Source organism: Heteronotia binoei, chromosome 2 (assembly GCF_032191835.1).
Source record: "Heteronotia binoei isolate CCM8104 ecotype False Entrance Well chromosome 2, APGP_CSIRO_Hbin_v1, whole genome shotgun sequence".
Lineage (NCBI taxonomy): Eukaryota > Metazoa > Chordata > Lepidosauria > Squamata > Gekkonidae > Heteronotia > Heteronotia binoei.
In genome coordinates, this window is record NC_083224.1 from 110,486,212 (window position 1) to 110,698,209 (window position 211,998).

The 211,998-nt window shown below is 43.1% G+C and overlaps 1 protein-coding gene across 1 annotated transcript; it reads right to left on the reverse strand.

Moving 5' to 3' along the window:
- Nucleotides 1-37,976: 37,976 nt before the first annotated feature.
- On the reverse strand, nt 37,977-188,793 carry EPS15 (epidermal growth factor receptor pathway substrate 15). The gene is made up of 25 exons (XM_060231803.1): nt 188,565-188,793; nt 154,395-154,436; nt 149,242-149,331; nt 147,551-147,598; nt 145,620-145,715; nt 139,536-139,598; nt 138,380-138,505; nt 137,171-137,230; nt 133,471-133,671; nt 133,232-133,377; nt 128,663-128,819; nt 121,463-121,548; nt 82,205-82,277; nt 75,208-75,369; nt 70,448-70,645; nt 67,662-67,856; nt 66,248-66,322; nt 65,979-66,066; nt 57,804-57,839; nt 55,823-55,953; nt 54,577-54,646; nt 43,904-43,980; nt 42,530-42,692; nt 41,820-41,998; nt 37,977-40,168 (listed from the first exon to the last, which is right to left on the reverse strand). The coding sequence occupies exons 1-25, from the start codon at nt 188,589-188,591 to the stop codon at nt 40,022-40,024; spliced, it is 2,736 nt and encodes a 911-aa protein (XP_060087786.1). The 5' UTR covers nt 188,592-188,793; the 3' UTR covers nt 37,977-40,021.
- Between the last annotated feature and the right edge of the window lie 23,205 nt (nt 188,794-211,998).

The window sequence follows — 211,998 nt, forward strand, 5'->3', positions numbered from 1 at the left end:
TGTCATTAGGAGATACTGCACCAAGAAAGGGGGAAAATACCCAACCAAAAAAGGGTCAACCAAAGAGGTTGAGAACACCCCTCCCCACAAAAAAGGAGTAGACAGAAACAATGTATGATGGAATGTACAAATGAACCAATTCAGTTATGAACCAATTCCTAAAGGACCCCCCAGCTTGAACAGTAATAGTGCCACTGTCCTGTATGCATTATAGCATGTGTGAAATCCCTGGATGTACTGCCATCCAGTTCCTTGGAAAGTGAAGCCTTTTAGAAAGGAAGCTCAGTGTGTGAGATAGAGCATTCCTGCCTGTGACAGTATGATAGAAAGAAATCATACTATCTAGCTTCAGGTAAAGATGTTATTCATAAGAGAAAGCCCACCTATACTTATAGATCACACTAACTCTGGTCTCTGTGTGAAGAAGTACCTGCTGGGGTGCAAGAGGCAAGACAGCCTCCTAATCCTGCAAGCTTCAGGCTTAATCAAAACTAATTCTTCAGTGCAGTGCTTTTGTAGAAAAAGCCCAGCAGGAACTCATTTGCATATAAGGCCACACCCTCTGACACCAAGCCAGCCAGAACTGCGTTCCTGTGCGTTCCTGCTCAAAAAAAAGCCCTGCTTCAGTGAACAGCAAACATTTCTCGAAGTTCTGACCAGTGAATGACTCAATTGCACTTCAGTTCAGGTCTTCCCTGCACCAATTAACATTTTTGTTTAATTTCCTAGACTTCTGTAGGCAAAAATTATTTATCTTCTGTTTTGGGTTGACAGCTCAGTCCATGTTTGATTTAATCAAGGTTTAGTATGTTTAAAAATTAGATAAAATCTGATTTTCTAGATTGAGGCTCAATCATATTTAGATTTGAATCGTGGAGGAGGGAGGGGGGCAGCAGCGGTGGAAGCAGTGGTGATGAGGAGAGGTTGTGGGTTAACTGGCAGCAGCCAGTGATTGCCAGGAGAGCCGCTGGGAGAGGGGTGGGAAGGGAAGGCCTGAGGCAGCTGTGGGAAGGGGGAGGTCATGGGGCGGCTAGCTGGCAAAGATCTTTCCTCCTCAAGTGATGGCAGCACCGAGAGGGAAGGCCAGAGGGGTGGCCCCCCAGTTTTCCAAATCCTGGCTACAGGACTGCCCCCAGAGGAATTGGTTTAAAGAGCAAGCATAGACTGTAAGCTTTTTAGGCCATTAAAGGGGGAATCCATATTTATGCATTCCCTAGATAATGAGACTGTTAATGAGTTAGAGGTCTGTATATCCCAAAATATAAAGAGCCCTGTGGCACAGAATGGTAAAGCTGCAGTACTGCAGTCCTAAGCTCTCCTCACAAACTGAGTTCAAGCCTGGTGGAAGCTGGGTTCAGGTAGCTGGCTTGAGGTTGACTCAGCCTTCCATCCTTCCGAGGTCGGTAAAATGAGTACCCAGCTTGCTGGGGGGAAAGTGTAGATGACTGGGAAGGCAATGACAAACCACCCCGTAAAAAAGTCTAACGTGAAAACATTGTGAAAGCAACATCACCCCAGAGTCGGAAACAACTGGTGCTTGCACAGGGGACTACCTTTACCTTTTTTTTTAAATATCCCAAAATGGGTTGTTCTGTATTCTGGCAGTTGTTTGCAGTTTTGGCTTTGCTCTACTGGCACATGAGCTAAAGTCAATAGCTTATTACTAGCCCTGGCAGAGGCTGCAAACTTAAGGTCAGAAGGAACAGGTGTTCTGCTTCTTTTATCAGAAATTAGTGAGCAGACACATTCATCAGTGAAAGCTCCATTAGCAGAGATTTTAAATGTGGCAAGAAATCTCTGCTTTTTAAGCCAGAATTATAGGGAGGCTAAAAGCATAATGCACAGTCCATATGGTGTTTTAGTATTTTTTAAAAACTTTCTCAAGATCAACACCTCTGTTGGTAGTAGCTGACTCAAAAAGTACAAAATAGCTTGTCTGTTTACCAAACAACCTCTGTTTAAATGATTTTCTGCTATATACAGGGCAGCTTGTTTTCTTTGGAGCTGCTGTATGGACCCAGACATTTTCCCTTCCTCCCTCCCCTCCCCCTCCCAGGTACTTGCTCTGAGTTTTCTTCAAGTTTGGATTTAGGGACATTGACCAGCTGATAGAATTGACCTTACCAGGAACTCATTGTGTCCTCAGGGAGCGTGGGGTGGAATTCAAGATCTTCTAATTGTAGGTATTGAAGGTATTTTGCAGCAAGTCCAGTTTATTGATTATTAAATTTAACTGCTGGTAAATGGCTATAACAATACCACCAGTGAGCAGAGAGTGGTCTATAAAAGTTAGCAAATAATTTTTTAATAAGTCCTGGTTAGCTTCCCTTCCCTTATGACAAGTGTCGTCTGTAGAATGTTGGGCCTTTTGGGTGTTTATATAGCTGTCTCTTGGGCAGGGTTCATCAGCAATGGTGAAAGGGCAATCTAGTGATATCTGAGGTTTCAGCTCCAATTTCAGAGCCTTGTTTGTTTGGGGAGGCAAAGTCACTATTTTTTTCCATTAAATCATCAGTTTGTAGTTGTTTAGCTGACTTTATCAGATAATATGGGTCTGAATTTGTTCATTTTTTCCTTCTCCATCAAGAGTATCCTCCAACAACTACAGGCAGCTTCTTTTAAGTGGAGCTTCCTTACTCTTCCTTAGTCTTTCTTGTTAAGACTAAAAACATGCAATAAGCAGAATGGACGTAAGTAAAATATCAAAAATATTTATTCTGCTTTAAATACCCTTGTAATAGTGTAAGTCCACTGAAACAAGCAGAGTATCAGGTAAATCCATTTAAAATCAATAGAGTTACACAAACAAACTTTGGATGTAAAACACTGGGTGCACAATTTAATATATCCTATCTGCTGAAAAACATCCCTTGAAGACAGTTCTAGGACTGCAGCAATTCCATGGACCATTACTTTATTTATGGGGGGCAACTGAAAGAGATGAAATTCACAGGATCTTTGCAGAACTGCTCTCCAAAGACCTTTTTCTAAATTGCATTGCTGAAGTCATTAACTTTGTTTTTCAGATTACATATAGTTTAAGGAACAGTAGCGCTCTACCTGTGTGCTTGTCATAATACATATTTATGAAAGTTAATCAAGCATTACTCCATACAACCACATCAGTGTCAGCAGAAGATACCATCCTTTGAAAAAAGGAGACCATTAGTAGAACAATGCAGCTCTCTGTTAGTTTATTATAGTCCTAATATCTGCCACTCACCAGGGAAAATGCATCTGAAGACCTACATCCTATCACCCACCCCAAACAAAAGATTGAGCTCATGCTACCTATTAAAAGTATCTTATTATCAACAAGCTCTGACCTTAAAGTCTAGACCTCATTTTAAGCAATTCTATATTTATTGAAGCAACCTTCTGAATGCTTCTCTTAGCTAGTGCTTATTAAGGAAAAAAATTCTAAATATTCTCTGTAAATTGAACACAGAGTACCTGAACACAGAAATAATAAGTTTAAGTACCACCATAATAGATAGAGGAATAAATGTCACAAATATATAAAACTGCCTTACACCTACTCAATCCATTGTTTCAAGTAGCTGATTATTATCTGCTGTAACTGGATGCAGCTCTCAAGGCTCTCAAGCAGAGTTTTTTTCTAGCCTTCCTATCAAGGTCTTTTTTTCAGCTGGAGATGACAAGGACTGAACCTTAAATATTCCATATACAAAGCATGCGGACTACCTCTGAGTGACATACAAGACAGATACCCCATTTCATCCTAACAAGTAAGTAGTCTAACAAGTTATTATAGTTTCATGTCTACTTTTGGGTAAGAATGCAGGTCTCTCTGATCCAAGTCCAATGCTCTGTCCACTTCTTGGCACCAAGGACCAATTTTGTGGAAGAGAGTTTTACCATGGACTGGTGGAGGTGGGAGTACTGGGGGTTTGGCTGCCCCAGGCTGCCCCCACGCTCCATCCCTGCCCCCCATGGGGGTCCTTAAATTAGTAGGCAAAGGTCTCTGCCTCACTCCATGGCCCGGTTGCTAACAGGCCACGGATCGGTACTGGTCCGTGGACCGGGGGTTGGGGACCCCTGCACTATACCATTGCAACTCTCTATACTGGGTTATATTTTTGGTTGCGCCCACCATGCCCTGTCAGAATGCCAAAGGTGCCTGAAGGCTCAGAAAGGTTTAGACCCCAGCCATAGAGCCTGCCACCCAATGCTGCCATTTCCTCCATAATTCTGAGAGAGCATCACATCTGCCTTGGGAGCTTGTAACTCTACTCAGGACATAATGCAACATCAATGTCACCCTGCCCATGCTAGTCAATGACAGAGAACTTCTTAACATGTTAATGCTGTGTGAAAGGAAGGGGCTCGTTTCAACATTGTGGTCTGCTTTATTACTTAAACCTCAATTATTCTTTATTACTTGAACTTCAGTTTATTGGGAAACATTTCTTAGGCAAGAACCACAACAGTGGTGTAGTGGTTAAGTGTGTGGATTCTTATTTGGGAGAACCAGGTTTGATTCCCCACTCCTCCACATACGCCTGCTGATGTGACCTTGGGTCAGCCACTAGCTCTCTCAGCTGTTCTGCTCAGGAGCAGTTCTGGGAGAGTTCTCTCAGCCCCACCAACCCCACAGGGTTTCTGTTGTGGGGAGGGGAAGGGAAAGGAGATCTGTAAGCTGCTCTAAGACTCCTTTGGCTAGTGAAGGGCGGGGTATAAATCCAATCTCCTCCTCCTCCTCCTCTTCTTTGAATGACAAAAGCAAGGTTCTTTCATAGGCACTGTTCATTTCAGTATAAGTGCTATAAAAACAAAGATGACCTCTTAAACATATCATCCCATTCACAAACAACGTTGCATACACACACTGTTGTTCAGTAAATCCATGCTGCATGTTCTCTGGCTTCCAATGAGCTCTTTAGGCCATTCAAGGTGGAACCCATATTTATGCATTCCCTAGACAATGAGACTGTTAATGAGTTTTGTTGTTGTTCAGTTGCACAGTCAAGTCCGACTCTTTGCAACCCCATGGACAAAGTCACGCCAGGCCCTCCTGTCTTCCACTATCCTCCAAAGTCTGCTCAAATTCGTGTTTGTTACATCAGTAATGCTGTCCAGCCATCTCATCTTTTGCCGTCCCCTTCTTCTTTTGCCTTCCGTCTTTTCCAGCATCAGGGTCTTCTCCACTGAGTGCTCCCTTCTCATTTGGTGGCCAAAGTATTTGAGCTTCAGTTTCAGCATCTGACCTTCCAGGGAACAATCAGGGTCGGTTTCTCTGATTTGATCTTCTTGCAGTCCAGGGGACTCTCAATATTTGTCTCCAGCATCACATCTCAAAAGCATCTATTCTTCTGCGTTCGGCCTTCCTTATGGTCCAGCTTTCACAGCCATACATTACTACTGGAAATACCACCGCTTTGACTATACGGACTTTTGTTGGCAGGGTGATGTCTCTTTTTATTATACTGCCCAAGTTCGCAAGTTAATGTGTTAGAGGTCTGTATATCCCAAAATATAAAGAGCCCTGTGGCACAGAGTGGTAAAGCTGCAGTACTAAGTTCTGCTCATGAACTGAGTTCAATCCCGGCAGAAGCTGGGTTCAGGTAGCTGGCTTGAGGTTGACTCAGCCTTCCATGGTCGGTAAAATGAGTACCCAGCTTGCTGAGGGGGAAAGTGTAGATGACTGGGGAAGGCAATGACAAACTGTCCCATAAAAAGTCTGCCATGAAAATGTTGTGAAAGCAACGTCACTCCAGAGTCGGAAACAACTGGTGCTTACACAGGGGAAAGTATGGATTTACTGAAAGCACATTCATTCACAGGATTAGACACTTGATTACAAGACAAAGGCTGCCAGCTAGCAAAGCCACGAAAAAAGTCCCAGTGGCAAATTCAGTGAAACACAGTTATTTAACCTGAGATTCCTAGAATTATATTTCCTGCTATGCATTAAACTAAATTATCTGAAGAAAGCAGAACTATTATTTTTCTAGGCAGGTGGGCCTTCTCCATTGCTGCAACCTACATGTATGGCAAGTGCACAAACATTCCCATACAATACTTGAACATTAAGATTTTATATATTGTACAGATTGGACAAGAAGGATAATTACACAGAATGTGTTCTCATTCCAAAATTAGTGTGTGGGGGGGCATCATTATATTGATTGGAAGAAAAATAAATGAGGCCACTATGTTTCATTTCACAGTCGCTATGAAATGATGCATCTGGATCACCTCTGTAATTTTTAAAACATGGAAAGAGGAGGTGGATGCATGCTTATGGCTGGTTTATTGGCTTGTCTCCTACTTTAAAGTCTTGCTGCTACTATTTGTGAATTTAGGTCACACAGAAGCAAGCATCATTAAAGAGTCAGTGTGCTCACATTTCCCCAATTGTAGTTTATATGCTTGAGTCTGCAATTCTCAGTTTTCACCATCTGCTCTCCCTCTAGTGGCTAAAAAGATACTAGTTTTGTTCTAATTCAGAAACTAATTCAGAACACAAGCTTAGGATAGATACCAAGTTTTACCATTTTTCTTTACTGTGGAGAAAACCCTTGGATTCCACTATTTGTATAAATAGGGAGTTGCCCCAAAAGACCAGCACAACCATGTTTAACTTTAAAAGGGGTAAATTCTCTGAGATGCGGAGGCATGTGAAGAGGAAACTGAAAGGAAAGGTAAATACAGTCAAAACCCTTGGGGAAGCTTGGAGGCTATTTAAAAATACAGTCCTAGAAGCTCAGATAAAATATATACCACGTTAGGAAAGGTACAAACAGGTATAAGAGAAGGCCTGCATGGTTAACAAACAAAGTAATGGAAGCTGTAAAAGGTAAGAAGAACTCCTTTAAATGGTAGAAAGCTAGTCCAAGTGAAATTAATAAAAGGGAACACAGGCAATGGCAAATCAAATGCAAGACTGTGATCAGGCAGGCAAAAAGGGACTATGAGGAGCATATTGCAAAAAACATAAAGACCAACAATAAAAATTTCTTCAAATATATTAGAAGCAGGAAACCAGCCAGGGAGGCAGTGGGCCCTTGGATGACCAAGGGGTCAAAGGATTACTGAAGGAGGATAGGGAAATGGTTGAGAAGCTAAATTAATTTTTTGCCTCCGTCTTCACTGTGGAAGATGAGAAGTGTTTGCCTGCTCCGGAACCACTTCTATTGGAAGGGGTGTTGAAAGACCTGAGCCAGATTGAGGTGATGAGAGAGGAGGTCCTACAACTGATGGACAAATTAAAAACTAATAAGTCACCAGGTCCGGATGGCATACATCCAAGAGTTCTGAAAGAACTCAAAGTTGAACTTGTGGATCTCCTGACAAAAATATGTAATCTTTGATTGAAATCTGCCTCCGTTCCTGACGACTGGAAGGTAGCAAATGTCACCCCCATCTTTAAAAAGGGTTCCAGAGGAGATCCAGGTAACTACAGGCCAGTCAGTCTGACTTCAATACCGGGAAAGTTGGTAGAAACCATTATCAAGGAGAGAAGGAGTAGGAGCATTGATGAACACGAGTTATTGAGGAAGACTCAGCATGGGTTCTGTAAGGGAAGATCTTGCCTCACTAACCTGTTCCTCATCAAAGGCTCCTTAATAATCTCGAGTGTCATGGAATAAAAGGACATGTCCTCTTGTGGATCAAAAACTGGCTAATTAATAGGAAGCAGAGAGTGAGTATAAATGGGCAGTCTTCACAGTGGAGGACGGTAAGCAGTGGCGTGCTGCAGGACTCAGTATTGGGTCCCATGCTCTTTAACTTATTCATAAATGATTTGGAGTTGAGAGTAAGCAGTGAAGTGACCAAGTTTGCGGATGACACTAAATTGTTCAGGGTGGTAAGAATCAGAGAGGATTGTGAGGAACTCCAAAGGGATCTGTTGAGGCTGGGTGAGTGGGCGTCAACATGGCAGATGAGGTTCAATGTGGCCAAGTGCAAAGTATTCACATTGGGGCCAAGAATCCCAGCTGCAAATACAAGTTGATGGGGTGTGAACTGGCAGAGATTGACCAAGAGAGAGATCTTGGGGTCGTGGTAGATAACTCACTGAAAATGTCAAGACAGTGTGCGATTGCAATAAAGGCCAACGCCATGCTGGGTATTATTAGGAAGGGAATTGAAAACAAATCAGCTAGTATCATAATGTCCCTGTATAAATGGATGGTGCGGTCTCATTTGGAATACTGTGTGCAATTCTGGTCACCGCACCTCAAAAAGGATACTATAGCACAGGAAAAAGTGCAGAAAAGGGCAACTAGAATGAGTACAGGTTTGGAACACTTTCCCTATGAAGAAAGGTTAAAACGCTTGGGGCTCTTTAGCTTGGAGAAACGTCGACTGCGGGGTGACACAATAGAAGTTTACAAGATTATGCATGGGATGGAGAAGGTAGAGAAAGAAGTACTTTTCTCCCTTTCTCACAATACAAGAAGTCGTGGGCATTCAATGAAATTGCTGAGCAGTCAGGTTAGAACGGATAAAAGGAGGTACTTCACCCAAAGGGTGATTAACATGTGGAATTCACTGCCACAGGAGGTGGTGGTGGCTACAAGCATAGCCAGCTTCAAGAGGGGGTTAGATAAAAATATGGAGCAGAGGTCCATCAGCGGCTATTAGCCACAGTGTGTGTATATATATATGTGTGTGTGTGTGTGTGTGTGTGTGTGTGTGTGTATATATATATATATATATATATATATATATATATATATATATATATATATATATATATATATATATATATATATATATATATATATATATAAATTTTGGGCCACTGTGTGACATTGGTCTGATCCAACATGGCTTCTCTTATGTTCTTATGGAGGAAAAGAATGTACACCAAAACAGAGAAGAGGGGAGTATTACAGCAGCATCCACAGTACATGCTGTACTATATCCTGGAAGCTGTCATTAACTTGCACAGCATCTCTGAAAACTCTCCAGTGGAACTCTTTGTTATACATCAATGGATCAGTAATGACTATGTTCTCTAAAAGTGGACTCCAAATGTCCATATATTCACCAAGTAGGCAGTGACACTCTTTTCTACTATAAAGTATAGTTTTCCATTTTCTAAGAGAAAGAGAAATTTTCATCTACTGATACCAATTAACTGCGCTGACATTAACCCCTAATTAACTTAATTAATTAGAAAACTGTCCCAATTAATTAGAAAACTGTCCCAAAACATAGCCTCTTGTAATCTAAAGGAAGATATTTGGTAAATAACTTTGTCCCAGTTTAAAAGTGATACAATTTCAAGGTGCAATGTTGTTCATGCTAGCCACTGCAACCAAGATATTCTACAGTGTAACCAATGTTGTTTTTGAGCAGGAACACACAGGAACGCAATTCCAGCTGACTTGGTGCCAGGGGGTGGGACCTAATTTGCAAATGAGTTCCTGATGGGCGATGCTAAGGTTTTTTCCTACAAAAAGCCCTGTGCAAAACAATGGTGATGTCAAGGGGTGTGGCCTGATATGCAAATGAGTTCCTGCTGGACTTTTTCTACATAAAAAGCCGAGTGTAACACAACAAAATCTTCCCAGTTAAACCAGATGTAACAGAGTAGCAAGAAACAGACAGTAAGAGCAGTTACACCAGCTGTGCAATCCACATATATTCTATAAAATGTAGATGAACTAATTACTTTTATAATTTAAACAAGATAGATGACATTCTGTACAAAATAGCAATATCCATGTAACATCCAGAGTTGAGTACTCAGTCACATGTATTGTCCAGGATGTTACCTTGTAGGTATACTCCCTAGATTAGAGGTGCCAAATTCATTTGTTACAAGAGCTGGATCTGACATAAATGTCACTTTGTTGGGCCAGGCCATATGTGCCATAACATGTAACACAAAGTACCAGAGGTTTTCAGATGTCAAATGGCAATAGGTGGTGAATGACAACAGATGTCAAATGGCAATAGGTGGTGAATGACAACAGCTGGCTTGATTGGATTAGGTGAGATACACAGAGGGGTAGTAGGCACAGAGATACCAGTGTTGGTAATAAGACAGGAAACCTAGGTCTCATTCATATGAAGCTACCTTATACTGAATCAGACCCTTGGTCCATCAAAGTCAGTATTGTCTTCTCAGACTGGCAGCGGCTCTCCAGGGTCTCAAGCTGAGGTTTTTCACACCTATTTGCCTGGACCCTTTTTTGGAGATGCCGGGGATTGAACCTGGGACCTTCTGCTTCCCAAGCAGATGCTCTACCACTGAGCCACCGTCCCTCCCTCTCCCTTCCATCCAGGAGATGCAAAGAATCAATAGAACATACATCTGACATTAGAAACCACAACATTCAGTTGCTGACCTAAGAGTAGCAGTTCTCTTACAAAGGAATTTCAAAGGGAAATTAGAAAATAAGACTGCTGAATTCCAATTGTTTTTTTAAAAGCAATTTATTATAATGTAATATATTGTAATGGTATGTTATCATTTGTCATTAAATGTTAATACACATATATAACATTTTCTCCACCCCATCCCCCCTTTTGGTGACCCCCAGCAGTGCCTACCCCCTTAACAAACATCTCCATATTGCTATTTAATTCAGTTTGTTATAAGGTAATAAATTCTATTAAATAATCTTTCTCCAAAAAACCCCAAGGTTATAATTTTAATCCATCTTCATGGTAGTTTTTCTTAGTCATTAGCAAGTAAACGAAAAAGTTATAATCCACTAATCCTACTTTAAAAACAAACCCTGAAATCCATATATAGTTTCTTTAAAGATTAACCATTGTCAAAGATCACCAAATGTCCTTTAACGTTCTATTGTTTTTCCATATATTTTTTAAACTTTCCCCACTTGTTTTTAAACTTCTCTAGATCTTGTTCTTTTAAGATTCTTGTAAATTTGTCCATTTCACTCCAATGCATGACTTTCAGAGTCCATTCTCACATTTCTGATATTTTGTCTTGTTTCCACATTTGCATATATAATGTCCATGCAGCTGAAAGCATATACCAAATTATTGTTCTATCTTGCTTTTGAAATTTTTCCATTTGTAATCCCAACAAAAAGATATCTGGTGCCTTCTTGATATTATATCCCAAAACTTTCGAAATCTCTTGCTGAATCCTTTGCCAAAATTGTTTCGCCTTTTCGCAAGTCCAAGATCCTTCATGGCATTTACATTTCCAACATCTATCCGACACCTGATTGTTCATTTTTGCCAATTTCTTAGGTGTCATGTACTACCTATATAACATTTTGAAGCAATTTTCTTTTATGTTATAACATGTAGATATTTTCGTAAAGTTCTTCCATAAGTATTCCCATGACTCCATCTGTATTTCCTTATTTATATTTATCGCCCATTTTATCATTTGTGATTTAACTACTTCATCTTCCATAGACCATTTCAATAATAGTTTATATGTCTTTGAAATCAGCTTTTCATTTTCTCCAAACAGCATTCTCTCCAGTTCTGTTTGTTCTTGTCTTATTCCATAGTTCTTGATGTCCTGTTCAAGCAAACTCTTTATTTGTTGCAACTGAAACCAATTATATTTATATTGTATTTCTTCAGCCGATTTTAATTTCACCTTTCTTCCTTGAATTTTTAGAAGTTCTTTATATGTTAACCACTTCTCTTCTTTAATATCTGAATACAATTTTATTACTTCTGTTGGTACAATCCAAAGCGGTTTCCTCACATCACCATATCTTTTATATTTTGACCAAGTATTTAACAGATTACTTCTAATATAGTGATGTGAGAAGAAACGGTCCATCTTACTTTTCCCATAGTACATGTAAGCATGCCATCCAAAGACATTTCCATGTCCTTCTAATGCTAATAACTTTCTGTTTGATAATGTCATCCATTCCTTAAACCACACCAGGCACACTACATCATGATACAGCTTTAGATTAGGCTGTATCTGCCTCTTTCTTTCACATCCATCAGAATTTTCATTTTGATTCTTGGTCGTCTGCAAATGCTCTGTATTTGTAAGAAAAACCTTTCATTTTTAGTCCCTCTATCTCTTTATCTTCTTGAATTTGAATTAACAAAATCTCTAAAGTCATTATAAATATCAGTGGAGATAGAGGGAAACCTTGTCTTGTTCCTTAATTTATTATCATTTTTTCCATTAAGTCTGCATTGATACAGAGCCTCACTGATTGTTTAAAAATATATCGCCTTTACCATTCTAATAAAGTCTTCTCTCAATCTCAATTTCTCCATCACTGCAAACATAAAGTCCCAATGCACATTGTCAAATGCTTTCTCTGCATCCGCAAAAAATAATGCTACTTCTTTTTCAGGATGCTTCTCATAATATTCGATAATGTCTATAACTGTTCTAATGTTGTCTCTAATTTGTCTCTTGGGAAGAAATCCTGCTTGTTCTTCTTTAATAAAACTGTTCAAATGCTGTTTAAGATGTTCTGCTAAAATTCTTGCATATATTTTATAGTCATTGTTTAGAAATGAAATTAGTCTATAGTTTTTCACATTTGTGGTGTGTCTGTCTTCTTTTGGTATCAAAGAAATTACTACTACTAATAATAATAACAACGTTTTATTTATATCCCGCCCTCCTCGCTGAAACAGGCTCAGGGCGGCTAACAACATAATCAGTCTATACAATGAGTTATACAACAAATTTTAAAATCAACATTCAACTTAAAACATTCCAATTTAAAATTAACATTTCTGGTGCTATCCTATTAGATGCAAGTATGTATGATGGCGGAATCTCTTAAGACGAGTCCATCAGTCATTCAGTCAGGTAAAGGCCATCCTAAAGAGGAAGGTCTTGCAGGCCCTGCGGAACTGTTCAAGGCTCCACAGGGCCTGCACTTCTTCCGGGAGTTGGTTCCATAGGTGTGGAGCTGCAATGGAGAAGGCCCGTGTACGAGTATTCTTTAATTTTGCCTCCTTCGGCCCGGGGATAGTCAGTTGGTTCTTCCCCACTGACCTCAGTGCTCTCTGGGGTTCATATGAGAACATAAGAACATAAGAGAAGCCATGTTGGATCAGGCCAACGGCCCATCAAGTCCAACACTCTGTGTCACACAGTGGCAAAAAATGTTATATACACACATACACTGTGGCTAATAGCCACTGATGGACCTGTGCTCCATATTTTTATCTAAACCCCTCTTGAAGGTGGCTATACTTGTGGCCGCCACTACCTCCTGTGGCAGTGAATTCCACATGTTAATCACCCTTTGGGTGAAGAAGTACTTCCTTTTATCCGTCTTAACCTGTCTGCTCAGCAATTTCATCGAATGCCCACGAGTTCTTGTATTGTGAGAAAGGGAGAAAAGTACTTCTTTCTCTACTTTCTCCATTCCATGCATTATCTTGTAAACCTCTATCATGTCACCCCGCAGTCGACGTTTCTCCAAGCTAAAGAGTCCCAAGCGTTTCAACCTTTCTTCATAGGGAAAGTGCTCCAGCCCTTTAATCATTCTAGTTGCCCTTCTCTGCACCTTCTCTAAAGCTATAATATCCTTTTTGAGGTGCGGCGACCAGAACTGCACACAGTACTCCAAATGAGACCGCACCATCGATTTATACAGGGGCATTATGATACTGGCTGATTTGTTTTCAATTCCCTTCCTAATAATTCCCAGCATGGCATTGGCCTTTTTTATTGCAAACGCACACTGTCTTGACACTTTCAGTGAGTTATCTATCATGACCCCAAGATCTCTCTCTTGATCAGTCTCTGCCAGTTCACACCCCATCAACTTGTATTTGTAGCTGGGATTCTTAGCCCCAATGTGCATTACTTTGCACTTGGCCACATTGAACCGCATCTGCCACGTTGACGCCCACTCACCCAGCCTCAACAGATCCCTTTGGAGTTCCTCACAATCCTCTCTGGTTCTCACCACCCTGAACAATTTAGTGTCATCCGCAAACTTGGCCACTTCACTGCTCACTCCCAACTCTAAATCATTTATGAACAAGTTAAAGAGCATGGGACCCAGTACCGAGCCTTGCGGCACCCCACTGCTTACCATCCTCCACTGCGAAGACTGCCCATTTATACTCACTCTCTGCTTCCTATTACTCAGCCAGTTTTTGATCCACAAGAGGACCTGTCCTTTTACTCCATGATTCCCAAGCTTTCTAAGGAGCCTTTGATGAGGAACTTTATCAAAAGCTTTCTGGAAGTCAAGATAAACAACATCTATCGGGTCTCCTTTGTCCACATGTTTGTTCACCCCCTCAAAGAAATGCAACAGGTTAGTGAGGCAAGATCTTCCCTTGCAGAACCCATGCTGAGTCTTCCTCAATAACCCGTGTTCATCAATGTGCCTACACATTCTGTCCTTGATAATGGTTTCTACCAACTTTCCCGGTATTGAAGTCAGACTGACTGGCCTGTAATTTCCCGGATCTCCTCTGGAACCTTTTTTAAAGATGGGGGTGACATTTGCTACCTTCCAGTCCTCAGGAATGGAGGCAGATTTCAATGAAAGATTACAGATTTTTGTTAGAAGATCCACAAGTTCAACTTTGAGTTCCTTCAGAACTCTCGGATGTATGCCATCCGGACCCGGTGACTTATTAGTTTTTAATTTGTCTATCAGTTGTAGGACCTCCTCATTTGTCACCTCAATCTGACTCAGGTCTTTCAACACCCCTTCCAAAATTAGTGGTTCTGGGGCGGGCAAAAAGTTCTCGTCTTCTACAGTGAAGACGGAGGCAAAAAATTCATTTAGCTTTTCAGCCATTTCCCTATCCTCCTTCAGAAATCCTTTTACCCCATGGTCATCCAAGGGCCCCACTGCCTCCCTGGCTGGTTTCCTACTTCTAATATATTTGAAGAAAGTTTTATTGTTGGTCTTTATGTTTTTTGCAATATGCTCCTCATAGTCCCTTTTTGCCTGCCTGATCACAGTCTTGCATTTGATTTGCCACAGCCTGTGTTCCCTTTTACTAATCTCACTTGGACTGGTTTTCCACCGCTTGAAGGAGTCCTTCTTACCTTTTACAGCTTCCATTACTTTGTTTGTTAACCACGCAGGCCTTTTCTTATGCCTGTTTGTGCCTTTCCTAACTTGTGGTATGTATTTTATCTGAGCTTCTAGGATTATAGTTTTAAATAGCGTCCAAGCTTCCCCAAGGGTTTTGACTGTATGTACCTTTCCTTTCAGTTTCTTCCTCACATGCCTCCTCATCTCAGTGTATTTACCCCTTTTAAAGTTAAACGTGGTTGTGGTGGTCTTTTTGGACAACTCCCTATTTATACAAACGGTGAAATCAATAACATTATGGTCACTGCTCCCAAGTGGCGCAATCACTTTTACATCTCTCACCAAGTCTTGGGCATTACTTAGGACCAAATCCAGGATCGCCCCACCCCTGGTAGGTTCTGAGACCATCTGCTCCATAGCACAGTCATTGAGAGCATCAAGAAACTCAATCTCTTTCTCTCGACCAGAACACATATTGACCCAATCAATCTGCGGGTAGTTAAAATCACCTATTACAACACAGTTTTTACGTTTAGCCGCTATCTTTAAGCCTTCCATCATATTATAATCGTCCTCTCTCTTTTGATTTGGTGGGCGATAACAAACTCCCATAGTTAAATTTCCTTTTGGGCCCTCTATTTCAACCCAAAGCATTTCTAAAAGTGAATCTAATTCTCTGATCTCAGCCTTACTGGACCGTATATCCTCTCTGACATACAGAGCCACCCCACCTCCAACCCTTCCCTCCCTATCCTTCCGATATAGCTTATATCCAGGAATCACCGTGTCCCACTGATTCTCCTCATTCCACCAAGTTTCTGAAATTCCCACAATGTCTATGTTTTCTCCCAACACTAAACATTCCAATTCACCAATTTTACTTTGAACACTTCTAGCATTTGCATACAAACATCTATAATTTCCCAGGCGAGCTAGGCCCGCCACCTTCCTCCTGCCGCCTCGAGACACTGGCAGACAGTCCATATTGTTTGTCACCTTCACAGTGGACAACTCCGGTCCGTTACCCGGTAGAAAAATAGCAGCTAACCCTTCATCTCTTTGAGACGAGTCCTCCCGAACCAGAGACATTTCATCCCCTGTCGGCTTTCCCCCAAGATTTAGTTTAAAAACTGCTCTGCCACCTTTTTGATTTTAAGCGCCAGCAGCCTGGTTCCATCCGGGGACAAGTGGAGACCGTCTCTTTTGTACAGCTCCCGCTTGTTCCAGAAAGCATCCCAGTGCCTAACAAACTTAAACCCTTCCTCCTTACACCATCGTCTCATCCACACATTGAGACTTCTAATTTGTGCCTGTCTCTCCTGCCCTGCACGTGGAACAGGTAGCACTTCCGAGAAGGCTACCTTGGAGGTCCTGGCCTTAAGTCTCCTGCCTAGCAGCCTAAATTTTTCCTCCAGGACCTCACGACTGCATTTCCCCACATCGTTGGTGCCAACATGCACCACGACCACAGGCTCCTCCCCAGCACTGTCTATCAGTCTATCTACTACACGCATAATGTCCGCTACCTTCGCACCAGGCAGGCAAGTCACCATACGGTCAGTACGCGGTTTCGCCACCCGGCTGTCTACTTGCCTAATGATCGAATCACCAACTACCAATACCCCCCCTCTCCCCCTGCTCAGGGATGGTTCCTTGGCGCGAAAGGATTCCCGCTCACCAACCGAAGAAGAGGTCCCTTCTGAGGGCGCATTCCCCTTATCCTCAGCACGGTGCCCTGTTCCCTCTCGACCCTCACGCTCTCTGGCAGCAACGGGGCTGCTACGTTCAGAGCGGGCCTCATCTAATACGCCCCCGAGAGTCTTCCCCAAGTGCCTAACTGGCCGTCTCTGCTTCTCCAGGGCAGTCACCTCGGCCTCAAGGGTACGAACTCGTTCCCTGAGGACCAGGAGCTCCTTGCATCGAGCACACACCCAAGACTTCTGTCCTTTGGGCAGATAGTCATACATGTGACACTCAGTGCAAAACACTGGAAAGCCCCCAACCCCCTGCTGGCATTCTATCTTCATTGTATATATATATATTAAAATATACAGTCCTCTTTAAATGCTGTTTAAGTGGCTCCCCTTCTGGCGGGTCAACTTACCTAAACTTACCTTATTGGGAACTTACCTTATTTGGAGAACAAGGAAGCCAGGGATCTGGGTTCCTGCTCCTTAGGGAGCCCCTAGGCGAAGAGCCACAGGCCAAGAGCCCTTTAGCTCTCGCCCTTCGGCTCGCGCCAAAGGCGCGCCAAAGGAGATACGGTCCTTCAGGTAGGCAGGTCCTCGACCATATAGGACTTTAAAGGTAATAACCAGCACTTTGTAGCTTAGTACAGCACTTTGTAGCTTAGAACCGGTATACAATTGGCAGCCAGTGCAGTCTGCATAGCCCCGACTATATGTGCTCCCATTTCGGGAGCCCTAATAACAGCCTAGCTGCCACGTTCTGCACCAGCTGCAGCTTCCGGGTTCGGCACAGAGGCAGCCCCATGTACAGGGCATTACAGTAATCCAACCTTGAGGTGACCATTGCATGGATCACTGTTGCTAGGTCCCGATGCTCTAGGAAGGGGGCCAACTGCCTTGCCCGCTTCAGATGGAAAAACGCCGACTTGGCAGTGGCTGTTATCTGGGCTTCCATTGGTAATGAAGGCTCCAGTAGAACTTCCAAGCTCCTGATTCGGTGCGCCACTTTCAGAGGCGCACCATCAAAAACCAGGAGAGGAATTTCTCCTCCCAGAGCGCTGCGACCCATGCAAAGAACCTCTGTCTTCGTCGGGTTCAACTTCAACCCACTCAGCCTAAGCCAACCTGCCACAGCCTGCAATGCCAGGTCCAGAATCCCTCGGACGCAGTCAGGCCGGCCGTCCATTAGCAGATAGAGCTGGGTGTCATCTGCATATTGATGGCACCCAAGTCCATACCTCCAGGCAATCTGGGCAAGGGGGCACATGTAGAGGTTAAGTAACATCGGGGAGAGAACTGCTCCCTGCGGCACCCCACAATCTAGTGTGCGCCGCTGGGACAAATCATCCCCAATGGCCACCTTTGTCCCCGTCCCTTGAGGAAGGAGGAAAGCCACTGTAGGGCCGACCACCTAACCCCTATGTCGGCGAGGCGGCGGGTCAGTAACTGATGGTCAACCGTATCGAACGCAGCCGACAGATCTAACAACATCAGCACTGCCACGCCACCTCGATCCAGATGCTGATGGAGGTCATCTACCAAGGTGACCAGCACTGTCTCCATCCCATGGCCCGGGTGAAAGACGGATTGGCAGGGGTCTAGGATGGAAGCATCATCCAGGAAGCCCTGCAACTGCAACGCCATTGCCCTCTCTATAATTTTACCTAAAAATGGTAAATTAGAGACCGGCCAGTAATTTGCCAATTCGGCCAGATCTGCTGTACTCTTTTTCAAGAGGGGATGGACCATAGCCTCTTTCAAGGGTGTTGGAAAACGCCCCTCCAAGAGGGATCTATTTATGATGTCCCGTAAAGAACATCTAAGCTCCCTCTGGCAAGATTTAATCAGCCAGGAGGGGCAAGGGTCCAAATCACAAGTTGTTGGGCGTGCAGTCGAGAGAATTCCGTCAACTTCCTCCAGGCTGAGTGTGTCAAAGTGATCCAGAACTAAATCAGAAGACAGGCACGGGGCCTCAAGTTCATGTACTGTATCCAATGTGGTAGGCAAGTCCTGGCAGAGTGACGTGATCTTATCTGCAAAAAATTTCGCAAAAACCTCACAGCCTATCTCTAATTCTCTCACGTTTGGTCTGCCTTGAGGCAGTGTAGTAAGATTTCCAATTATTCTAAATAATTGTGCTGGACGCGAATTTGCAGACGCAATCCTAGCCGCAAAGTAATCTTTCTTTGCGGCCTTGAACATATGAACATATGAACCTGCCTTATACTGAATCAAACCCTCGGTCGATCAAAGTCAGCATTGTCTTCTCAGACTGGCAGAGGCTCTCCAGGGTCTCAAGCTGAGGTTTTTCACACCTATTTGCCTGGACCCTTTTTTGGAGCTACCAAGGATTGAACCTGGGACCTTCTGCTTCCCAAGCAGATGCTCTACCACTGAGCCACCATCCCTCCTCTTGACTGCCATCTCATAAGACTTCATAAACGTTCTATAGGATGTTCTCGTCGCTTCGTCACGAGTATGCCACCACTGCCTCTCTAGCCATCTGAGCCCTTGTTTCAGCTGTCGCAGTTCCGAGATGTACCATGGAGCCAGCCTCACACGAGGGCGCAGAGGGTGTTGAGGTGCGATCTCGTTGATAGCCCTGGATAGCTGGTTTTGCCAGGTCTCAACCAGGTCATCAAGGCAATCGCCAGGGGGCCAGGGATCCCGCAGAGCCATTTGGAACTGTTCCAGGTCCATCAGACTCCGCGGGCGAGCCAAAATAGGCTCTCCACCCATAGAGGGTTGAGGCGGCATCTCCATACGGGCCTTGAGGGCTAGGTGATCCTACCATGGCACCGCTTCTGCCGCGATATCATTCACCAAAATACTGCTTCTTTCCATGTACTAGGAATTTTTCCGTGTACTCTTACGATGTTCATTAGTTTCTGAAGTTTTGGTAATAGTGTCTCCATGAGAACTTTGTAAAATTTTGCTGTAAAGCCATATGGACTGGATACTTTTCCTAATTTCATTGAGTTAATCACCTCCTCTATTTCTTCTCTCTCAATTGGTTTATTCAGCATATTCTCCATATTTTTTTGTTGGTGAGTTAACCTTCATTTTCTGTAGATACGCATTAATTCTTTTTCTATCTACACTTTGGCTTTTAAATAACTTGGCATAGTATTTGTAAAATTCCCTTTTAATGCCTTCATGGTCAACAATGTCTTTTCCTCTGGACACAATTTTGCTAATTACTTTATTCTCCCTTCTTTTTTTCATTTGCCATGCAAGTTATTTTCCAGGTTTATTCGCACCTTCAAAAGATTTCTGCTGCATTCTTTTTAAATTCCATTCCAATTCTTTATTCAGCAAATGACTCAATTGGCTTTGTAATATTGTAATTTCTCTTATGATCTTCTTTTTCCCAGGTCGTTTTTTAAGCTCTTAATCTTTTTTGCCAATTTCTTTCTGAATGTCCATCATTTACTTATTTTTGGCTCTTTTATCTTTGTTGTTCAATGTAATCAAAATGCCCCTCATTACTGTTTTATAAGCATCCCACACAATTCGAAATTGAATATCCTCATTTTCATTTATTTGGAATAAGCATTTAGTCTCCTTTTCCAGAGACACCACTATTTCTGGTTTCTGTAGCAAGTTCTCATTTATCCCCCCACCTTAGAGTCTTTTCCCCTGATTTTGCAGACTACAATATTGGATTGTGGTCTGCTCTTATTTTAGGAAGTATCTCTATTTTCTTCATTAAAAGTCCAAGATCTTTTGTGATCCAAATCATATCAATTCTCGAAAAGAGTTGTGCCTTGCAGAAAAATAAGTATAGTCACGTTCTTTGAGGTTTAATTCCCTCCATATGTCCTCTAAACTCTGTTTTACCAATTCAAAGAATGATTTTGGTAGTTTCCCTTCATTATTTTTTTCCCCAGTTCTGTCCAGAGTATTTTTCACCGTTCTATTAAAGTCTCCCATTATCATAGTTTGTTCATGCACCACTTGGTGTAATTGTTGCATTATATCTTTTAAAAAAGAGTCTTTTACTCCATTTGGAGCATATATTCCCAGCATCAAAGTTCTTTTGTAATTCAATGTCACTTCTACCGCAATATATCTGCCATCATCATCTTTAAAAATTAATTTCGGGTCTAATTCTTGTTTGATATAAAAAACTATCCTCCTTTTTTTCTCCTTAGCCAATGAAAAAAATTCCATACCAAGTTGTTTGTTCCATAAAAATTTGTAATCCATTTGTTTGATATGTACTTCTTGCAGACAAATTATGTTACATTTTTGTTTCCCTGCTTTCTCATCCCTGTCAGTTTAGCCATTTTTTCTTCTTCAAGTGACCCAGCCCTTGTTCGCATCTGCTTTGCTGCTAATCTTTGCTCCGACATCACTGTTTACCTATTGCTTTAAATAGGTTCAAAAGTTGACCTCTCAGATTCAAATTTTACATACAGTCCTGTAGATTAAATCATGCCCTTTTACATAGGCCTAAAATCACCGTTCTCTGATGTCCCTAAATCAAGTTATTAAGTTGAAAAAAAATTACTCAAAATGGCCGCTGCGGTTTTTCTGTCCTTTTTTTTTAAAAAATTCCTTTTTTCTCCAAAGCACTACCAAAGTTGATTCTGAGTATATAGTCCAATAGATTTAACCTTTTAATGACAATATCTGTCGGCTCTGCTATTTTTCAATGTCCAGTTTTCTTTTAATTAATTTTTAAAATTTTTACCTTCTTATAGTGGCCGCTGATACTTCTCTATGATTTTAAGTCCTAGAGAAGGTTGGGAAGCTTTTTTATTTTTCCCTTCTCCTAATGGCTTCTTCCTTTACCTTCCTTCCTTTCTTGACACGAAGTCTCATTTTCAGTGATTATGAAGTCTCTCGTTGTTTCAATGACATCATTTCCTGTAGTATAATCACCGGCTCAGCAAATCTTCTCGGAGGGGTTGTCTATTTCAGACCACAGGTATTCCAAACAATATTTGTTTTTCCTCTTTTAGTCTTAATTCTCCAAGTTTACAAATCCCAATTTTAACCCCTCCTTTCTCTTCCTTAATATGATATTTCTGGATCCAGACCTTTGTTTTTATTTAGTCTTTTATTAGTCCCGGAGTGATAGCTAAAAATCTTTTACCTTCTGTTCCGATATCGTTCTGTGCACGGCTCTCTTGGTTATTAGATGTTGACCAGTCTCAAAGAAGCTTTGTATCTTGGTGGATTTAAGCCAACTTAATGACCTCAGAGATCCTCTGCAGACGATTGAATGCAGTCCTTCTCGGGGGACTCTTCAAAGCCAAAAAGGAAAGCTACTGGAGTCCCTCGTCAGCCAAAGTAAATCCCCTCAGAACTTAATAAGCATATCTCGGCCCTCTCCCTGCCTGGAAGAGGTAGGCAGCAGGTGTTAAGATCACCTTCTCTGCCCAGAACAGAGATTCTGATCTGCTCGTCGGCTGAAGAGCAGCTCAATCCTCCATGACCAAAACCTGGAAGTCTGCTGAATTCCAATTGTTAATGAAGCTCAAAACAATGCATTCACCTGGACTGAAATGAGAGCTTGTCTCATTACCAATGTGTGCTATCACTCCAGTCTCCAAGATATAAGGACCAATCCAAGTGTTCTAATTCCTAATCAGGGTATTTTTGAAAAAAAAGCAAAACCAGATAGGAATAGACATATCCAATCTTTTTTAAAAACAAAAACTTTTCAAAATAAACCAAAATAATTTCCTCAATGTACATTGCACTTCTCCACCCACCCACCCTCCAAAGAAATGTGCTTGCACACAAAAGCTTATACCTGGAATAAAACATTGTTGGTCTTGAAGCTGCCATCATGGGAGTCCAACTTAGTTTTCTCTCTCTTTCTTTCCTCCCCCTGCTTTCCTCCTCAAAACGGAGGAGCAGCCCCAGAAAAGGAAACAGAAGCTCCATGTGTGTGAGAGAGAGACAGACAGACTTGTCTTTGTATCTCTTCTGCAGGAAGCAACCATGGTATGTCTGTGTGTGAGAAAGAGAGCAGGACCGGATCTACATGTTTTTTGAGGGGCGGGGCAAAGTTAAAAAATGATGCCCCATTATGGGTCCATAGAATAGAATGGACTTCATACCAAACTTGGCACCCAGGGCAAGTGCCCCCTCTGCTCCCCCCCTAGATCTGGCCCTGAGAGAGGTGGGAAGGTAAGAGGCACAAAGCAAGAAGCAAAGAGCCATTAGGGAGTTGGGGTAAAGCAGCAGCCCTGGAAAAGAAAGCAAGAGAAGGAAGTTGCTTGGTGGGAACAGATTTGAGCCCTGCACTGGACAGATCTGGCTCATGGGCTGCATGTTTGACACCCCTACCCTAGATCTTCTTTGTCTCTTCCAGACTCAGTTAAATGACTGTCCTACGCTCACAAGGACATTTTTTCACCTCTATATTATAGAACCCACAAGCAAGGCAAGGGCAGCAGTAACCTTTAGGAAGTCCATTATGTTTTTCTGCCCTAATGCACTGTTCCTATACTTTACATAAGAACATAAGAGAAGCCATGTTGGATCAGGCCAATGGCTCAACCAGTTCAACACTCTGTGTCAAATAATGGCCAAAAAACCCCAAGGTGCCATCAGGAGGTCCATCAGTGGGGCCAGGACACTATAAGCCCTCACATATTGCCCCTCAAAGCATCTTGTCCCAGAGAGTTCCAACAATACACTGTGGCTAATAGCCACTGATGGCCCTCTGCTCCATATGTTTATCCAATCCCTTCTTAAAGCTAGCTATGCTTGTAGCTGCCACCACCTCCTGTAGCAATGAATTCCATGTGTTAATCACCCTTTGGGTGAAGAAGTACTTCCTTTTTTCCGTTCTAACCTGACTGCTCAGCAATTTCATTGAGTGCCCACAAGTTCTTGTATTGTGAGAAGGGGAGAAAAGTACAGTGCAATGACCAGAATTGTACACAGTACTCCAAATGAGGCCACGCTATCGATTTATACAAGGGCATTATGATACTGGCTGATTTGTTTTCAATTCCCTTCCTAATAATTCCCAGCGTAGTGTTGGCCTTTTTTTATTGCACTTGCACACTGTCTCGACATTTTCAGTGAATTATCTACCACAACCCCAAGATCTCTCTCTTGGTCAGTCTCTGCCAGTTCACACCCCATCAACTTGTATTTATAGTTAGGATTTTGGCCCCAATGTGCATTACCTTGCACTTGGCTACGTTGAACCTCATTTGCCACATTGACGCCCGTTCACCCAGGCTCAACAGATCGCTTTGGAGTGCCTCACAAGCCTCTCTGGATCTCACCATCCTGAACAATTTAGTGTCATCTGCAAACTTAGCCACTTCACTGCTTACTCCGAACTTCAAATCATTAATGAACAAGTTAAAAAGCATCAGACTCCGTACTGAGCCGTGGTACCCCCTTGCTTACCACCCTCCACTGTGAAATTTGCTCATTTATACTCACTGTTTCCTATTAATTAGCCAGTTTTTGATCCACAAGAGGACTTGTCCTTTTACCCCATGACTCTTGAGCTTACATAAGAACATAAGAGAAGCCATGTTGGATCAGGCCAATGGCCCATCCAGTCCAACACTCTGTGTCACACAGTGGCAAAAAATGTTATATATACACACACGCTGTGGCTAATAGCCACTGATGGACGTGTGCTCCATATTTTTATCTAAACCCCTCTTGAAGGTGGCTATACTTGTGGCCGCCGCCACCTCCTGTGGCAGTGAATTCCACATGTTAATCACCCTTTGGGTGAAGAAGTACTTCCTTTTATCCGTTTTAACTTGTCTGCTCAGCAATTTCATCGAATGCCCACGAGTTCTTGTATTGTGAGAAAGGGAGAAAAGTACTTCTTTCTCTACTTTCTCCATCCCATGCATTTACTTAGGAGCCTTTGATGAGGAACTTTATCAAAAGCTTTCTGGAAGTTAAGGTAAAGAAGGTTTTTGAGGCTGCGCCACTTACAATGGCGCCTAGGGTCAGAAGCTTGGGGGTGTTAATGGAGCTTTCTTTAACAATGGAGGCTCAGATAGCAGCCACTGCCAAATCCGCCTTTTCCATCTTAGGTAAGACAGTTGGTTCTCTTCTTTGAACCCGGCAACCTGGCAACTTTGATCCATGCTATAGTCACCTCGAGACTGGACTACTGTAATGGCCTCTACATGGGGCTGCCCTTGTCTCGAATCTGGAAACTATAGCTGGTTTAGAATGTAGCAGCCAGGCTGTTATTGGGGCTCTCCATGCAGGAGCACACACAGCTGGGGCTGTGGGAGCTGCACTGGCTGCCGGTAGTGTACTGGATTTGCTACAAGGTGCTGGTCATTACCTTCAAAGCCCTATATGGCTAAGGACCTATCTACCTTAGGGACTGTCTCTCCCCACATGTTCCTCAGAGGATACTTAGATATGGAACGCAGAACCTACTGTTGATCCCCGGGCCAAGGGAGGCAAGACTGAAAACCACCAGGAAAAAAGCCCTCTCAATTGCTGCCCCCTATGGGTGGAACTAACTGCTGGAGGAAGTTAGAGCCTTGCGGGACCTTGCCCAGTTCCACAAGGCCTGCAAGACAACATTATTTCAGCTTGCCTTCAACTGAATGGCTGATAAAGTAGCATAAAAGGATACCTAAGAGCACTGAATGCCATAGGAAATTAAATGATACTAGCACCAAAATTGTTTTGTTTAAATTGTTTTAACTGTTTAAATTGTTGAACTGAATTGTTTTAAATGTTTAATTAATGCTTGATTGATTTCTTGTTTTTACTGTTTGTGAGCCACCCTAAGCCTGCTTCGGTGGGGAGGGTGGGATATAAATCTAATAAATCAAATCAACCAGATCACATTGGGACTTGAAATTCTGCCCTTGCCCTATGATCAACCCCATGCAACCTGATATGTTTTTAAAATTTTTCTGTTTAAAAAAATAGCTTGGTACATAGTATGGTAAATTACAAAGAAATGAGCCCCATATTGGGGCATGTGGTACTGCATGCACAATTCACTTAATCCTGGCCACAGTCAATAGAAACTTCCTCAACCATGGGGAAACATAGCTAGGAAGGGGTCCTGCCAGCTCTGAGAGATGAACATGACAAAACAGTCATCTAAGAAAGTTGAAAATTCTAAATGCAACCATATTTTACTGTACATGCTAAGTACTGCTTCTCACTTCTGTCAAGGGGCATTGCCATGAGTACTGTTGGTTCCTGTGCTTGCTGTAACTGTATTGGGAATGTTACGGAGTCATGATCTGCTCTACTACGCCTTGCTTGCTTTGCTTTTGTCTGTAACGTACACAGTAATTATTCTACCCTGGTGGGGATGCTTGCATCTGGAATTCAAGGACATACTATCTCCTCCTCAGAGACTGTCTTAGCACCTGTTAACACACAGGTACTAACACATGGGTGTTAGCACACAGGGGGGATGGATGAGAAACTGTTATCTTTGCTTTGCGTGGGCTTTTTGCTCTGAATTCTGGCAAGCTTGTAATGGCCCGGGAGAGGGTATATAGATCTGGTCCCAAGGGTCAAAGCCAGATTTGTCACAGAGAGTCATACTGCTGTAATAAGTCTATCAATAAAAATGAACCTTTTCTGAACACCTGAGAGATGCCTGCTTATTGATGACTATTGAGGAGCTGAGGACTTATTGGTCAGGGATCTTGGAGGTTCTGCCATCTTCTGGGCATGGAGCATCAGTCACTGTATGTGTGTGTGTGGGAAGGTATTTGTGAATTTCCTGCATTGTGCAGGGGAGCTGGACTAGATGACCCTGGAGGTCCCTTCCAACTCTATGATTCTATGACTTGATGGTTATATCTTGAGGTGAAATAATGACTTTCCACAAGTGGGTTAAGTATTCAGTGATCCTGTATTTTGTAAGCTAGTTTATGAGGCACATAAGAATTGCCAGCTGAAATTTAAAAAAAAACCACAGTTTTTTTCCAGTCCAATAGCAGATACAAAGTTCTTGGAAGTTTACAGCAGAGCATGAAGATAATAGGCCTGTCTCTCAACCTCTGTTAGAGATGTGCCTATGAACATGACTGTTCAATATAGTCTCCATGGATAACTACTGTCAAAAGACTTTCTTATGAATTTATATCATCTTCTAAATAAGTTAGTGGCCATCCCCATTATCTCATAAGCAGTTATGCTTTGTGTGTAGTATTTACTTTTTTGTTCATTATGAATATGACCATCAGGATATTTCCTTCTTTTTTTTTTTGTCCAAAAACTTTTTTATTGAATTTAATAAACATACAAATAAAGCAATCAGTGACTGTATCTGCAATCATTCTTTGTGTATAAGCATAGCATACCAGCAGAAAACAAAAAATATATATATACACAAAATACAAACAAAACAACAAAACACAATATATACACACACACACACACACACATATATATATATATACACACACATACATATACACAAACACACACACACACACACACACACATATATATATATATACACACACACACACATACACATACATACACGTATATATACACACGGGGGGGCGGGGGTGGGGGGCTCCCTCTGGGTATCCTACCCCCCCCCCAGGGAAAGTGTATGCGGAATACATAGCCTCTCCTCTCCCGGTGTAGTGAACGCCGCGTGGTCACTGTCTGGCTATGCCTGGCAGATGGTCACTGCAATGGCCTCTCCTGCATTACTGCATCCGTAGCAACACCTTCTCGCTGGTCCCCCCCGTTTTTCACAGAGTTTGCTACGTCATGGTGCGACCGAATTGTCCGGCGGTATAACCGGATGGGCAGGCTGGGCCCACCAACCTCGCCAGCCTAAGAGAAGGAAAACTCTAACATCAAACCCGGGCAGATAGAGCTCATTAATGTAACACCTACCACCTGGAGGACTCGCTGCTGGCGTCCCGGCTTACTGGGCCATGGCAGATGACCCCCAGGTGAAAGGGTGGAGCCAGTACCGCGCACACTGCGCTTCACCTAAAAAATTCCTCTGCGCAGGCCTGAAGGGCATATCCACATACACAACCCACAACGCATCAAGTCCTGCAGCGATGGGCAAGGGGCGAAACGGCAGGTGGAAGGTGCCACTGGAAGCCGCAGTCCCGATCCTGCATGTAGGCGGTTCAGGGTATTGGTCGCCTGATGCTAACCCGGAGACGAAAGCATCTTTCGGCAGCACCCTGAACGACCAAGCAGCCTTATCTAGGGACAGCACTGCTTGCTCCACATGGAGAGGGGCCTAGAAAAGGTGGCCTAAACAAAGCTCATCTCCTCCACCCCAGTTGGCTAGCCGCGGTCAACGGGCATCCTTACTTGCGGTCGAAAAATAACAACAAAGAAAAGGCATGCACCTGCCTCACAAAGTGTGCAAAAACTAAAGCTTGCGTGTTGGAACATCAGAACCATGCTTGACACAGTAGACAGTGGTCGCCCTGAACGACGCTCTGCTCTAGTTGCCCACGAACTTCTCAGGTTGAATATCGACATAGCAGCTCTCAGTGAGGTCCGTTTCCCTGAGGAAGGTAGTCTTCAAGAACACGGTGCTGGCTATACCCTCTACTGGTCAGGTAAGTCAAAGGCTGAGAGCCGCCTTTCTGGCGTTGGCTTCATGGTCAGGAACTCCATTGCCTCCAAACTCAAAAACCTGCCAACAGGTCACTCAGATCGCATCATGTCCATGCGCCTCCCACTTCAAAACAAGCAGCATGCAACACTCTTCAGTGTGTATGCCCCAACCATTCAAGCAGATCCTGCAGAAAAGAACAAGTTCTATGCTGATCTACACAACCTCGTACGGAAGACCCCTACAGAGGACAAGGTGATCATCCTTGGCGACTTCAATGCCAGAGTAGGTAAAGACTCGGAAGCCTGGAAAGGAGTACTTGGCAAACACGGCATTGGCAACTGCAATGACAACGGGCGCCTCCTGCTAGAATTCTGCATGGAGCACCAGCTCACCATCACCAACACTATCTTCCAGCAGAAGAACAGTCTGAAGACAACCTGGATGCACCCACGGTCCAAGCACTGGCACCTTATCGACTACATTCTGGTGCGCCAGAGAGACCTTCGAGATGTCTTACACACCCGAGTAATGCCCAGTGCAGAATGTCATACGGATCATCGTCTTGTACGCTGCAATCTCCGTCTTCACTTTAAACCCACACCCAGGAGAGGAGGTATCCCTCGGAGGAAGTTTCAGGTTGGCAGTCTCCAGTCAGCCGAAGCTAAAGCTGCCTTCCAGGCAAAACTCCAGTCAAGAATTGAGGACCCCAGTTGCCCCACAGACCCTTCTCCAGAAGCACTCTGGGAACACCTAAAAACTACCGTCCTGCAGATGTCTGAAGAAGTCCTCGGGTTCTCCACAAGGAAGAACAAGGACTGGTTTGATGAGAACAATCAAGAGATCCAAGATTTACTGGCGAAAAAGAGATCTGCCTACCAAGCACATCTTGCTCAGCCCTCCTGTCCTGGGAAAAAAGCAACCTTTCGCGCTGCATGTAGCAACCTCCCGCGCAAGCTTCGAGACATTCAGAACGATTGGTGGACCAAGCTTGCAGAGAGAACCCAGCTGTGTGCAGACACTGGTGATTTAAGAGGGTTCTACGAAGCCCTGAAGGCAGTATATGGTCCATCATATCAGGCTCAGAGTCCCTTGCGTAGTGCAGACGGCCAAGTGCTCCTCACAGACAAGGTATCCATACTGAACCGGTGGTCAGAGTATTTTCAGGTTCTCTTCAGTGCCAACCGCGTAGTTCAAGATTCAGCAATCCACCTCACCCCACTTCAACCAGTGAAAACAGAGTTGGATGAGATCCCCACCCTAGAAGAGACTGTTAAAGCCATCAAGCAACTGAAAAGTGGCAAGGCAGCAGGAGTTGATGGAATTCCACCAGAGATCTGGAAGCATGGGGGCACAGTACTACATAGCTCACTTCACAAAGTACTTGTCACCTGCTGGGAACAAGGCAAATTACCACAGGACTTTCGCGATGCAATCATCATCACCCTATACAAGAACAAAGGGGAAAAGTCAGACTGCTCCAACTACCGGGGGATAACCCTGCTCTCCATCGCAGGCAAAATCCTTGCCAGAATACTCCTGAACAGACTGGTGCTCGCCATTGCAGAAGAACTCCTCCCAGAGAGCCAGTGCGGCTTCAGAGCTAACAGGAGCACCACCGACATGGTATTTGTTCTCAGGCAGCTCCAAGAGAAATGCAGGGAACAGAACAAGGCTCTGTATGTGACTTTTGTCGACCTTACCAAAGCCTTCGATACCGTTAGCAGGAAAGGCCTGTGGCAAATCTTGGAACGTTTAGGATGTCCCCCAAGGTTCCTCAGCATGATCATCCAGCTACACGAAGACCAGCGAGGCCAAGTCAGACACTGCAACGACCTCTCAGAGCCCTTCCCAATAGGCACAGGTGTAAAGCAAGGCTGCGTTCTCTCGCCAACTCTCTTTATGATCTTTTTTAGCATGATGCTTCAAAGAGCCGCAGTAGATCTAGATGATGACGATGGTGTCTACATCCGCTATCGCACCGATGGCAGCCTGTTCAACCTGAGGCGACTAAAGGCCCACTCCAAGACAATGGAAAAACTCATCCAAGAGCTACTGTTTGCTGATGATGCTGCACTCGTCTCCCACTCGGTATCAGCTCTGCAGCATATGACGTCCTGCTTTGCAGAGGCTGCCAAGCTATTCGGCCTAGAAGTTAGTCTGAAGAAGACAGAAGTTCTCCACCAGCCTGCACCCCAGGAAGATTATCACCCTCCCTGCATCACTGTGGGTGAATCAGTTCTGAAGACAGTCCAGCAGTTCAGCTACCTGGGGTGCATCATCTCCTCAGATGCCAAGATCGACAAGGAGATTGACAACAGGCTGGCAAAGGCAAACCGTGCATTTGGCCGACTGCACAAAAGAGTGTGGAGCAACAAGCATCTGAAAAAAGGCACAAAGATCAATGTTTACAAAGCGGTTGTGATGACAACCCTCATCTACGGCTCCGAATCGTGGGTTTTATACCGTCATCACCTGCGACTCCTCGAGCGCTTTCATCAGCGCTGCCTTCGCACCATCCTCAACATCCACTGGAGTGACTTTGTGACCAACACTGAAGTCCTCAAGCGGGCGGAGGTTACCAGTATCGAGGCACTGCTGCTGAAGACGCAGCTGCGCTGGGCAGGGCATATCTCTAGGATGGAAAACCACCGCCTTCCCAAGATTGCCCTGTATGGCGAACTCTCCACCGGCCATCGAAATAGAGGGGCACCAAAGAAGAGGTACAAGGACTCCTTGAAGAAATCCCTTGGCACCTGTCGCATCAACCATCACCAGTGGTCTGACCTAGCCTCAGATCGCAAAGCATGGAGACACACCATCCACCAGGCTGTCTCTTCCTTTAAGAACGCATGCATAGCTGGTCTTGAGGACAAAAGGAGACTGAGGAAGAATCGCACTGCTACAGCACCAACCCTAAATCAGACTTTTCCCTGCAGCCACTGTGGCCGGACCTGCCTGTCCCGCATTGGTCTTGTCAGCCACCAGCGAGCCTGCAGCAGACGTGGACTATTGCACCCTTCTTAAATCTTCGTTCGCGAAGCCAAGCCGAGAGATATACACACATATATACATACACACATACATAATTGGCAGCTGAATTAAAAAATGAGTACTCTGTCCATATATTAATTACATCAAATTAATAATGTCATAATATCTACCAGGTATACATGTACGTATCTGATCTACAGGACCAAAAGAAAATTTAAGAAATGGAAGCCACTTGTACATCAGAGAATCGTTACCTTCTGAATTATTTATATTGCATAAACCATCTGCTATCTTGTCCATAGCATAGACCTCCCAGATTTTAGCATACCAGGCTTTAACTAGAGGAATATTGGGAGATTTCCAAAATTGGGCGAATACCATTTTAGCAGCAGCTAGTAAAAGGGATATCAGGGATTTATTGAGAGAAGAAATAGAAATACCTTTCCAACAGTCAAGCAAAATGAGTTCCAATCTTAAGGGTAAACTATAACCCGTGATATCCTTGATTTTTGCCACAATTACTGCCCAAAACGACTGCACCCTCGGGCAAGACCACCAGCAGTGTATAAATGTGCCCACCTCTCCACAATTTTTCCAACACTTGGAGGATTGATTTATCGCCATATGGCTTAATCTCTGAGGTGTTCAATACCACCGAAACAAAATTTTTTGAGTTTGTAATTGTATATTCAATGATTTTGAAACAAACGAAGGAGATGACCAGATTTGTTGCCAAACATCCTCCTGAAAATTAATTGAACTATTCTTTCGCCAAATTTCTTGATAGGATAACAAATCAACAGCATCAATGTCTAGCAAACCCTTATAGATAAATGAAATCAGTCCCTTCCGCTTTAGAAAAGGAGAAAATAGCAAGTATTCAAAGAAAGTAAGGGATCGATTGAAATTGTTTTTCTTTGAGAGTGATGTCACCAAGTTGTTAGTTTGCAAGTATTCAAACCATGGGATTTTTGTCCCACCAGTTTTCTCTTCTAAATATTTTTTGTCGAGCATTTTTCCATTGAACAAAATATCCACAAACCTATAAAGATTATATTTTTTCCAAATTGGAAAAGACTTGTAAAAAACCCCCGGTTGAAACCAAGAAACATCCATAAAATGAGATAGTGGAGACATTGGAGGGGCTAAAGAGAAGCGACGTTTGTCCCAAATCTGAAAAATAGCTTTAAGGAAAAGGTTGGAGGAGATATTAGGAGGTCTATTCTTCGGAAATTCCCACAATGTAGATTGAAACGATTTGTTATTTAGATAGGTATCTTCTAGGACCTTCCAGCCAGAATTTAAATCAGCATCATGGTATCTGATAAGGCCACCTAAAATGGCAGCTTCATAAAATTTATGCAGATCCGGAAGAGCCAGACCACCTGAGGATTTAGAACGAATAAGAGTTGCATACCCTATTCTAGATAAGCCCTTGTTCCATATATATCTTAAGAACGGACGCCAACCCACAAATAAATCCTCAGGAATAAGAATAGGAATGGCTCAAAATAAAAACAGAAATTTGGGAAAAATAAAAGATTTAATAATCTGAATTTTTTCATTCCAGGGAATGAGTGAAGAATTTTTATTCTTTTGCATAGTAAGAATGTCCTTAATCAATAAATGATGATTAACTTTAAAAATATCTCCCAATTTTAAAGGTATATTGATCCCCAAATATGTCCAATATCTATCCATTTTTTTGAAGTGATAATTAGAGTAGATGGAATCTTGGAGAGCATCTGAAATTGTGATGGGATAAAGAATGGTTTTGGATGGGTTTACTCGAAGACCCGATACAGAAGAAAATACAGATAATAAATCAAAGACAGCCGGTAAAGAAGACTTAGGTTTTGTAACAAAAAGCAGTAGGTCATCTGCAAACAAAGACACCTTAATTTGTTTCTTTCTAATAGGGATACCAGCAATAATATTGGTATTACGGATAGCATTAGCAAGAGGTTCAATTGCGATCGCAAAAAGCAGAGTAGACAAGGGGCAACCTTGCCTCATCCCTCTGCAAAGATTAAATTCTTCAGAATCCAAATTATTAATAGAAAGAATAGCAGAAGGCGACTTATATAAAGATTGGATTATCTTCAGAAAATTCGGGCCAAAATTCATTTTCTGCAGTAAGGTTGTAAGATAAGGAACTTCAACAGAATCAAAGGCTTTTTCAAAATCAATAGACAAGATAAAAGAAGACTCAATATTAAATTTCCGGCAGTATTGAATAACATCAAGGACCATTCTAGTATTGTCCGTTAACTCACGGTGTGGGATAAAGCCCGATTGGTCAGGATGGATGTAGTTCCCTATGAAAGTATTAAGCCTAGCCACCAGAGCTGCTGTAAAAATCTTGTAATCACAATTAAGGAGCGATATCGGCCTGTATGAACTAGGGTCTAGCAAGTCTTTGTCTTTCTTTGGAAGAAGAATGATTTTTGCCTGTGGCCAAGTATCTGGAAAAGAACCAGACTGTACAAACTGATTACAAGAGTCCGCCAAGATGGGAGCCAACAAAATATTAAAAAAATTATAAAATTCTGGTATAAAGCCATCTCGGCCTGGAGATTTATTGGATTTCATAGACTTGATAGTCTCCTGTATTTCAAGTGCAGTAAAAGGTTTGTCCAAAAGGGATTTAACCTCAGGAGAGACAGGTTTAATAACTGAGTGAGTGTCTAAAAAAGATGAAATAAGGTCTGATGAAGGATGCTGGGAGGAATATAGAGATGAATAGTACTTTTTGAAAACTCCTACAATATCCTTAGTGGAATGTTTCAAGGTACCAGATTTAGAACGAATGGAAGAAATAGCCATTGAGGATATTCTCTTTTTAACCTTCCATGATAGAAGTTTAAGGGATTGAGGAGTTCGAAACCAATATTTTTGTTTTATAAAAGCCATTTGTTTTTGAATCTTGGAGACGTCAAAAGATTCTATTTTTTTTCTTTCTATAGGAAGTTTTGAATAAGTTTTTTTGCTACCAAATTTTTTAAATTTCTCTTCCAATTTGGTAATGTTAGCAACCAAATCAGATCTAATTTTGTCTTTTTCTTTTTTATACGAAGAGGCAATAGCCAAAAATCTGCCACGAATTACAGCTTTAAAAGAGTCCCAAACTATATGCTGAGGTACTCTACACTCAGTATTGAATTGAAAAAATTCTTTAATGTCTTTTTCAATGGTATCTGTAACCGATTTCATAGACAGAAGTTTACTATCCAATCTCCAATTAAAAGAAAAAGATCTGTCAGTAATTCCTGACATATAACCTTCCAACCATGCATGATCAGACCAAATCATTGGGCCAATGTCTACTTTAAAAAAAAGGTTAGAAATAGAATCCGAAACTAAAAGAAAATCTATTCTGGAATAAGTTTGATGACGAGAAGAAAAGAAGGTATAGTCTCTTTCTTTTGGATGCCTGCTTCTCCAAATGTCTGACAGATTATAGGATTGAAAAATTTGAGCTAAATCGTTTTGGCCATTCAAATCTTTTGATTGAGACCATTTATTGGCAGATAGAGGTAGCAGGCTTTTTTGAGATCTATCTAAAGAAGGATTGACAACATAGTTGAGATCTCCTCCCAAAATAATGGGCCCTGTATGAAAAGTTTGAAGTTGTGACAACGTATCTTTAATAAATGCAATTTGCCCATCATTTGGAGCATACACCGATGCCAGAGTATAAGGGCTACCATTAAAGACCCCATTGATAAAAATATACCGACCCCTAGGGTCAATTGAGGAATTTTCAAAAGTGAATTGGACTGATTTACCTATTAAGATGGCCACACCTCTTGCTTTGGAAGACCCATAAGCTTGAAATTGATGAGCAAAAAATTTTGACTGGAAGACCCTGGGCTGGTTACCCTTAAGGTGAGTTTCTTGCAACTATTTACTTAAAAGGATAAATTTGAAGCGGAAGTCTTCGTTACTGAAGACACCACACAACTAGCAACAACTACCAAATGGAGCTATTTAAAAAAACCCGAAGTTCTCCATTCTCCCTCTCTGCCAAAAATGCTTATATTTAACAATATCAACCCAGCAAAATTAAAATTTATAAACAAAATAACAGAGCCGAATGTATAGAAAGTTTTATAATGAAAGGCCAAACAAAGCTGATCAAGTCAAGGCTAAAATGCCTAGAAAGCCACATATAATAAAACCTGTGCCTTTTACCAACTCAGATTAGTGAATTAAAGATAATTACAGGCAAACTAATGTACCATGTGTAACAGCATCAGATCTCAATCACAAAGTTATTGTAAGACTTAAGACACTATGATAAAAATACAATGAGACTTTAAACAGAACTATGAACACTATTAAATACTGATCTCCCCAAACACTCCCCAGCAACTATCCTTCAGCCACTTATAAGCCTATGTAGGGAGATATGATAGTGAGAGAAACAAGTTTCCAAACCTTCATAATAGCATAAGGCACAAACTGACACACACATACATTCCCTACCCACCCTCTGTCTCACACACTTATTTCCATTCAACAATTCACAAAGGAAGGGAAAAGGTCCTGACAATTCATTAACTCACAGTAGAAGGAAATATATTGATATAAAACCCTAATTATACTACTCAAGTTTCTCACTCTGATCTACCCCCCCTCACTCTCTCTCTCTCACTCATTCTCTCCCACTCCCTCTCTCGTCACCCAGCCTCCCCATTCCAGCTCCTACTCCCACCTACTTTTTAAACCATATATTCCAAGTCACCCCATTCTTCCAATCATACATACCCAATCAACCAAGAAGATTTCCTTTAATGAGTTGATTTGAATTAATAACTCCCTCACATTCATAACATTGCGTTCAAAAGATATAAATAACCAAAAAAAAAGGGGGGGAACCCCCCAATTTCGTATATAAACACTGCTTCATAGGCATGAAACAACCATCAGCATATTTCTAAGCCGTGACAGAGTTACACGTAGGCAAAGTTTATAAGTCAGCAGTTCAGTAGGCAAAGTTTATATGACAGGAAAAAAAGGACGTCAAGAATCCACAAAAAAAAAAGATTTCTGCATAGCAACAGTTCCAGCGTTTAGCTTCTAGGAGAAACAAGCCGATCAGGACGGTTCATAGGCACACGACGCCATCTAGTGTCCGAAGTTATTGAGTGAGCATGGGAGGCTGCTTCCATAAGGCCGTTGGGAACAGGAAGATTCAAATGGCTCAGCATGCTTAGGCCTGAGTCAAGGTCTCCAGCCACAAATGACCGATCCTGTACTGTAACTTGCAGCTTGTACGAAGCAACCCACCGATACCTGATGTTTTCCCTGTTCAGGATTTCTATAATTGGCTTCAGAATTTTCTGCCTTTGCAAGGTTTCAGAAGACAAATCCTGTAGAATTTGGACGTTGTAATCTCCTAGCAGAAGTGGATTTATAGCCCGGGCTTTTTGCAGCAGCTTGGATTTAACTGAGGCAGAAGAGAAACGGACTAAAATGTCCCTAGGCAACGAAGTTTTCTGTCTGTGCAATGGGCCAATTCTATATACTGCCTTCAGGGCATAAAGATCAGATTCAGAAAAACCCAATGTCTTTGATAGCCAGGAGGCTATAAGAGGTTTTAGGTCAGAGGGGGAGGCAGAATTCTCGGGGAGCCTGCGAATTTTAACATTCCCCATTTTCAGTTGGTTCTCAAGTGCAATAATTTTATCAGTGGCCCATTCATCTCTTTTATAAAAATATTGAGTGTCCTCCTGCACCGCACTAGCCATGTTAAAAGCAGAATCTGCCGTCTCTGCCACCTTCTCTAAGGACGTTTTGAAATGCTCCATTTGGGCAGAAAGGGGCTGGATCATGGCAGATATTTTGTCAGTCATATTTTGTTCCAGTTTTTGAAAAGCCTCCATTACCTCAGAACGAAATGAAGCTAGGTCTGCTGCTGTGTTTTCCCCTCCTCCCGACGCCATCTTGCTTGCAGGGCTGCTTGCTTTTCCTGAGGCCTTAGCCTTGGGCTTTTTTGGAAAATAGTCTTTAACAGAGTTCCTTGAATTTCTTTTTGATCTGGGCTTTTGACCATCTACTGTTCCCATACTAATTAAAGAAAAAAAAGGAAACAAACAACAACGCTGGGCGCTTGCTTAAGTGGATTTGGCAGGGGTAAGTACGGAGCTCTGTTTTCAGGCGTCCATTCCCTATGCGTGCGACGCCACGCCCCCAGGATATTTCCTTCTTAAGAATATATTGGAAGAGCCCTGCTGAGTCAGAATGATCCATTTAGTTGCGCATCCTATTTCCAGGAGTGATTTAATCAGCCAGTTCTGGGAAGGAATTCCATAAACATGGCCCAATGGCCCTAGTCCTCTCCCTGCTATTTGTCTACCAGCAATCTGTAATCAGAGAAATACTGCCTCTGAAACCAGGAATAAGAGCATGCAAGCCAGAAATGGTACTTCCTGGGCCCTGGGGAACCTACTAGTTTTCATCAGCTTGATGGGCAGAGGCCTCTTCTACACTCAGCTGATGTCTCTGGCTGCTAACGAAATCTGACTGGGTAAGCAATGCAGTCCCAAAAATTGGGGAGGGGGGATGAAGCTGGTACAGTTCACTACCTCCTTGGTCAATGACAGACCTCAGGCTTAGCTGCAGGCTGGGTAGCAATGCAGGAAATAAAAGGATGGCGCTGAGCAGGTGCCAGCAGCTCAGCCCAGGATGACAGAGTAATACCTTCACAATTTTAGTTCAAGTTGGAAAAATATTTGGCATATCTCTTAAGTTTTCACAAAACATGTTATTGTATGTTACAAATTTAAAAGATGACCCATCTTATGTTCTTGAAGGGTTTTATTCATAATTACACACTTTTAGAATTTTAAACAAAGGTCTATAAATAGAGACTAACCCTACCTGAACAAGTTCCTGAAAGCCTTTTAAAACTTCAAAAGTGATGCCATTTAAGTTGACATAACAGTGGTTTATTTAAACACCTCTGAGTAAAGGTTCTGTATCAGTCAGTAACATGAAATGTAACATCAAGTGACTCAGAACGTTAAACCCTATAGAGGAAAGCTTGAATATAATATATATTTATATATTTATATATACACAAACATTGTATTGGTCCACTGAGTATATTTTTAACAAAAAAGGTAAGAAATCTATGTAGTCCAGTTAAACATATAATATGCACGATTAATATCATTACAAAGTTTGTGTAGATAAATTATGGATATTTAATACTTGCAAGAGGTTTTGTTCAATTACTTTTTTGAATAGGCATTTTCAAATGTTCATTTCTCAGTGCAAAGAAGTTTCTCAGAACAAAATTTTCAGGAAAACTGAATGAAAACTACCTTCAATAGACTCCTGCAGCTGCATCCACAGGAAACTGGAAAAGTTTAAGCCTGAAATAGTGACTATGCTTCCTCTTGCAGCAGAAAAAATGTGTAATAAATTTTTTCTTTCATGTACAAATACCACAGTTTTTTGGGGGAAAATCAACATTTTAATGCTAAAGCCCATCTGTGCATATACAGAAGGCAGAGAGAAATGGGTTATCTGGAATGCATTTTACATTCTGCAAAACAGAACACATGACACAGAATAGGCAATAAGTTACTTTCTTTAACATTCACTCTTCATCTTATTTTGACTCAGTGACCATAAAAGATACTTTAGTTTAAGGTGCAACTATCAGTTGGCATTCAATAAATTATACATAGTGATCAACTGTTGTAAACGATGCCTTCACACAGCGTACTTTCTACTCTATTTCAAATTCAGCTGTCAATGTGCCAGTTTAGTTGCATATTTCACAGAAGAAGCTGGCTCAATTAGCAGGGGTGGGGGCGGGCTTCAAAGTTCCTGACAGTGATCTTAGTCAGTATCATTTTAGCAATCTCCTTGGGAAAATCCTAAAACTGCATTTTAAAAAAACTGATGACAAAATGCCACTTCAGCGTATCAGACAAAATGTAGTGTCTAGGACCCTGTTTTTCTATTAAATGGTTAGTCTGGCAATGGAACCTTCATTAAAGGAAAAACAATATGTATAAAAATATTTTGTATGTCCAACCACCATTACCATCAATTCTGTAAAGGTATTATCTGTGACAACCAGACATGAACATTTCAGCAAAACCAGAATCAGCTACTTTCTGTTCAATGAGTCTCTGCAAGCTACATTTTTCTAACTATAGTAGCATTATCAGCATGACTAGTTTTACTTACAGGTGAAAATGTGTTTTGCTGTTCAGCAAAAGGCCACTTGGGAAAAGATAAAACTGTTCCATTTAATATTATGGGAATTGGCACAAGTGACCTTCAGAGGAGAACAGCTAATCAAGACTTAAACCTAAACATAATTAAAAATAAAATTAAAAATTAGTAACTCCTGACCTTGTCATCTTTATAAAGAGAAAAGAGTATGTGTAAATGCTTTTATTGTATGCAGACACTTCTGCACTTGTAAGATTAACATCCTTAGACATACACTGATGCACACAGAATGAACTTGCTTTTGGGACATAATTGCTTTTTCTTTAAGCATTTATATCCTCAAAGAAATGGGATTCTTGTGCCTCACTGATATTTTATTTTAAAAGAGAATACCTTTTTTGCATTATAGAAAGTTGCTTTGGTGTAATGGTTTCTAGTACAGAAGGATTCTAAGATACAGATGTGAGTGTGCTGTATTAAGAGTTGTCAGATGAATTAGTGAATATGAAAAAAAATTACAAATAAAAATAGCAAAATCACATTTGCAGGAATTTAAAGCCTTTTGTACTTCCCTGTTTATACATAATGCCTAATTACACATAGCTTAGCTATTCAGGGAAAGGGGACAAAGTGATAGAGGCAAGACAAACTCTTCATGCTTCTGATATTTCAGATTTACTGAGTGCAATAGCTAGTTCCAAATCTTCTTGTTCTTGCTGTTTTAATCTTGCAAGTCGTTCTTTCTCCTCTCTCTCACTTTCTCTCTTTACCCATTCAATCATGTCTTCTTCAGTAGGATACTACAAAAGCAAAGTAGATTTATTAAATGGAGTAGCTGATATGAGACAATGTTCAAGCAAGATATGGTCTTCACTTTATTATTATAATTGAATTGGTTGCTTATTGTTAGTTTCACATTTGCACAGGGTGTTTGGTTCGGAGAATTATTTGATTCTTTTTTCTGATTAAGAAGGCACAGAAAGCAATTTTCTGTACCAATCAAGGGGGGGGGGGAAGGTTTCTATCTCATTTAGGCTGCTAAAAGCAGGTTCATTGCTAGAGCTTAGCCAGAAGATATTTGGACTTGCTATACCAATTTACTTAAGTTACTTAGAAAAATTATCTTTTTTTAAAACACACACACACACACACAAAAACCTAGTCACTCTGAACCACCCAAAGACCACAAAATTTTAACTTAAGGAAACTTTAAAAATAACTGTATCATGGGAGTGGGATTACTGTTTTTCTCTCTATTTTTTTTTCACATCAGTTCTTCTAAGAAAACATTTAAGTTATTATCAGGCAACTGAAGGATCTGAAGTCCAACTTACTGACTCACAGGATAGCATTATTTAACTATTATTCAATTTACTAAAAAGCCAGATATAGGAAGGACACATTTCATAACTCTTTTGTATATTTAATTCATTTTATCCCACCCTTCCTTCAAGGAGCTCAAGGCAGGGTAGATCTTTTATACTCACAAGAATCCTGTGAGGAAGGTTAAACTGAGAAACAGAATGACTACCAAAGATCAATCAGTGAACTTCATGGCTGAATTGGAATTTGAACCTCGGTTTTCCAGATCCTAGACTGACACACTGACCACTCTTCCACACCAGTCTCTCTTTAAGCATAAAAGGTAATGCAGGCAACCATGCTCAGATCTCTGAATTTGCTGTCAAATATTATGGAAGATTTTTTGGCTTCATATTTGGAATTTTGTGAAACTTGACACAACATTCTTAATCCTTTCAAAAAAATTCATTATGCCTGTTCATGGGGAGGGGATACATGCTATGAGGCATTTAGACCTTCACTACCCTCTTTCCTTTTCCAAAGATCTATAGTAGGACTTATTCCTTGCCTTGAGTCAGTCATCCAAGCTTTTCTCCAATAGCCTGCATTCCCCACCATGTTCAGTAGGCCCTGACATCTGAAACAGTCCCAGACTCAGCTGGCAAGGCATCCCTGAAGGGCAAAGGCAGTGTGTTTCCCCAGACTAATCTTGGAATTAAATAAGGACCCAGGGAATTGATGAGGGGCCGGTTGCCAATGGCAATGCTCAGTGACAACACTTCCTTGCTATATTAATCCATTTATATTTATGTGTACAGCATGACATTACATTGTTCAACAGTGGCTACAAAATAAGGACTCTGCTGTCAATTGTTAAATTGCCTAAATGAGACCTTAACACAATGGAATAAAGCCCATGTTGCAATATAACAGTCATTAAACCCTTAGACACAACGTGAGAACATATCAACATGCAATTTACATTCTCTGACTGTATTTGCTTCAAAGGCATAATATGAGGATTTGCATCATCATTGTATGAAATCAATATTATATCATTTAAGCTTTAGAAGTATATAGTAATTATCACAGTAGCCTACAAAATCTTTGTTAAAGACAACTCAATTCCTCCCCCGCTCATGTACTTACAGCACTGAAACTAGCAAAATTGCTGTTGTCCTTCTCTTTACAAACCCCAGTGAGAGCAAATGCGTCATTGGAGAGACCAGCTTCCTGTTCTTTGGAACCATCGCAGCCTGGGAAGGGCTGGAAGGGGTCATTTAGGTTTAAGGAATCTGAAGACTCTATTTTGTTGATAGCTCTTTTTCCTACATCAAAATAATCACTTTAGAATAAGTCAGAAAGAGTAATACTATTTAGAGAACACCATCCTATTACTGAACCAAAAACATTTAGTATAGGTAGTTTTAAATTAATTTGGGTTTAAATGTTTCAATGTGGATGTATGTTTGCTAATATTTCTATATAGGAGGGAATCCACATGGTTAAGAACTACCCCATTCATTTAGATCACCATGTTTCCTTTAAATCACCTTAAAAACTGGTTTAAGCCAATCTGCTATGTGAAATTTAGTTTGGTTCCTGTGAATCACCTTTTAAAACTGCACTGTTATGGTAATTTAAAACCATTACTTCTTTCCCTATCTGTGGCTTCAGATGTATTTAAAAATTTCTAACCTAAATTAGGAGGAAGAATTAAAAATTTCTAGCAGAAGAAGCCTGTATGGTAATTAGTCTGCTTCTAAACTACAGGTTATTTTAACATAAAACGTGAAAGAAATGGAATATTTTGTTATACAATCATAATTACATCTTTTAAAGACAGTACTAGCTCTTACCAGGTGGAGGAGGACAAGGTCTGGTAGGTGTTCCAGTTTTGGGAGGTAATGCAGGAGGAATGTCTTCATTTTTAGCTGGAGGTTCCTCAAATACATTTTTAGTTATGATCACACTGTTCATAGAGCCTGCTGCAGATGAACTAAAAGGATCCTCATTGTTTGCCTTAATAAAAAAAACAAGCAAAAGTTATTACTGTTTGTATCACTCCTTTTCACACAGTACTGTCCCAGCTATAAGTCACTACTTTTCTACTACAAAGCAATAAATCAATTGGGATACCACATATATAACTACACACAAGGACTGCTAGAGAAAATCCCTCCTGATTCTTCACCTTCTTGCTTTGCCCCTTCCCCTACCCATCCTGTTGCATGCTTCCCTTTCCTATCCCTGGGGAGCCTCATTATGTGGATTTTTTGATCTGTGTGGTGAAGCCACCTTGGAAATTACATATATGATTTCATGAAACTAGGAGGAGGGTGGCTCAGTGGAAAAGTTTGTTTTGCATGCAAAAGGACCCAGGCATCTCCAGTTAAAAATCCCCAGCATCTCCAGTTAAAAAGACGTGGCAGTAGGTGATGTGAAAGACCTCTCCCTGAGACCCTGGAAAGCCACTGCCAGTCACAGTAGACAATACTGAACTAATAGTCTGAATCAGTATGACAGCTTTATTTGTGTGTTTATTTGTGATAATATTATGCTGTAACAGTATGCTTATAAAACTGTACTAACTAAAAACTGTCACAAGCATCTGGATGTCACTTCATTCATTTGGTACTGCAGCAGCAAGTAGGATAGTGTTGTAAATGTAATTTGCAGTAGCACAACTGCCACTGGAAAACACAGTCTTCTAGGAACCTATTTGTGTGCCTGATGTGGAAACTGCACCTCAGCAATGAAACAATCATGTAGGTTGTACCTCCCTGATTTCAATTGCAACCACCAGTCTCACTTACTACAATATCTATTAATCTAGTCCAAGTCTGGGACACAAACTAAGCTCCTTGCCACTGCAAAAGTACATAAATGTTAATAGCTTCAGATACAAATCCACTATAAAGACGATTGATCAATTTCTGAATAGAAACAGAAGGCAAAGAGGGTGTCAATAAGACTGGGCAGATTTTTGAAATCACAATACATGTAGCTTGCTATTAATTGCATTGCTTTCACAGCAGTTCACAAAATAAGTCCTCACAGCTAATGACACACATAGCTGCTCAAAATGGAGAATCAATCCAAAAAGCATTGGCCTGCTGCTTTATACTGAACATTTATTGATATTTTGTGTGCCAGTAGTCTGGAGTCTCCCATGTCTCAGTTATTGCAGTAATTGTATGCCATTTCAATGAGCATTAATCATTTCAGAATACCTTTGACAATGTGCTGAAATCCGCAAAGCCACTTGCAAATGATTCATTTCCAAAAAGAGAGGCAAACGGATCTGTAGCTAAATTAAGCAAAGAACAAAAGAGAGAGAAAATAGCTGTTAAATTCACTAAATAACGGAGTCTCATGAAAAGCAGAAGTCAAACTTAGAAAGCCTATTTTTGAACAATGAAATAAGCTATCATTTTTTTTTTAAAAAACCACTATCATATTGTATGCAAGGCATGGCCAACATTTGTTTAAGGCTTCTTTGATAACATGGTTTTAACTAAGAGTGCACCAGTCCATTAGAAAAAAATAAATAAAGAACATCACTAGGATAGCACCCTAACCAAATTGTTACAAAGCAGTTAGCAAGATTTTGTAGGACTCTGGATAACATATTAAACAAAACTAGCGAAAACAAAGAGTGGCGTGAGAGAACGATAGAAAATCCCCTATGTGCTATAATTTGGGAGATGTCAAGTGTAATTTCAAAATTAAATATAAGTTGTTTTCCAAGTCTCATGAAACAATGTATAGGAGGGACCCCGCATTACAAGTCTGTACTTGGGTCAAAAAGGCTTCTTGAGTTTTGCCTTAAGGACTGCTTCCATATCAACTTGCCTGGGTTTTGAGAGCCATACATGGTGCCTCTTCTGAAAACCAAACTTATCTAAGGTTAGGTTGGCTGGGACCTCTGGGAGGCCTTTTATGGCTATCTCCCTGGTCAACTTGTGGAATTCTACCCCCCAGATGTGAGAATGGCATTGAGGGTTTAGGAGGGGGGGGTTGGAAGTAATTTCAGCTTAGGGAGTTCTGTTTTTAAAAAAAGCTTTGGATTTTATTTGGGGCTGTCAAGACATAGCAGACTTAATTTGACCCCATAGAGTTTTGAAGAGATGTTCAGAGGTGGATAGTTAGGCTTCCAAAACATAAACCAGGCAGGTTTTTTCTTTCTTTCTTTTTTTTTTAAAAGAAAATAATTACCGTATTTTTCGGGCCATAAGACACACTCCCCCCCCCAAAAAAAAGTGGGGGGAAAGTGTGTGCGACTTATGGAGCGAAGGGACGATAGGACGTACCTTCCTCCGGGGGGGGGGGGTGATCCACTGCCTCCGCCTCCGATCCCGGCGCTTCCCCCGCGCCTGCTTGCCTGGCTCCAGCTCTGCTTCCAGCAAGCGCTGGGATCGCTCCACGCTGCCCCCATCGCAAACCCAGAGCTTCGCAAGCGCTGGCTGCGGAGGGGGCAGCGTGCTTCCTCCGTGCCTGTCTGCCTGGCTCCAGCTCTGACGCTTACAGCAAGCGCCAGGATCGCTCCCTCCGCCCTCTGATCCCGGTGCTTGCTTTAAGCAGCAGAGCTGGAGCCAGGCAGACAGGCACGGGGGAAGCACCCGCCCCCTCCGCAAACCCAGCGCTTCACGAGCGCCGGCTGCGGAGAGCACAAGTAGACAGGAAAAGTCAAGGGCAGCAGATTAGTGAATCAGGTTCAAGTGCAGGTTAGTAAGAGTTCAGACTCAGAGAGCGGTTAACTTTGGTGAAGTCCTGGAGGAACGAATGAATAATAGGTGTGGAGTGCAGTGAGGTCCTGGGAGGAAAGAAGAGGCAGAAGAGTAGATGGGCAGAGGACTGCAGCTTTGCCTCCACTTGTGGAATGACCTGCTTCACATCCTTTTCTGGCTGGGGCAGTACAATGAAGAGGCCTTTCAAGTGAGGCTGATATTGCAGTTACCAGCAGAACTGGTGTGAGGTAGGTGCTGGTGCTGGGCAGTTGCTGAATGGCTGGTCAGGCTGTTCCTCATCTAGCTGTTTGACTCAGCAGCAGCAGCCTGAGCTATCTTTGGGGCCAAATTGGAGGCTGTGTTCTCAAATTCACCCCAGGAACCCAGACGCTGCTGGAGGAACTGGTTCTTCGAGGGTCCAGTAGACCTTCAGAGGACAGGCTGGAGGTGGTGGAATAGCAAGAGATGGAGATGTATCTGAGGTGCCATCCCTCCTCAAGCACCATACAGGAGGTGCATGCAGCTGCATGGCAGCACGAGTGCCCCCAATTCTTCCATGGTCAAGAAATACTTCCAAAAGACATGATCAAGAAGTAGTTCCTGTTTTGCACAGTACCAGCTATCTAGGGCAAGACCTGGATCATTGCCTGATGACCAGACCCAGCTGGTGCAGTGACTGCATCTCCCAGGCAGCCAAGTGCGGAGTCAGTCTGTGACCCATGTGATGCTCTGCCCTCCAGGTCTCCTGTAGGAAAAGAGATGCCGAGAATCTGACAGAGATGTTTGGTGTGACTGGCACTATGGTGCCAAAAGATGAGCAGCAGCAGGCAGGGAAGACAGCAGGAAGGCTGTGGCTGAGTGGCTCAGACTGAGTGGACTGACACTGAATCCGGCGAAGACAGAGGTCCTCTGTTTTGGTCGCCGGGGACTGGGGGGGGGGGGAAATCCCCCTGCCAGCTTTTGACGGTGCTCCGCTGATACCGGCGGGCAGGGTCAAGAGCCCGGGGGTGCTATTAGAGCCGTCCCTAAAGATGGAGGCTCAGATAGCAACCACTGCCAAGTCCGCGTTTTTTCATCTCAGACGGGCAAGGCAGCTGGCTCCCTTCCTGGACGGCGACGACCTAGCAACAGTGATCCATGCTACGGTCACCTCGAGGTTGGATTACTGCAATGCCCTCTACATGGGGCTGCCCTTGTGCCGGACCCGGAAATTGCAGCTAGTGCAGAATGCCGCGGCCCGGTTGCTACTGGGCCTCCCAAGGTGGGGGCACATCCGGCCGGGTCTTCGGGCTCTGCACTGGCTCCCAATAACATACCGAGTCCGGTACAAGGTGCTGGTTATCACCTTTAAAGCCCTATATGGCCTGGGACCTGCCTACCTGAGGGACCGTCTCTCCCCACACGTTTCCCAGAGAGTACTGAGGTCTGGAACTCAAAATCTTCTCACCATCCCTGGGCCTAAGGAAGTCCGTCTCAAGGCGACCAGAGACAGGGCTTTCTCTACAATGGCTCCAACATGGTGGAACCAGCTACCGGAAGAGGTGAGGGCCCTGCGGGATTTTACTCAGTTCCGCAGGGCCTGTAAGACAACCCTCTTCCGGTTAGCCTACGCCTGACTGGATAAATGTAGCCTGCTAGACTGCTGTGTTTTATACTGTGTCGTTTAATGTTATAATGTTATAGTTTTTAGGTTTTTAAATGCTTAACTTTTAAATGTAATAACTTTGCTTTGTTTTATTGTTTTATCGTTTGTTGTGAGCCGCCCTGAGCCACTCTGTGGGAAGGGCGGGATATAAATTACGGAATAAATAAAATAAATAAATAAAAATAAATTTGCCTCACTGGCAAGGTGAGCACTCTAGAGAGCCAGTATGGTATAGTGGTTAAGTGCGCAGACTCTTATCTGGGAGAACTGGGTTTGATTCCCCACTCCTTCACTTGCAGCTGCTGGAATGGCCTTGTGTCAGCCACAGCTCTCGCAGGAGTTGTCCTTGAAAGGACAGCTTCTGTGAGAGCTCTCTCAGCCCCACCTACCTCACAGGGCGTCTGTTGGGGGGGTGGGGAGAAGGTAAAAGGAGATTGTAGGCCACTCTGAGACTGAGAGTATATAAATCCAATATCCTCCTCCTCCTTATTCATGGTCAGCCCTTTTCTATTGCTGAGGATGCCAGATTCCACAGGCTACTCCAAGATGCCTATCCCTGGTACATGATGCCTGTTTGCATTATGCTGAGCAGGACCGTAGTGCCCTCCCTGTTTAGGGCTTTCAGGGACCATGTGAAGGCACAGTTATCTTGCACTCATAGAAGAACTGTGCATTTCATACCCAACCTTTGGATCTACCCTCAGGCACAGCACACATCCTTCTTGCTGACTATTTACTAGAATTCTAAAAAAAAACTGTGTCAAAATTTCAAGATACAATTTACAAATTTTACAAAAATTTATGTAATATATTGTGCAATAGCATCCAAAAATCATTCCAAAAACATGAATCACATAGAGAGCATAAAGTCCCAAACACAAATACAATAATCAAGGATAACTCCGGAAAGTTCCAAAAAAGTTCTTTCTCATCCTGCTTGCTCAAGATATTGTATAATATTGTAATTAGATGTGGTTCTTACACTCTGTTTTGATTTAGCAGTTGCTTTAATGTGGTCATGCTCCTTTTCCTTGTTTGTTCTATTTCTAGACAATGACAGATCTGGAGGTAAGTATACCAATGTATTGAAAAGTTTAATTTTTGCTCTAACTTTGCTTTTTTTTAGTATTGTTCCTTTTCCCCATAAATATGTTACTCTCGAGATACCAGCTGCTTTCCATTTATCGAACTCACTTGGGCTTTGTGCTGGGGGAAACCAATTTTGATTTATAAATGAGACCTGATTTGAGATTTCCGGGGCTGTTTTGCATGCTGTAATTCCATGTTTTAATGGAGCGTTCCAGCAAGTTGCAGTTTCTATTTAGTACTTTTAAAATCAGAGTTTTTATTCCACAGTAAATCATATATTGCATTTTCTGACAAAGGGTTCATGTCAATACTGACCCAATCTGGTGTATATTGTGCTGTGGCCACTCTCATGAGATTTCCAAGTACCGTTGCCTTATAATATACCTTTACATTAGGCATGTCCATGCCACCTTTTTGTGAGGATCTTGTGAGAGTTCTAAAATTTACCCTCACTTATTTAAATTGCCCAAAAAATTGGGTTATTTTACTTTGCCATTTGTGTAAAATTTCATGTTTAATACAGATTGGTAAGGCACGGAATAAAAACAAATATCTAGGTAAAATAAAAGCTTTGATAATATGGATCCATTCTAACCATGGATTTACCTTGGCATCTCATTTGTTTAATTGCCAGTCAGTCAGTCAGTTTAATACGGCTCTAGGCCAATCAACAACAACAACACAACACATCGATAACAATACAACACAACACAACACCAATCTAAAATATCACATAACAATATAATAACTATGTACAACCATCAAAGTAGTAATAAAATTAGCTGATATAGGCAATACTTAACAAGGGCAACTTTCTTTCAAATACAAGCAGTGTTAAATTTCTTCCTGTCAAGGTCGGAAACATATAGAAACTTTGCAAGATCCAGGGAAAGTTGATCACACCCGTCCCCAAGGAGGAAGTGCATGACTTGAGCCTGATTTAAAGATTCAGCTAACATTAGGTGGTTCCGCAGAAGTTTGTACCTTACCTCTGTATGGAAAAGACAGTTCAGAATAAGATGGGGAACAGTGTCAACCTCCTCCAGGCCGCACGGACAGATCCTGTCTTCTAGCGGAATCTTATGGAAACGGCCCCTCAGTACTGCTGTGTCCAGGATGTTCAAGCGTACCAAGGACAGCATCCGCCTGATCTTAATTGGCTGTATCTTTTCTAGATACCTGGCACTTTTGAAATCACTTATAAAGAAGGATGGGATATACGTCCCCCCAACTTTGGCCAGAGATTGTTTCAACTCCAATTTCAGTAATCGGTCTCGGATAATTGCTTTTGCCCCGTTCTTAAACATGAGGGCTAGGGAATCAATATTCAGATCACTTTCCTCTAATTTAGAATTTAATTTCATCAACCAATTGCTAACGAATGAGTCATAGAAAATTTGATGTGCAATATCAATTGCTTTTCAATTGATTTTTGTATTGGAGTATAATTCATAGCAAATAAAGTCTATTGATTTGAGTGGGATGTTAATCCCTAAATATCTCCAATATTTAGTGACTACCTTGCAAGGATATAGCGATAATAAATTTGTAATTTCCTTAAAATCTAAGTTCAGTCAGTGCAGTATTGATTTTTGATCATTAAATGATAATCCCGAAACTTTTGTGAATTGCTGAAAACATTCTTGCAATACCAGAAGTGAATGCTGTGGATTGGTGATAAAGATAACTACATAGTCTGCGTACAGCGCAACCTTATGATTTTTATGACCTACTTGTATACCTTGTATATTTCCCTGTAACCTTATTAGTTCTGCCAAAAGTTCCAACGCTGTAATAAATAATGAGGGGGACAGGGGGCAACCTTGGCATGTACCTTGTTGTAAGGACAGCCAGCTGGAATAAGTGTTGTTGATTTTAAGTTTTGTTCTGGGTTTGCATATAGTGCATTGATGGACCTTGTGAAATTATTCCCAAAACCCATCAATTTTAACACCATTTGTAGGTATGTGATACTGACACTGTCAAATGCTTTATTTACATCCAGCGATAAGACTGCTACTTTTTTCTTAGTTGCTTCACAGTGTGTTATTAAACTGATCACCCTTCTGGTATTATCTATCAGATTTCTACGGGGTAAGAAACCTGTCTGATCAGGTTTGATATATTCGGGCAAAACTTTTTTTAGTCGGTTGGCCAAAATTTTTGAAAATAATTTACTGTCTGCATTTAGTAAAGTAATTGGTCTATAAGAAGCTGCTGAGCTCAGGTCTTTATCAGGTTTCGGAATGAGGATGGTCTCTGATTGAGTCCATGATTTTGGGATTTGACCAGATTCAAAGATATGTTTACATAGGATTTTAAAAGGTGGAAAGCCATCCGGGCCTGGGGCAGTATTGTTTTTAAATTGAGAAATGGCTTCCAGAATTTCCTTTGAGTTAATTAATTTCCCTAAAATTTCTCTATGTGATGCTGATATGGTTTGTAATACTTTTGTGTTTCTGAAAAAAAGTTCAATTTCTTTTTGTGTTGTATTTTGCGAGGTGTACAATTTGGAATAAAAGTGATGTAATTCTTGGACTATTTGATTGGTATTTGTAAGGATTTTACCTGATTATGATTTTATCATGTGGATTAACCTTGCATTTGCCTTTTCTTTTATTTTCCAAGCTAGTAATTTAATTTGTCTTGGAGATTTTAACCAATATGATTGTTTAGCATAAAGTAAATCTTTTTGAATTTTGGTTGTTAATAATGATTCTAGAATCTTTCTTTCTGCTTGCAGTTTTTTATATAACTTTTTACTGCCAGATTTCTAATGTTGGGTTTTCAATTTTTTTAATACTATCTTGCAATGCTTTAATGTTTTAATGTTTTTCTTTTTTCAGGGAAGCTGCAATTGCTATTGCCTGATCTCTGATTACTGCCTTCAAGGCATCCCAAGTATTTTGGACTGTGGTGTCTTCAATTTTATTTTCTTTGAAATAATTTGTTATGTTGGTCGCTATCTGTTCTTTTATATTTTTTAAATAAAATTGATTTATCTAAAGACCATTTCTTTGTAGATTTAAATTTATTTACAGTGGTCAAAGTACAGGATATTGGGGCATGGTCAGATCATGATTTTCGTTCTATGTTGGCCTTGGTAATTTGTTTGGTAATAGCTGATGATGGTAAAAAGTAATTAATTCTGGTGAAAGAATTATGTTTGGCTGAATAATATGAGTAGTCTCTTTCCCCTTGATGCTTGTTTCTCCATATGCCATGTAGACCTGCTTTTTAAATAACATAATATATCTCCGTCTGGGTGTCATCCCGATTTTTATTCTTTCTGAAATTTGACCTGTCCCCAAAATTATTTAATATATAGCTAAAGTCTCCCCCCAGCAATAGTTCACCTTCCTGGAAAGTACTCAGCTTAATCAAGCCGGATTGTTTTGGCTAACAGTATCGCTGTACCTCTAGATTTTGGCATACCTGGAGAGGAAAACTGGGCTGAGTACCAGTTGATAGAAAGTAATTGTCTGGACTTGTCTTTGTGATTTGTCTCTTGCAATAGTAATATCTGAGATTTATTTTTTAGGATATGCCCAGTGATTCTTCACCTTTTTACTACATTGTTTAGACCTCTCACATTCCATGACCACACGGTTACCATTTCTATACAGTATACAGTTAATACAACACTGTTCCCTAATAAGGAAACGCTATGTTAAGAATATTTAAGAAAATTGTTTTTTACTAAAGTCTAAGTGTTAACTGATTGTTTTTCTAGCCTATCTTTAAAAATCCTGTTGTTCTAACTTGTTACTCCTTATTATAAAGTATTAGGTTCTATCTCAACTCTCACTAAGGTTTTCTGCTATATAAAATACCTGTTGGTTCTACCTAACACTACGGTTAATCTGTTACCCTTAATACAACTGGCTCTACAATAAAAAACTCAATAAAAAACTATTCTACCCTAAACTCACTCTCACCCACCCAAATCGATCTTGTTTGTGGCCTAACCAGAATTTAGAACAAAACTGTCCCTTGGTCAATACCAGCTAGTATTGAGGTATTCAGTACATTCCAGCACCCCCTACCTCCCCCCGCCCGCTTTTGCATGCAATATACCAGAGGCGGCTAACAGTAGTTCTCCAGATGTTCTTTGCCTACAATTCCCATCAGCCCCAGCCATTGGCCATGCTGGCTGGGTCTGATGGGAGTTGTAGGCAAAAAACATCTGGAGAGCTACCGTTGGCCACCCCTGCAATATACGGTTAACATACTGAATCTCTACCAAACTAGATAATACCACTTATTTTCAAAATCTTCTGTCCAGTTTCCAGGATCATCTGTAGTTGTCAACAGGAAAGTTAGGATTGTTCTTTTTCAGGTGAGTCTGTCAATGCCAGCTCCCTCTTAGCAGATTTTCTGTTCTGAGATGTAGGAGGATCTATCGTTAGTGCTTGTAAGAGTCCTATTCCTGATTCTTCATCTGATGCGAAATATTGGTGCCCGTTCTTATACACCATCAGTTTTGCAGGAGTGATCCATCTATAAGCAATATGTGCTTCTCTCAGTTTTGTTGTGATTTGTTTGAGTTTCTTCCTTGTTTCCAATGCTTTTGGAGGCAGGTCTGGATAGATTTGTATTCTCGTATCCAGAAATAAGAGATAACCCATCTCACGTCCTTTTTCCAGTATCATTCTTCTTTGCCTTACATCTGCAAATGCAACTAAGATGTCTCTAGGGAGTTTCCTCTGTGGTTTATTGGGAGCACCTATATGATGCACTTTCAGTAGAATAGGAAAAGTTTCCTGTTCCAGGCAAAGTATTTGAGCAAGCCAGATACTCATGTCACGTAAAAGAGTGGATGCTTCTGGAGTCTCAATGAAGCCTCTAAATTTCAAATGATGGGAATGAGCTTGTGTTTCTAGCATCAATACTCTGTCTCTTAAATCCTGAGTTTCTTTTTGAAGATGTTGATTTTTCATTTGTAAAGTCATCCCAGAGTCATTACTGAGTCTGTTTTTGCATCCGTTTTCTTGACTTGGAGGGATAAGTCTTTAATCTGTTCTGTAAGTGGTGAGATTTTCTCATTGAGAGTGGAGTCAAGCTTTTTCATTTATATATATAAATTTTGGCCACTGTGTGACACAGAGTGTTGGACTGGATGGGCCATTGGCCTGATCCAGGATGGATTCTCTTATGTTCTTATGTTAATATATATATTTTTACAGGGGTCGTGCAAAGTTTCATATTTTGGTGGATTTGGTTTCAGACTCACTTCCAAGTAACTGGAGAGTAGACAGCTGCTTTAATTATAGTGCGATGATAGTAATATGAACAATTCATGAATGAGATGTGATATGGACTAGTATTGTGTCCTTTTTCATGGAGACTCAGTGCAGCTCAGAAAAGACGACAAACAATTCCATCAGATAGCGAAGACCTCCAATAAACAATGCTGCAGGGCTTGTATTAAAGAACTTTCAAATAAACTAACAGAGCATGGCAAGATTCCATCTTTTTGCACACAATTGTTAGTCTCAAATGAATCAGCACAGTGTCAAGGAACCTGAATACTGATATTTATACTCTTCCTCCAAATCACAAAAAGGTTTTGTTCTTTCAGGTGCACATCTCTACTCACAATTAGTTATACTGGCACTTACAGTTTATCAGTTTAAATATTATGTCAAGCTATTCTAGTTTGCATTCCACTTATAACCACTTATTAGTCTTGCACTCTATTCACTTCAGTGAATATGCCAGCGCGATAAAGAATAAAAGTGGGAGGGGGGGTGGTCAGGAAAAATGCAGAAAAACCTGCAGGTTAGTTCAGATATTAATGGGAAACTAATGGTTAAGGAACCATAACTGTAATTTGTCTTGATGTCTGTAGCAGAGACAAAACAGTCCATCCTATCTAATTACCCATAAACACAACACTTGCGTGTGTCAGTGCAGATATAATACTGCCTATCCTTTAACCAACGCTAAAGGAACTCAGACAGATGCAGCATCACATGCTTACTCCCAGACTTCCTTTTGTTGCATGCATTCTTCCACTCTTTACTCCCTATGTTTGTAGTGACATTAGCTATTGTTAGCTTATAACTGATATCTGAAATCAGAGGCTGATGCTGGCTTCAAATCATGAGTTAGAAGCAAGTCTGATTATATGAGTCACAGTTAACATTCACACAAACACAAGGACTATTCAGTCTGGCAGGAAAATTAATGCATGAGGGAGAGCAGAGTGTGAGTTCCTGTGAACCACTTCCAATCCATTAACAACAACAGGCAATGAAGTGACAGGTAGCATTACAACCATGCCAGTTTCAACAAAATATTTAGAGTACACTTGGAAGGAAATTGAATACTGATTGTAACATATTAGTCATCATGCGATGAGAAACATTAATGTGACTGAGCTTATTAAAATTTCACAAATGTGAACAGATGTGCACTTATATGAAAGTAATTTCTTTACCTGGATCACATGGGACAGTCACAGCAGTTCCACCGGGAGCAAATGGGTCATTGTGTATCAGTGTTTCCATCTAATTTTTTTTTTAAAAAAAATCTAAGGTAAGGTTCTGTAAATTGTAACAATTCTTAATGTTATTAAATAACTTAATATTTAATTCAGAAATAACACCTCAATTTCTGTAAAGTCTTTAATCAGTTAGTATATGCCAAAGAATATAGGAGTGGTTGGCTCCCAGTTACACAAATCTTACAGCTACATTTAATGCATAGAAAGGCATTTCAAAAGAAATCAAATGCCTTTTAATGTGAAACCTGAATAGTCAGCTGTTGCCTTAGTTCCTTGCAGCCATTTAGTACTTAACTTTTTTCAAGAAGTCATATAAAAATCTGTGGAACCAAAACAATTTCAGCTTGTTAAATGTACCCAACACACAATGTTTAGTTTTCAGGGTTCTAAGATATTAAAACCTCAGAGAATTTCTGCCTAAGCAAAGCAATAGTGACACACAATTTACTGGTACCCATGCAGGTGCTATTAAAACACCAATAGTCTATGAAAAATCTTTGGATTTCTGAAAAAACAGGTGCTGAATACATTAAGTTATAACTATTAAGTAACATACTTTTTAAAAAAATGGGTGCAATTTGGAACAGCAGCGCTGATCTACTCCTCTGTCTACTATTTAATGATGTGCTACATGGTCTAGCATGGGATCGCCAATGTGGTGCCTATAGGTGCCATGGTGCCTATTGTTACCTTTTCTGGCTCCTGCCAAGTGTTTTTAAAATTTGGTGGGGCTTTCATCTAGCAAGACTTCTAATTGAGAACTGGAGATTTGATTGGTTGTGCAGATTATTTTTAAAAAATGCTTTGCATTTTTTGTCTGGCTCAGCCTCCGGTGGCAGCCATATTGTGGCAGCACCCACCATGATGTGTCAAATTCCAAAGGTGTCCACAGGCTCACAAAGATTGGGGCTGCTAGTCTAGCATTTCTAATTATACCCGAGAAATCAAGGAAGCCAGATTTTCTATGTATTGCATCCCACTTGACCTTGACGACTTATACAAGAATGACAATGCACCTAGCAACAGAGACCAGCGGCCACATGCTTATTGTCTTTAACAGACTTGTTGGAAAATGCAGGAAGACTAAGCTGAGTTCACTCGAGTAATTTTAAGGAGCATTTCACATTAAAGCTTCACATATACAAACTGAAAATGACATATTCCCTTCTCTCAGACTTACTGTGGATTTACTGTTGTTGCTGGTTGCACTGAAAGGGTCAATACTTTCAAAAGGATCTGTGGACGACTGCTTGAAAAAGCAGTCTGCAGCAAAAGGATCTGAACCTTTGAAAGGATCACCACCAAAAGGATCTTTAGAAAAAACAAAGCCAAGGCAGAATTATTGAAGACGTATCTTGAATATATTACCAGCAAAAGCTATAAAATAGTTTCTGTTGAGGATAAATGAACAATGTATTTATCCTCATCAGTTACAAGTTCAGTGTCGGAGAAACTTCCAGTGCACAGCTATTTCCTGAAAAGCTTTCCCATCATTTAAGGCATTCACACCATAATCTCCGGTAGCTAGTTTATACCCGAAGTCTTCCATGTGGCTAGACCTGGGACCCACTTTATATCCCAACCTGTAACATGGCTCCCATTTAACACATTTTTACTTTTTACACAAATACAACAAGCTATCACAATCTTCAAGGCTATGACACAGAAATTCACAAGGCAATATACATAACATCACTACTCTATCCACGTATCTCACCCTGAGTTGCCTGGAGGAAGGGAAAGATAAAAATGTTAAACAATTAAAATACCGCTTATCTTGCCTTCTTAATGTAGTCCTTCAAATGCTTACACTATGTGATGCCTCACAGCACCCATGCAAGGGAACATTATTAATAGAGACTGAGGCAACCAAGACACAACAACTAGTCTATGTCGGACCACTGACCTGAAATCTGAACTCAAACCAAAACCCAGAACCCAGATCCCCATCCACTCAAACACACTTCCTGTTCCTATGAAACACACTTATTTTATTTCTCATAAGCCACAATGAAAGAAAGGTGAGTCAAGCAGGAAAAACAACAAAAAGAGTGAACTCAGCTTTTCTGGCCTTGATTCAGAAATATTTCCCTAGAATTCAGAAAACAGCTGTGTCCTGTCCTAGCCTGCCCCTCTTACAAAACCCTTCCAAAACTGGAATAATTCAGAGCCCATTGCACTTTCTATGATAGCATCAAAACTACAAGAAAGACAAAATCCTTCCCCCTTCAACCTACACTGTAATCCTCCAAACCCTTATAAACTAGCTGTTGTGGTGACAGGAAGGGAAATCTCTCATATCCCCTTCCTTGCCTCGAGAATGCTGCTACAGAAGCTTCCCAGGCACCAGTGCAAATACAGTTTTCCCAGTGTACCTTGGGGAGGGACGGTGGCTCAGCGGTAGAGCATCTGCTTGGTAAGCAGAAGGTCCCAGGTTCAATCCCTGGCATCTCCAACTAAAAAGTGTCCAGGCAAATAGGCGTGAAAAACCTCAGCTAAGACCCCAGAAAGCCGCTGCCGGTCTGAGTAGACAATACTGACTTTGATGGACCGAAGGTCTGATTCAGTATAAGGTGGCTTCATATGTTCATATGTACCTGACGTCAATATATATAGCATATACAAAACTCTTCTCATCAGAAAATGCTTGTGGCTATAAAACACTAAATATTCAGACCACACAGCTTTTGCAACTTGACAGGTGGCCCTTCTGCTTCCTTAAAAAATGGACAGGTTAGGATAGCTAAAGAATGCTATGGCCACCTGCCAGGTTGCAAAAGCAGATGGGTTTGAGCATCTAGCACTTTACAGCCACAAGCATTTTCTGTTGGAAAGAACTTCATGTACACTAGGCACATGGACATCAGGCATACTTGGAAGACTACATTTCCTAAATTCCCTGGGAAACCACAGACAGAACACTAAAAACTAGCTAATTTTTGTTCTAAAATAAGCTCATCATTTATCACAGTTCTCTCTGAAGAGATTCTCTGCAAGCAGGGTTTTCTTTCCTCGTATAACAAGGTTATTTTATATCAACAGTTACTGGGTAAAACCTGCTAAGTTCAAGGTCAAGTGCAGGTGTTTCTACGCAAAACAAAATTTGTAGTTCCTTATATATCACTGCTTCTGGATTATTGAAAGGAAAAGAAGATTCTTACCAATCTTGCCAAATGGGTCATCTTTGAAAGGATCACCTGTTTAAAAAGAATGAAAGACTATATGTGATATCTGAGTGGTTCGATATAGTCAAAGAACAGAGAGCTTGAGCAGGCTACTTCAAAAACTTTCCAGAGCTTCTCTAGCATTTGAAGGGCACTCTTCTACCCCTCAATGATAGCGCTGCTTTACAGGTGTCCTCTACTGCAACACTTCTCAAGATAGCTCCACTCAGAGCATATACCTTCCATTGTCACAGTTCTTGACCCTAAAAAACGTAAAGGTAGTCCCCTGTGCAAGCACAAATTGTTTTTGACTCTGGGATGATGTCACATCACGACATTTTCATGGTAGACTTTTTTTTTATGGGGTGGTTTGCCATTGCCTTCCCCAGTCATCTACACTTTCTTCCCAGCAAGCTGAGTACTCATTTTACCAATCACGGAAGGATGGAAGGCTGAGTCAACCATGAGCCAGCTACCTGAACCCAGTTTCCGCCGGGATTGAACTCAGGTCGTGAGCAGAGCTTAGGACTGCAGTACTGCAGCTTTACCACTCTGTGCCACAGGGCTGCTTGACCCTAGGCTACAACAAATTCTAGTAGACTACACAATCCATCCAGAAAGAGTTTGTGTGGAAGCCCTTTCCTCTTTGTTCTTTCCCGAGAACACAAAAAAATGACCAAATTGCACTCTGAGAGTCTGTGTCTGTTGTAAACCTTTTTTAAAAAAAATTGTGACAGTTGAATGCTTTCTTCTCATCCTGAGCATTTAGAAAATTAACAGCTTTAGGTAAAAATTATCAACTTGCTTGAACATCCCATGGCATCTATAAAGGGTCATTGTAAACAAAGTTTATCTACTTTATAAGCTACAAAAATAGTAAATGCACTCATGACAATAAAGAGTTTCAGAGTACATTACACTATAGATAAAAATTAAGTTGTTTTACTTGTTATAACAGGAGATCATGTACCAAGTACAAGCAGAAATATTACTCAGGATATAATGACAGCACCTAAATTAGTAACAGCAAAAAACTGGAAACATATACTTCAAATAATGTTAGAATGAGGATGAAGTATGGTATCTGCTGACATTATCTAAATTAACAGAATGTGTACACTTAAGAGATGGATGGCAGTAAAAGCTACTGTTTTGCAAGTATTGGCAACCTTTTCTAAGCTACTGGAAAGGCACTTGATTTAACCACTGATATGTACAATATCTCTTCCGTGTTGTAAGTATTTTCACGTTTTTGTGTGCATGGACATGAAAGTCTGTATCTTGAATAAAACTTTGTTAATCTTAAAGGGGCCACTGGACTAAAACTTTATTCTGCTGCTTCAGACCAACGTGGTTACTGACCTTAATCTATTTTCATAGAATCATAGAGTTGGAAGGGACCTCCAGGGTCATCTAGTCCAACCCCCTCCACATTGCAGGAAACTCATGAACACCTCCCCCTAAATTCACAGGATCTTCATTGCTGTCAGATGGCCATCTAGTCTCTGTTTAAAAACCTCTGCTTAAAAAAAGGAGAGCCCACTACCTCCCGAGGAAGCCTGTTTCACTGAGGAATTGCTCTGTCAGGAAGTTCTTACTAATGTTCAGCTGGAAACTCTTCTGATTTAATATGTAAATTTTTAAAAATGGAATGATAATATTGTATAAATGATAGTAGATGTAGACAGTAGTATGATGGTTTTCAGTTCTCCTGTCTCACTGTGTTAAAATGTATCTTTGTTTATTGTTTTCTTATATCATTGAAGATGGAGTATGACAAGTGTTATGAATCATCTACTTAATATCTTTTTCTATGTAACTGCATTTACAAAACTGAAAATCTGTACAATATGTATCAAAAACAATTTTTAAAAAGCTAGTAAACCTCTGGTAAAATATTTAGATTCCAGGTAAGCCAACAAATATTTCCTTTTATCAGGAATATGAAATGCTGCAGTCACAACGAAATTAATCCTCAGTGTACACACTGACAAAATATACTCTTATATCAACCAATGAACAAACATGACTCCAAAACACATATCTGAGGACCCAGAAAATTCTTTAAAATCAGTAACAATATTATGTTTTTATGGTCTTGACAAATAACAAAACCAAATTTGGAGAACTGTCTCATGTGCCTCTCACCCTGACAGGAAATAAACAACTGTGCTCTGCTTCCCCTCAGAATGCAAAAAGGTAGATAAACCCATTAGTCATGGTTGACAGAGCACAGGTTAAAACATGGAGCTCCTGCAGAAGATCCCGTGGTCGGTCTAAGCAGCCTTACTGTGGGACTGCACAGCAACCATGAACGGTTCATAATACAGAAATAGGCCCTCAACAAGATGAGTTAATGATATCTACCGAAACAAGAGAGTTGTCACACCAGCCAAAAGATGGAACTGCCATTAACATTTAGTAAAATTTCCAATAGTTACTTCTTGTGTGAATTTCAAAAAGAATAGTATAGTTCTACTGACACATCAGAATTAAACTGGCACATGTGCCAGGCTTCAAAAAAGAATGCTGCACTGGCAGTATTATATTATCACTGAAAGAGGTTGTTTGCAAAGAGCTCATGGCCCATCTCTTTAATAGAAATTTAATGATATACACTGACTCTACATCATACACCAATCACCTCTTGAGACTACAGGTGCAAGAAAGGAAGGAATATTTGCTCACTTAATGTACTAAAGTACAAGCAGAGTCTAATTTCTAGGATTGTCTCCCCCTTTACTCACAGTCTTCTTAACTTCTGTTGACAGCAAAAGGAGGTGTTTCCCCATCGAGTAGCTTTCAAAAGCTCCTCTTAAGACTATACACATAACTGATCCAATAGGATACAGAGAAAAATTTTGTGACAGTTGAGAAAGAGGGGGACATCCCACCAGGTATGAACAGAAAAAGTCTAAACTCAAACTGCAACAGTCTGAAGACTAGCCTGGAAGAAGTCATCCCAAGCACTCACTGTAAAAGCTAGTCTCAGAACCAGAACTGAAGAGAAGACGGTGGGAGAATTGCCCTGACCCTAGAACCAAAGAGAAATTCATGGTAATTGAGCAAGTCTTTTCTTTTCTTTTTTGCCAGTGTGTCAGGTGGGACAGACTAACTTCCCAGATGCAGAAAAACTGTGCATCCCTTGGTCAAAGATATAGTAGAAGTAGACTTCAACCTCTGAAGGTCTCCCTTCCTAAGGTCATATCTGCATACTGAAGGCATCACTAAAATAAAAATAGATATAAAAGTATCTGTTAACTGAAACAGCACGCACACCTGAAATTCTCCAAGCTGATGTGATGCCTATCAGAAAGGCTATGTTAAAGGGAGTCAACTCCCCAAATGGACAGGTGGCCATAAATTGAAATAGTGTTAAGACCAGAAAAAAACAGTATGTAGCTCCCCTGCAGGAAATCAATGTTCTATAGGGGATTCAGCAGGGAAACACGCTTAAGCATGGCTTGGGGGGGGGGGGGGAAGCAGGGATCATTTGCATATTAGGCCACACCCCCTGGTATCAGCATTGTTTCACACATTTGGAACTCATTTGCTTATTAGGCCACACCTCCCAATGCCAAGTCAGCTGGAACTGTGTTCCAACATGTTCCCACTCAAAAAAAGCCCTGCCCTTAAGTGTTGTGAGCAAGACCTACCCCTGCTTTAACCCAATGACTGCTGAAATGGCTGCCACCTGACATCTTAGGGTGCTCCATACTGGGGTGACTGAAGGAACTTCCACAGGTCTCCAACTTCGAGCCTCTTGACCTAAGGGTTTGCTGGAACACCAGCAAATGAAAACTGCCATGTGTACATTGGTTGAGGCCTTATAAGATGCTAAGAACACTGAAGCAATTTCTCTTGAATAGCCTATACCCAGACCTAGCACTGCTCAACCTCCAAACTATCAGTTGTACGAGATATGGCTGTGGGCTGATCACTGGACCTTAAGACAAAAGATCCCAGCTCTGAGGGTAATGTCACAGAAGCTAAGAGGACTACGTGAGTAGATCCTGGAACCAATTCCTCCATGGCCAGAATGGTATGATCAGAATCTGTTCTACTTTGAGCTCTACTACTGAGTGAACAAATCTCAGGATAAGCATTGTGGGAGAAAATGAAGTCCTTTAAGCCACTCACAAATCAGGATGTCTGATCCCAAGGCCTGAGAAAAGAAGCACAGCTGAGAAAGCAAACAAGAGCTGATAAGGAAGATCTGCCCAGGAAGATTCACTTGAGATCCTCCTACTGGTTTTAGGTCAGTGATCTTTTAAAAAATTTTTTTCAAGAGGGTGGATAATTAAAATTAGTAGAAATTTGTATTATTTGCATGTAGTATAGTTATCGCTTGCTTTACTATAAAGTAAGAACATAAGAGAAGCCATGTTGGATCAGGCTCATCCAGTCCAACACTCTGTGTCACACAGTGGCCACAAAAAAACCCAAAGTGCTATCAGGAGGTTCACAAGTGGGGCTAGAAGGCCTTCCATTTTGCCCCCCCCCCCCCAAGCACCAAGAATTAGACCATCACTGCCCCAGACAGTTCCAACGATATGCTGTGGCTAACAGACACTGGTGGACCTCTGCTCCATATTTTTATCCAATCCCCTCTTGAAGCTGGCTATGCTTGTAGCCTCCACCACGTCCTGTGGCAGTGAATTCTACATGTTAATCACCCTTTGAGGGAAGAAGTACTTCCTTTTATCCATTTTAAACTGACTGCTCGGCAATTTCATTGAATGCCCACGAGTTCTTGTATTGTGAGAAAGGGAGAAAAGTACTTCTTTCTCTACCTTCTCTATTCCATGCATAATCTTGTAAACCTCTATCATGTCACCCTGCAGTTGATGTTTCTCCAAGCTAAAGAGCCCCAAGTGTTTTAACCTTTCTTCATAGGGAAAGTGTTCCAAACCTTTAATCATTCTAGTTTTCTGGACTTTTTCCAATGCTATAATATCCTTTTATGAGGTGCGGTGACCAGAATTGTACACAGTATTCCAAATGAAACCGCACCATTATACAGGGGCATTATGATACTGGCTGATTTGTTTTCGATTCCCTTCCTAATAATTCCCAGCATGGCTTTGGCCTTTTTTATTGCAATCGCAAACTGCCTTGACATTTTCAGTGAGTTATCTACCACTACTCCAAGATCTCTCTCTCTTTGTCAGTCTCTGCCAGTTCACACCCCATCAACTTGTATTTGTAGCTGGGATTCTTGGCCCCAATGTGCATTACTTTGCACTTGTCCACATTGAACCTCATCTGCCACGTTGACGGCCACTCACCCAGCTTCAACAGATCCCTTTAGAGTGCCTCACAATCCTCTCTGGTTCTTACCACACTGAACAATTTAGTGTCATCTGCAAACTTAGCCACTTCACTGCTTACTCCCAACTCCAAATCATTTATGAACAAGTTAAAGAGGATGGGACCCAGTACTGAGCCCTGCGGCACCCCACTGCTTACCATCTTCCACTGAAAAGATTGCCCATTTATACTCACTCTGTTTCCTATTAATTAACCAGTTTTTCATCCACAAGAGGACTTGTCCTTTTACTCCATGACTCTCGAGCCTACTAAGAAGCCTTTGATGAGAAACTTTATCAAAAGCTTTCTGGAAGTCAAGGTAAACAACATCTATTGGGTCCCCTTTGTCCACATGTTTGCTCACCCCCTCAAAGAACTCTAACAGGTTAGTGAGGCAAGATCTTCCCTTACAGAACCCATGCTGAGTCTTCCTCAATAACTTGTGTTCATCAATGTGCCTACTCATTCTCTCTTTGATAATGGTTTCTACCAACTTTCCCGGTATTGAAGTCAGACTGACTGGCCTGCAGTTTCCCGGATCTCCTCTGGAACCCTTTTTAAAGATGGAGGTGACATTTGCTACCTTCCAGTCCTCAGGAACAGAGGCAGATTTCAAGGAAAGATTACATATTTTTATCAGGAGATCCACAAGTTCACCTTTGAGTTCTTTCAGAACTCTTGGATGTATGCCATCCAGACCTGGTGACTTATTAGTTTCTAATTCGTCTATCAGTTGTAGGACCTCCTCTCTTGCCACCTGAGTCTGACTCAAGTGTTTCAACACCCCTTCCAAAATTAGCGGTTCTGGAGCGGGCAAACACTTCTCATCTTCCACAGTGAAGTCGGAAGCAAAAAATGCATTCAGCTTCTCAGCCATTTCACTATTCTCCTTCAGTAATCCTTTTAACCCTTGGTCATCCAAGGACCCCACTGCTTCTCTAGCTGGTTTCCTGCTTCTAATATATTTGAATTTTTATTGTTGGTCTTTATGTTTTTTGCAATATGCTCCTCATGGTCCTTTTTTGCCTGCCTGATCACAGTCTTGCATTTGATTTGCCACAACCTGTGTTCCCTTTTATTAATCTCACTTGGACTAGCTTTCCACCGCTTAAAGGAATCCTTCTTACCTTTTACAGCTTCCATAACTTTGTTTGTTAACCATGCAGGCCTCTTCTTATACCTGTTTGTGTCTTTCCTAACTTGTGGTATATATTTTATCTGAGTTTCTAGGATTGTAGTTTTAAATAGCCTCCAAGCTTCCCCAAGGGTTTTGACTGTATTTACCTTTCCTTTCAGTTTCCTCTTCACATGCCTCATCTCAGAGAATTTACCCCTTTTAAAGTTAAAAGTGGTTGTGCTGGTCTTTTGGGGCAACTCCCTATTTGTACAAATGGTGAAATCAATAACGTTATGGTCACTGCTCCCAAGCGGTACAATCACTTTTACATCTCTCACCAGGTCTTGGGTATTAGTTAGGACCAAATCCAGGATCACCCCACCCCTGGTAGGTTCTGTGACCATCTGCTCCATAGCACAGTCATTGAGAGCATCTAGAAACTTAATCTCTTTCTCTCAACCAGAACACATATTGACCCAATCAATCTGCGGGTAGTTAAAATCACCTATTATGACACAGTTTTTACGTTTAGCCGCTATCTTTAATCCTTCCATCATATTATAATAGTCCTCTATGTTTTGATTTGGTGGGCGATAACAAATTCCTATAGTTAAATTTCCTTTTGGGTCCTTTATTTTGACGAAAGCATTTCTAGAAGGGAATCTAATTCTCTGACCTCAGTCATACTGGACTGTATACCCTCTCTGACATAGAGAGCCACCCCACCTCCAACCCTTCCCTCCCTATCCTTCCGATATAACATATCCAGGAATCACCGTGTCCCACTGATTCTCCTCATTCCACCAAGTTTCTGAAATTCCCACAATGTCTATGTTTTCACCCAACACTAAACATTCCAAGTCTCCAATTTTTACTTCGAACACTTCTAGCATTTGTATACAAACATCTATAATTTCCCAGGCAAGTTAGGCCCGCAACCTTCCTCCTGCTGCCTCGAGACTTTGGCAGACAGCCATACTGTTTGTCACCATCTCAGTGGACAACTCTGATGCATTACCCAGTAGCAAAGTAACAGCTAACCCTTCATCTCTTTGAGATGAGTCCTCCCGAACCAGAGACATTTCATCTCCTGTCGGCTTTCCCCCAAGATTTACTTTAAAAACTGCTCTGCCACCTTTTTGATTTTAAGCGCCAGCAGCCTGGTTCCATCTGGGGACAAGTGGAGACTGTCTCTTTTGTACAGCTCCCGCTTGTTCCAGAAAGCATCCCAGTGCCTAACAAACTTAAACCCTTCCTCCCTACACCATCTTCTCATCCACACATTGAAACTTCTAATTTGTGCTTGTCTCTCCAGCCCTGCACGTGGAACAGGTAGCACTTCTGAGAAGGCTACCTTGGAGGTCCTGGCCTTAAGTCTCCTGCCTAGCAGCCTACATTTTTCCTCCAGGACCTCATGACTGCATTTCCCCACATCATTGGTGCCAACATGCACCACGACCATTGGCTCCTCCCCAGTCTATCAGCCTATCTACGACACGTGTAATGTCCGCTACCTTCGCACCAGGCAGGCAAGTCACCATATGGTCAGTACACAGTTTTGCCACCCAGCTGTCTACTTGCTGAATAGTACAAAACTTTAATAAAAACAAGTCCTTAGACATACTGATTCTGGTGTTTGAGAACCTCAATTTGTAAGACATACCTTACCATACATTATCTAAATGCAGGTTAGATAGCAGTACCCACGTTCTTAGCGAACTATGACCTAGACATAGATTACTTACTATCAAAGGGGTCAGACTCAAAGAAGTCTAAAGTGGATTCTGCAGTCTGTTCAGAGAGTTGATGAGATTCTTCATCAAATGGATCTTCCTTGGAGAGGGAAAAAGGATATTTTATACTATTTCCATTCCACAACACTATACAAATTCTCTAGGGTATTGCATCTGTTTGTACCCTTTCCCCCAAACAGAATTATTAAATGTTTTCAACTCATGTAGAACTAGTTAGATATTTTGCCATGCTGAAACTTAAAAATACTGAACAAACTCACTTGTTTAGTAAGTGCTGGTGGCAGAACCGCTTTTTCTTCTTCCACTTCTACTGCCGTTTCTGGACTATTTCTGGCCTTTTGGGGGGAAATTAAAATTTGCACATATAAATTTTCTACTGTGATATAAAACATTTGAGAGAGAAAGATGTAAGTGAATTGGTATGTGCTAAAGAATAACTATGCCAAGAGAAGCAAAATTCCCGAAAAGAAATTTTTACTGGCTTTCATTTCCCAATATACACTTTTTTTCACTGAAGTGTGAAAAAAATGAACCTAATCTTGGGAGTAAAAAAAAAAAAATCATGGTATATGGAATTAGATATTTTCCTGGTTTTATTTCTGTTATTTAACATCCAGAACAAGACAAACCATGCTAGCCTATGACATCTTTATGGCTGGATAAAGAAAATCTCTTTTTAAAAAAGACAAAGAATGGACATAAGAACATAAGAGAAGCCATGTTGGGTCAGGCCATCCAGTCCAACACTCTGTGTCACACAGTGGCCAAAAAACCCAAGTGCCATCAAGAGGTCCACCAGTGGGGCAACCTGTCATGGGTGCTGGGGACCCTGCAGAGGAAGCTGAGTCTGACGAGGAAACTGTGCCCCTGCCACCTGCACCAGTGCCCCTGCCTCCTGCTGGAGAAGATCCCAGCCCCCCTGCCTCGCCCTCTCGGGTGGCTCGTGTGCGTGACCGCCTCCGGCAGGACCTCAGGGATCGGAGGAGGGCGGCACGCTCACAAGCAAGACGCTCCCTGAGCCCTGAGTTCTGAGAGGATTCTGGCCCTCCTAAGAGCAAGGATGCTTGAGTTATGACAGGATCCTGGCTGCCTCCCTGAGCCAGCAATTAGCCCAAACGGGCAACAGCCAGCAGAGGGCTATATAGCTGTGGGCTTTGGGAGGAGGCTTTGTGGAAGCAACTAGTCATCTCCCTGACATCCTAGCATCCACTCCGGCTTGACTTTGGTTCCTGACTCCCTGACTTTGGCTTTTGACTTCTGGACTCCCTGACCTCGGCTTCTGGACCTCGGACCTGCGATACTTGTACACTGATTTGGATTTGGCGCCTCAGACCCTCCTGCTTACTGGCTACAGACCTCGGACTGCCTCTGGACTTTGCCTGACCCGGCCCCAGCCGTGACACAACCTTTGACATCCTTAACATTTGCATACAAAATAGCTTCCCAAGAGCTCTATAACTGGATTCATTTCAAGGACAGCAAATTGTTAATTTTTAAAAAAACTTCTTATGGAACTAATTGATGTGTATCTCCTATTTTAAAAAATGTGATTTTCTTAAAATAGTTTGGGTTTGCAAAATCCAGGCTTGAATGCATATGTGGATTTTGCATCTCTCTTGCACTTTCTCTCTCTCTCTCTCTCTCTCTCTCTCATACACACACACACAAACTTACAGGAAATTCATGATTTAGTTGTTCAGTATCTGCTATCTCTCTGTCAACATTCTCATTCAAGTTAGCTGTTTCACTGCTGCTGTTGCTGAGGCTAGAATGATCTTCATTCCCATTAAGTAGTGTGCTGTGTGGCTGAGCCTCCCAGCTAGACTGGCTGCTTTCCAATCCTTTGAGTTCATGAAGTTTTTCATGCACCTGTACAGAGAAATCATATATAACCTTCAACAATCTAGAAGAGAATGCAAAAATAGAACATGTCCTCACATATTTATGTAACTTGCCTATTTTCAGAATTTTCACTCTCACTTTTAAGAACACAATGAAAAAGTGGTAATAGTACAGATTCCTATGTACTTCCCAAGCCTCTTTGCAAGAGGCATCCATCTGCTTCTCACCACCACTCTACTAACTACCCCCCTCCCTTCAGGCTTTCTAACATTGAACTATCAGGATGACCTTCCATTCATAAACAAATGCAGATCTCAATATTAGCTCTGGATATTTTAAATTTTCTCCACAATACCAGTTTTTGACAATACTTAATGGATGCAGAAACTGAGTTATCAGAAACATGAGTCTATAAAGCTTCAAAGCAAGTGGTGGTGCTTACACATATAACTCTGGGACCAGTTCTGAGATCAAAGATCACTATCTCCCATATGGAGCTGCTTTCCTGGTGAGATTATTATCAGAAGACCTTGATGTGTACCCCCAGACTGAAACCAGGTGGGTGAACAGAGATGGTGCCTTCTTAAGAATGCATCAGGATCCATAGTATGTGCTCCTGCTGCCATTGTTATTTTTCTTCCTGGATGGTTTTACCTACAACATAACCAGGCCTCATTTTGGCCAGGAGTTCAAGCTCTGGAACCTCTAAATTTTATTGTGTGCTTTCTTTCTTACCTCCCCCCCCCCACCCCAAAAACCCTTGCTTCTCTGGGCTCCATTGTTCAAACCCCCTGTGCGAATTTTGCTGAACTCCAAGATTTGACAAACTTTCTAACATTTCCCCCCACAAAAAATGGGAAAAAACCTGAACATACGACGCAGATAGATGGAAATCATCATGCCACTGTGGCCACACAGGTGAAAGTAAGTATGATGGGAGTAAGGTTTAATTATGACAATTGTGATTCAAGAAGCATTGTAAGGTGAATGCTGAGCTGATATAATTTAGTACACCTTCTGGTAATGTCAGGGGTGTGTGGCATATGCAAATGAGTTGTGCTAATGAGCTCCGGCACCTCTTTTCCTATGAAATGACCCCTGAACACAACTATCACCAGTGCCAGATTAAATCCTGTGGAAGCCCCTAGGCAGTCAAAATCGGGAGGGGGGGGGCTTGCAAATTATCTCAGAGCCGGAGCGCTTGCCCTGCCGCCTGTGGCCCCCACTGCAGTCTACAGGCACCTTCTCAAAAGCCCCTTTGACAAAGCTGCAGGGGAGAGGCAGAGAGAGGGAAACTTGGTGACGATGCCAGCAGCAGCCACACAAGGCAAGTTGGGTGAAGAGCGGCTCAGTTGCTGGTTGCACATGCAGGCTGGGAGGGCTGCAAGCAGAGGGAAAACTGGTGGGGAAAGCCATCCCAGGGCCCCTAAAGGTCCGGGGACCCATAGGTCAATGTCTGCTTGGCCTAATTGTTAATCCGGCCCTGACTATCACTGATTGTAGTTTGTTGTTCACACTAAGGCCAATAGTAACTGCTTGGGAACGTGGGGCCTCCCCTCCCCTCCTTCCTTTCAAGGATCTGGAAAAGGCTGGGAATGTCCTCTGCATCTCCAGGATAAGGAGATGAGTGCACTGTGAATTGCTGCCTGAAGAATTATTTCTTTGAAGTTTGGGGGGTGGGCACGTTTCTGAAATAATTAAATGCTGCTTGTAGGTTTTAGTTTCACTCTGTAGAGAAAGGTTCGAACTAGTAACATATCAATAAAGCTTCACCTATGCTTTCATAAGTTGAAATCTAAGTGTTACTTGGCAAAACCTCACAGAATGACACCTATATTGTAGACCTTTTGCCCCCTGAAGGATCACCTGACACAGAATCTACAGTCTTCTAGTCACCAAGTGAATACATTTTTTTTCTTTTAGACATTTTAATCTACTACCTATTTTATGTGTACCATCTATTTTATGCTAGTTTTCTGACTCTTATGCTGCTTCATGTTAGACTCGTGTGGTTTATGCATTGGCACTTTTCTTTTACAGTTTCCTTTTGGAGCATTTTCTTTTTTAGTCAAATCCACACATTTGACCACATGTACATTGTGAAAATTGTCTGTAAGCTGCTATGGTACAATGTGGCTCTCTAGGCATACTCTAAACATGTAATGTGTGAAACAATCCTAAGAATTTGGAGAAAGCCTTCATTCCATACTTTGTGTTAGTTTCTAGTCAAATTTTCAAGAATCACAATTTATTTTCAATACTATGGCCCCCTTTCACTTGAAACTGTGATGCAAATCTAGTGCATTGTTTAAATAAACTCAAATTGTGAAAAAACATGGGTAGCTTCCACAACTATGTTTTGGGAACACAATACAGTTCCAGGCATTTGCTGATTCCATAAATTCAGCATGCCTTGAACATTCTATTGGTTGACTTTTAAGATAGGCCTTTTAAAGACTATTTTGTGTTGTCTGGGTCTTATTTGTGCTGGATGAAAATGGAAATTTAATTAGACTGAAAAAAATTGATGAGGTATCTGAGCTAGATATCAGTGGTTAAAGGAGAAAAGAAAACTGTAAGAAGAAACATGTAAATGACAAAAAAACTGTTTTCCTTACTGAAGCAATTTTTTGTTGGGAGTCCTGAAGATCCTGCTGAAGAGGTCTCAGTTGTAACTTCCCTGCCTCTACACATTTTTCTAGCTCTGCAGTTTCTTGCTGTAGTTGGATAAGCTCTTCCTGAGCTTTATTTAACTCATCTTTGCATGTTGAGATTTTGGACTCCTGATCAGTTATTTCTGCCTTCAGAGATGCAATCTGCAACAGAACATGAGAAACATATTTCACTGTAGTATTCAGCATCTAATCCTAACTTAAGCCTGTACTGGGGCATATAACAGGACATTGGAGTGACAACAGCTATTTATAGCCCACATCTTTTCCCTTCCAGGCCAACAATCTCTGTGTCGGCTTCAACTGGCATGCTGGGAAACAGAAGTTATATCTACCTTGGCCTTTATTACAACAGATATTTTTCTTCTGCCTGGAAGTTATGGTTTTCACTGTATATCAAGAAAAGAAAACTATACTGCATAAAAACTGAGTCTCTTCTTCGAGATTTTGTAAGTCTAATGATTAATACTTTTAAAAAACCCAGTTTAAATAGTGTTTAGGTGGTGCTGATGTACCAAATTCAGATGAGGCTTCTCTAGTAGATCAAGTTAAAAGCTTGTGGGTATTCTTGGACCTGGCACTTGTCAATGGACAAGCAAGTTGGTGCTGTTGTTAGGAATGCCTTCTTTCAATTACTTTTAATTTATAAACTAACCCCTTACTTAGGTTCTGCTGACCTAGCCATCCTGATCCATGCCACCGTAACATCTAGATGACCTTCAACGGCATCTGGATCGGGGCTGCTCGGCGATGCTGATGTTGTTGGACCTATTGGCTGCGTTTGATACGGTCAACCATCGGTTACTGACCTGCCGCCTTGCCGACGCGGGGATCCAGGGGTTAGCTTTACAGTGGCTTTCCTCTTTCCTCGAAGGTCGGGGACAAAGGGTCGCGATTGGGGGTGAGCTATCCTGGAGGCGCACACTTGACTGCGGAGTGCCTCAGGGGGCGGTTCTCTCCCCGATGTTATTCAACATCTAAATGCGTCCCCTTGCCCAGATCGCCCGAAGGTATGGGCTGGGTTGCCACCAGTATGCTGATGACATCCAGCTCTATCTGCTTATGGACGGCTGACCGGTCTCCGCCCCAGAAAATCTAGACCGGGCGCTACAGGAAGTGGCTGGGTGGCTCAGACTGAGCGGGCTGAGGCTAAATCCAGCGAAGACAGAGGTCCTTTGCTTGGGTCGTCGGGGTCCGGGGAGGGAAATCCCCCTGCCAGCTTTTGACGGTGCACCGCTGATAGTAGCGAACAGGGTCAAAAGCCTGGGGGTACTATTGGAGTCCTCCTTAACGATGGAGGCTCAGATAGCAGCCACTGCCAAGTCCGCATTTTTTCATCTTAGGCAGGCAAGGCAGTTGGCCCCCTTCCTGGAGCGCGACGATCTAGCAACAGTGATCCACGCCACGGTCACCTCGAGGTTGGACTACTGCAATGCTCTCTACATGGGGCTGCCTTTGTGTCGAACTCGAAAGCTGCAGCTAGTGCAGAATGCCGCGGCCCGGCTGCTGCTAGGGCTCCCAAGAAGGGAGCACATCTGGCCGGGGCTCTGGGACCTGCACTGGCTGCCAATAACTTACCGAGTCCGGTACAAGGTGCTGGTTATTACCTTTAAGGCCCTATATGGCCTAGGACCTGCCTACCTGAAGGACCATCTCTCCCCACATGTTCCCCAGAGAGTACTGAGATCGGGAACTCAAAACCTCCTGGTTATCCCCGGGCCAAAAGAAGTCCGTTTAAAATCTACCAGGGACCAGGCCTTTTCTGTTATGGCCCCTTCCTGGTGGAACCAGCTGCCGGAAGAGGTGAGGGCCCTGCGGGACCTTGCTCAGTTCCGCAGGGCCTGTAAGACAACCCTCTTCCGGCTGGCCTATGACTAACTGCCACAAGAAACTAAGTGTGGTTTTACTAGACTTCTGCTGTTCTTAATGTTTTAAATGTTTTAACTATTTTACTGTTTAAATGTTTAAACCTTATTTATGTTAGATTCCATGTTGTAAGCCGCCCTGAGCCACTCACTGGAAAGGGCGGGATATAAATAAATAAATAAATAAATAAATAAATAAATAAATAAATAAATAAATAAATAAATAAATAAATAAATAAATAAATAAATCTATGTTAAATACTGTAATGCGGTTTACATGGAGCTGCCTTTGAAAATGCCTTAGGAGCTTCAATCAGTACAAAATGCAGCAGTGAGGCTCCTGTCATGAGTCAGTTATACAGTGCTCTGTTAACTTTATTTATTTTATTCAATTTTTAGCCCACCCTTTCTGTAGAACAGGCTCAGGGCAGGTTACATCATGAAAAGCCAACAGTAAAAACAGTAAAAGACCAATTAAAAATATATAAAATGTAAAATTACAAAGACTAAGATGGCAGATTCTGCCTCACAGACATGGCAGATCTTGTAGCACTGGGATGGAATGAGGGGGGAGGCCCACCGCCTCAGCTGAAAGCCTGGAGAAAGAGCTCTGTTTTACATGCCCTGCAGAATTGAAGCAGATCCTGCAGGGCCCAGATCTCCAGGGGGAGCTCATTCCACCAGGCAGGGGCCAGGGCTGAAAAGGCCCTGGCCCTCATCGAGGCTAGATGGACGTCTCTGGGGCCGGGTATTACCAAAAATTGTTGGGTTGCTGATTGTAAGGACCTGTGGGGCTCATACAGGGAGAGGCAGTCCTGAAGGTATGCTAGTCCCTGGCCATATAGAGCTTTAAAGGTAAGTACCAGCATCTTGAACCGGATCCAGTACTCAATGGGTAGCCAGTGTAGTTCACGCAGCACAGGATGGATCCGTGCCCGTAAAGGCAACGAAGTAAACATCCATGCAGCAGCGTTCTGCACCAGCATGGCTGAATCTGGGTGGCCGTCCATCAGCAGATAGAGCTGGGTATCTGCATATTGATGACACCCCAGCCCATACCTCTGGATGATCTGGGCAATGTGGCACATGTAGATGTTAAATAATATTGGAGAGAGAATTGCTCCCTGTGGCACACCACATTGTAATGGGTGTTGCTTGGATAGTTCACCCCCAAGTGTCACCCTCTGTCCCTGACCTTGGAGAAAGGAGACCAGCCATTGTAGGACCAGTCCCCGTATCCCTGCATCAGCAAGGCAGTGGGCCAACACTTCATGGTCAACTGTATCAAACGCTGCTGACAGATCAAGAAAGATCAGCAGCGCCAAACCACCTTGATCCAGATGCCTCTGGAGATCATCCCCAAGGCGACCAACACTGTCTCCGTCCCATGGGCAGGGCAGAAGCCAGACTGGAAGGGATCCAGGACAACAGCATCCTCCAAGAAAGCCTGAAGCTGCATTGCCACTGCAGCTTTATTGGTTACCTATAGGCTTCTGGGCCCAATCCAAAGAGCTGGTTATCTTTAAAGCCTTTCATACATCTCACATTGCATCTCCAGGTACAGTCCTCAGACAGCTTTCTCCTCACCTAGGAGTGTCAATCTGGCAATACTCAGGCATTCTCCGTGGCAGGTCAATTCCTCTGGAATGACCTCCAGGATCAGGTGCAGTGGATGACTTCAGCTGCCACTTTTAACGAGGTTTGTAACACTGTTTTGTTCTAGAGGGCATTTGGGGAGAAAGCTGAACAATGAAAATTAAGGCATATGTAATGAATATGAAAGAGGCCCATGAGGTCTGTAGGACACGATTTGAGGAAGAAAAGCAAGTCCTAAGGGAAATCAACCCTGACTGTTCCCTGGAAGGTCAGATGCTGAAGCTCAAACACTTTGGCCACCAAATTAGAAAGGAGCACTCACTGGAGAAGGCCCTGATACTGGGAAAGACAGAAGGCAAAAGAAGAAGGGAACGGCAAAAGATGCGATGTCTGGACAGCGTTACTGATGTAACTAACATGAATTTGAGCAGGCTTGGGAGTACGGTGGAAGACAAGAGGGCATGGCGTGACTTGGTCCACAAGGTCACAAAGAGTCGGAATCGACTGTGCAACTGAGTAACAACAACAACTGTTTTTGCCTATGTTTTTAACAATGAATATACTTTTAAAACTGTGTAATTTAATATGAGTTTGCAGAGATCAAGTGGGGTATAAATATTTTAAATAAACAATTTAACAACAACTAAAAGTATCATGGATATTTCTTTTCTCCTCCCTCTAGAAATATTATATTCTCTTTGACAATAAAAAACCCTTATTTTTGTAGGTCAAGACTAAAAAATTCAGGTGTAAAAGTTTAAATCTTGTCAACATTTCTTCAAAAGATCTCAATATGATACCACAATGAACAACTTTTTAAAAGGTAAAGGTAGTCCCCTGTGCAAGCACCAAGTCGTTACCGACCCATGGTGTGACATCATATCATGACATTTTCTTGGCAGACTTTTTACAGGGTGGTGGTGCTAAATACGGTTCTCATGTGTGTTCCCCCAACATGGCAGTAACATAGATCCTTAGCCTGGATGCATACATGCAAGCTAAGAACAGTTTCAAAACTATGAAAAAAGCTTTCTTCACCCCAGCCTATCTCCATTATGTAAGCTACTTAAATCTGCAAACAAGCAGGGGTAACATTCATCCTCCTATTTTCCCACATTAAACCTAGAAATGCCATATTTTCCTATACAAGCTATTCTCCTGTCCACATCAAATATGTACTACTTTTGCTCCTGTGAGGCACTGGATCCAACTTTTTTCAACCATGAATGAGCAGCCAAGACATACCAAATCAGCCTCTTCAGTACATTTCTGTCTGATGGTGTTGAGTTGTTCTTCCAGTTTGGCTTTCTCTTCATCAAGACCATTAAGAATTTCCTCTGCTTCCTCTTTCTGAGCCAACAGCTTCTGCAAATTATTGCTCTCTCTTTTTACTTCATCCTGAAGATCCTGAAGTATAAATAACAGAAAAAGCAAACATTTCAAGAACATAAGAAAAGCCATGTTGGATCAGGCCAATGGCCCATCCAGTCCAATACTCTGTGTCACACAGTGGCCAAACAAACCAGGTGCCATCAGGAGGTCCATCAGTGGGGCCAGGACACTAGAAGCCCTTCCACTGTTCCTTTTTAATAAAAAGGGCTACCAAAAGAAAAAAGAATAGTATGTTATTTTGGCAACTGAATCCTTGAAATACAAGGCAGGGAGAATAGCAAGAAAAGCTGAACAATGAAAATTAAGGTATATGTAATGAATATGAAAGAGGCCCATGATTTGAGGAAGAAAAACAACCCCATCAGAATGTACAATTATATTCAAAATAGAACAGGAAAACAAAGCATGGCAGACAAGATGAAGGAAGAAAATTAAGCAAAGAAACAATCTGTAGATTTTCTGAACATGTCCCACCTATAATGATAATTCTCCTCTCATAGTGGAAAATCTGACCATCCTGATTGGTTGGGGCTCAGTGGGACTGTGGGGTATCAGCCTTTGGCCTGTCAAACTATCAAACAAGAGTAATTGCATGCCATTGGTTGAGTCTGCTCTTCTCTCCTGCCTGAGTGGCTGTTTCTAGCCAGCAAAGCTGATTCTGTCAGTAAAAGGCAACCAACCTTAGTTCTGACAGTTACTGTGGGAACACACTATTGGCCCATCACATGTCGGTCACTGTCTCTGGCCTCCCACTGGCTGATGCCCCTGCCTACTGCAGACTCAGGAATGCTGAACAAACTGCCAAAAGCAGTCTTACCTCACAGACAGCCACATCTCCAACTCTTTGTATCCTCTCTGTCAACTGGCCTCAGAAAGGGCTGCAGAACTACTGTGGCCTCACTAAAGGCCTCCCAGTGCACGCAGCCTCCAAAGGCCACAGAAATAGCCAGGGAGTGTTTTCTTAGAAGCTGTGGCTGCTGCCTGGGAAATGCTAACCAGGAGCTGTTGCTAGACAACCCAGGCTGCTTTTGTCAGGAAAGGGAGAGGCCTCAGGAATATAATGCCATACAGTCCACCCTCCAAATCAGTTATTTTCTCCAGGATGGGGAGAGAGATCTGTTGTCTGGAGTCCAGATGGCAGAGATCAGCTCCCCTTGAGATGGAGGGAGCAGTGAATGCCTTCACTTGGGTGGGTGGGAAGACAGCAATGGCAGAGGGGCACTCAACCAGAGGCCTTTAGTGATACCTTTCCAGGCTGGTGGGAAATCCCTGGAGATTCTGTGGTGGAAGAGGTCATAGGGCTTCAGAGTGAGGTCTGCCAGGCCCAAGTTCTTGCTGTGGAAGCTGACTGGGTTATTTCACACCACTCACAGACTTTCCGCCTAACTTGCTTCACAGGTTGCTGTTCAGATCAAAGGGGGGAGAGTAGAATGATGTAAGTAAGCCGCTTTCACACACACACCCCACTGTGGAAAAAGCCTGCCCTTTTCCTTTATAGAGTCTGCAGGGAGGGGGAAGGAAATGGAAAGCTGAAGTCAGAGGGGCAGATAAAAGGAAGGAGACAGAGTTGCCAACTCCAGGTTAGAACATTCCTGGAGATTTAAGGAGTGGGGCCTGGAGAGGGTGAGGTTTGAGGAGCCATGGGACCTCAGACAGGTACAATGCCATTTCCTCCTGGGGAACCACTGTTGCCAATCTCCAGATGAGGGCTGGAGATCACTCAGAATTACTACTGCTTTCCAGATAGCAGTGATCAGCTCCCCTGGATGTGAAGGGGGGAGTAAATGCCTTCACTTGGATGGGTGGGAAGACAGCAAGGGGGGGCACTCTACTCCTTCTAGAGCCTGCTGTATTTTTCTTCACAATGCGCCTTACTCCTAGTTTCTTAATAACTAACATGATATTGAGCTTTCATGGATATAATTTTCATTTGGGCCAAACCTGACAGGTGGGTAAAAAAAACCCATACATTAAAAGTTCAGACATTTACTTTGCACATGGGAGCAATTCACTGAGTTTGGACTCACCCAGCTATTAGTGCTGTCTATCTAGACCCTGCATGCCATAAGGGCCTATCAGAAGCTGATGTGAATTGCAATCATTATAATAATCTAGGAAATGACATACACTAAGAGAATACTATCTGTCTATGGAGCATTCTTTGACTCATACCAGATAAGACTGAAGTGTACAGATCAGATTTCAAGTGATGTCCTATATTATGATTTATCCCTAACATCAGAACTACAGGTTCAACATTTCTCTTGCCACTGGCTGTCAGCAAGTCAGCTAAGTTATCAAGGCTCCTATGGCAAAAGAATATTAAAGGACTTATTTAATTATTATTTGTATTTATTTCTCACTGGGTTTCACTAGTGCTTTTTAAAAACTCAGAATTGCAGTGTAAACAGATAAAGGACTGTGAAGGGGTAATTCTTCACAAAGCCAGAGAGCCTTGAGTGATAGGGTTGGCATCAGCTGAACAGAGGAAGAACTAGATGCTGAGGAGAGAGGCAGTCTGATTTCAGTCCTAGCTGAGAAAAGGCAGTACTTGACAGTTTCAGAATTCAGCCTTAGCTAAGAAAAGTTTAACAGACAGGAGAACTGGAGGAAAGCTGGCAAGGAAGCTTGGGAAGTAGACAAAGACTCCCATTCAGGCCAAGGCAAGGGGATAGATCTTCTAGAGAGAGAGAAAAAAAATCTCAACCCAGTCCAACAGAGAGTTAAGCTCTGAAGAGTGCAGAGGTCCCTGGTCTGGTGTGGTTAGAAACTGCTTGTAGAAATCTTAAGAGTCAGTTAAAAGCTCAATACATGTGGTGGGAGTACTCGTGTTTCAAGAGAATGGGTTTGCGTACTGGAAAGAGTACTTTCTGGTAACCAAAAGAGTTAGCGAATACTCAAAGAAAGGGCATTGACATGTTTGGGGAAAACACTGGAACAAAAGCCTCTCAACATCAAGATTTAAGACACTGCAGAAAGCTGAAGAGACTCTCATTAGCCTGAAACATAAGAACTAAAGTCTGTGCATGTACTGGTTTTACCTTAGAAATTTCAATCCCTGATTTCACCTGACCTTTCCCCTCTATGTTAAATAAACAATTTTGTTGTTTTTTAAATTTCAAAATGCCTTCAGTGTCATTTAAGTTGCTTAAGTTAAAGGGTGATCGTGACCTTCCCTCAGGTTCCTGGGCTGAGCCAGCAGTAAAATATCATACTGAGATAGGTTGGACAGCCAGAGTTCCTCAGGAAAGAAAACAGACAGCTAGGGCAGCTCAATCACAAAAGAAAACAAATGGAGGGAAAATCTTGCCTCTCAGGGAGGAAAGTGGGTGTGGAAGTCACAACTAGCAATAAAGAGTTGCCACTCATGTAGTACACAACAGAAAAATGAAAACTGGATCTGAAAGCTGAGGTAATCAAGATGTGTAAGAGACTACACTGATACTGGGTTAATATTGGAAGAGGTTCTAGTGCAAAGCTCAGTGATTTTCACTCTTATCTTTCCATAAACCATACCATCTATACACATGTAATGAAAGAGAACACTAGTTCAATATTGCAACTGACATGCCTGAAAGAATAAAGCTGCATATAGGCATAATAATGAAATAAGAAAATGAAATTCATCTAAACTCCATAGAAAATAGAATTAACCCCCCCCCCCCCAAACTTGCTACATGATGCTCAAGAATTCATTTTAAAAATTCCATGCTTCATCCCACCACATGTCCATAAACATGATAGTGGTGAACTACAGTGATTAGGATGAAGTATTTAAAACTTTTTAAAACGGTTAAAGGATTATCAGGAGCTAATCTGAACTCAGTGTATATTTATTATGAACTAGAGGGCAGCAATAGTTTTATCAATAAATTTTGCTCATTTCTAAAAGGAAATAATTAGTTAGTAGCCTGAAGATAATTGCATATCTGAAACAGCATTTCTTTACATAACTAAGAAGCTGCTTAATTCTTCTAATAATTTAGTCAATGTACTCCTTGGCACCCCACTAGGGTTGACAGGTCCCTTGAACATGTGGGCAGGAGATGAGGGTGCACTTACCAAGAGTGGGGAGGAAAGAAGTCGGAAATAAACACGATGTAGGCATGTCAGGGGTGACATTCTGGTTTGGGGCAAAACTCTACGGCAAAATTAGCTTCTTACCATAGAGTTTTGCCCAAAACCCAGAGTGTTGGCCCCTCTGCCCCAACGTACCTATGTCACTTCTGGGTGATGTAGGCACATCATGTTTATTTTCGGTTTCTTGCCTGTTGTTTTGCGGAGAGGTAATTCCCCTCTGTTCTTGACAGCCCTGAACTGAGGGAGGGGACTCCACACCGGGGGTGCCCCACTCTCAAGTGGGGACTGGCAACTCTATCCCCACCTGCATATTGGGATGAAGTATTTAAAACTTTTTAAAAATGTTAAAGGATTATCAGGAGCTAATCTGAATAATCATGGTAGGTTGGCTTTACTGCAACATTTATCTGATTTTCAGTTCACTGAATTTCAGCAGATATCGCACTGGTTTTATTAAAAGATCAATGCTTCTTTGGTATCCTATTACTAGAAGTTTAACCTCACCTGCATGACAGCTTCAGAAACCTATTTAGGAACCTTGCGTAGAATTAATTTTCAGTTGTAAAATTTAACATATTCCTATAACTGAGCCCAGTTTACATTTTAATCCTCCACATTTGTGCTTCAAGAAAATTCACATTAACATAATTGTATAGGTAAGTGTACAGCAACTAGCTGTTAAACAGTCTTGAGAAAAATGCAACCCCTTTCAATATCTGGATTAGATGACTGGGTCTGATACATCACTGATGGCATCACCCTCAGTGCACATCAACACTGTCCAGGAGAGTCATTTTTTACTAATAAAATTCAGTGCTATAGAGGTTAAATAGCAGTCACACACAAAAAACTTTTCCAGCCAAAATGATTTCTGGGCATGTGTGAAGTGCATGAGTATTAGAGGAAAAATCTTTAAAGACTGACATTTTTATTGAACAGTAAAAAGCGTTCCATTTCAGGCCTGACATTTAATGACAAAACACTTTTACGTTTACTTTGCTTCTGATCACTTTGTGAGAAGAACTGCCTCCCCACCTTCCATGCGAGATAGTTGACAAACAAAATACAATGACAGCTTTGTGTAAGACACTGCTTAATTTTGTTTCCTCAGAAAAAAACTCTGTTGCCTTAAAAAACAAATCCGGGGTGGGTGGGTTTTAGCATCCCAGAATGGAGTGCTTATTAGGCAGATTTTTAAATTGAAAGATAAGCCGCTTGTGTTGTACGTTTGTTTCTTATATTACAATACAGTCCTAATATCAGCTACACATGGGAAAGTGTCACCAACCCCAGCTGCATCTATATCTTTAAAACTAGGAAGTGGCTTTGGAGCCTTAATAGGCTGAAGGGTTAATGCAAGCAACTATTTATGAAAAATTAACAAATACAAAAATAATGCAAAAATGTATTATGCACAGACTGTACATTATACCAGTATAATAAATGCTGTTTATAGAAAATAAAATGCAACATTTTCCATTGTGTAGCAAGACTCTCCACTAAAATACTGCTATAAATACTTAACATTATCCTTTCATCCATATCTCAATTTCTAAGGCAATACAATACCTTCCTAAGCTTATGCTTGACCATTTATTTACCAATATACTCATTAAGAACACTTCAATCCTATTAAAAATGCATATAGAATCACAGAATCACAAAGTTAGAAGGGACCTCTAGGGTCATCTAGTCCAACCCCCTGCACAATGCAGGAAACTCACAAACACCTCCCCCTAAATTCACAGGATCTACATTGCTCTCAGATGGCCATCTAGCCTCTGTCTAAAAACCTCCAAGGAAGGAGAGCCCACCACCTCCTGAGAAAGCCTGTTCCACTGAGGAATCGCTCTAACGGTCAGCAAGTTCTTTCTAATGTTGAGCCGGAAACTCTTCTGATTTAATTTCAACGCATTGGTTCTGGTCCTACCTTCCGAGGCCACAGAAAACAATTCCACACCATCCTCTATATGACAGCCTTTCAAGTACTTGAAGATGGTGATCATATCACCTCTCAGCCGCCTCCTCTCCAGGCTAAACATTCCCAGCTCCTTCAACCTTTCCTCACAGGACTTGGTCTCCAGACTCCTCACCATCTTCGTCGCCCTCCTCAGGACCTGTTCCAGCTTGTCTATATTCTTCTTAAAATGTGGTGCCCAAAACTGAACACAATACTCCAGATGAGGTCTTACCAGAGCAGGGTAAAGCGATACCATCACGTCACGTGATCTGGACACTATACTTCTGTTGATACAGTCCAAAATTGCATTTGCCTTTTTAGCCATTGCATCACACTGTTGACTCATGTTCAGCGTATGATCCACTAAGACCCCTAGATCCTTTTCGCACATACTACTGTTAAGACAAGTCTCCCCCATTCTATAACCATGCATTGGATTTTTCCTACCTAAATGCAGAACTTTACATTTATCCCTGTTAAAATTCATTTTATCGGTTTTAGCCCAGTTTTCCAGCTTGTCAAGGTCATCCTGTATCCTGTATCTGTCTTCTTCTGTGTTTGCAACCCCTCCCAATTTAGTATCATCTGCAAATTTAATAAGCATTCCCTCTATTCCTCTCTCTCTCTCTCTCTCTATATATATATATATTGTTTATTGGGGGATACGGAAGACATAAATAAGAAATTACAATTTGCAGGTGTTATGTTATATATGAGCCCCCATTCATTAGGTAGCAAGGCACAAATTTTGGTTTAAATGTTCATTTAGTATACTGTTCCAAGAACACCCAAGCAAAAAAATTCAGTTACCTGGATCTCATTTGTTCTCTGCTTGATGGCATCTTCTTTTTCCTTTAGGTCTTGTTCCACATTATTCTTTTCCCTAGAAGACCAGCAAATAATACAAGAATATTTGAGAACATCGGCTACCCCAGGCACATTTATCCAGCTACCTAAGCCAGTCTCTCTTTTTAAATACATAATGAAACATTTAATTTATAGAAAATCTCCCTTTATCTATACAAAACCGTTCTACAGTCAGTTATTAAAACAAAGATCTTCACTCTCCCAGACATTGAGAGGTGGCGAAAATAGCTTAAAGGGAAAGCAAAGGGGGGGGGGGGGGAATCAATGAAACACTGTCTTCAATGATCTCACTGTTGCTAAGGAGCAACTGTCTGGTGAAAAGTGGGAGGGATTGCATCAGCTATCATGTATTTAACCATTTGGGAACCAGAACTGTAGTTCTGGTAAAGTAAGATCTACAATCTTACGAACTGGGCAAATCTTAATACTCCACATTATTTTTCCCTACACAAACACTAACAATCATTTCATAAGAGCATAATAACATAATAAGAGCCCTACTGGATCAGATTGGTGGTCCATCTAGTCCAGCATCCTGTCACACAGTGGCCAACCAGTTCATCTGGACTGCCAACAAGAGGGCTTAGAGACTGACACCCTCCCCTGATGTTTCCTCCTGGCTCTGGGATTCAGAGGATTAGTGCCTCTGAATTGTGGCAGTTCCCCTCAATCCACATGGCTAGAAGCCATTGATACCTATGTAATCCCCTTTTAAAGCTTGTTATTCCTGTGGCTGTCATTACATCCTCTGGCAGCAAACTCCACATTTTAATCACTCTGTAAATATTTCGTTTTGTTTGCTTTGGACCTACTGCCCATCAACTTCACTGAATCCCCTCGAGTTCTAGTATTTTGGGAGAGAGAGAAAATTTTCTCTTTGTCAACTCTTTCCACCCTGTGCATAATTTTATAAACCTCTAACATATCCCCCGTCACTCATTTCTTTTTCAAACAAAAGTTCCAGACTCTTCTTCATAGGGAAGGTGCTCCAACCTTCTAATCATCTTGGTTGCCCTCTTCTGTACTTTCGTCAGCTCTGCAATGTCTTTTTGGAGATAAAGTGACCAGAACTATACACAGTGTTCCATATGAGGCTGCATTATAGATTTATATAGCAGCATTGCAATATCAACCATTTTATTCTTAATCCCTTTCCTAATAATCCTAACATAGCCTTTGGCTTTTTCACTGCTGCAGCACACTAGGTTGACACATTCATTTAGCTATTCACTACAACCCCAAGGTCTTTTCCCCTTGCAATCTCAGCAAGTTCAGATCCCATTAGTTTATATTTGAAGTTGAGATTTTTTTGTCCCAATCTGCAACTCTTACCAACACTGAACTTTATTTGCCACATTGTCACCCACTCAGTTTGCAGAGATCCTCTTAGAGCTCTTCACAGTCATTCTGATTTTTGTGTCATCTGTAAACCTGATCACTACACTATTCATGCCTAGTTCCAGATCATTTATGAATGAATTAAATAGTATGGACACCAATATCAATCCTTCGGGGACCCCACTGCTTACTTCCCTTCATTGTGAGAACTGACTATTACTCTTTGCTTCCTGTCATTTAATTAAAAACTGATAAATCATCAGGCCCAGATGGCGTACATCCAAGAGTTCTGAAACATTTTCCCCAAACATTTCAACATGGCAGATGAGGTTCAGTGTGGACAAGTGCAAAGTAATGCACATTGGGGCCAAAAATCCCAGCTACAAATACAAGTTGATAGGGTGTGAATGTCGGAGCGGGAGTAGCAGAGTGAGGGAGATGACTTGCCCGACACAGGGCTTCAGGAAAGAAAATCAGGCAGACACGTGCAACTAGTGCCAAAAGGTGTATTAACATATATACACGACAAGTGCTCTCTTGTGCAGTCTATACAATATCACCTCCACGGACAAAGTGCTTCGCCTAACCACCATCTCACAGGGAGAGACCTGTGTGATGCACACACAGATCATATATAGTCCAAGCAGCCAATCCTGGCCGTGCTGACTCAGCAGATTGCATCACTTGGCTTCTGCCGGCTCAAGCCGGTCTGCTGATCAGGTCACTGTGACCTAGCCTGGCAGCTAGATCACCAGCTGTCATGCTGTAGCTGTCAGACTGGGTTTATGTAGATTCTTGCTCCAACACACCTCCTAATCTATTTAAACCCAGTGCACCAAAACACTTCACACAGTTTACATACATGTCCACCAGCAACATTACAGTTCATATTTACGTAGCTCGGAACCCTTTCCGGAATTCGTTCAGGAACTCATCATGATTGTAAAACACATCATCGTGTTCCTGTTCAGCCAGCTCTTTCAGACGCTTGGCTTCAGCCTCCTTCTCCCTTGCCTCGCACTCTGCCACCCAGGCTTTCCATTTCTTAGCCTTTTCTTTTAACATTTCCTCAAATCCGGGTGGGTCTGGATTGACAGTCAGAGTGACATAGGGGCACTTGTACCTAGCGGGACGTTGGCCTTTGGTGGACCTGGCAGACACCCGTGGCCCTGTGCTTGGACCAGCTTTGTCTTCTTCGGGTTGCTCTGTTCCCACCTCCTGGGCTGGTTGCTCTGCCCCTGTAATTGGGTGTTGAACCTCCTGACTCTCACACTTTACCTCCAGTTCCTGCATTTGAGGCTCTGCCTCCTGACTCTGCTCGTCAGGCTCTGTGCCAGCATTCGGCTCACCTTCTCCAGCCCCACTGGGTGCCACCTCCTGGGCTGGAGTTCTGGGCTGCGCTCCAACATCGTTATCGCTACTTGGCAGCAGGACAAATTGTTTCTGCAAGGAGTGCAACCTTGGCCAGCTGCTTTCTTCATTGAACTGGGCACTCTTATTAAGTGTTATCTTGCTTTTGCTATTGCAGAAACGATAACACCTGGCCCTTGGCTTGTAGCCCAGAAAAATTAGGCTCTCTGCCCGGACATCCCCCTCCCCGCTACTCGTGGAGTGGATGCCAACCCGAGCCCGTGACCCAAAGACTTTTAAAGAACTCAAATCTGGGGTCTTGTTCAACAGTAACCTGTAAGGCACATTTTTCACAGTATTACACCAAACCCTATTTTGCAAAAAAACAGCTGCATGTATGGTTTCTGCCCAATAGGACATTGGCAGTTGTGCATCCTCTAACATGCAATACATCACATTCTGCAATACAGCCCCATGCCCATTTTCTCGGGGCGTTGCCGGGTTCGTCAGCCGGTGGGCAATGCCCTTGTTCTCCAGCCAACGTTTCATCTGGTTAGATAAGAATTCCCCCCCTCTGTCGGTTTGTACAGCTAGGAGATTAACCCCTAATTGTCTCTCCACTGCTTTGACCCACTTGGTGAATGTCTTATACACCTCAGACTTATGCACCATGGTGAAAACCCACGCGTACCTCGTGTGGTCGTCGGTGGCCACCAAGCAGTATCTCCTCCCCGACAGACTCTTTGGCAATGGGCCAATAACGTCTAAATGGACTAGTTCCAGGGCTCGTGTGCTTTCCCTTGAGCTTTCTTTAGCAACAGCACACGCCTTGCTTTTGGTCTTCTTGCAGACCTGGCAATCCAAGTAACATTTGCAAGGATTTACTTTCAAACTAGGCACAAGCTCCAGGGTTTTCTTTAACGCCCTAAATCCGCAGTGCCCAAGTCTCCTATGGAGCAAATGTATACAATTATTGTGCACAGGCTCATTCGACACCTGAGCCACCTGGGCACAATCACTCTGGACCACATACAGTTTACCTTCCCTCTTTCCTGTCACAAGCAACTTTCCCCCACCTCCCAGGATTTTGCAGCAGGTTTTCTCAAATCTCACCTGGTATCCCTGGTCAAACAGTGTGCTAACACTCAACAGGTTAGACTGCAGTGAGGGTACATACAACACATTTTGCAACATACATTTCAGTGCAGGAAATTCCACATCGCCTGAGCAAACAGAATTGGCAGTGGTCCCATCAGCCAATCTCACATACTTATGCTCAGGGCTGTCAATGTTTTTCAACAACTCCTTCTCGCAGCAGAGATGGCTCGTTGCCCCGGAGTCTAAAATCCAAGCAGACCCTGTGCTCTCTACTGCAGACGTGACCAGCCGGGTTGCTTCCTCGCACGGGCTGGCGGTCCTCCGCTCTCGCCGCACACGCCCCCGCCTCTTCTCCCTCTGAGGGCAAGTTCGGAGCAGGTGCTGCGACGACCCGCATCCATAGCAGCGACGGACTGCAAACGCAGTCGGCTCCACTTCCTCCACCTTCGGACGCCTGCCAGCAGCAAAAGCTGGCTCATTCTTGGCTGTCTTCCCGGACACACCGATAACAGCACGCTGCCCGGCCGACACCCCCGGACAGCTCACGGCCGCAATTCTCTCTTGGAAGTCAAGCAGGTGGGCACAGACGTATTCCATGGTCAGGGTCGCTACGTCCACCGTCTCCAGAGAAGTTATCAGGGGAGTGTACTCAGGTGGCAACGACGACAGCAAAATGTACACTCTGTCGTCTGGAGCTACAGTCTTGCCTCTTGCCTCCAGCTCAACGAAACAGTCCGTTAGCCGTTTGATGTGATCTTTCACACACCCTCCAGCCGGCATAACGGTGCGGAACATCCTCCTTGTCAAGGCCATGAGGGAACCAGCAGTGGTGCTAACATGCACCGCACTCAACGCGTCCCAGGCAGCCTTGGGAGTGTCCTTCCCTCGCACATAAACCAGCTGGTCATCTCCTATAGATAGCACTATGTTGGCCAGTGCCTTATCCGATAACACAGTCTCGGCAGGAGATAAGTCAGCAGGGGGGTTACTCACGAACAGCCATTGCCCTTCACGCTTGAGGTAGTGTTGCATTCTCAGGCTCCACACCGCGTAGTTGGCTGAGGTGAGCTTCTCAACGGCTACTCCAAGCTGTTGCTGAGCCATCGTGCCGACTCCTCCTCACAGCTGGCTGCCGACGTCCCTCTGGCTCTCAAACAGAGAACGGTGGTGCTTCTGTGTCCTTCACCGGCGTTCCTCGCCTCCGGCTCTTTCCAAACTCACAGTCAGCTCAACTCTCAACTCTCTCCTCCGCGCAGCGGAACCGCCCTGGGCCCATAACCCTGTCGGAGCGGGAGTAGCAGAGTGAGGGAGATGACTTGCCCGACACAGGGCTTCAGGAAAGAAAATCAGGCAGACACGTGCAACTAGTGCCAAAAGGTGTATTAACATATATACACGACAAGTGCTCTCTTGTGCAGTCTATACAATATCACCTCCACGGACAAAGTGCTTCGCCTAACCACCATCTCACAGGGAGAGACCTGTGTGATGCACACACAGATCATATATAGTCCAAGCAGCCAATCCTGGCCGTGCTGACTCAGCAGATTGCATCACTTGGCTTCTGCCGGCTCAAGCCGGTCTGCTGATCAGGTCACTGTGACCTAGCCTGGCAGCTAGATCACCAGCTGTCATGCTGTAGCTGTCAGACTGGGTTTATGTAGATTCTTGCTCCAACAGTGAACTGGCAGAGACTGACCAAGAGAAAGATCTTGGGGTCGTGGTAGATAACTCACTGAAAACGTCAAGACAGTGTGCGATTGCAATAAAAAAGGCCAAAGCCATGCTGAGAATTATTAGGAAGGGAATCGAAAATATATCAGCCAGTATCATAATGCCCCTGTATAAATCGATGGTGCGGTCTCATTTGGAGTACTCTGTACAATTCTGGTCACCACACCTCAAAAAAGGTATTACAGCATTGGAAAAAGTGCAGAAAAGGGCAACTAGAATGATTAAAGGTTTGGAACACTTTTCCTATGAAGAAAGGTTAAAATGCTTGGGGCTTTTTAGCTTGGAGAAACGTCAACTGTGGGGTGACATGATAGAGGTTTACAAGATTATGCATGGGATGGAGAGGGCAGAGAAAGAAGTACTTTTCTCCATTTCTCACAATACAAGAATGAGTGAGCATTTAATGAAATTGCTGAGCAGTCGGGTTAGAACTGATAAAAGGAAGTACTTCTTCACCCAAAGGGTGATTAACACATGGAATTCACTGCCACAGGACGTGGCGGCGGCTACAAGCATAGACAGCTTCACGAGGGGAATGGATAAGCATATGGTGCAAAGGTCCATCGTGGCTATTAGCCACAACTTATTATCGGAACTCTCTGTCTGAGGCAGTGATGTTTTGTATTCTTGTGTTTTGGGGGGGGGGGCACAGTGGAAGGCCTTCTGGCCCCACTGATAGACCTCTTGATGGCACTTGGTTTTTTTGGCCACTGTGTGACAAAGAGTGTTGGACTGGATGGGTCACTGGCCTGATCAAAGAAAAACAAAGAAGGGAAAGAAACTTAACCCAAAAACTGGAGTAAGAAACCTAAAAGGTTAATATGCAATAAAAGGGCCAAACATTAAAAACAAAGTGTAAAAAAATCATAAATCAACATACATGTATTTATTGTTGAAAGCTAAAACCATTTAAGGGCCCATCATAAGCCTCTATCCCAGGGATGGGGAAAAACAGGTTTCCTACCTGTAACTGATGATCTTCGAGTGGTCATCCGTGCATTCACACTGATGGGAGTAGGCGCCAGCGCCGATCTCGATCGCTAAACTTCAAAGCTGCGTATTTCCGCGCCACCGCCCCAGTGCGCATGCCCAGCAGCCCCCACTGGGCATGCCCACTGGGACGGCAGCGGACATCCCGCCAGTTCCTTCTGGCCGCCGCGGTAGCCCCATAGAGGGACCGTTCGCAGCGGGGAAGGCGGGCGGAGAGTGTGAATGCACAGATGACCACTCGAAGATCATCAGTTACAGGTAGGAAACCTGTTTATCTTCTTCGTGGTCTCTGTGCATCACACTGATGGGAGATTAACAAGCTCAAGGCCTACCTGGCAGAGGGTGCAATGGTCCATCAGGAAGAAACCGACTGCAACACGGCCCGGCCCACAGAAGAAGCTTGTCTGCGCCACAGGGCGTAGTGCGCCACGAAGGTGTGCGCTGAGGACCACGTGGCAGCCCTACAGATGTCCTGCAGGAGAACTCCCTTCATGAACACTTCCAAGGTCGCCACCGCCCTTGTCGAGTGGGCCCGCAGCGGACCCAGGAGAGGCATCTTCCGTAGAAGGTAGCACAGGCGGATAGTCCCTGTAATCCATTTCGACAAGCGTTGCGAAGTGATGCGCTGCCCCAGAGAGGACGCAGCATAGGACACAAATAATCTCGTGTCCTTCCTCGAAGGACCAGTACGATGCAGGTAAAAGGAGAGCGCCCTCTTCACGTCCAGGGCGTGTAGGCGGCGTTGAGAGTCATTAGCCAGATAGGGAAAATAGACTGGCAGATATATGTCTGTGTTGAGGTGAAACAGTGAGACCACCTTGGGCAAAAAGGTGATGTCAGGTCGTAGCATCACCCCCTCAGCGGAGAAAATCAGGTAAGGGGAATCGCACCTAAGCGCTGCCAGCTCCCCCACCCGCATGGCAGAGGTGATCGCCACTAGGAAGGCCCGTCTTCCACGCCAGGAGCTGAGCCAAGCAAGTAGCCATCGGCTCAAATGGCCTACCCGCCAATGCCTTTAGGACCAACAAAAGATCCCAAGCTGGAGGAGGCGCCCGTACTGCCGGGTACAGACGCGCCATACCCTTGAGGAACCTCTTAACGTCAGGGTGAGTGAAGGGCGAGTGGCCATCTATCTGTACATGTTCTGATGAGATGGCGGCTAAGTAGACCCGCATTGAAGACGGTGCCAGGCCCTTGTCCAACAAGGCAAGCATAAAGTCAAATATTATGGATAAGCCCGCTGTCTTGGGCTCTGAAGAACGATCTGCTGCAAATTCAGCAAATTTGGCCCACTTGGATGCATACGACCTCCTCGTAGAGGACTTCCTACAGTTCAGCATAACTAACTGGGCCCTATCTGAGATTCGGGAAGCCCCAGACGCCACGCAGTTAGGCGTAGGTGAGGGACGTCGTGGTGCAAGACCCGCCCGTGATGGGAGAGCAGGAGGTTCGGGACCTGAGGAAACTGGTGGTAAATCCCGTTGGACAGGCACAAGACTAGGGGGAACCAGTGTTGCCACGGCCACCACGGCGTCACCAGGACTTCCCGTGGTCATTCCCTCAGGAGCTTCTGCACCACCTTGGTGAGGAGTGGTATGGGGGGAAAAAGATACACCGAGTGGTACCTCCATGGTACCAGGAGACCATCCCCCAGGGCCAAGGGATCCGAGCCCCCCCTGCAGCAGAACAGAGTGCACTTCGCGTTGTGCCTTGTGGCAAAAATGTCCAGTTCCGGAGTCCCCCAACTCAGGAACTCCCAATTGAGCTCCCACTCATGGAGTAGGGCACCCCCTCGACTGAGGAAGTCCGCCTGCACATTCCGGTCCCCCGGCAGATGGGTTGCCAGCAGGAAAACTCCCAGAGACCTGCACATCTCCCAAATCAGTATGGCTAGGTGGCAAAGTCTGCGGGACACCGTCCCCCCCTGCCTGTTGATGTACGCCATTGCGGTGGTATTGTCCGTCATCGCTGCGACCAACCTGCCTTCCAAGAGGGGGTGGAACGAGCGGATGGCATGGAAGACGGCCAGTAACTCCAGAAAGTTTATATGTTGGTGTGCATGATGACTGGGCCAGCGGTCTCCCACACACAGACCCCCAAATGGGCCCCCCAGCCCCAAAGGGAAGCGTCCGTGGTGAGCGTGAGATCCGGCTCCAGTCTGTGGAAGGGTGCTCCCTCCACCAGGCGACTCTTCTGCCTCCACCAAGCGAGGGACGACAGCACCTCCGCCAGCACCGTCAGTAGTCAGGAAGGCGGTTCGATGTTGCACCTGAAGCTCCTGAGAAACCACAGCTGCAGGGGTCGCATGTGCAGCCTCGCAAAGGTGAGAACGGAGGTCGTCACCGCCATGAGCCCCAGAAGGCGCTGTAGCCATTGGGCGGGAACGGTCGGGCTCCGCTGGAGGGAAGAAACCATCTGAACTATGGCATCTGCCCGGTCTGGAGGGAGAAACGCCCTGCATGCGTGCGTATCTATGATTGCCCCGATAAATTGTACCCGCTGGGAGGGATGAAGATAGGACTTTTTCTCGTTGATCTGAAGCCCCAATTCTTTCACCAAAGCGAGGGTGATGGTGATGTGCCGCAACAGCTCCTCCCTCGACTCTGCCACCAGCAGCCAATTGTCTATGTACGGGAAGAGTGTTATTCCTTGCAGCCACAGGTGGGCGGCAATGACCACCATGGTCTTGGTGAACACCCTCAGGGCTGTGCATAACCCAAACGGCAGGGCACGGTATTGGAAGTGGTCATCTCCCACTGTGAAATGCAGGAACTTCCAATGTCGGGGATGGATGGAAATGTGAAAGTAAGCGTCTTTCAGATCTAGTGTCGCCATCCAATCCCCTTGCCCTAGAAGAGGAAGAATGTAGGGTAGCGAGGTCATTCTGAACTTGTCGCACCTCACGAAGACGTTCAAGGCCCTCAGGTCCATAATGGGCCACAGGCCCATTCCCGCTTGGGAACCGCAAAGTAACAGGAATAAAATCCCAGGGCCCTCTGGTTCCTGGGAACCGGTTCGATAGCCTGCTTGAAGAGGAGGGACTGGACCTTGTCCCGGAGTGTCTGTGATGGTGTGGTGGAGACAAACTTCGGGGTAGGTGGGGGGTGGCAAAATTCTATGCCATAACCCAGCCAGATTATGGATAAAACCTAGAGGTCCGAAGTAATACGGGGCCAGGCAGGGAAGAACTTGGAGAGGCGGATAAGTTCCGGGTCCCCTGGGCTGCTTGCTGGAAGGAAGTCAAAGGCCCTGCTTGTGCTGCTTTGCACCCTTCTGACGAGGAGTCTGGGTGGAAGGTGGGGAATATTTTGGTTTGGCCTGGTAAGAAGGCCTGGTGAACGTTGCCGGCTTCGCACGCCACTGTCTGTCTGGAGACCTAGAGAAGGGCTTCTTCTGCCAAGTTTTGGGCCACTGTCTCTTGGTCTGAGGGCGCGGCCCGGAGACCCCCAGGTTTCTAGAGGGCTTAATGCTTTTATCTATCTCCTGGAGGACCGAGTCTGTGGTCGAACTGAACAGGCCCGTGCTGTCAAACGGGAGATCCTCCACGTACGCATGCGTGTATGGTTGAAGAGCCGTCGATCTCAGCCAGGAGTGTCTCCTCAAAGATATGGCAGTTGTTAAAGCCTTCGCACACAAGTCTCCGGAGTGCTTTGCAGAATTCAACTTTGTCTCACTTATTGTGAATCTTCCTTCTCAGTGGGGCAATCTCAACTTCCAGGAGAAGCTCCTTCCTAGAGGCAGGCAGGGTCGCTGATTTTTGTGCGATTCCTGGTAGGGAGAGGCTGCTTTGTCTGATTCTGAAGCAGTATAACTCCCTCTCCCAAACATTTATACAAAAACCAAGAAAGAATCTCTGACTAATTGGTGAGAAAAGATGACATAAAGGTGCAGAGGCACAAATATAGCATAGGAAAGACTCCCACAGAACCTCACTAGGAAGATGAAGAACAGGAGGAGGGTGAGGAAGCCTTAGTTCCAGGCAGCATACCCATTCTCTTCCAAGAGTTGGCTCAAGAATTCTACCCTTGTGTGGGAAGAGAGTAACCCACCCATGGACCACCAAGAAGGAAGATTCACAGGAAGTGAGACAAATCTGCCATTTTCCAGTGGTCCGGGGTGGGGCAGTCCCAACTTCTGGAATACAGAAAAGCAGTGTACCCCGGGGAGGGAAGATACTCAGAAGGCAAGCCACAGGACCCTTCTTCCAAAGGCACAAGAGCCTGGTACTAAAACTGGAGGCCGTTATATGCAAAGCACAGGAACCTCCAATATGATTCCCAAATTGGGATGGTCAAGAAGGCCTCTGACAAATCTATTCATGCCAAAAAATTCCCTTTCTGGGTGGATGATACTATGGCCTTGAGAGTTTCCATTCTGAACTTTTTTCTTATCTTCCTGTTTAGCCATCTGAGACCTAAAATGGCCTTCATATCCACATCCATTTTGGGGACTATAAAAAGGCTGAATAAACCCCAAAGGCTTTTTGAGCCTCTGGCACAGGCTCTATTGCCCCAATGTCCGGTAGGTGTTGTATGGCCTTGAGGGAAAGAAAGTGCTTTTGTGGACAATGATTTTTTGGGACCTGTAGAAATCTGTTGGGAGGCAAGGAACAGAGTTCCAGAGAGTAGACATTTAACATTGTATCTAAAACTCACTGTGGAATTCCAGTGAGCTGCAAAAAGTTGAACACAAACTTCTATATTTGGTGAATCTAAGCCCCCTGTGGCAGTCATGATGAAGAGCTCTTCTTGGGACTCTGTAGGCTCTATCCTGTTGTGTTGTTAAAGGAAGAACTACTGCTACCTTACTGTTTGGGCTGCCATCTTCCTTTGAAAAGCCTAGGTGCTTGAAATCCTGGCATATGCTTGGATTCATGAAAGGAAGAGAAGCGTTTCTTGGGCATACCATCTTTCTTGCAGGAAGGTTGTGATCTCATCTTGTCTTTATCCTCCACCAGATATCTACTCATACCTTTCCCAAAGAGACGTACTCCTTTGAATAAGATAGCCACTCTGGCCTGAGACAATCAGTCCATTTCCCAGCTGAAAAGTCAAATATTTCAACTGGTGGTGACATCTGAAGCTGTAGCCCTGGTCAACAGTTGGGTTGTGTCCAGCGAAGAATTAACAGAGAAGGTGGTTATGACAGTGATCTTTTTAGTTCATCCTTCAGTTCCTTAGAGATGTCACTATCTGCCGCCAAGAGGTCTGAAGCCCAAGAGTAAATTGCACTAGCAAAATGGGATCTTGCTGTGGTCACCTTGAGGGAAGTTGAGGAAGCTTCAAAATTCTTACGTAGGGACTGTTTAATCCTTCTGTCACTGAGGAGATCATCTGCCTCTGCAGGTAAAACAGAACTGGAGCACAGTCTAGCCACAGGATTGTCCACTAGTGGTAGTTTGAAGCACTCTGCCGCATCTGGCATCAAGGAACAGAAAGTTGGGAGATGATAGGTCTGGCTGTGACTACCATTCAATCTTGATCATCTTATCGAACTCAGTTGGGAATGGAATCCAAAGGGAAACAACCCTGCTTTTGGGGAAGCTCTAGCAGAACCAGTTGGTTTGCTCAGGTCAGGTGCTTTCATCTCTTGTTGTTAAATGGAATTTCCAAAATGCGGAACACTCTTGGGAAGATTTTGCAGAAAACTTCCTGTGGGAAGAGATGAGTCTGCATGGTGGTGGGCAGAGATTCTTCCTCATGTGATAGCTCACCTTCTTCCTTAGGTAAGGAAGAATTGGAGCATTCAGGTTCCTTATACTCATGGCCCAAGAGAGAGAGCTTGGTTCTCTGCTATGCTTGGTAGAAGGATATAATCTCTTTCTTTTGAGTTGAGAAGACGAGTGGGAGATTCTATCTGCTTCTCAGCTATGTGATGCACTACTAGAGAGAGAGTGGTGTTCAGATCTACTAGGAGACTTAGAGTCTCTCAAATTAGGAGTAGCCTGAGAAATGGCTTCTCTAATTTCTCTCTGCATTTACCCCTTAATTTAGGCTAGGAGATTAGCCTGAGCACTATCCCCTGAGAGGTCTAGAGCAGAGGTTCCTGCCAGGTTGAACTCCTCTTGGAAAAATGTGTGGAGACGTGGAAGGGGAGGAGGGGAGCTCAAGACTAGAGTTCATACTATCCTGAGGTACAGGCTCAGATATGCCCACCCATGCTGTCATTTCCTGCCTCCCCCTGCCCCAAGAAAAAGAACAAGTAAAAAACTCACCGGGGGCTTCTAGTTAGGGCCCTTTCTTACTGGGATTCAGAAGGCTGGTGGAAGGCTGTGGTACAGCAAAGACTGAGGTTTGCTGTATTCAGCCAAACCAGTAAGCTTCTGGAGATGGCATGCTCTGATGTGACGGCTCCAACGCTTCTATTAAGAAAGCAATTGGGGATCCCATCCCAAAGACTTGGAAAATCCTGGGTGGTGAAAGAGCCAGGGGGAAGAATCCCCACTGCTACAAAGACTGGGATCCAAGAAAGACGCCCCTCCCCTCCAAGAATCACACAAAGATTGGAGACCCTGCTTGCCTTTAAGGAGGAGCTTCTCCCAGACAATGGAAATTGCCTCACCCTGGACCACTGGAGAACACAGAAGCAAAAAACTCATTGAACTTCTCTGCCATCTCTCCTTCTTCCTTTATTATCCAAGGGTCCTGCTACTTCTCTGGCTGGTTTTCTGCTCTAGATTTTTTTTTTTTAAGTTTATTGTTCGTCTTGATGTTTGTAGCAACCTGCTCCTCAAAATCTCTTTTTGCATGCCTAATTATTAACTTACATGTCTTTTGCCAGAGCCTCTGGTCCATCCAGTTCAATTCTTTGGGGCAACCCTTTCAATTTCTAAAAGAAGCCTCTTTACTTTTTATAACTTCCTTGACTTGCATTGTTAACAACACAGACATTTTTTTAAACTTTTCCGTCTCAACATTAGCCTCAAAGGATTGATCAGGTAGGTGACAGTACAATCCCAACCTTTAAATAACCCTTAGGGTCCATATTACTTCTGTTGGTGGGTTAATTCCCCTGATGTTTTTAATATTTGATTCTATGCCTTGTTTGATGTGCAATGCAACACCAACAAACCAGCCCTCTCTGTCCTGCCTATAGTGTTTATACCCAGGAATGACTGTATCCCACAGATTTTCCCTTCCCACCATGTTTCTGACAGACTTACTAAATCTAAATTGTTATTGAACACCAAGCACTCCAGCTCCCCATCTTGGCTCAGAGACTTCTAGCATTGGCATATAGACACTTATAATGTGTTTCCTTCTCCAGTAACTATCACCTCCCTTGGCTCCTTGGTCACCATACATGGCCTCTGGACTGACTTGTCCTGAACCAGGTTCCCCAGCTCCTGTTGGCTGTCCCCCTGGGATTAGTTTAAGAGCTGCTCTGAATACCTTTTTGATATTCATCAGCAGCAGCCTGGTTCCCTTTTGGTTCAAATAAAGCTTGTCACTTTTGTACAGATTCAGCTTATTCCAGGAAGTTCCCCAGTGCCTAACAAATCTAAACCCTTCTGCCTGGCACCACTTTCTCGTCCACACATTGAGCCCTGTCTAGCTGCCTTGAGCAGTGAACTGACTGCACTTCTGAGAATGCTACTGTTGCAGAATTTTGGGTTACATGAGCCTGGGCCTTTCTGTTCTATGCTATGCAGGTTTTGCTATAACTAGTTGCTCGGTTCTGAAGTCCCATAAGTCTTTGCTTTTTTGCTGGCAGCCTAGGTGTAAAATCTAAGGCACCTTGTAAACGCACTCTTGCCTGAATTCGTATCCGAGATTCCCCATTCTCCAGAAGCCATGCTCCAAAGCCTAAACATAAAATCGCTATGGGGATGCCGTAGCTGTCTGGGTCCTGCTGACATTGCAGTTAAAATATATCTATGCAAAAGTTCACCCTAGCAAAAATCACCATACAGTGGGCTGGCCTAGTACATTCTGGATCGATGCCTCTATTGGTTCATAGACTGGAAAGAGTATAAAAATGTGGCTTTGTTCTGGGATGTTTGGCCAACACCCCACCCCAGTGTGTGTAAGAGTCTTGGTCCTGCTGTCTAGGAACATGCCTTCTGCTTTCTAAAAGTGTACACTGTATCAGGTACTGAGACTTTTATATGCTATTTAGTATTACTTGTGTATGGTCTTAGTTAGGAAGAATTCCGAGTTAAGGTTAGTGCTGATACTATTAGCAATCGTTAACATCATAAGCAGCAAAAGTCACACCAGAGAGAAAACAAAGTGCCCTACTCTGTTAATCTGCTTCCAAACTTGGATCTATAATTAAGAGATTAGGAATTTCCATAGCAGCCTCTTATGTAAAAAACCAAACACAAAACAGATCTCTATAGCAGAGCTCATACTGCAAGAATACTGAAGCACATTTGGCTCTTAAAAAGGAATGATTAACAATTAACTTTTCTAAGGTGTGTATATGTGCACATGCATACATCTGCTTCTGTGGAAATATGCCATTTACCAGTGAGATAACAGATTAATAATAAGCACTTGGCCATCTTCACCAACAATACATATATAACACCCCATTTTTGCTGTACACTTAAAACTACCTGTTCACAATACTAACAAAATTTCTTGTTTGCTTTTTAGTAAAAGTACACCAAAGAACATCCACACATTACTCTTTCCATTCTTAGGGCTACACACATTGAAATACCCATGTTCAAGAAAGCAATTATTCAAACAGCACTTGACAGCTTGATGTAAATGCCTACCTTGGAAGTAAATACCATTTATGTCAGTTAAATTTGCTTTCAAGGAAACATGCTTAGGACTGAGATGAAAGCCAGGATACCATTTTGCAAACATGTCAATTTTACCCCGTGTTGTTTGCAAAAACAGATGTCACTTTCCTGATTTTCACTGCATGGCTGCTGAATCCAAGTATAATACCCTATTAGTTTTTTGTAAATGTCTTAGAAAATAGTTACCAAAAATAGCTACCCAAGTCCTTAAAAGAATACTGCCCTAATATAATGCCCTAATACTGCCCTAATAAAATAAAGCTGAGAACAAGACTTCCTTTTCTTCTAATATAGAAGAATATATATAATATAATAGAAGAAATGGCAGCTATAGGAAGTCTTGTTCTCAGCTTTATTTATAACGTTAAAATTAGAAATTTTAAAAGTACTCCTAGTTTTAGTATGCTAATTAGAAATTTTAAAAATTCCTTACTGAATTGACCAGTCCATTTCATTATATCCAAAGAAGTTTTACTGTTTAATCCTGAAACACAAGACCTGAGATACTGAAATCTTCTCTATACTGTACCCAGAGTGTTTCTCACTAACTGTACCAAGAATGATGTTTCCACAATTGTAATAAATCCCTTACTACTTGAAGTGCTGCTGCAACATTTCAACCATGATGCAACTCAAAAGCATTAGTATTATCTTAAGGAATGAGTAGTTCATCTAGAGGGGAAAGAAGTCAGCAAGTATTTGGAGGTTAGTTAAACATCTCATGGCTTCAGCTATCCCCTTTGTTCTTTAATTTTCCAGAGCCTGAATACTTCAATCTCTTCCAAAGATGTTTGAAGCCATAAATGAGAAGTTGATAAATACTCCCAAGTTCCCAGAGGCACTCACATGCAAAGAAAATATTCATGTATCTTATTATTCTTGAGAGCTAGTCCAGACCACCACTGGATCATTGAATAATGACTTTTCCTTGCTGAGATATGCAAAGAAAAATCTCATATGCAGATTTGCATCTGCTGCTATAGATTTCTGTGTTATTACTGATGAGAATTCTTCCCAACTTAATACATAAATAGCACAATAGTACAAGACAGCACTTACAGCTGCCTAGAGAGGAAAGACTGAAATGAATAGCAGAGGCCAGATAAAGGAATGTCCAAGTCAAAGGGAAATAATTTATCTGAGACATCTCTTAATAGGCTGTTTTGTTTTGCAACCCACCAGGTATGACCATGACTTCTGAATCCCTCCTCTCCATAACCAGTTTAATTATTTTAGTATTAAAAGGTCAAACTTACTCACAGGGTATCAGGCTGGTGCTTCCTGTTCCCATTGGGAAACCACCACCACACAACATTGTAGCAGAGCTGGACACTAATTCTCTCCCTCTGAGCTTCGGTACTCCCTCTCCTTTCCTCAGCAAAGCACAGTTTGCAGTTAAACATGTGTGAAATATGCAAAGCAAAATTTCCCCAGTTTTCATATAAAGGCAAACTATGGTATGCCATGAGGAAGAGAAGGCATGCAAGCACAAGCCAGAAGGGAAGCAGAAGATGTAGAGTCCACATTATGCTCTTCATCTCCAAACCACTCCACTAGCAGATTAAAAACATTTATGTCTGAACTTAATTTGTGTTTGATTACTCTGACCATCTGCTTGTTTACCTCAAGGGCTAAACAGTAAAACTTCAAAAGAAAACATTTTACCAAAACAATCAAATGAACTTTGCTTTCAAACATTTTAACTAAAAGTGCACAATGGCCTTCTCATAATCATAAAAAATTACAAGTATTACAAAATGTATTGTAAATAAATAAATCTGGTCCTTGCCAAACAGAAAACATACAAATTCTTTTCCAATCATTTTAGAATGTAAGTTGTGAGTCTATTCAAATGACTTATCTAGAACATAGGACAAATAATACATACAATTAAAAATGGCAAACAAATCTATCCCCCCCCCCCCCCCGTTTAATTTACTATGGAGAAGAGCCCTGCTGGATCAGTCCAATGGCCTGCAAGCACAGAAAGCGTCAAGAAGGGATTGGATAAACATATGGAGCAGAGGTTCACCAGTAGCTATTAGCCACAGCGTATTGTTGGAACTCTCTGTCTGGGGTAGTGATGCTCTGTATTCTTGATGCCTGGGGGGGTGGGCACAGTGGGAGGCCTTCTAGCCCCACTGGGGGACCTCCTGATGGCACTTGGTTTTTTTGGCCACTGTGTGACACAGAGTGTTGGACTGGATGGACCACTGGCCTGATCCAACATGGTTTATCTTATGTTCTTATATTCTTAATGGTCCATCTAGTGCAGCATCCTGTCTCATAGTGGCCAGCCTGTTGCTCTGGATGGCCAACAACAGGGCACAGAGGGCCAGGCCTTCCCCTGATGCTGCCTCCTGGCTCAGGGTATTCAGAAGCTTTGTGCCTCTGAATGTGGAGGTTCCCCTCAGTCACTATGGCTATTAACCAGTGATAGACATCCTCCACGAATCTCTCTAATCCTACTAGAATACTGAACAACCCAACTGTGGCAGAATTTTATGCTATGGGAGATGTGTACATTCATGTATATGGTACTTTGAATGAGAATTCAGCAATATTAGACTTTGGTTCTATCCCTTGAAGCATCGCAAAATGGCAAACAGGCACTTTCTTTCTAAGCAGGTGAACTGCATTCCAATATATAGTTTACATTCTTTGTAGCAGAGTGTGATTTCCAAGATACAACTATAGGCTAAATTAAGCACAGCTCCTATATTGCCTAAAGGCCCCTTGACCTGCGATAACCCAAGGATGAGTACAGTGTAGGGTGCCATTAAGGGGAAGGGTCTGCTTACTGATACATTAATGGGCATTTTTCTTTGACACCTACCTTTGTAGCTATTAAATACCAAAGGATATAAATATTGTCAATACACTTGGGATTACAAAGACAGTGTCTATTAGAGTACTCAATCCTGTTAAATCTACCAAATAGGACAGCAGATGGTAATGCATTACATCTCGTTAACAAGAACGCACGCTGTTGCTGTGGAGCTTGTAGAGAGGAGAAATATGACGCTAATTTCCCTACTGAGAGAGGAAGTTCGAAATTCAGCAGGGAGCAAGACTTGTTGACCAGGCAATATAACATTTGCATTTCAATATCTAGAATTCTGAGCCTAAGTTTCAAAAATGCATCTTTTAAGGATAGCATAAGAAGTGAATCTAAATCAATGCCCATAGATTTTATTTTTCTCTCAATAAATAGTAGCCAATTTGACAAATTAGATTCTGAGAGCAGTTGATATAAAAGGCTCTCTGAGTCAGAGTGGAAATGTAGCCGTAGCCAGTATTCAAGTGACATTAGCCATGCTTGTGTTTCCACAAGATTCGTCCCTGTTTCTAAACACAAAACTGCATATGGTACGCACTTCGGGAATCCCAGAATTTTCCGTAGGAATTTTGATTGGACACTTTCAATGTTATTATCCAAGGCTGTGATCCACACTGGGACCCCATATAAAAGCTGCGGTATCACTTTAGCCTTAAAGATTTTTAGCGCGGCTGGGATAAACTGATTGCCTCTGCTGTAAAATAAGTGCTGGATAGCTGAAACGCTAACATTGACTGACTTAATTATACAGTTGCAATAATTAGTCCAAAGTGTGTTATATTGAAAATGAATTTCTAGGTATTTGTAGTATTTTACATGTTCTATCTCTTTGCTGCCTACTGACCATTTAGTTGGTTTCCAAGATTTGGGAAAAAAAACAATTTTAGATTTGTCATAGTTCAATAGGAGCTTATTGTTGTTAAGGAAGGTGATACAGCGAACAAGCAAACGCTGTAGTCCAATTCTGGAACAAGATAGTAAGACTGTATCGTCCGCATATAACAGTAAGGGAACATGTCTGGCACCAAGTTTTGGACTATGATGGTCAGTATCTGACAAAAAGGGAGCAAGATCATTAAGAAAGAGGTTAAACAAAAAGGGGGCCAACACACAACCTTGTTTAACCCCCTTTCTTAACGGGATTTTTGACGTAAGATTGCCTGATAAAGAGCATTTGACGACAAAAGTTGAAAGTATATAATTTTTTAATGAGCATAAGGAGTCTTTTATCAATACTTGTTTGTTCCAGTTTATCCCACAACAGGTCTCTGTCAATTGAATCAAATGCTCCCTTTAAGTCTAAAAAGGCTACATACAATTTCATCTTTTTCCCAATAGTGTATTTGGAAATTAGATGGGACAAAGTATTACAATGATCGAGAGTAGTTTTGCCGTTACAAAAACCCAGCTGTTCCGGACCAAGAATTTTTTTTCGTGTCATCCATTGTTCAAGTTTCCTCAGCAGATAGTTACCAATGGTGGATAGGAGACTAATCGGCCTGTAATTATTTGGAATGGCGGGATTTCCTTTTTTATAAATTGGAACTGCTATTGAATTAAGCCAGGCTTTAGGAATTATGCCTGTTCTGTCAATACTAGTAAAGAGAGATGCGAGCGGAGTAGCCCACCAATCTGGATCTAACTTTAGGATTTCAGAGGGAATAACATCTGGTCCTGCAGCTTTACCTGATTTCAATTGCAAAATTAGATCTTTAACTTCATCAGAAGTCACAGAGGCCCACTCCGGAAGATCTACCTGAGAAAGTTCGAAAGGTCTAGAAGTGTATAGTTTACTTTGGGAGAACATAGAGAAGAAATATTGGTATATATTGTATATACCTGAAAGATATCTTAGCAGATATGTTGGGCTGTGCTGATTCAGGCAAAGTCCACAAACTTTTAAATGAAACTTGCTCTGAGGTAACTTTAATGGTGGCTAGATTTCTTCAACAGGCCATGGAAATACGACAGAGAATGGTTCTGGAATGACCACATTTTGTTTTAATTATTTAATTTGGCTAAACTCGACTCATATATATTTTACTTATTTTATGTATATTAGCTCCCTATGTACTCTATAATCTAGGATTTTATATTATTTATATTGCTATTTTACTGCTAAATCTGTTTTATGCCAATAAAGGCTTGCTGTTGCTATTGTCAAATTTAGGGCTCCTGTTTTGACTGCTCAAACTAATAAGCCTTGAGCTGACAGTCAAACAAGACCCCCCTGCCCTTCCTTGGGGAGTTTACTTGTGTACTCTGCCTATTTTGTATCTGTTCTGATCTGAGTTTTTCTGCTACTTTGGTTAAGAACCAATATAGATAGAACTTAGTACAAGCTTGTGTCTTCTCTTGCCCACTGGGGCTCAGTTCCCTGCTAGCCCACATTCAGCCCAATAACCCAGAGATATTTGTATTTTTCCTGCAACACTAAGGGGTTGTTCAGACACACAGTATAATCAGTTGTTGCTGCTGTTTCATACCGGATTAAAAGTGGCTGATCAAACAGCAACATCTGCCTCCCAGTATTAACTTGTAGTACCTCCCCCCTCACCACAATCCTTCTCAGAACCAGAGTATTTTGTTACGTGCTCCTTTGCGGTGTTTTTTGAGTTCTCCAGTTTCACCTCATAGTTTCCCCGTCTGGATAGTTCTCGACCAACTTCTGGATGTCTGAAGGCTGTCCTGGAGCAAAAGGAGCCTCAGACATCCGGTTTATGGTCACCATTTTTTTTTTTACTACTTAGCGATATGGGCATAACCGCATAATCACATAATATTTTGACCTATGTGCATATGTGCTTGTGTGCATGTGCGCATAATGTGTACATATGCATAATGCGCATAAAAGTGGAGGAAAAAAGAACTGCATGGTGCCGTCGTGTGGACGGCAGAAGATGGTTTCACCACGGAGTGATTCGAATTGCAGTATGGCAGTCTGATCGATAATATCCGGAACAAATATATTTGAAACAGAACCTGGTCAGTTTAATATGGACTCAACATGCTGTGTGAACAGGGCCTAACTGTCTAAACTATTTGCATGAAAATTCAAATGGCATTACATGAGTCTAATAAAATAGATGTAAGAACATAAGAACATAAGAGAAGCCATGTTGGATCAGGCTAATGGCCAACAATCTGTGTCACACAGTGGCCAAAAATTTTATATATATGTAACAGGTTAGTGAGGCAAGATCTTCCCTTACAGAACCCATGCTGAGTCTTCCTCAATAATTCGCGTTCACCTCCTCTCTTGTCACCTCAATCTGACTCAGGTCTTTCAACACCCCTCCAATATAAGTGGTTCTGGAGCAGGCAAACACTTCTCATCTTCCACAGTGAAGTCGGAGGCAAAAAATTCATTCAGCTTCTCAGCCATTTCCCTATACTCCTTCAGTAATCCTTTGACCCCTTGGTCATCCAAGGCCCCCACTGCCTCCCTGGCTGGTTTCCTGCTTTTAATATATTTGAAGAAAATTTTATTGTTGGTCTTCATGTTTTTTGCAATATGCTCCTCATAGTCCCTTTTTGCCTGCCTGATCACAGTCTTGCATTTGATTTGCCATATCCTGTGCTCCCTTTTATTAATCTCATTTGGACTAGCTTTCCACCGCTTAAAGGAGTCCTTCTTACCTTTTAAAGCTTCTATTACTTTGTTTGTTAACCATGCAGGCCTTTTCTTATACCTGTTTGTGCCTTTCCTAACTTGTGGTATATATTTTATCTGAGCTTCTAGGATTGAAGTTTTAAATAGCCTCCAAGCTTCCCCAAGGGTTTTGACTCTATTTACCTTTCCTTTCAGTTTCCTCTTCATATGCCTCCTCATCTCAGAGAATTTACCCCTTTTAAAGTTAAACATGGTTGTGCTGGTCTTTTGGGGAAACTCTGTATTTATACAAACGGTGAAATCAATAACGTTATGGTCACTGCTCCCAAGCAGTGCGATCACTTTTACATCTCTCACCAAGTCTTGGGCATTACTTAGGACCAAATCCAGGATCACCCCACCCCTGGTAGGTTCAGAGACCCTCTACTCCATAGTACAGTCATTGAGAGCATCTAGAAACTCAATCTCTTTCCCTCGACCAGAACATATATTGACCCAATCAATCTGCGGGTAGTTACTGTGAAAAAAGTATGAGATGGCGTTCAGGATCTCTTATAAGCTAGCATGGGGTGTTGGTTAAGGTGCTGGACAAGGATTTAGGACACTCAAGTCTGAATCCACACTCTGCCATGGAATCTTGTTGGGCCAGTTACCCACTTGCAGCCTAATATACCTCACAGGATTGTTGTGAGAATAAAATGGAGAAGAGGAAAAACAATGCTTTTGGGTCCCCACTGGAGAGAAAGCCAGAGTATAAGTGTGATAAATAATAAACATAATATGTTCCTATGCAACTGGGTGGGATCAATTCATTCTCTAGTCTTCCTTACAGGCTATCATGTTTTTCCAGCTTACTCTTCAAACTACAGGTTGGATTTCACAGTCTGCTAGTGGAAAGTGCAGAAGTCACTGATCTTCCCAGCCTACCCCAACAACCACTTCTCACCCTGAGGAAGTTTATTCCTGAAGTTGCAGGCCCTGTGTGGAGTAACTGACATATGGGCTGGTAGACAATGGTGGGGAAGGGGCCTCTTAAGAACATAAGAGAAGCCATGTTGGATCAGGCCAATGGTCCATCCAGTCCAACACTCTGTGTCACATAGTGGCCAAAAAACCCAAGTGCCATCAAGAGGTCCACCAGTGGGGCCAGAGGCTCTTCCACTGTGCCCCCCCAAGCACAAGAATACAGAGCATCACTGCCCCAGACAGAGAGTTCCAACAATACGCTATGGCTAATAGCCACTGATGGACCTCTGCTCCGTATGCTTATCCAATCCCCTCTTGAAGCTGTCTGTGTTTAAAACAATTTATTGTAATGCAATATATTGTGATAACTTGTCATCATTTGTCATTAAATGTTAGTACACATATAACATTTTCTCCACCCCACCCCCCTTTTGTGACCCCCAGCAGTGCGTGCCCCCTTAGCAACCGTCCCCGTATTACTATTTACAGGCCGTGGCATTACAGGCCGTGGCCGGGTGGCTCAGGCAGAGCGGGCTGAGGTTAAATCCAGCGAAGACAGAGGTCCTTTGCTTGGGCCGTCGGGGTCCAGGAGGGGACACCCCCCTGCCAGCTTTTGACGGTGCGCCGCTGACTGCGACGCATAGGGTCAAGAGCTTGGGGGTACTACTGGAGCCTTCCTTAACGATGGAGGCCCAGATAGCAGCCACTGCCAAGTCCGCATTTTTCCATCTTAGGTGGGCAAGGCAGTTGGCTCCCTTCCTGGAGCGTGACGACCTAGCAACAGTGATCCATGCCACGGTCACCTTGAGGTTGGACTACTGCAATGCCCTCTACATGGGGCTGCCCCTGTGCCGAACCCGGAAGTTGCAGTTGGTGCAGAACGCCGCCGCCCAGTTGTTATTGGGGCTCCCAAGATGGGAGCACATTCAGCCGGGACTTCGGGCTCTGCACTGGCTGCCAATACTTTATCGAGTTCGGTACAAGGTGCTGGTCATTACCTTTAAAGCCCTATATGGCCTAGGACCTGCCTACCTGAGGGACCGTCTCTCCCCACATGTTCCCCAGAGAGTACTGAGATCGGGAACTCAAAACCTCCTTGTTGTTTGAAAGCCCGTTTGAAATCTACGAGGGATAGGGTCTTCTCCGTAATGGCCCCTTCCTGGTGGAACCAGCTGCCGGAAGAAGTAAGGGCCCTGCGGGATCTTGCTCAATTCCGCAGGGCCTGTAAGACAACCCTCTTCCGGCAGGCTTACAACTAACCGGCACTGAAATTTGAAATCGAGCGTAGTTTTATAAGACTGCAGAATGTTTTAATATTTTAATTATGTAAATTGTCTAAATTGTTTAAATTTTAATCATGTAAATTGTATGAAATGTTTAAACTTTTATGTTCTCATGTTAGATTTTATATGCTGTAAGCCGCCCTGAGCCACCTGGTGGGAAGGGCGGGATACAAATTACAAATAAATAAATAAACTATTTAATCTAATTTGTTATAAGATAACAAACTATCTATTAAAGAATCTTTCTCCGAAAAACCCAAAGGTTATGATTATAATCCATCTTCATGGTATTTCTTCTTAATCATTGGGGGGGGAGAGAAAAAGTTATAATCCAATAATCATATTTTTTAAACTGTAATCCATATATCGTTCCTTTCAAAATTAACCGTTGTCAAAGATCACCAAATGTCCTTTAACGTTCCATTGTTTTTCAATGTATTTTTGGAACTTTCCCCAGTTGTTTTTAAATTTCTCTAAATGTTGTTCTTTTAAGATTATTGTAAGTTTGTCCATTTCACTCCAATGCATGACTTTCAGAGTCCATTCCCATACTTCTGGTTATTTTGTCTTGTTTCCACATTTGCGCATATAATGTCCGTGCAGTTGAAAGCATATACCAAATTATTGTTCTATCTTGCTTTTGAAATCTTTCCATTTGTAATCCCAACAGGAAAATATCTGGTGCCTTCTTAATATTATATCCCAAAACTTTCGAGATCTCCCACTGAATCATTTGCCAAAATTGTTTCGCCTTTTCACAAGTCCACCACATATGGTAAAAAGATCCTTCATGACATTTAAGAACATCCAGTCCAATACTCTGTGTCACACAGTGGCCCAAAAAATTATACACACACACACACACACACACTGTGCCTAATAGCCACTGATGGACCTCTGCTCCATATTTTTATCTAAACCCCTCTTGAACCTGGCTATGCTTGTAGCCGCCACCACCTACTGTGGCAGTGAATTCCACATGTTAATCACCCTTTGGGTGAAGAAGTACTTCTTTTTATCCGTTTTAACCTGACTGCTCAGCAATTTCATTGAATGCCCACGAGTTCTTGTATTGTGAGAAAGAAAGAAAAGTACTTCTTTCTCTACTTTCTCCATCCCATGCATTATCTTGTAAACCTCTATCATGTCACCCCGCAGTCGACGTTTCTCCAAGCTAAACAGCCCCCAGCGTTTTAACCTTTCTTCATAAGGAAAGTGTTCCAAACCTTTAATCATTCTAGTTGCCCTTTTCTGGACTTTTTCCAATGCTATATCTTTTTTTTTGAGGTGCGGTGACCAGAATTGCACAGAGTACTCCAAATGAGGCTGCACCATTGATTTATACAGGGGCATTATGATACTGGCTGATTTGTTTTCGATTCCCTTCCTAATAATTTCCAGCATGGCGTTGGCCTTTTCTATTGCAATTGCACATTGTCTTGACATTTTCAGTGAGTTATCTACCACGACCCCAAGATCTCTCTCTTGGTCAGTCTCTGCCAGTTCACACCCCATCAACTTGTATTTGTAGCTGGGATTCTTGGCCCCAAGGTGCATTACTTTGCACTTGGCCATACTGAACCTCATCTGCCAGAAAATATATTGACCCAATCAATCTGCAGGTAGTTAAAATCACCCATAATGACACAGTTTTTATGTTAAAATCACCCATAATGACACAGTTTTTATGTTTAGCCACTGTCTTTAATTCTTTCATCATATTATAATCATCCTCTATCTTTTGATCTGGTGGGCGATAACAAACTCCTATAGTTAAAATTTCCTTTGGGCCCACTATTTCGACCCAAAGCATTTCTAGAAGTGAATCTAATTCTCTGACCTTCTCAATCTTATTGGACTGTATACCCTCTCTCACATAAAGAGCCACCCCATCTCCAACCCTTCCCTCTCTATCATTCCGATATAACATATCCAGGTATCACCGTGTCCCACTGATTCGCCTATTTCACCAAGTTTCTGAAATTCCCACAATGTCTAAGTTTTCCTCCAACACTAAGCATTTCAACTCCCTGATTTTACCTCAGCCACTTCTAGCGTTTGTATACAAACATCTATAATTTCCCAGGCAAGTTAAGCCCACAATCTTCCTCCTGCTGCCTCAAGACTTTGGCAGACAGTCCATACTGTTTGTCACCATTTCAGTGGATAACTCTAATCCATTGCCTGGTAGAAGAGTAACAACTAACCCTTCATCTCTTTGAAATGAGTCCTCCCAAACCAGAGTCATTTCATCTCTTGTTGGCTTTCCCCCAAGATTCAGTTTAAAAACTGCTCTACTGCCTTTTTGATTTTAAGCACCAGCAGCCTGGTTCCTTCTGGGGACAAGTGGAGACCATCTCTTTTGTAAAGCTTCCGCTTGTTCCAAAAAGCATCCCAGTGCCTAACAAACTTAAACCCTTCCTCTCTACACCATTGTCTCATCCACACATCGAGACTTCTAATTTGTGCTTGTCTCTCCAGCCCTGCACGTGGAACAGGTAGCACTTCTGAGAAGGCTACCTTGGAGGTCAGGCCTTGAGTCTGCTGCCTAGCAGCCTAAATTTTTCCTCCAGGACCTCACGACTGCATTTCCCACACATCATTGGTGCCAACATGCACCGCGACCACTGGCTCCTCCCCAGCACTGTATCTACAACATGCGTAATGTCCGCTACTTTTGCACCAGGCAGGCAAGTCATCACATGGTCAGTATGCGGTTTTGCCACCCAGCTGTCTACTTGCCTAAGGATCGAATCACCAACTACCAAGAGCCCCACTCCCTCCCTGCCCAGGGATGGTTCCTTGGTACAAAAGGATACCTGTTCACCAACTGAAGAAGAGGTCCCTTCTGAGGGTGCATTCCCCTCACCCTCAGCACGGTGTCCTGTTCCTTCTCGACCCTCATGCTCCCTAGCAGCAACTGGGCTGCCATGTTCAGAGTGGGGCTCATCGAACAAGCCAAGAGTCTTCTCCAAGTGCCTAACTGACTGTCTCCAAGTGCCTAACTGACTGCAGCCTAATAAATGCAAAGAGGGTGGGGCCTCAGTCTGCCCCAGGCAACACAGACACTCCCAGTGAGCAACAATCACCTACAATCAACAACTATCACCAACAGCCCACTCAAAACAAACAGCAGTTCCCCAGCAAGTCGCTTTAGTCATCGGAGCTCCACTGATGGATAAGGAAGAAGCAATTTTGCTCCCTTTCCTGCTCCACTGCAGCCTTCCAGCCCACACTTCAGGCAGGTTCTACAACCCCAGGAATAATTACCAGAAGGATAGTTTTATCATTCTCCAGACTAGTGTCACTCACCCCTTCTCTCTCTCTGTCTTAGGTTACAGATGTTTCACCATGCTTTTGGTTGAAGACAGCAATGGTTTTCATTCTGGCTGGCACCCTCCCTTCCTCCCCAGACTGCTCTGTTCCTTTCCCCACCACCACCCAAAAAGTGGCCACAGTCTGGAATAGGAAACTGAAATAAATTTCACCATCTGACTTTTACAACTTATTGCATTAGTATTGTTCTGTGTTTTATTTTATGGTTTTATGAAATGAAGTACATAGGCCAGAGCCGAGTGATCCATAAATTTAAATAAATAAATAAAATATTCTGCAGTAATACACTTTTGCTTCTTACTCAGTCATTAATGCCAGTTTTAGGATGCTATTTACCTGCCTGTATTTTTAAAAACATCAGTGCAATTTACGCCATCAAGATTACTTGGAATTTATAAATTCTGCATAACCATGTACAGGCACATTTCCTCTCCCTTCCACAGGAATCCCTGAGGCATGTAGAACACCAGCACCAAGGGATCTGGAGATCAAATCCTGTGAGGAAAGGTTGAAGGAACTGGGTATGTTTAGCCTGGAGAGGAAATGACCGAGAAGTGATATGATAGCCATCTTCGAATACTTGAAGGGCTATCATATAGAGGATGGTGAGCTGTTTTCTGCTGCCCCAGAAGGTCAGTCTAGAACCAGTGGGTTGAAATTAAATCAAATGAGTTTTGGCTAAACATTAGGCATATCTTCCTGTCCCACTTGCATAGAACTCTTGTCGCCACCCCCCGGACCTCAACTCAGCAGCTTATGCTCTCCCGGCCCATGCACCTACCTGCAAAGAGGGCCATGGAGGAGACTGACTAGGGGCCCGCAACGAAGCAGAGCCAGCTGGAGAAGCAGTGGGGCCCAGAGGAGCAACCAGGGCTGAAGCCACCCTGCTGAAGGCCCGCGCCTGGCCCCAGGAGCACACAAAGCAGCTCCTGTCTCCCAGGCAGCAAAAGGGGGGCGAGGAAGTGGCACTGGGCCCCAGAGAGCTGATGAGGTGCGCCGCCAGTGGCACTGCTCTAGGGCGATGCCAACAAGGGCTTCCCAATCCACAGCAGGCCCACAGGCCCTGCCACAAAGCAGCAGAAAGCAGTCAGTTGGGAGGAGGGTGGGCTCAAGCTGCAGGAATGCTAGGCGCCAAGGCAGGGCATCCTGATTTATCAAGGGGGAGCAGCCACAAGGGCTGTCAAATGGGGGAGTGGCGCTGGGGATAAAAGGAGGTGGCCCAGGCTAAAGGGGGCCATCGACGAAGAGAGGTGAAGCTGGTCCCTAGTCCAAGGCTGAACCAGAGAAAAAGGGAGGAGGAGAGGCCAAAAGAAGGACCAAGTGAATGAAGGTGGCAGGGTGAGGTAAACCTGGTCTTCCCACTGTATCCGAGGACCCTGGCCACCCCTTTTGCAGAAGCCAGCAGGAAGGGGATGATGGCCACACCTGGGGCGGGGCGGAGTGAGGAGGTGGGGTGTGACACTTCTTGACAATTACATTAGTTCCTCAATGGAATAGGCTTCCTTGGGAGGTGGTGGGCTCTCCTTTGGAGGTTTTTAATAATAATGATAATAATAAATTTTATTTCTATCCCGCCCTCCCCGCCTAGGCGGCTCAGGGCGGCTAACAACATTTAAAACAATTAACATAGATAGATAAAACATTAAATTTAACAATTAAAATTTTTAAACATAAAAACCAGTCAATTAAATTAAATACATAATTCAAATTGCATTAAATGTATCTGGCAGCAATAAAATTATTTTGGCGCTGGTTCTGCCAGTTTAAATGGTTCCATAATTGTATTGTGGATGGCGGCTCTTTATTCCAAGCAACTCAGCAGTTGATATCAGTGTAGGCTTGTCTGAAAAGGGCGGTCTTGCAGGCCCTGCGGAACTGGTCAAGGTTCCGCAGGGCCCGCACTTCCTCCAGAAGCTGGTTCCATAATGCGGGAGCCGCGGCTGAAAAGGCCTGTGTTCTGGTGTTTTGGAGTTTGACCTCTCTCGGCCCAGGGATGGTCATTTTGTTTTTACCCACTGACCTCAGTGCCCTCTGGGGTTCATATGGGGAGAGACGGTCCCTTAGGTAGGCTGGTCCTCGGCCATATAGGGCTTTAAAGGTAATAACCAACACTTTGTACTGGACTCGGTAGGTAATTGGCAGCCAGTGCAGTTCGCGCAGCCCCGGCCGTATGTGCTCCCATTTCGAGAGCCCCAATAGTAGCCTGGCCGACGCGTTCTGCACTAGCTGCAGCTTCCGGGTCCGGCACAGAGGTAGCCCCAAGTAGAGGGCATTACAGTAGTCCAATCTTGAGGTGACCGTTGCATGGATCACTGTTGCGAGGTCGCGACGTTCCAGAAAGGGGGCCAACTGCCTCGCCCGCTTCAGGTGGAAGAATGCTGACTTGGCAGTGGCTGCTATCTGGGCCTCCATTGATAATGAAGGCTCCAGTAAAACGCCCAAACTCTTTACCTGGCGCGCTGGTTTCAATGGTGCGCCGTCGAAGGTTGGGAGAGCTATTTCCCTTCCTAGAGCGCCGCGACCCACACAAAGGACCTCTGTCTTCGCTGGGTTCAGCTTCAGCCCACTCAATCTGAGCCACGTCGCTACAGCCTGCAGAGCCCGATCCAGGTTCCCTGGGGCGGAGCCGGGCCGGCCGTCCATTAGCAGATAGAGCTGGGTGTCATCTGCATATTGATGGCAACCCAGCCCAAACCTTCGGACAATCTGGGCAAGGGGGCGCATATAAATGTTAAACAGCATTGGGGAGAGAACTGCTCCCTGAGGCACCCCACAATCAAGTGTGCGCCTCTGGGATCGCTCACCCCCAATAGCCACCCTTTGTCCCCGACCAAAGAGGAAGGAGGAAAGCCATTGCAAGGCCAACCCCCCAACCCCTATGTCGGCGAGGCGGCGCTTTAGCAACTGATGGTCGACTGTGTCAAATGCCGCCGACAGGTCTAGTAGCATCAGTACCGCAGTACCGCCCCGATCCAGTTGTCGCTGAAGATCATCTACCAAGGCAACCAGCACCGTCTCCGTCCCATGGCCCGGCCGGAACCCAGACTGGCACGGGTCAAGAACGGAAGCGTCGTCTAGGAACCCCTGTAGCTGCAACGCCACTGCCCTCTCAATAATTTTACCTAAAAATGGTAAATTAGACACCGGACGGTAGTTCGCCAATTCGGCCGGGTCTGCTGTACATTTTTTTAAGAGAGGGCGAACCAACGCCTCTTTCAAAGGCGTTGGGAAATGCCCCTCTGTGAGGGATCTATTTATGATGTCCCGTAAAGGACATCTAAGCTCCCTCTGGCAAGATTTAATCAGCCAAGAGGGGCAGGGATCCAAATCGCATTTTGTTGGGCGAGCAGCGGAGAGGATCCTATCGACCTCCTCCAGGTTGAGTGGGTCGAAGTGATCCAGTACCAAATCCGAAGACAGGCACGGAGCCTCAATTTCACTCACTGTATCCAAGGTGGTAGGCAGGTCTTGGCGGAGCAATGAGATTTTATCTGCAAAGTATTTCGCAAATGCCTCACAGCCAATCTCCAATTCTCTAATGTTTGGTTTGCCTTGTGGCAATGTTATAAGGTCCCCAATTATTCTGAACAATTGTGCTGGGCGCGAATTTGCAGATGCAATCTTGGTTGCAAAGTATTCTTTCTTTGCAGCCTTGACTGCCATCTCATAAGACTTCATAAACGTTCTGTAGGATGTTCTCATTGCTTCGTCCCGAGTATGTCTCCACTGCCTCTCTAGTCGTCTGAGCCCTTGTTTCAGCTGGCGCAATTCCAAGGTGTACCATGGGGCCAGCCTCGTACGAGGGCGCCGGGGTGCTATTTCATCGATGGCCCTGGTTAGCCGGTCTTGCCAGGTCTCCACAAGGCCATCGAGGGAATTGCTAGTGGGCCAAGGGTCCCTCAGGGCCGTTTGGAACCGTTCCAGGTCCATCAGGCTCCGGGGGCGAGCCAAAATAGGCTCTCCGCCCATACAGGGTTGGGGTGGCGTCCCCACACGGGCCTTAAGGGCTAGGTGATCCAACCATGGTACCGCTTCTACCGCGATATCGTTCACCGAAATCCCGGACGCAAAGATCAGGTCTAATGTGTGCCCGGCCTGGTGCGTGGGAGTCGTAACAAATTGAGAGAGCCCTAGTGTCGCCATGGAAGACACTAGGTCCATCGCCTGAGTGGAGGCCGTGTCGTCAGCATGGACGTTGAAGTCACCCAGGACCATAAGCCCCGGGAACCTCAATGCCCAGCCCGCCACTGCCTCCAATAGTGATGGTAAGGTGCTGGCTGGTGCGTTAGGCGGACGGTACACCAACCAGACTGCCAACCCCTCTCCGACATCCCACGCCAGACCGGCACATTCAATACCATCAATCTTTGGGTCCGGGAGGGCCCGAAAGGAGTAACCCTCCCGTATGAGTAGTGCCACTCCTCCCCCCCGCCCGCTAATCCGTGATGGGTGAAAGACTGAATATCCTGGGGGGGCCATTTGGGAGAGAGCTACTGTCTCCCCGTCCCTCACCCAGGTCTCGGTCACACAAGCCAGGTCCACGTCCTGCTGGAGCAAAAACTCCCTCAGGGTTGCGGTCTTGTTATTTATGGACCTGGCGTTGCATAACACCAATGACGGAGGCGAGCAATTCCTCTTGGTCCCACTACCTGCCACCGTTGGGATGGGAAGTAGACTGGGAGGCGACCGAGCCCTTTTTTGTCTCTGTCTCCTTCCTTTATATAACTGTCTACTCCCACCGTCATACCTTCCCCTCCCCAGGAGCACTGGAATCCCTTGGCCGGCCATTGCAGCTGCACTAAGTGGAATTCTCAGGTCTTAGTCACCAATTCTCTCCCGGTCTGTTGTTTTAGCTTGTACTCTTACCAGCCCCTCCGACTCCAACCGCTAGACCCACTTCCTATATCTCAAATTAATTAATGTAATTGCCTTCCCCAATCTATTTCAGTCAATTGTTACAAATCTTTGTAAATTCATTCTTCCCAGCATTATTAAAAAATATATATCCTCCCTCCCACCCCGTCCTTATTAATAAGCTGAGAATCCAATATAAATACTTTCTAATATATATATAAATATATATATTATAAAGTCTAATTACCAATTGATTGAATAAAATTTCCTAATAAATTAATTAACAATGAATTATATCAATTTCTATTAGTGGTCAGGCTGTTGTCAGTCATTAGAGTGTGAGTCCAAATTGCACATTGCCCATTCTCCATCTGGTAATCCATAGCAATGGTTTTAGCTGTTTCTAAAGTGCAAGTGCAGATGTTACAATCTGGGGGAGGTGAGGGAGGCAGTCTCTTCTATGGTCTTTTGCCTTGATCAGTTGTTCGTCTCTCTTAGTTCCTGCGGAGAAGTTCAATTCTAATCCACGCCACTTTTGCTCATTCAGTATGCAATCTGAGCTCCCCTGAGCCCCGCACAGGGCTTCTCTGTTGGGTTGCTCAGGTCGCTGGCCAGTTATATTGTGTGGCGTTTTTGATGTTTGTAGTCGGAGGCGGGGTGGGGGGTGGGGGGCAGGGGCGGGTCGATGGAAGGAGGGAGCTAGAGAACGCCCTCCTGGTCTTCGCCTAGTCTCCGTCTCTGGGTGGCCCGCTGTTTGGCCGTTACTCCCTGCGCGTTCTTCACACGCCGCTTTGTTACTCCCCGGCCCCCGCGATTCCTCTACAGCGGTCTCGGCCGCCTTCGCTTCTAGCCCCCAGCGTCTCACCGAGCGAGTTCTTCACACTCGGTTCTACTGCTCCCCGGCCCCGGCGGCTCGTCCGCGGCGCTCTCAGCCGCCTTCACTCCCAGCCCCTAATGTCTCACCGAGGCGAGTTCTCCACGCGCGGCTCTGTTGTTCCCTGGCCCTCACGGCTCGTCCGCGGCGCTCTCAGCTCTCGGCCGCCTTCACTCCCAGCCCCCGGCGTCTTGCCAGGCCTCGTCGGATCAGTCTCTCCTCACCGGAGCAGCCTCTCCACGGCAGTCCGTGGTCGCACCTCACTTCCATCACCGCGCCAGGCCGGTCGGTCGTTGGTGAGCTTGTTTTACTCCCGGTCAGGCCGCCGTTGTTCCTCCTCACTGCTGCTACTCCACAGTTGTTTTGGGAGGTTGTTATTGATTGTTTTAATTAATTTGGTTGCTATAGCTGTTAGTATTAGTTAGCTATTCAGCTGTTATAGCTATTAGACAGCGGGAGCCCCAGCGCTAGGCTTCAACCGCCGCCGCCGCCATTACCGCCGCCGCCATTACCGCCATTTTAAACAGAGGCTTTATGGACATCTAACAACAATGCTGATTCTGTGAACTTAGGAAGATCATGAGTGGAAGGGCAGAAAGGGTTGCATCAGTGCTTAGTTCTTGTGGCCCCTTCTTACATGCCTAGGGTACTGCTTATCACCACTTTGGGATCAGGAAGCAATTTTATCCAGACCAGTTTGGCCAGGGATCCGGGGTGGGTGGGTTTTGTGTGTGTCATCTGCTAGGTATGGAGAAGAGGTCACTGGGGTGAGCGCGGGGGAGGTATTGGTGATTTTCTTGCCTTGTGTAGGAGGTTGTACTAGATGACTCTGGAGGTCCCTTCCAACTCTATGATTCTAATATTGAAGAATATATGACTTGTACCAACGAAAAGCCACGTGGCTCAATTGGAAGCCACATTGCTTTTAGCTGATACATGACAAGATTCTGAAAGGCTGGCAATGATAGATAAACACAGTTATATGGAACAGCAAGAAATCAAAGGTCAGATTCAACGTTCTTCAAGATGGGGGGGGGAGGAAGAGAGGAGGATTAGCAGTCTCTAATATCAAGTTGTATTATCAAGCACCCTTGCCTGGTCTACTCTGGACCTCTGACTGGATTAAAAATCTGAATGAAAGACTGATGAAATCTGAAGCTGCAGATTTGTCCAATGGCTTACATAGTCACCTCTGGATTAAAACTGGGAAAACAAGAAAACAGCTCAGGAGATATATGGTCATGTTATTAGAGAGAGTTTACTGAAAAATTGGTGGTCACTTTATACAAGAAATGTATAAAAGGAAATCCCAGGGAAATGCCGATTGTCACTTTGGAAGTCAGTCAGCAATACTCCTCCAGGCCAGTTTGGTAAGGGATCCTGTGGGTTTTGCCATCTTCAAAGCATGTAGCAATGGACACTGAGCATGTATGTGTATGTGGGGTTGAAGAAGAAGATGATATTGGATTTATATCCCACCCTCTACTCCAAATCTCAGAGTGGCTCACAATCTCCTTTATGTTCCTCCCCCACAACAGACACCCTGCAAGTTGGGTGGGGCTGAGAGGACTCTCACAGCAGCTGCCCTTTCAAGGACAACGTCTGCCAGAGCTATGGCTGACCCAAGCCCATTCCAGCAGCTGCAAGTGGAAGAGTGGGGAATCAAACTTGGTTCTCCCAGATAAGAGTTCACACACTTAACCACTACACCAAACTGGCTCTCAGTTGTATCAGTGCTTAGTTCTTGTGGCCCCTTCTTACATGCCTAGGGTAATGCTTATCACCACTTTGGCCAGGGATTCTGGAGGATTTTGGGGGGTTTTGGTCATTTGCTAGGTATGGAGCAGGGGTCACTGGGGTGTGGGGGGGATGTATTTGTGAATTTCCTGCATCATGTAGGGCAGGGGTGGCCAATGGTAGCTCTCCAAATGTTTTCTTGCCTACAACTCCCATCAGCCCCAGCCATCAGCCATGCTGGCTGGGGCTGATGGGATTTGTAGGCAAAAAACATCTGGAGAGCTACCGTTGGCCACCCCCGATGTAGGGGGTTGAACTAGATGACTCTGGAGGTCCCTCCCAACTCTATGATTCTAAGAATAAGCCGCCCAATATCACCTTTAATGTCACCACTTAGATGCTTATCATAACCTTGAGGGGAAAACCAACATGAGAAAATTAAATCCTAGCAAGATATTAATGAAGAAGGAATAAAGATATGGTGATTAATAATACAACTTGGATCAAGGCTCAAAGAAGATATGCATTGAGAAGGAGATAAGACTATGAAATACAACTGAATTTAAAAAGATTATATTGAGCAAAATTAAATATGATACCACACAAAAACAGAACAAGATATGCACGGTGAAATGGTTACAAAATGTCAGGAAAGAAATTTCATTTCAGCAATGAGAAAAACTATGAATAAAAGAGGTTGTCCAAAGCGTAATCTCTCTCTACTCCAAACCCAGGTTCTCCTCAGAGCAATCCCTATTCAGTGGCAGGAATTACTCTTCTTTTCCCTAAGAAGCAGTAATAATCCTTCCTCTATTTGGCTTGATTTGGAGTATCCACCTAACTGCCCAGTCAACTCTTGCAAATCTATTTCCAGTAATATGGTCTGAGTAAAATAATTTTGTAGCTTTCTTGACTGAGAATTTGAATCATCCCTCAGAATAGTTAAAATATAGCAAAGACAAAGAAGTCTCTCTTCTCTCTTCAAAAGGAACTTTCTGACTTCCCCGTCAGAAAACACTAACTCCAAATGTCTCTTCCCTCAGGAACCAACTCTTTGGCTACTGAGCTTGATGAAAAATGCTTTTCTCTCTAGAACAGCTGTTTTTATTTCTCTAGCAGCTGATGCTGGCCAATCAGATAACATGTAGAGCAACTAATCACATTTGCTCTCCACTCAAGGAAAGATTGACTCTTGAACTCCCTGACTTTCTGAGACAAACAACATTTTAAAAGCTTGCTTTCTGAGTGTAATCCCTCGCACAGTCCTTAATTAAGAAGTTCTCTCCAGCTTCCTCTAGACTCAAAAGTGCAAAAGATTACTTTTTCTTATCTGGAAATTATATTCCTCAACCATTTGCCAAGACAGACATGGGAATTCCATCATATTAACACCTAAGATTTTGATAAACTGAGGAATCAACAAGGCATCCTACTTATTTCATTAAATTTTGAATGCCTTTTTTTTGCATGTGGTCGATGGGACACTGTCCTAAACTGGGTTCCCAATCCATTATCCCATTATCCTACATGGACAATTCTGTAGTACTATCTCATACCCAGAAGGGCCTCAAACATCTTCTATCTGCTTTTACATCTTATTGTGATAACTCTTTATCTGTAAATTTTGAAAAATCTAAAATCCTGGTGTTCTCAAGTTCCTGGAAATATTTTAATTGGTGCATAAATGGTAATTCCACCCAACAAGTCTAACATTTCAAATATCTGGGAGTCCTCTTTCAGAATAATAGCTTGACAGGCCAGAGGAAACAAGTAAGAAATCTGGCCAAATGTAGCCTGCCCATGATTGGTAGGTTTTTCTATGTGAAGGGCAATCAATTCCCCGCAGCCATGTAAGTTTTTAATGCCAAAGTCATACTCCAAATACTTTATGGGATCCCTGTTTAGATTGGCTCCTTTAATCAACAACGTTGAACAGATCCAGGCTATGTTTTTGTGGCATATCCTTGGAGTGCCAAACTGTAAATTATGCAGCCATGTGCCTGGAGATGGGACAGCACCTCCCAGTGACCAGAGCTTGGTTATTGACCTTAAAATTCTGGTTATGCCTTCACTTTAGAATGGAACCTGAGAGTTATGCCCGCTTGCTGCTGTCAGACTCACTTACATCTAATTGGTCAATCTCTATACCGAGAAAAATACAACCCATCAGAATCTCCTCTGACTCCCTGCTCATCTCAAATACTTACAACTCTAAGGCAGAGGATCCTTGACACTGAAAAACAAATTCTCTCTTCCAGTATTACCAGCTCCCCTCTGAAGTTCCAAATAACATCAAGAAATGGGCTTATAGCTGCCTATTTTTCACAGCTTACCGCCCCATCATTAGGAAGAGCTTTTATGCTTGCAGTCCTTTATGACAGCAGGGCCAGCCCTGCCACAAGGCAAAACAGGCAGCTGCCTAGGGCGCTGGCCTCCAGGGGGCACCAAATCGAGCTCCCCATGTGACTAGTGACTGCTTGCCTGCTTCCTCTGGCTGCTGCTTTTCCTTCCTGGCTCTACTGTGGAATCCCAGCCCAGCCAGCCCCGCCGCTCGCATGGCAGGCAGCCACCCCTGAGCATGTGACTGCCTCCATCCCAGCCCCGCAACTTCACTTGGGGAGCCAAGTCTGAGAGCGCTGGAACTGGACATTCTGTAGGAAGGAATCTCTCTCAGCCAGGTTTATGGCATGTTGCTTCTTTGTGAGAAACTTCTCTCGAGTAATCTCCTTGCTTCCTTAGTGCTAGCTTTGCCTTCACTCTCTTTAATAAATGGCTTCTCACAGCAGCAGACTGTGATCCGACACCCCGCCCCTGTTTCTTTTTGCAATCTCCGCAATAAAGGGCTTTGGGAGGTAACTATACCCTTTCCTTTAATTTCTGCAGGTGTCTGGTGGGGAGGGGGTGGGGTGGAGAGCTCACCCAGGATCCCAGATGGGGGCTTTTACCTGAGAGATAAAGAGTTTGGGAAACCGGGAGAGGAGGAAGAAATGCTGATTTCCCAAAGACATTTTGGGATTCTCCTCTCCCAATCTCTCTTTTTAAGAACAGAACCAACAGAGAAAGGCCAAAGATGGGGGGGGGGGGGTGTTTGTTTGCGAAATTGGAGCTTAGTCGGCAGAGCCAGCTGGCCCTGTGTTGTTCTGGTGCCTCTTTGAACTGGACACTTGTTCAAGGAAAGCAACCGCCCTGGTCTCTTCCCCTCCCCACCAACAGTTTTACAAAGGCAGGAGCTCATTCCACCAAGCAGGCTTATTTTAAAGAAGAGAAGGAGCGCAATAAAAGTTCACTGGGATTCGGGGAGGGGGGGAGCAGGCTGCCCTTGCGTTGTTCTGAAGACTCTTTAAATCATGCGCCTTTTGGGGTAGAGCAATCGCCCTGGCCTCTTCCCCTCCCCACCAAGCAGGTTTGCAAAAGCAGGTGCTCAGTTGAGGAAGCCTGCTTGCACCAGTTGTAAAGCAACTGCACTGGCCTTCTCTCCTCCCCACCAAGCAGCACTCTGTTTATAAGTAACATGTGACTGTTTATAATGTGAAGCTGCATTTATTGTAGCTGCATTTAATGTTGCAAATAGTCATCCATGATTATAGAAAGCATTGCCATGCCATTTAAATGAGAGCATTTTAAGGTTCAGTGTTGTAAAATGACACAAGTATTTGGAAATCAGCACTAGCAATGCTTTCAAATGTTTGTAGGGAGTATGGTGGGAACACCGAAGCCAGAAATGTCTGGGATTGCAGTTCAGAAGCATGATTGTGTTTAAGTTTGTGAAAGGTGATTCCCTTCTCAGTGCTTTCATCAAAGCAACTGTGATTAAAACATTGAAACAAAGAGGAAGATGTCCTTTTACTTTATTGAGCTATCAGTCACTTAGCTGATAAGCAGTTGTGGAAGGAAACAGAATAAAATGCTCAACTAAGTAGAGGGAAACCTTTTTTTTTACATAGAGTTCCCCCATGTTCCTTTAGACTGCACAAGTATCTCCAACTGGAAATCTGGTAACTGCTGAAGGAGAGTGCATATTCAAGAAACATAAATTGTAACATTATAATTCCACATGATTATTCAAAGTGGTTTCTGTGCTAAAACTGTTTTCTGTTGAGAAAGAAAATGAAGGATGGTTTTATTACTTAGTCTCACATTTTTTTTAAAATAGCAATTTCAATCCAAAGGACAACCCAAAGACCCCTGCCATGCCATGCTTTGCTGACCATGGGAGCCATCTATGTCTAACTCTTTTTAAATTATTCCAAGGACATCTCAACCTCCACCATCTTGAAAAACTTCATATGCTTTTATATATTCGAATTTGTTTCAGTTTATATATTGCTAAAAGGCTGGAAAGAACACACCAGGCTAATTAATTGCCACTAGGGTTTCAAATGTAAATTGCAGTTAAACTAAACATTTCAAACAAATAGAGTTCTCTTTACTCACTTCTGAAGGTCCACTATTTCATTGCTTAAAGTATCTAGTTCTTTGATTGCAGAAAAATCTGCTACTGGGCTTGGTCCTAGTGTGTTCTGTAAGGAAAAGAAGAAAATATGGTGAGGTTGTATTTTACATATGTCTATATTAACAGGAATGCATTGTTAGGTATTTTATGCAACAAACTTTTCTATTATTGCTCCAGAACCTGCATTTTTATAAAACCTCAGCAACTCTTAATAACACACAACACATGTTCCATTGGTCAGGATTTTGGCAATAAATGTACAAACGAGCGGAGAAAATTTGTCTTGGAAGATCTGTCAACAAGTTAGTCTAGGTTCACAACTAGAGACACAGAATTATAGTACAAATTGTCTGATACATTTATGTCAGCAACTGAGGATGTCTGTGATTAAACTCATGTCAAGCATCTATGGCAACCTAACCAAAAAAATGTGCCCGTGATCCTCTTATAAAACGTTTCTATTAAATGAGCAACAGAGTTTAGATTAGAAACCTGCGAAGGAAACCTTCCACACAGAAATGTTTGAAAAAGGCTTGCAAATAAAAATTTAGCTACATCTTTGTGTACAGTACAAACAGCTAAAGCAGAATCCTGTGCGACTACAGGGCATTCTAAGTCTTCCTTCTTTCATTGTAGATTATAAATGCCAATGGACAAAGCCCAACAGGCTGCTGTCACATTGACTCTTTAGATGGTAACGAGCTTTTATAATAATTGGCTTATCTCATCTACATTGGTTAGAATCTTAGATGAAGCTTCACTCTAAGGCAGATGTGTTGAGCTCATTTGTTACGAGGGCTAGTTTTGACATAAATGTCACTTTGTTGGGCAGGACCATGAGTGCCTTAGTAACATGAGGTAAAGGAGATATAAACTTTACAAAGGCGTGGAAATAGCAGCATTGGTAATGACACAGGAAATATAGGTCTCAATTCCATCCAGGAGGATTCAGTCTAGGATGCAAAGAAGAAATGGACAAACATCTGACATTAGAAACTACAACATTCAGTTGCTGACCTAAGAGTAGCTGTGCTCTTACAAAGGAATTTCAAAGGGAGATTAGAAAGAGAGACTGTTGCATTGCAATTGATAATGAAGCTCAAGGCAATGTATCCTCCTGAACTGACAGCTAGTTATCCTGTCTCATTACCAATGTATGCTATTATCCATTTGGCAACTGAAATCACTCTACTCTCCAATATAAAAGGACCAGTGCGGGTGTTCTAATTCCTAATCAGGGTCTTTTTGAAAGAAAAGAAATCCAGATAGGAAGAGAAGAATCCAATCTTTTTTTACTTTAAAACAACTTTTCAGAGTAAGCCAATATAATTTTCTCAGTGTACACTGTACTTGGCAGAAGGCTCCACCCACCCTCCCTCCCTCTGAAGAACTCTGCTTGAACACAAAATATTATACCTGGAATAAAACATCGTTGGTCTTAAACCTGTCACAGGACTCACTTCAACTCTGTTCTCATTCTCTCTCTTTCCTCCCCCTCCTTTCTTCCCCAAAAGAGGAGGAGCAGCCAGGGAAAAGGAAGCAGAAGCTGTCTGTGTGTGAGAGAGAGAAAGAGAGAGAAAGAAAGAGAGAAGCTTGTCTTCACATCTCTTCTGCATAAAGCAGCCATGGAGCTCTATGTGTGTGTATGTATGTCTGAGAGAGAGAGGAGAAGAAGAAGAGGAAGAGGAGGAGGAGGAAATTGGATTTATACCCCGCCCTTCACTCAGAATGGTTTAAAATCTCATTTCCCTTCCTCTCCCCATAACAAACGCCCTGTGAGTTAGGTGAGGCTGAGAGAGCTCTTTTGAGAACTGCACTTGAGAGAGCAGCTCTTTCAAGAACCGTGACTGACCCAAGGTCACTCAACAGGTGCATGTGGAGGAGAGGGAAATCAAATCTGGTTCTCCTAGATTAGTCTGCACACTTAACCACCACAACAAACTAGAGAAAGCAAGGGAGGAAGGCAAGAAACACGAAACAGGAAGCAAAAAGCCACAGAGGGAGCTGAGAAAAAAGCAAGCTATGGTACAGCTGCAGCCCTAGAAAAGGAAGCAGGAGAATAAGGTTGCTCAGGGGCAAGATTTGAGTCCTGTGCAGGCCAGAAACATTCCTGAGGACACCCCTCCTCTAAGGGGTACTTTCAACAGTGAACTGCAGAGCTGGATTTGAAAATGTATGACAATCATACAACAGATACTAGTATGAGTGCTGTTCATCAACATTCGCACACCATGCATGCCATACAAAGCCGTAGATACAAAATGTAAGTTACAAAAATCAATTTAGAATTTTAGTTTTATTCAGATGAAAATGAAACAAACTTAAGGTCTCAAATTACATCTCTGTTCTATTAGTCAGCCTTACTACTGTTGAATTCTGTATTTTACTGCATTCGACCAAGTCCCCAAAAAACTTATTACAACTGCTGTCTACTCTCATTTAACTCATATAATTAGTTGTTTAATGCTGAACATAAGCTGTATTACTTTACTGGCTTTATTTCAAAACTAAAATCTGTAACTGTGTTGTAAATACATTTTATTTGTGGGCATATTCAAATTTAAGTAATCTGGACAGAAGATAGACCTCAATTTATAAATAAAATATAAACTCTGAAAAGGATAACTTAACAAAAAGCTTCAAATACTGTTATACAGACAAGCACATAATGTGCTGTTTTGTATATTTCCAATTACAGTCAAGGCCTTGGAATGAAAAGAGCTATGTGAAAGTGGTACCACATTTCTGAAATTTGTCACTAAGCAGTATGCTGTCGTTTCAAAGAAAATGTGACATGAAAAAATATGCTCGTTATTACACAGTCAATATTGGAAAAGTGAAGAATCTCTAACCTTGAGATGGTAGATTTAAGAAACTGACAGTATAATAAAGATGTAAAGCAGAATGGTGCAGAATGGAAAATATAGTCCAAACTAGGAAAGACAGAGAAGGAAAGCAAACATACAAAAAAGATTAGTAAAGCAAGAAATAAAAGCAGGGTTTTTTCAAAATAATGCAAAAATAAACCTGATATTATTGAACAAAATGCAAAATTTGAATTCTGTTTTTGTGTAAGAATTTTGGTGATAACATGGCTCAGCACAACCAAGAAGAAAGTCTTTAGTATCAGTAAAACAAGGGCCCATCCCCTTCCCCTCAGTTAAAACACGACTGAAATGTTCTTGTGATGTTTCTCTTTCACCCTGGTATATCCAGTTCCAAAATACCACATGAAAACCACCAGAACCATATGAAAACCAAAACATAAGAATACAATTAAACCTCTTAATTACTATGGCATGGCATTGTTAGAACAAAAAGGTTAAGAAACATGCAACTGATGTACCATCATCACATTAAACTAGTTTGAATAATTTATTTATTTATTTATATTTATATTTATTTCATTTTATTTATTTATTTTGATTAATATCCTGCCCTCCCCTGATGGGCTCAGGGTGGCTAACAACAAATAAACAACATAAAATATTAAAAACAAAATATGCAATAAAATCATTTCCATTATACAGTCATTAAAAAGTCCAAAATGCACATTGATGTTCTAGTTATTCTGATGCTTCTTGTTTCAGTTATGATAGTTCAGTGAAATTGTCAGTGCTGTGGAATAATAGCCACCTCCCCTTAACCATTAAAAGCAAGTTTAAACAGTTCGGTCTTACAGGCCCTCTGTAACTGTGGCAGGTCCCACAGGGCCCTGATGTTTTCAGGGAGGTCATTCCACAGAGCGGGGGCTATTACGGAGAACGCTCTGGCTCTGGTGGTCAACAAGCAAACTTCTTTCAGTCCAGGGATTTTAAGAAGATTTTGGGATCCTGAATGTAGTGCTCTCTGGGATACATATGGGGAGAGGCAGTCCTGAAGGTAGACAGGTCCCAGGCCATATAGGGCTTTAAAGGTTATGATCAGCACCTTGAAATGAATCCGGAATGCCACAGGCAACCAGTGTAATGTGTCCAGCACAGGCTGAATGTGCTCTCATACAGGTAGCTCCATTAGCAACCTGGCTGTTGTGTTTTGCACCAGTTGCAGCCTCTGAATTTGAGTCAAGGGCAGCCTCATGTAGAGGGTGTTACAGTAGTCTAATCTCAAGGTGACCGTCGCATGGATCACTGTTGCCAAGTCGTCATGCTCCAGGTACAGAGCCAGCTGCCTTATCCACCTAAGGTGGTAAAATGTGGATTTGGCAGTGGCTGCTACCTGGGCCTCCATAGTCAGTGAAGGCTCCAGGAGCACACCTAAGCTCTTGACCTTTGGAGCTGGCACCATAGGCGCCCCATCAAAGGCCGGCAGACGGATCTCTCTACCCAGACCGCCACGACCTAGGCACAGGACCTCTGTCTTTGCTGGATTCAATTTCAGTCAACTCTGCCTGAGCCATTTCACTACAGTTTGCAATGCCAGGTCCAGATCTTCCAGGGTGCAGTCGGACTGGCCTCCCATCAATTGATAAAGCTGGGTGTCATCCACATACTGGCAACAACCCAGCCCATATCTCTAGACAATCTGGGCAAGAGAGTGCATGTATATCTTAAACAGCATCGGGGAGAGAACTGCCCTCTGAGGCACACCACATACAAGTGGGTGCCTCTGGGATGATTACTCTCCTATAGCCACCCTTCGTCCCCAGCCTTGGAGAAAAAAAGTAAGCCATTGAAGGGCAGACCCCTGAATCCCTGCATTGGCAAGGTGGCAGGACAGTACTTGGTGGTCGACTGTGGCAAACGCAGCTGACAGATCTAACAACAACAGCACTGCTGAGCCGCCCCGATCCAGACGTCTCAAGAGATCATCCATGAGGGCAACCAGTACCGTCTCTGTTCCATGGCCCGGACAGAAGCCAGACTGAAATGGGTCTAAGATGGAAGCATCATCCAAAAATCCCTGTAGCTGTACTGCCACTGCCCTCTCAATGACTTTACCCAAAAAGGGCAAGTTCGACACTGGCCAGTAGTTAGCCAATATGGCCGGGTTCAGAGAGAGTTTTTTGAGGAGAGGGCATACCACCGACTCCTTAAGGAGCATGGGAAAGGTTTCTTCGATCAGGGACCTGTTGATAATCTCCTGCAATGGGGCTTGTAATTCCGTCTGGCAAGCAAGTATCAACCAGGACAGACACGGGTCCAAATTGCAGGTAGTGGGACATACAGTACAGAGGACCTTGTCAACTTCCCCCAAGCTGAGTGGAGCGAAATGATCCAGGGTTGAACCAAAGGACGCGCTCGGAGCCTCGAGTTCACTTACTGTATCAAAATTGGCGGGGAGATCACGGCACAGCAACAGGACCTTATCTGCGAAAAAATCTGCAAAAGCCTCACAGCCAATTTCCAATTCCTTATCATTTGGTTTGCTCTGTGGCAAGTTTGTAAGGGACCGAATGCTAAATAATTGGGCCGGGCAAGAATTCACAGACACAATCTGGGTCGCAAAGTAAGCCTTCTTTGCAGCCTTGGTTGCTATCTTATAGGATTTCATAAACAGCCTATAAGATGTTCTTATCGCTTTGTCACAGGCATGCCGCCATTGCCTCTCTAGCTGTCTAAGTTGCCATTTCATCAGTCGCAATTCCGGAGTATACCACGGTGCAAGCCATGAATGGCAACAAAGAGGGTGCCAGGGAGTGATCTCGTTGATGGTTGCGGAGAGTTGTTGGTGCCACATCTCTGCTAGTTCATCTAATGAGTCGCCAGGGGGCCAAGGATCTCACAGAGCCATTTGAAGCTGCATAGGGTCCATCTGGCTTTGTGGGCGAGCCAAAATGCGCTCACCGCCTAAACAGGGTTGTGGTGGCATGACCATATGGGCCTTCAGGGAATAATGGTCTAACCATGGCACTGCCTCTGCAGTAATCCAGTCCACTGTAACTCCCGCCGCAAAGATCAGATCCAGCATGTGCTCAGCCCGATGGGTGGTAGTTATTACATATTGGTAGAGCCCCAGTGTCATCATGGAAGACACCAGGTCCATCACCTGTAAGGAGTTTGCATCATCAGCATGGACACTGAAATCATCCAGGACTAAAAGCCGTTGGTACTTCAATGCCCAGCCTGCTACAGCCTCCATCAGGGACGACAAGGCAGTAGCTGGTGCATTAGGCGGACGTTACACCAGCAGATTGCCATATCCCATAACAGGCCAGTACACTCTATGCTGGCAATCTTTAGAGGTGGGAGCACCTGGAAGGAGTAAGCCTCCCATATAAGCAATGCCACTCCTCTCCCTGCCTGGTAGTCCATGACTGGTGAAGGACTGAGTACCCGGGTGGAGCCATTTGGGAGAGAGCTACTGTCCCTCCATCTCGCACCCAGGTTTCAGTCACACAAGCCAGGTCCATTGCCTGCTCATGCAGGAAGTCTCGTAGGAGTGCAGTCTTATTGTTAATGGACCTAGCACTGCACAACACAATGAAATATGAGATCACTTGTAGACACCAGGTAGGAGCCAGACGAAATTTCCTGCTGACAGAAGAGGTGTGGTAAATCCCTCCAATTCTACCTTCCCATTGCAAATCTGTGATTTGCCTCTCCTGCTGCTCCTGAGCGCTCCCTGTCCCTGTCCACCCAGGGACATCAGGGAGATCATAGGGCTGCAGTGCAGCAGGGGAAGAAGCAAGAAAATTCCGTCCCACAAGCAGAAGTGCCTTGAGTGAACAGAAATGTTAGTCCAGATCCTTCCCACCAGCTCCTGCCATGAGGCTCCTTGCACATGCCAGAGTTCCCAGAGATATGCGACAAGCTCCCACATAGAAAACGCCCCCCCCCCTTCAATGCAACACTGGGGACAGCACTATAATTGGGTCTCCATTCTATGCATGGAACTACCTCCAAAACTGTATGGAATCCCCATGAGGAACCCTGAGAACATGACAGTGTTGGATTAAACTAAGCAACTTTACAATTGCACTTCTCAAATAGATCCCTTTACAATAACTTCCAAACTACTGCACGTCTCTGCTTGGTTGGCCAGTACAATGAAGGAGAGATATTTCAGTAAACCAATTATTATTATTATTATTATTATTATTATTATTATTATTATTAAAGGAAATGAACCAACTCATGTCTCTGTTAAGCAGCATCAATGTACACTCTCCCATGCAGCAAGGCCACAGGCCAAAACTATTTTATTTGCTCTTCTGGGACAAAACGCAAGGAAAATTTCACCTTTTGCAGAGTGCTTCTCTCTGATGGAGGGATCATATCTGGAGAAAGCACCTGAGGAGGATCAATGCCCTTTGTCAGCTTCTGATTGATGAAATGAAATGCCAGAGCAAACTGTTCATCTGAAAGCTTCCCACTGTCTTTGGTGTCACAGAGAGCCCTGCATAAGCCAACAAAAAGATTCAACACATTATTTTCTTATGCACTTTAAATATGTACATACTTCCAACAAAGAGGCAGATTATGCGACATTCTAGCTGATATTGGCAATATCTAAGTTACCTTACACATACACAATGGTCAACTCATTCCTACAAAGAACAGCAGCAAAAGATGGTGGAATCAAAACAAATGGGGACTGCCACTGCACACCTGCTCTAGTTAAGAGTTTTCTTTGGCATCTGACTTGTGAAACACTGGAAATCATGTCCCAAATAAGATGGACCAAGGTCTGAGCCATCAGGGTAATTTAAAGAGACAGAAGATCCAGTGAAATGAAGCCGCCTTATACCAAGTCAGTTGTTTGTTTATCAAGGTTAGTATTGTCTATTTTAACTGGCAGCAGCTTTCCAGGATTTCAGCTAGAAGTTTTTATTTCACCTTCTTCCTGATCGTTTTAACTAGAAATAACAGTTGAACCTGAGACCTTTGACATGCAAAACAGACTCATTGCAGAGTTTAAATTTAATTAAATTTTTCAATTTATACCCCACCCTACCCAGCAAGCGAGCTCAGGGTGGCTTACAACATTAAAACCTTACAACATATTGCCCTTCCCAAATGCATAAGGATAAGCAAGAGTACAGCATCTTTTTTACTTTTTACAATGAAGCCACTGTATAACCTAATACTATTTGTCTAAGTAAAATTTTAACAAGGCAAAAACAGTTCTATGAATGGGTGGTAAGTAAAGTATGTAAGTATATCTTTTCATGTGACAACACTGAAGAAATGACACTTGGCTACAATGTAAAGTAGTGAGTCTACAGCTTTTATAACAGTGTAAATGTGCTGTCCCCTCAAAATTATGCAACACACAGCCATTAATGTCTAAGCTGCTGACAACAAAAGTGAGTACACCCCTAAATGATAATCTCCAAATGGGGCCCAAGTAGCCATTTTCCCTCCCTGGTGTCATAAGACTCAGTGGTACAGGGTATCAGGTGTGAAGGGGGAGCAGGTTATCGCTCTCACTCCCTCATACTGGTCACTGGAAGTTCCACATGGCACCTCATGGCAATGAACTCTGAGGATCTGAAAAAACGAATCATTGCTCTACATAAAGATGGCCTAGGCTATAAGAAGATTGCCAAGAACCTGAAACTGAGCTGCAGCACAGTGGCCAAGACCATACAGCGGTTTAACAGGACAGGTTCCACTCAGAACAGGCCTCGCCATGGTCGACCAAAGAAGTTGAGTGCCCGTGCTCAGCGTCATATCCAGAGGCTGGCTTTGGGAAATAGACGTATGAGTGCTGCCAGCATTGCTACAGAGGTTGAGGGGGTGGGTGCAGCCTGTCAGTGCTCAGACCATACACTGCACGCTGCATCAAATTGGTCTGCAGGGCTGTCATCCTAGAAGGAAGCCTCTTCTAAAGATGATGCACAAGAAAGCCCACAAACGGTTTGCTGCAGACTAATGACATGGATTTCTGGAACCATGTCCTGTGGTCCGATGAGACCAAGATAAACTTATTTGGTTCAGATTGTGTCAGGCGTGTGTGGCGGCAACCAGGTGAGGAGTACAAAGACAAGTGTATCTTGCCTATAGTCAAGCATGGTGGTGGGAATGTCATGGTCTGGGGCTGCATGAGTGCTGCCGGCACTGGGAAGCTACAGTTCATTGAGGGAACCATGAATGCCAACATGTACTGTGACATACTGAAGCAGAGCATGATCCCCTCCCTTTGGAGACTGGGCCGCAGGGCAGTATTCTAACATGATAATGACCTCAAACAGACCTCCAAAATGACCACTGCCTTGCTAAAGAAGCTGAGGGTAAAGGTGATGGACTGGCCAAGCATGTCTCCAGACCTAAACCCTATTGAGCATCTGTGGGGCATCCTGAAACAAAAGGTGGAGGTGCGCAAGGTCTCTAACATCCACCAGCTACGTGGAAGAGGACTCCAGTGGTAACCTGTGAAGCTCTGGTGAACTCTGTGCCAAAGAGGGTTAAGGCAGTGCTGGAAAATAATGGTGGCCACACAAAGTATTGACACTGTGGGCCCCTTTTGGACCTTATCACGTAGGGGTGTACTCACTTTAGTTGCCAGAAGTTTAGACATTAATGGCTGTGTGTTGTGTAATTTTGAGGGGACAACATATTTACACTTATACAAGCTGTAGACTCACTACTTTACCTTGTAGCCAAGTGTTGTTACATGAAAAGATTTATTTAAATATTTACAAAATGTGAGGGGGTGTACTCATTTCTGTGACATACTGTATGTCAGAGTTTTGTAATTAAAGTTTCTACAGTAAGAACTCTGTGCGCATTAAGTGCTGTATAGTTGCTATGGCCACCCCAGGCATTAATGACCTCTGAAATGTTCTATTGTTAACAGCCTCGCTCAGATCTTGTGAAATAAAGGCTGTGGTTTCCTTGACTGACTCAAACCAACTCATGTTGGGTCTTCCTCTTTTCCTGCTGCCTTCAACTTTTTCTAATATTATTGTCTTTTACAGTGACTTTTGTCTTCTTGTAATGTGACCAAAGTATGATAGTCTCAGCTTAGTCATTTTAACTTCTAGGGAGAGTTCAGGCTTGATTTGATCTAGAAATTTCAGTTGGGAACTAACAGTTGAAAAAGAGAGCGTTTAGCACTGACTGAGGACTGGGAAGGAAGCAAAGAGGAATGAGAGGATCACAGAAGATCCCCCATTCAAGCCGAAAAGGGATTGAGCTCTAAAGAGAGGAGTGATCCCTTGGTCTGTATATATACAAGGATTTGGGGGAACCTGGGTGTACATTCCTGCCTTCTAAATGTGAAGTGTCAGTGAAATGCAAAAAACTATGCTTCCCAGTTAAAGCAGAAACTGAGAAGAAAGCCTCTCTCCTCAGAGTTTCAAAGACCTTGTTGAAAAGCAAAAACACTTACTTGTTGGTAACATATTAGATGGATTTAATGTGATTACAAAGTTACTTCAGTTCTTATTATCAGTTCAACTCATACACCCTACCCCTGATTCCATCTCACCCGTTTCCTCTGCAAGTGAAATAAAATATTTTATTTTTGAACTTTCAAAAGCCTCTCCTGTGCCATTGCAGGGGTAGATTATTAGCAGATGGTTTTGTCTCTTCCCTCAAGGTTTTGGGCTGGGCCAGCATCAAAATACATAATGTGACAGGGTGGCACAGCCACAGACCAACAAATAAGAAAAAATAGATATAGGGGCTGCTCAGCAAGAAAGAAAGAAGAAACAAAGAGAAAATCCTGTGTGTGAGCGAGGGAAGAGGATGAAATCACCTTAATAGGTTGCACATCAAAACAGAAGTTGTGACGCACCTATTTATTTTAATACCAACGATAGCTTCATGATCCACATAGACAAAATCTTTGCTATAATCTATGAAACACAAGCTGATTTTCTTCTGTTGTTGTCTAGTATGCACCTGTAAGCAATGTAAATTTGCAGTATCATCTCTAGTGTGTTGTGGAATTAGGGCTGGATTGAGTCTCAGTCCTCTGCTAAACCTATGCTATTTCAATTTCTACAGTAATTATCTTCTATAGTTGAAGCTTTGGTTCTATTTCCCAGGAGGCTTTAGGATACTTCGGGTGATTTGACTTTCTGGTACAGAAAACCATGTATTTTGCCTTACATGACTTTTGCCTTTTGGAATGTTTATATACTATCAAATTCTAAATAGATACAGTATAAGAACCTAGCTTCCTGGACTCGTGGTCACCCTAGTTTTCCCTGACTTTCCTTGCCTTCTTGACCACGAGATACAGAAAGGAAGGGCTGAGCTTTGTTGTGTATGTCATGTATATGTCAGATGCTTAACAACAAATTTGACTGACAGTTACTTTCGCTCCTATGGATGGAAAAAGATACTTAATGTGTGGATTTATTCTTGTCCACTATATGTTATGGGTTTGCCAAGCTAATTATTCAAATGCCATGGCAAACTGGAACAAACAAGCAAGGGAGTTTTGAATCAAGTCCCACCCATGAGGAGGAGGAGAGAGGAAGAAAGCAAGTTCTTAAGCATGGCAGGATGCTACATTCATTCCCCACCTCAGATTAATTATACTGTTATGATATCTGAATGTAGGAGATCTGACAATACTGCAACATCCTACTTGCTTCACAGTAGCTCAGTCTTTTAAAGGAAGAAATAAGAGACCTAGTGGGAAATTTACCATTCAAACTAGTCTAAATGCATTTTAATGAGACCATCAAATCTTTCTATCACACCTTTTAAAAGGTGCAACCCATTCAGGTTTAAAAGTGTCTATCCACAGCCTACAACTCTACACCAAAAATTTAGGCTTCTATGAGTAATTTTTCATTTACAGTGGGAAGTAGGAATTTTTTTTTTACAAGAGATGCCTTAAAAAAATCTTACCAGATGTGTGCAAGTAATGCAGATGGCAGGCCTGTCTTCAAGAACAATTCTCTAGCTTCCACACCAGACACAAAACCATCCATGTCTTTATCAGTTTTCAGAAAGATTTCATGGTATTTTATTTTGTCTGCAGGTGATACAACCCACTAGGGAAAAATGAAGCAAAAAAAAACATATTGTGCTTCCTTCACATTTCATGAATGGAGTATGAACCAAGGGCTGCTTGGTGCAGTGTGTACCTGTGTTAATGGTGCTTTGGATGGCAAGAGCCCTACAGGTGGTATGGACTGATGAGCATCTTTGCTGGATGTTGAAGATGGCATCAACTGCCCGGCACCAGGAATACTGACAGTTTTTCTTTTGGAAGGTGGCACCAATGTTGGAGGTAAGGATAGTGGCACAGGTTCCTTCTCAAGAGCACAGTATACCAAGAACATGGCCTGAACAAAAATTTTAGATACAAAAGAAGGAAAACTTTAGAGATTTTACAATTCAGAAGAGGCCAAACACAATCTCTGAAATTATGGCAACTAAAACAACTCCGTCACTGTAGATGGTAGATACCTTCAATTGAGTAAAGGTGTAAAATTAAATTGTAGCTACTTCATGTAAATATACAATTAGAAAAAGCCAATGATAACAAATAGAGGAATGACACAGCTTTAATTTTACTGTATGCTGCCTTGCAGGAAGTGTAGTCAAAATGTGCTTTAAACAAACAAGTGTTTTTAGAATTTATTGTTTCAAATAAAGAACCAAACATCCTCTAGCTGTGACACAGACATCCTCCAGATGTGACAGAGAAGCATTCTGAAACGTTACTTCTACTTTTCAAGTGAAAGAATTTGATTTAAGAACTGGGTTGTAAACCACAACCTGATTTTTAAAATTCTTTAGTTATTTTTATCCTTCACTTCCACCATAAGGAATACTTGGTATAAAATACAAAAATATAACATAATTTTCATACAAAACGATTGGAATTCCCTCAATGATTCCTCTTTCCTAACCAGTGTTTTTATGTTTTGTATGTATGTTAACAGTTTTAATGTATTTAACTCTGTTTTAAAACTCTTTTTAAAATCATTTTAATGATATATGTTTGGGAGATGATTTTTAAGTTTTATAATGTAATTTTATCATGTATTGTTTTAAATTGCTAGCCACCTTGATGGCCCTTGTAAGGACAGATGCATTCAATCAATAATAATACTTTCAATCATTAATGCCTCAAATACTAAAATGAACAAATAACTTAATGAATTATAACATGCAGTGCGCAATAGGTTAAAACCCCCCACAAAAGTCCAGTAGCATTTATTTCAGCAGAGATTTTGTGAGTCACAGCTCACTTTCTCAGATGGACTTTTATTTTACCATGATTATCACCATACCATACAGGCTATGATTATCACACATAATCCTATAAAACAAACATTGTCTATCACCAAGATAGAAAGAGAATTGCATTTTTTCAAAACCTATCACAACTTTTGGGAAACAGATTGCCACGTACAAGGAGTAGGGCCCTGACAGCTCCTAGACTGTGATTTGCCCTTTCCCTTAGTACTAAATTTTCCAAAGGAAAGTTATACACTTCAATCCTAAATTCATTTGCACTAAAAATCCTTTTTAAACTGCCAGGCATTTGGGGAATGAGGAGGGATTGAGGTGGCATTAGGTGTGTCAAACTGCTGCTTTTAAGGTTACAGACAGAAGCAAGACACTAAGGCCTCCTTCCATTGGCCCAACAGAGGTCAAATGCCACTTGATTTGTCTCCTTTCAGAACTGTCTTTTGCAGTGGTCACTCTAGAAGAGTGCATGTTTTTCTTTTTCTGCCCCCTTTCCCTTTTGCTCTATCTATGTATTATGTTGAAGGCTGTTGCTTTGAACTGTATATGGCAGAAAGATAGTACATAATAAGTATTCTTTAAAAAAAGGTAAAGGTAGTCCCCTGTGCAAACACCAGTCGTTTCTGACTCTGGGGTGACGCTGCTTCCACAACATTTTCACGGCAGACTTTTTACGGGATGGTTTGCCATTGCCTTCCGCAGTCATCTACACTTTTTCCCCAGCAAGCTGGGTACTCATTTTACCGACCTCAGAAGGATGGAAGGCTGAGTCAACCTGGAGCTGGCTACCGGAACCAGCTTCTGCTGGGATCGAACTCAGGTCGTGAGCAGAGGGCTCCGACTGCAGTACTGCTATTACATTTTATTGCTGTTATATATATGCAGCTTTAAATGGGGTTTACTTTGTCACCTTAAGTGCTGTTTAGCGCAAAAGGCACACTGTTAAAATGTAGACACAGTCACTAAACACTCAACAATAAAGTAACCCAATATGTGAAAACTTTAGTGCCGCAGACCTCTCTACTAAAAGTTGTTCACATAGTAAGTGGTCATAAAATCTGAATTAGAAAAAGGGAGAGCAAAGTGTCATTACAAGCTAACATTAGCTAACACAGGAAAGCTTTTTCTATAGAGTGTTGTGGACTTCCACAACAAAGGTCATACAGCCAATATGTGATATTCAGGGAAGTCTGACAATTTGAGTATATCAGTAGCCCAGTGCTTTTAAATCTCGAGACTTAAAAGGCACTTTGGAAAAGTTCACAAGATTTTACTTTATTCCTTCTGTCACCACAGTTCTACTTTTGGAAACCTGAAACAAGATTTTCTAAACCAATTTGTAAATGTAGATTTTTACAGCAATTAAAATATTCACAAGCAGAAGCTAAAACTGGAATTCAGTCAAAGACTCAGATAACCACAGCATGTGGGTACAGTCTGCCATTCAGTGCCAGCTTGATGGTGCATAGCACCCTAGGCAGGTTTCTTGTCTGCCACCCCCCCCCCACCCCCAGCTGCCCCCTGGCCCTCGCAGCACCACAATGCAGTGCCACGCTCCACCCCCCCCCCCCGTGCATGAGGCTCGGCTCCCCCCTTCCACCACTGCCTGCCTTCCCTCCCTCCCTGGCGCTACAATGCAGCCATGTTCCATCACCCCCCTCCTCCTCAGAGGCATGCCACACCAAGGCTGGGCCCTACCGGCTTCGATGTGGCCGGCGTGCCATCTAACACTTCGGAGCCTGCGCAGGAGAAGGCTTCTCCCCCCATCTTCCTGGAACCGGAAGGGAGGGGGAGTGAAGCCTTCTCCCATGCAGGCTTCAAAGCGTTAGATGGTGCACCAGCCACACTGAAGCTGGTAGGGTCCAGCCTCGGCACAGCGGCTCTGAAAAGGGAGTGATGGGGGGGGGGGTGACGGAGCGCGGCTGCATAGCAGCACCGGGGAGGGAAGTCAGGTGGCGGCGGAGCAAACTAGGCAGTTGTCATGGGCACCAGGAGGGCAGGAAGCCCAATTTGGCGACTCTCCTTCCGGCGCTCTAGGCAACTGCCTAGTTTGCCTAGTGGGCGAGCCAGCCCTGCTGTCATTAGTTCCAATAACTTGTCATAATATATATACACATGGAATGAATAGCAGCATTTTAGGAACCAGTTTGCAAGGAGAAATTATGGTCTGAATTTGCCAGTGAAAAAAATGGGAACATTCTACTGACTTGTTTTGATCTCCTCTGCACTCCATCTTCTTTTGCCCATAATCACAGCTAAGTTTATCACCACAACTTGTCATTTTCCAGAGCTGGGTACCTGCACTGAAAGTAGTTCTGGAGTTGTTGCATATAGACTAGGAATAAGAGTTGGTGATGTTTGGGTCTCAGGCACTCATGAAGGAGAACCACACACCTGTTTCCATTTTCTTTTATAATCTAGGTGCCAGTCATGAGCCCAACTGTTTAGTTACCAGTTATGCCTCCACACCCAGGCTTTTACACCCTGTGAAGTACTATGTGAACAAACTGAATGATGCATGAAAGCCTGTAACCACTATATATTTCAAAAGAACTCTGAAAAGTCCACAAGAATTACTATACTTACAACAGCAAATTCATCTCGATCCAACATTCCATCATGGTCAATATCGCTTAGCTCCCAAACCTAATAGCAAAGAAAAAAAGCTGATGTCATAAAAACAGCTTCTTTCATTCACACATCATATTGTCAAACAGAAACACCACAAGCCTGCTTTACAAATCTGAATTTCAATTGTTACATAAGCAATTCAAACCACAGTCCCACCCTGTCCAAATTTTGCCTAAATCCATCATTAAACAATTAATTAGAAGGGTGAATTTTAAAATATCTAACATTGTGTATTTTTTTACCAATATCGCTATTTAGTGCTCAATTAAATTAAATAGCAACTCAAACTACAGAAGAGCAACTATCTCAGTTGTGTTACCAAAGACACAGTATCTCAGAGCCATCCTGCATTTTAACAAATCCCATGTAAAGTTTCCCTGCAAAATCCCCCCCCCCCCCCGTGAAGCCATGTATTCAATGAAAAGCGGCTGCTTGAAGGACACAGAAAGGGCAGGTAAGTTTGCTGCTTACCCCTTTCTCCTCTAAATGACTCCCTTAGAAGTGCTCTCCTCCTTGCTAGAGAAAAGAATCTCAAATGGGAGCAACTATGACAGGAAAACTGACTGCAGGAAAATTATTCAGTACCCACCCTCCACTCATCTTTCTGGATGCAATATCACACTTTTTTTTTTTTAAGGACTTGGGGAAAGGTGCACCAACTCAGTATAATGTGCAGGTAGATCCTAACTCACCAGGTTTTCACTGGGAATGGGAGAGTATTCTGTCTGGAAAACACTTTCCTTTAGCCCATGTGTATTTAAAATGGAGACCTCAGAGGAGAGATTGGATTTATACTCCACTTTTCACTCAGAGTTTCAGAGCGACTTACAATCTCCTTCCCTTCCTCTCCTCAAAACAAATAGGTAGGTGGGCCTGAGAGAGTTCTCAGAGAACTGCTCTTGAGACAACAGTTCTGTGAGAACTGTGGCTGACCAAAGGTCACCCAGCAGCTGCATGTGAAGGAGTGGGGAATCAAACCTGGTTCTCCCAGATTAGAGTCTGTGCACTTAACCACTACATAAAACTGGCTCAGGTTCAACACACATTGTGGAGAATTTTGTCAAGGACATTCTCCACCACTTACGAAGCATCAACCCATAGAATCCCAGAACACTGCCCAACCCAGATAGATACTTGCACAACTGAAAAGCTTGCCATTCTTACCCTTCCTAAGATGTCAACTGGCAATTTAGAGTTTAGCAGAACAGGTTTCACTTTGTCACCTGACAGAAGCCCACTCACTGGGTTCAGACTGTCGAAGATAGCATCATACTTGGCCTTGTCTTCCACCTGGTTGTCAAAATAAGAGGCTAAAATTAATTCAACAAGAAACATCAGAACAAGCAAATGTAATCTCTGTAATGAACATATTTCAGAATAAGTTATACAAATGAAGCATGACTAGCAAAGCCATGCTACAATCAATAGCATAAGAAACAAATTCAGTTGTTTTCTAGTATTCAGAGTGGTGAAAAGAGGACAGTGAAAACTCTTAACTGTATAAAATCAGCTGGGAACCTACTCTTACAAGAATGGTGTGAATTCTCAAATATAAAATAGTTGTTTGGAATATCAAATATGAATGGTGAACAATGTATTTTTTGCCCCATTTTACTTTTAAAATATATGTATAAAGGCTCAATTGTTGCTTAAATAAGCAGAGACTAAAACATACATCTTCCATATCTGACATGCAACAATTCTATCAGGCACTCCAGTGTTAATACCTGACCAAGAAGAAACCGTCTAAGAACTACTAGTATCATGTACTCTGTGTAAAAATAGTTTTTCCTTTCGGCTTGTGATCTCAAAAACACAGGATTTCTTCCTTCATTGTGAGCCAATCCATGCAGAGAAAGGCTGACAACTTCTCTGGTAGAGACTTTTCTCCTGAGAAAAGTTCTATGCAAAGCTGCAGACCTAAATCAGCAAACTGCTATAGTTTGCTGAATTTCTGTAAAATTTTCCATACATGTCCAACAGAGACCAGAGGGGAAACAAAAATAAACGGCACTTATGTATTCATCTGTTGCTCCACAGAAATCTCCAGCAGTTGACTAGAATCAAGACAAAGGCACCTTTCTCAAGAACTTGATCAGAAATCTAGGGCAAGAGAAGACTGTATGCCAACCAACAGCTGCCAACTCAAGCCAGAACACAGCAGACTGGTAGGTTTCATTTCTCAATAAAGGGTTCTAACCTAACATTCCACTCAGCTAAAGGGAGGGTATTCTACTATGGAGGAAGAAGGGCATAAAAATGTGACTAGATCCACTAATGTAAGTATTTGGCCAGTTATGCTTCTATTCACGTCACTTACCTTGACGGCCCATGGAATATCCAGTAGTGCTCCTCCAATTGATAAAGGGCTAGTGGAATCATCCTAGTGCACAGGAGGAGAAAACAACTATTACTATAAATGACTACCTAGTTCCCATCATGTTCAAGTTTACCTCATTCTTACCATCAATTATAAAAGTGTCTAAATGTTATTATCATCTTTCCCTTAAACCAACCTGCCGAATATGGACAAAATCAGACTTAGAGGTTGTATGATTAACACCTTACATTTCCAGCCAAACAAAAGTGAACCAGTTATGTTTTCTTTAAGTGGAAGAAAACAGAAAACAGCTATGCACATGAGTAATTTCCCAGCTATGGGCCAAATTTTAAGACATAGAAAGATTTATGATTAGATCTTCTATCTGTTGTTTCTGTTTCTTTCTTAAAAGCAGCAAAATTATATTATCAGTTCCTGACCTGGATGGCCCAGGCTAACCTGATCTCATCAGATCTTGGAATCAAGGGATAGCCTTGGTTAGTATTTGGATGGCAGATCACCAAGGAAGTCCACAGTCACTATACAGAGGCAAGCAATGGCAAACCACCTCTGAATGACTCTTGCCTTGAAAACCCTATAGGGTCACCATAAGTTGACTGCTACTTGTTGGCACTTACCTCCTGTTATTAGTAAAACATCAGGCTGACAGAAGAGGATTTTTATGTGTGTGAGTATTTGTGTGTGTGCATGCATGCCTGGAAATCATGGTTGCTTAGAGGCAGTGCATATGAGTGACAGCAAATAGAACTCACTCTGATTGGGGGACTGCAGCTGTCAAGAAAGGGGGTCAGTTAGGCAGTTGGAGAGAAGAGGAGATTGGATGGAGAAGGGAATGGTTGCTTGAGACACTCTCTCGTGTGAAAAAAGCCTAATAAAGCAGAATCTGTGTCAGAGCCAGTGTAGAGTGGCTTGGAATGTATGAGAGACTCTGGTGGGAGATTCTCCCCAAAAGTACAAACAGTCTCTCCATGTAAAACTATAATCACATCTTGAGAGGGAATTTTAGTTCTCCAATATTTAAGCTTACTATCCAGTGGGAGAAGGCTATCAATCTGGAAAATTAGGATTTGGCAAAGAGTGTACAGTGACATTGAAAGACCCTCAAATGCCAAAGGTTATTTATCTTAAAAGGGGAGATAATAATGGTCTTGCCAGAGACAAGGGGTCTAGAGGGAAGGCCAAAGGGACAATGCTGAGTACAACCTCAAGATTATCTAGTGCAAAGTTTAAAAAGCAAATCTGTACCAAGCAACCTTTAAGACTAAGTACTATAACATCGCCTGAAGTCAAACAGCTTTAAAGGTAAAAACATCTCTTGTGAACTCAGCAATCTCAGAGGCAGTTCTGTGTTTAGTTTTTAACTATCTACCTACATATTCCTAATCTCAAATCCTATGTACACATTAATTCCCTTCCCTGCCAGTCTGTTCAAATAAACAAAAAATTGTTTAAATATTTAAGTGTGTCTCGTGCCATTTCTGAAGGGTAATTTTCAACAACTGAAGCAAGGACAGGGTGATCATTTTAGTGGAGTTTAGTTGACTTCTGGTGACCCCTAGTGGGGCTTGGATGTTCAGAGTGATGGCTTGCTATTTCCTGGCTCTGCATCCCAGCTCTGGTGTTCCTTGGAGGGTTCCCATCCAAGTACTTGCCAGGGTCGGCCCTGCTTAGCATCTGAGATCTGATGAGATTGGGCTTGCCTCAGCTATCCAGGTCACGGAAGAGGATTTTTCAGGTTATTCAACAAGAGAGCTATTTTGCAGTTAAAATTGAACAAATAAAAATTATACAGAAGAACAGGCTATAAATTGCTTCTATTAATGTTGAGGCTGTCTTTCATGAAGTCGACAGAAAATTATAATGGAAGAAAATTTCTAGAGCCAACCTGGACTGGAAGATGGTGATAATTAAAATATTAATATCCTCCAGATGGTATCTTAATCTCACAGTTTTCACAGAGCGATTAACATAACAGTATTTCTGCAACATAGGGGTGAGAATGAAACAAAATCAGTTTGGCTCATTTTTAAAAAGTTTTTTTTAAATAGGAACCATGGAAGGGGGTTTAGTTCAGTGGTAAAGTTCAAGGTTCAATTCCTGGCATTTCCAGATAAAAGAAACTCAGTTGAACAGTGTAAGGAAATAACTTTTCGGCCTGAGACTCTGGAGAGATATTGCCAGACATGACAGTCAGTACTGAGATAGAGGGAGCATTACTCTGAATCTATAGCAGACAGCTTCATACATGAAGCACTTTATGATATTATCCTACTCCCTTCTCCTCCAACAATTGGCCAAAGGAAAGTGCTGTCACTTTCAAAAAAACCCCACCAACATCAGAAGCATGCTTTTTAGCTTCCCCCCACCCAGGACATGCACAAACCCAAGAAACATGATCAGGCTATATACTGTCAATGAATGAGGAAGCAGCTTGATTCCCATGTGACATGAAATGACGTACACAATAATCAGGACTTTTTTTTTCTGTGCCTCTTGGAGGCCCCACACCCCACTGCCATAATTAACCACTGGACACAGGATGAGCTAATTCTCTGGTCTCTCAACACCAGATATGAATTACCCTGATTAACTCAGGAGAGGCTCAGAACTTTCTCTCTCTCTTTCATGACATCAGTTACCTGATGGACTCCACAAGGGGTCCCAGCCAGTAACATTACATTAAAAAGCCCTGCAAGATCAGACAAGTGATTCATCTAGTCCAACATCCTATTTCATACAGTGGCCAACTAGTTACCCAGGAACATCAATGAACAAGCACAGAGGCCAAGTCTTTTCCTGATGTTGCCTCTTAGCACCTGTATTCAAAGCACTTGTATTGCCAAACTAGCCTGGAGAAAAATTTCTGACAGACCTGAAGTGGCAATCAACATTACCTTGGGCATGTAAGAAAGGGCCACAAGAACTAAGCACAGATGCAACCCTTCCTGCCTTTTTCATGACCTGCCTAATTCACAGAATCAGCATTGCTGTCAGATGGCCATCCAGCCTCTGTTTAAAAACATCCAAAGGAGAGCCCATCTCCTGAGGAAGCCTGTTCCACTGAGGAACCACTCTGTCAGGAAGTTCTTCCTAATGTTTAGTTGGAGAACCTGTAGGTTCTAGACTGACCTTCTGGGGCAACAGAAAAAAATTCTGCATCATCCTCTATATGACAGCCCTTAAATTACTTGAAAATGGTGATCATATCAGCCTTCAGTTGTTTCATCTTCAGGCTAAACATACCCAGCTTGTTCAACTTTTCCTCATAGTATTTGGTCTCCAGACCCCTCATCATCTTTTATGTCCTCCTCTGGACATTTTCCAGCTTGTCTAGATCCTTCTTAAATTGTGGTGTCCAAAACTGAACACAATATTCCAGGTGAGGTCTAATTGAAGCAGAGTTCTAGCATGGTTGCTAAATTTCTATGACCCTAATCTAAGCAGAGTGGTCCCCTTCCTACACTCAGATCAAAATCCAAATATAACTTTGGATGTCACAATTTTTTTTATTCCTTTTGTCCTTTGGGAAATATATGAAATTTCAGATTGTTATACTGCTCAAGGCACTGAGCCACAGAGCTTTTATTGGACAAAGGAAGATAAAATAAAACAAAGTAAAAATATCACATGATGGAAGTTAAGTAAAATCCAGCATTAAAAACCAAGGAACAGTAAAAGCATTACTCTGCTTAAAATGAATTTTAAAAGTTTTCCAACTAAAAAGCTGTCCTTAAAAGCATCATTAAAAACCAACCCCTTAATTAAAAGCACTGGTTAAAACAGACAATCAAGATGGCACTGTCAATGTTCTGGTCTCACCTCTCTGCTGGGGTGGGTAACTGCTGGTTGGGTAACTGACCTTGCTTGCCTACCAACAGTATCAATGTTGGCTTAAAGAATAGCATGACACCTACTGGATAATAACGTTGTGTGGTATTATAGCAGTGATTGCTTTCATGACAATTTTGAAGACTGGTTGGTACACAGCTACACCAGCACATATGTTCAAAGTCTATAAAGACATCCAGTAACAGGGCCCCCCAAAAGATATTTTTGTTGTGGAAAGATGTACTACCTATACACTTACTGTACTTGTAAAATGGAACACTGTGAACCTTGAAAACAACACCCAATATTTTCATCACATGCAAGGATGAAATATGTCCTTGTCAATGTGAGAAAAACAAGAAGAAACTCTGACACACTATGGAACACAGAAACATGAAAATAGGTGCCCTTTAGCACCTAACAGCCAGAAATTCATAGGCTTCATGTTTTGCTTGACAGAAATCAGTCGGGTTTAACAATAAATATGGCCAGGAAATGTCAAGATTATAAAAATGGCACACTATGAGATTAAATGAAGGTCTTGAGTCATTGCAGTTTATCTGTTTTTACAAGACTGATTTCATTCTTTAAAAATTGATTTCATGATTTCATTCAGAGAGTGAGGGGTGGGGGGGAGAGAAAGAGAGAGAGAGAGCCTTTACATAGTTATTATAATTGGGGAAAATTGAATGTTTTCCTTTTTAAAAGGTTTATTATAGAATTTATTGTAAGAGTGCCATTTCTGTCACCAAAGAAAATCCATTACAAGTAAAGCTCAAAAAGTCTGGAACCGTCTTGTTGCAGACTTTTCCCAGCCCTCCTTGTCCAAAAGTCCCCCCCTTTGCAAAGTTGTCAGTTTAACGTAATGAGCCTTAACCCACCGAGGTTTCCCATGAGGCAGTTAACACTATGCAAAAGCACCCAAATCTTTAAAATGAGGTCTGCATAAGCCCTGCTGCCCTGTGCTCTCTGCCACTGGTTTTGGTAAGCTTTTGGGAGAAAGGGGGTTTCCACATATGCATTACCATCACAAACATTCAAACAACTCATGAGGAAAGGTTGTTAGAGTAAGCAGAGTAAAACCAAGCTAAAAAAAGAAAGACATGAGAATACTGTTCATCAATACTTCAAACGAATTCATGAAGGAACAGAAACCATAGACTAAGGGCAGTTATATAAAGAGTGCAAAACAGTACTAATTAATTCTTTTGGATTAATGTAGTGTGGCTCACTTTTAATTCAATAATGTTCCTCAGCTATCAGATTTTGGGAAATGTTGGTGTAAAAGAAGATAGCATGCTGATTTCCTTATATTACTATCTGCACTTTAATTAGCATCTTATCACTTCTCCTAAAGCAGGGGTGGGGAACCTTTTTTCTACCAAGGGCCATATGGATATTTATAACATCATTCACAGGCCATTAAAAAATTATCAACTTAAAATACAGTGCTCTGATGAGAGAGAATGATTCAGGCCAGCAAAATTAATGCAAATAATTATTTTTTTATTTGAAGTCATGTGGGGAGAGCCTAATCTGGCACACACACACACACACACACGGCCTGCCGCCCTAGGCAAATGCATAGGTCCAGGGCTTTTTTGTAGAAAAAGCTCAGCAGGAACTCAGTAACATATTAGACCACATCTCCTAATATTAGCATATTAGATCACACACTCATTTGCATATTAGGCCACACCATCTGGGATAATCAAGTGCAAAGTGAACTGTGACAGTAACTTTTCCAGGCCCTGCAGCAATTTTGGCTGGCCAGCCAGGCCCTAGGGAGGCTGCCACACAGAATCTGGGCCCTGTGATTCCTGTTTGGCCCTGGGGTGGCTGCTGCACAGCGCAGCTGGGCCCCACAATCCTCGCTGGCCAGCCAGGCCCCAGGGAGGCTGCCACATGGCTTGGTTCGGTCCAGCAATCCCTGAGGGCCACACCAAGTGACCTCGAGGGCCGTATACGGCCCTCAAGATGGAGGTTCCCCACCCCTGTCCTAAAGGAATCAATGACATCATGTTATAATGGAGTAAAGTTTACCAAGAACTAAAATCTTGCCCTAATTTTCAAACAATTAAGGTACCTCCAAATATGCCAGTAAAAAACGAACAACATTGCATATGAGAACTCTAAAATAATGTAGTCATAACCATATATTACAATTTAGTTACAAGCCGTTTTTGAACTTAAATTCTGAGAGTAAACATACAAATTGTTTTTAAAGAGTCTTACAAATCTAGGCGGAGAAACAGGTAAGTTAAGACTACTCAGTGAAACATCCAATCCATTCTGTGCACAAGATACAAGCCGCAGAGCCACAAAAAATTCCTGCAGAAGAGAAGTAAGTTATTAACATAGTACTGCTTTGGTCTCCAAGCTATTATTAGTAAATGAAAAAAACAATCCCAATATGTGAAACAAAAGATCTTTCCCCCACTTCCATTGTAATGGAATATAAAGTTCTTCCTGCTTTCCAAGAACAGCAACCCTACTTAGCATGTACCCAAAGTTTCAGGGGAGCTCCAGGAACATTCTACTGCAGGGGTGGCCAACGGTAGTTCTCAGATGTTTTTTGCCTACAACTCCCATCAGCCCCAGCCAGCATGGCCTATGGCTGGGGCTGATGGGAGTTGTAGGCAAAAAAACATCTGGAGAGCTACTGCTGGCCACCCGTTCTAGTGCAGTACAAGCTGCTGCAGCTGGAGAAGAGAGGAACTCTCACTAACAAACATTTTTAGGGAGCTGAAAAATCCAGAACAACATTCCCCCCACTGCTCTCCAGTCTCCAGAGACTTTCAGGTCTTGTTGCCACCAATCACTTGGCATTGTACGCGCTTTCAACTACACCAACACTGATAATGAGCGGCAGGCCCTACACACAAGCTTTGCCACTCAGGTGATAAAGGGTGGCTCAGGGATGAAAGCGGCAGCCCAGGAGATTGCCAGCTTCTTCCAGAAAGCATAAAGCCCAGGTTTGCAGGGGATGGTAAATGTGCTACTTTGCAGCCCACTGCTGAGCATTACAAGCATTACACCTTAACAAATTCCCTTATTTTTTCCTCATTTTCAGTAATTAAGCATAGCTGCTGAGTTACTTTAACACAGTACCAAAGATTTCCAGTTCTTCAGATGTTTTATACAAGCCAGAATTTGCAAAACCATTTCAACAATGAATCAAACATGTCTCGATTTGGAGGCACAAGACTTGCAATAATCTGATTGTACAAAGGGATTGTGGAAACTAATTTCTTAATAGATCATTATCAGAGCACAAGAGAATCATGTGTCTTTCCCAAGCAGGGTTGCCAAAAGGCCTGCTCCTTTCCTTCCTGCAGCAAAGCAATATAATTGAACACTGGAAGGAACAAGTGAGAAGATCCTCTGGATCTTTCTCTATCTTCTGTTCTATAATGCAGGGGTGGCCAACGGTAGCTCTCCAGATGTTTTTTGCCTACAACTCCCATCAGCCCCAGCCAGCATGGCCAATGGCTGGGGCTGATGGGAGTTGTAGGCAGAAAACATCTGGAGAGCTACCGTTGGGCACCCCTGCTATAATAGCATCATGACCTTGTTTTGGAACTTCTGGGAAAACACAGAATTGGGTACATTAAACTTGAATATGTGCATGGAAAGGACAAGAAGGAGCAAATATGCATGTCAATGTGGACTTCACAGTCTTTCTCCCATTTTCTAGCAAACATAAAACAAGAGCTCAGCACTAATGAAGAAAGAAAATGTAGCAGCAGACAGCAAATTCAGACTGGCAAAGTTCTTTCACATTGCCCCAGTTACCACATGAAGGCACAAAACAGAAATGGTCAGGAAGTTATTGTTACAAAGTGACCAGAACAACACTGTATCAGAGGTCACTTCTATAAGGGATACTATTGTAGTTTATTGTAATGTTTATTGCACATCATATCAACTTCATTTTTACTGCAATGTCCTCTGCCCCTACCTCCCTTCATTATGATATATCATGCCTTAGACAGTTTTTCATTTGCATTGTTCTCCAGTTCTGTAATACTAGCCCAATTGCATTGTTTATTGGTATTCTTCGCTGTTTGATTGCATCGCTTCTTCTATTTTGTAATCTGCATTGGGTAACAGTAAAAAGGCCAGGCTACAAATAAAGTTAGTAATAAAGACAAACACATTTTTACCTGTTTGTTGAGAATACCTTTTCCATCTGTATCAGCCAGATCCCAAATCTAAAATAGTTAGGCAGAAGCAGTATGTAAAAATAATGCCAAAGCAGTTGTCAGAAATGTTTTTGCCCCTCAGTAAACGTACCAGAAAATAATTCAAACCATGTAACCATATTTTAGCAGATGACAAGAATACACCAGACTACATACCAATGCAAGGTTTTAGTATTAGCCCAATAGGATGTAACAATGTTACAGCTCTTAAAACTTATCTATGTGAACAGACTAAAAAAAATACTACATATCCTGCCTACATAAAATATATACACTCATCATACATGTCACTTTTCACTGTACATTTTAGATGACAAGACTAACAGCATGATCTTAATGAGAGTTACACCTTTCTAACTCTGCTTAGGATGGCACTATAATCTCCTGTCCTTTCCTTCAAGTGCCAGCTTCACAGATCATATCATAGAGATCTTTTTCCAAAACCAATCAAAGTATTTCAATATGAGTTGACTCATTTCTGAAAACACAAGCCAGAGCTGCAATCAGCTGAAGCCTCTATTCAGTTCTGAGCTTTATTTCTGGAAAAGAGGTGCTGGAACTCATGGGTCCTCTCATGAACGTTTAAACATTTGAGTTTATTTTTTCCATAGAGAGGTTCCGGAACTCCGTTTCACTTCATTCCCCCAGAGAAAAAGCCCTGGTTCTGAGAGATATTAAACACATGGACCTCAATTCAACACAAAGTAAAAGGAACTTCAGCCTATTCCAGTCGTCTTAATTATATCTAATAAGATTGAAGTATGGCTACTAAATGTTCCCAGAAATGTCCATTTTATGATCCATTCAATCTAAAGCCTTCAACAGCAATCATGACTTGTCAAGAAAATTACTACTGTAGACACTATGAGGCTTAATCATTTTAAACACAACAAACAGGAACCCCATTTAGAGACCATATTCAACCAGTTCTCCACCAACTGCACTGGCTCCAGGTTGAATACTGGATCAGATTCAAGATTTTAGTATTAACCTTTAAAGCCCTAATGGTCTAGGGCCAGAATATCTGTGGGACTGCCTCTCCTCGTATACCCCCTGAAGAGCATTACGTTCAATGGATAACAACTTACTGGTGATCCCTGGCCCAAAAAGTATCCAGCTGTCCTCAACCAGAGCCAACCAGGGCTTTTTTTGGCCCTGGCCTGGCGGGACTCTCTGCCAAATGAGATCTGGACCCTGCAGGATCTGATGCAGTTCTGCAGGTCCTGTAAGACACAGATGTTCCATCAAGCCAATGGTTGAGGACAGTGACGGTTTCCATCTAGGCTAGCCTCCCTGCCTTCCTTGTCCCCATGTTCCTTTCCCCTTCCCTTGTTGGTTATTCTCAATTTACCATTCTATATGATATCTATTCTCTCCTGGATAAGGGGCACTATGTCGCACTTTCCTTTTTATGTGCTAATTTACTGGTTGCCAGTAGTGTTGCAAGAGTTGTTTTAATAATTTTTAAATTATGAATATTTCTGATATGAACACTGTTGTCACTCACTCTAAGCCCTGTTGTATATATAATAAATACATAAATATTAAAATGCCATGTATAAAAACACTATAAGGGACAGCATTTTAATTGTAGTAAATCATTTTGTCAAAGTCAAGATAGAATAACAATATTGGAAAAAAGTTCATACTACCTTCCCAAGAATCAAGTCTGTCAGCCCTGATTTTTTCAAAAACACTGCTGCATCAGAAGCTAAAACTCTTCCAGTGTTACCTGGATCGACCTGCCAAAAAAGAGACACTATTGGTGCTCTGACATAATGAAATGTGTTTATCAGAAGACTAACAAAATAAGTATACGGCAACTTATATTACTTGCTTAGCTTAAACTTGCATATGTAACATCACCACACATTCTTTATCTGCAAGGGTAGCTTCTTTTTCATAAGTGAACTTCAAAAGTTATAAGAGGCCTAGGATAAGGAATCCACAATACTGTAACAATAGGATCTCTCTGGAATGTGAATACTCAAGTGCCCTGACTAAACAGCAAGGAGATAAAAATGCACCTGCTTGTCTTTGCTGCTACCATATGGATGTGCTACATATCCATAATGGGAAACACACCAATAACATTCATGCTTCTAGAACTGGGGGGAGAGAACCACACAATAATGGAGAAGGGGGGACTTCCCCAGGGCACTGTGTTGTCCCAGTAGCTGCTGTTGCCTCTTGTTCGTATAAAAAAAGGCCCTCTCACTGTTGCCTCTTGTTCAAATCAAAAGACAAAATATGCCATGGGACTAGCACCCAATAGTTGTATATTTTCCCTGTTAGAAAGAGAACAAGGAGCAGACAGGCCATCACCTGAGCCTTTATTTGGTAGCTTTTCTTATCCAAATTTGATCTTGTTTATATCATTCATGTCATGCTGTCTGTCTCACTCTGTGGAAAGTTTGTTACAATAGGCAGCCATAGACCCCTGAAGCCTTCTGCATGGTCCTTGCAACTGCCAGCCAAAAACCCCTTCCCTCAATTTCCCCAACAGACAGAGAATGGTGTGGTGATAATTTTACTTTTTTTGAACAAAGCTGTGTTTCCTCTGAAGGATTAGGTTCACCATGTGAGAGTAGTTCCTAGTGCTGCTTTGCTACAATACTGGGGGGGGGGGGGTCGGTCAGTTTCATCAACTTACAGAATGAGAACTGGCTACAACTATTCCTGTTCCTCCTAGATGAGGATCTGGCCTCAATCATCCATGCTTTGGTAACCTCCAGTTTGGATCATAACAACACATTCTATTCAAAGCTACTTATGAAGGTAGCCAGCAGCTATGGGTTGGATTCTGAGGTTCTCCTTGCATCAGGGGACGGCTCCTTGTGGCAAAGGAAAAACTAACTGCCAGTGGAACAGATCTTCAAGATCCAACTCTATAGTTGGTTTAAATTCAGCAACTTGTCTTGTTGCAGGGTTATACTGCAGACATCCTTTTAATTCCATTTTGTTCCAACTACAGTGGTTGTCTGTTTGCTTTTCAGTATAATTCCAAGTGTGATGTTTACCTTTAAAGCCAGGAAAGGCAGAGGTGTTGTATACCTATACACGTTCTGTTCAACGTCCCATCCTTTGCTGAAGGCAAGGCAGTGACACCAAGGAGATATGCTGCCATTTTTTATTGCTAGCCTTCCAGCAACTAATAAAAATATCTTAAGACAACTTTTTCAGGGGATATTTAGGTTAAAAACCTTAAATTGATGGACAAGCAGTGTACTCATTATTAACTGGTGGCAACTGCTATTCCATAATATGTTTACATTCTAACAGTACACACTTTGCAAGTCATAGGCAGAAATTTTAGCTAAAACTTTAAACAAATAAAACAGAAAAGCTGTTAGACATAGTCTGTTTTGAACTCCACCACCACAAAGCCACTCAGTACAACCTACAGTCTTCTAGACATCTGCCTCGCATAATCACATACTGAAGTGTCAGGACAGCGGCAAAAATGGCCAAGTAGTGTACCAGATTTGCCACGTTTCAAGGCTTCTAAGGAGTGCAAAAACTTTGTCTATGAATTCCTCACATGCAAAATACAGCATTAAAATTAATGCCTCCAAACTTGGAAACATGGGACATTTTATGACCTTAATAAAGAGGCAATGCTTGCAACAAATTCAGTCTGCGGACCTGAGACTCCTGTCAGATCTCTCTTCTTCCCTCCCCTCCCAAAGCACAAGACAAGCATCATTACAACAAAAGAGATCAAATTAAATGTTTACAATTTTATTACAATTATTAACCTGTTCCACAAAAGTCATTTTATTGCATAAGTAGTCGAGGCTGGGAGATTTAATAAGTGCATGCACATGTCACACGTACTTTTAAAATGTAAGCTACAAATTTTTAGAAGTCAATCAACCACAAATAGCTCTGTGTCAGACAGGGCAATCCCTAAGTCATGCTTGTAAAAGTTCGCTGTACCATTACCTGTGAGATGTAGGGTGACTGATGTATTATGCAGCAATAAACTGGTCATTCAGCTGTGAGTGAAGTACATTCTATTCACATTCAGAAGCAGTCTCTTTAGTATTACCTCTGAACTGAACCCTGGTAATCTCTTTCTAGTGTGAATCCCTGCCTTAATAAAGCCTTCACTATAGCACTAAACCAAAGTAATTTGGGAACAGTCACTATACCCTGCCAAAAACATACTGAAATGTGAATCCATTAGTTTTGATTTATGCTGATTTTCCTTTTTTAAAAAAAAACTTATATTTTCTACTTTGCTGTACCCTCCCTTCCCCAAGGAAGCTCTTGGACTACTTTTAGCACCCTTTAGGTACTTCACTCAGCTGAGTCAGCAGATCTATTACGTAATTTAAGTTTTATTTTCAATTTGGGAAGAGTGGGACTTTTTCCTTCTTCTCCAACTTGAAGACAACTCAGACAGTGACTCGGGACAAAGCCACCGCCGGTATAAACTTGGCGCCTATCAAAGTACCAAGATCCTGAAAAGTAAGCTCTGTGACAAGTTGTATAAAACTTAGAAACACAGCAGCTTCTAACGTATTTTCTTTTTACCCCATTTAAGAGACACCAGGTGTTCCTTGTGGAATCTGAGTATTCATAGAGTTTATGGGTATTAGGGCTAACAGATCAATCTCAGCCAAGATTCTAGGAAGACATTAGGAGTTTTGGCACTATTCTGCTTGCATTTCATCTGCTCTTGTTTGGTTCTAAAAGTGACTTGACTGGTTATAGCCCCTTTCACTTGTATATTAAAGCAGTGTTTTGGAACTCCTTATTTTAAATTAATATAACCAGGTTCTCAACATGGCCAAATCTGTGAACATTTAAATCTGGAGACAAGACATATTTTAATAAACCTGAAAATCACCCCATGTTTGCAAAACAAAAACAAAAAAAACTGAAATCTTAAAGAATATGCTGTACAGAGAACACTACCAGCCAAGAAATTTGCATAGATCAGCACCTCTCTTGAAACTAGTTACTAGCAAATAGTCTTGCTAGCTTCCGTAGGATTACATACAAGTTCATTTGTATTTATTATCTTTTACCTCCACAATCACTGATACTTTTCAAAGATACTCCAAAATACACAATTAGATAATTTCTCAGGATACATAAGTAGTTTTAAAGGTGCTTCCTATCACAAATACCCCCAAATCACAAATTCTTTGTTACTGTATTTTAGTTTACTGCATGAAGCATACAGACAGAAGTCTGAATCTCTTTAACAGCAGATGTCAATTATTCAAATTCTGCTGAAGAAAAGCATTTATGTTCCATGAACCTTTGTTTAGAATAAAAATTTCCTATTAATTACTTGTGGATCTAGTTCCTGTGTGTGTCTTAAGTGCTGTCAACTTACTTCCAACTGAATGACTTCCAAAATGTCCTATTGTTAACATCCTTGCTCAAGTCTTGCACACTGAGGGCTGTGGCTTCCTTGATTTAGTCAATCCATCTCAGAGAGCCAGTTTGGTGTAGTGGTTAAGTGTGCAGACTCTTATCTGGGAGAACCAGGTTTGATTCCCCACTCCTCCACTTGCACCTGCTAGCATGGTCTTGGGTCAGCCATAGCTCTGGCAGAGGTTGTCCTTGAAAGGGCAGCTGCTGTGAGAGCCCTCTCCAGCCCCACTCACCTCACAGGATGTCTGTTGTGGGGGAGGAAGGTAAAGGAGATTATGAGCCGCTCTGAGGCTCTTCGGAGTGGAGAGCTGGATATAAATCCAATATCTTCTTCTTCATGTTGGATCTCCTTTGCCAGCTGCCTTAAACTTTCACTAGAATTATTGTCTTTTTGCTAGCATTACTGTCTTTCCCAGTGACTCATGTTTTCTCATAGCCTCAGTTTGGTCATTTTAACTTACAGGGAGAGCATGATAGCTCCTGCATCAATATAATTAAGTATCCGAGAATATGTATGACTTTAATCAGAAGTGAAATACTTCTGTATTTAAATATCAGGAAAAGTGAAAACTGCAGTCTACAGAAATACTGCCCAATTTCACACAGCTCCATAGCTTAATTGAAAGGTACTCCTATTCCAATAACTCAGTGAGTGGCTAGAATTTTCAATAAAATGACTTACAAGCAGTGATCCTTTGGGCCTAACACAGAAATTGCTAAAAAACAATTCAGAATAGACTTTTGCCTGCTATAACAATACTGGTGGCCACTACAATACCCAAGACTACAGTTCTTTTGTTTTTAATTCTTGAAAATTTCAAAAATTGTCCAACACAGGACATATGCTTTATCTGTCCTGTATTGGACAATTTTTGAAAACTGATAGAAGAATGTTCTGAACTATTGGATAATATCTAAATTGTGCTATACTTATTAAAGATATGATAGTTTATTCCAACAAGTCATTATAATGAAGCTTACTCTACTCTTCTTAGAATGAAATAAGTCCATTATTATCTGATGCAAGTGGGGAACAATATGGAGCAGTTGGTTCTGTGATTGCCATTTGTGATCAACAGTTGTCAGTTTGTATGTGTATAAATAATTCTTTGTAAAAAATATGCATGCCATAAATGGAGTCCACTGTATTATAAAGCTGGTAAATAATATCCTATGAATTATCTTTACATTAAACTATTTATCTGACTCAGAGCCTAAAGGCAAACACACTGGGACCATTTTCTTTTCCTGTTTAACATAATGTAACATTATATACTTATAACCAAAGAGAAGTATAGAATTCTAAAAAGATATGACTGAAGAGAAGTTTCTAATCTAGAAAGAAATAAGAACACAGGGTATAATCTCGAAAGGAAGAAACAACACAGAAATAAGAACACAAAATCACACGTACCTGTCTATAGTACTTCTCGTATACTGGATTTGCACTTGACAGCTACAGAAAAAAAAGTTAAAATTCAAGATAAATCCTTTCTAAAACTTCAGCTTGCACATAGCTCAGTATCATTAAAATCTTTAATTAGCAAAGACAAGACAAATTGGCTTGTTTCTCAATGTCAAAGTCTAACCCCCCTACATATGACAAAAAAATCCTTAAAAATATAAATTAATGGTTACATTGCAAGATGGGAATAGAGAGAGGTTCATGTTCAGAGGATCACTGAGGGAATGCCAAACAAAAGAGAAAAGTCTTTGCCCACTGGTAGAAGATGCAACAGAAAGGAACAGACAAATCTACCTTGGGAGAGAGTTCCAGAGTTTGGTGACACTACTGAGAAGGCGCTCTCCCAGGTTATCAATCAATCAATCAATCACCTTTTATTTGTATCCCACCCTCCCCGCCGAAGCAGGCTCAGGGCGGCTAATCTCAAGGGCAGGGGTACCTGAAGGAGGGCCGCCAAAGGTAACTGTAGTGGTTGGGTAGGTTTATAAGGAAATATAGTTACAATGAAGAATATTGTGGCAGACTGGCAGATATATGGCATGCATTATCTCTAACTGACAAGAGTTCAGATGCACAGTAGAAGACGCACACTACCATGCATTTGTGAATGTTTACATTCATATCTTGTTTTCAAAAGAAGGAATTCAGAATACGCATCATACATGTAGAGTATCAGGTATTTTAGTGTAACTGGTAGATATTTAAAAACTTGAGATACAAAATTCTCCTTTATTCTTAATAAAAAGCACAATGGCTTGTTAAGTCTTTTCCAGTTGTTCACTCAAGGCACAAGTTAAATTACTCCACAGTACAGATAAAATATAAACCAAAGATCAACCTCATAGCACAATAATATTATTTTTTAAAATATCCACAGATAATAAAATCATCATATATCTTTTGCTAAGTTTTAAAGTCAAAACTACACAAAGATTCAATGTATCAGGATGGCTTCTGTATTCTATCACAAAATTTTATTGCCTTTGAGATAAATTTTACTGCTATTTCTGCAGTCTTATAATTTCTTGAAAGAATATTTAACAGAAGCTCAATCAGCTGAGCCATCTGGAAATGTGGCTGCGAGAAATGCAATCATATTAACTCTTAACTTAGCAATAAATCATACAGAAAGACAAAAAAGGGGTGCATGAGATTTTAAAGTCTGGTTTCCACAAAGACATACTTTCTCCTCCCTAGGAATAATTTTGAATATATGTTAACTCTGCTAGACACACAAAATTCAACCCTGACAAACCTTACCCAAGCAGTCTTCCAGGATCATCTTCTAGAACCTCTCTCAGGAAGGAGTGGATCCACTAAAAAGCAGTGTCACAGGTTATAATCCCCATTTCTATGAGGTGATCCAGAAGTGCACCCTGGACAACACTGCTGAAGTACTAAAATGTCCAAAGAATCAATATGGTTACATTTCTCTTATTCAGTTCTCTGCTGTGCATCTACCAGGAAAATCAAGGCAATTTCCAGTCCCAAACCCAGCTGAAACCCAAACAGAAATGGATCAGGATACCCTGTTTCACCCAAGAGCCATTCTCTTACTCAGATGAGATTCAGGCTGTCATGTCAGAAGGATCCAGCAATGTCTTCTGGAAGAGGAACCTAATAGGTACTTTGTTCAAAATGGCTGGTAGACAACATTTCAAGATAGATATATTTACTGTCAATCTGCCATGACTAGATATGGCTAGTCATAAAGGGCAATGGTTGAGACTTCTCCAAGAATTTTCTCTGCATTCCCAGATGGAATCAATTTAAATGGCTCCTAATAATAGTAATCAACCATCACCAAAGGGACCTCAGAAGCAGACGTAACAAAGTAGCATTTAAGTTGGACTGGATATATGAGCCGTTATATCTACAAAAGAATTTTGTGATAGAATCCATGCATCCAAACTGCTTTTGCTACAACAAAATTTCCTGAATTTGCTAATACTTGAGTTTGGTTTCTCATTCTGAAGTGACCAGTTATCATGAATGTAGCCTACATCTAGATTAATTACTAGTCTGGTAGAGAATTAAGGTAAAACAGGCATCATGATCAGCTAATAAATGCAAACTTGCCATTTGGTCTATTTTTTTCTATTTCATATTCATTCCATTGGCTCTTGGTAGACTGGTACATTAGTCCTTTCTTCAGTCAGCTGGATACTGTGTGTCTGGCTTCAGTAAGACAGACAAAGAAGCACAGTGGGAAAGCTACATGTGGAGAATACTTAGCAAGTATCTGTGTTTCATGGTGGAGAAAAAAATTGGAAGATTCTTTTCACTTACTGTGAAGTCTTCCTTCTCGGTGGGCCCAGAGTGGGTCAGTCCTTACTCCTGGGATCTAGCTCCTCCTCTCCGTAGGCAGGACCAGCAAACTTTCAGTCCAGGAGGGGAGGGGTTTGTTCTCTTCTCTTCAGTTCTTCCACAAGCTGTAACTCCCGCATAGTACCTACTGATAATTCCAACAATGGGAAAGAGACTACAAAACATTCCTTTCCCAGACAGTGAAAGGACAGCCAACAAAGTGCCTGCATTAAACAAACAACTTGCTTTAATCATATTGAAGGCAACACAGCATCACAACTGTTCAGATGCAACCCAGAAGGAAAGTAACACCCGCTAATTTGGCCAATTTCAGATAATGCAAACAATAAACAAATAGTGTCCCATGAGACCACGCATCAGTTACATCCAGATACCAGTACATCTCCAACAGAGGGTAGGCAAGACTGACCCACACTGGGACCACCAAGAAGGAAGACTTCACGGTAAGTGAAAAGAATCTTCTGTTCTCCAGTGGTCCCAGGAGTGGGTCAGTCCTTACTCCTGGGACATAAAACAGCAGTGGCCCCAGGGTGGGTACGTACAGTATTTTGGATCAGACAACGTGCTGAAGCACTCTCCTCCCAAATACTGCCTCTGCCGAGGCCATCTTATCTATTCTATAGTGCCTAGTAAAGGAGTGGATAAAACGCCAAGTGGCTGCCTTACAGACCACCTCCAAAGACAGGAAGGATCTGTAGACTGCCGATGTTGCTGCTCCTCTGAGCAAAGCAGCAGTGACTCCTTGCAGAGGAACTAGACCTTTGGCCTTGTAACAGCCCCTCATCCACCTGCTAATGATGGAAGTAGAAACAGACTTGCCCATGCCTGCTTTACGGAAAGACACAAACAGGGAGTCAGTGTATTGAAAAGTTTTGGTTCTATCCAGATAAAAACTCAGGGCCCTTCTGACATCCAGGCAGTGCCAGAGTTTTTCTTCACCATGCTTTAGATTAGGACAAAATGAAGGGAGAATGATATTCTCCAACCTATGAAAGTTCGAGTTAACTTTTGGAATAAAGGCTGGATCAGGACAAAGAACTACCTTATCCAGATAAAACATGCACAACACTCTAGGTGTGAACAAGGCTCTAATTTCAGAGACCCTGTGTGCTGATGTAATACCCACCAAAAATACAGTTTTGAGTGTCAAATGTTTTAGGCTACATGAAGCCATAGGTTTGAAAGGAGGCAAGCATAGTGCTTCCAAGACTGTATTCAGATTTCGTGAGGGGAACCAGTGACTCTGGGGTGGATTGAGGAGTGACACCCCTTTTAGAAAGCGCTTGACATGAGGATGACTCAAGAGGGACTTCCCTTTCTTACTACCCCTCACAGCTGAATAGCAGCCACCTGTCTCCTGAGTGTATTGGTACTAAGCCCTTTTTCCAAACTCAACTGAAGGAAAGTCAGAATGTCTGCAATAGAGGCTTTCATAGGATCTACCCCTTTCTCCAGACACCATGCACAAAAGGTTTGCCAAGTCACACTGTAAACCCGATTGGTTGACCCCTTTCTAGAGGCCAACAAAACTTCTACTACCCCCTGAGCATAGCCTAGGCTGGCTAGACCTTGCCACTCAACCTCCCTGCAGTGAGTTTTAGAGCGTCTAATTGGGGAAGCCAGGCATTTGCCTGATGAAGAAGATCTCATCTCTGCAGAAGTCTCTAGGGATTTGCTACTGCTAATCTCCTGAGATCCTGGAACCAGGCTCTCCTGGGACGGAAAGGAGCTATCAAGATTACTTCTGCCCTGAGTTCCTGGATTCTGGGTAGAACTCTCGGCAGTATCTGTATTGGAGGGAAGGCGTACAGAAGGGATTCTGACCAGTTCACATGTAGGGTGTCTGTCTCTATGGCTCTTGGGTCCCTTGTCCTTGACACGAACTGTTTGTTGTGTTTTGATGCAAAGAGGTCCACTGCTGGAGTTCCAAATTCCGACAAATCTGTTGAAAGACTGCTTCGTTGAGGGACCACTCCGCTTGGTCCAGTGTCTGATGACTCAGCCAATCTGCCAGAACATTCTCCTTTCCAGCCATGCATGTAGCTCTCAGCGATAGATGGTTCTCTGCCCACTGAAACAGGAGGCTGGCCTCTGTTTGAAGGACTCTGGACCTTGTCTCGCCTTGCCTGTTGACATAAGCCTTCGCTGTCATGTTGTCTGTCTGAATTAGTACATGGCTATGTTCCAGAGTCGGAGACAACTGAATAAGAGCTAACCGAATCGCTTGCAGTTCTAGGAAATTTATGCTCTTGGAGGATTCTTGACTGGTCCACTGGCCTTGCACCACCATTTCCTCTGAATGGGCCCCCCATTCAAACAGACTGGCATCTGTCATTATTACTGACCTTTGGGGTTCCCTCAGGAACTGACCAGAGGTGAACCTGCAAGGGGCCATCCACCAGAGTAGAGCTGTCTTCAGAGGCCTTGGGAGGCAGAGTTTCATGAATTTCCTCTGGACAATGGTCTTTTGAAAAGGTCGCAGGAATAACTTTCTGCTAATGGCACTGGCTTTATCGCTCCAATCTCCAGGAGGTGTTGGATGGCTAGCTGGATCAGGACGTTTCTGAGGGGACTTGTTCTTGTTGACTGCTAGAAATTGGTCAAGGGGTGGGTGGACAAATTCTATGGTGTAGCTGCTGGAAACCATGTCCAATACCCACCCGTCTGTCACCGTTCACTCCCATTTTTGTGTGAACAGTTCGAGACAACTCCCAATGGGAACTGCTACCTGGTACTTGGTATAGTCATGTGGAGGACCCCTTCTTGGAGCTCCTGGACGGATGGCCCTTATTGTTCTTGAATGAAGGAAGAGGGCCTATCTCTTGATTTCTGCTGCCACTTGGAGCGGAAGGACTTGTTGTAGGAAGACTTAGATTCTCTTCTGGAATCGCGAAAGGACTGAAACCTCTTTTTTCCTTTGTTGTCCCGCCTCTTGTGGAGGAGGACTTTCTTTGTATCTCTGTCATCTACCAGGTATCTGTCCAAGCTGTCGCCAAATAAGAACTCACCTTTGAAAGGGTCCTAGCTGCTGGGTCCACATCCCAATTGCGAAGCCACGTGTTGCGACGAGCCGTGACACTGGAAGCCATTGCCCTGGCGAACTGTTGAGCTGAATCTAAGGTGGCATTGGTTGCAAAGGCTGAGGTTAAGGCAATCTTTTTAAAGATGTCTTTGACCTCCTTCGGCAAGTCTGTCTGCCTTAGACAGTTCTGACACCCATGAATAAGCTGCTCTGGTGGCTAGTGATGCTGACACTGAGGCTCGAATGACAACGGAGGAAGCTCTGAAGTCTCAGCAAAGGGCTTGTTCAATGCGTTTGTCTGTGGGGTCTTTACATATCCCATCAGCGTCCACTGGAAGGACCGAGTTAAAAGCCAGAGAATTGACAGGGTTGTCCACCACTGGTAGTTTCAGTCATTGCATTGCTTCTGGAATCAAAGCGTAAAATTTTGATAAGGTAGCATGGGTAGCCTTGGGTTTGGCAGGGTGTTCCCATTCTTTTAAATAACAGCATAAAAACCAGCAGGCAGAGGTACCAGTTGTGGTTTAGCAGTGATCTTGAGAACTGTTTTCTCTGAACCCACTGGGAAGTCCTCTTCCTCCTCCACTTTGGTCTTAGATTTATACAGCAAGTCAAGTTCCCTGGTAATTTTAGGGAAGAGATGTGAGTAAATGTCTAGTGAGAACAGCCTGCTTCGGTTTGTCTGCACCACTTCTTCTTCTTCTGAGAGTTTCCCTTCCTCCTTAAGGGAGGAGACCTCTGATACATCAGAGAGGTCTTCCTAGTCAGAGCAGGCAGACTCCTGATCCCTACTACTGGATGGGTCCATACGTCTCTTTTTATTCTTGGGTTTCCAGGTAGCCTTGGTCCCCACCCCCTACTCTTGCCATGGGTGGATTTATGCGGCCGTTTCCTGGGATTGATCTGAGGTTCTTGTGAGGGGCCTGCCAGAGAGGTAGATCGGATCTCACTTCTCACCGGTTGCAGGATCCAAGCAATCCAAGACTTGGCATCTTCCCCTTTAAGATCAATTGTTGGTGACTCAGTTCTATCTTCCTGAATTTGGGAATCAGACAGATCTAGGTCGCAAGAGGCAGAACTCACGGTCTTATCCTTGGGGAACTCTGAAGGGGAGGCAATCTTATTCCTTGTAGGGAATACTGAAAGTGAAAGAAAGGAGACAAAATGGCCGCTTTCCCGTCAAAATAAGCTCTATCACGATGGCCCCCTGGAGGAGCTGGACGAGTCCTCTACCTCCTAAGTAACTATCTCCACGCCATGAGTAGCCCTCTTACCAGAGCCTCCCTCTTAGGGAGAAGTCCTGGAGTCCAATGGTGGTTTCCCCTCTAACACTAGCCAGGACTGCCCCTTCTCGATGCCTGCAAGGGCTGTTTCTGCCCGTGAGAAACCTCAGGGACCTTGCAAAAATGGTGGCGGCACAAAAAAGGACAAAGTGTGGGCGACCCAGGGCTACCCTGGGGCTACCCCACAGCTGTACTGACCCCAATGCAGTGGAAATCCCCGAGGGGGGCGGCCTACCTGGTTGGTGAACAGTGGTGGGTTGGCTCACTCTACCTACCCTGAATGCACTGTCGGGTCAGAAGAGATGAAAAATGCCATTCCTGGGGAGCACAGAAGCCTCCGTTGTCTTCCCTGACAACGTTGACTCAACCAGCGATGTCTTAGCCCATGTGGCTTCCAAGGCCGCAGCAGACGTCACTGGGAGTGGGAGAGAGTGTGCAGTCGGCTAGGCTCCTCCAGGCATCTGCTGCAATTGCAAACCGCGACCGCACACCTGCAGCAGGAAGGTGGAAATAGGCAAGCCTCCCTCCCTTTCCCTGGCACTGCTAAAGTGTTTCTTTCCTCTTTTTTTTTTAAGATGAGCACGAAAGCTCAGCTGGCACGTCCTGCTCTGGAGGCAGGGCCAGGCAAAACTGAAGAGAAGGGAACAAGCCCCTCCCCTCCTGGACTGAAAGTTTGCTGGCCCTGCCTACAAAGAGGAGGAGCTAGATCCCAGGAGTAAGGACTGACGCACTCCTGGGACCACTGGAGAACTTGCATACACCTTCAAGAAGATATTGGGTTTATATCCCGCCCTCCACTCTGAATCTCAGAGTGGCTCACAATCTCCTTTATCTTCCTCCCCCAGAACAGACACCCTGTGAGGTGGGTGGGGCTGAGAGGACTCTCACAGCAGCTGCCCTTTCAAGGATAACCTCTGTGAGAGCTATGGCTGACCCAAGGTCATTCCAGCAGGTGCAAGTGGAGGAGTGGGGAATCAAACCTGGTTCTCTCAGATAAGAGTCCGCACACTTAACCACTACACCAAACTGGCTCTCAACATCTTCAGGTAATCTCCAATATATGGCAAATCTTCAGTACTGTACACAGTTTATTTGAGACATGCCCTGACATGGATAGGCCAACCTAGCCTGATCTCATCAGATCTTGGAACCAAAGCACAGTTGGCCCTGGTCAGTATTTCAAAGGGAGACCACCAAGGACCATGCAGAGGAAGGCAAGGGGCAAACCACCTCCGAACATCTCTTGCCTTGAAAACCCCATAGGGTTGCCGTAAGTCAGCTGTGACTTGATGGCAAAACAACAAATCTGAGACATGACTGTCTATCTTAACATGTTATTTGTTCTACTCAAAGCACAGCATTAAAAGGATTTCCTTATTTAGCAAATACAGTAACTGTCAAAGGTAAGTCCAAGACCCTGTTTAAGGACAAAGCAGGAGTCAAGTTGCACCTCTAAGACCAATCAAGTTTTATTCAGAATGTAAGCTTTCATGTGGTCTCTAAGCACACTTCATCAGATGAGTGTGCTTAGAGAGCACACAAAGGCTTACGTTCTGAATAAAACTTGGTTGGTCTTAAAGGTGCAACTTGACTCCTGCTTTGTTCAACTACTTCAGACCAACACGGCTGCCTACTTGGCTCTGTTTAAGGGTGACAGGAAGAGCAAGACAAACAGACAAAAGTGCTGAGGTTTGAGTACTCAAACCCACAGAATGTCAGTGTCACTAGTCCCCTTTGTCAAGATGCCTTGACATTATCTTGAGTTGTAAATGTGCTTTCACTTTCTGCTTCTTGTTTGCTTGTGCCTATCTCTCTGTAACAATTATCAAAATTCCTTATGCCTGGTCTGGAGGGTTACTAGGGGCAACCAAGGTCACTCTCCAAAGATTATGTGCACCTGCGAAGGGGCCTGGGAAAGACTGGGCGGGGGGAGAGACTGCAGTATCCTGCTTTTCTTCAAACTTGTAACGGTTTAAGTCAACCATATATGAGGGGCAAAAGTCCGTCAAGTCAGTTTTTGCAAAGTTCGTCTTGCCTGCAACTGTCATGTATCAAACTTTCATTAATGAAGTGGACCGTTTGTGATAACTGAACTGTGAGGTCTTGACACCCTTAACTACACAGACAACCAGAGACCAAGGGACCATGCTTGTTTTATGATTCATGGGATTCCCATGTCTGTCAGCCGCCCTGAGCCCGCCTCAGCGGGGAGGGCGGGATATAAAAATAAAATATTATTATTATTATTATTATTATTATTATTATTACTATTATTCTAGCCCTCCTGAGTCCAAGAACGAAAGGTCAACCCTGCTAAGTTGCAAACCCAAAGTGAGTTCCAGAAAACAGTTACTTTGGTAGCTATAGCCAATAGGAGCTACAGATTCAATTGAAGACCCAGAGTTCAAGAACACCATAAAGTATAATTAAAGTGACATTAAAAGACTGCAAGAACATACAAGACAGAGCAGTGAATGGTGAGGACAAAATAAGAACGCTAAATAACTGATCTAAGCACTTTTACAAACATTTGGTTCCCATCTAGATGCTACCTTGACAAGACTGAGTTTAAGACAATTCCAAAATCCAAGGCGGCCACCCAACCTTGCCCAGCAGAATCAAGAGATGTCCCCAAACCTAGATGTGATTCAGACTAGAATAAAATATTTTTTTAATGCCTCATGACCTGGATTGGCATGATTCTAGTTGACCAATCAGAAGTATGGTCAATTATGTAACTGGACCAACCAATTGGTTTTACTAACCAGGTGACTCAACCAATCAGGTCCAACTAAGCAAAATCCAGTAAAATGGAATGTGTAGGCCCACTTTGATGGCTTTGGTACTGCTAGGCTCCATGATCTCCCAGCATCTGTGAAAATCTCCCATCCTCCTTCTTTCTCTCTCTGAGGCCACAGTAAGCTTGGCCTTGGTTTCTCAGAAAGCAGAAAACTTCCATACTTTTCCAGGCATCAGCTTGAACCACTGTTTAGATATCTGACAAGAGACTACCAAAAAGCCCTAGTCTTGCGACATTAACTACTGCCATTTCCAGATCTGATGTCCTTTCTGTCAAGAGATCTAGACAGCCATTCCAATTGTACATATTATCATGTTCTTTATTTCAGTACTCTGATACCATCTCATTTGTGCCTTTAATTATGAACTGTTATGTATTCCAGTTAACAACAATCAGAATTACACTCTAACAGCTACAACCCATAACACCCAAGCAGACCAACAATTAATATATCTAAAGCGGTGTGTACACCATACAGAAGCCAGAAAGGGGCCATAACTGAGATGGCATGTTGTCTGAAGGACATAAAACTAAAAGACTTTTTGGAGATGGAGTAAACGAAGCAATGTTAAGGTATTTGGCAAAAGATACTGGAGAAACAGACCAACATTAAATGTATATTGAGTGATCTGAGCAATTATGGCAATCCAGTAAACACTCCCCAAAGTGTTTGTTTAAATCTGAAATATACTTTAGCACCTTGTTATCTGCTTGTCACATGCTTAAATCTAAAAAAAATGTTAATTTACTAAAAGATGCATTAGAATCAATCTCAGTTTGATTATCTTTGGCTCCTAAGACCTTGTGGTAAAACAACAGTCCCCCTTACTCATGCTTGTTTCTTATGACCTGCTTAAAATAAAGAGCAGTGTACAGAACGCAGCATGGCAAACCCATAATTTTCCTTACAAATTACAATGCTGATCTCAAAGGCACTAATCCATGTTGAAATACCATGCAATAGCTGTGGGATCACTTTAGCCTTAAAGACTTTGAGAGCAGCCAGAACAAACTGATTGCCTCTATTAAAAAAAACAAAAATGTGAGATGGCTGATGCATTAATGGTGGCTAAATTAATTATGGATTTGAGATGACATGACCAAGACATATAACTAAAATAGAGAGGGGTGTGAACTGGCAGAGACTGACCAAGAGAGAGATCTTGGGGTCGTGGTAGATAACTCACTGAAAATGTCAAGACAGTGTGCGATTGCAATAAAAAAGGCCAACGCCATGCTGGGTATTATTAGAAAGGGAATTGAAAACAAATCAGCCAGTATCATAATGCCCCTGTATAAATCGATGGTGCAGACTCATTTGGAATACTGTGTGCAATTCTGGTCACCGCACCTCAAAAAGGATATTATAGCATTGGAAAAAGTGCAGAAAAGGGCAACTAGAATGATTACAGGCTTGGAACACTTTCCCTATGAAGAAAGGTTAAAACGCTTGGGGCTCTTTAGCTTGGAGAAACGCCGACTGCGGGGTGACATGATAGAGGTTTACAAGATTATGCATGGAATGGAGAAGGTAGAGAAAGAAGTACTTTTCTCCCTTTCTCACAATACAAGAACTCGTGGGCATTCAATGAAATTGCTGAGCAGACAGGTTAAAACGGATAAAAGGAGGTACTTCTTCACCCAAAGGGTGATTAACATGTGGAATTCACTGCCACAGGTGGTGGTGGCGGCTACAGGCATAGCCAGCTTCAAGAGGGGGTTAGATAAAAATAACCCCCTCATCACCCCCTCATAAAAATAACCCCCTCATCAGTGGCTATTAGCCACAGTGTGTGTGTGTGTGTGTGTGTGTGTGTGTGTGTGTGTGTGTGTGTGTATATATATATAAAAATTATTGGCCACTGTGTGATACAGAGTGTTGGAATGGATGAGCCATTGGCCTGATCCAACATGGCTTCTCTTATGTTCTTATGACCTAAATATTTTAAATACTTGACCTGCTCTTATCTCTTTCCCATCAAATATCCATTTTTGGATTTTGCAAGACTTGGCAAATAACAATATTTTGGATTTCTCATCGTTCAGATGCTATTTATTTTCAAGAAAGAAACTGAGATGTCTGAGACATCTAAGCCCCACCCTTGTGCAGGAGGGTAATACTGTATCATCTGCATATAACAAAATGGATACATGGAAGGTGCCCAGTTTAGGGGAATGGCAAACTTCTGCTAATACATGAGCCAGATTGTTTGGGGTTTTTTTAATTAACAAAAGTTTTATTTAAAAACTTCAAAAATTTACAATATATAGCCTTTGACAGTAAGGTATATAAATATGAGCAAAATAAGAAACCAAAATGAACAAAAAGATAAAAAATAACTGCATAAAAATTCAAGGCATAAATATACAATTAAAGATAATAAACAGATGAAGCATCATAAAAATTACAATCACCATTCAGACTTTTTATCTCTCTTCTTTCTAAAAACATACCATCTTGCTGTACAAAGGGTTAATTGGGAGTATATCATTTTCCGCCATAAATGTTAAGAAGGGGGACCAGACATCAACACATTTGGATTCATAAGACTTAGGCTCCATCTCTAGCGAATTGTAAGTTATCTTATTTAAAATGAAGTGATCCCAGCATCTATCCAGCCATTGCGAGATAGTGGGAAGGTGAACATCCAACCACTTAGCTGCAATAGTAGTTTGGGCTGAGGAAAGTTGAGTTGAAATTAGTGCTTTTGTAGGATTATTTACCTTTAAACAAGTAAGATCATTAAGCAGTACAATTGATGGCTGAATTGGAATTTCTACATTTGTTACACATTTAATATATTGTATGACTTGTGTCTAAAAATTGCAAATAAGCTTACAATTCCACCAACAGTGGGTATAATCGACTCTTTCACCACGCTGTTTTTTACATAAGATGACAATATTGCTATCAAATTTATGCATTAGAGTGAGCAGAGAGTACCATCTTAACAAGTTTTAGATTGCTAAGAAACAAACTGAATAGAAAAAGAGCAAGTATGCATACCTGTTTGAGTTCTTTGTTAAAGAGAATTTTAGGTGTTAATTCCCCAGTAGTTGAGGATTTGATTTGACAAGTGGCGGAGGTATGTAACGTAATTTATTTTAACAGTCTCTTAGTAATCCTTAATTGATAAAGTTTAATCCATAGTAACTCTGTCAATTGAATAGAAGGCTCCTTTAAGATCCAAAAAGGCTGCGTAGAGTTTGGAATTTCTAGATAAAATATATTTATCAGCCAAGTGCGCTAAGGAGATACAATGATCTATTGCAGATTTGCCCTTGCAGAACCCAAGTTGACTCAGTTCATATTCTTTACTGTTCTCAATATACACGCCTCAATCTTTTAGACCCAATTAACATGACAGGTTGTTCAGATGCCATGAAGGTTTGCCGCCTCCTGAACAATTCATCACCTGAAATAACTGAAAAGGTAGCTTTATTTTTAAGTTTGATAATTAAGGATTGACTGCTTAATGTTTAGATATATATGACTGAAATATCTTCTTTCTTTTTGTTACTTCTATGTCACTGTTTTATTTATTACTTGATATACGCCAATAAAGGCTGACTATTGGAACTACTTAAAACATTAGCTTTTGGAAGCCTCCTGTCAAGCCCCAATATTCCAAATAATGAATTCCTTTGTTATTTCAAATAGAAGCATTTATTTGAATTCGAGGTGCTCCACTGAACACAGTCAGTGGAAAAACTGAGATACAGCAGGTTACATGCATACTATCAAGGGTACCATAAACAGATATCAAATGGCTACTTTTTTCCTTGTAAAGGTTATGGGTTAGATCAACAAATTAACGTTTCTACTACAAAGATTTTCTCACAGGATTGTGACAAGATAAGGAGTTTGTGAATTAGGGAGAACAGCCATTCACATACCAGAACCTACAACAGACCCACTGAGTATCATAAACAACTTCTTGCCAGATGGCAATGTCTACGTGATGCCTAAGCAGTAAATAATGAAGAGCGAGGGAAAGCCTTGAGATGCCAGCATTGTTACTAGGTACAGGAAAATGAGGGGCTTGACACCTCCATGTACAATGCTGTACAATCATCAGAAAGTTCATTTTATAAGAACCTATCACCAATCAAATGTACTAAGTATTGTGTAGACTTACACATTGTTCAAAGGAAGAACAATTTTTCTAAAACACTGCTGAGCCATCATAAATCTAAATTCACTAATCTGTGCCTCTTCTCCAAGGAATTACTAATTTCTCATTTTGAGTCAACTATAGCAATGTCATCATTTTGTTAGCAAAACATTACTACAACCAAACTTACCCTTGAATAGGAAACAGATGCTGGTTCATTTCCTGCAGCTCCATAACTTTAAGAGCAAAACAGTCTCCCTGTTCAGCACATATACAAGCTATCTGAACTAGCATTTCCAGTTAGCATCAGATTAAGAAATACAAATGATATTTTCTGTACAATGGAAAGCTTGCAAAGACATCTAAATTCTTCTTCCAACAGCTAGAGACCCTACAAGACATACAGATAACATTGAAGTTGTATACAGTCTTTCAATGCTGACAGAACAGCTGGAATTTTGAAGTCTTAACACTAAAACGTTCAGATGAAGAAAATATTCTATGCATCAAATTTTAAAGTCAAAGCAATAACTATTTACAAGTATCAGCTAAAACAGTGACTCCTGTCACGAGCTGGGGCCAGGCCAGGCGAAGTCCAGGGGCAGTCCAAGGTCTGTAGCTGGTGAGCAAAGAGGGTTCAAAGCGCCAAAACCAAATCACAGTCCAGGTATTGCAGGTCAGAGGTTCAGAAGCCAAAGTCAGGGGGTCCAGAAGTCAAAGCCAACGTCAAGGGGTCCAGAAGCCAAAGTCAGAAGCCGAAGTAGATGCTAGAACGTCAGGTAAGTGACTAGTTGCTTCCACAAAGCCTTCTCCCAAAGCCCACAGCTATATAGCCCTCTGCTGTCTGTTGCCCGTTTGGACTAATTGCTGACTCAGAGGGCGGCCAGGATCCTGCTGAGACTCAAGCATCCTCACTCCTAGAGGGGCCAGGATCCTTTTAGAACTCTTGCTCGTGAGCGTACCGCCCTCCTCCGATCCCTGAGGTCCTGACGAAGGCGATCACGCACACGAGCCACCAGAGAGGGCGAGGCAGGGGGGCTTGGATCTTCTCCAGCAGAAGGCAGGGGCACTGGTGCAGGTGGCAGGGGCACAGTTTCTTCTGCAGGCTCAGCTTCTTCTGCAGGGTCCCCAGCACCCATGACAACTCCCTTCAGTCTGTTGTGACGCAAGTGCCACAACAGGAAGGAAGAAGGGGAGACTGGATTTATAATCTGCCATTCACTTGGAGTCTCAGAGTGGTTTACAATCTCCTTTTCCTTCCTTTCCCCACAACAGACACCCTGTGAGGTAGGTGAGGCAGCGAGAGTTCTCAGAGAAACTGCTCTTGAGAAAACAGCTCTGTGAGAACTGTGGCTGACCCAAGGCCACCCAGCAGCTGCATGTGGAGAAGTGGGGAATCAAAACTGGTTCTCCCAGATTAGAGTCTGCACACTTAACCACTATACCAAACTGGCACCATTATGCAGAAAATGTCATTTGTATTTCTTAATCAGATGCTAAACTGGAAATGCTAGTTCAGATAGACAGTGAACATTAGCTGTTTTAGGCCCGAGAGGTTCTTAAATGTTGAAGATAGAATCAAGAGGAGTAGCCATGTTTGTCTGTAGTAGTAGAAAAGAGTACAGTAGCACTTTAAAGTCTAACAACATTTGTGGTACGGTATGCTTACTTCTTCAGATACTGAACACTGTTAAGTGTTGGAAGAAAACAAGAGTACAGAACTCTCAACTCTACCCAGCTTGATAAGAGACAGGGATGACACTAGCAGGAATGCTATCCTTTCAGAGAGAGAGAGAGAGAGAGAGCACTATTCCAAAGTAACTTTTATTGAAGTACAAAACCATAATGCAAAAATATTCAAGCAAATAGCAATTTCTATATTCATCATATTGAAAACATAAAAAGCCAATACTTATAAACAAAGAGTGCACTTATAACCATTTAGGAATATGCATTCTGGCTTCCCTGCAAATCACCTACAACAGGGGTAATTTGGCAAGAGGCCCCCCAAAATGGCAGACACTGACATTATATATGAGAAAATCCAGAGTAGCTGTTAATTAAGAAATGACAAAACCCAAATCCTTTCCCTTGCTGACCAAATGAACTCTCATCAGAATCAATGCATAGTCTACTAGGTCAGAAACATGACACCCTCCCCATATCAAGACAAGATTCTGGAGCCACATACCCTGATATCTAAGATGTTTTTCTATTGAGGTCGAAACTCAGAAATGTAAACAGTTCTTGTAAAGCAGAATGCACTGTTAGAACAGAATGCACTGTCAGACCTGAAAGAGGCATATAACAATAGCTAACCTTGCAAAGCCTTATGGGAGAGAGAACCAAACAGAGAGGCACAAGCTAATTCAGGCTGCTATACAGAAATATCCCAGTCCTGATTATAAGTCTGCCACAATAGGTCTTACAAAATCAAGCCCAATACCTTCATCACTGCATTACCCACCCACTTCAGGATCCATTCAGTCCCCTGTTGTCAAATACGTACAAGTGTACATTTTATCTGTTCTGGTTTGCACAAATGCCTCTTTCTCAATTAGATATTCATGTCCCACTTCACTCAACAAAGTCTGAAGCCTTTTTCCAACTTAATGAGACTTCTTCCTAAAGTGAGATACTGCCCCTTTACCTATGGATGGTTGCTTAGGGTCCCTGTTATAAATCAACTCCAAAATACTATAAAACTTCAAAAATATATAAAAAGAATAAACAGTTTCATGGCAAACAAAAAGGAAAGCCTGGCAAGGAAATATCTTAATGGTTTAAGGATTTAAAATGGCCTATAAATTACTGATCTAGGAGCCTGACCAAGAGCTCTGTAGCCACCTGTACAAAATGACCCTGTGGTTTACATTCCACTTCATCTAGAGTAATAATCCATGTCACAGCATAAAAATGCACAACAAAACAAATGTTTATCTTGAGTAAGAGACTGAAATTGCCTACCAGTTTTAGCTCTCTATTCAGGCCAGCTTTAATAAATCAGGCATGCAGTACACTTTTATACTTACACCAATATCTTTGCAACTGTTATCTTATTAAAAAACTGACATTGCAAAAGGGGTTAAGAATGGAATTATTTATGCAAACCAGTATTTCTTCTTGGGAGCTTATTAAGTAAGGAGAGTTGTGCTCTCAGTGGATCATGTGCAGCAGGAAGGTTTATCACAATTACTAATCCAATCTTCAATTCATACAAGGAAGTCAGAAGGAACAGGCATATGAGAAATTAGTTTAAAAGGCCTTGATGAAGCAAAACAGAATGTCCACCACCAGTTGGCCCCCTTCCTGGAGCGCGACGACCTAGCAACAGTGATCCATGCTACGGTCACCTCGAGGTTAGACTACTGCAATGCCCTCTACATGGGGCTGCCCTTGTCCCGAACTCGGAAATTGCAGCTGGTGCAGAATGCCGCGGTCCGGCTGTTACTGGGTCTTCCAAAATGGGGACACATTCGGCCAGGTCTTCGGACCCTGCACTGGCTTCCAGTGATATACCGAGTTCGGTACAAGGTGCTGGTTATTACCTTTAAAGCCCTATATGGCCTGGGACCTGCCTACCTGAAGGACCGTCTCTCCCCACATGTTCCCCAGAGAGTACTGAGGTCGAGAACTCAAAATCTTCTCACTATCCCTGGGCCAAAAGAAGCCCGCTTAAAATCCACCAGAGATAGGGCTTTCTCTGTTATGGCCCCTACATGGTGGAATCAGCTTCCGGAGGAGGTGAGGGCCCTGCGGGACCTTGTTCATTTCCGCAGGGCCTGTAAGACGACCCTCTTCCGTCTAGCCTACACCTAGCTAAGATGAGAAACTCAATGTAGCTTGCCAGACTCCTGTTTTATATATATATATTTTTGGAATGTTTACTGGTTTTTAAGGTTTTAACTGTTTTAAATGTTTAACTGTTTATATATTTAAATATTGTCTAATCTTATGTTTGACTAATTGTTGGAAGCCGCCCTGAGCCACTTGTGGGAAGGGTGGGATATAAATCTTAAATAAATAAATAAAATATAATATGCCAGATGAAGGCTCTGAGTCTGACACCAGTTCCACAACCATTGCTAAAGTGAGGCAGAAGTGTGGGGCCATTGCTCTTCAGTAGGCATGGGAAGAGGAAACGTGGCTTGCCTATGGCTCCAAAGGAAAAACTTGTAGTCAGTGAAACTTTGGGGCCAGACATCCTGAGGGCAGCACATGCAAGGCTGGTAATGGCATGGCTTTAAACCTTGGCAGGCCAGAAACCAAAACTATGCCTCCACAGCCCACAACAATCATCTGATGGGATAAGCCAGAGAGGAAGATATTGGATGTCTATCCCGCCCTATACTCTGAATCTCAGAGACTCAGAGCAGTCACAATCTGCTTTACCCCCCCCCCCGCCCCCCACCAACAACAGACAGAACCCGGACACACGCCCACCCACCCCTCCCAAATGGGAAAACATTTCCACGCCCATGCAGCATGATGACATCACCCAAAGGTGACATCACATCATCACATTGAGCACTGAAGCGCCATTGTTTCTGGGTGCTGAGGGGCTGGGAGAGTTCCTCCAACCCCTCAGCACTCAGAGATTCGAGAGCGCCAAGGGCTGAAATCGCAGTTGTTTCTGGGTGCTGAGGGGCCGGGGGAGCTCCTCCAACCCCTCAGCGTCCATTCGGAGGCTCAGGGATGGCACAAGTGGGGAGGGGGCGCCCACCCTCTGCCCCTGTTGGGAACTGGCGCCCTAAGCAATTGCCTAGGTCGCCTACTCCCACGCACTAGACGGTGAGGAATTACTTAAACTTCTTCAGCCCAGAGCCAAGGAGAAAATGGCCAGGGTTATTCCTCTCTCCACACAGCTAACTCAGAGAGAAAGGCAGGAGAGTGAAGAGAGTCTCAGCAAGACAAAGTGGATCAGGGTGAGCATTCAATCCCCCCCCCCTCTTCAGTCTAAAGCCTATGCAGGGATGGAGGATGAATTCAGTACACCCTCAGGTGACCTCATCTGAGGAGGCAGATATGCAACACTTTTGCCCAATGACCTGCCAACCATGAATCACCGGACAATCTTTTCTTTGCACTGCTAGCAGTGACCTACTTCCTCACAATACCAGCCTTTGTTTTTAAGCAATGAGCACAGCAAACAAATCAAATTTACTTAAAGTTACTCCTAAAATACTTCGTGAGAAACAGCACTACTGTTTACTTTTCCTTCCGTGTATAAATGAGGCCTAGTGAACTACCTATTATATTGCATCTAAAGAAGTGAGCTCTAGTCCATGAACATTTATGTTGGGATAGTCTTGTTTGCATTTAAAGTACCAGCAGAGCAGACTATTGTTTATTTTTCTTGTGTCAAGAGACTAACACAGCTATCTCTCTTGAATTGTTCAGGCATCTGCTCTTGGGATGTTTATACACCACTTCTCTCTCCAATGGAGACCAAAGCAAGTTATAACATAATTATCCCCCAAAAAACTCCATTTTAGCCTCACAACAAGCCTGAAAGTGAAGTGATGGTATCCAGGCTGGAGTTTCAAGCGCCCCAGGCTAGATGTTGTTCCTCCGCCCCCACGTAATCAAATTTGCACGCGCTGTGCACGCACACGCCGATAACGTCAATATGACATCACTGCGACACACACCAACTTTGCGAAGGCCGCCCAACCCTCGCAAAGGCAGACGGGTGGCAAGAAAAATTAAATACTTACGATGCATGCAGGCACTCACCTGGGATGACCTCAGTGCAAGATGGCCCTAAGAACCGCTTGGCCGAAGGAGGCGTCACGTCTGGCACGAACGTCCAAAGCATAATGGGAGACGAATGTGGACGGAGAGGACCATGATGCAGCAAAGCAAATGTCCTCTAAGGAGACGCCCTCTAGGAAGGCCGAGGAGGTCGAGAGCACTCTAGTTGAATGAGCCTTGAGACCCTCAGGTAAAGGTTGCTGAGCAACTTCGTATCACAACCGAATTGCATTGGATACCCACTTAGAGAGTCTCTGGGTAAAAATTTTACACCCTCTCTGGGGATTGCCATAGGCCACAAACAAGTTAGGGTCCTTATGGAAGGGTTGTGTACAAGAGAGGTAAAAGGACAAAGCCCATCTGACGTTGAGAGTGTGTAGAGCTTTCTGTCTGGAGTCTTTAGGTTCAAGAAAAAACGTAGGTAATGAAGTAGAACTAGAAAGGTAAAATTTTGAAACCACATTGAGGAGGAAGGCCAGATCTGCTCTGAGGACCACCTTGTTCCTGTGAAAAACTGTATAAGGAGGGTCAGAGAGGAATGCACACAAGTCACTAGCTTGCTTGCCGGACGTGAGCGTAACCAAAAGGGCAGTCTTCCAGGAAAGAAGATTGAGATCAACGGTAGCCAAGAACTCAAACGGAGGTTTCATAAGTTGTGCAAGAACTAGTGACAGATTCCAAATGGCCACAATAGGTTTAACAGGAGGGTGAAGGCGTATCATGCCCTTGAGGAATGATTTGGACAGTCTATGGGAGAAAACAGTCTGACCATTGACAGGTTTATGGAAAGTCGAGATGGCTGAAAGATGAACCTTCAAAGAAGAATAACTAAGTCCAGAAATTTATCATGACAGAAAGTATTGTAGGATCGAAGGGAGAGGTACAGACTCTGGATCTCTGTTGGGAGAGCGCAAAAGAACAGAAACGCTTCCATTTACACTGGTATGAACGTCTAGTAGAGAGTTTCCTGGCATTCAGGATAACCTGTGCAATGTCTAATGGCAAGCCTACGGCTGTATTCTCCATGCTGTGAGTCCCAAGATCTGGGGATTGTGGTGCCATATCTGGCCCTGATGTTGGGTTAGCAGGTCATCTGCTAAAGGAAGACGACGGTAGGTGTGATGAGACAGCTGAAGGAGTCTCATGAACCACAGTTGCCATGGCCACTATGGTGTTATTAAGATGCAATCTGTACCGTCCCGAACAATCTTGAGGAGAGATCAAGTCATCAGTGGAGTTGGCAGGAAAAGGTAATGTAGAGGTCCTGTCCAAACGTGAAGAAAAGCAATGTTGCTTCTCCTGGAATAAAGCGATGGTATTGTGAGTTGGCTCTCATTGCAAAGACATCTATGCTTGGAACCCCAAAGCATGCGAAGATGTGATGGAGATAACGTGGATTGAGGGGCTATTCGTGGTCATCCAGGCGAATCCTGCTGAGGGAGTCAGCCAACACATTCTCCAGCCCTGGCAGTTGGACGGCAGTCAGGTAGATGTTGTTCCTGATGCACCACTCCCACAGGGCTATGACTAAACGACATAGGTGGGCAGACCTGGTCCAGCCCTGCCTGTTCACATAGAAGACTGTAGCCATGTTATCCGTTGTAATCTGAACATGTTGGTCAGTTAAAGACAGGAGGAAGGATTGAAGAGACTTGTGAACAGCAATGAGCTCCAGACAGTTTACGTGCATGGAGCTCTCCAAGGCAGTCCACAGTCCTCTGACAGTCTTCTCCTCTAAGTGGGCTCCCCATCCCCACTTGGAGGCATCTGTAGTTACAACCGCAGAAGGAGGGGGAAGAACGAATGGCATCCCACAGAGAAGGTTGTCCAGAATGGTCCACCAGGAAAGGGAGAGCAGAATTGTCTGAGGTACAGTAAGGATGGTGCTCCGAGGTTATATGTGCGGATGGTAGGCACAAACAAACCAGAGCTGGAGGGGCCGCATTCGCAGTCTGGCAAAACGGAGTACCCAAGTTGTTGCAGCCATGAGGCCCAAAAGTCATTGAACAATGATTGCAGGTTGTGTCGGAGAAAGTATGACATCCTGGGCCAATGATAGAATAGTTTGAGCCCAATCCAACGGAAGAAAGACCAGGTGAGGGCACGTGCAGAGACAAGCACCTATGAATTGTAGATGAGACTTGGTAACGCTCACATGCAGACCCAAGGAGGCCAGAAGAGAGTCGTTTTGAGATCCTTCTTGAGTTGATGTGCTGTAGCGGCGATTATCAACCAATCATGTACGGGAAAACAGAGATGCTGTGAAGACGAAGAACAGCCGCCACCACTGCCATGCATTTCATAAACACTCTCGGGCGGTGGACAGGGAGAACTCAATATTGGAAATGACGTTGTCCCACGGCGAAACGCAGATATTTCCAGTGTTGAGGTCTGATGGTTACGTGGAAATATGCATCCTGGAGATATAGGGAAGTCATCCATGAATCCTGAGGTATTAAGGACAGGATTGATTGAACAGAGATCATTCTGAATTTTTTGTAGACTATTCATTTGTTTGGTCTCCTGAGATCTAAAATGGGTCTCTTGCTCCCATCCCTCTTGGGGACCAGAAAGTACCCGTGAATAGAAGCCTGTTCCGTGGTAGTGATGGGGGAACAGGCTCTATCGCACCCTTTTGGAGCAAGTCCAGGATCTCCTGCTGGAGATGAGGAGATGGCAGAGTGGCAACAAAGTGGTGATGGTGTGGGGGCAAAACAAACTCAATGGCGTAACCTAGATGAATTATGGTGAGCACCCAAGAGTCCATGCTGATCAACTGCCAAGTCTGGTAGAAAGGGAAAACTCTGGTCTGGTAGAGAGGATCCAACTGTTGAAAGGGGCAGGGAGTGAAGTCAAAGAGACTGCTTGGATGGCGGGGTAGACTTCTTGGTTTGTTGAGAACGTGATTTCTGGTGGAAAGGCTGCTTGGATTGAGGGGCTTTCCGCTTCCAGTATTCAGATTGTTTTGGAGAGCGCTGACGCCTTTGATACGCTGGCTTCCAAGGTCTTGGCCGGTTTGACTGCTGTGGAACGGGCTGAGTGACTCAGAGCCGCTTAGCTCTCTTGCGGCCATCATCAACAGACATGAGAACCTCATCGGTGGAGGCGTGAAACAGACCAAGACAGTCAAAAGGAAGGTCATAAGAACATAAGAGAAGCCATGTTGGATCAGGCCAACAGCCCATCCAGTCCAACACTCTGTGTCACACAGTGGCAAAAAAATTTTTATATATACACACACACTGTGGCTAATAGCCACTGATGTACCTGTGCTCCATATTTTTATCTAAACCCCTCTTGAAGGTGGCTATACTTGTGGCCACCGCCACCTCCTGTGGCAGTGAATTCCACATGTTTATAAGAACATAAGAGAAGCCATGTTGGATCAGGTCCTCGATTTTCTGCTTAATATCAGGTTGCAGATTTGTGGACTGGAGCCAGGCATGGCGCCTTAACGCAACTGAGGATGCGAAAACTCTAGAAGAGCATGAAACAGCATGCCTGATGGTACTTATTTGCTGCTTACTCACTCTGGAGAAATCAGAAACTAAGTTGGTAGCCACCCTCTGAGAAGTCTCAGGGAGAAAAGGGAAGAGTGGCATAAATTGGTTGGCAAGATTGAAGGCATAGGTGGAGAAGTAAGCCAAGTAATTATTGACTTTAGAGTTAATAGAGGCAAGATTAAAAATTTTGTGGGCTAGAGTGTCCAACTTACGTCCTTCACGATCCGGTGGTGTAGGATGTCTTAAAGGTTTCGCTTTAGATGCGGAACGGACAATGATGAAATTTGGAGCTGGATGTGAAGCCAAAAATTTTGATTCCGGAGCATGGATCCTATACAAGGAATCAAAACACTTTGAAGTAGGTGGAACAGAGACAGGTTTGTCCCAAGGCTCACAAAGACCTTCCAAATGAACTGGTAGCATAGGTAGGAGCGATCCAGTAGAAAAATCAGTCTGAACCAAATCATGCACTACATCTGAAATCTTAGGTGAGTCCGATGCAAGAGTCACATTCACAGCCTCAGCCATAGTGGTGATGAGGTTGAGGTAGGCTTTAGATCCATCAGACGGAGAAAGACGATTAGGTCGATTGGTGTCAGAGCCAGGGGACCCCGGTGGATGGTCAGAATCGGAAGTGCATGAACTTTCATCCTCTGATTCAGAGACGTCTGGATCCCAAGGAGGTGTGTTGGGTTTAGTTGGTGCAGTGTCTGAGTCCTCTCGAGGAGGAGGAATAGTGTTAGAGGGCGAGGTTTGAGCTGGAGGCTTAGGTAGTTACGGCACAGTTGTCGAAGTCGTGGCAGATACCACAGCCATAACAGAACGAGTCGGAGCATAATGGGCTTTAGGTGGTTTGTGAGGCTCACAGTACCGAGATGGAAGGTAGATGTCTCGGATTCAAGATCCGCCGCGACACCCCCGCCATATTGGAGACAGTATCCGAACCCGAGGCTCCTTGCCTGTCTTCAGATTGTATTCTGGATGGTTTCGGCGCTCTCAGCTTGGAGGAAGTTGACAGGATCCTCTTGTCTGCACGCCCTACAACTTGCAATTCGGACCCTTGCCCCTCCTGGCTTATTAAATCTTGCCAGAGGGAGCTTAGGTATCCTATACGGGATATCATAAATAGATCCCTGATGGAAGGGCAATTTCCAACGCCTCTTAAGGAGGCAGTGGTCCACCCCCTCTTAAAAAAACCAACACTGGATCCGGCCGAATTGGCACACTATCGGCCGGTCTCGAATTTACCCTTTTTGGGTAAACTCATTGAGAGGGCAGTGGCGTTGCAACTACAGAGTTTCCTGGAGGATGCTTCCGTCCTTGACTCCCATCAGTCGGGCTTCCGCCCGGGTCATGGGACGGAGACAGTGCTGGTCGCCCTGGTGGATGATCTCCAGCGGCATCTGGACCGAGGCGGCTCGGCGGTACTGATGCTGTTAGACCTGTCGGCAGCGTTCGACACGGTCGACCATCGGTTGCTGACTTGCCGTCTTGCCGACGTGGGGATTCAGGGGTTGGCTTTACAATGGCTTACCTCTTTCCTCAAAGGTCGGGGACAAAGAGTGGCGATTGGGGGTGAATTGTCCCAGAGATACCCGCTGGATTGCGGGGTCCCTCAGGGAGCAGTTCTATCCCCGATGTTGTTTAACATCTATATGCGCCCTCTTACCCAGATTGCCCGGAGATATGGGCTGGGTTGCCACCAGTACGCTGATGACACCCAGCTCTATCTACTTATGGACGGCCGGCCTGCCTGTGTCCCAGAAAACCTGGACCTGGCATTGCAGGCCGTGTCTAGATGGCTCAGGCTGAGCGGGCTGAAGCTAAATCCGACGAAGACAGAGGTCCTTTGCCTGGGTCGCCGTGGTCCAGGGAGGGAGATTCCCTTACCGGCCCTCGACGGTGTGCCTCTGTCAGCGGCGCACAGGGGTAGGAGCCTGGGGGTGCTACTGGAGCCTACCCTAACTATGGAGGCCCAGATAGCAGCCACTGCCAAGTCCGCATTTTTTCATCTTAGGCGGGCAAGGCAGTTGGCCCCTTTCCTGGAGGGCGACGACCTGGCAACAGTGATCCATGCAACGGTCACCTCGAGGCTGGATTACTGCAATGCCCTCTACATGGGGCTGCCCTTGTGCCGAACCCGGAAGTTGCAGCTAGTGCAGAATGCCGCTGCCCGGCTGTTGTTAGGGCTCCCTAGACGGGAGCACATCCAGCCGGGGCTTCGGGGACTGCACTGGCTGCCGATAACATACCGAGTTCGGTACAAGGTGCTGGTTATGACCTTTAAAGCCCTTTATGGTCTAGGACCTGCCTACCTTAGGGACCGTCTCTCCCCACATGTCCCCCAGAGAGTGCTGAGGTCGGGGTCTCAGAACCTCCTTACAATCCCTGGGCCAAAGGAGGCCCGTCTGAAAGCGACCAGGGACAGGGCCTTCTCGATTGCAGCTCCCTGTTGGTGGAATCAGCTCCCGGAGGAGGTGAGGGCCCTGCAGAACCTTGAACAGTTCCGCAGGGCCTGTAAAACAACCCTCTTCCGGTTGGCATATAATTAACTGTGAGCAGAATGCCTGAATATTAAATCTTAAACATCAGATTACTGAATATTGGAAATTTGAAGGACTGATTTAAGGAATAGTAGCATAGTGTATATCGATGTGAGTTTTATGTATTTTTAGGTTTTTATGTATTTTATTGTATAATTTTAATCGTATTTAAATCGACCTCTGTTAGCTTTTATTGTTGTAAGCCGCCCTGAGCCCACCTCGGTGGGGTAGGGCGGGATATAAATCGAATAAAGTAAAAAAGTAAAGTAAAGTAAGTAACAAAAAAAAATCCTTGTATTGTATGTCTAAATGGGGTCATGTTTATTTTAGATAATAGACATTCTTCACTCATTTTAATTCCGTTGGAAGCATGCAAATGTCTATCAGCAGCTTGTTTTTCTATTTTACTTTGTAATATACAACTTCTTGTTGTATAAAGAAAACATATGTGTTAGTCATTTCAACTCCAAATGTTTCTAGCAACATAAATCATTTGGGCACCATCAATTAAAAGGAGAAAACATTCTCAATAGAAAAGATATTCATAAGATGTTCAAACATTTAATAACTAGGCTTTTAGATATCTAATGCAAGATTCTTTTCTCAGTGCTGGAGTGCTGTCACATGGTACCCCAAAAGCACGCTAAATGCAGAATTTAATTCTCTACCATGCGTGACTGTAAAGTTAAGTGATCCACACACACAAACTGGAACAAGATCTGAACAGTTCCGCTACTAAGGATCTGAAACCTGAAATGACTTAACACTTCACAATATTATACCAAAAATGTAATTTCTTATTATAAATTTACTTTGAGTGAGATAAATGAAGAGCCACAGCACAAGAATCCTGGTCCAAAAGCTATGTACATGAGATTTCTAATGGACAGAACTCAAGGCAAGTTCCTCCCACTTACATCACTGTGACAGTGCTCCACATGTGTAATTCCATGCCTCTAACAAGGAAATTTATGGGAAAGCTCCAATGTATATGGATTCTGTGCACAAGAGAGCCCTAGAGAGCACAGATATATACTGGGGACTAGACCTGTTTAAATGGTACTACAGCTTTAACTACAAATGGATTCTTACAGGGGTGGCCAAACTGCAGCTTGGGAGCCACGTGTTGCTCTTTCACACATATTGTGTGGCTGTCGAAGCCCTCACTGCCCCATTGGCTGGCTTGGAGAAGGCATTTGTCTCTTTAAATCACTTTGCCAAGCCAGCTGGCTGCTTGGAGAATGCATTAAAGTTGCTTTATTTCCACCTCTCCCTCCCTCTCCCCATCTATTTTCCTTCCTGCCTACCTGCCCTCAATTTTCTTTCTGATGTTCATGTTTTGTGGCTCTCAAATAGCTGACATTTATTCTATATGGCTCTTATGTTAAGCAAATTTTGCCACCCCTGTTTTCTTACATATTCCTTAGCTAATCAGGTGAAGCTACTTCAAGAGACACGTTTGTATAGGGGCAAATACTTAGGATCTCAGAAACCTCAAGCTCTTTCGTATGGTTTTCAGTCCTGCTACAAAGTGAGAGTGAAAAACTGGTTTTCCAAGTCTATTTGGCACCATGAGGCATTTTCATTAACTAGATATTAAATAGAATTTCTTATCACACATGTAAACTGGAAAACCCAGCTAAATAAATGCTTCAAGGTCAGTCACCTATGATGCACCATTCCATGGTTTTATTCTGTTTTCAAGGGCTTTTTTCTCAGTTCATATTTGACAGCCAAGGCTATTTTATACTTTCCTGCCTCTGTACAATGTTTGTGGGTCAGCATTAACTGACAAATGTTGCCATTAGTATCCTGCTTATATTCCAGGGAACTCAGAGAACCTCTTTATAAAAATCCAGTGAAGTAAATCTGGCTGAGAAATTCACACAGCAAGAGACTTGCATTCAAAGCGTGGGAAAAGGTGTCTGAACACATTTTCCTTCCTAAAAGAAAGTGTCTCACGAAGAATACAGAAGTTCAAAATGCTTCCACGATATTTAGAATGCAAGTTTATTTTCACCTGTAGTAAGCTTAATTGCAAATAGCCTGAATGTATAATTTCCATATCTAGATGCAACATTTTAAAGGCCGGAGAGGAGAGGAGAGGAGAGGAGAGGAGAGGAGAGGAGAGGAGAGGAGAGGAGAGGAGAGGAGAGGAGAGGAGAGGAGAGGAGAGGAGAGGAGAGGAGAGGAGAGGAGAGGAGGAAAGCAACTTTGATTTTAAATGCATTCTCCAAGCTGCCAGCTGGCTTGACTTGCAGAAGTGATTTAAACTTCTGTTGATACAGCTCAAAATTGCATTTGCCTTTTCAGCCACGGCATCACACTGTTGACTCATGTTCAGCGTATGATCCACTAAGACCCCTAGATCCTTTTCGAACATACTACTGCTATGACAAGTCTCCCCCATCCTATAACCATGCATTGGTTTTTTTCTATCTAAATGCAGAACTTTACATTTATCCCTGTTAAAATTCATTTTATTGGTTTTAGCCCAGTTTTCCAGCCTGTCAAGGTTATCCTGTATCCTGTTTCTGTCTTCTACTGTATTTGCAACCCCTCCCAATTTAGTATCATTTGCAAATTTAATAAGCACAAGAATCCTGAGAGATGCTACTAGACCAGGGGTGGCCAAACTTGCTTAATGTAAGAGCCACACAGAATAAATATTCAGATGTTTGAGAGCTGCAAGACATGAAGGAAAGGAGAGGAGAGGAGAGCCAGTTTGGTGTAGTGGTTAAGTGTGCGGACTCTTATCTGGGAGAACCGGGTTTGATTCCCCACTCCTCCACTTGTACCTGCTAGCATGGCCTTGGGTCAGCCATAGCTCTGGCAGATGTTGTCCTTGAAAGGGCAGCTGCTGTGAGAGCCCTCTCCAGCTCCACCCTCCTCACAGGGTGTCTGTTGTGGGGGAGGAAGGTAAAGGAGATTGTGAGCCGCTCTGAGACTCTTCGGAGTGGAGGGCGGGATATAAATCCAATATCTTCTTCTTCTTCTTCTTCTTCTAAGCATTCCCTCTATTCCTTCATTTATAAAGATGTTGAACAAAACAGGTCCCAGGACAGACCCTTGAGGCACTCCACTTGTCACTCCTCTCCAAGAGGATGAGGATCCATTCACAAGCACTCTTTGGGTGCGATCTGTTGTGGCATCAATCCAAAATCAATACCAATACCTAATCAATATGTATGGCTTGGCGATGCTAGGATTAAATAACAGTGCTTTTGAGAAATAATCTTCTATAGCAGCTTGTAGCAAAGGAGTGTTAGCTTGCAGAGAGAAAAAGGGAACTGTGAAGGGTCATTGACCTGTCTAAACCGCAGGGTGAAAACAGTAGAAAGAAGCCTAAAAGGAACTGAGACAGGTGCTGGAAATGGGGCAAGAAACTGTGGGTGTGTGGGTAGAATGTTTCTAGAAAAGGGAACAAGGGAGAAATAGAAGCCCTAACAGGGGCCCAGAAAGCTGAAAAACAACCCGAATTGTGGTGAAAGTATGACGTGGGCATCCTCCCAGGGGACTGGAGAACATGGGTGTTTTAAGGTAGTGAGTGGGTAGTGAGTGGGCGGAGGCCCCTATAAGGGATGGCAGGTAACTGTGATCATTGCTCAGACCCTCGGGTCTGGAGCCCGTGTATAGAGCGCTTAAAATAAAGAAGCTGTTTTCCTGATCTTGCCTCAGACCTCGTTTGTATGATTTACTATTAATTGGACAACACAGGACTTTCCCTGCAACACTGTCAACCAGTTACAGATCCACCTAATGGTAACAGGATCCAAACCACATTTTACCAACTTGTCAACAAGGATAGTATGTGGATCCTTATCAAAAGCCTTACTGAAATAAAGATAAACGATGTCTACAGCATTCCCCTGATCCAGCAAGGTAGTCACTTTCTCAAAAAAAGAGATCAGGTTAGTCTGACATGACTTGTTCTTGAGAAACCCATGCTGGTTTCTCAAGAATAAGCAATATGTAGCAATATATCCAGAGACACTTTCCTCCAGTTCAGGAAATCAACTACACCCATTTAATTCCTCATAAAGCACAAAACACAGATTTTAAAAACTTTCAATTAATCCACTGGAGGAAGGGATAAATACATGAGGATGATGAGCACAGAGAACAAATACATAACACCATCATAAGTCATAATGGTCAGGCTTCCTGTTAAACATGCAACCCTAATTGGCTCCAAGGAAGTAACCAGGATCTTCCATCTGCAAAATTAAGGCTGTTTTTTTATGTCATCTGCATTGAAAGATGTTACACAGGACTGATTTCCACACATGCATGAAAGGCATCAGCCCCATTCACATAAACTCTGTAATTACTTACCTTCAGGGCTTTTTTTGAGCAGGAACACACAGGAACGCAGTTCCGGCTGGCTTGGTGCCAGGGGGTGTGGCCTAACATGCAAATGAGGTCCTGCTGAACTTATTCTACAAAAAGTCCTACGTGAAACAATGGTGATGTCAGAGGGTGTGGCCTAATATGCAATGAGTTCCTGCTGGGCTTTTTCTACAAAGAAAACCCTGCTTACCATTAACCTATGCTGAACTTAGTTCTTGCTTTTATGCCGCAGAGAACTATAGAAATATGCTAGCCACTCATTAATTATACAATTTCTTCACAACTTTTCTTTTGCTGTAGAAGCCAGACCAAAAATTTAGAAGCCACACTAATTTGAGCCTTCAAGGTTTTGTGTTATAATGACCACATTTTCTAGTTATTGCTATTTATTCATTTTATTTAGAACATTTTTATGCCACCTCTCCAGGAACCCGCTCAAAACAGCCTATAAAGTTAAAGCATTGAAAGATATGAAAAGCCAGCATTAAAAGAACATATCATAAAAACAAACCACTCACAACTTAAAACATTTTCCAGACAAAAATAGTGTTTAAAAAAATCATTCCCTGAATTAAAAGCCTGAGTGAACAGAAAAGTTTTGACCAGGCACCCAAGCAAAAGTAACACAGATGCCATGTGAGCCTCAAGGGGAAGGGCAAAACTGAGGTGCCACTACTGAAAAGCCCTATCTCTGGTTGCCTCCTGCCTCACTGCTGAAGCTAGAGGCACAAAGAGCAAGGTTTGTGAAGATTTTATCTAGCAACCTGGACAATATGGGAGGACGTGATCCTTCCTAATACTAACCTTTTCATAGACAGTCATAATTTTACTAAAGCTACAATAAAACTGCTGTAGCCAGGGCATTTTTTGGTAGAAAAAGTCCAGCAAGAACTCATTTACATATTAGGTCACATCCCCTGATGCTAAGCCAGCCAAAGCTGCGTTCCTGCGCATTCCTGCTAAAAAAAAACAACCTGGTTGTAGCATATAAATACAGGGTAATGCTGGTTGCTTTTACTTATTTCAAAAATGTAAACCCTGCCTTTCTGCCCTGATCTGGGCCACCAAGATGGCTAACAGATAAAAACATACCTAATAAAAATCATATTAAAAACCATTAAAACTAATCACCATTAAAATAATTAAAACCAAACTAAAATATACATAAAAAGGTAAAGGTAATCCCCTGTGAAAGCACCAGTCATTTCCGACTCTGAGGTGACACTGCTTTCACATTTTCATGGCAGACTTTTTACAGGGTGGTTTGCATTGCCTTCCCCAGTCATTTACACTTTACTCCCAGCAAACTGGGTACTCATTTTGCCGACCTCAGAAGGATGGAAGGCTGAATCAACCATGAGTTGGCTACCTGAACCCAGCATCCACCAGGATCAAACTCAGGTCATGAGCAGAGCTTGGACTACAGTACTGCAGCTTACCACTCTGTGCCACAGGGCTCTTACACAAAATACACATACTGTCCAATAAAATACACATACATAAAGTCAACAATTAAACCCACAGGGCAGGAAGGAGGAATCACTGAGAGAACACCAGTTGAAACAAAAAAGGTCTTCCCCACTGCCAGAAGACAGCAACAGAAGGAGACAGTAAGTCTGCCTGGGGAGAGAGTTCCAAAGTTTTGGCACCAGAGTCAAGAATGCCCTCTTCCAGGTTGCCACCAGTCTAATCTTAGAAGGCAGGGCACTCAAAGCAGGGCCTCATAATATGATAGCATTGGTTGGGTAGACAGTCCTTCAAGTGTGCTAATCCCCAGCAATGTAGGATTTTAAAGATCAGTATTAGTACCTTGAAATATTTCTGGAAACAGCCAGTAAGCCAGTGTAGATGAGCCAAGGTTGGAGTGATATGATCCATACAACCCACTCCTGTAAACATCCTGACTGCAGTATTCTACATCAACTGAAGTGTTTAAAAACATTTCAAGGTCAACCTCATGTACAGTGAGTTACAGGAATCTAATTCTAAATGTAACCAGGGTGTGCACCACAGTGGCCACAGCTGCCACCTGCCTGCCTAGCAGTAGGCCTGAGTCCAAGAGCACTCCCAAGCTGCAGATCTCTTCCTTCAAGAGGAGTAGCAACCCCATCCAGAACAGGTGACTCCTTAAATTCCAGGTCACATCTTCTGCTCACAAGAAGTACTCCCATCTTATTAGGATTAAGTTTCAATTTATAAGCCTGCATCCACTCCAAAACTGCATCCAGTTACCGACCCTCCCAGGGATTGGCCAGGCACATGAGGCAAAGCTAAGGGTCATCTGCATACTGGTGGCAACCCCATTTAAATCTTCAGAAGACCTTACCCAGCAGTCTCCTGTTCCTAATGCTTTATTAGCCAAAAAGGACATCCATTATCTTTAAGAGTGTCTCCCTTATAAAAAAGATCACTGAAAGAAACTTCACTATGTTTATGGTTAACCTTTATAATGAGACATTTTTAAAAAATGTATCCTTTTGATTGCAGATGTTTCATATACATTCCTTATCAAAGAGATGGTATATTTATCTCTCAGTTTATTGCACAGAAAGTAATGTAACATTACATGAAATAATTATTCTTACCTGATTTGTATCGCATTTAAATATGTGATTAATAATTGGTATTTTAAAGTGCTGTCCTACCATTTCCTCTCTCAGAAGGGCATTTCAGTACGCCAATTTAAAGATTCTTCTAGACTGGTTGATAGTTACTGAAATTTCTACAATATCATAACCTAGCATAAACTAAGCTGAATACTGAAAGGAGTATAGAAAGCAACTGATAAGGAAATGAATTAATCTACTACCACTGAATGATGTACAGTTAACATTTTAACAAGCATTGGTAAGAACTTCATAGATATGAATTTTTATGTCATAACAACAAAACATTCTGATGTTAAATGATAAACCGTGTGCTTCGCTGAGCAAAACTACAGTTAAATCATTGCTGAAAATGGATGCCAGAATGAAATTTCTAGGTGCCACAGTGAACTGGCATCAAGGATTTGTCAATCCAGCTCCAGCTTTATTATTTATTCACACCTACTGTGCTAAAGTGTATCAGAAAGGAAGGAATAATTTTTAAAATTGTGCAGTGTTGTGATTAAAACTCGGGTGGCCAAACTGTGGCTCAGGAACCACACGTAGATCTTTCACATATATTGTGTGGCTCCTGAAGCCCCCACTGACCCACTGGCCAGCTTGGAGAAGAAATTTCTCTTTTTAAAAGCATTCTTCAAGCCAAGCCAGCTGGTGGCTTGGAGAATGCATTTAAAGTTGCTTTCTTCTTTCCACCTCTCCCTCCATCTATTTGCCTTTCTTCCTTCCAGCTCTCAAACATTTGACATTTTTCTTCTATATGGTTCTTATGTTAAGGAAGTTTGGCCAGTCCTGGGTTAGTTAGAATGTTAGACTAGAATCTGGGAGTTTGAGGTTTGAATCACATTTCTGCTATGGAAGCTTGCTCTATTACCTTGGCTCTTGCTTAGACTAACCTACCTCACAAAGTGGTCATTATACACAATTTTATAAGTTACTTTGGTTTGGGCCCCACTGAAGAAGAAAAAAGTGCTGATTGTCATTTAACCAATGTTAAGTCAGTTTTTGTAAATGTCATACCACAGAAGTAGGAGTGTTGAAGAAAAGCAACTGAACAGTGCAAGGTAGATTTGTACCTCGTAGGAAATTGAGGGAGGGTGAGAAGTAAAAAACCATGATCAAGACTGGTGCAGACACAAAAAGAGTGTGCTACAACAACGAGGAACCAGGACAACCAAGCAGAGAAGCATAGCTTGTAAAGCTAGTGTTTAAACACATTCATCAAGAGCAAACGAAAAGGGAAGCTGTGGTGACACAGAGTATGGAGAAACTGCAGATGCCTGTGGCAAATTACACAGTAGCCAATGTACTGCGCTCCAGGTCAGGATTCGTAAATGAACTACAGCCCTTTTCGGCAGATCCTGAACCTGGGCAGACAAACACACTGGGCGCGCAAAGCACGGGACTCTAGACAGAAACAGCAGCAAAAGCAGCTTTAGAACTACAGCAGGATGTGGAAGACGGTAAGAGCACGAAAAACCTAGAAAGAAAGCTCTTGGGAGAGAGAAGAAACCGTGGAACGGCGAGCCCGTCCAAAGCTTAAAAGCAAAATCAAGTACACGAAAAAGACTTCCGGGCGAACGAGAAAGGCCGGGAGAAGAACGCAGATTACGGGGAAGCTGTGAAGTGTCGAAAGGGCTGTGAGGAAGGAAAGAAGACGGCGAGGAGGTGGCACGAGAAGTTACGTGAGCTGGGGAAACAGACCCGCCGCTCCTCGCGAGAGAAGGCCTGTAGTGGCTTCTTGCTTCCATGGCTCTCAACGAAGCTAACCCAGACCTCCCCTGCACGCCTCCCCACCTCCGACAGGCCAGCAGTTACCTGTGTCAAGGAGAGATGAGCAGCCATGCTGCTTCCATCATGCACCAGACGAGCAGAAAAAAGGGAAAACGCCACGGAGGGCCTGGGCGGGCAAATGCTTATTCCTAAACCCGCCACCCAACTTCAGTAACTTCCCGAGCCACCCCAACCAGACCCCGCCCGTCTGTCCGCCACGCCGCAAATCCCGGCGCCGGATTTCTCCCGACTGTTCTGGACCGGAGCCACCGGCCGGCTGCAAAACCCGGCCTCGGAGCCTACTCGTTGGCAGAGCTCGGCTGCTACGAAAACGGCGATATTTTTCTCTAGAGCAGGGGTGCCGAACTCATTTGTTATGAGGGCTGGATCTGACATAAATGAGACCTTGTTGGGCCAGGCCAGACTTTGTCGGGCAGGGCAATGTGTGTACCTATTTAAGATTAGGTTAAAAAGGTAAGATGGGAAGTTAAGTGAGTTCTCAAGTGAGTTCTTGGCTACTGATCTTTAACAAACGGTCTTGGTGGTACATTATCAGCTCAAGACTGTGTCTTTAATTTCAGTCCTAAATTTAACATATTCATTAGTGGTGACATTATGAGCACAGATTACTTTTGAGTGCTGACAGAACAATATCTCTTTTAGAATTTAGCCAGTACTGATTATTCTTTTTTAAAAAGGTAAAGGTGCAAGCACCAGTCGTTTTCAACTCTGGGGTGACGTCGCATCACGACGTTTCCATGGCAGACTTCTTATGGGGTGGGTTTGTCATTGACTTCCCCAGTCATCTAGACTTCCCCCCCCCCTGGTCAGCTGGGTACTCATTTGACCGACCTCAGAAGGATGGAAAGCTGAGTCAACCTGGAGCCGGCTACCTGAACCCAGCTTCTGCTGTGATCGAACTCAGGTCGTAAGCAGAGAGTTTGACTGCAGTACTGCAGTTTTACCACTCTGCACCATGGGGCAGAGATATAAAGCAAACTTAAAACATTAGCACTTGTTGGTCATAAAGGTGCTTTCTTGTTATTTCTCCCAAGGGATCCAGAGAACTGGTCAAAGGAAGCTCTGGCTCTTTCCTTCCCTCCCCAGGGGACCAGGAGGAGGAGGAACCTCAACCAATGGTGAAAATTGAGGTTTTGCTCCGTAGCTCCTGTGTGATTGAGCAAGCCTTGTAAAGCAAGCTGAAATGCAGAAGGAAGCAAGAGAGAGGGAGAAGGAAGCAGACAAGAGCCAGTTGTTCAGGGGTCTGATAGGAGCCCTCTTGGGACCTGATTCGGCCCCCGGGCTGCATGTTTGATGCACCTGCTCTAGAGGTTTTGGGGCATCAAACTGCGTCGTGCTATTAGCGACCTAGTGATGACAAAGAGTAGATAGGATGTTATGAGCAACAAATCATTTCTTTTCTCAAGAACAGATCGACTTAAATTCAGGGTACGTTATATACCTTGCTCTGCTCAAAAAAGCAAGTGTTTTTTCAAGTGTATCTGGATTTTCCCTAGTACTTCGAATATACATAATCATTCTCCTTTCTTCCTCGCTGGATAACTCTCACCTCATTAGAGTGGTTACGGAACATTTTTATATGTACCTGTTTAAATGGCATAGTATTAAAATGCTCTCTCTCTCGGCTTGGCTTCGCGAACCAAGATTTAAGAAGGGTGCAATAGTCCACGTCTGCTGCAGGCTCGCTGGTGGCTGACAAGACCAATGCGGGACAGGCAGGTCCAGCCACAGTGGCTGCAGGGAAAAGTCTGATTTGGGGTTGGTACTGTAGCAGTGCGATTCTTCCTCAATCTCCTTTTGTCCTCAAGACCAGCTATGCGTGCGTTCTCAAAAGAAGAGACAGCCTGGTGGATGGTGTGCCTCCATGCTTTGCGATCTGAGGCTAGGTCAGACCACTGGTGATGGTTGATGCGACAGGTGCCAAGGGATTTCTTCAAGGAGTCCTTGTACCTCTTCTTTGGTGCCCCTCTATTTCGATGGCCGGTGGAGAGTTCGCCATACAGGGCAATCTTGGGAAGGTGGTGGTTTTCCATCCTAGAAATATGCCCTGCCCAGCGCAGCTGCGTCTTCAACAGCAGTGCCTCGATGCTGGTAACCTCCGCCCGCTTGAGAACTTCAGTGTTGGTCACAAAGTCACTCCAGTGGATGTTGAGGATGGTGCGAAGGCAGCGCTGATGAAAGCGCTCAAGGAGTCGCAGGTGATGACGGTATAAAACCCACAATTCGAAGCCGTAGATGAGGGTTGTCATCACAACCGCTTTGTAAACATTGATCTTTGTGCCTTTTTTCAGATGCTTGTTGCTCCACACTCTTTTGTGCATTCAGCCAAAGGCACGGTTTGCCTTTGCCAGCCTGTTGTCGATCTCCTTGTCGATCTTAGCATCTGAGGAGATGATGCACCCCAGGTAGCTGAACCGCTGGACTGTCTTCAGAACTGATTCACCCACAGTGATGCAGGGAGGGTGATAATCTTCCTGGGGTGCAGGCTGGTGGAGAACTTCTGTCTTCTTCAGACTAACTTCTAGGCCGAATAGCTTGGCAGCCTCTGGAAAGCAGGACGTCATATGCTGCAGAGCTGATACCGAGTGGGAGACGAGTGCAGCATCATCAGCAAACAGTAGCTCTCGGATGAGTTTTTCCATTGTCTTGGAGTGGGCCTTTAGTCGCCTCAGGTTGAACAGGCTGCCATCGGTGCGATAGCAGATGTAGACACCATTGTCATCATCTAGATCTACTGCGGCTCTTTGAAGCATCATGCTAAAGAAGATCGTAAAGAGAGTTGGCGCGAGAACGCAGCCTTGCTTTACACCTGTGCCTATTGGGAAGGTCTCCGAGAGGTCGTTGCAGTGTCTGACTTGGCCTCGTTGGTCTTCGTGTAGCTGGATGATCATGCTGAGGAACCTTGGGGGACATCCTAAACGTTCCAAGATTTGCCACAGGCCTTTCCTGCTAACGGTATCGAAAGCTTTGGTAAGGTCGACAAAAGTCACATACAGAGCCTTGTTTTGTTCCCTGCATTTCTCTTGGAGCTGCCTGAGAACAAATACCATGTCGGTGGTGCTCCTGTTAGCTCTGAAGCCGCACTGGCTCTCTGGGAGGAGTTCTTCTGCAATGGCGAGCACCAGTCTGTTCAGGAGTATTCTGGCAAGGATTTTGCCTGCGATGGAGAGCAGGGTTATCCCCCGGTAGTTGGAGCAGTCTGATTTTCCCCCTTTGTTCTTGTATAGGGTGATGATGATTGCATCGCGAAAGTCCTGTGGTAATTTGCCTTGTTCCCAGCAGGTGACAAGTACTTTGTGAAGTGAGCTATGTAGTACTGTGCCCCCATGCTTCCAGATCTCTGGTGGAATTCCATCAACTCCTGCTGCCTTGCCACTTTTCAGTTGCTTGATGGCTTTAACAGTCTCTTCTAGAGTGGGGATCTCATCCAACTCTGTTTTCACTGGTTGAAGTGGGGTGAGGTGAATTGCTGAATCTTGAACTACGCGGTTGGCACTGAAGAGAACCTGAAAATACTCCGACCACCGGTTCAATATGGATGCCTTGTCTGTGAGGAGCACTTGGCCGTCTGCACTACGCAAGGGACTCTGAGTCTGATATGATGGACCATATACTGCCTTCAGGGCTTCGTAGAACCCTCTTAAATCACCAGTGTCTGCACACAGCTGGGTTCTCTCAGCAAGCTTGGTCCACCACTCGTTCTGAATGTCTCAAAGCTTGCACTGGAGGTTGCTACATACAGCGCTAAAGCTTGCTTTTTTCCCAGGACAGGAGGGCTGAGCAAGATGTGCTTGGTAGGCAGATCTCTTTTTCGCCAGTAAATCTTGGATCTCTTGATTGTTCTCATCAAACCAGTCCTTGTTCTTCCTTGTGGAGAACCCGAGGACTTCCTCAGAGATCTGCAGGACGGTAGTTTTTAGGTGTTCCCAAAGTGCTTCTGGAGAAAATGCACACACACAGAAAACTACAAAGCCTACAGTTCTGTTACAGTTGTGAGGCAGGCCTACTGAACCAACTCATTGAGACTGATATGCTTGCAGGTGAAGGGTAAAAGTTATGTAATTTGCTGTTACAAAATGATTACTTAAGAAAATTATTTACTTTTAAACTACTCTAGATATGGTGTATTCTTTTACTTCATCTTATTTTATGTTCACTGTATATTTGTATTGCTTGTTTAAGAACATAAGAGAAGCCATGTTGGATCAGGCCAACGGCCCATCAAGTCCAACACTCTGTGTCACACAGTGGCAAAAAATTTTATATACACACATACACTGTGGCTAATAGCCACTGATGGACCTGTGCCCCATATTTTTATCTAAACCCTTCTTGAAGGTGGCTATACTTGTGGCCGCCACCACCTCCTGTGGCAGTGAATTCCACATGTTAATCACCCTTTGGGTGAAGAAGTACTTCCTTTTATCCGTTTTAACCTGTCTGCTCAGCAATTTCATCGAATGCCCACGAGTTCTTGTATTGTGAGAAAGGGAGAAAAGTACTTCTTTCTCTACTTTCTCCATCCCATGCATTATCTTGTAAACCTCTATCATGTCACCCCGCAGTCGACGTTTCTTCAAGCTAAAGAGTCCCAAGCGTTTCAACCTTTCTTCATAGGGAAAGTGCTCCAGCCCTTTAATCATTCTAGTTGCCCTTCTCTGGACTTTCTCCAATCCTATAATATCCTTTTTGAGGTGCGGTGACCAGAACTGCACACAGTACTCCAAATGAGACCACACCATCGATTTATACAGGGGCATTATGATACTGGCTGATTTGTTTTCAATTCCCTTCCTAATAATTCCCAGCATGGCGTTGGCCTTTTTTATTGCAAACGCACACTGTCTTGACATTTTCAGTGAGTTCTCTACCACGACCCCAAGATCTCTCTCTTGGTCAGTCTCTGCCAGTTCACACCCCATCAACTTGTATTTGTAGCTGGGATTCTTGGCCCCAATGTGCATTACTTTGCACTTGGCCACATTGAACCGCATCTGCCACGTTGACGCCCACTCACCCAGCCTCAACAGATCCCTTTGGAGTTCCTCACAATCCTCTCTGGTTCTCACCACCCTGAACAATTTAGTGTCATCCGCAAACTTGGCCACTTCACTGCTCACTCCCAACTCTAAATCATTTATGAACAAGTTAAAGAGCATGGGACCCAGTACCGAGCCCTGCGGCACCCCACTGCTTACCGTCTTCCACTGCGAAGACTGCCCATTTATACTGACTCTCGGCTTCCTATTACTTAGCCAGTTTTTGATCCACAAGAGGACCTGTCCTTTTACTCCATGACTCTCAAGCTTTCTAAGGAGCCTTTGATGAGGAACTTTATCAAAAGCTTTCTGGAAGTCAAGGTAAACAACATCTATTGGGTCTCCTTTGTCCACATGTTTGTTCACCCCCTCAAAGAAATGTAACAGGTTAGTGAGGCAAGATATTCCATTGCAGAACCCATGCTGAGTCTTCCTCAATAACCCGTGTTCATCAATGTGCCTACTCATTCTGTCCTTGATAATGGTTTCTACCAACTTTCCCGGTATTGAAGTCAGACGGACTGGCCTGTAATTTCCCGGGTCTCCTCTGGAACCTTTTTTAAAGATGGGGGTGACATTTGCTACCTTCCAGTCCTCAGGAACGGAGGCAGATTTCAATGAAAGATTACAGATTTTTGTTAGAAGATCCACAAGTTCAACTTTGAGTTCTTTCAGATCTCTCGGATGTATGCCATCCGGACCCGGTGACTTATTAGTTTTTAATTTGTCTATCAGTTGTAGGACCTCCTCTTTTGTCACCTCAATCTGACTCAGGTCTTTCAATACCCCTTCCAAAATTAGTGGTTCTGGGGCGGGCAAAAAGTTCTCATCTTCCACAGTGAAGACGGAGGCAAAAAATTCATTTAGCTTCTCAGCCATTTCCCTATCCTCCTTCAGTAATCCTTTTACCCCATGGTCATTCAAGGGCCCCACTGCCTCCCTGGCTGGTTTCCTACTTCTAATATATTTGAAGAAAGTTTTATTGTTGGTCTTTATGTTTTTTGCAATATGCTCCTCATAGTCCCTTTTTGCCTGCCTGATCACAGTCTTGCATTTGATTTGCCACAGCCTGTGTTCCCTTTTACTAATCTCACTTGGACTGGTTTTCCACCACTTAAAGGAGTCCTTCTTACCTTTTACAGCTTCCATTACTTTGTTTGTTAACCACGCAGGCCTTTTCTTATGCCTGTTTGTGCCTTTCCTAACTTGTGGTATGTATTTTATCTGAGCTTCTAGGATTATAGTTTTAAATAGTCTCCAAGCTTCCCCAAGGGTTTTGAACGTATGTACCTTTCCTTTCAGTTTCCTCCTCACATGCCTCCTCATCTCAGTGAATTTACCCCTTTTAAAGTTAAACGTGGTTGTGGCGGTCTTTTTGGACAACTCCCTATTTATACAAACGGTGAAATCAATAACATTATGGTCACTGCTCCCAAGCGGCGCAATCACTTTTACATCTCTCACCAAGTCTTGGGCATTACTTAGGACCAAATCCAGGATCGCCCCACCCCTGGTAGGTTCTGAGACCATCTGCTCCATAGCACAGTCATTGAGAGCATCAAGAAACTCAATCTCTTTCTCTCGACCAGAACACATATTGACCCAATCAATCTGCGGGTAGTTAAAATCACCTATTACGACACAGTTTTTACGTTTAGCCGCTATCTTTAAGCCTTCCATCATATTATAATCGTCCTCTCTCTTTTGATTTGGTGGGCGATAACAAACTCCCATAGTTAAATTTCCTTTTGTGCCCTCTATTTCAACCCAAAGCATTTCTAAAAGTGAATCTAATTCTCTGATCTCAGTCTTACTGGACCGTATATCCTCTCTGACATACAGAGCCACCCCACCTCCAACCCTTCCCTCCCTATCCTTCCGATATAACTTATATCCAGGAATCACCGTGTCCCACTGATTCTCCTCATTCCACCAAGTTTCTGAAATTCCCACAATGCCTATGTTTTCTCCCAACACTAAACATTCCAATTCACCAATTTTACTTCGAACACTTCTAGCATTTGCATACAAACATCTATAATTTCCCAGGCGAGCTAGGCCCGCCACCTTCCTCCTGCCGCCTCGAGACTCTGGCAGACAGTCCATATTGTTTGTCACCTTCACAGTGGACAACTCTGGTCCGTTACCCGGTAGAAAAATAGCAGCTAACCCTTCATCTCTTTGAGATGAGTCCTGCCGAACCAGAGACATTTCATCTCCTGTCGGCTTTCCCCCAAGATTTAGTTTAAAAACTGCTCTGCCACCTTTTTGATTTTAAGCGCCAGCAGCCTGGTTCCATCCGGGGACAAGTGGAGACCGTCTCTTTTGTACAGCTCCCACTTGTTCCAGAAAGCATCCCAGTGCCTAACAAACTTAAACCCTTCCTCCTTACACCATCATCTCATCCACACATTGAGACTTCTAATTTGCGCCTGTCTCTCCTGCCCTGCACGTGGAACAGGTAGCACTTCTGAGAAGGCTACCTTGGAGGTCCTGGCCTTAAGTCTCCCGCCTAGCAGCCTAAATTTTTCCTCCAGGACCTCATGACTGCATTTCCCCACATCGTTGGTGCCACCACGACCACAGGCTCCTCCCCAGCACTGTCTATCAGTCTATCTACTACACGCATAATGTCTGCTACCTTCGCACCAGGCAGGCAAGTCACTCTACGGTCAGTACGCGGTTTCACCACCCAGCTGTCTACTTGCCTAAGGATCGAATCACCAACTACCAACCCCCCCCCTCTCCCCCTGCTCAGGGATGGTTCCTTGGCGCGAAAGGATACCCGCTCACCAACCGAAGAAGAGGTCCCTTCTAAGGGCGCATTCCCCTTGTCCTCAGCCCTGTGCCCTGTTCCCTCTCGACCCTCACACTCTCTGGCAGCAACGGGGCTGCTATGTTCAGAGCGGGCCTCATCTAATACACCCCCGAGAGTCTTCCCCAAGTGCCTAACTGACCGTCTCTGCTTCTCCAGGGCAGTCACCTCGGCCTCAAGGGTATGAACTCATTCCTTGAGGACCAGGAGCTCCTTGCATCGAGCACACCCCCAAGACTTCTGTCCTTTGGGCAGATAATCAGACATGTGACACTCAGTGCAAAACACTGGAAAGCCCCCAACCCCCTGCTGGCATTCTATCTTCATTATATATATATATATATATATATATATATATATATATATATATATATATATATATATATATATATATATATATATATATATATATATATATATATATATATATATATATATATATATTAAAATATACAGTCCTCTTTAAATGCTGTTTGTTTAAGTGGCTCCCCTTCTGGAGGGTCAACTTACCTTACCTCAACTTACCTCATTGGGAACTTACCTTATTTGGAGAACAAGGAAATCAGGGATCTGGGTTCCTGGTCCTTAGAGAGCCCCTAGGCGAAGAGCCACAGGCCAAGAGCCCTTTAGCTCTCGCCCTTCGGCTCGCGCCTTTGGCAAGGCGCAGCTTAAAATGCAAAGAGGTGGAGCAGAAGCACTCCTCAGCAATCAGCAGCAATCACTCTCAATCTCTTTCACCCTTAGGCCAGTCAACCAAACAAAGAGCAGTCAACCAAACAAAGAGCAGTTCCCCAGCTATCACACCTTAGAATTTTAGGCAGCCCCACAAACCTTAGAATGAAGTCCTTCAAAACTCAGAAATTCTCAGCAATTTCTCCAGCTGTCTCAGCTATCAGAGCTGCTCTGCTCCTCTCAGACCTCTGTGAGATGTGTCAGACCTCTGTGAGATGTTTGTTTATTTGTAATTTTGAAAGAATTAATAAAAACTTTAAATTAAAAAAAAATATTTGCAATTACTACTTCTGTTTGGTTCAGAATTGCAAGTGCTGTTTAAATTAGTACGTAGGATATAAATAATTATATTACCAACATAGTTTTTAGGGCCACTTTAGATAATATGAAGGGAGTTGCTTTGCTGAACTCTAATGTGCAGATGCAAGTCTTTTTTCCCTGTGCAAAGTGCTTTCTTGGAGGGTATTTCCTGTCCTCCCCACAAGTCAGCAGAAATCCAGCAGTTTCTGAGATCTTGATGAGATTAGGCTAGTTTGTGATATCCAAGTCAATGTCCTCATCCTGGTCAATGGGTAAAAATACAAATAAAGAACTTGGGTTTAAATAGGTTTGTAATTCAAAATAGCTGTTTTGTCAGCATAAACTTCATTTCCATGTCAGCAGCAGTCCAGCAGACTGTCCTATGAGGTTTGTATGTTGATGCCTGAGTCAAAAGTAAGTTTGTGTGGAACTGACTTTTTGGCTCCTCAAGTGTGATGCCTACATCTTGCACATGGGACAAAATAATAATACAGCCACAGAGACCAACATTCTTACACTTTTGCCACACATTTTTTTTAGTTCAGATCTGTGTTACCAAATAGGAAACTCCAGAAGGAAATTTTGGTAGTAGTCAATGTGAGATGTAAAACATTTCCTAATTCACATTGTTAACCTGTATGCTATGTCTTTTGCTTAGGCTGAGGATTTTCCATTAAGCTTAGCATATAGAATTGTCCTGTCAGTACAGATTATCTTAATGAAAGCATGGTTATACCTTAAATTCCAAATACGAATTGAAGCAACATCATTGAGGTGGTATATACTGTTGAATATTGTAACTCTGTGCACGAGGATCTGAAAGGGAAAGGGTTAAGAGAATTCTCTCACTCTGGTGCAGTTGGCCCCACCCTCTCAGGTGTTAATCTTCTTTGGCTGTTGCTTGCCTTCTGTTTTATCTTATACTAGGGGTGGCTTCGAGCAGTTTTAGTTCTGAGTTATCTCCAGCCCTCACCTGGAGATTGTCTATAGTAGTTCCCAGGAGGAAATGGCTGATTTTGGGGTGGAGTCAATGGCATTGTACCTGTATGAGGTCCCACCCCTCCTCAAACCCTACTCTCTCCAGGCTCCACCCCTCAAATCTCCAGGAATTTCCCAACCTGGAATGGGCAACTGCAAAGTCACATTGGCTGTCATGGTGGGGGCTGCTGCCTGAAAGGAGCAAGCAGCCAGGTCTAGTTAAGTCATGACAGTAAGGTGGCATCAAGTCACCCAGAGTGTGCTGCCAAGGCTAAGATAGCCAAGCTCCAGGTGGAGTCTGAATATCTCTTGCAATCACAAACAAACTCCAGACAACAGTCCCCATCCTGGAGAAAAGAACTGCTTTGGAGGGTGGACTCTATGGCATTATATTCTGTCAAGACTTCTCCCTCCCCAAACTCTGGCTTCCTTAGACTTCACAACAAAATATCCAGGAATTTCCCACCAACCTGGAGCTGGCAGCTGTAGTCAGGAGTGGGCCCAAGGAGTTCTGCCTCAAAGGGCAAAATAGGCCTTGAAAAGGCTTCCTCCCCCCCCCCTGCCTTGTCAGGAGTAGTTCCCTGGCCCTACAAGGTAAGTTTTGCACACTCAGAGTGGCAGCAGGCTCTTAGTGTCTCACGCAGAGTTTTTTTAAGGACATGTCAGGGATTGATCTTGCGAGGTTCTGCATGGCAAGCAGATGCTGTATCAGAGTTGCACCCCCTGCTATTGTCATCCCTCTGACTTGTTAACAGCCTGCCAGTGTCAGCTGCAGAGAATGTGAAGATATTTTTTCTCCATAGCAGGGGTGGCCAAACTTGCCTAACATAAGAGTCACACAGAATAAACCTCAGATACTTGAGAGCAGGAAGGAAGAAAGGAAGGCAGACAGGCAAATAGATTGGGGGAGGGAGAGGTGAAAAGAAAGCAACTTTAATTTTAAATGCATTCTCCAAGCTGCTGGCTGGCTTGGCTTGGAGAAGTGATTTAAAGAGAAAAATGCCTTCTCCAGGTTGGCCAATTAGGTGGGGGGGGGGGGGCTTCGAGAGTCACATAATACATGTAAAAGAGCCACATGGGGCTCCTGAGCCACAGTTTGGCCACCTCTGCTCTATAGCAAAACAGGAATTGTAAAGGACAAAGGTTATTTGAGGTATTAATGGGATTTTGCACAGAGCCTAGCGATGTGTGTTTCCCCCTGCCTGCACAGTATCCTGGTTGTGCAATCCATTGTTGAAACCTGCCATCCCACCCCTCCCTCAAAGTCTGGCTCCATCCCTGAGGTACAGACCCTGCCTATGCTGTGCAAGGTCAAGCATTTCTCAACAGAGGCCAACTCTCTCCCTCCTCAGCACAAAATCCTTGCTGGGCAATTCAGCAAGATAGTGAACACACACACACACACTGCCTGGCTGACACAGGCATTAGTGGCTCCAGCAGTTGCTGTGTACCTTGGTAGAGGAGTTGTCAGGATGCATCAGGAGAGCCCTTTTGAAGGAGTTGTATGTTGTCAAGGGGACAGGAGAGGGCTTTTGCAGTGGCAGTTCTGGAGGTGGATGTACAGGAGCTGGGCTGTGAGCGCAGCCTTGGAAGGGCAGAGGAGGGTGATTGGTGCTGCCTGAACTTAGAACGCAGTCTAGGGTAAGCGGCAGCCTGGAGAGCTGTTTTGTGGTCCTTGCAGGGGGAGTCAGAGAGGTGTTGGTGACAGAGGCCCCAGTGACATTGTGGACTGTGTGGCAGAGCAGCAGGGCCCCATGTGAAGTCTGCTAAGGGCATTTGTGAGAGAGAAAGGGGCTGGGCACTGTTCTCAGCTGCCTGGGTGGGCCAATTAGGGGCTGGCCCAGCTACTCACAAGCCTGGAGGCCATAGGATAGCAGTAGCTGCTCTGAGGGCTTAAGGCTATTGGTGGTGGTGGGGAGCTGCATGTTGGTGAGAGAGGGGGGCTGCGTGCTGTTGGCCAGCAGAGCCATGTAGGCATTGGCAGCCTGGAGGCAGTTCGGGAGAGAGCAGGACAGCGGGAGCCATTTGTGAGGGCTTCTGAAGGAGAGTAGCCACCAAAGTGTCTGAAATGTGTGCCTGTCAGAGGTAAGAGCGTATGTTTTGGCAGTTGTTTCCAATGTTCTGGGGCTGATGTGGGTTGGGGATGGGGAAGTGAGCCAATAGGTGTGCAGAGGTGCAGAGTGACAGGTGATAGGCCAATGTTGAAGCCAGGCCTCATTTGGGGCAGGATCTCACAGGAGCAGAGATCCGGAACCTCTAAATTTTATTTATTTATTTATTCTATGACTTATATCCCGCCCTTCCCATAAAATGGCTCAGGGCGGCTCACAACAAACGATAAAACAATAAACAAAGTGCAAAATTATTACAATTAAAAAGTCAAAGCATTTAAAAACCATAAAATCTTAACATTAAAACTATACCGTATATTTCACTAAAGTCTGATAAGCTACATTAATCTAGTCAGGCGTAGGCTAGCTGGAAGAGGCTTGTCTTACAGGCCCTGCGGAACTGAGTAAGATCCCGCAGGGCCCTCACCTCTTCCGGCAGCTGGTTCCACCATGTGGGGGCCATTGTAGAAAAGGCCCTGTCTCTGGTTGTCTTGAGACGGACTTCTTTGGGCCCGGGGATGGTGAGAAGGTTTTGCGTCCCAGACCTCAGTACTCTCTGGGGAACGTGTGGGGAGAGACGGTCCTTCAGGTAGGCAGGTCCCAGGCCATATAGGGCTTTAAAGGTAATGACCAGCACCTTGTACCGGACCCGGTATATTATTGGAAGCCAGTGCAGAGCCCGAAGACCCGGCCGAATGTGCCCCCACCTTGGGAGGCCCAATAACAGCCGGGCCGCGGCATTCTGCACCAGCTGCAATTTCCGGGTCCGGCACAGGGGCAGCCCCATGTAGAGGGCATTGCAGTAATCCAACCTCGAGGTGACCGTAGCATGGATCACTGTTGCTAGGTCGTCGCGGTCCAGGAAGGGGGCCAACTGCCTTTATTGTGCTCTTTCTTTCTTACTCCCCCTCCCCCCAAAAAACTTGCTTCTGGGCTCCATTGTTCAACCCCCCTATGAGAATTCTGCTGAACTCTAAGATTTGACAAACTTTCTAATATTTTTCCTTACAAAAAATGGGGAAATAACCAAAACATATAAAGCAGATAGATGGAAATCTTCATCATGCCACTGTGGCCACATAGGAGAAAGTAATTTTAAAAGTATTATGGGAGTAAGGTTTTATTATGACAACTATAATTCAAGAATCATTTTAAGGTAGATGCTGAACTGATATCATTTAGTACACCTTCCGGTGATGTCAGGGGTGTGCGACATATGCAAATGAGTTGTGCTAATGAGCTCCGGCACTTCTATTTCTACAAAATGATTGGAGATCAGGTTTCAATCAATGAGAGAGCTCTATTTTGCCAATACCACTACAGTTTTATTAAGGATAGGAGCTCTCTTCTCTCTCTTACATAGGGTTGGAGCTGTAGCACATTAATCTTTTTGAAGTTAATCTGTTCACAATAAGTTAAATGTACCTACATATTGTAAAATTTGCTTCTATTTTTGTTAAGTAAGATTTATTTTTCTTGTTTTTGTTGAAATCAGATCATCTTTTTAATTCATTTAAACAGCATTTCCCCCTTAAATGGGAAATGTGGAGGATTGGGGATACTGTGTAAAACAGGGGTGTCAAACTCATTTGTTATGAGGACCGGATCCGACAAAAAATTAGACCTGGCTGGGCCATGTTGGGCGGGCAATGTGTGTACTTATTTGATTAGATATAAACATACAGGACATGGACAAACACAATTAAAGATTTCTTTTAAAACCTTAAAATAAAACATGCTTAAAGCGTTATCACTCGTTGGTCTTAAAGGTGCTTTCTTTGTATTTCTCCCACGGGATCCAGAGAACTGGGCAAAGGAAGCTCTGACTCTGCTTCCCTCCCTAGGGGACCATGAGGGAGAGAAGCCTCAGCCAATAGAAGGAAGAGTGGGTTGGCTCAGTAACTGCTTTGCGATTGACAGAGCATGGCAAAGCAAGCTCTGCCTCCCCCCCCTTTCTCCCCAATGGAGAAAATAGAGGTTTTGCTCTGTAGCTCCTGTGTGACTGAGCAAGCCTGGCAAAACAATCTGTGATGCAGAAGGAATCAAGAGAGAGGGAGAAGGAAGCAGATGACAGCCAGTTGTTCGGGGGGGCTGGTAGGACCCCTCTGGGGGCCTGATTTGGCTCCCGGGCTGCATGTTTGACACCCCTGGAAGACTCTGTGAATCCAAAGCAAATGATTTTTTTTAAATAAATGAATCTTTATTAAAAACAAAGATCTTTGACTTACAAATGCATACGAAAAGTATAAAATTATATCATTCAATAGCATTGCAAAAAATAGTCCAAAGAAATACTGGATAAAATAGCATGAACAGAGAAATAATAACTAAATACGAGCCAGCCATATAATACACCCAGACATGTGCCTCTCAGACCTTAAATAGCTAAAAATGAAGCCAAGAATGATAAGTGCAGTTGGAAGGAAGAATACATTGTTCTGACATAAAATTTAAAATTGGGGCCTAGATAGAGCTAAACTTGATATGAGTGCTTTCTGAATTAAAAAAGCTGTGGTTCACAAAGGTCGCAATTTTATGCATGATAAATTGATCCCAAGCTTTATCATACCTGACTCTTAATGAAAGAAGCGAGGGAGATTTCCATAATGAAGCAATAGTAATTATTGCTGCTTCTGTAAGTATGATGGTCAACTCTTTGTGCGAGACTGTATAAGAAGAATCATTCCACAAATTTAGGAGCATTAATTCCCAGTATATACAACCAACATCCTTAATGGAATTATAAATTTACTGTGGTCACAATATATTTGTTAGTCTTGAAGGTACCACTATTTTCAAATTTTTATTAAGTTTGGGTATAAAAAGAAAGAATAATGCGGGAATACAGAAGCAAAAAAAAAAAGAAGCAAGGGGGGAGGGGAACAAGATAGAAAAACAATAAACAGAAAAAGCAGCTAACATATCAGTTACATTTCTACCTCAAAGTATAATACCAAATTCTTTTTACCTGCAAGTCTTTAATTTTAACCCATTAAGTTCTACAGTCTTATTATATATTTTTTTACTATTCTATTGCTTATGATATAAATTCAAGCTATTCATCTTCAGTACATACAAATGAGAAAAGCAAAAGGGGGGGGGGAACCAATCACAAGATATAACTAACTGGTTAACTTTAGCCATTTTAAAGATAAGAACTAATTAGTTAATTTAACAATGTTGAGAATAAACATGAGCAGAAAAGATGAATATAATTTCTTTATCCTCAATACTAACAATTATTTCTAGCAAGAGAAAAAAAAGGAAGAGAGAAAATACAATATTTTGTCTATTTCATTATAAACAGATTTTCAAGTCAAAAATATCAGGAGCAGGTCTTAAAAATATAAAATATCTATATTGTCTACCTTATTATAAATTGACCCAAATTACTTGTTTGTCTGGTTTGAATATTAAACATTCTTTAAAAACTTTTGGAGATTATAACTCCTATTTTCATATTACTGGTCTAGGACCTGCCTACCTTAGGGACCGTCTCTTCCCATATGTTCCCCAGAGAGTACTACGTTCTGGCTCCCAAAATCTGCTTGTAATCCCCGGGCCAAAGGAGGCCCGGTTGAAGTTAACAAGGGACAGGGCCTTCTCAATAACAGCCCATTGCTGGTGGAACCAGTTACCGGAGGAGGTCAGGGCCCTGCGGGATATTGGACAATTCCGCAGGGCCTGTAAGACAGTCCTCTTCCGGTTGGCCTATAACTGACCGGCACTAAAACCACCAAAACTACCAAAATACTGAAGGAAGTTGATAGATAGCGTAGTGCTGGACTGATGTACTGATGTTTAATGTATTTTAATGTTTTAATCTCTTAATTATATAAATTGTTATTGTATTTAAAATTTGAATTTTATTGTTAGAATCTCTGTGTTGTAAGTCGCTCTGAGCCCGCTTCGGTGGGGTAGGGCAGGATATAAATCAAATAAAATGAAAAAAAAAATGAAATGAATGAATTACTCTAAGAGAAACAAGTTTGATTTTTGCCTAGGGAAGAAATCATACAGTCTCTATAACCCATTCTCTATTAAATTACTCTATTTAGCTTTAAAAATATACAATCCATAGATGAAAGTGACAAACAGTAAAGAAACATTCAGATTCTAAAAAAACCTCCCTTGCCATTTCAGAGTCACATGCCAGTTCCCTTTTATTAGTTCGATGGTGACCAATTATGCTTTTCAGCTTGATCTTCTTGATAAAGTCTGCCTCCTCTCCCTTTGGCACATTCATCCATTTCGTTAAAAGCGATGAGGCCTCCACGCTGTCACTTCCTCCTGTAAAATCTTTAAGCAATCTTGATTTCCACCTCCTCTTTGTAACTGCGCACGCTGTCTCCATTTTGATTTCTTTCAGCTCCTTTCCCAAAGGATCCTTATCCATTTCTATCAACTCAGTAGACATCACTGGGGTCTCTTTACCACTCCGCTCATGTAGATTTTCAGTTTCACTGTATTTCAAAATAAAAGTTTCCACCCTGTTTTGTATCAGCTCTGTCAACAAACTGATTTCCTGCTTTAAAGAGAGTATGATAACCAGAACATCTTTTTTATCAATCGCTTCAGGTTGCAACGCCTTCTTCTCAACAGTATAACTCAGTCTGCTAATCAAAGTTGAAAACTAACTCAAAGTCCCAGATAATCTATCCTTCTAAATCTCCTCCAGCTGTGTGCTTTTCTCTTACATTCCGGTTGTAATTGTTTCAGTCCCAATCAAGTATCAGATGCATTTCTCTTAAAGGTATATCCAGCTTTTATTCAGACCGTATTGTAATAAAATAATGCTCTCATTATAGCTTGTTTTATTGTAAGCCAAATCCGTTTGAAATATCTATGTTGTCCAATTTAAGTCACTGAAATTTCTTAAGTTTGTTCTCTATCGTTTTGAAGCCTCTTTTGCAGGGAAGGGGGGGGGATGTCCTTCTCTTCCCCTTTTTTGAACAGTCCCAATTGGCATTATAGTAGAAAATCCATTAGTCGGTAGTATTAGAAAATAGACTTACTTGCATGGTAGTATTTCAATAATTAAGGTAAAAGATTGATGTATTAGAAGCTTGTTAGAAGAAAAAAGCAGTTGGGCATTCATCTCTAGCTGCCATCATGGCGACGCGGTGGAGCATCGGAGTGGACAGGAGGAACAGGGATCAGCCACCAGTGTTTCCCTGGCTCCCGTAAAGCCCCTTGCTGTCAGGAGACCCCTCCAGGGTCCCCCTTGAGATGCCACAGCTGTGGCACCCCTCCTACCACGCAGTTCGGGGGACCTCTGAAGGCGAGCTCCACGGACCCCACTGAGCTCGAGATGCCAAAACCTGGAAGTCAAAGGTACCACTACATTATCTTTTTTCCAAAATGTGAATCAAATTCAAGTCTTTTTAAAATACAAACACGGGTGAGGCTTAAAAATGCATACAGATGGAAACCTCTCCCAGATGACACTGCTGCTACTCTGATTCAAGAGTAACAAAATTAGAAGTGTTCTCTTGTGAGGAAAAAGGTGCTCAACCTGGCAAAAACAGAACACATGATAAGGGAAGGGAGTTGCAGCCTAGGATTGGCATATAATTGTGGACAGGAGTCGTTTTGTAGAAAAATAGGTGGTGGAGCACATCCAGAGATTGTTATGCAGCTGCACCTACTATTCAATGGACAAGGTAGGTAGGTGGGGAGGAGGAGGCGGAACCCTCCAAAAGGTTCAGGGGCTGCGCTTCTGTGAGCTCCTGCTGAATTCAAGGCCTGATTGTGGATATAATTTCTGAGCCTCTGGCCATTATTTTGGAGAATTCTTGGAGAACAGGTGAGCTGCCAGAAGATTGGAGGTGGGCAAATATTGTCCCCATCTTTAAGAAGGGGGAAAAGGAGGATCCGGGTAACTAGCAACCCATCAGCTTGACATCTATACCTGGAAAAGTCTTAGAACAAATCATCAAACATTCCTGGAGCACTTAGAATGGGTGGCTATGACTACTGAGAGCCAGCATGGGTTTCTCAAGAATAAGTCATGTCAGACTAAGCGTATCTCTTTTTTTGAGAAAGTCACTTCCTTGCTGGATCAGGGGAATGCTGTAGACATAGTTTATTTTGATTTCAGTAAGGCTTTTGATAAGGTTCCACATAATATTCTTGTTGACAAATGGGTAAAATGTGGATTAGGTCCTATTACTGTTAGGTGGATCTGTAACTGGTTGACAGATTATACCCAACGAGTGCTTGTGAATGGTTCCTCATCCTCTTGGAGAGGAGTGACAAGTGGAGTGCCTCAAGGATCTGTCCTGGCACCTGTTTTTAACATCTTTATAAATTATTTGGATAAAGGAATAGAGGGAATGCTTATTAAATTTGCAGATAATACTAAAGAGGGAGGGGTGGCAAATACAGTAGAAGACAGTGACAGGTTACATGCTGGGAAACTGGGTTAAAACAAAATGAATTTTAATAGGGATAAATGTAAAGTTCTGCATTTCAGTAGGGATAATCCATGCATCATTATAGGATGGTGTTAGGGTAACTGCTCTCGAAATGAGATTGGGGAATTAGATTGAGAGACAGCTGACCCAATAGGAATCTTTGTTATCCGTGTATACCAGGCTCAACCATTCAGATAGTCAATGCTCAATAAACTGGACTCTAATTTAATAAAATCAATTGTAATTTATTTGAAACAATAGTTCTTTCACACAAGATACAAAAACAATCACACATTCACACAGATCTAGAGAAATATAGAGAGATTGATAGGGGTACATAAAAGGATGGACATACAGGGTGATACTACCTCTCGCAGACTCCAAGGAAGACTCCGATGGCGACAGATGAGGGAATGGGGGATGGACCCGAAACTGATCAGGAGTCGGGGATGGATCTATACAGCGGGATAAGGGGGTTGCTGAATAGAGAGCACACCTGTGGGTAGCTAGTCCACAGGTTATATAGAGTCACCCCAGTCCTGAGGGGATGGGAGGTGACTGGGAGTGGTAATGGGAGGTTCCGCTGATGACCAAGAAGGCTGGACATCGGCTGGACCAATGGCGAGTCCATGGCGACACCTGATTGGGTGTATGCTTCAACCAATGAACATCACCTTCATCCTGGGCATCCTGGAAACTTCCAAGTTGCGACAGGACCTGGGGCGGCTCCGGTGATATCAGATTGGAAATGGTTGGGTGATTGGGATGAGATGGGATTATCTGGGAAGGTGACAATAGGGAATCAGATGTGGACCTAGGTATTCCGGTGTAGACAAAACAGCTTGGAGGTAGCAGGAGAGATCCTTCCTCTTTCTCATCATCTCCTGGGTGAGGACTGCTGTCCAGGATATTACTTAGCAATCAGGATCAACAGTTGAACCATTAATCCATTCATAAACTAGATAGGTTGCTTGCGGGCTAGGAATGACTCAAGGTGTGTACGTGAGGTTCCCACTAAGAAGGAATGAAGCCCAACCAGGCAGGAAGATGGCTACATGTGGTGTTAGCGAAACACAGTGGCTTCCATGCTTAGCGCTTCAACACCGTTCGCCTGGACAGCTCCTTGGCGGCGTAGCCTCCTCCTCGCCATGGCGGACTCCACGCGATAGCGGGGAAACGTCCGTGTGCGTCTGCAGACACTCTGTGCCTGTCTCAAGCACTTGTATACTTGGTAGTTGGTACACAGGAGTCTTACATAGTTCCTGGATAGCTTTACTCGCATTCACTGGCCAGGCGGATGCAAGCTCACTTCTCCAGGCGCCCTGGCAACCATGTTTGTGACAGAGGGGTCATTTTCTCACAATGGGGAGATTTGTCTTGGCAGTAGTACGTGCAAAAAGGATCTAGGGGTCTTAGTGGACTGAACATGAGTCAGCAGTGTGATGCAGTAGCTAAAAAGGCAAATACAATTTAGGGCTGTATCAACAGAAGCAGTGTCCAAATCATATGAAGTGATGGCATCGCTTTACTCTGCTCTGGTTAGATCTAACCTAGAGTATTGTGTTCAGTTTTGGGGACCACAATTTAAGAAGGATATAGAGAAGCTGGAACATGTCCAGAGGAGGGTGACGAAGATGGTAAGGGGCCTAGAGATCAAGTCCTGTGAGGAAAGGTTGAAGGAACTGGTATCTTTATCCTGGAGAGGGGATGACTGAGAAGTGATACGATCACCATCTTCAAGTACTTGAAGGGCTGTCATATAGAGGATGCTGTGGAGTTGTTTTTATGTTGCCCCAGAAGGTCGGACCAGAACCAACAGACTGAAATTAAATCAAAAGAGTTTTCAGCTAAACACTGGGAAGAACTCCCTGACAGAGCAGTTCTTCAGTGGAAAAGGCTTCCTCACAAGGTGGCGGGCTTTCCTTCTTTGGAGGTTTTTATATGCCATCTTGCTAGAAAACTGCTCAATTTAGCTCACAAGGTAAAAGCAATATAATAATAATAATAATAAATAATGACTAAAAAAGCCATGAGCATAAAAACTTCAGCAGCATGAAACTGTATTAATGAAACAGGGTGGAAGCAGATTGTAAGAAGTTCAAAAAAAAAGAAAGAAAAAGTTGGAACCCCTCAGTTAAAAGCCTGGGCAAAAATAAATGTTTGGCTTGGCACCTAAAAGACAGTAATGTAGGTGCCAAACAAGCACCAAAGGAGGAGGTTGTTCCAAACATTTATTATTTTATTCCATTTGTAGTCCACTCTCCCCAATTTTATTTATTTATAAAATCTATATCCCACCTTTCTGTCTTTACAAGAGCTGCCAAGGCAGCTAACAATTTTTAGCATACATAATAAAATGCCTTATAAAACCATTAAAATATACCCCCACACAAACATTAAAACAACTTTTAAAACAGTTAATATACATACAAAACATTGGTTAGGATCACTGAAGAAATGCCAAATGAAATTAAAAAAATCTTTATTCACTGTCAAAAGATAGCAATGGAAGGGGACAGACAAATCTCCCTGGGTAGAGAGTTTGAGAGCTTTGGTACCACAACCAAGAAAGCTCACACCTGTGTTGCCACCTTCCAAATCTCAAAAGGTAGAGGCACCCAAATCCGGGCCTCTGAAGATGAATGTAGCTGTCAGGCAACATCATAAGGTGCCCCTTCAGGTAAGTTGGTCTCAAACTATATAGGGCAGGGGTGGCTAACGGTAGCTCTCCAGATGTTTTTTTGCCTACAATTCCCATCAGCCCCAGTCATCAGCCATGCCGGCTGGGGCTGATGGGAGTTGTAGGCAAAAAACATCTGGAGAGCTACCGTTGGCCACCCCATATAGGGCTTTGAAGGTCAGGACCAGCACCCTGAATGAAGTGCAATCATTGAAAAAGTCCTGTGTCTTGTCATACAGGAACCTGCAGGAATACTAATGATGACAACAGAGGTATATACATCAGTCTATAAATATGTGACTGACTGCATATCAGAATGGATGTGCCAACTTGAAATAGTTGTAGGAGTAATTAATTGACTGGTGCCTAAAAGGTCTCCAGTGATTTTATTTCCCAGAGGCTGCAAATAGGCAAAAACCATGTGACTTTTATGAGGACAACCAAAATACAAAATAGTGTGCAAGCTGGATGTTAAGTTGGGTTGAGGGGAGAGAAAGAGATGTCTCAAGCATTAATCTTAAGGCATCCTGCCTCAGACCTATATAGAATGGCAGACACATTTGAATAGATCAGGTGCTAGCTGGAGTTAGAATTAGTTTGCCCTTTTGGTTCAACAAGGCCAGTAACAAAATGCAAATAGAAACAAAATGCTAAACACCTCCATGCAGTCTGCTACTTAGGGATGTGTGGTGCAAAACTGGGTTTCTTTCCCTAGGGCTGTCTAAGGAATGTGTTGCTTTCCCTTCTTGTTTTAATGAGTACAGGAGTCCAAAAAGATTATGGAGATGGCCAGCTTCTGTTTGGTACATGAACACCAGATCTAGAGGAGTTGATTACAATCACAAAGAACATAAAGTTGTTATGTATGGAAACCTGGCAGCAGTTTTATTGTGGTGTATTAAAACACCCCAGTTCTGTCTGCTGGGGGGGGGAGGCTGACTTGTGCATTAATATTCTCATTGTCCTTTCCCCCACTTTTGAACTATCTTCCTGGATTCTCTCCTGAGCTGTAGTGTACCAGATACACAATGGGGTGGAGTTAAATATGGCAACCACAACTTCCTCTTTGTCTTCTAATCCAGAGGTCCCCAACCCCTGGTCCGTGGACCAGTACCAGTCTGTGGCCTGTTAGCAACCAGGCCTTGAGTTGTATATTTATTTCATTATATATTACAATGTAAGAAGGTGAAGATGACAACATTGGATTTATATCACATCCTCCACTCTAAATCTCAGAGTGGCTTACAATCACCTTTATCTTCCTCCCCCACAACAGACACCCTGTGAGGTAGGTGGGGCTGAGAGAGCTCTCACAGAAGCTGCCCTTTCAAGGACAACTCTGCGAGAGCTATGACTAACCCACGGCCATTCCAGCAGCTGCAAGTGGAGGAGTGAGGAATCAAACCCGGTTCTCCCTGATAAGAGTCCGCACACTTAACCACACCAAACTAATAGAAATAAAATGCAGAATTGTGTCATCCCAAAACCATCACACACACATACCCCAGTCAGTGGAAAAATTGTCTTCCACAAAACCAGTCCTCGGTGCCAAAAAGGCTGGGGACTGCTTCTAATCCATACTAATACTACAGGCATCACATTTCTGCTGACAGCTTCGATAGATGGATCTGAATGCACTCATGGGTACTTCCTGGCAAAGTTAAACATAATGAGGGCAAAGATGATGTTGAGGGGTATTAGATGGACTGTGAAGAGTCCCGTGTGAGCAACATACCACGAATATGAGGTGGTATGATACTAAAGGTGGTTTTAGTTGGCCAGGGTCCTGTCTCTGTTGGCACAATATTAATAGAATGTGAAGTTTTAGAGGCATAATAGGAGCAAATTGTTGTTGTTGTTCTCAGAATACTAGTAGCTAATTGTTCTCCCAAATATTTTTTGTAGCTGAAATTTTCTTGAATTTGAAAGCTTTATGAATACAGTCCTTAGGTTTGTTTTGGATAATGTTGTAAGTGCAGTCCTACACAGAGTTACTCCAGTCTAAGTTCACTGACCCTATATAGGATTGCACTGTAAGTGTAGTATTTTGTAGTTTTTAGTGGTGCAGGAGTCCTTTAAAATGCAGATGGGTATGTGTACTTTAAGGGAGTTAGAGAACATATGGTTGAGACTCAGCTTAAGAACAAAGCTGAAGGAAACTGAAGTAGCAATGAAGTTTGATTTTTAATATATTAGTTTTAAAATGTCATAAATTAAAACTGGCAGTATGCTTTAATCTTATAAAAGTTAATCTATTCAGCTACATGAAGGAAGATGCAACCCTTGGGACAACAATCTCCAGCACAGTGCTTGCCAATGTGTCTCCTGGCACCCACTTGCTTCTTCTCCAAAGTATCTATTTGCCAAAGCAAAGAGCCACCTCTTAT

Coding starts and splice junctions, on each gene's coding strand:
- EPS15 (XM_060231803.1), bottom strand. CDS start 188,591: ATGGCTGCTCATCTCTCCTTGACACAG. Junction 145,716..147,550: donor AAGGTATTCTCAACAAACAG/GTAAAAATGTGT, acceptor TCTCTTCTGCAG/GAATTTTTTGTGGCTCTGCG. Junction 66,323..67,661: donor AACTAAATCATGAATTTCCT/GTAAGTTTGTGT, acceptor TCCCCCCAAAAG/GCCAGAAATAGTCCAGAAAC.